The following is a 255,316-nucleotide window of genomic DNA, read 5'->3' as shown; positions in this document are numbered from 1 at the left end:
GATGGTTTTGTAGATTTCGAGCTCTTTTTTGCAAACTCAAGCCAGAAAACAACGAAAATCAGCGAAAAATCGTCGTTTTGCATCGAAATATGCGGATTTCTCTAAGAATTTTAATGATTTCGTGCAGATTTCTGCAGTTTTCTTGCAATTCAGCCTTTAAATCATGATAAAAAGTGACGGTTTTGTAGATTTCGAGCTCTTTTTTGCAAACTCAAGCCAGAAAACAACGAAAATCAGCGAAAAATCGTCGTTTTGCATCGAATTATGCGGATTTCTCTAAGAATTTTAATGATTTCGTGCAGATTTCTGCAGTTTTCTTGCAATTCAGCCTTTAAATCATGATAAAAACTGATAGTTTTGTAAATTTCGAGCTCTTTTTTGCAAACTCAAGCCAGAAAACAACGAAAACCAGCAAAAAATCGTCGTTTTGCATCGAAATATGCGGATTTCTCTAAGAATTTTAAAGATTTCGTGCAGATTTCAGCTGTTTTCTTGCAATTCAGCCGTTGAATCTTGATTAAAAGTGATAGTTTTGTAGATTTCGAGTCTTTCTTTGCGAATTCAAGCCAGAAAACAACGAAAATCAGCGAAAAATCGTCGTTTTGCATCGAGATATGCGGATTTCTCTAAGAATTTTGATGATTTCGTGCAGATTTCAGCTGTTTTCTTGCAATTCAGCCTTTAAATCATGATAAAAACTGATAGTTTTGTAAATTTCGAGCTCTTTTTTGCAAACTCAAGCCAGAAAACAACGAAAACCAGCGAAAAATCAATATGCGAATTTCTCTAAGAATTTTGATGATTTCGTGCAGATTTCTGCAGTTTTCTTGCAATTCAGCCTTTAAATCTTGATAAAAAATGATGGTTTTGTAGATTTCGAGCTCTTTTTTGCAAACTCAAGCCAGAAAACAACGAAAATCAGCGAAAAATCGTCGTTTTGCATCGAAATATGCGGATTTCTCTAAGAATGTTAATGATTTCGTGCAGATTTCTGCAGTTTTCTTGCAATTCAGCCTTTAAATCATGATAAAAAGTGATGGTTTTGTAAATTTCGAGCTCTTTTTTGCAAACTCAAGCCAGAAAACAACGAAAATCAGCGAAAAATCGTCGTTTTGCATCGAAATATGCGGATTTCTCTAAGAATTTTAATGATTTCGTGCAGATTTCTGCAGTTTTCTTGCAATTCAGCCTATAAATCTTGATAAAAAGTGACGGTTTTGTAGATTTCGAGCTCTTTTTTGCAAACTCAAGCCAGAAAACAACGAAAATCAGCGAAAAATCGTCGTTTTGCATCGAATTATGCGGATTTCTCTAAGAATTTTAATGATTTCGTGCAGATTTCTGCAGTTTTCTTGCAATTCAGCCTTTAAATCATGATAAAAAGTGACGGTTTTGTAGATTTCGAGCTCTTTTTTGCAAACTCAAGCCAGAAAACAACGAAAATCAGCGAAAAATCGTCGTTTTGCATCGAATTATGCGGATTTCTCTAAGAATTTTAATGATTTCGTGCAGATTTCTGCAGTTTTCTTGCAATTCAGCCTTTAAATCATGATAAAAACTGATAGTTTTGTAAATTTCGAGCTCTTTTTTGCAAACTCAAGCCAGAAAACAACGAAAACCAGCAAAAAATCGTCGTTTTGCATCGAAATATGCGGATTTCTCTAAGAATTTTAAAGATTTCGTGCAGATTTCAGCTGTTTTCTTGCAATTCAGCCGTTGAATCTTGATTAAAAGTGATAGTTTTGTAGATTTCGAGTCTTTCTTTGCGAATTCAAGCCAGAAAACAACGAAAATCAGCGAAAAATCGTCGTTTTGCATCGAGATATGCGGATTTCTCTAAGAATTTTGATGATTTCGTGCAGATTTCAGCTGTTTTCTTGCAATTCAGCCTTTAAATCATGATAAAAACTGATGGTTTTGTAAATTTCGAGCTCTTTTTTGCAAACTCAAGCCAGAAAACAACGAAAACCAGCAAAAAATCGTCGTTTTGCATCGAAATATGCGGATTTCTCTAAGAATTTTGAAGATTTCGTGCAGATTTCAGCTGTTTTCTTGCAATTCAGCCGTTGAATCTTGATTAAAAGTGATAGTTTTGTAGATTTCGAGTCTTTCTTTGCGAATTCAAGCCAGAAAACAACGAAAATCAGCGAAAAATCGTCGTTTTGCATCGAGATATGCGGATTTCTCTAAGAATTTTGATGATTTCGTGCAGATTTCAGCAGTTTTCTTGCAATTCAGCCTTTAAATCTTGATAAAAAGTCATGGTTTTGTAGATTAGAATCCGCCCTCAAAAGTCAAAAATTCGATGGTAATTTTGGGCAAAAAAAATTTTGCGACTCAATCGATAAATTTTTTTTCAATTTTTTGTTTTTTGATCGCTCCTTGTAAACTACATGTCCTATCGATCTAAGATTTGGCCAATCGATAGATCTCGAGCTGCCCTTTCGATCGATGTATAACTCAAAGATATTAAACTTCTTGAAAATGGCTTTAAAACACCTTTTAAAAATCGATTTCGCTCGATAGCTCGTTTTTATGTTAAGGAAATTTAAGCTATATGGGCTCATTTTACGTAGAATTTCGCGCTGAATCTAAAACTATCTTTGTGTTTCTCGTCAGTCAACAAATAACTGAATTAGAGGCGTTTGAAATTTCGGGTTGTCGCCAGAGGGGCAAAATTTTGAGCTCCGGAAATGTTTTTGCTCGATATCTCCGGAATTAAGAAACATATATTCAAACCTTTTTCGAAATTGTTTTTCTCGCGATTTTTTAGCTTAAAAATCGGTCTTAGATAGTTCGAATTCGAAAATTTCATTTTTTCAATGTTAACGCACCTCGTCCATGAAAACTCGCTGCAAAAATAACGCTTATTGATGAAGCAATCTTAAAATATTGGTGCTCATTTTACGCAGAATTTCTCGTAGAATCCAAATCATATGCGAAATTGTTTGGACTTCTTAAACTCACTACGTTTTTTGAAAACTTTAGTTTTCCCAGAAAAATCAGATAAATTTTTGAATCTCTTAGTGTCGATAATTGTTCTTTCTTTGCACCTCACCAATTTCTCTCTCCAGCCTCATTTTGCCCCTAAGTTTATGTGAAAGCTCTGCACTAACTACAAATTATGTGATCAAACACTAATAAATGTCGCATTCGTCAGAAGAACCAATGCATTTCTGATGTAACATTTCCCCAAGTCCGAATTCTCTCCGGAATACGAAACTCGTAGAAATGCACATGTGAGTAATCAGTTTTTCAAATACGAGGGTGCGAGATGATAAATGAATAAAAACGAGTAACGGACGTGGAGTTTTTGTAAATGTCATCATTACCCAATTAGACATACACGAGAGATTTCCATTCTCCATAATCACATCTTTTAATTTCCATCTTAATGCTTGCATTAGTTGCACTGAATGCCAGAAATGCTGGCAAAAACAAAGAAGTATAGTAGTTCAGATGGACGCCAGTTTTACGATAAGCGAGGATATAACAGGTGAATAGTTTTTTAATGTTGGCAGGATGTTTGCAGGAGATAGCAAAAATGACAAACACCCGTTATTTATACAACGCTGTGTTTGTATGAAAATGAAGTTCGTCTGGAAAGTGACGTTTTGACGGAAAAAGGAAAATTCTCTGAGTTCTGACCTGATGGAGCAAGAAGAAGCTATTTATTTTAGTCTTGGTTTTAAATTTGGTCGAAAATTTTACAATTTAAATTACACTTTCCAGGTGAGATTAATTACAAACGAGTGTCAAAACCAAGTTTATGTTTAGAGAGGCACAGGATGCAATTAATCGTTTAATTGACGACGGCTGCACAAATTTGTTCACTAAACTAACGGTAGAAGAGCTAAATTTCTCGAAAATGTCAAAATAACTTAATTCTCGGGGTCACAATCTCCGACCTCTGAATTTGACACCGGAAACTTTACAACTGTTATCTGCCAACTTATGAATTTTCATATCTCTTTTACGGTTTTCTTAGAAAGTTCGGAGAAGAATAATTTCCATCAACCGTCTGTTTCTATAAGTCTTCTTTCTTCCCCCTTGTTGTTTTGATAGAGGGTAGTGACCCTTACGGCAATCAAATAGAAATTTTGATATTCAAGGGTGGATTTCGAATTTTATTTATTTAAAAAATACGGGGGGAAATCGTCATGCGGGTGATAAAAGCGTGCCGATGACATGTGCCAAATCCATAATAACAAAACGTGTTCTCCCTCCCGTCCGCTATTTTTAGTTCGCTATTGTAATTATCGTTGTAACTAATTACAATCTGAGTAATGGTAATAAAAGTAACTGTGTACTGTACAATTTGGATTCAAGCACCGCTTCGAGTCTTATTAGGAATTGGTGACATCGTTTGACCTGGAATTAGTCGACCGTGTTTTTAAACCGATTTCCAATTATGTCGGATTTTTAGTCAGAATTGACCACGACTGTACAATAATTGAGTTGGAATGAACGTGGAGAAATTAGCTCTCTTAGGTTGTGGACTTTTACACTCGGCTTAACTCCTCATTGTTTGAGCATAATGATGATTATTAATTTTAATATTTCACATGAATTTTGCCGTTGTCATTATTTCTTCACTTTTTAATCTATCGATTGTTCTACATAATTATTGTGTGAAGAAAATTCCTCTCAATATTCGAAACTACGATTTTACGAGATTTTGTATATTCATTTCTCTTAATGAGTACTTCCACGGTCTTTGATGAATGCTGTTAATTACACGCAATCTACCTTGAATTCATCATTGTAGCTGAATCAGATTTATTTACTTTCACTGGAATTAGTTTGAGTTTTTTACAATTTATTAAATTATGCAAAAATAATTTTATTTGTAAAGATGTCACAACAATAGAAATCATTAGCATAGATAAAGTAACTATAATTTTCAATACAAGAAAGCTTGAAGAAGGCTGAATCCATTATTATTGTCTCTGACTGTTAGTTCGATACTATCATTCCTTTTATTTTTTATCTTTAATCGCCGTGAATAGGTTGCACGACAATGATGACACGCCAATCATAAATAACGTTAGAATTGGAGGAAAAACGCTGCTCTAGTTCTTTGGAAAAGAAATGAGTTGTAGAAACGAAAAGAATTCAATGAGAATGCGAAAATAAATTTGATGACTAAAATTAAACTTTGAGAAAAAAAATTGGGCATAGTTTTCTGAAAGTTGGTACTTGATAGAAAACAGTTAAGTGTCGCAACTTCCCCTAATTTTAATTACTGTGACACTAAAAATGACAAAATTACAGGGTGTTAAACCCTTTTTGTCGAATTTTTCGTTGGTCCTCAAAAGATTTTTTTCTGCAAATATTTCTCTTAATTTCAAATTTGTACAAATTATTCCTTTGGATAGGACAGTTAAGAGGGTTAATGTCCATAAATTTCATTACTGTGGCATCCATAATACAAAAGATACAGGGTGTTAAATTTTTTCATCGGAATTTTTGCTCCATTGAATGAAAATGTCTAAAAATTCCACTTTTTGATGTAATTTTCAGAAAGTTGGCACTCGTAAAAAGACAGTTAAAAGTTGTAAGTTCCACTAAATTCATTACTATGAGAACAAAAATAGTGAAATTATTGGGTGTTGAAATTTTTTTTGTGAATTTTACATTGGTTCTCAAAAGATAATTTTTTAAAAAAATTTCTCTTAGGTTTTAATTTGGGCAAATTGAGCTTTGAAGTAAGACAGTCAAGAGGGTTAATCTCCACAAATTTCATGACTGTGTGGTAATAAATAAAAAGATACAGGGTGTTACATTTTTTTGCTTGATTTTTCTTAGTCCGTTGAATAAATTTTTTTTTAAAATTCCACTTTTTGATGTAATTTTCTGACAGTTGGCACTCGTAATAAGACAGATAAAAGTCACAGCTTCCACTCATATCATTACCATATCATTACTGTAAAACCAAAAATGACGAAATTACAGGGTGTTAAAAACTTTTTGTAAATTTTTTATTAATCCTTTAAAGATTATTTTCTGAAGACTTTTTTCTCAGGTTTAAATTTGTGCAAATTAGGCCTCTGGATAATTGAGACGAGATTGTTAAATTTCCATAAATCTCATCACCGTGGCACCAGAAATAACAAAGATACAGAATGTTAAATTTTTTTGGTTAATTTTTTTTGGTCCATTGAAAAAATTTCTAAAAATTCCAGTTTTGGATGTAATTTTCTACAAATTGGCAGTTGTAATAAGACAGTCAAAAGTCGCAACTTCCACAAATTTCATCAGTGTGAGACCAAAATCGACGAAATTACAGAGTGTTAAAAACTTTTTGGGAATATTTCATTCATCTTTCATTTTCTCTCAGGTTTAAATTTGTGCAAATTGACCTTTTGGATAAGTCAGTCGAGAGAGTTAATCTCCATAAATGTTAGAATCATGGCAATAGAAATAAAAAATATACAGGGTGTTAAATTTTTTTGTTGAATTTTTCTTGGTTCATTAAATAAAAATCTAGTTTTTGATGTCATTTTCTAAAAATATAATAAGACAGTTAAAAGTCACAACTTCCATAAATTTTATTACTGTGGCACCAAAAATAACAAAACTACAGGGTGTTAAAACTTTTTGTAAATTTTTATTGGTCCTCAAAATGATAATTTTCTGAAAATATTTCTTTTAGGTTTAAATTTGTGTAAACTGAGCCTTTGGAAGAGTCAGTCAAGAGTGTTAATCTCCATAAATCTCATGACCATTGCATCAGGAATAAAAAAGATACAAGGTGTTAAATTTTTTTGAGCCATTAAATAAAAATTCCTAAAATTCCACTTTTTAATGTAATTTTTCAAAAGTTGACACTCGTAAATAGACAGTTAAAAATCACAACATTCTCTAATTTTATTACTGGGACACCAAAAATGACAAAATTACATTTTATTCAATAATTTTGCCTCCAGCGCGAATATTTCCGCTTTCCTTTCTCAAATTAAGTCCATCTTACCTTGGGTAAACGTCCATTGCGTACATTGTCGCAAAAACTGCAGGTCAACATTGTAAAAGCGCACGCTCCATTAAATTTTCTTAATAAACTTTTTGCCGTAAATTTTCACATCTAGATATAGAAATTTTTCTTGCCAAATTTCAACAAACATTCAACCTCAAATTTTTTATTTACACGCTCATTACATAATCATTTGTAACTTCCCGCACTAAAGAATTTCGTCCACTGTTTAATAAACGATTTCTTGAAACGAGCATATCTGATTGAATTATACGGCTTGGCTGCGGTAAAAATCGAAGATGTCAACGAGAGATTTAAATTTTTCTTCAAATTCGAACAACTATGGAAACCCCCGCGGCCGCAGATAGTTTAAAAACTGATTAACCACCAATTTATGCAACAAACATTTTTTATTCACCGACTGATTCATTGTTTTCTTACAATTACACTTTGAAAAGTCTTGGAAAGATTGATGGCACACCTAACTTAAGCTTAATTCACACGATTTCGAACAAAAGCGAGGGAATCTCGAAACGTGTCTTTCCCTAGACACATCTAGTCAATTTCATCCCTTATTTTTACACAACGTCACGTTCCCAAACTTGCTCTCATCGCTCATGACAAGAAAGGAGATTTATCCTGGAGTCAATTGCAATGATAAAATGAGTGCACCTGACGCTTTCCACGTGATTGATTCTCGACTTTTTCTGTGTATTAACGAAACACGATGTTTCCTGTTAAATGGTAGTGAAGCAAATTTACCTGTCAATTTAAAAGCGATAAATTACCTTCGCTCCGCTGGAATATGGACACGTAGTTGGAAATATGTCGGAAATTTATAAATTGTTTGCGAGTTCGCGGTCAAAAGAGCCTTAAAAGGCCAATGGAGAAAAATTTTCATTTGATGAACCAAGAAAAAGTAATTTTCATTGTTTTATCCCGGGGACATCACCACAATGATACTTTTCGACCTTCAACAAGATATTTAACTCTCACAGAAATAATTCCTCGAGCTATTACACTAATCCTCCTTGTACCAAAACTCTCATTATCCATCTCCTAATTTTAGAGTGCTATTAAAAACCGTTTAGAGATCGACAGATAGTAAACCATCGCTTATGAAATAAAAATGTACTAACAGAGCTTAAAATGTTGGTTTTAATTTCACGCTACCTTAAACCAATTCTTGATGCCAACCATTTATGCACGCATTTAAATTAATGATTAACTCATAACCACCCACTCAAGTAATTTGTTCAAAGCTTAATAAGTACCGAGGGAGGATTTCTTGTCCCCTGATCGAAGGGTAGTTTAATCCCCAGTTAATAAAATCGTCGTTTCCTGTCGTCGATATGTAACCACATGGTGCGTGCCATTGTCTCCTGAGTAATCCTCCCATTGTAATTCATGCAGGATAACTTGCCGGAAATCGCTTAACCATTTGTCATAACTTAGCTGCGACATACTCGGAGTACCAATAAAAAAAAACAAACAAAAATGAAGAAAAGATTACGATCTCTATTAAAAAAATATTTCTATTGTGTCACCTCGGGCCCATAAACCCATCGATGTAATCTCATTTCTCCCGATAAAAAGCATCGGGTCGTCTCGAACAATGCACCTTACACAAGAAAACCTCCAAAGAATGCTTCAAGGGCTAGTTCTCAGATAATCCAATCACCGCGGCCGCGTCTTACCATGACAGCTGCATTCAACTGTCCCCTTTCAATTTTTTTTAAATTATGTTTTTATACCTCTATAATTAATCGGCATTGAAATTCAGAAGATGGCACAGAAGTGTGGCGAAACAATAGTCAGGGGTTTGGCCCAGCTCGTGGGTGTGAACACAATGTGCATAAATTTTAGCCCCGATGATAGTACGAGGAATTATTTTGAATATTTTTGATTCAATGATAATGTTGTTAAATCAAGGACACGCTCTCGGAAACGTAATTATTGAACAATGTGAGTGATTGCTAGGTGATTTAATTTAGGAACGCGTGGGGAATCAGGTGCGGCTGTGGATGCAATTGTTTGTGTGTTGACGTCACGTAGCGGTGCAAATTTGACGAAATTGAGTCGAAAATTATTAAATATTTATGGCGAAAATTGTTGCTATTCTGATGTTTATGGACACTGTAAATTATATTATAAATAAGATCGACCTTTGCGTTGACCCTTGCAGTACACCGGTCTTTACGAGCGTCGTATTGTAATACGCTTAATCTGCGAAAGCTCTTTATTAAGCAGTTACAAACGGAGTTATGCATATTGCCAATTAACCAAACCTATGAAATTTCCAAAAATGGTTTCAGGCTATTTCCTTTATGGTGTTGGTAATCAAATTTGAGAGCTGCAGAAATTTCTTTGTGTTATTCAGTTTTGCAAATTGCATTCGTCTTTGGCAATTCCGGTAATTAAAAATGTTTCTTGACAAAACTAAACGGGCTTCTATTTGGGGACAAAAATTACACGAACTGCACTGGTTTCAGTGTCACTTTTGACGAGAAATTTCAATAAAAAGCAAGAATTTGACGAATGTACCAGAAACTTGAAAAAAATCGAAGAAAAATGTATAAAGTTAGAGAAAATCTAAAGAGTCTTACCGGAGTTACAGGAAAATCTAAAGAGAATTGATTACAAATTCAAAAAAAGGCTGTAAAATGAATCTAAAGGAAAACACACAAAGAACTCAGAAGAATTATAGGGAAAACTCTGAACAAACTCGATAAGAGGATCTAAGAAAGATGCAAAGAGAATTTATCACAATCTATAGAGAATATATAAAATCTAAGAAGAATATTTAGAAAATATAAATAGAATTTTAGGAAATTCTGAAGAAAATCGAAAGCATCTAAGAATTCTATCAAATTTAAAGCGTAGGTACGTACATACAAGGAACTAGAAAAAAATTAAGACGAAATCTTGAAATCAAATAAATAAAATGTTACGGAAATTTAAAAAACTGTGAAGAAAATTTAGAGAATATAAAGAAAATTCAATAATAATTTTGCATTGTTTAGAAAATTCTAGAAAATTCAGAAAGCTTTTAGAAAAGTTACAGTTTTAAAGAACCCTAGAAATTGATCTAAAAATATTTCGTTTAATATTTAGAAGAATCTAAAGTGGATTTAAAGAATCTAAGTCAAATTTTGAGAATATAATAAAATTCAAGGACATAAAAAAATATACAGCGCAATTTTTTAACTTGTTAAATTTTTTAACTTTTTTGGCATGAAAATTTAAAAAAGTCGAAAAAATCAACATAAGCTTGAAAATTTAAAATGAAAAGTCTCTATATGACCACTGAGAAAAACTTTCAACGGCCTTGAAAAATTCAATAATTTATTAGACAAGTATCTTATATAATTAAAAATAAAGGAGAATCAAAGAAGATTGATAAATCTTAAAGAAAATTCATAAATATAAAATGTAATGATCTAAAAAAGGCAAATAGATTCTCAAAGAAATCTTTAAAATCTTATCTTATCTTTAAAAGAAATCTTTAAAATCTACGTTTTAAAAAAAAACTAGAGACATTTTAGAGACAATCTAAACTAAATTTTCTATAAGGAATCAAAGAAGAATTAAAATATAAATTACAACAACAATACACGGAAGATTTAAAAGAATGTCTGTTTATTGAAAGGGTTTTTTTTGGTCCTGGAAGGCAATTTTTAGCAAGAAAATTACATGAAAACTGGAAAACGGAACGGAATTCTCAATAACCAAGACCACCGAAATCAAATCGCGACTATGAAAAACTGAAAAAAAGTGCAAAAACTCCTAAACAACATTTATTTTACTATTTTCAGGTTCCTAATAAAAATATCTTGGTAAATTAAAACCTATCAAATTTCGAGCTCAGTTTCCAGATAATAATAATTTTAGAAACTGATTAGTTTTTATGACTATCCCTTGTATGAAGTGAACATCGCCAGCTAGTCGGCAAAGCGCATTTACGTAAAAAGAAAACTGATAACGTTTTTGTCGATTTAATTAAGTTTTGGATTTCATAAATTATTTTAGTTGTAATTTTGTTGGCTTCGGAAACAGATCATTGTTTTGCCGAAAGTGAAGTGTTTGTTAATTTTTCAATGACGGGCTCAAAGGCTTTACATAGAAACCTTAAATTTAATTCATGGATTGGTGACGTTTTATCAACACGAAAAAGGTAGGATTTCTTGTTTTTGTTAGTGAAATTTATTTTTTTTACTTATTTCTTGTTCTAAATTAGTTCAAAAAGTTTTCATACAAGCGGCGCGTGTCTTAAAATCGCGTTGACAAAATTTGTTGTTGTCCATAATTTATGAAATAAAAATAAATTAATTTAAACGTGTAAAAGGAAGTGAATTCAACAGATAAGTTTGTACTCATTTTTGTTACACCCAGGATAAAATGTAAGGATCTAAAAAGACCAAAGAAAATCTGAAAAATCTAGGACTTAGGAAGAATCCAAAAAAGAGTATAAAATCTAGACAGAATTTGAAGAAAAATTTAAAGAAAACCTCGACAATGGGGACAAAAATCAATAAGAATTTTAGCACAGTCTGGAGAGTTTAAATAGAAACGAAAAATTAGACACAATTTGAAATTAATCTAAATAGAACTAGATTTTCTAAAAGGAATCAAAGAAGAATTAAACGAGAAATTGCAATAACCCACGGAAGATCTAAAAAGTATGTCTGTCAAAAAAATTACATGAAAATTGGAAAACAGAACAGAACTCTTAATAACTGAGACCTCCAAAATCGAAACGTGATTATGAAAAACTGAAGAAAAGTGCACAAACTTTTTTTTACTATTTTCAGATTTCCCTCTAATTTTTCTCATAAAATTTTTTTGAAAAATTAAAAATGGAAACTTGAGTTTTGTGAATCTAATAAGAGAAACTTTGAGCATTTGGTACCAAAAAAAAGACTGGAAAATTTGGTTAATTTCTTGACGATTTTAGAGGTGCAACAATTTTCAATTTCTACATCTTTGTGAAAATGCTTATCTACACTTTTTGTGTGTTTCCATTCATTTGATATTCAACTGAACTTTTAAACAAATTAACATTTATCGGATTATCTTTACTGTTTATCATGCAAATGCTGACCTTTCCTTGGATCATAAAAAATCGCGCACATCTTTAGTATATAAATGTAAGAATAGAAGCTTCTTTAAGCCAATTTGACTCACAATGTGTTTTTACAGGAAACGCGTTTTTTGCAATTTCACGATTCCAAACAGAAGGTAACCAAACCCTCTTCCTCGTTCCACATTATTCAAAGAGCCGATTTTTTCACGAGAAGTTTTTTCCATACAAAAAATTAAAATCTAGGTTACAAGCACTTCCTGTTCTCATATAGAATCTTCAGGGTGTTCAAGAAAAAATCCGAAAAAACATCTGCATTTCCTGTTTACAACCCCAATTTGTTCGCCACGGTGCTCCATAACTTCTTGTTTTTCATCTCAAACAATCCGGATCAAATCGACCCTCTGAGGGATCCACCCCTCTAATATTAATAATATAAGTTGAAACAAATACAGCTTCCGATTGATGCGTTAATTTTTCATGAATGCATCGCAGAAAATGTAATTATAGGAGGGTGCGCAAACATTGGGGGTGAAACTTTTACTTTTCTACCTGACGCGTTAGGGCAGGTGGCAAATAAGGGTTGTTATGGGAACGAAAGAAGATCTAGGAAGTTGGTATTTACGATTCTATTGTTTGCCGAATTCCTCAACCTTGTTAACAGTTAAAGAAACACGGTTTTGGTGCAATTTGCATCGACAATGAGGTGAAGAATCGGTTTGAATACGAATCGGACAAATCTAGGCGCTAAATCGTGGCCGTTTGAAGACGTGAGGTCATGGATCATGGAATTCATGCACGTTCGTCGATTGGGGCCGTTTGGCTTGGTGCAAATGTAATAAGTGACGGTTTTAAGGCAATAGTTGGCGAGCGAAGCGAGCTTAGCGCCCTCATCTTCCCATCGATTTAGCAACAATGGCGACCTTTCTAAACGCCTTTCACTGGATTTTAATCCGCTGAGGATTTATATTTTCAGTGCTCATCCTTCGTAGTTTATTAGCCGAAGCCCCTCCCATTTCTTGTTCAACACCAGCGACAAGTCTACGCAGTTCGAATACATCATGTAAAAATTTATTCCCTCGACAAGTGAAGGAAAACATGCGCGACATGTCAACCAGAAAAGTCAAATGTTTCATTAAAATTGCGGTACATCGTCCGTTTCAACGTGTAATTTAACATGAAACCATTATAATTATCTTTTGGATGAAGAACCAGAGCATGAATGGAGACACGAGCGACATTATTATCTATAGTTTTGAAAATCCAGGTGGTGTACCGGAAATCGTCTTCTTTAGTGCAAAGTCTGACCTGTTCGGAATCATCTATTTTTCCTGTTCACATGACGCCAGCACATGTGCTTGCGAGGTTTTAAGAGGAGAGGGTGGAGACAAGATAAGGGCGCAAGGTTTTGTGGCAACCTGATACTTTTTTAGTGATACCGGAAACTGTCCAAACATGAGATGTTCCAGCGAAATTTGGGTGCTGGGATTTTATACTCGACAAATACATCTTTTCTTTGAAGACACTTTAGGCGGCAACCAATACTTTTATCCGCTCGCTTTCCAAGAAAACAAAACAGCAGATTTTGAAAATAAGATTTCTCAACAAAAAGTGCTTAAGTATTATTGCCTTCTGTATCTTTTGGTTCGTTCTAAAAATAAAAAATTCCAAAATTTGTCTCTTTTACTCTTTAATTTGGCACAAATAAAAAGAAAGTCTAACCAAGTAACCTCTCTTTTGATTGCAGTGGCGTTAAAATTACCAGTTTTATTTTGACTTTTTTTTTAATTTTTGCTTTGCTTCAGAATAAAAAATTTCAAAATTGATCACGTTTGGTTTAACCCTTTCAACTATAGTTGCTTTATCGTTAAAATTACAAAAGTTACAAGTTTTAATTTTTTTTTGGAAATTTTTGAATCTTCGAAATAAAAAATTCTAAAATTTACCTTGTTTGACTCAAAATTTTGTAATTTGACATAGTTAATAAACAACTCTAAGTTACTAATCTCCCCAAATTTTACAAATGTCGCGTTAAAATTATTACAGTTACAGTCTTAATAAAAATAATCGCAGTTTTCTGGTTATCAAAAAACAAAATTTCTAAAACCGATGGCTTTTGTTTTATAATTTTAAAATTTGACACAATTAAAAAGAAAGTCGAAGTGACTAAACTCTCCAAATTTGATTGCAGTGGCGTTAAAATTACCAGTTACAAATTTTTTTAAATTTTTTTTGAAAAATTCGGTTTGTTTTCAGAATAAAAAATTTCAAAATTGATTGCGTTTGGTTATTAAAAAAAATCTAAAATCGATGTTTTTTATTTTATAATTTTGAAATTTGGCACAATTAAAAAGGAAGTCTAAATTAGTAACCTGGGAACATTTGATTGCGTAGGCGTTAAAATTACCAGAGTTACAAATTTTCTAATATTTTTTTTTGGAAATTTTCGGTTTGTTAACAGAATAAAAAATTCCAAAATTGATCGTGTTTGGTTCACAATTTTGTAAATTAATACAGTTAATAAGCAACTCTAAACTAGTAACCTTCTCTATTTTAGTTGCTTTGGAGTTAAAATTACCAAAGTTACAAATTTTATTTTTTTTTTGGAAATTTTTGGTTTATCTTTCTTGACTAAAAATTTTGTAATTTGACACAGTTAATAAGCAACTCTAAGTTACTAATCTCCCCAAATTTTACAAATGTCGCGTTAAAATTATTACAGTTACAGCCTTTAATAAAAATAATCGCAGTTTTCTGGTTATCAAAAAACAAAATTTCTAAAACCGATGGCTTTTGTTTTATAATTTTAAAATTTGACACAATTAAAAAGAAAGTTGAAGTGACTAAATTCTCCAAATTTGATTGCGTTGGCGTTAAAATTACCAGAGTTACTAATTTTGTAATAAAAATTGATCGCGTTAGGTGTACAATTTGTAATTTAACACAGTTAATAAGTAGCTTCAAGTTACTAATCTCTTCAAATTTGATTGATGTCGCGATAAAATTACCAGAGTTTAGCCCATAATAAAAATTATCGCAGTTTTCAGGTTATTAAAACAAAATCTAAAATCGATAGGTTTTGTTTTATAATTTTGAAATTTGGCACGAATATAAAGGAAGTAATAATTAGTAACCTCGCCAAATTTGATTGCGTTGGCGTTAAAATTACCAGAATTTTTTAATACTTTTTTTTGTCTTCAGTATAAAAAAATTCAAAATTAATCACGTTTGGTTTACAATTTTATCATTTGACACAATTACTAAGCAATTTTTAACTAGTAACGTTTTCAAATTTAGTTGCTTTGGCGTTAAAATTCCCAATGTTATAAATGTTTGAATGAAACGTTTTTTTTTAAATAAAAAAAATTCAAATTTAATTTCTTCTAAACGCTATAGAATCGCGTCTACATTTTTTATAATTTTTAAAATCCAATAAAAGTTCCAGAATTTTGTAAAATCTAGGGTCCAAATCTACAAATTTTTCAACTAAATTTTAATAAACGATGCATATTTAAGTTTCAACTTTCTAATCTTAGAAAGTCAAATCCTTGGGATTTCCGGAATCTTCAAAATTCCAAAAATTTTCTGTTGAAAGTCTCGAATTGGAAGACTTCAAATTCCTGGAATTAGTATTTACCATTTATTGCTAAAATTTCTAAAACTTTATGAGTGAATAATCGAAATTAACTCGCGCGTAGACTGATTAATTAAAATTATTATTTATATATTAATAATAATTAACTTAAATAAAGTTACTTTCGCGAACCACATGATCAAATAAAAATAATGTCCATGCAGCCTATAAAATCGAAAATGAGTTGGTAGCTCTGCCTCTGCGACTCTTTTTTGATATTTCCAAACTCCAGAACGCACTCATGAACAACATAACCACAAGTGTGTGACCAAATTCCCCCAGCACTTATAAAACGCACTAAACCCATTTCTGAGGATGATAGTTCCAGTGCCATAACAGCTCCTTGGACACCTCTAATGCAAGAATTTCACAATCCCCCTTAATTACCGCTATTTACATTTCGCATCGTTCCGCTTTGGAGTTGGACGTAATTAACAGCTCTTAACGAGCCTACCGCAGAACAAGACCTCCCCAAATTTCCCCAAACAAATCACAGGAATCACGATGCAAAAGTTTCCATATTCACACAAAACTCCGCTCGATGCAAGTATCCGGTTGAAAACGGAAGTGCGCGGGATACTGACCGGATATAGGTGTTTTCAAGGGACTGTCACCCATGCGATATGAGTTTGTTCACTGCGTGTTTAGCCGAGCTACAAAATCATGATTCTAGCTTGGTTAAATATTTGATTTGTGTTTCCTAGATCTTCAGGGTAATTACCAAAGTGTTGTACTCTATTTAACCGTTTATCTCGGTTTTACATAAACAATTGCGTTGTTTGTAAATTCAATTTCGAGGATATTTACATACCGTTGTTACGTAATTTGTAAATTTAATTAGTGGTCATTGCAACGGTTTGCTTTACCGTATAAAGATTGAACCTCAGATTCTGCCGAGATTTGTCGTTGTTAATCACACAATGACCTCTCAGCCTTTTTCTCCGCAATCTCAGCACAAGCTACAAATTACCAAGAATGTCCAGCCTTTATTACACTTGTCGCATTTTCTTTGCACAATTTATACGATGAGATATGAGTAAAAAAGTGGATAGTTAGTACAGTAATGAGCACACTTGAGTATTTAACTTTCCATGGTATTTTCTAGTTTCTCTAGTTATTTGGGGAAAAAAGCTGGTGAAACTCATATGGTATGTCTCCGGTTTCTTGTTTTATAATTATTGGATTCATATTCCCATATTTCCTGAACGCGTATTTCCGCTTCCTTTTAAAAAACAGCGACACCCTCTTTTTAAAAAGTGCACACGTGATTTTACATCAATTCATTATAAACAGGTGGGTGGCTCAAGATTTAGGGGAGATGGAAATGGGGCACTCCCGGAAGGGGAAATTGCCAAAAAACAAAAGGTCAAGGTTTGAAATTTTGCTTCCTTGAGACTTTTTTAGTTATCCAAACGAGCAGATTTTCGTATTTTATAAAAGAAAATCAAACAAAAAAGTTTATTTCTGATGCCACAGTAATGAAAGTTATGGACAATAACCCTCTTAATAGTCTTATCCAAAGGCCCAATTTGTACAAATTTGAAACTACGAGAAAAATTTTCAGAAAATTATCTTTTGAAGTCGAATGAAAAATTCACAATTTTTTTTTAACACCCCGTGATTTTGTTATTTTTGGTGTCACAGTGATAAAGTTGATGCAAGTTGTGCCTTTTAACTGCCTAATTATGAGTGCTAACTTTCAGAAAATTACATCCAAAAGTGGAATTTATAGAAATTTTTATTTAATAGACCCAAAAAAAAAACAATAAAAAAAATTTAACATCTTGTATCTTTTTTATTTCTGATGCTACGGTAATGAAATTTAAGGACAACAACTCTCTTGAATGTCTTATTCAAAATCCCAAATTGTACAAATTTCAAACTAAGAGAAAAATTTTCAGAAAATTATTATCTTGTGAAGACGAATGAAGAATTTACGTTTTTTTTAACACCCTGTCATTTTGTAATTTTTGATGTCACAGTTATACAATTGACAGAAGTTGTGCCTTTTAAGTGTTTTATTACGAGGGTTAACTTTCAGAAAATTACATCCAAAAGTAGAATTTTCAGAAATTTTTATTTAATGGACCCAAAAAAATCAATCAAAAAAAATTTAACATCTTGTATCTTTTTTATTTCTGATGCTACGGTAATGAAATTTGAGGACAACAACTCTCTTGAATGTCTTATTGAGAATCCCAAATTGTACAAATTTCAAACTAAAAGAAAAATTTTCAGAAAATTATTATCTTTTGAAGAGGTATGAAGAATTCACATTTTTTTTAACACCCTGTAATTTTGTAATTTTTGGTGTCATAGTCATACAGTTGACGGAAGTTGTGCCTTTTAAGTGTCTTATTACTAGTGCTAACTTTCAGAAAATTACATCCAAAAGTGGAATTTTTAGAAATTTTTATTTAATGGACCAAGAAAAATCAACCAAAATAAGTTAATATCTTGTTTTTATTTTATTTCTGGTAATGAAACTTATGAACTTAACCCTCTTAACTGTCCAAAGGCTTATTTTGTACAAATTTGAAACCAAGAGAAGAATTTTGAGCAAATTATCTTTGAAGACGAATTAAGAAGTCATAACTTTCTTTTAACACTCTGTAATTTTTGGAGTCACAGCGATAACATTGATGGGAGTTGCTCCTTTTAACCGTCTTATTACAATTGCTAACTTTCAAAAAATAACATTTAAAAGGAAAATTTTTAGAAATTTTTATTTATTGGACTAAAAAAAATCAATCAAAAAAATCAACATCCTGTATTTTTTTTATTTCTGATGCCACGGTAATGAAATTTATGAACAATAACTCTCTTGACTGTCTTATCCAAAGGCTTAATTTGTATATTTTTGAAACTAAGAGAAAAATTTTCAGAAAAGCACCTTTTGAAGACGGATGAAGAATATACTTTTTTTTTTCAAAACCTTTTGATTTTGTCATTTTTGGTGTCACAGTAATAAAATTTGTAGGAGTTGTGGCTTTTAATTGTCTTATTACAGGTGCTAACTGTCAAGAAATTACATCGAAAACTGGAATTTATAGAAATTTTTATTCAATGGATCAAGAAAAATCAACCAAAAAAATGTAACATCCTGTATCTTTTTTATTTCTGATGCCACGGTAATAACATTTATGGACAATAATTCTCTAGACTGTTTTATTCAAAGGGCTACTTTGCACAAATTTAAAACTAAGAGAAGAATTTTCAAAAAATTATTATCTTTTGAAGACGAATGAAAAATTCACATTTTTTTTAACACCCTGTAGTTTCGTCATTTTTGTTGTCATGGTAATAAAATTAGTGAAAGTTGCGACTTTTAATGGTCTTATTGCAAGTGCTAGCTTTCAGAAAATTACATTAAAAACTAGAATTTTTAGAAATTTTCATTTACTGAACCAAGAAGAATCAAACAAAAAGTTAACAAATCCAAAAGTGAGATCCAAATTTCCTAAATAATAAACCATAAAATTTCATGTTCTTTCAAGTTTGCCAGTTTAATCAGCTCAATCGCCGCTATAAAGAAGAGGAAAATAAAAAATTTATAACGGACACATTTCCTAATTTCACATTTTAGGCGAAAAGAAAATGCTAATTTAGTGGATAATTCGTACGTATTAATTAAAATAATATCTAAAATAGCTTAATCTAGAAACAAATTTAAACAGAAAAATTTCTGGCAGTTATTAATCACTTGTAGACGCCAGCAATTAAAATAATCAGAATAGTGCAATAACGCAGGATGTATTAATAACAGGAAAACGAATAATTATAGCCGTCTAATCAAACACTGCTTCTGTTACTATTAACGCATAATTCTGGTTTGAGTTATTTGATTTGTGTTTCTTGCATTTACATAATTACAAGATTAAACTGTTGATAGATAATTAAACCGAATCGACTCCCATATATGAATAAATTACCTGTGACATTTATAATAATTTTAGTTTCAATAAAAGCACGTAGCGCCTCCGAAATTCAATCAAAAATGTAAACGCACAGGAAGCTCAAATAAAAGCTCCGGAATCCGCATCCCCTCGCCGAAAATAAAAATTTTCATTTGCTTGCACAAAGGGTCACTACCCCCGTTCGAAATATCCATGTAATCCCCCAAGGAAATGAGGTACACACAAACTTACCTATCTTTTGTAACCATGCAATGTAAACAGCGAAACTAATCAGGACTGAATTTAATATTAATTAAACGGGGTGCCCGTTTATCCCGCCTCCCAACCAATTAAACTGTCTGAAACAGAAGAGCTAACTTGATGAGGGTGACAATTTCAATATGTCGAGATTAAGTCGAACAAACGGAATTAAATTGCTCGGTTGGCACTCTTGTTTTAACTGGAAGTGGCATTGAAGTGATCGTGATAGGATCGTCGAGGGTCCCGTGAATGATAATCACATCCGGTTCGGGGTCAGGACCGGAACTACACCGGGCTTGTATTGTTACCTAGTCGATTAAAAAGAACATGGGCGGACGGGAATAAAATTGCTTCATTTAGATTGGGATGAGGGAGAGGGCGAGCTAAGTTTCAATTTGTTGCTTTTGCATATTTACCAGCGAGAAGACACCAAAATATGCAAAAATATTATTGAAAATATTAAGATTATTGAATACGTGAGGCTCAATTTGACGTATCTTTGTTTTAAATTTCATTAAAATCCGTTCATAAATATCAAAGATATGGACTGGAAAGTTGTAGGTAGGCCACCCTGTATATTCTTTGATCATATTTTCCATATTACGGCTATTATTTCAAATTTCTTAGCAAAAATCGAGTTAATAAGTGTTGTTAATAATAACAATTTTAGTGGTTTTTCATTCTGGCACAATAAAAGTCCCTAAAAATATTTTATCTACGATCGTTCAGAAACTACAGTTTGTTTAGGTTGCAAATGTCCACTTTGACAGTATTTTTTTTATTTAAAGTTGGAATCTTGATCTAGCTTTGGAAATTTTAAGATGACAAGGTTAGTATCATTATTTCCCAGAATTTAACATTTGGCAATTTTGACATGAAATTTGCTGTTGGATTTCAACAAATTACATCGACTGAACTTACACGATCGTTTTTTGTACCCCAAAACCTAATTCAAGCAACACCACAATTGCAGCATTTGCAACAGGAACGATTTACACGATTAAAATTTTAGAAATTGTGATCTCTGGGGTTTTTCTAAAATTCGTCCCTGTTCTTTAAAAAAATTGAGATTTGTAACAGATACTCAATAGGTCAAAAACAGTAATTTTTTCAAATTTCATTGCCGTGGCGTCAAAACTACCAAAATTACATGTCCGAATGAAAAATATTAGAAATTTTTGGCTTGTTTTGATAATGAAAATTTTTAAAATCCGTCCCTGTTGCTCGAAAAATTTGAGATTTGAGACGGATAATAGACAACCCACAAAAAGTAATCTCTTTAAATTTTATTGCCCTTGGGTCAAAACTACCAAAATTACAGGTCCGAACGAAAAATATTTAAAAAATTGGGTTTGTCTCGAAAACAAATTTCTAAAATCCGTTTCTGTTCCTTAAAAAATTTGAGATTTGTAACAGATACTCAATAGGGTCAAAAATAGTAATTTCTCAAAATTTCATTGTCGTAGCGTCAAAAGTACCAAAATTACATGTTCGAATAGAAAATCTTGTAAATTTTTGGCTTGTTTTGAAAATAAAAATTTCTAAAATGTGTCCCTGTAGCTCGAAAAATTTGAAAATTGAGACAGACAAAAGACAAGCTACAAATAATTATCTCTCTAAATTTCATTGCTTTAGCGACGAAACTACCAAAATTACAGGTCTGAATAGAAAATATTGAAAATTTTTCACTAGTCTTAAAAATGGAAATTTCTAAAATCCGTCCCTGTTGCTCGAAAAATTTGAGATTTTAGACGGACAATAGACAAGTTACAAGTTGTAAGTAATCTCTTTAAATTTTATTGCGTTTAGGCCAAAAATATCAAAATTACAGGTCTGAATCGAAAATATTGGAAATTTTTCACTGGTCTTAAAAATGGAAATTTCTAAAATCCGTCCCTGTTGCTCGAAAAATTTGAGATTTTAGACGGACAATAGACAAGTTACAAGTAGTAAGTAATCTCTTTAAATTTTATTGCTCTTGGGTCAAAACTACCAAAATTACAGGTCCGAACGAAAAATATTTAAAAAATTGGGTTTGTCTCGAAAACAAATTTCTAAAATCCGTTCCTGTTCCTTAAAAAATTTGAGATTTGTAACAGATACTCAATAGGGTCAAAAATAGTAATTTCTCAAAATTTCATTGTCGTAGCGTCAAAAATACCAAAATTACATGTTCGAATAGAAAATCTTGTAAATTTTTGGCTTGTTTTGAAAATAAAAATTTCTAAAATGTGTCCCTGTAGCTCGAAAAATTTGAAAATTGAAACAGACAATAGACCAGTTACAAATAGTAATCTATGTAAATTTCATTGCTTTAGCGACAAAACTACCAAAATTACAGGTCCGAATAGAAAATATTGGAAATTCTTCACTCGTCTTAAAAATAGAAATTTCTAAAATCCGTCCCTGTTGCTCGAAAAATTTGAGATTTTAGACAAACAATAGACAAGTTACAAGTAGTAATATCTTCAAATTTTATTGCCTTTAGGTCAAAACTATCAAAATTACAGGTACAAATAAAAAATATTAAAAAAATTGGGCTTGTCTCGAAAATAAAAATTTCTAAAATCCGTCCCGGTTAGTCAAAAAATTTGAGATTTGTAACAGATACTCAATAAGTCAATAATAGTAATGTCTCTAAATTTCATTGTCGTAGCGTCAAAACTACCAGAATTACATGTCCAAATGGAAAATATTGGAAAATTTTCACTGGTCTTGAAAATAAAAATTTCTTAAATACCTCCCTGTTACTTGAAAAATTTGAGAATTGAGACGGACAATAAACAAGTCACAAGTAGTAATCTGTTCAAGTTTTATTGCCTTTGGGTCAAAACTACCAAAATTGCAGGTCCGAATGAAAAATATTAAGAAATTTAGGCCTGTCTTGTAAATGAAAATTTCTAAAATCCGTTCCTATTGCTCGAAAAATTTGAGATTTGTAACAGATACTCTTTAGGTCAAAAAAAATTTATTTAAATTTCATTGTCGTATCGTCAAAACTACCAAAATTACAGGTCTTAATCGAAAATATTGGAAATTTTCACTGGTCTTAAAAATAAAAATTTCGAAAATTCGTGCCTGTTCTTAAAAAAAATTGAGATTTGTAACAAATATTCAATAGGTCAATAATAGTAATTTCTCGAAATTTCATTGTCGTAGCGTCAAAAATACCAAAATTACATGTCCGAATGGGAAATATTGGAAATTTTTGGCTCGTTTTAAAAATGAAAATTTCTAAAATGTTTCTGTGCCTCGAAAAATTTGAAAACTGAGACAAAGAATAGACAGGGTACAGGTAGTAATCTCTCTAAATTTCATTGCTTTCGCGACGAAACTACCAAAATTACAGGTCCGGATAGAAAATATTGGAAATTGTTCACTGGTGTTGAAAATGAAAATTTCTAAAAGCCGTCTCTGTTGCTCAAACAATTTGAGATTTGAGACGGACAATAGACAAGTCACAAGTAGTAATCTCTTCAAATTTTATTGCTTTTAAGTCAAAACTACCAAAATTACAGGTCTTAATGAAAAATATAAAAAAAAATGGCCAGTCTTGTAAATAAAAATTTCCAAAATCCGTTGCTGTTGATCCAAAGAATTGAGATTAACAGGTGAAAAATAGTAATTTTCTATAGGTTTTACTTGAAATTTCTAAATTAAAAACACTACATTAAGAAGAAGATTCTTAAATAATGCAATAATGTAACCGGACTTACAAACAGCATTGCACTGGATTTCAACGTCACTAATCCCAAAATTTCAGTCGTAGGTGAGCCATCCTCCTGTATAATCGATGACGATAATTGATAACTGATAACAGTGATAACACACGACTGTTAGAATGGAAATACATATTTAAATACGATATTAACATTTAAAAAGACCGATGGGTTATCACCATCCCATTCATTCCATTTAACTTTCTCCCAGCTTGGAGATAAACAAAAAATATTGCTTTTCCATGTATCCCATTAACCTCGTGTCGAAGGATTCCAGTCGTATTTCATCCGACAGCTTTCAATCGCGCTTCGTTGTCCGCAGAATTTTATAGCATCCAAGAATATGTAAAGTTTTCGTCATCATTGTCAACCCATTGGTTATGCATTGGTGTGGTGGTCATAAAGCGCTCAGAAAGCCATGATTTTTGGTTATTTGCCCAGCGAGAGCGTGGGTGGTGTCGAAGCAACGTACGCTTTGGGTCTTTCATCGATCCATTACCATGGGTCTCTTGCATCTTCACCAGGATGGTCCGTCCACACGAACACGACTGTTCACTTTCCCACGACACCCCCTTCCTCTCGGCGCTGGGTAATCGCAGCAATTTACAGGGACCCAGCGCTACCTCCGCGTTATATAATTAACGCGTTCTATGGAAATCACTCATCGACACTCTAAGAGGATGTTTATGACTATGAGTATGAGTATGATCATGGGAGATGCGATAAGAAATAATAAAAACTTGAGATTTTCGCGGAATGTTTACGATCGACCCCTTGATTAGATCTTAATGTGGTTAATGGCTCAGAACAGAGTTATTGGGAAAGCACATCTTTGACATGAACGATGCTTTTTATTGTCAGCTTTTATCTCTTTGATGTAATGGGATGACTCGTCCGGAGCGAAAGAAATTGGCTGTAGTGTGGCGAGACTTAAAAAATCTTTTCGATTTGTGCACGCGTCGAATACTAAAGATGCTTTGCTTGACCCAAAGACTATAAAAAAGACACGACAATGGGCGAACAATGGTACTGTGGCGTGGGCATCTCCATTTAAATAAAATGAGGTGATTACTGCTCAGACAAATCACAGAGACGATTAAGTGGAATTCAATTGAAAGGAAACGGACCTGGGTGGCATTTAACTTGTAGCCTCTCTAATTCCGTCAGTGCGAAAAAGTGGATTGTACAACTAGTGCTGAAAATTCGGTGTTTTGTACGAATGTGACAGCTGAACCACGAGATATGTGGCTCCGTCACAAGAGTGTGAAATATTTAATCTGGACGTGTTAGACACTATACTTTTCCGACAACATGCCTGCTAAAAATTAAAGACATAAAAAGAAGTTAAATTAACTAATACTTCAAAATTCAAGGACGGATTTTTTTGTAATAATTGAGCAAATCCAGGCTACTAACATTCATAAATTGCATTTTTATAGCGTTAAAATTATTCGAGCTACGATTTTTGAAAAAAAATTGGAAATTTTTGGTTCATTCGAAAAAAAATCTTTAAATTTAATTTTTTTCTAGAAATGTTTAATTGGAATTTGTGACAGACACTCAATAGTTCACGAATACTAACCTCTCCAAATGTCATTGCTCTAACGTCAAAACTACCAAAATTAGAAGTCCGAATGGAAAATATTGGAAATTTTTGGCTTGTCTTAGAACTGAAAATTTCTAAAATCCGTTTCTGTACCTCAAAAAAATTGGGATTTGGAATAGACAATCAACAAGTCCAAAATAGTAATCTCTCTAAATTTTATTGCCCTAGCATCAAAACTACCAACATTACAGGTCCAAAAGAAAAATATTCGAAATTTTTTACTCGTCTTGAAAATGAACATTTTTGAAATTCGTCCCTATTTTTAAAAAAATATTACATTTAGGAGAAACATTCAATAAGTCAAAAACAATAATTGCTGCAAATTTGATGGCCATATCATTAAAACTACCAACATTACAGGCTCAAATGAAAAATATTCGAAATTTTTAGTTCGTTTTCTAAATGAAATTTTCTAAAATCCCTCTCTGTAGCTCAAAACAATTGGAATTTTGAACAGATAATAAATAAGTCAGAAATAGTAATCTTATCAAATTTCATTCGCCTAAAGTAAAAAATACCAAAATTACAGGTCCGAATGAAAAATATTGTAAATTTTTAGCTCGTCTCTAAAATAAAGATTTTAAAATCCGTCCCTGTGGCTCGAAAAATTTAAGACTTGGAACAGACATTGAATAGGCCACGAATACCAACCTCTCCAAATTTCATTGCTTTTGCGTCAAAACTGCTAAAATTACAGGTCCGAATGGAGAATATTGGAAATTTTTGACAGGTCTTTAAAATGAATGAAAACTTCTAAAATCCGCCCCTGTCGCTCAAAGAATTTGACATTTGAAACAAACAATAAACAAATTATAAATAGTAATCTTTCTAAATTTCATTGCCGTAGCGTCAAAACTACGAAAATTACTGGTCTGAATGAAAAATATTGGAATTTTTTGGCTTCTTTCGAAAATAAAATTTCTTAAATCCGTCCATGTGGCTCGAAAAATTTGGAATTTAGAACAAACACTTAATAGATCTTGAGTAATAACCTCTTTAAATTTCATTGCTTTAGCACCAAAACTACCAAAATTGCAGGTCTGAATAGAAAAAATTGGAATTTTTTGGCTTGTTTCGAAAATAAAATTTCTAAAATCCGTCCCTGTGGCTCAAACAATTTGAGATTTGAAACAGACAGTGAGCAGACCACAAATACTAACCTTCCCAAATTTCATTGCCCTTGCGTCAAAACTGCTAAAATTACAGGTCCGAATGGAGAATGTTGAAAATTTTTGGCTAGTCTTTAAAATGAATGAAAACATCTAAAATCCGCTCCTGTCGCTCAAAAAATTTGACATTTAAAACAAACAATAGGCAAATCATAAATAGTAATCTCTCCAAATTTCATTGCGGTAGCGTCAATACCACCAAAATTACAGGTCTAATAATAATAAATAATGGAAAATATTGGAATTTTTTGGCTTGTCTCGAAAATAAAATTTCTAAAATCCGCCCCTGTGGCTTGAAAAATTTGGAATTTGGGGCAGACACTCAATAGGTCACCAATACTAACCTCTCCAAATTTCATTGCCCTAGCGTCAATAGTGCCGAAATTACAGGTGCGAATGAAAAATATTGGAAATTTTTGGCTGGTCTTAAAAATAAAAATTTAATTTTTTATTCTAGAAATGTTTTATTTGGCATAAATAGTAACTCAATGAAGACCATCGACCTCCCCAAAGCCCATGCCTATAGCGTAGGAATTACCTGAGTTACAATTTTTTTCAAGAAGTTTGAAATTTCTTGGTTCATCCCAATTCGGTTTTTCGTTTTTTTTTTCTAAAAGTTGGTAACTCTGCGAAACTAATCTTTCAAAAACAGAAGGGCATATCAGCCTTAACCTCAATCTGTCAAAGTGACGGTTCGAGAGCAGTGCTACCAACAGATTCACCTAAAAAATTACCGACTTTTTCCGAAAGCGAGCGCTCTTCTTCGGTTGAGTGGTCAATCCTTCAATACGTTCCCATCTTCGATTAACTGACCTTTTAACCACGCAAATACATTCAGGAACTTCGTGAGAATCAATCAAATGTGGTCAAAGTCAATCACAGCGTTTACCACATTTACACGTCCATTAATAAAATTTCGTACGATATGACTTTGTGGTCGATATAATGTGTGAAGAGATTACCAGAGACTGTTTGAGGTCGCTGAAGAACCTACCGTACTTTGAAAGGTTACCCATTTGTTAGAGTAAATCATAGCAGTGTGGCATCATAATTAATAAAAATTACTGACCCACGTCAATGTCAAAGAAGATTTCGCTTTTAACTACCATTAAAATGTGTATATCAAAATGTTCTGTCCATAGTGGTTATAATTTACAGAAAAACTTGACGAGATAATGGCAGGTTAGCAACGAGGAACTCTAGGAATATTTATTATGGCAATTAGACAATTATACCCAATCATTATCGATCGCCCGCGGTCTGCAATTATCGAATCGATGAATTATTGATTTTCGAGAAAATTTGACTTTACGGCGACACGTGCTTGGGCTTATCACAGCCGCAATCGGAAAAAAGCCACGCGAAGGTCGGCGAACAACTAATAACTACGTTCCATCTAGACACCTTTTTTTCCCTCCGAAACAAAAGTCCGCTGACAGATAAATTATATCACTCGTCATGATTGATGTTTACCGGTAATTACCAAGCACCCTTGATTCGGCATAGCAATTAAAAAATCTCCCTCTCTGGTGATTGACGTCAGCTCGAGGCATCCAGCACATGTTTCCCTAGTAATTTTCTTAAAAATGAGAGGGTTGCGTTATGATAGCATCACATTTGCAGGTGTGTGCTTTGTCGGAGCGAAAAAAGGATAATTCACGTTCCATGTTGGATATGCGAGGCACAAACTACACAAGAAGTGGAAGATGTCGAGCGACGATTAGAAGACCAGTCGTGTCGAATATATATTAGAATTCTTTGTAAATAGCTCGCATGGTCTTTGTGTGTCTTTACAGTTGCCGCTTTGCCCCAAAGAATTTTTAATATGTGTAATAAAAAAGCGGAGATTTAGCGCATTTTATGAAATGGGTTCTTTTCCAGTTGGAGCGATAAATCTGGTTCGGAGGTTACGGAAACAATGGGATTTGCATCGGGTATGTCGGATATTCGGAGATTTTAATGCTCGACGGACAAAGAAGAGATGCAAATTAACGATGGGTTCAGAGAATCTTAATATTTTAACGATTGTATTGTAATGTATGCGGACGGTTCGAATTGTGAACCAAGTTTTAACGGACGAAAAATGCGGTGCGGTCATCGGTGAAAAATCCTGACATTTTCAATCGCATTCTTATGGAAAATAATAGAGAAGTTTAATTTAAAGTTTCTGGTGGCGTGCGTTTCAAAGTTCGAAATGTTTCTTATCGTGCTCGAAGTTTATATTCCATTTAATTTTTTGCTATCTCTCAGCTCTTGATTTTTGCATTTCTATGTAATTTTTTCAGATTTTTTCAGTTGTTGCTCGAAAATTGGAAATTTCTAAAATCCGTCCTAAAAAATTAGATATTTGGGACAGAAACTCCACATCCCAAAGATAGTAATCTCTCCAAATTTCATTGCCCTAACGTCACAACTACCAAAATTACAGGTCTGGATGAAAAATATTGGAAAATTTTGGCTAGTCTTGAAAATGAAAATTTCTAAAATCCGTCACTGTGGCTCAAAAAATTTGAGATTTGAGAAAGACAATAAACAAGTTTTAAATAGTATTTTTTCCAAATGACATTGTCTTAACGTCTAAACTACCAAGATTACATATCCGAAAGGAAAGTATTGGAAATTTTTGGCTGGTCGTAAAAATGAAAGTTTCTAAAATGCGTCCCTGTGGCTCGACAAATTTGAGATTTGAGGCACACAATAGACAAGTCACAAATAGTAATCTCTAAAAATTTCAATGGCGTAGCGTCAAAAGTACAAAAATTACAGTTCCGAATGAAAGATATTGGAAATTTTTGACTTAGCTTGAAAATAAAAAATTCTAAAATTCGTCCCTGTTGCTCAAAAAATTTGAAATTTAAGACAAACACTTAATATCACAAAAATAGTAGTCTATCCGAATTTCATTGCCATAGCGCCAAAACTATCAAAATTACATGTCTGAATGAAGAATATTGAAAATTTTAGGCTTGTCTTGAAAATAAAAATTTCTAAAATCCGTCCCTGTGTCACGAACAATTTGAGATTTGCGACAGGCACTCAATAGATTAAAAATAGTAACCTCTTCAAATTTTATTGTCCTAACGTCAAAACTACCAAAATTACAGGTTTGAATGTAAAATATTAAAAATTTTAGGCTTGTCTTTCAAATAAAAAATTCTAAAATACATCCCTGTCGCTCGAAATATTCGGGATTGGGACAAACACTCAAGAGATCACAAATACTAATCTCCCCAATTTGTATTCTTCCAGCGTCAGGTCCAAATGAAAAATATTGGAAATTTTTAGCTAGTCTTGAAAATGAAAATTTCTAAAATCCGTCCCTGTTGCTCAAAAAAATTGAGATTTGAGATGAATCATGGACAAGTTACAGATAGTTATCTCCCAAAATTTTATTGCCCTAGCGTCAAAACTACTAAAATTACAGGTCCGAATGAAAAATATTGGAAATTTTTGACATGTCTTGAAAATGAAAATTTCTAAAATCTGTACCTGTTGCTCAAAAAATTTCAAATTAGGGACAGACACTCAATATGACAAAGATAGTAATCGCTTCGAATTTCATTGCCATAGCGCAAAAACTACCAAGATTACATGGTCGAATGAAAAATATTGAAAATTTTCGACGTGTCTTGAAAAATTTCCGTCCCTGTTAGAAAAATTTGGGACTTGGAATAGACATTTAATAAGTCACGAATATTAACATCTACAAATTTCATTGCCGTAGCGTCAAAACTATTGAAATTACAGGTCTGAATAGCAAGTATTGGAAATTTTTGGCTTGTCTTGAAAATGAAATTCTCTAAAATCCGTCTCTGGTGCTCAAAATTTTAAAAATTTTAGGCTTCCCATGAAAATGAGAATCTCCCGCCCATAACTGTTTTGTTTTTCAACCGATTTAAATCGTTTTTGCTGCGTTGGATAAAGAAGAAATGTCTATCAAAATTTTATCAGAACGCCATAAAAATTAACTAAATCCATTAAGAAATAACAAAGTTACGAGCTGGGGAAGATAAGATTTTTCGGATTAGTGAGAAATACATCTTTTTGTTTCGATTAAGGAGGTAAAAATCAAATCAATCGTTGTTCATACTACTGAAGTTCGGATTAAAGAGGCTTCACTGTGTTAAAAATTCATATTTTAACTGGCTTTTTAGGAAACTAAAAAAAAAACATTTTTCGAATTTTTGAACACTGAAACTTTTCAGCAATAAAACAGAGTTGTGTGACAAGTAAAATAACAGACAAAAAATTTGTAATAGTCTGTCCCCATTATTAAAGATTTTGATTGTCACACCACCCCCATCATCATGTTTCCATCTGCAGCCCCCGCGTGTTCGCTCTTGAAAATCCTTAATTCCCTTATCTCGCAACAAAACACCACCGCTCCGTTTCAATATCGATACCAGCGAACTAGAAAACAATCCTGTTCGCATCCATTATTTCCTTAATCCCATGTAATTTCGTCCACCCCTCGAACACACATGTCAATTCAATCGAGTCCACGATCCTCGTGGGAGCTTTGAATGATCAAGGCCACGATCGTGCTCGTTTGAAACCTCCAGAGGTCAGCATTACACTATTTACATCTCCCTGCCCGATAATCCGGCTAATAATCGAAAATAAGTGTGACGTCACAGAAGGCACGACGGCACGCTCCTTACAATGGTACCCGTGTGACTTGGCGAAGTTCCAGATGGGTACGTTGGGTTTAATCACGTGGAACGATTTTACCAATAACTGATAATATGGATGGAGTTTTTTTGGAATTGGTGGAGCGTGGCGCGGCAAACTCCCTTTTTCGTCTTGGAGATCAAAGCGCTGCGTCACCCGGACTTTCCCCGGATGAAATTGATGCTTTGAAGGGAAATTCTATCCCCATGATAGGGAAGCAATTAGCGGGGATGCAGGACCGGCGTCTGGAGAAACACAGTTTCGAGCCGTCCCTGTGGGTCGCTGGGGAGATTATCAAAGAGCCGCGTGGCGCCGCTAAAGCTAAGACTATCGTATGGTTGTTACCGAGGGATTTCGCGTAATCACCCCAGAAAACCTCTTCACGTTTCACACACAACAATAGAACCTCTTTGTAGTTTAATGATGAGAGTCGTCGTTAGATTTTGCGGCTTTGGCCATTGATCAGTCAATCACAGCGAGATTGATGGGCGCATTTAGTATGTAACATGCAATGCTCATAAATAGTCGTGTTCGATGGTACGAGACGAGTTTTCGTGGTCCAGTCTAAAGGAAGGATCTCACACACAAGGGCTTCCAACCATGAATGCCTTTGCTCGGCCAAGCAGAAAAACACCTTTACTTCTTTGCCCACAAAAACCGAAAATAATGTACGAGAACTCAACACGATATTCTCATTCTCATCATCTTGCAGGAAATTTACTTGCTCGGTAAACATCGTCAATGGTTTAATGCGATTATGTTGAGAGGTTTTTAAGAGGATTTCGGTTTTGAGAGCTTTTAGCCAACTTATCGTTATAATTAAGTTGCGTCATTCTATACAGGCGGACGAGTGCAAGTATTTAAAAGTTTTTCGGACCTGAGGAAGCGGAAAGGAGAATTATGTTCAATGGAAATCGCAGCTTACACACCCGCCGAAACAAGCTAAGCAAAGAAGCTGAAAGGTGAGCCAAAGGGGTAAAAGAAAAACATTAAATTAGAAGAAATACTTGTAGGTATACTTACAATATTATTTGTTCAGATTGTCTTTGAATTCGGACCTGATGAATTTCCTGTATTTTACATTCGGAGCTATAATTTTAGTAGTTTTGACGCTAAGGCAATGCAATTTGGGGAGATTATTATTTAAGACTTGTCTATTATTTATCTCAAATCTCAAATTTTTTAAACCACAAAGACGGATTTTACAACTTTTCATTTTTAAGACAAACCTAAAATTTTTAATATTTTTTATTCGGACCTGTAGTTTTAGTAGTTTGGACGCTAAGGCAATGAAATTTGGGAAGAATATTACCTGCGACTTGTCAATTATTTGTCTTAAATCTCAAATTTTTTGAGCTACAGGAACGGATTTTAAAAATTTTCATTTTCAAGACGTGCTAAAAATTTCCAATATTATAACATCGGACCTGTAATTTTCGTTTTTGACCCTAGGCTAATAAAATTTAGGGAGATTATTATCGGTGATTTGTGTATTATTTGTCTCAAATCTCAAATTTTTCGAGTCACAGGGACGGATTTTAGAAATTTTTATTTTCAAGACCAGCCGAAAATTTTCAATATTGTTTTTTCGGACCTGTAATTTTAATAGTTTTGACTCTAGGACAATAAAATTTAGGCAGAATACTGCCTGTTACTTGGCTATTCTGTGTCTTCAATCTAAACTTTTTTGAGCGACAGGAACGAATTTAAAAAAAAATATTTTCAAGACCAGCTAAAAATTTCTAATATTTTCTATTCGGACGTGTATTGTTTGTAGTTTTGACGCTGGGGGCAATGAAATTTAGGAAAATTACTATCTATGATTTGTCCATTATTCGTCTTAAATCACAAATTTTTCTAGTTAGAGGGACGGATTTTATAAATTTTTGTTTCCAAGATCAGTCAAAATTTTCCAATATTTTACATTCAGACCTCCAATTTTGATAGTTTTAACTTTAGAACAATGAAATTTGGGGAAATTACTATTTGTGACTAGACTATTAACTGTCTCAAATCCCAATTTTTTTGAACCACAGAGACAGATTTTAGAATTTTTCACATTTGCGTAACTAAAATTTTTGAAAATTCATAATAAAACTTCGTAAATTGGTTATTTATTGTATTATAATTTTGAAATTTGTGGAACTTACTACTTCCAACTTTTCTATTAATGTAGCCAAATTACAAAACTGTGGAATGGACGCGTCAGATTAAAAAAATGACATTTCTTAGCTATGAAAATTCCGTTTCCGCTTTCCGCGCTAGTTTCGCCAAAATTGCACATTCCTCACCTAATGTACATCATTTCAAATTACATGGTACTGTGTACAATGTTACGATTTTAACGGTCTTTTGTTAGGAGTCGCCATTAGATTCTTTCGAATCAAATGAATTTTTCGCATTGTTATTATAGTGAAATACCATACCAGACATTGTTTCAGGTAGTTAAAATAGTCTGTGCGAACAACGATTGAGCGACATACCTCTATAATTTCGTGCCAACATCAAGAAGCGTAAATTGTTCATTAATAGCGTTTTCATTAATATAATTTATGCGAGCATTTTTCGGAATTCACACACATTAGCCGGTTTATTGTGTGATTCGAAAGTACGTAAAGTAAAAACGAAACTGTAATTTTCGGGTACTAATATTTAGACTCCGAGAGAAAATTACAAAACAATAATCGTTATTATGTTGAGCGAGATAAGGTTTTTACAATAGCCGGACTCGAATGTTAATTTAGAACACCTGTTATTATTTACTTTTCAAGGAACAGCGTCTTTAATAGATCACAGATTGGCCTTCCCATTATGGTCATTACGGACCACCATATTTAATATTTATCGAGAATGAATAAGCAAAACATTCGCTGAAACTCCCATGTACCCTTTTCTCAAAAAGACAACATTTTCACACCTGTGCTACCTTTAAATTCTCGTTCCCATGACATTGGGACAATGTCTTTTTTTCCACAGTCAGTAACACAACACTCGGACTTGAATCCTTTCCAGGCGAATAAATAAATAATATTAAGTGAGGGTTGGAATCAGGTAAAAATGGCGAAAGTGACACCTTTTGTACAAACTGAAATTTTTATCATCAAAAACGTATAAATACAAACCGGTCGGAACTGTCAGAGACGTATAGAAATGTGCGAAATTAATGTCTTCACAGTTCATAAAGTCACCGATACTGATTTTAGATAATATTAGCGGGTTTTATGTGTTCATTTGGAGTCGTTTACAATGGGTGAAGTGTTTGGATGGTATTTGCTCGAGTGAAAATGATGGGTTCAATGGTAAATAGAAAATCGGACGAGGTTTAGGCTTGTTTCTTTGTGTTGGCGTTTCCTATTGCGTCGGGCGTCCGGTTAAAATGTTGTTAAATTCAACTAAATAGTACTGAAAGGATCCAAACGAGAATTACGCTAGTGAGCAAAATTTTGAAAAAACGATGTTCTTAAAAAATCGTTTTTTAGGCCGCCGTCCTTTTTTACCTTTTTTTGGAGGCTCCAGGGTGTGACAGATTATACACTGGTGGTATTTCTTGTTAAAGTTCGAGCTCAGTTTCAAGATATCAATAATAATTTTATATTTTATGTAATTCCTTATATGATGCACAAAAAATGGAAACAATACCAGTTACTCGGCAAGCCAAAGCCACGTAATAAAAATAAAGAAGAAAACTGATAATTAAGGTTTTTGTCGAACATTTAATCACTTTTTAGTTGTAATTGTGCCGGTTTGGGGAACAGATCGTTGCAAAATGCTGCTCGGGCTCAAAGGCTTTACATGAAACAATTTTTGAGACGTGTAGTGTTGTGACTTTGAACACCTTCGTTAATTTCATACGTGGACTGGTGGAGTTTTATCTACACGAACAAGGTAGGATTTCTTGTTTTTTTTTAGTCAAATTTGATTTTACTTATTTCCTGTTCTAAGTTAGTCTATATATTTTTTAAAAAAGCGACACGTGTCTAAAAATCTCGTTGACAGATTTGTTGTTGTCCAATCTTTAACAGTCACCATTTTTTTGGAAAATACTTGAAAATTTTGGAAAACCGCAAAAGAAAAATTTGTTAGTTTTATCGAGACCTACTACCAGTTTATTTAATGAACTTACATATTTCTGTTACCCTCTGTATATTCGTAAATTGGTTATTTGACAGAATATAACTTTGAAATTTCGAAGTTACTTCTTTCAAGTTACTAAATAGCCTCGCCAAATTGTAAAATTGTGCTAAAAACGAGACCGATTTTAAGAATTTTATTCAAAAGCAAAACAAAATTTTTAAAAATATGAAGAAAAAATTTGTAACTGGGTTATTTGTAGGATTAGAACTTTGAAATTTGCGGAGATTACTACTTTTAGCTTGCTTAATAAGTTTGCTAAATTTCAAAATTGTGGAAAAAACGAGATCGATTTTAAGAATTTTATTGTTTAAGAAAGGAAAATTTGAAAAATATGAAGAAAAAATTCGTAAATTGGTATATTTGTGGAACTATAACTTTAAAATTTGCTTAATTTGCTTACCAAATTGCAAAATTGTGGAAAAGTCGAGACGGATTTTAGAAATTTTATTTTTTTAAAATGCAAAATTTTTAGGAATATGGAGAAAAAATTCGTAACTTGGTTATTTGTTGAAGTATAACTTTGAAATTTGCGGGGGTTACTACTTTCAGCTTGCTTAATAAGTTTGCTGAATTTCAAAATTCTGGAAAAAACGAGACCAATTTTAAAAATTTTATTGTTTAAGAAAGGACAATTTTTAAAAATATGAAGATAAATTCGTAAATTGGTTATTTTTAGGACTATAACTTCGAAATTTGGGAAGATTATTACTTTCAGCTTACTTAACAAGATGATAAATTTCAAAATTGTAAAAGAAACGAAACAAATTTAAAAAAAATTATTTAAAAAAAAACCAAAATTTTTACAAATATGAAGAATAAATTTGTAACTTGACTTCTTACTACGTACGACATAATATTACATTGTGTAATTTTTTAGTCCTACAGACTTCCAGATTTTTTATAAAATTTCTGATAACACTAGAAAGCAACAGTCTTTTTTTTTCCGTTTGCAGATTCGAAATTTGCATTATAAAATTAGCACCACTCGCCAAGTTTGCATTAAAACTAGAAAGCCGTTCAACTTGCATAGGAAGGTGCATATTATCCGTCAAAACCGGTACTTGAATTTTGAAACGGCACTAATAAAAACATAATTACCGTCTAAGTTGATTAAAGACAGACAATTACTCATTTGACATAGTTTATTAAACATAAATTAATAACCCGTAATGGACATGCACTGATCGCAACCTTATCTAATTACAAACGTGACATGATGGCAATTTCATTCGACATAGAGTCCTACTTGAATTTCCACCACGAAAAAGAGCAATACGAGTATTCTTGCATTACCACCGCCCACTCATCCGTCTGACCATGAACGCCATCGAGTATCTCGTAAAAGTCACTGAAGAACAAGTAAAGACATGTAATGATCAAAATTAATCACCCAAATAAAAATTCAAATCAACAGGTTTTCAAGTCCTGCTGTTTATACGTTGTTATTGTACCATTAAGGCCGTTTTTATCTAGAATACCGATCTTCTGTCCACATTTTCTTGTACACCTTACACTCAATAATTCACCGGTCCTCGTCGACAATCTCTTCGTCTGATCTTGAAACGCTCGATCCAGTCAAGTACCGCAGATAAAGACTTGAATTCGTCCCTGCAAATCCACCCAAACACGAACTTCCTAATTAGTTTTTTTCCTCTTCTGTTTCTGTAATCCTTTGATGAAAGAGTGACTGGCCATCCGCTTTGTACTGCCTCCAATTCATTACGAAATAAATCCTATTAGTGAATAAGACGTGCATTTAACATGATGATGGTTATCTGATGATGTCGACAAAAAGCACAACTGTGTGTTCGTTGATTAATAATGATGATGTCAACAAGTTTCTTCGGCGGTTAACCTATGACAGGTCTTCGACGTTGCGGTTTTCAGAAGAATTGTGAAAAACGTCTTTCAGGGTCAGCGCACTGCTGAAAAACAACCGTGCCTCGCTTTTTTGGGACACACTATTACGAATTGATGAAGCGATTCAATTATCATTACAGCAGTTTCATGGAAAAAGTCGTACCGTTAATGCCATTAAAGAGACCAACAACGCGTGCCTGCGACTTGCCGACAAAAGTTAGTTCTTGCAGGCGCGTTGGCGGGCGAAAATTGTAAAAAGAGGATGAGTTGGGAAACGCGACGGGGTGGAACAAGAAGAGAAAAAATCGTTAAGGAGAAAGGGAAAGAAGGAAATTTTTGAATGGAAATGGCGATTTTACATCTGAAAGATCTTTAATAAATGTAATCAAGTTATCGTTTCGTTTAATTTATCTACCTATGTCTAGTTGGTGTTAAATTTTATTGTACCTTTTGTAAGTTATCGCTTTTTTCTGTGCAAGTCAAACTAAATTATTTTATCTACAAATTTGACTTAAGGAAATTTTAATTTTTAGAATCTGTCACCGCTTGACAAAATTTCCAAATAAAGCTTGTCAAACTGACAGTTTAATTCCTATTGTCATAAAATTTTGACAGTTTATTGTCTATAAGGTGCTTATTATCTGTATCAAATTACAAAATTTCTCAGCACACGAAAGAGATTTTAGAAATTTTTATTTCTGAATAAGCCAAAATTGTCTAATAAATTCTGTCAATCTGACAGTTTTATCGTAATTGTAATACAATTTTGACAGTTTATTGTCTATGATGTGCTTGTTGTCTGCACCAAATTGCAAAATTCTCCAACACACAAGAGAGATATTAGAAATTTTTACTTTTATAATGACCCAAAATTTAGCAAAATTTTTAACTAAAGCCTGTCCAACTGGCAGTTTTATTGCAATAGTAATGCAATTTTGACAGTTTATTGTCTATAAAGTGTTTATTGCCTGTACCAAATTGCAAACATTTAGAGCTTAAGACGCAGATTTTAGAAATTTTTATTTTTAGAATGAGCTAAAATTTTACAAAATTGTCCCATAAAGCTTGTCAATCTGACAGTTTTATCCCTATTGTAATAAAATTTTGACAGTTTATTGTCTATAAGGTGCTTGTTGTCTGCACCAAATTGAAAAATTCTCCAACACACGAGAGAGATATTAGAAATTTTTACTTTTATAATGACCCAAAATTTAGCAAAATGTTTAACTAAAGCCTGTCCAACTGGCAGTTTTTTCGCAATAGTAATGAAATTTTGACAGTTTATTGTCTATAAAGTGTTTATTGCCTGTACCAAATTGCAAACATTTAGAGCTTAAGGGGTCGATTTCAAGTGTGACTTGCGTTACTGCAAATCACATTTGCAACATAGCAACGCCAATCACATTGCTCATACCTTGGCAACGGTTGCAAATTTGCGTTAACGCAGTGACTTGAAATCGACCCGTGAGACGCAGATTTTAGAAATTTTTATTTTTAGAATGAGCTAAAATTTTGCAAAATTTCCAACTAAAGTCTGTCAGACTGGTAGTTTTATCGCAATAGTAATGAAATTTTGACAGTTTATTGTCTATAAAATGTTTATTGCCTGTACCAAATTGCAAACATTTAGAGCTTAAGACGCAGATTTTAGAAATTTTTATTTTTAGAATGAGCTAAAAATTTACAAAATTGTCCCATAAAGCTTGTCAATCTGACAGTTTTATCCCTATTGTAATAAAATATTGCCAGTTTATTTTCTATAAGGTGTTTATTATCTGAACCAAATTGCAAATTTCTACAGCACACGAAAGAGATTTTAAAAATGTTTACTTTTATAATGACCCAAAATTTTGTAAAATTTTCAACTAAAGTTTGTCAGACAGGCAGTTTTATCGCAATAGTAATGAAATTTTGACAGTTTATTGTCTATAAAGTGTTTATTGCCTGTACAAAATTGCAAACATTTAGAGCTTAAGAGGCAGATTTTAGAAATTTTTATTTTTAGAATGAGCTAAAATTTTACAAAATTGTCCCATTAAGCTTGTCAATCTGACAGTTTTATCCCTATTGTAATAAAATTTTGACAGTTTATTTTCTATAAGGTGTTTATTATCTGAACCAAATTGCAAATTTCTACAGCACACGAAAGAGATTTTAAAAATGTTTACTTTTAAAAAGACCCAAAATTTTGCAAAATTTCCAACTAAAGTCTGTCAGACTGGTAGTTTTATCGCAATAGTAATGAAATTTTGACAGTTTATTGTCTATAAAGTGTTTATTGCCTGTACCAAATTGCAAACATTTAGAGCTTAAGAGGCAGATTTTAGAAATTTTTATTTTTAGAATGAAACAAAATTTTGCCAATTTGACAGTTTTGTCACTATTGTAATAAAATTTCGACAGTTTATTATCAGCGAGGTGCTTGTTGTCTATAACAAATTGCAAAATTTTAAACACTAAAAAAGATTTTACAAATTTTTATTTACAGAATCAGCCAAAATTTTGCTACTTATTACTCTGAACCAATTTTTATGACAATTAACTTTAAAAAACGAACCGAAGTTGTAGTAAAAGAGTTTCACGCAAAAATGTACCGTACCGCACAATAAATTCCACTTCATTTCACAACTTATTCATCATACATTTCTTAGAACACGATACTTTCAAATATTCACACGTTTAAACATCCAGGATTCTTACAGATTGCCTTGATCAGAGATAAACATTGAAAAGTGAAAAAACTTGTAGAATCTTAATCAAGATAATAAATTCAGAAATGAAAGGATAATCGAGCGGATCAATGACTCATTTAAGAACGTCCGCTTTGAATGTTTACTTACAATTCGCAAAGATCAGATCAAGAACACAAAAGGATGTTTGAGGAGATAAGAAACGCTCAGGAAATATCTAACATCATTGCCACGTTCCTCTCTCTATCGCATTCCGATAATCCCGCTTAACCTTTTGACAGGAAAAAATCGGGCACCCTTATAAGAAGTGAACGACCTTAATTAATTGGATGGTGGTAAGGGTCCAGATTTCAATGTCCCGGATGTGGGTGGTGCAAGGGTGGAGAAACAAGTGTCCCTCTCATTGTGCGAAAAATCCCAAAAGATCCTTCATCTCTTCAGCTCCCAGCTGTTTTTATTCCCAGCCATGTGAACATTTGCTACTCAAACAAACAATTTCTTGTATAATCAAACAGAAGACTTATGTGATAACGACGCTGACGCTTAAACGTTAACTGGTGGTACTGTACATTCAATTATGACTAAAACGACAGAAAGGCTCTGTTTTCGGGTACTCGGTCAAGTAGTACCCGTTAATGCATCATCTGTTCAGGACAATGTCGCTTTGTGACGCTTTTCGTCTTTTTAACTCAATTATGGTAAACAGAAAGACTATTATGGGCGTCGACTAACAGATTTAATGAATCATGGGATGTTTGTTTAAAAAAAGGGATGTTATGTGTGTAGGTGTGGCAACAAGCTTATCGCTTTCCGACCATCTTAATTAATTTAAACAATATATGGATGTCTTAATCCCGTATATGTTACACTGTCATAAATTGTCACCTGTGGGTTCTCATAATTAATACCGAGCGTTTTTATAACTTTATCGAGTTATGTTGAAATTTCTGAAATTTATGTGGACGCACGAAGGATTTAATAAGGAATATCATGTTGCTATTTTTGATGAAGAGGAGAAGTAAACAGTGGCGTAACCGAAATTAAGATAGAGACAGTTATGACGCAATAAATCTAACTGGGCGTTCTAATTAAAGTCGTCCAATTAAACGAATGCGAATGGTCTGATTTTGTGCGGTTCACTCATAGCTTCCTGGGATTTTATTAGCAGCATTTGAATGTTAAATGAGGAAAGGCAAAGAATAGATGAAAATTGGAATTTTTTTGATACTTTATGGCTTTAGCACTTGAAATTTGCTCCATTTTAGTTAGAAGATTAAAGTTTTTTTCCATTCTATATTGTATTTTTCATTCACTGATAAAATTTGAAGAGAAAAATATTTTTAAAAGCCAATAAACAATGTCAAATTACAAAATTATGGATGATTTGGAAGAAAATTTAGAAATCTCCATTTTTAGATTCAACCAATTTTTACTTTATTGGTTTCAATGCTACCATGGTAAAATTTTAGGCAGTTAGTACTTTTGATCAACAGATTCGTTGTGCAAATTTTCAAAATTTTACAGTAAATGGCAATTTTTAGAATTTTTTATTTTGTAATGCATCAAAATTTTCGATTTTTTATTTGAATTAGCTGTAATTCGGGTAATTTTAACTTCACACCATTGAAATCTTGGAAAAATATTCATCTTTTCGACTAGTTTATAAACCGTGCTAAATTATAAAGTGATGAGGCGAACAGATTTTTTTTAGGATTTTTTGAATTTAAATGAACCAAAATTTTAAACAATTTCTATAAAAATCTGTAATTCTAGTTGTTTAAAGACTGCAGCGACAAAATTTAAGGAGGTTACTATTTGCAATCTAACAATGAACTGTGACAAGTCACAAAATTCTGGTGCAGGAAACACAAGTTTTGAGAATTCTTCTTTTGGAATGGATCAAAAATTTCAGAAATTTCTATTTAGACGTATAATTTTGTTAACTTTTATACTAATGAAATTTTGAAAAATTATTACCATTTTTTTACAAGCTTGAATCGTGCTAAATTATTATATTATTCAAAAAAAAAATTTCTTATAATTTTCTGTTTAGAACGTTTTAATAAATCTGTGAAACTCTTGTTCTATTAAAGTCACAGCGATGAAATTTTACTTTTTTACTTGCCAATGAATTACTTATGCCAAATTACAAAATTGTGGAGAATTAAAGACAAACATTTAAATTTTTTGTATTTAGAACAATTTTTTTTGTTAAAATTTGCAGTTTTGGTGATTTTAATGATAGAACGGTTAAATTTATACAAAAACTTTAATGCTAGAGTGGCGAAATTTGGGGCAGTTAGAACTTTTGATCTGCAGATTCGTTGTGCAAATTTTAAAAAAATTACAATAAATGGCCAAATTTTTAGAATTTTTTATTTTGTAATGCATCAAAATTTTCGATTTTTTATTTGAATTAGCGGTAATTCTGGTAATTTTAACTTCACAACAATAAAAATTTGGGATAATATTCTTTTAAATCAGCTTATAAATCGTGCAAAATTATAAGGTGATAGAGGCAAATAGAAATTTTTTAAGATTTTTAAATTTCAAATGAACCAAAATTTTGAACATTTTGTATGAAAATCTGTAATTCTGGTTGTTTTTAGCGGCAAAATTTGAAAAGGTTACTATTTATCGCTTATTAATGAACTGTACCAAATTAAATTACAAAATTTTAGAGGATGAAGCACAAATTTTTATAATTTGAAATTCGAAAGTTTTCCAATCATAATTTCTGTTTTCTTATTCTTCGGCTCTTCAGTTTATGTGTTTTCTGATCCTAAATTCGCGGTTTTGCGACAAGAAGTGTATCAATTGTGCCCCACCAGCCTCTTTAAAGAAGACGAATTCAATAGATTTCGCACTTGAAAAAGAGCATTGTTCAGAAGCATCCGTCACCATCTAAGAATCTCGATAGAATTATCATCGGAAATGAGCTATGTAAAAATTAATGGCCCCATAAAAATGAAACCACAATGACTGGTAAGAACACCTAACAAAAGATCAGCATTATCGCCATTGCTCTTGTTTATGCCGATTTATAGCGGTTGGCCCATTCCCAGAAGGGCTGTAATTAAAATAAACCATTAAATCACGTGAGGAAATGACTCGGCTATTATAGAAACCCTTTAAACAAAAGGGGTTGTAAAACCCACATGTTCCTCCACAGAAAAAAAATCCCAAATGATAACACGGATCTGCCGCGTCTGACTGTGCCATGTAATTATAATCCGGCTAGATCCTAGAACCGTCCGAAATTGTAGTGTACGTGATATATTTAGCTTGGACACGGTGGGTTTGATGGACAATAAGGAGAAGAGTCACGGTCACATAGAATGTGATTTCTTTCCACTTCGGGTGGTCTCCCTCCTGGGGTACCCCTCCACAATTTTGGTATTGCCGCCCTGTTTAATCAAAGCAAGTTTGTAACGTATCATCCTATTTAATTACGGACGGGCTCTTGAGTTAATTGCGGTAATCTTTAATATGGTTTGATTTGTGCCGAGCAATTTGTAAGTTTCGAACCTCCGCGCCTTGGTGCAGACACCGTTTTGAGCAACACATGTTATCCGAACGAGGTAAAAGAAGAAAAAATCTTTTATGTCCCTGAATCCTTTCATCAACCTCATATCAAACAAGAAAAAAATCCGAAGAATAGCAGCATCTTTTAAACCTCTTAGAGACGGTCTGATAGAAATAATAGCAAGGCTTTTGATACCTCGGTCTAGTTGAAAAGAGCGCTTAGCGAAACGTCTGAAGATTTCATCCGGCTATTCACGTTGAATCATTGACCGGGTGCAGTAAAAAGAGCTTATTATCCATGTATGTGTGCATATGTGTTCAAACCCTTCCAATTAACCAATTCAAACAGCAGACGTGTGAGAATCGATAAGATCAGGGGGTGTCGGTTACATTTTAAACATTGATAAACGCCATGCAAAAATCGATTTTCTTTCCAATTATCGAAGGTAAAATGCGTAAAAACCCTCTTCCGCTTTGGTTGTGAAGAACGAATGGTTTAACCATCCTTTTGTTGAACCGTTAAATTCAGACGGTGGTATTAAAAGTCTACTGAATAGAATTTTTACTTTTTGTGTACAAACCTTCTGCTTGATACCTTTTCATAGAGAATTAAAAAAAGCGGATTTGGACAATGAGGAAGTCGTTTGTTTAGATTTGTCAAAATAAAAAAAAATCGTGCCCAAAATTGCGAATTTCATGAGAACTGCCCCAGGAACATCGGACTGTTTTAATGCGATATTCGTACAAATAAACGGAAATAGAAAACAGGGGAAATAAATGATAATAGTGCAATAACCCGGAAAAATTCTACAATGCTGGTATTTGTGTTAAATGTTTAGATGGGGGAAAAACCTTATCGTTTTTCTAGGTAAACTGAAATGATAGACAGGAAACCGCAAATTTTTCGATTTTGATATTAAGCCACTATTCTTTTTGATCACTTTAATTTTATGTTTTTACGTTTCAAGATTTTTTTTCAGTTATTCAGGATTCTGTAAAATTTCCATGGAATTTCCGTTGAATAATTCGTCTCGAAACATCTACATAATCTCTTAGAAAGGCAACAGATTTTAGATAAAGATCTACTTCAAAACTGCAAAACCTTTTCAAGGGCTGATTTCACCACCCACTAAGATTAGTTTCCCTTGAACGTAGATCAACATAAAATATGATTTCACCAACATTTTTAAGTAGAGTTTAGTACTAACGTAGAGTTCAGCAAACAACTGGCCAATTTCAACCAAAACTGAGATTAATGAATTGTCAATTTTTAACATTTTTATTTTTATCAAAATTGAGAGAAAATGAGGTGATTTTTGGCGATTCTTGTAAGAATGAGAGTGAATTTGTGGTTTCAGACTCCATGCAAAATAATAGCTGGTTTTTAATTTATCATTGTTCTTGCAACAACTGATCTTCTGCACATAATTCGTAGAGGAGAGGAAGACGTTCTTCTAGATGACTCCGAAAATTTAGGTAACTCCATCATGTGTAAAATTATCTCATAGCCTAAGAAACAATTCAAAAACATTGTTAAAATCCTATTAGACTATGCTGAAGAGATAATCCAAACCATCGAGAACATCGATCGCCAGTAGCTGGTATACAAATACTTTGAGATACATTGAACATTTTAGAACAAGAAAACTGCAATGAATTGGAAGAAATCACAGGGAATTATTTTTTAATTTAATTGAAGTTTGATTTAACATTTTAATTGTGTTTTAAGCAATCAACATTTAAAACCTATTGTTTCTAGTGAGTGTTTCACTTAGGTCGTTTTACAAAAAAAAGAAGCTCTACAGAACGGGAAAGAGTTTTCTTCACTCATCTTTATTCTTTGGTGCTTGTTGTTTAATCACTTTTATTACAAGATCTACCAGAATTTTTCTTGTGTTTGATCACCAAAGCGTGTTTCTCAAGATACAAGACGCAATAGTCTGTTATGATGACAATAATTTGCAGCATTACCAGTGTTTATGTTGTCTTGATTGCAGTTTTATAAATCTTGGTTTAGGAAAACTTAGATTTCCTTGGTGACATCAGAACGAACAAAACTGAGTTTAAAATCAGCAGCAAAACTAAACTCAATTGATTAAAACTACAGTTAAACGCTAGTTGGTAAAATCGGTCCTTTTAAAATTCATATGATCAGAAAAAAAACAAGGAAATATTTTGTATGCTGTTATTCCACTTGTTTACTTAATTCTAGCAAATTTTCTGTTTTTTTTTTTATATTCTTATTGCAGATAATCTGATTACGTCTTTCATTTCTCTCCTCTTCCGTTTTCGACAGTCAATTTAAACTTGAAATTAGTATTAATAGGCATAATGTAAACAGATACAAAGGAAAAGTTATGCAAGTTAATAATAACTTCATAAATTTTTCATTCTTATTATGCAACTTTGTAGCAAATAACTTCCTAAGTAGTACTTTATAGAGAGAATAACTGAATATTAAATAAATATTAGATCCAACTTTGTAATTGTAGACACGAAAACTTTCTTCTGTGGAGCAACTAAATAATACCCACTTTATTATTGTTTAATGTCTGTAACTAAACAAATGTAAAACCAAAAAATGCCAATGAAGAAATCACTTTTTTTCTTCAGCAGCTGTGCTTATGAGAAAAACAATTATTTTCACACTTGACTAAAAGTGAAATTTCACCTTCCCCGACTTTATTAAAGAATCTGCGTCTAAATTACACATTTCGCCGCAATATTAGCACCTGTGCTATTTCCACATCAAGCACCTGTTGTCGTAATTTGCGGTTGGAGGTGCTAAAAAATCGCAAAGCTCTGAAGGCAATAATTGGAAATTTGAAAGAGTGGTATTATCAGTCCATCGTCTCGCCTCTGTAAACTTAAAATAAAAATGTTGTCGAAAAATTCCTCAGTGTCGTCAATGTCAGATAAGTCCTCCCGGGAATCCTCGTGCTAATTGACGAAGAGACGCAAGTGTCGCCAGTCACCCCCAGAGACCGGAAACGTCCTTTTGTTCTTTCATAACGTCAGAATCCGGGCGCCGTTCTGACGAACTTCTCTGGAAATAACGTGATTTATATTGCATTTAACGGGATAGTAAAATTAATAGCAAGTTCGCTGATGGTTGGAATAAACAGTCGCTGGAATGTCTTCGATGGTGTAACAACCAGTCGCTGTAATCGGATTAAAATAAAGTAGCTTTGGGGACCTCTCAGATTCTGATCTATGCTTCTGAAGACACATCGAATTTCTTAAGGATTACTACCGTCTGCTTTTTATCGTTTATCATAATATTAAGAGACGGGTTTTGTTCTTGTTTGGGACTTTGTCTTAAGACGCTTAAGATTCCGAGGGATTTGACTGGGGTCACATTGTACCAAACAAAAATGAGAATTTTTTTAAACACAAAGGAAGTTATTAGTGGTGGCAAGGGGTGCGGAATTGCGTCCCTCGAGGGTCGGAACTTTGCCAATTAAACGAGAATGGGATGCCGCCGAGACAAATTGAGTTAAGAATTCGACAATACGCGGAAATTGTAAAATTTGAAGGGAGGCGCCGGACCTGTCGCAGGTACGTCAAACACCTTTATAACTTATCGTAAATATTACAGGTAAGAGCAATTTAGGGGTGCAATAAATATTTAAGCGCAAATAGAAAGAGGGTTTACATCGTGGAAAAGTTTGAAGGAATAAACAAGTTCGTAGATTTAATAATTCCCAATAAAACTTTCTGTAGTTCTAATAAATAAAACTTTTGCCTACATAATTAGAAAAATGAGTTTCAGGTGTGATTAAGAGGAATTTAAAATAGTAATAAAACTGATAAAAAAAACCCATAATACACTGCGCCAGTAAATTAACACAAAATTTTAAAACTTAATTTTCTAATAACAATATTTTTACCCGATCTGGTCTCTAATACATGCATGATTGTTTTACTTCCAGTTTTGATAGTTGGTCTTGACACAGTGTTTTATCTCCTCGAATATTGATAACAGTATTCTTTATGGCAAACAGTCAATTAAATTTCTAACTTCTTCCTTGCGATTTTTTCCACATTTGTGTTAAATCAGTAAAATAAAACTATTCGTTCTGAAAGGATTGCAGAATGCTACTGTTAATTTTGCATTTTCGGATTGTCCCATAATTGCACTTTCAAACTAAAGCTCTGTCAAGTTCAATCTGAATCTTCAATAATTTTTTTAAAGCCATTTTTAAAATAAGTAAGGTATTTTTGCATTAGATTTGGAGGGCAGTGTTTAATGAAAAAAAAATGCGAAAAAAATAAAGATATACAAAACAAAACAAAAACAGAAAAAAAACAAAAAGTTTACTAAAACAAAAACAAAAAACCCACTAAAGCCATTTCTTTACCATTTCGGGTAACATAAATGACATATGTCTTTCAGTTTTATTAAGATAGCATCAAAAAATTCTTCATCTTTGAAAAAAACTAGTTACTAGTTTTGAGTCGTTTATAGCAGAAAACACAGATTTTAGGATTTTTTCGTATTGAGAACAAGTAAAAAGTTTTTAAATTCTTCATTTCTTCATTCTTCAAAATTCGTAATTTTGGTGCTACAAATATGAAATTAGGAGAAATTATTAGTTTTTGATTGTTTATTAACTCTACCAAATTGCAACATTGTAGAGCAAAAGACACAGATTTTAAGAATTTTTAGTTTTGAGACCAAGCAAAAAGTTCCCAGATCCTTCACTAAAATTCGTAATTTTGGTAATTTTAGTGCTACCAGCTATGAAATTTAGGGAAGTTACTATTTTTGAGTCGTTTATTATCTATACCAAATTGCAAAATTGTAGAGGAAAAGACACTGATTTTAGAAATTTTGAGTTTTGAGACCAAGCAAAAAGTTTTCAGATTCTTCACTAAAATTTGTAATTTTTGTAATTTTAGTGCTACAACTATGAAATTTGGGGAAATTACTATTTTTAAGTTGCTTATTTGCTATACCAAATTACAAAAATGTAGAGCAAAAAACACAGATTTTAGAAATTTTTATTTTTGAAACCAAGCAAGAAGTTCCCAGATTTTACACTAAAATTCGTAATTTTATTTTTTTTTGTGCTACAGCTATGAAATTTGGGGAAGTTACTAATTTAGAGTTGTATATTAACTTTACCAAATTGCAAAATTGTGCAGCAAAAGACACAAATTTTAATTATTTTTAGTATTGAGACCAAGCAGAAAGTTCCCAGATCTTTCACTAAAATTTGTAATTTTTGTAATTTTAGTGCTACAACTATGAAATTTGGGGAAATTACTATTTTTAAGTTGCTTATTTGCTATACCAAATTACAAAAATGTAGAGCAAAAAACACAGATTTTAGAAATTTTTATTTTTGAAACCAAGCAAGAAGTTCCCAGATTTTACACTAAAATTCGTAATTTTATTTTTTTTTGTGCTACAGCTATGAAATTTGGGGAAGTTACTAATTTAGAGTTGTATATTAACTTTACCAAATTGCAAAATTGTGCAGCAAAAGACACAAATTTTAATTATTTTTAGTATTGAGACCAAGCAGAAAGTTCCCAGATCTTTCACTAAAATTTGTAATTTTTGTAATTTTAGTGCTACAACTATGAAATTTGGGGAAATTACTATTTTTAAGTTGCTTATTTGCTATACCAAGTTGCAAAATTGTGCAGCAAAAGACACAGATTTTAATAATTTTCAGTTTTTAGACCAAGCAAAAAGTTTCCAGATCCTTTCTCTAAAATTTGTAATTTTTGTAATTTTAGTGCTACAACTATGAAATTTGGGGAAATTACTGTTTTTAAATTGCTTATTTGCTATACCAAATTGCAAAAATGTAGAGCAAAAGACACTGATTTTAGAAATTTTTAGTTTTGAGACCAAGCAAAAAGTTCTCAGATTCTTCACTAAAATTCGTAATTTTAGTAATTTTCGTGCTACAGTTATGTCATTTGGGGAAGTTACTAATTTAGAGTTGTATATTAATTTTACCAAGTTGCAAAATTGTGCAGCAAAAGACACAGAGTTTAATAATTTTTAGTTTTGAGACCAAGCAAAAAGTTCTTAAATCCTTCACAAAAATTTGTAATTTTTGTAATTTTAGTGCTACAACTATGAAATTTGGGGAAATTACTATTTTTAAGTTGCTTATTTGCTATACCAAATTACAAAAATGTAGAGCAAAAAACACAGATTTTAGAAATTTTTATTTTTGAAACCAAGCAAGAAGTTCCCAGATTTTACACTAAAATTCGTAATTTTATTTTTTTTTGTGCTACAGCTATGAAATTTGGGGAAGTTACTAATTTAGAGTTGAATATTAACTCTACCAAATTGCAAAATTTTATAGCAGAAGACACAGATTTTAGGAATTTTTAGTTTTGAGACCAAGCAAAAAGTTCCCAGATCCTTCACTAAAATTCGTAATTTTGGTAATTTTAGTGCTACCAGCTATGAAATTTAGGGAAGTTACTATTTTTGAGTCGTTTATTATCTATACCAAATTGCAAAATTGTAGAGGAAAAGACACTGATTTTAGAAATTTTGAGTTTTGAGACCAAGCAAAAAGTTTTCAGATTCTTCACTAAAATTTGTAATTTTTGTAATTTTAGTGATACAACTATGAAATTTGGGAAAATTACTATTTTTAAGTTGCTTATTTGCTATACCAAGTTGCAAAATTGTGCAGCAAAAGACACAGATTTTAATAATTTTCAGTTTTTAGACCAAGCAAAAAGTTCCCAAATCCTTCACAAAAATTTGTAATTTTTGTAATTTTAGTGCTACAACTATGAAATTTGGGGAAACTACTATTTTTAAGTTGCTTATTTGCTATACCAAGTTGCAAAAATGTAGAGCAAAAAACACAGATTTTAGAAATTTTTATTTTTGAAACCAAGCAAGAAGTTCCCAGATTTTACACTAAACTTCGTAATTTTATTTTTTTTTGTGCTACAGCTATGAAATTTGGGGAAGTTACTAATTTAGAGTTGTATATTAACTTTACCAAATTGCAAAATTGTGCAGCAAAAGACACAAATTTTAATTATTTTTAGTATTGAGACCAAGCAGAAAGTTCCCAGATCTTTCACTAAAATTTGTAATTTTTGTAATTTTAGTGCTACAACTATGAAATTTGGGGAAATTACTATTTTTAAGTTGCTTATTTGCTATACCAAATTACAAAAATGTAGAGCAAAAAACACAGATTTTAGAAATTTTTATTTTTGAAACCAAGCAAGAAGTTCCCAGATTTTACACTAAAATTCGTAGTTTTATTTTTTTTTGTGCTGCAGCTATGAAATTTGGGGAAGTTACTAATTTAGAGTTGTATATTAACTTTACCAAATTGCAAAATTGTGCAGCAAAAGACACAAATTTTAATTATTTTTAGTATTGAGACCAAGCAGAAAGTTCCCAGATCTTTCACTAAAATTTATAATTTTTGTAATTTTAGTGCTACAACTATGAAATTTGGGGAAATCACTATTTTTAAGTTGCTTATTTGCTATACCAAATTGAAAAAATGTCGAGCAAAAAACACAGATTTTAGAAATTTTTATTTTTGAGACTAAGCAAGAAGTTCCCAGATTTTACACTAAAATTTGTAATTTTAGTAATTTTTGTGCTACAGCTATAAAAATTTGGGGAAGTTACTAATTTAGAGTTGTATATTAACTCTACCAAATTGCAAAATTGTAGAGCTAAAGATAGTGATTTTAGAAATTTTTAGTTTTGAGACCAAGCAGAAAGTTCTCAGATTCTACTAAAATTCGTAATTTTAGTAATTTTAGTGCTGCAGTTATCAAATTTAGGCAAGTTACTACTATTAAGTCGTGTATTAACTCTGCTAAATTGTAAAACTGTATAGCGAAAGACACTCCACCGCATGTAAATAACTATTTTCGTTTTCGTACTATTTTGAACGAACTTTTTAATTGAAACGCCCTATCTTTAAATATGGGCGCAAATAGAAGATGGATTTACATCGTGGAAAAGTTTGAAGCAACAAACAAGTCCGTAGATTTAATAATTCCCAATTAAACTTTATTTAGTTCCAATCATTTTAATTTGGTTACCATCTCGGAGGTCTCGGCATCATTAATCTTCCTATTTCAAACGGACAAAATCCAATTTCTTCTTCTTAATCTCATCTTGGATCTCACTATTGTTACGGAATCAGTAACAAAACCATTAATAAACGCATTAGCACCTCTAATGGGCGATATCATCAAAATTCACCGCCTACAACGATTTCTCAGCATCTTCTCGATCCTGAAGAATAATGAAAAGTCATCGCGCAAACAATTAAGCCGTATTAGTAAATTTTCAATTTCCCCAAAGACAGTCAACATGGCGTCTAATCCGGGTTAAAACTCAAAACTCCACCAAATGACGGTACAATGGATGCATAAATCATTGAATAGAGACGCACCCTTTAGGTACCATCTTCAAGTTCAAGAGGTCGCAGGTTCTGAAGAACCACTTCGATGATGGACTTTCTTGTGTAATTTGAACGCCCACACGTAAAGTGCTCAACGGTTGTTTTAATGAAAAGGTCGCTTTGTTACGCGACTAATCCAAGTTCAAGGTGAACCGAAGATGAAAAAAACTTAATGCTTCGGAATAAAAATGGTAATAAATGTAGAACGTATTCTTTAGAATTTTGGAAGGTGATTTATCGGTGAAACTTCATGCGACATCCATTTAAAAAAGACTCCTTTTTGTGCATCGGTTTACTGGCCACCATAAAATTGAAATGACGGTCATCACTCAACTTGGGATGATTAAAATCACAAAAGCGTTCTCTCGCGTGTGGTTGGCATTAAAATTCTTTCGCTCCGGTTACATTTTTATTAAATACGGAACGATTCTTTAAACACTGAGCATGACTTCACGGAAGTATGAATGGGGCTGGCGGGCAAATCGGACGGTTTTCTGGCATAAATGTCGGAGAAAAATTTGAGATTTGGCTACTTTAGAATATCAAAAGTAGAAAATTTAATGGTCAATTTTTTGGGCCAAAAAATTTTGCGACTCAATCGATGAAAAATTTTCAATTTTCAATTTTTCATTTTTCGATCGCCCCTCGTAAACTACTTGCCTGATCGATCTGAGATTTGGCCAGTCAATAGATCTTGAGGTCCTGTTTCGATCGATGTATAATTCAATAATACAAAACGCAGTTTTCACCCCGAAATAGCGTCTTGAAAATGACTCTAAAATCATCCTATGAAAATCTAATTTGGTCGTTATCTCGGTTATTTGTTACGGAAATTCGAGCTGGATGGGTTCATTTTACGCAGAATTTCACGCTGAATCCAAAACCACCCTTGTTTTTCTTGTCAGTCAACAAATAACTGAGTTAGAGGTGTTTGAAATTTCGGCTTGTCGCCAGAGGACCAAACTTTTGAAGCTCCGAAAACGATTTTTCTCGATTTCTTAGGAATTTTGGTAAATATGACAAAACCCGTTCCGGAATTGTTTTTCTCGTAATTTTTTACTTTAGAAATCGATTTTAGATAGAACGAATTCAAAATTTTCATTTTTTCAACGTGAAAGTTAGCTGCCTTTCAGTTTCTAATTCAGACTCGGTCGCTATCTCGCTTATTTATAAAGCAATCTTAACGTATTGAAGCTCATTTTACGCAGAATTTTGCGTAGAATCCAAAAATGCTGATTCGTTAAGATCGATTCAGCAATAACTGAGTTATGAGCGATCAAAGTTTCGGATATTGGATTTTGAGTTGGAAATTTTTCAAAGCTCGATATCTCCAAAACTAAAAAAGATTTTTTGAAACGGTTTGCGCCATTGTTTTTCTTGGCTCATTTTACTTTAGAATAAGCCGTCAAAAGTCGAAAATTCGATGGTCAATTTTTTGGGCAAAAAAATTTTGCGACTCCAATCGATGAAAATTTTTCAATTGTTTGTTTTTTGATCGTCCCTCGTAAACTATTGTCCGATCAATCTGAGATTTGGCCAATCGATAGATCTCAAGCTCTTCTTTCGATCGATATATAATTCAATAATATTAAACGTAGTTTTCGTCCCGAAACAGCTTGAAAATGACCCTAAAATCACCTTTTAAAAATGTAATCGTAATTGAGCTGGATGGACTCATTTTACCCAAAATTTTGCGCTGAATTCAAAACCACCCTTGTTTTTCTTGTCAGTCAACAAATAACAGAGTTAGAGGCGTTTGAAATTTCGGCTTGTCGCCACAAGATCAAAATTTTGGAGCTTCGAAAAAGATTTTCCACGATATTTCCGGAATTATGGCAAATATGAGGGAACCCTTTTCGGAATTGTTTTTCTCGCAATTTTTTACCCTAGAAATCAATCTTAGATAGTTTAAATTCAAAATTTTCATTTTTTCAATGTAGAAGTTGGTTTTTGGTCGCAAAGTTGTTAAATTTCTTGTTATTTTGACGTGAATTTAAGTCGCTATAAGTGGAAGATTAGGTTAGAAAGAAGTTTGGAAAAAATCAGAGACGGACTCCAAAGTTTTGGCCTCAAAATGATTTTTTCCAGGACCCCGAGATGGAAATCAGAGATAAAAATCGTCAATTTTTTCGGTATTTCGAACTTTAAGCTCTCGGCACATAAAACACTCTTCAGCGAGCGAGAAATTTAAAATTTAAATAGTGAGGTTTGATTTGTGGGGTTTCACCTTGATTCTGGGGATAATAATGCCAACCTTGTCGCCTCAAAAATCCCAAAATTAAATCAAGATTGCAACCTTAAATAAACAAATAACTGTCAAAGTCGACATTTCATCCTAACAAAGCCCCAATCGAAGGTACAAAATTGAGAATGCCTCTAAAATGTTTACGCAAATAGTCCTCGCAGGTATCGAAGCAGCCCGCCTTTGCACCTTTCAGCCGTTTAATAAAATCCCCCGCGCTCTCCAGATTTCGACTGCATAAAAAAACCATAATCTCGAAGGGTTGATAACTAATTTCGTACCCCACAGCGCGATAGCCGGCAGATGCGCTCTCATTGCAGCCCCCCGAACTGGTTTCGTTCCGTTCAAGTGGCAATATTTTAGATGACTTCGGATTGTTTTTATGATTTCAAAGCATCCTGCTGTCTCTACAATATTACTCGCAACACGACTCCAGATTCCAATACAATAATCATGAGATTTTAATTCTTCTTTTGGGCTGTCTGAGTGCCAGAAATTTATGTAATCGCTGGATGAGTTTACGACGATTTCGTTTTGGGACTTTTACAATGGGTAATTACTAATTAGTAGTCTTGAAGCGTCGAATTCGATACAATGACGGTGAATCAACCTGTGTGGGCGAGACAATGGTTGTAGGATTAGACCCAGATAATGGGTTTAATTCGGTCAGAAATGCTGCGGATGGGTTTGCAATGACGAGACGTTGCGATAACGGAATTCAGATTATTAAGGTTGATTCCCATGATTTCAATGCGTAATTAGATGGGGGCGCCATATTTCTTCTATTAGACGAAGAAATGAAGAAATTATGGCGAATTTATTTGATTCTCCCACAGATAGAGCAGATTGTCGCCCACTTTACAAAGATGTCATTATAATGGAGTCATTAGTTATTTACTGTACGTAGGCGGCATTTGCTGGAGAGAATTTTGGCCCAAAATCCGTCTTAAACTGAATAAAAATTTTCAATCTGACACATATGACGATTTTTTGACAACGTCACTTGCAATTTTTAAATCTTCTAATAGATGGCGCCACCAGCATTTTTTTTTTTCATTTTTACGGTGGAAAATAATTTTATTACAGTCGCTTAAGATCGCAAATGTTCATTTTGACAATAATTTTTCTATTTAAAGTTGGAATTTTGATGAGCTTTGGAAATTTTAAGATGACAGGGTTGGCATTATCCCCCAGCATTTGACATTTGACAATTTTGACATAAAAATTGCGCAATTAATTAGTGCAACGTTCTAAGTGAAGTTAAATTCCCCTAAGATGCGCTGCTGTGTCAAAAAGGGTAAGAAATAAATTGAATTTTGTTACATTTCATTGGTAGAACTTACACGATCGTCTTTTGTGCCCTGAAACCCAATTCAACAAGCCAAAAAGTCCGAATTTTCCATCACAACAGCTTTATGAAAATGACCCTAAAAACACTCCCTGAAAATCTATAGCTATATGGGCTCATTTTACGCAGAATTTCTCGCTGAATCCAAAACTTTCATTATTTTTCTCGTCCGTCAACAAATAACAGAATTACAGGCGTTTGAAATTTCTGGTTGTCGCCAGAGGGCCAAAATTTTGTAAAATCGAAAACGATTTTGCTCGATATCTTCGGAATTAAAGCGAATACAAAAAAACCCTTTTGGAAATCGTTTTTCTCGCGATTTTTTAGCTTAGAAATCGATCTTCAATAGTTCGAATTCGAAATTTTATTTTTTTTAGTATGGAAGTTAGCTGCCTTTACGTCAATAATTTAGACTCGGTTGGTATCTCGGATTTATGGACAAATCTTAACGAATTTGTATTTATTTGTACTGATTTTAAGCAGAATTTCACGTGAAATCCGAAAAATTCGTTAAGATCGCTCTGCAAATAATTGAGTTATGAGCGATCAAAGTTTCGGATATTGGATTTTGAGAAGGAAAAATTTCAAAGCTCGAGGTTTTCAAAACTAAAAAAGATTTTGAGAAACGGTTTGCGCAAACGTTTTCCTCGGCTCATTCTACTTTAGAATAAGCCTTCAAAAGTCGAAACTTCGATGGTGAATTTATTTTTTAATGAAATTTAAGCTATATGGGCTCATTTTACACAGAAGTTCGCGCTGAATCTAAAAGTACCCTTGTTTTTCTCGTCAGTCAAGAAATAATCGAATTAGAGGCGTTTGAAATTTCGGGTTGTCGCCAGAGGGTCAAAGTTATGGAGATCCGAAAACGATTTTTCTCGATATCTCCAGAATTAAGGCGAATATAAGAAAACCCTTTTTAAAATCGTTTTTCTTATGATTTTTTTAGCTTAGAAATCGGGTTTAATTTGAGTTCGAAATTTTCATTTTTTCAATGTAGAAGTTTCTGCTTTTTGGTCTCTAATTGCAGTTGCAAGGTTGTTAAATTTCTTGTTATTTTGACGTAAATTTAAGTCGCTGTAAGTGGAAGGTTAGTTTAGGGAAAAGTGTGGAAAAAATCAGAGATGGATTTCAAAGATTTGGCCTCAAAATGATTCCAGGACCCCGTCAAAAAAATATACTCCTATTTTTTTAATTTTTAAGGTGGAAAATCATTTTATTGCAGTCAAATGTTAACGTCGCAAATGCCCATTTTGACAGTAATTTTTCTAATTAAAGTTGCTATCTTGATGAACTTTGGAAATTTTAAGATGACAGGGTTGGCATCACTACCCCCCAGAATTTGATATTTGACATTTGACAATTTTGACATAAAAATTACGCAATTAATTAGTGCAATGTTCTAATAAGTGAAGTTAAATTTCCCTAAGATGCGCTGCTTTGTAAAAAACGGTAAGAAACAAATCGAATTTCGCCACATTACATTGGCAAAACTTACACGATCGTCTTTTGTACCCTAAAACCCAATTTAACAAGCTAAAAAGTCCGAATTTTCCATCACACATCAAAAACAAACGGCGTTTTTGTCCCCAAACTAACGAATCGTGAAACATTTCTAATTTATTTTTTTTGTCCGAACATTTCGCCTCATCATCGCCGCGTGATATTCTCTTTATTTTTCATTTTTCCCCTCCCATGTACAAAACCTAATAACCCGTGGAGGACGTGCAACGCTTCTGGAAACGTCCCGAAAACTGCTGCTTGAAGTAATAAAACTCGTATAAAAACCGACTTTGAAACTCATCTCTCAGGGAGTTCCGATTTATTCGTGTCCCGGGGGGTGCGTGCCATTACCAAACCGCCACGATTCCCCCCATAACTCATCCTCGGGGGGTGTGGCGAGAGAAAAAGTTTTTTGAATCAAATGTTGTTGGAATTTTTATTCTATTAGTGGTGTGCAGTTGTGTACAAAGTCGCCCTTTGAGAATAAATCAGAGAAAAGTGTCACGGAATTTGCAGTAGCCTCAGTTACGCCCCACAAAAGGTCATCAATATTCTTCAATAGTCGTGGCTGATTCTAAGAGGTTTGGTAAACATCTGCCGGGAATTATAAACGTTGGCTTCATGTTTTTGACGAGGAGGCAGAGTGATAAATTGTATTTATAGTTTATGTTTTTTGCACTGGTTTTAATGGAGATTGTTTTAGGGTTAGTTAAAATTGTGGAGTTTTGGAAGCAATGCACTTGGCGGAATGCGAAGAGATTGTGGCACAAAGTAGAGACGGTCTGGGGTTAAAATTTATTTGAGTTTAGTTGGGTTTAATTTTTTGTTATTCGGGTGATGAAATAGTTATTTGTGTACCAAGGCCAAAAAGTGTTTCTTTTTTGGCCGAGTCTTTTTTAATGGCCGAGGGCAAAATGGCACTTTTTGGCCGTGATACATACACACACAATTTTTTAGGCGACATCATTAAATTTACTAGTTAATTAATTTTTACTTATGATTTATTCATTTAATCATTTATAACAACTGAATAATTGGAAATATTTATGAATCCTTTAGAAAAGTTCATATTTTTTTATTTACATTTGCAGTTTCGGCATGTGTAGCTTCACAATTTGTATGAATTAGGTTTGATGTGCTTTTTGATGTTGTTGCAGCAGCACTGCTATCCATGTTCATTTTCAATAAGTCAACACGTCTTTGTTGCACTTTACAGCAGTTTGCCGATTTGATTTTACCCAAATAATTATAAAATTGAGGGTAATGTCGGTATCTTGATGTAATATGCAAAACTATGGATAGATGGCGATACGATAGATCGGCCAAAAATGTTTGCGGCCGGAAAAGACTCACTTTTAGGCCGCTTTTGAAGCCTAAAAATCCCATTTTTAGTTGAAGTCGCCTAAAAACAGATTTTTTGGGTTCTTAAAGGCGTTTTTTCAATTTTTTTTCTTCTGGGATCCTCACAATTTTTCTCGCAATTATTTACCTTAGAAATCGATCATAGATAATTCGAATTAAAAATTTTCATTTTTTCAGTGTAGAAGATAGCTGTCTTTCAGTCTCTAATTCAGACTCGATCGCTATCTCGCTTATTTACGAAGCAATCTTAACGTATTGGTACTCATTTCACGCAGAATCCAAAAAAAATCGGTGTAGAAATAACTGAGTTATGAGCGATCAAAGTTTCGAATATTGGATTTTGAGTTGGAAAATTTCCGAAACTAAAAAAGATGTTGAGAAACGGTTTGCGCCTTCGTTTTTCTCGGCTTATTCTACTTTAGAATAATTCCTCAAAAGTCGAAAATTCGATAGTCAATTTTTAAGCAAAAATCGATAAAAAAAATTCAATTTTTCGTTTTTCAATTGCCCTTTATAAACTACTTGCCCTATCGATCTGAGATTATGCCAGTTGATAGATCTCGTGTTGCTCTTTCGATTGATATATAATTCAATAATACTAAATACAGTTTTTGCCCCGAAATAGCGTCTTGAAAATGACCTTAAAATCACCCTATGAAAATGTAATTTGGTTGATATCTCTTTTATTTGTTAAGGCAATTTGAGCCATATGGGATCATTTAACGCAGAATTTCGCGCTGAATTCAAAAATATCCTTATTTTTCTCGTACGTCAACAAATAACTGAGTTAGAGGCGTTCGAAATTTTGGGTAGTCGCCAGAGGGCTAAAATTTTGGAGGTTCGAAAACGATTTTTCTCGCGTTTTTTTAGCTTAGAAATCAATCTTCGATAGTTCGAATTCGCAATTTAATTTTTTCAGGATGGAGGTTAGCTGCCTTTCGCTGCGGAAATGTCGGCGCTCCATATCTCCGGAATTAGCAATAAAAATTTAAAAATTTTTGCAATTTCATCAAAATTGTCAAAATGTCGGCGCTCCATATCTCCGGAATTAGCAATAAAAATTTCAAAAATTTTGTAATTTCGTCAAAATTATAAACAAATAAAAACCTTTTATCTTCTTTTTGGAGAACTTGCTACTTTTTAGTAACTAATTTACTGTTCGAAATCTCAAAATTTTAGAAAAATGGAGATCAATTTTAGAAATTTGTATTTAAAGAATGGACCTAAAATTTTTAATATTTTGCATTCAGCCCTGTAATTTTAGTAATTTTAATGCCAACGTAATGAAATTTGGGGAACTTGTTACTTTTGATTGGCTAAGTCACTGTTCTAAATGTGATAATTTTAGCACGACGAAGATAAAATTTAAAAATTTTTATTTAGAGAATGGACCATAACTTTTTAATATTTTGCATTCGACTCTGTAATTTTGCTAGTTTTAATGAAAACGTAACAAAATTTTCAGAACTTGTTACTTTTAAATGACTAATTCACTGTTACAAATCTCAAAATTTTTGAACAGAGACGAAGTTTGGAAATTTTCACTCAAAGAATGGGGCAAAATTTCCAATATTTTGCATTCCGCCCTGTTATTTCAGTAGTTTCAATGCCAATTTAATAAAATTTGGAGAAATTGTTATTTTTGAGTCCATTATTCATTAGGCTAAATCTCAAAATTTTAGAACAACAGAGACAAATTTTAGAAATTTTCATTTATAGAATGAATAAAAAATTTCCCATATTTAGGTAGTTTTAATGCCAACGTAATGAAATTTGGGGAACTTGTTACTTTTGAGTGACAAATCCACTGTTCTGAATCTCAAAATTTAATTTAATTTCCACAGCGTTAGCTCTAAATATTCAAAATTCGTTATTTCGAATACTTAAACTTCAAACATTAGTCCGCGGGCTTTCGAGTAATTCTCCATGCATTCAGACTAATTGGTGCAGGTATGTAATTCGTGGCTAATTTCGAAACTATTACAGATAAAACGAAGACATTCCCAGGTAAAAAAAGAAGATGGACGAGCCTGTCACTCATTTAATTAACTCTCCGAACAAATTGCCTGCACCTGAAGTGTTGAGAATTAGAAATTCAAATCATTTCTAATAAACAAAGTTGTATTTTTCGTTCGTATTTCCACGTTCTCGTGTGCTTCGTGCGTTAAATCCAGAGCATCTTCAGCTCGCAACGAATTCGTGATCGTTGCGCCTTCTGCCATTTCTACCGCGCAGAATTAGAAATTATACAGCATCTGTGGTCTAACTATGAGACGTTTTGACAATGTCTTGGGATTGACGGGAATAAGATGTATCGATTCGGTCGGTGACTTTGGTTGCGGCTTCTTTTGTGTGTCCGAGACCCTGAAAATCGCCAACAAAGACCGTGGATCAATGGTTTAGTTATGGGCTCTTCTGTACAAATGATGGGCATGTGTTCGATTTTATAATGGGGCTTTGTACTTGCAGATCTTGTAATGGGAAAGGAACGAGCCACAAGTTGCACTTTTGCGAAGTAGTGAATAGTTTCATTAGGGGTGGCCGAGAACTGGTTCTTTGAAAGGGAGGAAAGAAAAATGGTTTTCTGGAAAAATGTTGGTTTTGTGGGGAGTTGTTCTTTCTGACATGCAAATTTCTGTTTTTTTATTGGAGGAGAGCTTCAGTAAGATTGTGAGATCGCAAACAGAAATTAATGTAAATAGTGAAAGTACATACATAAAATAAAAACAGATAAAAATAATGAAAACAAATATTACGATTTCCATTTATCTCTTGAGAACTTAAGACAAAAGTAAACTTTTACTGTGTCTTCGGGTTTCCTTGTTGTTTTCGAATCAATATTTATGTTGCAAAAACAGATTCTTTTATTCGTCTTTATATTTTTGAGAAATACAAATTTTAGAAATAAAAAAAAATCTAATTCGGTCGATATCTCGCTTATCTACAAAGTCATCTTAAAGTATTGGTACTCGTTTTGCGCAGAATTTCACGTCGAATCCAAAAAGATAACAGTCGTTAAGATCGGTCCACAAATAACTGAGTTATGAACTATCAAAATTTCGGACATTAAATTTTGAGTTGGCAAATTTTCAAAGCTTGATATCTCCGAAACTAACAAAGATTTTGAGAAACGATTAGCGCCATCGTTTTTCTCGGCTCATTCTACTTTAGAATAAACCCTCAAAAGTCGAAAATTTGATGGTCAATTTTTTGGTCAAAAAATTTTGCGACTCTCAATCTCAATTTCAATTTTTTGTTTATCGATTTTTCCTCGTAAACTACTTGCCCGATCGATCTGAAATTTGGGTACTTCATAGATCTCGAGCTGCTCTTTCGATCGATATATAACTTGATAATATTAAACGCAGTTTTCGCCCCAAAACAGCGTCTTGAAAATGACCCTAAAATCACCCTCTGAAAATGTAATTCGATCGATATCTCGGTTGATTGTTGAGGATATTTAAGCTATATAGGCTCATTTTACGCAGAATTTCGCTCTTAATCCAAAAATGTGATTATTTTTCTCGTACCACAACAACTAACAAAGTTAGAGCCATTTTAAATTTTGGGTTGTCGCCGGAGGGCCAAAATTTTGGAGATTTGAAAACGATTTTGCTCGATATTTCCGGAATTATGGCAAATATTGAACAACCCTGTTTGGCATCGTTTGTCTCGCAATTTTTTACTTCGGAAATCGATTTTAGATAGTTCGAATTCAAAATTTTAATTTTTTCAATTTAGAATGTAGCTGCTTTTTGGTCTGTAATTTAGACTCGGTCGGTAACTCGCTTATTTATAAACCAATCTTAAAGTATTGATGCTCATTTTACGCAGAATTTCACGTAGGATCCAAAAACGTGCGAATTTTTAATGTAGCTTCACAAATAACTGTTTTAGAAGCGTTTAAAGTCTCGGTTAGTGAATTTTTAGTTTCTACGTATAAACTTTAATAACTCAGAAACTAAGACAGAGTGAACGATGCGGTTTTCACCATGGTTTTTCTCGCACTTTTTTACCTAAGAATTCAATATCCCCGATTCGGAATTTTACTTTTATCAGTGCCCAACTCAACTCTGATAATCTTAACGATGTAGAAATCAAACCAAGAGTTTTAAAATTTTGATAATTCTGTCGCTACATCAAAAAATTTGAAAAGGTTAGTGTTCCCAATTTGTTGTTAATACCGCCCCATCATACTTTCTAAATTAGCCACGAATTACATGGCTGCACCAATTATCCTGAATGCATAGAGAATTACTCGAAAGCCCGCGGACGATATTAATCAAGTTCCATCAGCATCAAAAGCGTGAGATACATTAAAGAGCCCTCCAGTGATAAATCTCTGCAAGAGAATTCTTCAGCATGAGTCAGTGTTTATGACTTGAAGGGTGGTCTATTTGTATTGTCCCTTTACCTGAAAGGTGCAAACAACAATTTCAAGGAAAAGTGAAGACGCCGGTAATTAAAAACGATCCAAGATTAATCGATTAGAGTTGCTCAACACATGTTTTCAGACTGAAAGCTCCACGCTGCGGGCATAATTTATTACTTCGTATACGTGAACAATCAATTACCTGTAATTTTTACTTTCACGTGGGTTTGATTAACTCGTCATTCAATCAATTCGCAAGGTCGGACTTATCAATCGGATGAAGAAACCGCTAAATTGATAGATAATAAAATAAGTAATGAGACCTTACCTTTATTTGGACATGATTTGACTCGCTAAATTACATTCGATAAGACTTCTTCACTGTTGAAATGTCAAGGGTTTGATCATCTCGTGAAAGTCCCATAGATTATGCTAATTTTGTTTTGATTAGGATGGGTTACTATCCGCCGGGGTCAATTAAAAGTAAATTTTTAACATACAATACTCTCATGTGGGTGTAATCAATTCAAGAGTCTTGAGTAATATGTTAAAAATATGCGAAACTTTAATTATAATTATGGACTATGGTAGCAAAAAATGTGACGAAACTTGATTTTAACAGAGATGTTGAAAAGAAATCTTAGTTATTGTGTGTGGTTGGTTAAATAAATGCCTACAGGTATTGTGAGAAGATATGGGTTTCAATTTTCATATGGAGGTGTAATTAATATTTCAAGGAATTAGAAATTATTAGAGAAAGTTAACCACCTACAGCGTTGACTTTTGTACAAGGGAATTAATATTGCTGTGTCAATTAAAAAGAAAAAAAATATAGAAATGTGTTGGAGTTAAAAAACGATCTTCGAAAAATCCACGCCACTTAATTTACCTTACCTTATGATAGGCAACTAAGAATACGCGGCCACTTCAGATCTTCAGAACTTGAAGTTTGGGTTTTGAATTACAGACTGTTCAATTTAGATTGTCTACATAAATTTACTTTTCTTTCTTTTTAATTTTTTTGAAATTCTTCTCTCACTCTAACGTTTTGCATAGGCAACACATTATACACATTATTGGCAACTTCACTCAAAATAATATTTTTTTAAATTGAACTGACACTTTACTCCAAAAAATTTATAAGTTCTTGGAGAAGTACACTCACTGAACACACTTAAAGTAACAAATCCTCCGAATTTCATTGGTTTACCGTAAAAACTGTCGGAGCTACCGAATTTAATATGAAAATTTTCATTTTGAGCTCGTCCAACAAATAAAAAATTTCAAAAATCCTAGGTTTTGGTTCTAAAAATTTGTAATTTAATACACTCACTGAACGCACTAAAAGTATTAAATCTACCAAATTTTATTGATTTATCGTAAAAACAAATGGAGCTACCGAATTTAATACAAAAATTTTTATTTTGAGTTTGTCCGACAAACAAAAAAATCCAAAAATCGTTGCATTTAGTTCTAAAATTTTGTGATTTAGTACGCTCACTGATACGTATTCATAGTAATAAATCCTCCAAATTTCATTGATTTATCGTGAAAACTGCCGGTGCTTTATAACATAATAGAAAAGTTTATATTTTGGGCTCGTCCTACAAATAAAAAATTTAAAAAATTCTTGCTTTTGGTTGTAAAAATTTGTAATTTAGTACACTCAATGAACGCACTCAAAGTAATAAATTCCCAGAATTTTATTGATTTATCGTGAAAACTGTCGATGCTACAGAATTTAATATAAAATTTTTCATTTTGGGCTCGTCTAACAAATAAAAAATTTCCAAAATTCTAGTTTTTGGTTCTAAAAATTTGTAATTTAGTACACTCACTGAACGCACTAAAAGTATTAAATCTACCAAATTTCATTGGTTTATCGTAAAAACTAGTGAAGCTACTGAATTTAATACAAAAGTTTTTATTTGGGTTTGTCCGACAAACAAAAAATTCCAAAAACCATTTAGTTTTAAAATTTTCTAATTTAAAAAACTTACTAAACCTACTCAGAGTAATAAATCCTTCAAATTTCATTGATTTATCGTAAACACTGTAGAAGCTTCCGAAGTTAACATAAAATTTTACATTTTGAGCTTGTCCTACATTAAAAAAATTCAAAAAATGTTTGCTTCTGGTTCTAAAAATTTGTAATTTAGTACACTCAATAAACACACTCAAAGTAATAAATCCCACAAATTTCATTAATTTATTATTAAAACTATTGGAGCTACAGAATTTAATATAAAACTTTTAATTTTGAGCTTGTCCGACAAACAAAAAATTCTAAAAATCGTTGCATTTATGTCTAAAATTTTGTGATTTAGTACACTCACTAAACGTATTCACAGTAATAAATCCTCGAAATTTCATTGATTCATCGTGAAAACTGCCGGTGCTACAAAAGTTAATATAAAAGTTTATATTTTAGGCTTGTCCTACAAATAAAAAATTCAAAAAATTCTTGCTTTTGGTTTTAAAAATTTGTAATTTAGTACACTCAATGAACGCACTCAAAGTAATAAACTCTCAAAATTTCATTGATTTATGGTGAAAACTGTCGATGCTACAGGATTTAATATAAAATTTTACATTTTGGGCTCGTCGATCTAAATCCTGTCGATCGATCCATAATCCATTACATCTTTTCAATGTGTTTAAAACTTTCTGTTACGATAAAACACTTCACATTTATCTTCATTTATTATTGTCTTTATCTTATTTATCACGAAACAAAAAAAGTCAATTTGATTTTCCCACTGAACCACTACTACATAGAACTCCAAAACACTCTCTACTTTACCGACTCAATCGAGCTGCACATAACCTATCTTTTCCTCTAAACGTCAGAATTTAAACAAACGTCAAATTTAGCAATGACTCATAATCAATAACAGTACAATTATTCGAAAATGTTCAACTTTTTCTCGAAACCTGACCCCAAAGGTAAGACCCTTTAACCCCTCAACCCTTAAAATCATCTGTATTCGTTATTTTAAAGAGGAGCAACGTCAAGCTGATCGTCAGCTACGAAAAGTGGGCCGAGATTTGGAACGAGACCGTCGTGAATTGGAACGAGAAGAAAAGAAATTGGTAAGACAACAAACAACATTAATGAGACACGACTCACGTGTTTGATAGGAATTGGAGATTAAGAAATTGGCGAAAGAAGGGAACAATGAAGGGTGCAAACTCCTGGCAAAACAACTTGTCCAACTCCGCAAGCAGAAGAACCGCTCCTACAACGCTAGTAGTAAAGTCCGGGGGATTTCCGCACAGAACACAGCCATGGGGGCTAATGTTAAACTCGCAAATGCCATGGGAGTGGCTGGGAAGACAATGTCTGATATGAATAGAATCATGAAACCTGAACAAATCGCAGCTAATGTCAACGCGTTTACTAGAGAATCCATGAAGATGGACATGACGGATGAGATGGGTAAGACTTCAACACCGTTGAATACTCAAATTTAAATTCTCGATTTTAGTAAATGACGCTTTGGATGATATGCTCACTGAATCTGGGGATGAAGAGGAGAGTGATAACATTATTACTCAGGTTTTGGATGAGATTGGGATTGAAGTTAGCGGGAAAATGGCAGGGGCGCCTTTGCCAGAAAAAGGGAAAATTGGGGAGACTTCAAAGAGTAAAAGTGGCCTTACTGATGAGGAGATTGAAGCACAGTTGGCTAAGTTAAGAGCTTAAATTTATAAATATTTTTTATTTGCATAAATGGGTTTGTACAAAATATTCTTATAATCATAAAAAAAATAAAATACAGTAATGTGTTATTACCATTAAATTAAAAGAGCTCTTGATTCGTTTTTTTAATAAGAAACTGAGCAAACAAGGAAAGAATAAATTAGGAACACGGTTATGGTAGCACTGGTTTATATTCTCTTTGGTACCGCTTTTAACGACTGTGATCAAGAGGCCTATAAATTGTCATTTTTTTCACCTTGACAGCCATGTATGAATCAATAACCGACATCCGAGCAAAGTTCATAGACATCTTGATAACAAATTATATTGATCGCCGATTATATACCAAGAACGGAAAGCGATCCTTTTCGCGCTAGCATAAAACCTTATTTTCTACTTCACTGGGTATAATTCGTATGCGTAAAACATTCCTCTACCAGGACTCATTTTATCCTTAATTTACTATCACAAATCGGGTCAAGGACACCACCTCTTCAGTAACGTCCAATATGTACATAAATTTGTTAATTTACTTTGACAGTTGTCAGTTTTTATGGAAAATTTTCTTCTATATACAGGATCAAATGAATTAAATCATCAAATTAAGAGTAAAGAAAGGACATACGCCATTGCTTTGACGTTAGGAACTGAAAAAGATCATTTGAAAAAAGTATTTTTCGTGATTTAGATATCATTATGAGAAGTAGGCTTTGCGTAAAAAAACACGTTCTAGCAGAGATTTGACAGTTTACAAGCAAGAAGCCGACATACGTTCAAAATGCATGGCCTGCTTGGAAGGAAATTTAACCGATTTTCCATAAAAACTTGTCACTAATTTATCTACATGCATCGAGGCACTTTTACTTTAATTCCGGCGTGTTTTGCTTGCTACTTCGCAAATTGTACCTCTCTCTATGTGTTTCCGCCAACACCTTAACTCGCGAAGAGTAAGACTTCCGGCCTGTGATGCTATCAGAAGCGTTACTACTGTCATCGAAATCTAAGTTCGTTCGCCTTAAAAATCCATTAAAATGCGAACTTTCATTGATACAACTAAACTTATCGCTCTTAGGGGAACTCTGCCGAATATAATTGTTATTAATTGCGTACAACAACTCTAAGATTTTGTTATTTTGGTTGGTAATCGTCTGGAGATATTTGTGGTTTTCAACATGGATATCCTTGTAATTGTACAACTGATACAACAGATACGCCAGAAGAACGAAAATAAAAAAGTACCGACAGTACCAGATGTACGTGGAGACGTCTTGGTACAACACCTTCGTGTTCACAATGGTGTCCTCTGAGATTAAGAAGTAGCAAACAAACCGCTCAGTGCATAAATTCGCGAATAGAATAAGAAGAAGAGGAAGACGCGCACTTGCAGTGCGCGTCGCTGAAGTAAAAATGAAAATAAACAATCCTGTGACGACATAAAAAACAATTGAGTCAAACCAGGAGACTTCCCCCAGGACCCACGACTGGAAACTCGCCACACTTTTCGTTAAAACGTTTAAAATTTCCCGGTGTGCCTTAGTGGAAACGTACAAATCCCCTAAGACCTCCTCCAGGAGCTTTTCTTGTCGTAAAATCTTTCTTTGTACTTCCATGCTTTCTTTTTGGGAGTCGAGAAGCTCCTCTTGGGTCTTGGCGGAGGCTTCCAACTGTTGTCCCACTTTAAAACTGTTTTCAGAGATGGTTTCATACCAAATCTGGCCTCTTAAAAACCAACAGATGTTGGTAACGTGGTTGAAGAACTCCGTGTAGACGTTGAACGCTCGGTCGGTCATGCTCTTCATGCAGATGCTTCTTACGTTCGGTTTTTTGTCCAACTCGCAGTGGTAAGTGTCTTGGCCTGACATCTGAAGAAAGCAATTGGTGAGGTGCAAGGCCATGTCGCTCTGGGTGTCTTCTGAGAGGTTTCTACAGCCGTCTTCGACATGATCCATGGCGGCTTTCCAACAGCTGCCGTAGCGGGGTAGGCTGCCTTTCTCTTTAAGCAACTAAATTTCGGATTTTAAGAGGATTTGAGGTGATGGATGAAATTATTACCTGATATTGGGTCCGGCCCTGATCGATCATTTCTTGGGAGTTGTTGCCGTCGACGAAAATGTCATCGAAGGCCACAGCGTACACGAAGACGTAAATTAAAAGTGTTTCCAGCACTCTGAAGATCATTTTGTGTCAGTTTGACGGTTTGTTTATTTAGGTTATGTCGGGTGACAGGTGGTGGTGGCTGTCAAAGTGACACTGACAGATGCATATAGGCAACACAAAATACATGTGTGCGAAGTGGTTAGTATCGCAAATTTCAAATTCTCTACAATTTCCTAAGAATTTGAATACAGTAGACTCTCGATAATGCAATAAAGAATTACTTTTTAGACTTAAGGGTCTACGAGCCTGCCCGAAAATTTCGTGTTTAAAAAGTATGCAACTTTAACAACACCTTTGATTGACAGCTGCCAAAAGGGATTACCGAGGATTTGGTAATGAGCGGATCAGAAACTTTATGGAAACGGGCGCTTGACCTGCACATTTCCTAAGAAACCCAGCGGTTGGAACAATAAATTCGTGTTGGACCAAAGATGAGTTAAAAATATTAGGATTTGAGTTTCTCTGCGTTTGTGGTCCGTCAAATTTCTGGTTCTAGTAGGCAAAAATTTTACGTAATTTTACGTAATTAGGCGTAATTTTTTTTTTCAATTAATGAAAAATGTATGTATAAAATCCGCAAAATTGCAGTTCCCATAGTACGTAATGGAAGAAAGTTTTTTTAATTGAAAAATGTAATTTTCGTAAATGTGGTCCGAAATTTTTCCTCACTGGTCGCCGGGGAAATTTTAAAATTACTTACTATTTTATTATTTGTATTTGAGAAAAACGCATTTAATTTTTTTTAACCAAACCTTTTACCTGACACGAGAGCCTTTTTTACTCTGTTGTTTTCTGTGATTTAAAAATTAACTCTTCATAATAATACACCCCGGTAGTCAATAGAAATATGTACTTCCCCAATTGATTTTTAACAATTTTAACATTTTAAATTATCATTTCTATATTTCTATATTGGTTAATATTTGGTTAATATTTTTTAAGCCAGAACCACTCAGGAAAAGCAAAATTGGCGTTTAATGTTATTATGCAAAAAACTATTTTTTTAAAAACCTGTATCCACTTGTGTCTTTAATTGTACGAATTTTACATAAAAATCCTCGTCTCTAATAAGCTAATCATTACTTGGTACTGGTGGATTTTATACATTACCAATAAGACCTTCAAATCATCCAAAAGCAATTAAAAATGTGTTTGGGAAAACTTATAAATAAATATCTGAAAAAAATATTTAAATTCTTGCAATCTTTGGATACTTGTTTTAATTTGTGTTTTGAGTACTTTTTTATTGCCCGTTGTAGTTACATGACAAGTACAATAATTATTCTAAAACGTAGATAAATAAAACAACTCGGCGAGCCGATAAAACCGCAGGAAAATTACTAATCCGTAATACATTAAAGAAAGTGCGTTTAATGCGTTGTGCGTAAGCACCTCTGGCCGAAAAATGTATTATGCCTTTAGATAAACTTTTATCTGCGGGCTATAATCTACCTCTTTCGACTCTCTATACATAAATAACTATTTTTACGAGCCCACAATCCTTACGAGATATTTTTAAAGTTCAACGAATCAGAATTTTAAAATTCAGCTTATCTAATCAAATTCTAACTTTCTAAAACTGCCTTGCACTCCCATGAACTCATCATTTTTCACCTCAAGAGGTCTCAGATTTTCGTCCACAATCATATCGTCAATTTCATCAAAGCGTGGTTGATACTCCAGAAACTTTTTTTTCATTATTTCTAAAATCATCACTTAAACTGAGCAGAAAACGTGTCTAAATACCTTGAAGCTCCTCCAGAGACTTTCCTTCGCCCCCATAGTCCGAAGGCAGCATTTCCTTGGGAAAAAAATCGAGCAAATCAGTCTGATTTTTACAAAAATGGATTCTCTCTAACAGTTTCGGCTTCAAAACAGCTTTTAGAATGTTAAAAACGGCGGTTATCCCAGGAGTTGAGTTGATAATGTAAACAGCGCTCACACGAAATGAAAGGAATTCCTGAAAGAAGACTTTGTAGAGTTTCGACGATTGGTACGACTGTCTTTCAACGTAGCAGTGTTACCAACTCACATTGTGAATCAGCATGAATTTTTGTAACATAGTTGGACTGATCTTCTTAATAATATCCGCGGTCATGTTAGAGGCATCATAAATGTGAATGTCTGATAACTGAAGACTTTCTCTCAAGCGGATTTCTGTGAAATTAACAGTATAGCCGTTGAAATGTTGGTGGGAAATATCCTTCCAGTGATGTTTTTCCGGGATTTTATGAAGAAAAACTCTACTCAACTGTGGAGTCAGTTGAGGAAGAGGAACTGAAATTCTACAACCGGAAATGTCGGTAAGAAACCGGAAGAAAACACTCACAGAACGTCAATGATTCTCTTCATGTGTGGTAACTTCGGATTGATGTCTTTGTATACTTCTGGAAATCTCGATCTAACAGAGTAGTACGAGTCAATCTTCTTTTTTGTCACTTCAACGCTGCATTTGTTGTTTACCAAGAAGTTTTTAATGCTGTTGGGGTCTGGAACAAAAGCGGCTTTAAATTTTCAGTGGATTGGTAGCACTGCTTTGTGATTTTTACCCATAATTTCTGGGAGATGTGGCTGCGTTGACATCCACTCCCGGATCGCCTGAAGGTCTTCATTGACTACTGCCATCGGTTTTTCAAATTGCGCGAAGATTTCCTCTTCTTCTTGTGTCTTCACTCGGTACAACTCAACCGGTGCCATTGCGTTGGAATGAAAAGTGTGGTAAGGTAACAAAAACACATGTTGCTGATAAGAGTTTATTGACAACGTGAGTTTTATCATGAGTTCATGGTTGTTCGGTTTTGAAATTCCCCCACTTCTTCAGATTACTCAACAATTCTCCCCCGAAGACCACAAGCGCGGTAACCACCCCACACCCCCAAACCAAAAACGCGACTTCCATCTGCTCAACATTCAACACTTCGGCTTTGAAACTCGACTTCTTCGCCATCGCCAGTTTGGCTTTGTAGCTCGCGTCGTCGTACAACCGTTGAATGACTCCACTGTCTCTCATCCTCATCAACAGTTGATCGACTTGGGGGAAAATCGGATGGCCTTTTACAAAGAACAAGCGGATATGAACGGGGAAGATTGGCGTCTTAAAAAGATGAATCAAAATGTCGCCATCTTCATCAACAAAATCTGTGAAGAAGAACGAATTGCTTCGTTCGAAATCAACAGTGACGGCGTCTTGAACAAAGGCAGTTCTGTTGATGCAAACTCGAGGATTTGTGCAGAACTCGTAATGGTTCCTCACGTACTCCTCGTCAGCGCTGGTGGAATCTTGATAGAATTTCGCTATGTCGTGGTCAATGAAGATGTGGAGTTTCGAAGCGACGATGTCGCTCAACGTGTCTATTTGTCGCTCGTAACTCTGCTTCGACATGATGTCAACGAGTTTGCTCTTGAACATTGTTGAAAGTACCAATGAAGAGCCAATCCACAACATCAGGAGACTCTTTCCTGGTAACTCCTTAAGACTCACCTCCAGTAGGATTTGGTACAACATCATCCATGAGGTACCAGCGTACAGTACCTTACAAGCAACCATCATTGTAACTGTTGAGAGACCCAACGCCCAGTAGACTTCTGCGGCGAAAACCAACGACAAACGCTTCCAGTATGGAAAAATCCGCGCTTTGGGTACCAACCACTTGGTACCGTCCTCCATGTAATTAAAAGTGGTGTCAAAATCAAGGTGTTCATCGAATTTTGAATGAAACACCCCAATGGTCAAATCGCCTTCGCGTCTTTGCAGCTCCCCCAAAATGTGGGAGTAAGTACCATTAACTTTCGACCCCCAATAAACAAAATCTGTCCGCGTGTACTTCACGTGGAGTTGGAGGTGCTTTGCCACCACCTCAAACGCTTCGATTTCGATCCCCCGATTGGTGGGACACGTCGGACAGATGGAGTACGGCGGAATTATATTATTCAAAGCGGTGATTGTCGTACGTGGCCATTTCTGGGGGATTTTGAAATCTGTCGTGACGGTACTGTTGCAAGTACCAATGAGAAACCGCCCCGTTGTAGGGTTGTCAACACTGCCGCGTTTGTACGGTTGGTAACTGTAGATTTTACCACTCGTTTCCACCACCACGAGTCGCTGCAGGTAGTACCGAGCGGCTGTCTTAAAAATCGAACTGTTTGCTCGGTCTGTGATTATTATGGTGGTACCTCTGGGGTTCAACGTGGTACTATTCAGTGTTGCCAACAGAGATAGGCCGTTTAAATTTATAATAGTGATGTCGGTACTAAGGGTGGTACCACCGGAACTCGTCCGAATAACCGGAGTTTGTAGATACCCATCGAAGTTTATAGAGAGAACGGAGTTTCCGGTGAAGTCCGCAACTAAATTGTTGACACAATTATTAAAATGTGGAGTTAGAAGACCGGAAATGGCGAAGAACGTCAGGAGCATCGTTGCAGTGACACAGTTTTGATTTGTTTGAGTGTTTTATTAAGGTGAAGGTGATAATGAATTTCATTTTGTGGTATTGATACTTTGGACGATGACAGTTTTTAGGTAAGTGGAATGCGAATAAAGTTAAAAGCCACACGTAATAAATTACTATTTGTTTACAGAGGAGTATCTGGGTCAAGAGAATGAATTACATTCCGAAAGTAAAAAAATTGGCTTTCTCTGAACCGTGAAACACAAAATAAATACAAATCTTGATAAAGAGTGTATTAAACCACTAGTTTTTCCATCTAGGGACATTTTTCTAAAACGGCTAAGTTGGCAAAACTGTTAACAAATGACGATTGTTATTGTGGAGCAATCATCAATTTGATAGGAGTACCAACGTACAAAACGATGCTTTAATAAGTCTCTTGAAGCACCGAAAACAATTGAAAAACGATTATTTATATACCAGAGCTTAGTACTATCGATCCAATTATTAAAAAGTTAAGTAGAGATTTTTATCAATAATAGTTGGCAGCAATAGTATTTGACCTTGATCCAACTGTGGCAGGCGTAGAAGCTAATCATTTTGCGCAAGATTGTCAAAACTTGTTAAATCTCTATTAAAATCTTTCTTTTGCAGTGAATTTTTACTTAATTATTGATTAATACTCTCGAGTTTGAGAACTTAAAAAATCGCCACATTTAATTTTCCCATAATTTTCTCCCTAAAGAATTGAAAGCCGGATTCACATCCAAGAATTTTCGAAAATTTACACAGAAGAGTGAACTAATTGCAATGAGTCGCACTTTAGTTGTTTGCAGTTGGTTTAGGTTTCAAGTTTTTACTCTGCCAGTTAGTTATTTCTTAATTAAAGCTTGGAATCTTGATGAATTTTCTTTGAAAATTTTAAGATGTCAAGGTTGGCGTCATTGTCTCCCCAGATTTTGACATTTACGTTTTGACATAAAAAGTGCTGTGTATCAAGGTTGCGTATTTAATTAGTGGGAGTTCTTAAACCTGTTCCTAGTGAAGTGAAATTATCCTTAAATGCTTTAATTTCGACATTTTACAGTGACAGAACTTATACGATCGTCTTTTGTCTTTTATACCCTAAAACCACATAACGCCGTAATTTTTTATTTTTACAGTAAAATAGGGAAGGCATGTCTGTTCTTAGCTGATACAACAGCATAATGTGTCTAAACTGACAGCCCCACCTCAAAAAATTTCGATTTTCCCGTCGACCAGAACCACCAGATTGTTCTCAAACCGACTTATCTTCTTCTGCTTCTTCCAGAAGAACCTCCACTTCCGTCCAAATCTCCGTTCTCTGGCCCAAACTCTCCGTCTGTACTCTTGGAACGTCGCATTTTGTTGTAACCACGTCCAACCAATCTCGCAGGCGAACCCCAAGAAGCTGAGTCCCATTCCAAACAACAAGAAAACGAAAGGTAAACTCATTGATTTTAAATTATTGGAAACGGTTCTTTTTGACAGTTGAATTTTCTTCATCCGCCGAGTCTTGATGATGTGGTCGATGTAGTCAAAGTCGTAGTCCACGATGCCGTTGGCGTCCAACCACACAAGAAGTTTATTAATCTGCTCAAAGATCGGGAAGCCTTTGGTGAAAACCATTTGGATGGACAACAGGAAGACTTTCTCTTGGAGAAGATTGACCACTTTTTGACCATATTTGTTCAACAAGTCTGGTTCGCGGTATAAAATATAGCGATGCAAAGCTAAACTCGCGGTGTCTTTCTGTCTTGCGGTTCTCATCAAACACTCCGAGAGGACGTCGCATCTAACATTATGCTCATAAATGTATTTGTCTTTACTATCATCCATGCGGTCGTACAAACTTGCGTAACTTTGAGGAATGTTAATAATCAAATCCGAATTGATCACGTCCTCCAAGGACTGCATATCTTCTCCGTACTGCACTTTGGACAAGAGGTCCATCAACTCGCTCTTGAAAGCCGTGGAGATGAGCATGCAGTACAGAATCCACCACCCCAAAAGACAACGAATTGTATGTTGCGGTTGTAACTGTGAGGCCATTTCTACAAGAACCCCGAAGAGGTAGAGTGGGAGTTTCGATGGTACTGCCACGTGCACCTTCTTCAAGTAGTACCAATAAATGACACTTAAAACAATAAAAAATATCGCGAAGACGATCCAGACTCTCCAACCAAAAGCCTTAGCTATACGTTCCCATTGGGGGAGAACTCTAGCTTTTGGTACCACCCAACGAAAACTGTCTTCGGTGTAAGAGTGGGTGATGTCGAAATCCAAGTGCTCGCGGTCCTTCAAGTACAAAGCTCCAACACTCACATGCTTGTCGCGAGTTAGAAGATCACCATACATACTGAAGTACGACAAAGGGTTGTTCACATCGTAATAACTCCCATTGTTGAAGTAGTACTCGGACTTTAAACGTAACGCCTTGGTGATGGTCTCCAGAAGGAAGATCTCGATTCCTTTCAGTACTCCTTCAGGGTCTATGACGTAGGGCTCGTACGTTTTATAAGAGACACGAAGTACCGAATTATCCCACGTCTTCGGCATTTTCCAATCAAACAACTTTAATGTTGGTGAGCACGGACCCATAGCCACTGGAGTGGTGTCAGGATTCTCAACATCTCTTCCTTCGTAAGGAAAATATGTGAAAACGTGAGATTGTAACGTCACTACGGCGAGGTGACTCACGTAGTACTTCGAAGCGACTTTGAAGACTTCGAGGGTTGAAGTTTCATTCCGAACTAGAATGAAGTTAGCTCGCGGATTGAAGTTTTGAAAGACGTTCAAAGTGTCGAAAGTCTCTTCTAAGTCATTCTCAGGCGTGTTAATTAAGTACGTGTGAACTCGAGGAAATGCGCTGAAGTCAACTTCTTCGTCTAGGCGGACGACGGGGTACTGAAGAGGGAAACTCACGTTCATGGTGACGATGAGGTGTTGTGGAGAGGCGTGTTTTAACACAAGGTTCTGCAAACACTGGTGGAGTTGTTCTTTGGGGGGTTCCAGGGGTTCTAAATAAGTGTTGCCAACACTAAGGAAATAGAAGACGGATAATGTTACTGCCAACATTCTGGAAGAAATGTGAGATTTTCGGGGATATTAAGGAAAATCAATTATGGAACTAACAAGGTTTGGCTATTAGGAAGACACGTAATGACCATTATTAAGTCAAGGCTACGGATATCGATCTAATTATTTTTATATTAGAAGAAACAATAAATTGGTTGTTTAGGCCCTAACTGCAGCTTCTGCAAGAACTCGAATAGCCCGAATAAGCTCCGTCGCCGTGGGAATGATGAACTTCGCCGGCAACATAAACAAATACCCGTCGTCCATCGTCCCTCTTAATTCAATAGTAAAAGAATAAGTGAAGTTCGCTTCAGCAAGAGCCCAATCGTCTGAGCCTCCAGCAGCTGGGTAAAGATGCTTGGCTGCGGAACCAAAAGTATACTCAGTGCCTGTGTACGAGTGAATTGCCTAAAAATCCTCAATAACACCTTTGTAAAGTTCTTCAGGTATTACCAATTTCATTTTCTCCGCAAGTTTGCTCAGCTGGTCTTCATTGGGGGCGTCAACTTTGTCGTACCCCCATGGAAACAGGATAAATTGACCATATGAATGAAGAGAGAGGTACGCCTTCCATTGGATATCGGTGCTCTTGAGGATAAAATCTCGCACTGCTTGAGACTCCGGTTCTGAAAACGGTTCTCTCCCACCGAAATTATCAGCGCAGGGGTCTGTGGAGACACCTTTGCCCCCCCATTTGTACCCGAAGTTGCGGTTGATGTCTACTCCAAAGCAGCCATCGAAGGGTCTTCTGTTTTTTCTCCAGAAGCGCGCCGAGGGGTGACTGTGGGTGTACTCGTACCCGTCAGGATTTAAAACGGGGACGAAGTACCAATCTAAGTTTTGCATGGCTGCGTCTTCCTCTTGAAAGTGCTTCACCAGGCAGTGGATGAGGAAGGTGACGCTAGCTGGAGACACCCATTCTCTTCCGTGGATACCGCCGTCGACCCAAATCGCCTTGTTTCCCGGATTCCCGTTTGACACCTTCAGGAGTTTAATGGGGCGGTTTTCCACCGAAAAGCCAATGGTTTGGACAGAGCACAATTCCGAGGACTCGGCGAGATTGTCCAGGAACTCGCTGATGTCGTCGAAGCGGTGGTACGCCTTCCACGTCAGTTTTCTCCCGTCTTAAAGAACTAACTAGTTTAACACAACGAAGAGAGGTCTTACCCATCCTCATCTTGACTTTCCGGGGATTTTCTTTCCGAAGCGCTTTCTTCAGATCGTTTACTATCACCTCGTATTTTAAGCTTCGGCGCTTCAACATCTCCTTTGCCCTGTTTGCTTTGGTGGATTTGACCAACACGTACTGGTTTGTCCGGTTGGTACCGCTGCCCCACATTTTGAAAACTACAGAAATTTAGAAACTCCCTATTAAAACTTACCCTTCCCCGAACAGGAAACATCGCGAATTGTTTCTTCAGGGGCTTGAATTCGCCATATTTGGTACTGTCGCTCGCATTTTATCTCGTTGGAAGAAACCCTGTTTGAAAAGTACCATCCTAAGTGAATGAAGAAAAGCTGAAACACTACGATGGGCAATTTCATGGTGATTGCCCTAAAAGCTGGTGACGCGGAGGTGGTGACATAATTTATGTGCAATTGTTTCAATGGTAATCAACCCATGGAAAGTACAAGTCAACTGTTTTTTCAATACAGCGGGATTCACATAACTGCACCACCATGACGAGCTTTACATGCAAATGGGTCTATGTTTAACAAGTTAAATGAGTCACACTGTATATTAGTACCTACATGATCACATACCTACTTTTGTTAACAGCGTCCTCCGCAAATTTATCTAAGTAATAAATTAATTAATGAAGTTATCGGAGGATGTGCAATTAAAACAGCATTGTCTCTTTGATTTTTATTTAAATTGAGTGTAACCCCGCCGTGGGGTGTATTGTTGGCTGCCTACACCGATATAAAATGTGTGATAAAAATTTTGTATTCAAGTTGAGGTGCGTCAAGTTTGAGCATCATACATCGCATTTTTTTTAAACATGTCATAATTTTGTGCTAAGTCTGTGTTAATTTGTGCTGCAATTTTGTGTTGGATTTACACCCAAGAATTTTAGAAAATTTACACAGGAGACTGGACTGATAGCAATGAGCTGGACTTTACATCAATTTAGACCTCAAGAGAAAGAATCTGAACTCTGATTTAAGATTCAGGCGTTGGTTGTTATTAAATTAGTACTTATTTGAACATTAGGTGTGAAGTTAGGTCGCGCGTGGTTGGCGCCGTGTGTCCTAGCTTGGTGCACTGGTTGAAATTTTGCTCCACGCCGGGAAATCAAATTTCGACATTTTTAATTTGCATTTTTTCAAAATATCTCACAGCTAGCGAGTAACTGAGACCAGAAATGGATGCAGAAGTGTCAAATAATGCTCTGTACAACGTTTCGTGTTGATCTGAGAACTTTCGTGTTTTTCGCCTAAAAAAGTTCAAAGGGGTTAATCCATGGATTTTTGGCGATTTTGACAAAAAATAAAATCTTTTTAAAACCAAGTTTTTCTATCAATTTGGACCTCAGAAGCAACAATCTGGCGTCGCTTTTTCGATCCGACGCTCGGTTTATTTTTAATTAATTTTTAAAAATTTTATGCGACATTACGATTTTCGGTCCAGATAAAAGCAAAAAAATACTCCACTTATCAATTTGAACCTCAGGAAAACGAATCTGAACTCTGATTTGAGATTCACGCGTCGGTTGTTGCTTAATTCATATTTGTTTAAACATTAGGTGTGAAGTTGGGTCTTCGCCGTATGTCTTAGATGTGCAGCACGCACATTTCTTGTACGAATTTCAATTGGGATTTTCTCGAAAAATCTTACAGGTAGCGAGAAACTGATACCAGAAATGGGTTCAGGAGAGCCAAGCGAAGCTGTGTGGATAGTTTTGTGTTGATCTGAAGTCCTCGAAAAAAAATCAAAGAGGTTATGTACCACATGAACTTTGAAACTTAATCAAAGTTTAAAAACTCTTGAAAACAATTTTTTTATTAATTTGAACATCAGGAACAAGATTCTGTACTCTAAAGTTGGATTTAAAATCTAATAATGATTTTAATTAATAATAAAATTTGCTTTGTGGGTAGGCAACCAAATATACACATATTGTGCTGTCATTTTGAAACCTCATTTTTCGGTGTAAATAAATACAATAAACTACTTAACTTGTTAGTTTTAACCTCAGAAAAACGAATCTGAACTCTGATTTAAGATTTACAGCTTAATTAATATTTTATATAATATTAAATATGACTAAATATAGGACAGATCTGTTAACGCATGTCGCAGCTTCTATAATTTGTTGACATATTGCTCCACGCGGGGAATTGAATTTTGAAGTTTTTAATTTGCATTTTCTCAAAAAATCGTATAGATAGCGAGGAACGGAGACCAGAAATGGATGTAGAAATGTCAAATTATGCCCTGTGCAAAGTTTCGTGTTGATCTGAAAACTTTCGTGTTTTTCGCCAAAAAAAGTTCAAAGGGGTTAATTCATGGATTTTTGGCGATTTTGAAAAAAATAAAATCTTTTTAAAACCGACTTTTTCCATCAATTTGGACCTCAGGAACAAGAATCTGTCAAAGATTTTTCGATCCGACGCTTCGTTAATTTTTTATTAATTTTTCAAACTTTTATTTGCCTCGCATTTTTTCGATGAAAATTAAAGCAAGAAAATACTCATTTTATTAATTTGGTCCTCAGGAGTAAGAATCTGAACTCTGATTTAACATTCACGACTTGGTTACAATTCTATTAATTATTTAAAATTATTGTGTGTAAACATAGGACAGGTATCTTAACGTATGTCTTAACTTGGTTATTTTGACAGCTCCCATTTGTTCGACATTTTCAATTTGAATTTTCTCGGAAAATCTCACAGCTACCGAGGAACTGAGACCAGAAATGGATGCAGGAATGCAAAGTGATGCAGTGTGCAGAGTTTGGTGTTGATCTGTAATGCTGCATTTTTTTGTGTCAAGAAACTTTTAGAAGTGAATTCCAACTAAATCACAAAAAAAAACCTGTTTTTTTTTACCAATTTTTACCTCAGGAACAAGAATCTGCAACTATTTTTTTAATTGCACGTTTCCGTTATTATTTAATTCATTTCAAAAATTGGTAACTAGAGTTTCCAGATGTGAAATAGAAAATCCCTAGATGTTGGCACCCCCTCCAGTTGCTCGTCTGTCATCTGTCAAACATTGTAAACAGTTTTGGACGCGAAATTAAAATTGTTTAATCGTTTTCACACCGACTCTTTAACACCGCGTAATCAATACAATCATGGAAACGAAACCACCCCCGTTCTGGTGGTTAAAGAACAATACGACAACTGAACAGAACGCCAACCTCACCGTTCCCCGGCTGGAACTGGAAATTTCAAGCTCCTTGGCCGAGTTCTTGGAGAAGGAACAGAACGTGCTTAACAGCAACCACGAAGATACAGTTGATGTCGGGAGCATAATTGAAGAGATTAATAGAGTGGCGGCGCAGAGTCCTCTAGGACCCTATGAGCCCTCGACTGAAGAACGCAGCATTGATGATATTATGCGAGAGGCCGAACGAATTTACATGGAAAGCTCGAAGAGTTTCGAGCAGTTAAGTCAGAGGTCGAAGACGTCGCAGAATATTACTGATTTGAAGTCGTCGAACGAGTCGACGCCGACGCCCAAAAGTGTGAGTCCGCTGCCTAACGACGAGAGTGATACTTACAGTGAAGACTTCAGTGAGGAGAGTAAGGTGGTGTCGATCCCGTCCCCCGACAAAGGGGAGGAGGACCCCAACATGAACGTGCAGGAAATGGAGGAGAATCTTAACAAGAATGTGCAGGAGATGGAGGAGAATCTTCACATAAATGTACAACTGGAGGAGCTGAAAGGAGAAGTTGACGAAAAGGTGGAAATAAAAGAAGAACTCATTAGGACCTTGGAGGTGGAGAACAAGCAGCTGAGAGAAGAAATCAGAGCAGTCAAGGTAAGATTTTCTAGAAAACTTTATTGTTGTTAAATGTAAGGGATCACAGTATTCAATGGGAAGTGGGGGCGGTTACGCGGCGGCTGCAGCCTCCGCGATGACTCTTATAGCCGCCAGAGCTTCAGTCGCGGTGGGGTGTATATAAGACGCCGGTAAGACAAATCCGTAGCGCCCATTATCCCTCAACTCAATAGTGTAAGAGTACTTGAACTTCGCCACTCCTTTAGCCCAATCGTCGGAGCCCCCAGATGCAGGATATAGAGTGTTGGCAGCTGGTCCTATCGTATACTGAGGCCCCCCAGCTGATCGAATTGCCTACAAACTTTTTTAGTACCACTCAGTCTCTTAATATCTCTTACCGATGAGATCTTCCTGGCGACGCTCTCCAAGTCTTTGTAGTCTGGTGGTACCACTCTATCGTACCCCCATGGATAGAGGACGTATTGTCCATAGGAATGGAAGGAAACGTAGGCCTTCCACTTCGCGGCTGAGTTGCTCTGGATGAAGTTCCTTACAGCTGCGGTTTCGGGTTCTGAAAACGGTCCGCTTCCTCCGAAAGTCTCAGTACAGGGGTTCTTGGAGGCGCCCCGTCCTCCCCATTTGTAGCCAAAGTTGCGGTTGAGATCAACGCCGGCGCAGTTTCCTCCAAAACCGCCTCCTCCACCTCCTCTGTTCTTCCTCCACAGCCTGTCTCTGGTGTGGGAGTACTCATAACCATCAGGGTTCAACACTGGAGTTATGTACCAATCGATGTTCTGCACTCCTGCTGGTTCGGACTCGAAGTTCGAAACGAACTGATTGATGATAAAAGTGACGGTAGCTGGGGAAATCCATTCTCTTGCATGGATGCCACCGTCGACCCAAACTGCCTTGTTTCCGGGGCCTCCATTGGAGATCTTCAAGAGTTTGATGGCTTTTCCTTGCACTGAGTACCCAATGGTCTGGACGGTACACAGATCCGGGTACGTTTCAGCAAGGTAGTCTAAATAGCCGTGGATGTCTTGGAGGCGATGGTACGCTTGCCACGTCATTCTATGACCTGGAATTGTAGAAAGGATATTGTGTTAACAGGCCTAAAAGTGCGATCGGAGGAAAAGAGGTGCGAGCTAATGATACTGGTGCGTTGTAAAGATGCGTGGCATGCATTTTACATACTTAAATGCAATTACGGACCCCAGTTTGCCGTCGGCCAGAGCTCCAGTTTGTTGCCCAAAGAGCTGAGCCCTCTCCAGGCTAGCATGTATCTGTAGGGGAGTTTTCTCACTGAAAGTTGGCAGGTTTTTTGGGTTTTTACGTTGAATGAGGTGCTGTATTAATAATACATAATACGTTTGTTTTGATCAGTTTGACCGAAAAATGTGTGGTTGCCTCTAGCTCCGACGCACGTCTTTGATTCTCAAACCGACTCCGACAACAAATTTAATTTTGATTCGTGTAAAAATGTGGTAAGATCGAACCTCTCCTATCATCGGAAATGGACTCCGGCTCTGGATTCTCCTCATCGATGGCTCTCTGCAGGTCGTCGATGACCACCTCAAACTTGATGTCACTTCCTTTGAACTTTTCCTTCACCTTATCGAGAGAATCGGGCTTGACTAAAATATCGATGGAGGTCGAGTTTCCGCCCCACATCGAAATATCTACAAACCAACGTATTATTTGAGTAAGAATTCCAGTGGACTCACCTCCTTCATCCCTTAAGCTCGCCAACGCCTGGATCTTCTCCTTGGTGATATCGAAGGTTTTCCACAACTGACTCCCGGTGTACAAGACTCGGCTTTGAATTTCACTGGTTTCGTTGGAGGCGGGTGAAGTTTCGGGTCGCGCCCACCCCCAATCCGCCGCCAGGAGAAGACAAACCAACGACAAACACTTCATTTCGATTGAGGTGCGATGGGAAGCTCGCCGATGGTTTTATAGATGAGGCGTGACCTGGTTCGTGAGGAACGGTACCGCTGCTTTTTTTTTTATTAGTTTCTTTATTTTTGTGGGTTGGACGGTTGTTATTGGAAAATTAATTGTATTTTAATTAGGCGTGATAATTTTGGGGGGTTTGGTGGTGGCGCGGTTTCGAGAACGTTGACTTTGGTTGTGTTTTGAATCGGAGAGTCTCATTAATTTCTTGAGAACGGGTTCAGCCTACATTGAACACAATAGCAGGTTTTGTACAAATTGGAAAAATACGAACGTAACGGGAGTTTAATCAAATCTTTGGCGATTTAGATATCTTTGGTTGTCTTAACCACCACCAGCTGTCGGTTTAATGAACCTTGATGGAAGAATAAAACCTCTTCGCAATTTCACGGTGAAGGAAATTTCACCGCTGCCGTTCTTTTGCCGAGTCCAGAAGCGGCAACAATTTCCGGTTAAAACGTAAAAAATTTAATTGTGAGCGATCCCTTGGGTGCCAGGAATACCAACCCAGTCGTAAAATAACATGGAATTTGTACGTAATAAAAGGGGAAAAAATATAAACATAAATTCACGGTAAATAATGAAAATTTTATGTGCGTTTGGGTGTGCCAAAAATGTTTATGATGGGAGAGGAGCGAGGAATTTCAATGCGAAATTTTCTCATTTTTTAGTTTCGTGCTATTTTATAAGCTGTAAAATACAAAGTGTTTATAAATGTTTCTAGCATCAAGGGTGGCTATGAAATGTCAAAGAAATTTGCCGTTCATTACAAATGTGGGTTTCGATTTTTTACTGACATTTGTAGTAAACCTCACTCATAGAGCAAAGTAAGTTTTGAAAAAAAACTGTTCTAGTTGTGATTTTTGAAACCTGAAAATTATAAATTTTGACACAAATTTGCAACTGAAACGTCTTTGACATAATTTTCAAGATAGTTATATTCACTATGAAAACAAAGCGGCAAAAAAGTGCATGACAGGAATTCCAGAGCCACCGTTGATGCTAAAAACATTTATAAACACCTTGAACAAAGTTTAGGATTTTTTCGCTTATTATTAATCAAAGGCAGCGCTGAATTTTTTTGGGTGTCGTTTCTTACACCATACGATTTTGCTCAAGTTGGAAGAAACGGAATTTCTCGCAACGGTAAAACTTATTTTGTTTGTTTGAATTAAAACATCTTTAATCCACCAAATTTCACAGATGACAGATGAGTGACAGTTACGTCGGAGTCAATGGCGTATCATATAGTGGCATTTCACCGTTCAACAAATTTCTTTAACTGTGAAAAATGTGGCTGTGATGCGTGTTATCACTTGTTTTTAGGACCATTGATGGTACAAAACCAAATAGCACTTTCAATGTTCGAACAAATAATTAATTAATATCTCCTTTAACACCATTTGATTCTTCGCACGTCCGTTCAAAAAAGTAATCATGCGAGATCTAAAAAGCGAGGTTTAGTAGGCATTGCATTTTTTCCTACGTTGGCAGCTCTGAACATGACTGAAAAAAACAACTCCGAAGCCAACTAGTCACGGTTTTTATTCGTTCATAAACCACTTGATTACAGACAACTCTATGAATTCGCGCTTTTTATGATGGTCCTAACAGCAATCTCTGCTTCTTCCGCCGTTGCTTTTATGTATTTCGCTGGAAGGATATAACCGTAATTTCCTTTATCTCTCAGTTCTATCGTAAAAGCGTATCGAACTGCTTGGGCACCTTTAGCCCAATCCATGGAAATTCCTGCTGCATTGTACACGGTAATTCCTGCTGGTCCAACGGAATACGACTCACCGCCGGCAGTCACTATATTCTATTAATAAATCAAAAGAAGTTTTCTCAAGACAGTTAACTTACCGTCGCGGCTTCGACTCCAATCCTGTTCAAGTCGTCGTGGTCTTGGAGAATAGCATTGGGGGAACCCCAAGGATATAGGATATACTGGCCGTACGAATGTATAGCGATGTAGCCGATCCATTTGACATCAGGATTGTTGTTGAAGAAGTTAGCCACAGATGCGGTTTCCGGTTCGGAAAACGGTCGTTTTCCTCGATAGGAGTTGCTGCAGGGGTCGGAGGACGATCCGTTTTTACCCCAATCGTAGCCCCAATTGCGGTTTAAATCCACTCCTGTACAGTTGTTGGTACTTCTTGCTCTATTCTTCCTCCACAGTCTCTCCACGTTGTACGAGTACACGTAACCATCTGGGTTCAACACAGGGACAAAGTACCAATCGAGGTTACGAATATACTCTGGTTCTTTGTCGTGGTTACCAACAATACGATGCATGATGTACGTTACTGCAGATGGGGAAATCCACTCTCTGGCGTGGATGCCTCCTTCAATAAACACTGCTTTGTTTCTTCGGTTTTTATTAGAAACGCGAAGAAGTTTGATGGGTCGACCCTCCACAGACCTCCCTATGGTACGCACGGTACATAACTGGGGGAAAGTCACCTCTAAGTACTGCAAGTAGTCGTAGATGTCACCCAAGCTGTGGTAGTACTCCCAGGTGAGTCTGTACCCTTTCCGACCGAAATCCTCCCCAGGTTTGGGGTTTTCTTCATCTATGACTTTCTGGAGGTCTTCTATGGAGACTTCATACTCCAGATGGGACTCTCGTAGTTTTTCTTTGACGGTTTCTAAAAATCCTACGTTGATCATCGCGTCGATTTTGGTGGCGTTGCGACCCCATAGAGTCAAATCTAAGCACAAGTTGAATTAAAGTGGGGGTTGATTCTGGGGTACTTACAGTTGTCGTTTTGCAACGTTTGGAGGAGTTGCAGCGCCGCTTCTCCATCGGTGGTGATTCTCCACAACTGGTTTCCTTTGTAGGTGGTTTTAGGGGGGCTTCCCAACACCAGGAGAGAAAGACAAGCGGTGACAGCTATGCCCTTCATTTTAGTGTCTAAAATTAACATGTCTCTTGATTTTATAGATGGGGAGTGACCTGGTTGTGGAAGTTCCGTTGGGTTTATTAGTAATTGACATAAATTAATAGTAATAGAGAGAGGAAGTTCATTTTTCCATATTTTTAGAAATGCGTTGGTAGCTCTGTTTGATTCGCAGGCCATGAGTTTTTTTTCACAGTTGGTAACAATGTCATGGCCTGCCTGTTTTAGTGGATCGCATGGTAACGTGATCGTAAAAAGTGTTTTCTAATTGAATTTGATTATTGTCTGTCAAAGATCAAATATCTGTTAGTTATGACAACGAAAGGCCGTAAATTTGTGTCTTTTTGACCAAACCCTAGATCTGTATCAGTTAAGAATCCGATATACGTGTGACTGTCGAAATTCCATAGCCTACTCTAATACGATTTTAAAAAGAATTTTTTTCTCATGGAATTTTACGTAATCTTCGTTATAAACAACTTCTTATAACACCTGGAAAAACCACAAATTGGGGATTAAATATTACGCAAGCGCGTTAACAACTCCAAAGCAATTTGTAACCACAAAAATGACAATAAAAACAAATTAAAACGGAATGTGGCTATTTCCTAAAGAATTTTTTGTTTTTATCCACGATTGGTAATCACCAGAACCAAACAGAACATAAATTCCCGTTAGATTTATGTCGATTGATTCGTTATCAAATTGGTATAATTTATAATATCACACCACCACCAACTGCAGGTGACCTCGTTAATCGTGGAAACACGGTTACTTGATTTTTTCGAAAATAATTCTCTATTCCTACTAATCGGTATCAATAAAACTAAATTTCTATTCGGAGTAGGCTCTGAGAAGAATGTCATGTCGTAACTAACACCACATCTGCAGTTTTGACCAATGAAAACTCAATATTTGATGAGTTTGACAGATTTCGAGCAAGAAGACGACATGCGGTGAAAACTCACGCTTACCTTGAATGGAAAATTAATGGATCGCACGATAAATACATGCAGATTAGCAGAAATTACAAACCTGTTTCAGACTGACGAGAAACGTTTACTTATCTAGAGACATAAATTACAATGAAATTGTTGTTGACTTAATGGAGCGATTAGTGCTGTTAAACTGCTTTTTTATCTAGTTAGCTGTGTTATGGGTTTGTTTACTTATACCCGAAGGTTGTACGAGCAGTGCTGCCAACAGATTAGAAATTCCACAGCCTCCTCCATAAAGCGTTTTTTTTTTCTTCCAGATCGAACTGCAGCAAACCAGCGTGTTGTTGGACCAGACCAAAGCAGCCCTCAGTGCCAAGTCTCTGTGTTCCCCCGAAATAAATCTCGAGCTTGAGAAAGTCCTCGAAGAACTCAAAGATTCCAAAGAAGTGAACACCGCCTTACAGTTACAACTGGACACAATAAATAAAACTCATTGCCTTTTGAAAAACTCCTACGAAGACCTTTTGGCTTCCAATAAAAACCTCGAACGTCGCGTGGTGGAACTAGATACTTCCCTAAGCAAATACAAGACAGAGTTGCTAACTTTGCAAAACCAAAAAGACAAACTTCTGGAGCACGAAATCAGCTTAAATAAGTTACTGGAGATTGAGAAACTTCAAAGTAAGAGCCTGAAGTTGCAGAATGAGAAAGACGCGAAGTGTATACAGGATTTGAATCGACAGATTAAAGAAATGGAGAGGATAATCGCAAGGAAGCATCCTGATTCGGTCTCTGCACTGATCGTCGCCGCGAAGAACGACGCGACCGAGTCGAATTTAACAGCGAGGAAGATTCTGGAAGATCGGATTAAGATCCTTGAGGAGGAGGCGTCGAACCGCGACTCTCAATCTTCGCGGATCTTCCTCGACATCCAAGAGAAGTTCAATCAAATGAAACTGAAATACGAGAATCATATTGAGGATCTGGAGCTCCACGTCAGCGATCTCAAGACGCAGCTGAAGAGGAAAATTGATACTTTTGATGTCTACACCCAGACTCACACCGACGAGAGGAAGATTCCGCAAAAGGACACTCTCACGGTGTCTACGCAAACAGAGCTAAAGTCTCTGAAGCGCACGGAGGCTAAAGAAGACGCGCATTTGGTGGCGACGATAAGAGGTCTTCAAGCAGATCTCACTAATAAAGAGAAAGTTGTTTCGAAGCTCCAGCGCGAGATGGACGAACTTAGGAAAACCAACCGGAAGTTGCAAAAGGAACGAGAGGGGAGTTTAAGGAGTCTTAATGAGAGGAAGGAGTTTAGAAGCTACCCTGAGAAGTTAGCGTCGCAAGCTAAAACTCCAGACGACGACGAGGTGAAGTTCTTGAGAGCGGAGCGAGACAAAATGAAGCAGCAGTTGTGCCGAATCGAAGAAGACTACCAGGTGTTGAAAACGAAGCGTCTTCACGATGTAAGTTGAGGAAATTACTTCGTTACTTCATTACTATTTGTGCATTTACAGTTGAGCGCTCTGCAGGAAGCACACGAGCGTGAAGTTGCAGCGTACGTCGGCAATATCACTCCACTTAGAGAACAACTGGAGTTGCAGCAAGTGTCTCTTTCCACGCTGCAGAGTCAGTTGAGCGCCGCCAAGGAGGAGTTGTTGATTCTCACTGTTGAAAGAGACCATTTGGTCCAACAGAAAGGATCGCGGAGTGATGGAGAAGTTGAAAGTTTGCAGAAGAAGGTACCGCTTTGCTTGTTGCTTCAAAACGCTTATTGTAACTTTTTAGATTGCATTTTTAGAGAAGCGCTATGAAGAGCGGGAGATCCGACTAAGAGCCATCGTACACGGCTTGGCGCAGAAGAATGTGACCAACAGGAGTTGCGATCAGTGCGCGGAGCGACAGAAACAGCTCATTGGGTATAAAATCGAGCTGGATCAGCTTTTAGCGACTTTAAGAGCTCTGAAGTAAAGTCCCTTGCGTGTTTTGTTTCTAGTCATTTTCACAGGGTCGCGTACTTCCATTTATTTATTTTTTTATTTATAGGGCGAGTTGAAGCTTCCTAGACTTGTTATTGCCAAAAATTGTTAACAATATACAATCGTAACCATTTTAAATAAAGCGTCTAGTTTCACATCATGTTGTAACAAGTCTCTGAGAATTCCAGAGGAGATTCCAAGTAGTACTCGGCGAGCGTGGTGTAGTACAATGGAATACCTTTCAACACTTGAGAGTTTGCCGAGTTTATTTGAACAACGACGTAGTCACCTGGGGTTAATTTCCTGCTGTTATCTCCATCCTTCTGGGGGACTTCTCCAGCGGGTATTATAACCTAAGATTAAAACTGAGCGGTTTTTTCAAATTAAAAAGGGTAACATACTTTGATGTTTTGGTCGTTGCGCCCGGCGAGCTGCTTCAGCGATCTTTTACTGCGCCCTTCGACTAGGATGAGCTGCAAGCGCCCGATTTGAGCCCGATTGAGCACTTCCGTACAACTCCGGTACGTCTTAATCATTCGCTCGAGGCGCTTTTGTTTTACCTCGAGTGGGACATCGTCGGTGTACCTCCGATAGGCAGCTGTTTTCTCCCTCATACTATAAGGGAACAAGTAGGCAGTGTTGTACCTAGAGAGTGAAATTAGCGGCGTTTTATTATTAAGGAGCTTACTTCACGGCTTCCATTAGTGTGATCGTGTCTTCGAACTCCTCGTCGGTTTCGCCGCAGAACCCGCAGATGAAATCCGAACTGAGACTCACTTCCGGTAGTAAATACCGGATGTGGTCGACCAACTCCAAGTAAGCTTCTCTGGTGTATCCGCGCCTCATTCTCTCTAAAACCGCGGAGTTACCAGACTGTGCCGGCATGTGGAGATTTTTACAAATATTCGGATGAGACTTAATAACGTGGATGACATCATCAGGGAAGTCTTTGGGGTGAGGCGAAGTGAAGCGTATTCGCATTTCGGGGTCGATTTCAGCCACTTTTTCTAACAAATCTGCGAAGCGACGTCCGCCCAACTTCGATCTGTAGACTGTCTTAAAACCTTTGGCGAGTTTCGTGGCTGTGGGGATGAAAACGTCGGCTGTTTGAGACAAGTCTCTGTAACTATTCACGTTCTGGCCTAGAAGAGTCACTTCTTTGACTCCTTGTCGCGATAATAACTCGATTTCTTTTAAGATTGAGCTCATGGGGCGCGAGCGCTCGCGGCCTCTAGTAAACGGGACTATACAGAACGTACACATGTTGTCGCAGCCTCGCATGATTGAACTGAAACGACTTTATCAGACTAGGCAGAGAATACGGGGTTTATACGTACACGAAAGCTGAAACTGAGTTTTGGTTGAGTCGCACGGGCATGATATCAGCGTATGTTTCCTCCAGGGATAAGAGGACGTTGACACTTTTCTGGTTGTTCTCAGTTTGGGCCAACAGCCGCGGTAAGTCTCTGTAGGCGTCTGGACCGGCTACCAAGTCTACAGTGTGTTCCTTTTCCAGGACTTTTTCTTTTAGTCTCTCGGCCATGCACCCCAAAATCCCGATTTTAAATTTCGAGCTGAACGTCGCCTTAGTCCTGTTGATTCCTTTCAGATACTCCAGGCGCCCCCATATCCGCGCCTCCGCCCCTTCCCTTATTGCACACGTGACTATTAAAACAACGTCAGCTTCGATCAACGTCTCGGTCCTCACATAATTGTGTTTTTTTAAAATCGACCAGATAATTTCCGTGTCGTTTACGTTCATCTGACACCCATAAACCTCAAAATAAACTTTCCGTTTCTGCCCATATCTGCAACATGACATTAGCGAGGGGGTTTTCCACGGGTTGTAGGCACCTTGAGACGTTTTGTAAATAAGGCACAACCTCTTCTTCAGGGACGTCTTCTTGGTATTTAAGATTTTCGTCTTTGAAAAAATCTTTGAGGTTAGGTCCATTTAGTAGTTTGTGGCGCAACTTTTCCGTGTCGGAGCTCTTTGGTTGTGTGTTGTCGACGTTTTTTAGGGCCGCTTCGTTGCTGCATGCTCTCGAAAAATGGAATTTTTTCAAACCTAACCTAAAATTTGACACTTGACGGAACGTTTTAGACACTAAATTTGCACCGAGCGGGGATTTTATCAGCGAATTTAAGCTCATTTTAGGGGTTGCTTCACGTACTACGCATTTTTACGTTTTGGATTTTAAAAATAAAGGTTAGGTGTCAAACTGACTGGTGTAAAGTTAGCCTACATCTGTCGTGAAGTCAGGGTGTATTACTAGTTGCATGCAAACAATGTGACATAGGCAACCAACAATACAATTTTGCAATATATAAGTTACAGTCGAATTTCGATTCGTCGTCTCACATTAGTCATTTTACAAGTTGGAATTACTTCGATAGTTATAGTTTCGCACATTTGTTTGCATTTCGCGTGAGAATAATAATAATGTGGCGGTCTTAATCCGCCGACGGATAAACGCGAGTTTCAACACATATCAACAGATTGTTTTAGTTGCTTCACGTTCAAATTACAGTTGCACCTCGAAATGGAGAACACTTCTCACCGTTTTTTATTTAAAAAGAGAATTACTAAGAGAGTTTTAACTAAAAAATCATAAAAGTCTCAAAATTAATTTAAAACTTCCCAACTAAAGTTGAAATTTTATAACTTTGGTTTAACCCCGCCCACATGAACAAATGACGATTTGAATTTGTCAAATCAAGAAATGGCTAGCCTCCTTTACTCAACATAATTAAAAATTTGACGGCTCAAGTGTCACACATGTCAAGAAGATTTGCAGTCTTGCAGGAATTCAATTAATCGTGAAACCTTCGTCGATTTTGATGGTGTTTCATCTTCTACTGTGTGGAGATTTCTACCCCGACTTTTAGCAAATATCGACGAACTATCAAAATTTTGCAGTGAATCAGACTTCCAGCTAAAATTCAATTGGCCCAAAAGGTAGGCGGAGTTAAACCAAAGTTACAAAATTCTGACTATAAATCAGGTAATAAAGATCGACTCAAAACACGAAATGGAAAATTCATTTCATCCACAGCTGCTAAAAAATTCTGTGTATTTGAGATGTGAATTTTAAAATTACTTGTTAAAAATGGTGGATGCGCCGGGAAGCAATCTTGACTCCTACCTTAGATTCACACAAGTAAGTTATTGTCAATTTCAATACCAACCCCCATGGTGAATTCCCCAGATTTTTAAAATGCTGTGTAAGAATCTGTGGCGTTATTTGAAATAATTTATTATTAAACGTAATCTGTTTAGAGTAATACAAGCTATTGATTGCACCACCACCTACGCCTATAAATTTTGGTTGATGTTTCAACAATTCGGTCCGTTTAAACCAACGAATTTAGTCGATTGTGGATATGTTTACAAGAAAAACTTAACTAACTAAAGTTACTGTAGTGTTAAGTATAAATCGCCTAATTACAATGAAATTATCAACATGAGCAAATTAGCTGCTACTAATTACAAGATCTCTTAAAAATATTCAATAAATTAACAATCGATGTACAATAATCAAAAGTCATTTCATGGCAATCACTACATAAAAACAGATAAAAATAACCGTCGCAAGTCTGATATATCGTACGGTAATATTGCAGTTTGCACCATTTTGATATGCTAACGATTCTGTTCAGCTATCGACTACAAGGAAGTCGTGTTTTGGTACGTCCGTACAGATCTATAACTATTCGTTGTACAAATCAACCCTGTAGACCTGTAAAACAAATTCTCCACCCTCCTCTAAACTAACCTAATTTGTGATAGGTGTCGACTGTTGGGGATAAACCCATCTTTAGCTATATGTACAAATGGCAGTTATAACAACTTTAGATGTATAATATGCATTTTTAGATTCTTAAAGTCTTACGATTAGGAAGAGTTACGATCGTTTAACGATCACTATGAAGTTGGCAACGTTAGCCTTGAATGCCTCGAAAATCAATTTGGAATGTTGATAGATCAATACTGAAACCATAACAAAATAAATTTGAATAAATGCAACATCAGTCACGTGACTAGAGTCAGGAATAACGTTGCCAACGTTAGATTTATATCTAGCTTTCTTCTTGATGGTTCCGCGCTTGCCACTTGAAGTCGCTCTCCATTATCCATTGTTGGCCCGGACTGTAATCACACGGCCGCAGAAGTGGCAGGTTCATATCACCCGGATCCGGACGTTGCAGGCAACTTCCTGTATTCACGTGTTTTATTGTCCGATCCTAAGAAAAAAAAAATTAGGTCCTGATGAGCCGGATCACCCACTTACTCCTTCGTCATAAGCCCACGCTTGGTTTCCACCCATTCCGTGACACCTCACGAGTTTTATAGGACCGTTTTTGTTACTAGCGTCCAGACAGTTGTCATCGGACATGATTTGTTGGCGTTTGGTGTATGCGAAGACTTGGTTTCCTCCTAAGTTGTGACAGTACGTCATTCCTAAGTTTTCGCCGGATTTCCGGCCCATCGTATCTAGGCAGTTCTTTGTTTCGACGTTACGAATCTAAGGGAAGAATTTGTAGGGTAGTTTTGATTCAGAAGACGAAAGAGAATTTTATTCAAAAAAAATTGCTCATGAAAACGAAAACCAACTATGTATTCTAGGGCACCTCCTCTTTTAAAAGAAGTCAAATGAATTACTTTTATTTTGAAAAATTATCAAAATTTATGTATCAACATTTGAATTTTGCTTATTTTGTAAACTTTTGATGGTTTAGCCGTTTAAAATTCTATAATCGACAACAGTATGTTTGCCATGAAAAGCAGAGATGTCAAAAACATTTGTCATACAACACTAAAACCAAGGCAGATGGATAAGAAATTGCAATAATGTCGTTATCAAAATGTCATAACTAGTTTTCTAATAATTTTGGTAATTTTAGTGCTACGGCTATGAAATTTGAGGAAAATACAACTTTTAAGCCGTTAATTGACTCTACCAAATTGCAAAACTGTAGAGCAAAAGACCAAATTTTAGAAATTGTTAAGGTGGAGCAAAAAATTTAGACACCCCTTGTTTAAATTCGAAAGGTTTTTGTAATTTTAGTACATCGGCTACGAAATTTGGAAAAGTTACTACCTATAAGTTATGCACTAATTTTAATAAATTACAAAAGCCTAGAACGGAAGACACAGACTTTAAAACTTTTATTTTAAAAAGGAAGCAAAAATTTCCGACATCCACCATTCAGCATGAACTTTAGGAAAACTACTACTTTTGAGCCGTGTATTAATTCTACCAAAATGCAAAATTGTAGAGCAAAAAACACAATATATATTTAGAATTTTAATTTTCAAGAGGAAGCAAAATATTAACTTTAGCAAACTGGAAAATTGTTGAGAAAAAAACGCACATTCTAGAGATTTTAACTATGTACATCACCCAGCAAAATTAGCTCAAAATCGACCTATTAATTTTAAAAACGGCTTTATAAAAATTATTGACGATTCACACCAACTTACGATTACAGTAGAACCTCGATTATCCGGATCACCGATTAAAAATAAACACGTAGCGAAAGGTTTTCTATTATAGCTTCAGATTACTGTTCTCACGCCAATAAAAAATGCGTGCCAAAGAGTTTTTCGGTTGTGCGCGAATTCGAGACTTGGCCGCCATTAAGAAGAAAAATTGTACCTATCAAACAACAATTACAAAGTATTCAAAAAAAAACTTAAATAATATTTGTATTTACATGTTTAACTTTTATAATAATCCAAGTTTTGCATTATTTTTTTGTGTTTTTTCACAACCGAGATAATCGAGATTCTACTGTACTTTAATTTGATAGAACATTCATAGTACAATCCAAAATTGCATATTAAACTTTTGCAATGCATTCAGAATTAAACAGTTTCATTAACAGATTTAACACAAATGTGACAAAAAATAGTTAAGTAAGAAGTTATCAGTATTCGAGGAAGTAAAACACTGTCGAGGCCAACTGTAAAACTCGTGGTAAAAATCACAGCGATTTTCACTTTTGTTTTTGCAAGTATTTTGGAACAAGTGTTAATTTTGTGAAAAAAAAAGATATTAAATAGTTAAAATTGCTTTAAAATGCATGTAGATACAAGGTGTTTCTATGCAAATAGAATGAGGCAAATAGAAAGAGAAACAAATGTTTCTAGCATCAAGGGTGGCTCTGGAATTCCTGTCGTACACTATTTTGCCGCTTTGTTTTCATAGTAAATGTAACTATCTTCAAAATTATTTACAATGTTACTTACGTCAACAAAGTTTCAGTTACAGTTTTGTGTCCAAATTTTGAATTTTTATGTTTTAAACCACAACTAGAACAGTTTATTTCTCAAAACTTACTGTGCTCCATGTTTGAGGTTACCTGTCAGTTGAAAAATCGAAACCCACATTTGTAATGAGCGGCAAATTTCTTTGACATTTCATAGCCACCCTTGATGCCTTGATGAATTATAAACACCTTGTATTAGGGCCCAGTTTAGTTTAAAAAAAATATCATTAAACAATTTTTTTTTAAGTTTGCGTTAATTTTGCGCCGCTGTGTAGTTATAATATTTTCCCTACGAGTATGAATATATCCGCACAGACCTGTCAAAATTGACAGTTATTTTGAAATACAAATGTACCCTTGAATTTTTGTATCAAATAATTAGTCGATTCACTGTAAAACAACATGCATAATAAAAATAAATTGGTTAGGTTGTTTCTGACAAGTCAGTTTTGACAGGTCTGTGCGGATATATTTATATCACACTAGTGACTTTAACTTTCGTAAATGGATGTACAGAAACATCAACCATCTATGTGGAATACGTCACTTTTATATGAGTTCGTATAAAAATGACATTTAGAATAGATAAGAAATGAACTATTGTCGAGACTTATGGTTTCTTTCTGATTATGAAAGGTCGTAGGAAAAATAGTGTACATAACAAGTCGAAAAGTGTCTTTCTTGGACTCGTGTAATATCTGCACTCGGCTGGCGCCTCGTGTATCTACTTTCACACTCGTGCGAAATTGGTAACTTTTCGTACTTGTCATGTAAATATCTCTTGCCAACTACGTTATTGGGGAATTTTTTACCAAGTTGTCTTGGTTTAAAAGTTGTATGACATAAATGCTTTTCTCAGCAAATATTCTGTTGTTAATTATAGAATTTTAACCAGATAAACCATAAAAATTGAAAAAACTTAAAAAATGCAAATATTGAAACATAAATTTTCAAAATGTAACTACTATCGACGACATCGAAATGTGTACGCCAAAACTGTCTAGCGTAACTTTCACTTTAAATCATAGGCGCACTTCGAATTGTCATTTATGACAATTGATGGCAGTAGTTAGTTAAAATCGGCTAAGCATTGAACTTTAGTCGAAAAACCAAGAGCTATTGCAAAATTTGATGAAAATCGGTTGCTAAGAGCAGTGGCTGCTGATTAGTAAGAGTTTTAATGTTTAGAGAAAAATCAAAAAGAACGCCACTGCTTAAAGTCTGATTTACATTATAGAAATTCAGACAAAAATCCATGACAACGAAAAAGTCGTTCACATTTCGGTGTCGCCAATACTAGTTCAACCTACGATGATTTAAAATTTGACTTCTTTTGAAAGAGGGGGTGTTCTAGAATACATTCCTGCGAACCGAGAGGACTTACATCTCCCAAATAGTAGTATTCTAAAGGCATCTGAGACTCGGGGTATACGTCTTCCAAGTACCACCGGAAGCTCTTACATTTCAGTCTTTCTCTGAGTTCTCTCCTTGGGGAAACGTCTCCCACGGGAACACTCCTCGCCCCTAAAACAACCCAATTAGTCATCCCCTTTAACTTAAAGACATCGTGACAAGCAATCATGCAAAACAAACGACAGACAAGAAGATGGGAACGGTGCAACGTCAGACAGAACCTAAAAACACACAAAAACAAAACGAAAGCTTTAGTAACCAAGCGAGACAAGTTAGTGTTTAGTAACATAAAACGGGAGAGGAAGTTAGGTCGAGTGTGCTCGTTTAAACAGGGTTAACCTGGGTTAATGTTATAGTAGAAATCCTTCCATTGGTCGAGCCAAACTTCAGCGAGGCGTGCATTGTTGTGGTTGACTATGCGGCTCGTCCCACCTGGGAACGAGTAGGGGGTCGATTTTCGAAACACGTGACCAACGTGAGAACAAGTCGCTATCTCCAAGGTGCCTCCGCACATCCAGATCTTCACAACCGAAACATGCATACATTAGTAGACCCGACAAATTTGTTATTACGGGAAGCGCAGCGAAGCGGCCACACTGTATATGTAGCGACTGAGTTAGTCAGCACACCCTGTGCCCAGGTTTGTTAAATTCTAGTCATACCAGCCTTTTACAAAAGAATACAACGAAACAAGACTCATGTTAAAATGCCAGCAATGTTCTATTCTTTTATAAAACTCCTGTATACAGGTGGTCTGGTACTACTAGACCACCTGTATTTAATATCTCGGGCAGTATTTAATATCTCGTTAAAACCACATCGTGTAAAAGGCATTCCTGCAATATTAATTAATTGTACCAATTATGGAGTTAGTTCATTCTCAAAAATCCTTAAAAGCAATTAAGACCGGGCTTGGTCTCATCGGCTGTGAAATTTCGAATCTGTTGGCAACCCTGACTGAGACCAAGCCTCCCCTCCACTCAAAACCACCAAACTCCGTGATTTTAATCTCAAAACGCAGTTCCCAGCTGTCATATCTGTCAAGTCTCAAACCTGGATTCATGGCGTAGTAGAAGTCTCGCCATTCGTCCATCCAGACTTCGGCGACTCTGGCGGCGTTGTGGAGGACGATTTTCGACACGCCGCCTGGAAACGTGTAGGGACTCTTGTCTCTGAAGACGTGTCCAACGTGGGAACATGGGATTATCTCCAATTTACCGCCGCATTGCCAAACCTACGGTACAACTTTAAAAAACCTGCTTCGTTCTTAAGAGTGACACTTTGATGGACTCAGGGTGTGCTAAGAGAAAAAATTATAAAAAAAACACGTGATTTACCCGAAAACTCATTTCGAGATTCTCGCCGCCCCAGATGTCCATACCCTCGTCGTACGACCCCAACTCGTAAAAGTAGTCTTTATCGATGGAAAACAACCCTCCCGCCATCGTAGGGGTGCGTAAGGGGGCGGTGCGGTCGTTGTTGCGACGATCCATTTCCCGCTGAGGCACGCGATACCTACCAAAACCGTGGAACTATAAAATCATTCCAACCCCCACGGTTAATCCAAATAATAAAATCGCGAAAAAAATTGTCCATCATTTTTAATAATTGTGCATTATAACACTCATTTCTTCAAATACAAAAACAGTTTCATGTTAAAAAACGTTTTCTTTTAAAATAAACTTAAAAAGTTTGTTTAAAATAAGCTCAAATAGTAAGTAGATTTTGTTATACGGCAGGAAAGTGGTACTTTTTGTCGAGCAATTAAATTGCAGTAGCGAGGCGAAGCGCGGCCAAATAACAAATACTACTTTTTCTATAAATGTTAAATTCAGTTCCACAACCGACAATGAGTGAATGCAAATTGAACTAAAAACATGGATGGTTATGCCATGTAGTTGTCATTGATGACATTTACTGTGAAAAATATTGGTTTTAAAAAGTTTCAAAGTTACGATCGTGCAAATGCCATACAAAATATAAGTCTCAAATAGTAACCATCCCAAAAAGTACATTTTCTGCCTAGGCAGCAAAAGTGTTTCCATGTCAGCGAGCGCTTTTCATTACTTATAACAAAATTGCCTACTTTACTGTCTAAAAACGACTAAAAAATAGTGACTTTTTGTGAGGTTTGGAAAAAAAAACAGTGTATTTGAATGTGAAATGACAAAGAACAGAAACAAAAACAAACAGCCATAACAATTAATAAACAGTACAAAATAATCATGGCCAATTTTTTTCTCATTTTTAAAACTGAACTAACCGTGCCCCGTCTTACCATCGAAAGTTCAGTTTCCAGTTGAAACCCCCCCAGGTCATATCCGAGGCGGTGATATACTCGAACGTCTCGTCGGAGATGACATCGATGATTGGACAAACGACCGTTTTTCGATCTTGTACGATTCTGGCGAGCAAAGGTTCCAACCACCCTTCCGTACACTCGCAATGGGCGTCTAGAAAAGTGATGACTTGGCCCTTGACGTGCTTGGCTCCCAGGAGACGAGCTCGGATCAGACCGGAGCGCTTTTCGGTACGGAGGACGATGACGGGGACGGGGAGGGTCTTGACGTATTCCTCCAGTTTTCTACCCAGGTGCTCTGCGGAAGTCCAAGCGTGTTGAAATGCAAGAATCGCAATATTTGTTTCGCAACGCAAATCGGGAAAATTTAACACCTTAGTGGGGGTTCTTGGAAAAAAATTAGAGGTTTGCTGACGCCGAGGTTGCGCAACGAAGTTTTAGCGTGGAATAAAATTTCGAGACATTAGAGAAAAATTCGAACATACAGGGTTTCTACAAAAGAATATATAAAAAAAATTTGAGGTTTCGGTTTTTTCGTTAGTACAGCTGACGCTCACCAAAAGGCGGCACAGTTTCGCCACCATTATTTTATAAAAACCCGGTGGTGAAATGTCAATTTTCACGCATAATTTCACACAATTCGGAGGACGCTCAAAACCGGAAATTCATTCAATTGTGTCAATCACGGTTTTGAGGATGCAGGCTTAAATCCAATAAACCGAAACTGCGCTTAGTGAATTACCAACAAGTCGGCGTTGGATTGAAACACGACGGTTTAAAGTTGGCAGAGTTACCAACATAAAAAAGAGTTTCAAAACCTCCTAATGCGTGTCTAACGGTGTAATTCGCAATTACTGTTACTTCTATTAAGCACCGAGTCATAAAACACGCCTAATTAATATGAAATTATCAAGAATCTGTTTAAGGCCAACAATAACCATTGAAAAAGTGTGAAACCGTTGCGGTTTTCTGTCAAATTTGATTACATCAAATTAAGTCTCACATGACCTAATAAACAATAGGCAAATTTAATCAGATCGATATTCTATCGTACGATCCATAAAAGTTTTTATCTATTACTATTAAAAAATAGATGCTTTATGTGGAAGTTTAACGACATTCATATTCCGACAAGTGGGAATATAACACTCACGAGATTCTCATATGATACGTGACCATAGTATTGCCATGGTAATGATGGTTACGTCATGTCAAAATTGATATTTCGCGGTTAAACTTTAATAAATATCCTTAAAATTGTGGTTAGTATGGACTAAATAAAGCATAGTATTTAATTCTGGTATAATGGCAATTTTTAATTTGGGATTAAATGTAATCCGTGACTAAAATTTAGTTCCGTTTGCAGAAACGACTTAATCCCGAATTAAACCATATAGTCTTGGACTAAATATAATATAGATTTGATGGATTATACGTGACAGTTCTAAGTAAGATCTATTAGATTACGCGGTTTTGCGACTTGTGCATGTTGAAATAATGCCAAAACAATATTAATTAGTGACAAAGATGACAGGCATCTTCTTATTATAGTTCAGAATTTTAGTAATTAGACACAGATGAGGCACAATGAGCTTAGAAGCAAGGTCGTCCCAAATTACAGAGATGTGGGCTCAAATTTTTGTATTTTTTTGATAATTAGCACACGTGTGTGCAAACCACTGTCCAAAAAAATGTTTTTTCCGATTTTAAATCTTCAAATTTAAGCATTTGGGTTTTGTTTAAAAATCGAAAACTTGCTTGTCTTTTTATAGCCACCCTTGATGCTAAAAACATTTATAAACACCTTGTATATGGCAAAAATGGTTCGTTCACAAGCAAAAACGTTTTATTCAGAATGAAAACTCTTCAGAGACCACAAAAAATTCCATTTCATTTGTAATACAAGGTGTTTATAAAAGCATTAAGAGTGGCTATGAAATGTCAAAGAAATTTGCCGCTCATTACAAATGTGAGTTTAGATTTTTCAACTTCAATCATGGAGAAAAGTAAGTTTTGAAAAAAAAACTGTTCTAGTTGCGGTTTGAAATCTGAAAATCATAAACTTGGACACAAAACCGACCCTGAAATGTCGTTGATGTAAGTGACATAATAAATAATTTTCAAGATAGTGAAATTCACTAGGAAAACAAAGCGGCAAAATAGTGAATGACAGGAATTCCAGAGCCACCTTTGATGCTATTAACATTTATAAACACCTTAGTACTAAACCTCTAGTACTAAAAATAAAAAAAATCAACCCAAGACGTACGTTTCGTGAGTATTGTTTTCCCCAGCCGACCTGATAATGCAATTTAGTATCTGTTAACAAGAAGATTAGTTTCTAATTTTCTAAAACCGATTAAAGTGAATCCTGTTAATCCCACCAATAAATCGCCGACTTTTTGGCACTCGCGAAAGCCATCATTTCCGCCCTGTGCACACAAATAATCCTTTCTTTATCAAGGCATTGTATCTTTTCCGTTAATAGAAATCAAAACTCAGCAGGTGAAACGAGCGGCAACGAAAACCTTTTCACGCTCTATTTTTGTCGCCCAAACTGGAAATAATGTGTGCATTTATTAAGAATTTACGACAATATAAACGATAATTACCGTCCCGGAACTGTCATAATCAGCTTTCACGAAATTGAACAATTTTAGAATTATCGGCGGTGTTATTTATTCCGATGAATAAATTATAATAACAAAGCACGTCCTGTATTTATCGCGTAATAATTCCACAAAAAAATAAAAATATTTTCCACGTCTATACCAGTGATAAGAAATGAGTCATTTCTCGTGACGCCAATCCCATTTTTTCAAACAAGTTAACAAATTTGGTAATTTGCTTTCTTCCTGCCACTGATTAAGTGTGTCGTTTTACCCGCGTCCAAGTACGGCCAGTGTTACCAATTATTTATTATTTCTATTCTAAATATAACTGGAACAATGTTCTTTACCTCTCTCGCTAGCATCATCCACCAAAATAATTTCTTTAAGCAACGGTCTCGGTGATCTGTTAATCGCACTCCAAACGGTTCTCAAGAGAGTCGTCCACGCTTCGTTATGGAAAACGATAACAATCGACGTCGTTGGAAGAGCTTTCGGATACTTCTTATCTTTACATCTGAAACAAAACGGTCCTGTTCATTCAAAAGTGAAAGTGATTCAAGGTCGAAATTGCAATTTCCTTCAGTTGCACATCTTTGCATTGTCTTTTGATGGCCTTGCGCGCTTTGCGAAATTCTTTGTTTCGCGAGAGGCTGAAATTAGTTTGACGAAATGTTTTTTTTTTCTTGATTCGGCTTGAGAATTTATTAATCGACGCCTTCTTGGACCCCCGCCAAATCCTGATAAAACACTTCATAAAAGCGCCATTAAATTCAATTTATGTGGCATGAAAGTCAATGGTAAGTCACTAAACTGTAAAATAAATACCTAAAATAACCGTGTTGATCTGTTATTGATCTTTCGGACCATTAAATGACTACAATATGTTTACAGTGGTACCACCATTTTTTTTCTGACGTTTATTGTATATTATCCATTGTATGGCGTACATATACATACATGTAATGTGCTGTGAACAATGCGAAATAAAAAAAAACAATAAGATTAAAATTTTGGTTCGTAATAATAAAAGCTATAAAAATGATAAAATTATTTGTACTTTTGTTACCACGCGGGGGTCCCAAAACCACAACTTTACGCTTTTTAATGACACTAAGTTTTAATGATAATTTAAAAGAAAAAAACGAGATGTTCTAGAGAAAATATAAAAATGTACATGAAATTGGCTGATGAAAATCCAACTAAAATTTGAAAAACCTAAGAAAAATCTGGAAGAATTTGGAGAAGGTGAGAAAAACCTGAAGAATATCTGGAGAATTTATAGAAAATCCAATATTTTTAGAGTCAACAAAAATCCATCATTACTTTTTTTTTAAATTGTAATTTCTGTAATTTTGATGTCATGAAAACTAAATTTGCAGGAATTACTAATTTAGGCTTGTTTATTAATTGTACCAAATTTCAACATTCTAAATCAAAAAACAGATTTTAGAAATTTTTATTTTAAAGCCCAACAGAAATCCATTATTATTTTATAGTTAAAATTGTAATTTTCGTAATTTTAAAACTATGAATACTAAATTTGCAGGAATTACTAATTTAGACTTGCTTGTTAGTTGTGCCAAATTTCAAAATTCTAGAGCAAAAAACACAGATTTTAGAAATTTTTATTTTTAGGTTCAACAAAAATCCATCATTATTTCCTAGTTAAAATTGTAAATTCCGTAATTATTTTCGTAAGGAGGATTTAGACAACTTAAAGGCAATCAAGAGGATCTAAAAGAATGAAAAGAAATTTAGACTTTTAATAGATAATCTATAAAATCCAATGAGCATTTATAAAATTTAATCTTAATTGGAAGATTTTCTAGAAAATCTGAGGAAAATATGTATAAAGAATGTTTCAAGAATCTGAGGAAAATTCGTGGAAAAAATCAAAGAAAATCTAAAGGCTCTAAAATAGGTATTTACATAACAAGTGCGGAAAGTGCGGAAAGTGCCAAATTCCACACAAGTGTAAATGTGGAAGCCCGAGTGCAAGAAAAACATTTTCCAACATTGAGTCTTGACATTTTCCTACGACCCTAAAAGTCCCCGAAAATTGGTGTTTTCGTCTATTTATGAAAGTAAAAGTCACAAGTGCGATATGATATCTACACATCTAAAATTGACTTATGTCAAAAACAAGTTAAGAGAATTTTGAGAATCTAGAGAAAGCAGATAGAATCTAAAGAATTAAGACTGAAAAGAAAATCTACAAAATAAAAAAAAAAAACATAAAAATTAACACAGTCTAGACAGTTAACAAAGCCGAAAATTGAAAAAACTATCTAGAAAAAAATTTTAATGTAGAAAAAAATTGAGGGAATTTACAATAAGTAAAAAAAAGGAGTCTAAAGTAAAAAAAATATAAACAAAGATGCATGTAAATCCAAAAGAAAACAAAATATACAGGGTGTTTTGGAAATGCATGTACAAAGCAGCTCTGCGCTATTCCAGAAGGAGTATGAAGTATGAAAAACCAATTTTTAAATAAAAAACTGACAAGGTAAAATTAACCCCAATCCACAAACTTTCTACACCACTGACAAAAAATGCACTTTTCCCTAAGCAATCAGCAACTCGATTTTGTTAACTTTTAAATCAGTGGCCCACAAGCCAATTTATTGAAATTTTTGCGTAATTTTAACTCGAAAACAAAAAACTTTTACAAAAACTTTTTCTCTTAATAGGCTCAAGTCAAGTATTTTCCCCACTTTTTTGTACAAGCATTTCAAAAACACCCTGTATATACATACATATTTCAGAGAATTCTCAAAAAGATCAAAGTAAAAGTAAATCTAGAACATAGCAATGTTGGAAAATTAAAAAAAAAAGTATTTAAAATGCAAATTAGGAAAAATAGCATACTAAACTCTTTTTATAAAACTTAAAAACAACCATCCTTTCGGCGCTCGTGCTGTTTTAATACTTTAACTCATTTTTAATATACTATCAGAGAATCAAAGGATCTTAACCGTTGTAAAGGGGCGCCCGAGGCCTTCACCGCCCCTAAGCCACCTCTGTCACCCTCGAAACATTTGAAGGATTTTCGGTCATTAACTAATGACAACACTCCTGATAATCCTCATTTTAAAACAACGCAACTACTAATTGGTCGTTTATCTTAACAGTGTCATTGGTCAACTAATAACTCAATTAATTTATCTAGTAACGGTATTTGCGAAAGTACCATGAATGATTCAATATCAACATTATAACTACACCTGTTGTACCAGGTGTTGAACAGTTAACTTACCCTTCAAGTCTGACATCAGCTAGAGACCTATTCAGTGAAATCATATCACTAGCTAATAGATTGAATTGGTTCAGTTTAAACTTCTCCTTCATGAGTGCTTCTTTGTCGGCGGGAATGTGTACGGCCTTCCCCATTTCTCCTGGAAGCCCATGAGCAGGAACCACCGTTGGCGCCGGTCTCCACCTCTTCAAAGACGATTGTTTATACGTCGCAGGGACCCCATTGCTGGAAATTCTTTAGTAAAAACCACTCCCAAGGGTTGGAGGCACCCACCTGTGACTAACAACTAAATTCTCATCAACTTGGGGGCTATCATCGTAGTCTTCAGAGATCAGCGCCGCGCTCTGGGCCTTCTTACACGAGCCCCCTAGACACTCCGAGTAGAAAGACAAGATGACGACGTCCACCAAAAACCAAACCAAGGAAGTCAAAAGGATGACTCTACACGTGTGTATCCGCAACTTGCCGTGGAACATGTTGGAAGAATCAACTAACACTACACATCACAATAACAACACTATCACAGATAAAACGCGACGGAAGCGCAGCTCGAATGTCAAGAAATAAAAGTTTCAAAATGGAAAGTGGCAACTTCAGTGATGGGACCACGTCATAGTTACGCCGGAACGGGAAAATTGTGGTTTCGGAGCGTCGAGACGTGTACTTGTATCATTTTTCGCACCTGCCATACACGTCGCACATTCCCAAGACAGCTGTCAAAAACTGGCGATTGGCTGCACTGCGCCTGCGGAACCGCTGACGTGACCTTAGACAGTTAATCCCCAACTTGTTGACCTTTCTATGGAAATTTGACACACAAAGGGGGCTCAACCCCGCGTTGGGCGCCAAATTCCAAGACCTTAAATGTTGGCGAAACCTTGACTAATTGGCCTTGATCTAATTAAGTGATAATGACCTTAATCTTTAAAGCAGCCCACACACTTCCGCGGGGATTTCGAAATTCACACCCGGAAACTAAATTGACATTTGTGGCGAAAACGGGGCGATCTAGACACTTTTGAAAACATTTGCGGAGCGTGCCAAAGTTTTTTTGGCGGCGACGAATTCAAAATGCAACTCTGTGATTGGTTATTCACATTCAAATTAATTAGCAAAAAGTTAGAGTAGGCAACCAGATATATCGCGTGATCCTTTAAATTTACATTTACAAGGAGGCTTGCATTCTGAAAGTATGTCGACTTCTTGGGCGAAAACTGTCAAATCTCACAAATATTCAATTTTTGTAAGGCAAAATCACTGCGATGGTGTTAGTTACGACATGACTTTTTTATTGACAATAACATTGAAATTCTAAGGGTACTCCTCGTCCCAGTTCTCCTCCGACAAGTGGAATTTCCGGCTCTCAAACTGATTATTGTTGATCACATTGATACCACTTTGGTTTTCCTCCTGCAGAATAGTTTGCGATGGGCACGTTTTCAAATGTTCCATCATTTCTTCCCTTGTTTTAAACCAATGAAGACTGTTGTGAAGACACTGGACGTAATTAGGGTAGTTTACCATACATTTAATAATATGGTGCTGGAACCTAGATTTCGGCACCCTATGATTGCGGTTAAAAGGGCACAAGACCACTGGATCCATATCAAAACGACCTAAAAACGTGGGATTTGACCTTGTCTTCATTATACTGTTATGACTTACACAATAAGAATTAAAATAATTTCCTGATAATCTGTTTCAACAATCTGAAAGTTGGGAAACGACTTCTGAAAATTTGAATTTTAAGGTTAGGTGTGTCTAGGGTGCCGATACCGGTAACACACCACCGTTGCCGGCATCCAAACTGGGTAACAGAAATTTTATTTTATTACGAAAATACAAATGAACTCCGTGCAGTGACAGGCCACGTTGACAAAGACACTTATTCTAAATGTTAGCCCTTAAATCTAGTGACTGAAAAGTGACTAAGTCAATTTGCATAAGGCGACTTACTTAGTGTTACTCTATTTTTTGTACTTAACTATATTAGACCAATCACAGACTTTTTGTTCCTAACATAAAGTTTAAATACTTTGAAAAGAAACACGATAAAACAACAAAATAAGTACGCTAACAAAAACAAACAATAAAATAAAAGGAGTGTAAATTCAGGCAAGACTGAGAAGACGTATTTACACAATAAATAATGAACACATCGGGAACCGTGAGACTTTCAACTCCTACGTAAATTCATGATCAATGTTTCCGTGCACCCGAAACCGGTACAAGCAAGTGTAATTGGGGTTCCCATGGTTCGACTTAATCCTAAGTTCTATCATTCTAAATGACAGGTCGATTTGGTGAGCTGCGAAGAACTGTAACGACTCGCCGTCATAGTCATACACGTATTGTCCAATCAGAACAGGGTCTCTCTCGTTCTCTTCCTCCAACCCGTACACTTCGAACTCTTTCGGCGCGGAATCGATTTTACCATCCGGTACCAACAACCGACTGACATGCTCCATGGAAAACGCGTTGATTTTCATCCTAGATGCCAACTTAATCACCAAAAAACCCGGAAAGTTCTGGAAGGCCCAACACTCTCCAGGATTCACTCCCGGAGTTATCACCACACGAGGAGAGATCGATGGGTACCAAACAGGAATCCCCATAACTGAAATAACGGCGGTACCAGAATGGTAACTTTCGGTACATCTCGTCGTTACTATCTCCCCGCCCAGTGGTTCCATCGCGTAATCCACCAATCCCGTCTTATCCGCGTCGTACACTTTCAAAGCTGATTGGACAACCTTCATGATTTGCTCCTCAGTGATTGAACCAGAATCCAAGGGGCGGGTTGATAACCTCGTGACCACTTTCTCCATCACTTGATTGGCCGTATTCTGTACCGAAACGTCAAACTTCTGGGAGAGGATTTCAGTGAGGTTGGTTAAACGACCCTCTAAGTGTTGCTTGGCCACGAAAAGTGAGTGCAACCAATCTGTTAAACCCTTTTGATTCGAGAGAAACTCAGGATCGTTCAGTAGAGTACCAAACACTTTGGTAACGTACGGTTCCAAATCAATCATTTGTTTTCCACAGCACCGGCTGATCCTCTGGGTAAGACGAGCGAAATTCCGAACGTGCTCGCTTCGAATTTGTGAGAGGGCTCTATCAAAATCGGCGTTCTTCGTGTTTTCGAGGACTGTCAAATCATTTTTGATATTGCTAATTTCGGTTTTGAGCTCGGTGATTAACTGGAGGAGTTTTGCTTCGGATTCTTTGCCGAGTTTTGCCTCAGTACGGTAGTTATTGATGATGTTGTAAATCTTGGGGTCTTGTAAAATTCGCTCGATTATTTCATCAGTTGCTGGAGGGATTGGGGCTCCTATTGTCACGGGAGAAGCGATCGGGGGAAGCACCGGTGTGGTTGAGTTAAAGTACGACGAGAAGATGGCGCTGCCGATGGAAGATAGTAAAAACCATGCTGGAATAAGAAGGGTTTGTTTTCATTGTGTGTCGAGAAAAACAAAATCCCTAGAATTGGTACTTACCTGATGAAAAGCGTCATTTGTTTACAGTCGCGACCAAAATGTTTTGGACACGTGTCATTTGATTGTCATTGTGTGAAGCATCCTTTAGATATCTCACTATTACTGTCAGTTTTAACAAAATTGATTGACATTTGCATGTCAAATTGACAGTAATGCATAGACTACACTCGAATTATTAAAATGATTTGGCCGCGACTGTATTCTAACTAAATTAGAGCACTTTTGGGGGCCCACGAAACAAATCCCCTAAATTCTCGCCCCTTAGTACCACCTCGCTCACTAAAATTAAAGGAAAAAGCATATGGATGTGCACATTTTATTATAAATTAAAGCAACAACATAAAATATAAAGTTACAACACCGTTGTTATATAATAAATATGAAAAGTTAAAAATGAACGAAAACATCTAACACTAGGTTAATTAAACACCATCACACATTGATTAAATGAAAAAAGTCGAAAACTATAGAGGGCAAAACTTCCTCCTGACACTATCATCGTGTTAATAGCACATGAAGCGCTGCAATTATTGAAACACGTTCGATGCTGCATTTATGAAAGAGTTATAGTAAGTGGAAATGTAACGTCCGCAGTGAGGGTGGCAGAAAGGGGCGAGCGAGACGCCACTAGCCAACAAGACATGTAAACCTGAAATACCAGCGATAACATTGGTGAACCACCTAATTATTTGATCGATGCGAATACGGGTTGTTATGAACCACCCTGTATATTCATCATCGATCAATTTAGTTCAGACTCACCTGCAAATAATAAAAGGGGAAGTAGGCACAAAGCGACGACTGCTCGAGTTCTCTTCTCTCCTCCTGAGGACTTCTTCAGCAGCCAAGTGTCCCACAGCATCACTCTGCTGGCCAAATGGTGCAGTTTCTTCCCGAAGTAGATCGCAGAAGAATTCGAGGTTTTGTACACCGAATAGAAGCACCAATAGATCACCGTGTATATACTCATAAAAGCTGACGTTATCGTGGTGATGATAGTACGTCTTTGAGACGACGACTCCATGTAACTGTCAGTCTCATTGTTGTTGTTTGACGAAAACAGTCTTTGTTTCACGAGACGAGATTTTGTGGTAAAATAAGAATCTGTGTTGGTGGCGGAATCCAAGTGGATGGTTCTTCTGGACATGTTGGGCATTTGGACGACACCAGGAGCGATTTCGACGCGGTCACGAGAATGGCGCGAGTATGTGTAGTCGGTTTTCGGGTATTTACTAAAAAAGGAGATAAGGAATTAGTAAAAGTGGACGAAAAAAGCGACAAAAAGTGGGTAAACAAACTGCGTGAGTTGTAACAGAGACAAACAGTTTGTTTTACGCGTTAAGTGTGTTTATTTGTGTACAAGGCGTGTGAAAAAAGGCGGAGGGCATTGCCACCACTAATTAATTTCAAATATCGCGCCTTGGAATTTGGGGTGGTAACGCTAAAATCACTAACAATGTCAATGTGACATTCAATACAAAGCGAACTGTCACAGGATGCGGTAAATTTAAAGTACGAAAACAAAAAGTGTGAATTTTATTACAGCTTAGATTTTGAAGTATCCAACCCCATTTTTAAAGCTTCAATTTTACCAAATCACTGCAAATCTGATTTGCGTTTAAAAACTTCTAATCTCGTTGTTTAAATACGGAAACTTCCGCGATTCCAATGATAAAAGTGAGGTTATACAAACGTAAAAAATAAACATACTCCCAATATCTCTCAGCCTTCCTGTACAAATTCAGCGCGGACACCTCAGCGCTCCCATTGGCCGCCGCCAGAGCATCTTCAATAATTTGGTTTTTCTGGTTTTCCGAGATGTGGGTGCTTGTCTCAAAATCGCCTTCTTCAGACGAGTAGTCCGATGTTTTAAAAATTGCCCGCGTTGCCTTTGCACTTCTGTGTTTAGCTGGTCTTATGGTGGTTTCATATTGGTCACTACCCCCACTGATGGTGGACCTGCAGAACAACGTTATTGTTGTTTAGGGGTGGGTTTGGGGTGTTACCTGACGGTTCGTCGTGTTGATCTGGTCACAGTTACATGGTTATTGCCCCCATAACTCTCTTCAATGAAGCTCTCTTGGAAAGGCGTTTTGGACCTGGATCTTGACCTCAGCTCCATTATTCCAAGACTGAAAAGGGGAGAAATCAACGATGTCTCCTACCGGATGGGCTATAAATACCCTATTTCTATTTTGGGTGTTTTAAACCCTTTTTTTACTTACAATTCTTCAGCGTCGCGTCGCAGTACAACCTTCACCACACGTTAATACTTTCGTTAACGATCAAACATTACAAATTTCCAACGGTTTTAACTGATATAAACAGACATAAACGCGTACAAGTACTTAAGATGCATTATGTACAACATGACGTCATTTTTATATTGGTGTCACCATAAACGCAACCAATGGAACCTCACCTTTATTGCACTTATACGTAAGGAACAAAATACCCGAAAAATGAACAAAATGACGCTATTTACACACCGCGCTAACTTCACACTCCCAAACTTAAAGATGACGTTACAAAAAGTGAAGGGGCTCAAGGTCACTTATTTTAAATTCAAATTCGAAGAATGGACCCGAAATCTGTAAACACAAGTAAATTCGTCGTTGCCGTAATTACTGAGTATGCGCAATTCCACGGAACGAAACGTTTGATTCCTAGGGGAGACCCGGAAAGTTTGGATGATCGAGTGGCTCAAATCGTAGAGAAACTCGCCTAAATTCTCTTCGCCGTTGTCCCCCAATCCCTGGAATTTTTATTTAGTAAGATAACAGAGGGTTTTTACAACTGACCAGGACTTGGAAGTATTTCGGGGCGCTAGTCAGTTCTTCCCCGAGTCTCAAGTGTTCTAAACTCACGTGGGTGATTATAATCGGGCGCCCTAAAGCCACGCGAATTCGTGCTTTGTTCCCGTAAAATGCGAAACATTTCCCAGGGAAACTCGCGTGTTGGAGGATAACATTAGGGTGGGAGTCCCGGGTGAAGTCAAAAATTCCAAAGAGGCGCAGACCGAATCTTGAAGGGTAGGGAATGGTTTTAGGGGTGGAAATAATATAGCCTCCTGCATATTCAGCAGCGTAGTCTGAAAAAGGGGGTTAGTACGGAACAGGAGTGAAATTAGATCATCACCGAATAACCCGATTTGATCGGAGTAGAAAACATCAAAAGCCGCGAGGTGTTTCTCGTCGGAATTTAGCTCCAAATCGTTTTGCCACGACTGGAGTTCTTCAATTTCGCTTCTAATATGGATAATTTCCTTTCTTAGATGAAGTATCTCGTACGATAGTTGTTGGCAGCGAGATTTTGAATCGACAACATCCAAAGTCGTGTATTCGTAATTATAAGATCGGGATTTTAGGAAGGTAAGTTGGCAGTAATGGATGGTCACAGCTATCGGGATTAAGTACAGGAATTGCCGGAAATAATATCCAGATTTCGACAGACTCTTCTTTATTTGCTAGAAACAAAGTCGGCGGTGAGATTGACGTAAATTTCATCAATCGCTGAAAAACTCGCCCAAAGCCGTAAAATCGCCTCAATTACAATAAAAAGATACCCAAAGTGGTGAAAGACAATTAAAATGAGCAAAAACGCACTTACAATTCCCATTTTTAGTCCAACACGTTCGTTCTTGAAATGTCACCACCACCGCTCTTTTGTTTCGCGGGCTACCAACCATTAATCAAACACTTTAGATGAGAAAGTTCCCCTAAGAGGGCCGGGATTAAATTTGGAAGGTTTGAAACTTTGCTAAAACTTTCCCCCACAATTGTGAGACACCGCTGCGGTCGCTGCAAATGCCACGTGAATGATTCTAATGGTTCTGATTGGCCGAACTGGTTGCTAAGAGCATTGAGTCGTTATGGTTGTTACAAACTTACAAACTGCGCAGACAAATGTGTGGTGTTGTCACATTATCATTCTCCAAAACGTTCAAATCAGTTGTAAATGCGAGCCCAAGAATTGATTTAACACTAATTGAAGCCAGAGGACATCAATTTTCTACATTACGTACATCAGGTCCAGGTACCATCATCAGCTATAAAGAATAAACAAACTGAACTGTTTTCATCAGGAATGAACAAGTTCTCCATTAACAAAATATCGAAGATAATATGCCAGGAAAGAAAGGTATACTAAAATAATGATTCCCTAAACCGAGTTAACACATTCAATTATCTAGGAATAAACAAGAGATTCTCTTGTCCAGATGAACAGGCACAAAATGGAAGGATGAACGCTCAAAATAAAGGACAATGTAAAGTTTTGAGATGTGGACTTATACATAGATGGATAGACCAGAGTTCTAGCGAAAAATCGCCAAGAAGAATGAATAACGAAACCGATAATCAATCAACAGGAAGAAACTGGAAAATGTTATCTGTGAATGGATCACACCGGGGGAAAACTAATCGTTTGCAAGATTGGCTGTTCCCAACATACATAAAACTATTCAAGAACATCAGTTAAAGTGCAGTGTACGTACTACTAAGAAATAAAAATTCCAACAGCGATTTTTGGGTTATTTGATCTTAAGTGAAACTACAATAAAAATAATAGTAATACTAATCGTAATTCAATTTTAATTCTCCCCACAAACACTTTGGCGCTAATGTTTTCATTCCGCCTACTACACCGTACTTACTCATCTAAAGTGTTTGATTTATGCTACCAACCTCTAGTGGTTTTTTTAATTACCAACCCTTAAACAATCACATGTCTAGATATATCCTGACTAGAATTCTAAGCAATTTCCGTTCTTCTTCCCCGACCAATTTCCACAATTCGCTCTCTAGATAGTCAAGATTTGCGGTGTCTAAAGATTGACAACTGGCGACGAGCGATTGGAGCAAAATAAACATCCGCTCTGACATCCCACCTGTAAAAATGACTTAACTAGAAGTGGCTTAAGTCTCTCTAGTTACCGGTTGAAGTATTGTCGTTTTGGTCCCCCCACGTGTACTTCTCGAGTAGTTTGGCTAAATTTGATGGTAGTTTCTGGGGCGCCGGTCGTAAAATCAACAGTAATAAAACTCTGCTAACTTCACACTTCAAGAGAGTTTCAGCTCTGGCCCCATTTGAGGGCAACCGGTCTAAAATCGCCACGATCTCATTAAAGGAATTTAGGGCTCCTGTGTAGTCACGGACGTCGATGTAATGCGACGCCAACATCTCAAGACAGTAAATTTTCGTGTTTAAATTGTCTCCTGAGAGTCTGACTGCAGTCCTGAGATGGTCTTCAACGTCCCCATTTCTGTCTATTTTCCTCAAAAACTCGACGATTTCCAAGCTGAGTCCCACAGGAATCGTGCAGTCTTCAGGGTAGCGGCTGGAGGCATACGCGTAGCAACCTATAGCCCCCTTGAAAATAAAAATCAAGACAAGTTGCGACAACTGATTTCGTACTTCTAGATTCTCGTGTGAGGGGCTCGGACACCCTAAATCATGGTCCTTGGCCTCAGCAGACAGGAATTGTCTCGCTGCTCTGACTAAACAAGTCGCTTCTCCTGGGATGTTCCCAAGGGAACCCTCACAACGGGCTGCGGAGATCCAGCACATTCCAGCGTACGAGGGGAGTTCGAAAGTCTCGCATTGTTTCCCCAAGGCGCTGAAGGACTCGCAGGCTTCGGTCACATTGGGTTTGCGGAGGAATCGTCTGCAAAAAAAAAAAAGTTATAATTAAATAGTCAAGGGGGAGAATTACCGTTTTAGTTTGTTAGAAATGTTTCTGTATTGATCCAGAATATCATTGCCTGTGGATTCCGCAATCATTTTCAAGAAATTTGAAGTGGCGTTAACATAACCTCAATCACTGACACTAACAGTTTTCTGTTTCCACCGGACTTGGAAACAGGGGGCCTCTTCACAAGTCTAGTGGAAACAGAACACGATCATAACCCTATTTATTTAAATTTGTTCAGTTTCTTTAAATCATGAATAAAAACAGGAAAGGGGGCCCTAAAAAGGTTTTGGTGAGAAATACGGAGCTCCAACTTCCCAAAACGAGACTTGTTATTGAAGAAAAAACAGACCGAAGACCGGAGCCCCCTCACAAAAAGTCTGCTCAGTACCGCCCCAGGTACCACTCCCCTGAGTTAAATTCGGCGTTGAAAATATCCGAAAAAATCGAGAAAGTTCAGAAGACAAAAAGCCAACAGTTTGAGAAAAAAAGCGAAGTCGCTTTTTGTGAAAAGGTAAACAGTTTTTGCACTTCAATTTTCTGACTGTTTTTTGAAGGTGACGAGGAAAATTAACTTTCCTCCAGACAAAGCGATCTATAAAGACTTGATTCCGCTGCAAGTACCCGCAAAGTCGCCCCCAATTCTGTCTTCAAGGGAGCCTCTACCACTGAAAGATAAAGAGCCAGTGCTGTCAGACTACGCCAAGTCTTTGGAAGTGAAAGAGTACATTTCAGTGCCTTCTGTTAAATCCGAGCGACAATCAGTGCTTCCCCAACTGAACTCTTTACGTTTGTACAAAATAATGCAAATGAATTCTCAATAAACGTTTATTCAATCAAAAAATACAATTTAAATCTTATTGAACGCTGCAATATCAACACTCTGGACAAAATCTTCAAAGTCTTGGATCTTCTCAACCAACTCATCCACAGAAACCTTCAGATCTTCCACAACACACATGATTTGAAGCTTGTTAATTCCATAGCCCACAGGGACGAGTTTGGAAGCCCCCCAAATAAGCCCCTCCATCTCGATCGTACGAACACTCTTCTCCATTTCTTTCATATCAGTTTCATCGTCCCACGGCTTCACATCCAAGACAATACTCGACTTGGCAATCAACTCTGGTTTCTTAGACTTCTTCTCAGCATAAGCTTTGAGTCTCTCTTCACGAATTTTCGCGGCTTCGGCGTCTTCTTCTTCGTCGGAAGCGAACAAGTCGACGTCGTCATCGTCATCCTTCGTTGTGGTAGGAGCGGCGGTCTTAAGAGGACAAGCCCCGGAAACCCCCACGGATTTTAGTTCTTCAGGAGTAAAAGACTTGATGTGGTTGTACCAACGGAGGGCATGTGGGAGATTAGCAGCGGGGGCCTTCGCGAGCTTGCTCAACGTGTCCAAGTCAGATTGGGAAATGGAGTACCTGTGGGGAGAGGTTAGGAATTTTTCAAGTGAAGGAACGAATTTACCCTTCAATGTAGCTCCGACTCTCGAGGTAAGTGTTGAGTTCTTTGAGCCCCTTGTCGGATTTCAAGTCGGAGAAGCCTGGTTTGACCATTTTTTTGATTTTTTCGGAGATCGGAGAAGGAAACCACACCACACTTTCACAGGCGACCGGAAAAGAGTTTTTAGGTTAGCTCGCGCTGTCAACGTCACTTTTGACATTTGACGTAATGGACGTCAATTATTGACGTTTGTTATTGTATAAGCTCGAAATTCAGGTAAAACACGTTAATTTCCTGCTTTTAGATTTCCAATTATTGTAGTACCGCTAGTAGGTCCTCCGTGGCGCCCCCCGAAACAACCCCCCAGTAAAGTGGGGTTATAACAGTACCATTATGTAATGAAAGTTGCGTCCAAGTTCTCAATTTGTTACAGAAATGTTGCGTACGACCTTGGCCAAGGTCCTAAATGGGGCCAAACTCAGCCCCAAACACGTGAGTGTGGTCTCTAGGGCTTCAAGCGATGTGGCCAAAAAACCGGAGAAAATTGAAGTTTTTATCGATGACCAACCCGTTATGGTGGAGCCCGGGACTACAGTACTACAAGCAGCAGCCTTGATTGGCGTAGAAATCCCCAGGTTTTGCTACCACGAGAGGTTGGCAGTTGCTGGCAACTGCCGAATGTGTCTTGTGGAAGTAGAGAAGTCCCCCAAGCCTGTGGCGGCTTGCGCCATGCCCGTCATGAAAGGTACGTCCTCTGAACTACTAGCAGCCTGTCATATGAACTACTAGTATAGTTGAGTTGGTTTGAGCTACCAAAAATGACAAAAATTTTGGGTAAATAAACCCACATTACATACAATTAAACATCTTTTCAAGCTGTTTCATTACGGTAGCTCGAACAAATTTGGCCGCTCTTTAAGACATCGTCTGAACTACTAGTAGGACGTCATCTGAACTACTAGTAGGACGTCATTTGAACTACTAGTACTGTCAATAACTAGATTTGCTTTTCCCAGGTTGGCGCATCAAGACCGACTCGGACATGACCAAGCGCGCCCGCGAAGGCGTCATGGAATTCCTCCTAGTAAACCACCCTCTCGATTGCCCCATTTGCGACCAAGGCGGCGAGTGCGACCTCCAAGACCAGAGCATGGCCTTCGGCTCAGACCGATCTAGATTCACTGATATAGAGTTCTCAGGAAAGAGGGCAGTGCAGGATAAAGACATAGGACCTCTGATTAAAACTGTGATGACTAGGTGCATTCATTGTACTAGATGCATCCGTTTTGCCTCCGAAGTCGCGGGGGTTGATGACTTAGGAACCACAGGGCGAGGATCCGGGATGGAAATCGGCACATACGTAGAGAAATTCTTCTTATCTGAGTTATCAGGAAATGTAATTGATTTGTGCCCAGTGGGGGCTCTCACTAGCAAACCTTACAGTTTCACAGCGAGGCCGTGGGAGATCCGAAAAATTGATTCCATCGATGTGTTGGACGCGGTGGGGTCGAATATCGTAGTGTCGACAAGGACCGGGGAGGTGATGCGAATCCTCCCTAGGACGAATGAGGAGATTAACGAAGAATGGTAAGTAAACTATCAAAGAGTTGACCACCTTCATGATTAACACGTTTGTAGGCTCTCCGACAAGGCGCGGTTCTCGTACGACGGCCTCAAACGCCAACGCCTCGTCACCCCCATGCTCCGCTGCAACGACGGCGAACTAAAACCCGTCGACTGGGAAACCGCGCTTTTAAGCGTCGGGAAAGTTCTCAAAAACGCCGGTTCCAGCGTGGGGGTCATCGCCGGAGGTCTCGCAGACGCTGAAGCTTTAGTCGCTTTGAAAGACCTCCTCAACCGTGTTGGTTCCGAGAATCTTTGCACCGAACACACATTCCCCATGGACGGTTCCGGGACTGATCTCCGCTCGAGTTACCTTCTCAACAATAAGATAGCCGGAGCTGAAGACGCAGATTTCGTCCTCTTGATCGGAACCAACCCTAGATTCGAAGCACCTCTCTTAAACTCGCGTTTGAGGAAGGCTTACGTGCACAAAGAACTAAATGTGGCGCTAGTGGGCCCCAAAGTAGACCTGACCTATGAGTATAACCATCTAGGGGATGATCCGGGGGTCATTTCGCAGATTTCCTCTGGAAACCACCCCGTGGCTCAACAACTCAAGCAAGCAAAGAAGCCTTTGATCATCTTAGGGGCGGATATCTTGAAGAGAGGTGATGGTGGAGCGATCTTAGCGAGCGTGCAGAGCTTGGCCGCCTCCACCTCGCCTCCCGAGGGGTGGAAAGTCTTCAATATCCTCCACAAAGTCGCCAGTCAGGTTGGTGTAGTTCTTTGACTTAACACGTCTTAAGACAGTTTTCTAGGTGGCGGCGTTGGACATCGGGTACACTCCTGGAGTGGACAAGATCCGTGAGAACTGCCCCAAAGTTCTTTTCTTGTTGGGGGCGGACGAGGGTGCCATCGACAAGAGCGATTTACCTTCCGGCTGCTTCGTCATTTATCAAGGTCATCATGGCGACCACGGAGCCACCATTGCTGACGCCATCTTGCCCGGCGCCGCCTACACTGAAAAACAAGCGACTTATGTGAATACTGAAGGTCGCGCTCAACAGACTCTGCAAGCGGTGACTCCTCCAGGTAACGCCAGAGAAGATTGGAAGATAATTAGAGCGTTGTCGGAGGTCATAGGCGCGCCTCTTCCGTACGATAACTTAAATGAAATTAGAGGAAGGTTGTGCGAGGTCGCGCCGCATTTAACAAGATACGGAGACGCCGAAAACGCGAATTATTTCAAACAAGCTGAAGAGTTAGCACAGGTAAGACGTGGAAAATCGCCTTGGAGGTGTTAATTTGGTGCTTTCAGAAGGCGAAGTCTGGTGGGATGGCCGAGGGCCCCATCGACGTCTCCATCAAAGAGCTGAAGGACTTCTACATGACTGACGCTATTAGCAGGGCCTCGCCGACGATGGCCAAGTGCATCCAAGCAGTACTCAAGCAGAAGGAGTCAAAATATTAATTGTGTTAGTTTGCGTTATTTAATTTTACGTGTTGTATTATAAAACGAAAATAAAAGGAAAAAGGACGAGTGTGTTTTTATCATACCAACACGAAATTTGTTGAGTACGGTCCAGTACAGACCGTGGTTGGCAGCACTGCGCATGTCCAATCGATTTTATTAACAACTGTCATGTAGTGTTTGTTTCTGCGAAGAAAATCGTAAATACAGACAATAAGGTGAGTGTCCATCTAAAATTGCACGAAAATATTCAATTTATGCCTCTTATTGTTGTCACAACGTTTGTCGTCATGTTGGTACCACCTCCCTTGCACCAAAAGGCAGTACCGTACCCAAAAATTTATCCAACATGGGAGACTCAAACTCGCCTCTTTCCGTTTCCTTTCCGAAATCAATCACACGCGAATAATAGACCTGCCAATTATAGGTCATGATCATTGATTTTACTAGGAATCCCGCATGAGAATGAATCATCTCCCCCAAAACCAATAGAGTTCGAGATCTGAAAATCCGTTGCGGGAAATTCGAATTTCGTCTCGGAACCACCGCATTTCCTCCGAATTCCTTAATTTTTCTTCGTTTTTGAAATAAACATATTGATTTTTGCGCGGTCATTGGCGAAGTTGCGTATTGATTTGAGTCACGTGTCTGTTTTGCGCATTCGCTGGAACTCTGTGGACTTTCCCCGACGTCACAGATTCTTCGAGTGTCGGTGGTGCTGTTCAATTTCGCTATGAAGAGTAAAGATGTTAGAACGTTGCCGACCACAAATTAGTTGTCACTCGTCATCAACCACCATCGGCACTCACTGGGTACGTGTCACCCTTTTTTCTGCTTTCTTTACCTTTTAGAGGCGATAGGGCGTGTTTTTATCGGATGTTTGATTTCTCATCGTGCGGTAACCTTTCTGGCGATCAATAAGAAAAAATCAAACATTTTTCTCATTGTTTTACTCGCGGGGTAATTTTAGAAGTGCGTGGGTGTCCAAGATTGCGCGGAGACGTCATCCAGATTCTGTTTTTTTTGGAAAAACTGGAAGGTCAGTCTGGACCGGAATTGCGTGACGCAAGTGGCGCCAGCAGGGATGTAATTGCGTTGTTAAGGGGATTAATTTTGCACTCGCTTCAATTACGGACAATTAGAGGGTGGTTGTTTTTTAAAGGGTTGCCAGAAAGTTCCCTACGTTCCCGTAAATATCCACAAATTGCCTGGCAATCCCTAAGGACACGTTTGCCCAATGTGCTACCTGCTCGTTCTTGTTGGTTTCTTCTCATATATTATTCCGTGGTACTGCTGAGGACCATATTTCCACGCGCGTTAATATTTCAACCGCCGCTAAATGTCGCTGGATTATTAAAGAAACGACAAAAATTCGATTGATGTTTATTCAAGCTCTTCTTTGTGCTCGCAATTTATTAGATTGTTTCGCTTTGCGTGTCTCGTTCCAACCACATTAAACACAGGCGGAAGTGGCCATCGAAAGGGTGTCAAAAGGGATTTTCCGCACACGCCAATTTCGGGGGTGACAATTTAATTGTGTAAATCTGGATTTCAAACATCCACGAAGTAGGCGTAATGACTTTTCCGGTAGGCTCAACAACGACATTAATAAAACAAATGAAAAAAACGACAGTGCTTTCTTCTGGGGCTAAAATAACCAGCCTTAGGGGGCCTAGTGTGGCGATGGCGCACTTCAGTTATTTATTTTTCTTTTGTTTTTGATCGTACCTGTAATTAATTCCCAATTCTCAATTCCCAATTTAATTTCCTACTTGTACTAGTAGTTCAGATGACCTCCCGTGTAGTAGTTCAGACGAAGTGGTACTAGTAATTCTATTTGAAACTTTTTTCGACATGTCGCGCTGTCTCACCCCCTGCAGTTTTAGGCAAGCCCCCAGCATGTCGTCGGTGAAGGTGGCCGTTCGCGTTCGGCCTTTCAACAACCGAGAAATAGCGCGAGAATGCAAGTGTATAATAAAAATGGGTGGAAACACCACCAGTAAGTAGCTCCTCGGTGACGCCCCCCAGGTCTCTGATTCCGCTTTTTAGGTATCACCAACCCGAAAGTGGACCCTAAGGAAGCCCTGAAAAGCTTCAATTTCGATTACTCCTACTGGTCTCACGATGTAAGTAGTTTTTTTGTCGTGTCAAAATCGGTAGCGAGTCCTTCCAGGAGTTCGACCCAGAGTTCTCGTCGCAACTCGTCGTGTACAAAGACATCGGCGAAGAGATGCTGCAACACTCGTTCGATGGATACAACGTGTGTATTTTCGCCTACGGTCAAACGGGCGCTGGGAAGTCCTACACCATGATGGGCAAACAAGAAGAGGGCCAGGAAGGGATAATCCCGCAAATCTGCAAGGACCTATTCAACAGGATACGTAACAATGACAATCCCGATCTGAAATACTCAGTGGAGGTGAGCTACATGGAGATCTACTGCGAGAGAGTGCGCGACCTCTTGAACCCGAAGAACAAAGGGAATTTGCGAGTCCGCGAGCACCCGCTCCTGGGGCCCTACGTCGAAGACTTGAGCAAACTCGCGGTGACGAGCTACGAGGACATCCATGACCTCATCGATGAGGGCAACAAGGCCAGGACCGTGGCAGCCACCAACATGAACGAAACGAGTTCGAGGTCGCATGCTGTGTTTACGATTTTTTTCACGCAGCAGAGGTACGACCAAACCACGACCTTGTGCACAGAAAAAGTCTCCAAGATCTCATTAGTGGACCTGGCGGGCTCAGAAAGAGCCGACTCCACGGGGGCCAAAGGCACCAGGTTGAAAGAAGGCGCCAATATCAACAAGAGTTTGACCACGTTGGGAAAAGTCATATCAGCCCTCGCTGAAATCGTAAGTGAATCACGACCCTGGGTCAGTTAGGGAGGCCATAAAAATCAATAATCCTCCACGACTGACTCAGCTCTATTTCCGTTTCTTCCTAAACTAATTCTGTTTTCTATCATTGCAAACGTAGTCGGTAAGTTTGCGTCGCCCCACGTTAGTTCCTTGTCTCTCTAACTCTCTTTCAGGCCACCAAGAACAAGAAATCGAAAAAAGCCGACTTCATCCCTTACCGAGACTCTGTCTTAACATGGCTGCTGCGGGAGAACCTCGGCGGCAACAGCAAAACCGCCATGATCGCCGCAATCTCCCCCGCCGACATCAACTACGACGAGACTCTCTCAACCCTCCGGTACGCAGACCGAGCCAAACAAATCGTCTGCAAAGCCGTCGTCAACGAAGACGCCAACGCCAAACTCATTCGCGAGCTCAAAGAAGAGATCCAGAAACTCCGCGAGCTGCTTAAAGCCGAAGGGATCGATGTTCACGAGGGTAAGACTATTTTTCTTACATAGGGGCGAGGGTTATGCATTTTTAAAAGTGTTAACGAATCGTGGCTGATTGTATTTTATTGTGCGGCCAGGGCCTGATGGTAAAGTTATATATGAGAAACGGGAGACTCCGAGTAAGTATTTGCTTGAACGGAGCTTAAAGATGGCCACTCTGTATCAGTTCACTTCTTAGTGGTGTGTCAGAACTATGTGTGGGCCGAGGGGGAGACTTCTGGTTAATTTGTTTGTTTCGTGGAGCATGAAATGTGAGCTCACTTCACCCCATTTGCTGTGTTATACATCATGTATCATGTTGGCAGCCCTGCTTGTTGACAATTTGACGTCAAAAATCAAGCGGTTTTTATACAATTTGACGTATGTCGAGTTCGATCCTTCAAAATGTAAAAAATGGGACAGATTTGGTCTGAACTGAACAACTCTATGACACGCAAACGTAAAAAATCCAAACGGGTCTATCGGTCAAATGGCAGTACGAACTAATAACAGACATGAGTTTATTACCACGTTTTCTTCTATCAAAACCCAACGCTACCTCAACTTTCTTATCATTGTAGATAGTTGACAGACACGGCTGCCAACATGTAAAAAATGCAAAGCCTACTATCGTACATTGTGTCGTGACTCTTTGTTCTTTACATATTGTTTTAATAGAGTCGTAAACGCCCACAGTAACTTATTATAACTACTTTACGACATAATTCCTTGTGATAAACCGCATAAAAGAAACGTGACGTCATTACCCGGCGCATCCACCATTTTTAAATCCCGTCTTTAATCAAACTCCGAATTGAACTATCGATGGCATCTGGCACAAGAAACATATTCATTGTTTGTGCAACTTAAAGTATTGATTTTCCCACGAAACGTAGTTTTGAGTGCTTGGGTTTTAAAACTTCGGCGAGATCGTTATATTGCATTGTATCCGAAGTTAGGTGTAAATAACAGAGCCCGAACTCCACATTAATTCAGGTTTTGAACCACACTGTGCATCTGTTTCTGCAATTTAACCAGAGTCTGATCGATTACCCCTCGGATCAAAGCGCTTCAGCTTGCTTTTTCAAGTCGACGGACAACAATTGGCCCAGATTTCTGTTTTAAATTGTTTGTTTAAGTTAAGCTTCGCTTGTTGTTTTCCCTGAAATAAGCACTAACACTGAGTCTTTAGGAGGTGAAGACAACATCGTGGCTCGCAACAACAAGGAGAACGAACGCCAGAGAACTACCTCGACGACGATAGCTGAAGAGGCGGTGGATCAACTCCAAGCAAGCGAGAAGCTCATTGCTGGTGAGTATCTAACGATTTAAGTCCAGTGTTTTAAGTCATCTTAATAGAATTGAACGAAACATGGGAGGAGAAATTGAAACGAACGGAGGCGGTAAGGGTGCAACGGGAGGCAGTGTTCGCGGAGATGGGGGTGGCTGTCAAAGAGGATGGCAACACTGTGGGGGTGTTCTCCCCCAAGTGCACCCCCCATTTAGTTAACTTGAACGAGGATCCTTTCATGTCGGAGTGTCTGATTTATTACACCAAGGATGGTATTACAAGAGTCGGGTCCGCTGAAGCCAACATTCCTCAAGATATTCAACTTGTGGGCTCGCATATCAAGTCGGAGCACTGCATTTTTGAGAATAAAGAAGGTAAAGTGACGCTCACACCTTCTTCAGGGGCTCTAATTTACGTCAACGGGAGAGAGGTAAGATTATTACAACCTCACTCGCACTCTGAGGATTTCTTCGTAGATCACAGATCCGGTGCTTCTTAAAACCGGCTCTCGAGTCATCTTGGGGAAGAACCACGTGTTCCGCTTCACCCATCCAGATGAAGCGCGCGAGTTGCGCGAGAAGAACTCCGCCCCCGCCGAGAAAGTCGACTGGAACTATGCACAAATCGAGCTGTTGGAGAAGCAAGGAGTTGACCTCAAAGCCGAGATGGAGAAGCGTCTCCTCAATCTCGAAGAACAGTACCGCAAAGAGAAGGAAACGGCCGACCAGCTCTTCGAAGAGCAGAGGAAGGTGAGTTGATTGACCACGGAAGGTCGGTAGTTTCATTTCTTTTTATGGTTAAGAACTACGAGGCGAGGATCGACGCTCTCCAGAAGCAGGTGGAGGAGCAGAGCATGACGATGTCGATGTACAGTTCCTACACTCCCGAGGACTTCAATAACGAAGACGACATATTCGGTGAGTTGTCGTGGTGTGGTAGTTGCTGTGACTTAATTTCGATCAAGCGCACGTTTCTTGCTTGCGTTGAAATTGAGACGGGGCGCTTTTGCAGTGAACCCTCTGTTTGACGCAGAGTGCAACTGGAGCGAGAAGGAGTACGAGTTAGCGGCCAACGCCTGGAGGAAGTGGAAGCACCACCAATTCACCTCCCTGAGGGACGACTTGTGGGGCAACGCCATCTTCCTCAAAGAAGCCAACGCCATTTCTGTCGAGCTCAAAAAGAAGGTCACTAAACCCCGAGCCGCGTCCAACCAAGCTTGATTTTTGGTGTCTTTAGGTGCAATTCCAATTCACGCTTCTTACCGACACGCTGTACTCGCCGCTCCCGGCTGATTTGCGGCCCGCCATCGACTATGACCAAGATGAAGACGCACCAGTTCCCAAGACTATTGTCGCTGTGGAAGTTCAAGACACGAAGAACGGGGCTACGCATTACTGGTCGCTCGACAAACTCCGGTGAGTGCCACATCGTACTTTAACATTAATGTCACGTTTCGCACTGATCAGTCAAAGATTGGAATTGATGCGGCTGGTTTATAACGAGGAGGTGGAAATGCCGAGTCCGGAAGTAGAAACGACGCCTTTGTTGAGATGTCTCACGCAATGTCCACCGTCACCGTCACGCTTCTCTCTAACCAGTCTGTTGCCGTCGAGGTTGGTGCCACTATTCGCTGCTGCACCCCCAAAACGTTGTGTTGTCTTTAAGTGTCTTTCGCTTCTTAAAGTTGCGCTGTTTTTGTTGTTTTTTTTTTCAGGGCTTTTTTCCTCTGATGGTGGCACCAACCTTAGTTTCTTTCTTTTTCGTTGTAACACTGTTTTGCTGCCGGCGGCTGTCATTGCTTCTGCTAATCCTCCTGTTACTTTCAGACAAAGACTGGAACTTATGCGCGAAATGTACCACAATGAAGCGGAAATGTCCCCCACGTCCCCTGATTATAACGTGGAGTCTCTGACAGGTGGGGACCCATTCTATGACAGGTTCCCATGGTTCAGGATGGTGGGGCGTGGGTTCGTTTATTTGAGCAATTTATTGTATCCCGTCACTCTTATCCATAAAGTGGCGATTGTTAGTGAGAAAGGCGACGTGCGAGGGTATTTAAGAGTCGCAGTGCAGGCTGTTATGGACGAAGACAATTCTGACCAAGTTGGGGTGCGCCAGAGCGCGCGGATAGCCTTCGAGACGCCGAAAGCAGTGATCGACCACAAGAACATCCATAATGTTGAGGAGAGGATCATCGAGGGCCAGACGGGTCTCGATCCGATCAAACTCGACGAGCTCATTGAATGCGACGCCGATTCGGGGCGTGGAGACAGCTCAGTCGCCTCCGACCTCAAAGAGGACGAAATTCCCGACCACTTAGCCATAGGAAAAGAGTTCACTTTCAGAGTGACTGTGCTTCAAGCAGTGGGGATCTCGACGGAGTACGCCGACATCTTCTGCCAGTTCAACTTCTTGCACCGGCACGACGAGGCCTTCTCCACCGAGCCGGTGAAAAACTCCGGGAAAGGCACGCCGCTTGGGTTCTATCATGTACAAAACGTAAGTGTGGCTTTGGCCCCCGCCGACAATCACCGCCTCTTCTTGTAGATTACTGTGACGACGACGAAATCCTTCATTGATTATATTAAGACTCAGCCTATCGTCTTCGAGGTGTTTGGTCATTACCAGCAACACCCACTTCACAAAGACGCGAAATTGGAAGGCAACGTCCGACAACCCCCTCGCCGAATGCTCCCGCCATCAATCCCCATATCCCAGCCGGTCAGATCGAGCAAATTCGGCGCGCTTCCTTCGCCGTGTACCGCCCACATTCATGCCAAAGTTGACGTGCTGGTGTGGTTCGAAATCTGCGAATTGGCGCCAAGTGGCGAGTACGTCCCTGTCGTGGTGGAGCACAGCGACGATTTACCCTGCAGAGGCCTGTTTTTGTTGCACCAAGGCATCCAGAGACGGATTAGGATCACGATAGTTCACGATCAAGCTGCGGAGATCAAATGGAGGGATGTCAGGGAATTGGTGGTTGGGAGGATCAGGAACAGTCCAGAGTCAGACGAGGATGAGGACAACGACAACTCGGTCCTGTCGTTGGGGTTGTTCCCCGGGGAGTACTTAGAGGTGCCTGGAGATGACAGAGTCATGTTTCGGTTTGAGGCGGCCTGGGACAGCTCGTTACACAACTCGCCGTTGTTGAACAGAGTCACGTCTTGCGGGGAGCAAATCTTCATGACAATTTCTGCATATCTTGAGTTGGAGAACTGCGGTCGCCCCGCCATCATCACCAAAGACCTGAGCATGGTCATGTATGGAAGAGACGCCAGGACTGGCCCCAGATCCTTGAAGCACCTCTTCTCCGGGAATTACCGCAACGCCGAAGCAAACCGACTTTCTGGAGTTTACGAACTGCTCCTTCGCCGCGCTAGTGAAGCAGGTAGTCCAGGTAGAAACCCTAGCTTAGTGTCCTTTCCCCCAAGCCCCAGTTGGTTAATAGTTGCCCCCACTCTCCAGTGCATGTTTGGAGCGTTCCTATTAGAAGGATTCTAACGTTGTTTTCTTAGGGGTGCAACGCCGCCAACGCCGTGTCCTTGATACGAGCTCCACGTACGTTCGCGGAGAGGAAAACCTCCATGGATGGCGGCCACGGGGTGATTCTCTCATTTTTGACCACCAGTGGGAGTTGGAGAAGTTGACTCGTCTTGAGGAGGTGGAGCGGGTGCGACACACTCTCCTCCTGCGGGAGCGTCTAGGTCTGGACAGATCCACCAACCACAACAAGTATCATTTAGATTACACCAAGAGCGAGAAGGAGGTGTGCAACATGGTGGCGAAGAACAACAACCTCAACAGCGCCATCCCGAGCGACTTCTACGAGTACACGGACAAAGAAAAACAACTGATAATCAAATGCATCCGGTTGATTCAAGGCCGAGGTCGGGATAACGCGTCACTGAAAGACACCGACGTGACGAGTCCTTCGGAGGACATGACCGAGATGAGCACCAGCATGTTATCTAGTATGGTTTCGAACGGCTCCATCGAGTTGTGCTCTCCTGAGAGAGCAGCGCTTCCTGGAGAATGCGCCCCGTTCCCTCAAGTCCCCATTGCTCCTCCTTCGGGTCCTCGCGACCCCGAGCTAGTCTTGTACGTTCCCGACATGGAAGAAATCCGAATTTCGCCGGTGGTGGCCAGGAAAGGTTACCTCAACGTGTTGGAGCATAAAACGCACGGCTGGAAGAAGCGATGGGTGGCGGTCCGCCGCCCGTACGTCTTCATTTTCCGGGACGAGAAGGACCCCGTCGAGAGGGCTCTAATCAATTTAGCAACGGCTCAAGTGGAGTATTCCGAAGCCCAACAGGCCATGGTGCGTCTGCCGAATACTTTCTCAGTGGTGAGCAAACACCGCGGGTATCTTCTTCAGACGCTCCACGAGAAGGAGGTCCATGATTGGTTGTACGCGATCAATCCTCTTCTCGCCGGACAGATTCGATCGAAGTCGGCTCGTAGGAACCCGCAAAATCGCCAAGAGAATTCAGAAGCGAGTGTCGCCTGCAAATGAGATTTAATCGTTATGGAATCCGTTTTGGTTTATTAACTGCTTGTTTCATTTCTCATTTTCGAGGTTGTGATTGAGGGTTATCACGGTTAGGGTTCCATAAAATTTCTGTTTCTAGTCAAAAGCGACACTCTGCGGCTTCGTTACTAAACTAGTCGAGGAATTGTGTAAAAGAGTTTCGGGAGATTGTGTGCAATAAGAGAGTTGTATATTGAATATGTTTATTAACGAATCTCAAGACGTTTTGAAGCTTTTTTCTGTTCGATGATCTCAATGTTTTTAAAAGATGTTAAAATAGTACCTATTAAAGCTTCTAGTATATTACAATATAATACATGTACCAATCTATCGACATATTCTACCGTTTTTAATGTTAAGGCCTCGGGTTTTTTTCGAACTTGCAACAAATCAATGTAAAAATGTCACTTTCCGTTTGATTTTCGGGCACAGTAAGTGTAATGTACAGGGTGTTTATTGTTGGGAGATCAATGAAGAGCTCACTTTATGATTATTTTTTGATACTTCCACCTCAACCCTGTTGTTATTTTTGTACTTGACTAGATTACACGAATTGTTTTCTTGTATATACCAAAGAAATTAGCACAATAGACTTTGATTTCACGCTGAAACTGCAGTTGTTTTCAAAACTGGCATTTGTAAGCTCAGACTTACATCCATGACCATGTCTTGACTGAATTTTCGTTTCATCGGAATCTGTTGTAGGTGCTTGTTAACTCATCATAATTTTATTTTTATAGTTAGTTCCCCTATAGACACAGTGCTACGCTTATCTAAGCTATAAATGTATAAAAAGAAGTACTATAAAAATTAGTAGGTACATTGTAGGAAAATTTACATTCTTTTTGTTTCTGTTATGTTCTCAAGCTGACCCATGCGGTTATTACATTATTATTGAAAGATTATTGTATAATTGTGTAATCATTATATGAAATAAAGAAACTGTAAAAAGATTTCGGCGTATTTGTTTTCACCTAAAACACTCCATAGATAACGATTACGAAAATCAGAAAAACCAACCAAATATTCCACTATTTTAACCCATTTTAACATAGATAACGATAGGTATAAAACGTTCAGATTTCTTCAATCGAAAGTAGTCAAATTGATTGAAAACATGGATCACCACCACCACCACCATCACGACCAACACCACGGTCATCATCATCCTCAACCAGGTAAATTTCTTTGATCGCTTTACAACAGTTTAATCGTGTTTCTTCAGGTCATCACGCTTGTGGATGTGGACTGTTGCATCTGCCCCACCAACCCCATTGTAGTCATTACCAACCACCTCATCACGATCATCATCATGGGCATCATGAGCAACAGCACCATGATCAGCATCATCATGGAGGGCATCATGGGCATCACGGGCATCATTGACTTTGTAACAGACTTTTTTACGAAAATAAAATGTTGAATTCTTATAAATGCGTAATAAATTCCTCTGGTATTCTTATCACCAATAAAATTATAGTTGATTAAAGACTTATAAATTGCATAAAATTAAGCTTCTGCTTACTTTTTATCACCGATAAGATATTTCCAGTAAACAATAATATCGTGCGATCTATTAAATTTCCATTCGGAGTTGGAATTAAAAAAAATGATGTCGTAGCTAATACCATCACTGAAGTTTTGACCTATGGAAATTAAATATTAGAGAGATTTGACAGTTTTCTAACAAGAAAACGACATACGTTGAAATTGCATAGCCTGCCTAGAATGGAGATTTAATGGATCACACGATATAGTTTAATTACTTTTCCGATTTGCCCCCTCCAAGCGTTCCAACTTTTTTACCTATATCAGAGCTCTCATCTTCGCTTTTTATTAAGTTTGATCTTTTCTGTGTGTTCAGTTCTTCTAAAAAAATGCATCCTCATCATATTCACCATCATCATCATCATGGGCCAGGTAAATCATAAAATTTTCGAAACATATCATTACTAAAAGTCTTGTAGATCATCACGCCTGTGGATGTGGCCCTCTGCATATGCCCCATTTGTCACACTGCATCCATTTCCGCCCAATTTTGCCGCCCCATCATCATCACGGCCCCCATCATGGTCCTCATCACGTAGATCACCATCATGGTCCTCATCATGGCGATCACCATCATGGCCCTCATCATGGAGATCACCATCATGGCCCTCATCATGGAGATCAGCATCACGGTCCTCATCACGGAGGTCCCCATCATGGTCCTCACCATGGAGATCACCATCATCATGGTCCTCATCATGGGGGTCATCATCACGGGCACCATGGACATCATTGAATCACTAAAATATTTATTTTTGTTTTTTGTACGCTGTATTAAAAGATTTTATTTTTGACATTTCGTTTCATTTCGTATTTGCCGTGTCTTTTAGAACTCAATCTAATAAAATAGGAGTAGTATTAATGCAATAGGTTTTATAAACGTCGCTTTAGTCACTAATTCCTGTGAAGAAATTTATAAACGCGTTACATATTATACTTTTTCTACGACCGAACAGAGTCGTAACTGTCGGCTTGTTAAAAGCATTTTGACCTAGTGCATTTTTTCGTCTTGTAAATAAAAATTTACAAAATTTGTGTCTTTCTTTCTACATTTTTGCAATTTAGTAGAGTTAAAACACGACTTAAAAAAAGTAACTTCCCCAAATTTCATAGCTATAACATTAAAATTACTAAAATTACGAATTTTAGTGAAGGAAATCGTAAATTTTTGCTTCGTCTTAAAAAAAAATTTCCAAAATTTTTGTCTTTTGTTCAACATTTTTGCAATTTAGTAGAGTTAATACACGACTTAAAAATAGCAACTTCCCCAAATTTCATAGCTATAACATTAAAATTACCAAAATTACGAATTTTAGCGAAGAAAATCGTAAATTTTTGCTTCGTCTTGAAAATAAAAATTTCCAAAATTTTTGTCTTTCGTTTTACAATTATGCAATTTAGTAGAGTTAATATACGACCTAAAAATAGTAACTTCCCCAAATTTCATAGCTATAACACTAAAATTACCAAAATTACGAATTTTAGTAAAGGAAATCGTAAATTTTTGCTTCGTCTTGAAAATAAAAATTTTTGTCTTTCGTTTTACAACTATGCAATTTAGTAGAGTTAATATACGACCTAAAAATAGTAACTTCCACAAATTTCATAGCTATAACACTAAAATTACCAAAATTACGAATTTTAGTAAAGGAAATCGTAAATTTTTGCTTCGTCTTGAAAATAAAAATTTCCAAAATTTTTGCCTTTTGCTCTACATTTTTGCAATTTAGTAGAGTTAATACACGACTTAAAAATAGGTAACTTCCCCAAATTTCATAGCTATAACATTAAAATTACTAAAATTACGAATTTTAGTGAAGGAAATCGTAAATTTTTGCTTCGTCTTAAAAATAAAAATTTCCAAAATTTTTGTCTTTCGTTCTACATTTTTGCAATTTAGTAGAGTAATACACGACTTAAAAATAGTAACTTCCCCAAATTTCATAGCTATAACATTAAAATTACCAAAATTACGAATTTTAGCGAAGAAAATCGTAAATTTTTGCTTCGTCTTAAAAATAAAAATTTCCAAAATTTTTGTCTTTCGTTTTACAATTATGCAATTTAGTAGAGTTAATACACGACTTAAAAATAGTAACTTCCCCAAATTTCATAGCTATAACACTAAAATTACCAAAATTACGAATTTTAGTAAAGGAAATCGTAAATTTTTGCTTCGTCTTGAAAATAAAAATTTCCAAAATTTTTGTCTTTCGTTTTACAATTATGCAATTTAGTAAAGTTAATATACGACCTAAAAATAGTAACTTCCCCAAATTTCATAGCTATAACACTAAAATTACCAAAATTACGAATTTTAGTAAAGGAAATCGTATATTTTTGCTTCGTCTTAAAAATAAAAAATTCCAAAATTTTTGTCTTTCGTTCTACATTTTTGCAATTTAGTAGAGTTAATACACGACTTAAAAATAGTAACTTCCCCAAATTTCATAGCTATAACATTAAAATTACCAAAATTACGAATTTTAGCGAAGAAAATCGTAAATTTTTGCTTCGTCTTAAAAATAAAAATTTCCAAAATTTTTGTCTTTCGTTTTATAATTATGCAATTTAGTAGTGTTAATACACGACTTAAAAATAGTAACTTCCCCAAATTTCATAGCTATAACACTAAAATTACCAAAATTACGAATTTTAGTAAAGGAAATCGTAAATTTTTGCTTCGTCTTGAAAATAAAAATTTCCAAAATTTTTGTCTTTCGTTTTACAATTATGCAATTTAGTAGAGTTAATATACGACCTAAAAATAGTAACTTCCCCAAATTTCATAGCTATAACACTAAAATTACCAAAATTACGAATTTTAGTAAAGGAAATCGTATATTTTTGCTTCGTCTTAAAAATAAAAAATTCCAAAATTTTTGCCTTTTGCTCTACATTTTTGCAATGTAGTAGAGTTAATACACGACTTAAAAATAGTAACTTCCCCAAATTTCATAGCTATAACATTAAAATTACCAAAATTACGAATTTTAGTGAAGGAAATAGTAAATTTTTGCTTCGTCTTAAAAATAAAAATTTCCAAAATTTGTGTCTTTTGCTCTACACATTTGCAATTTAGTAGAGTTACTAAGCGATTAAAAAATAGTAACTTCCCCAAAATTCGTAGCTATAACACTAAAATTACTAATAAGCTATTAAAATGGTGGAGGCGCCGGGTGAAGTAAACAAACTTTTGCAACTTCCTGGGTTTCATTTTGTTGTTTTCACCTTTATTTTGATGATTTCAGTGGTCGCTTGTATTACTTTAGATTACTCTTATCTAGCAATTGCCAACAACAAAAATAAATTTGATGACTAAACATACACTGAAACGACAAGTCATATTGTCACGTAGAACCACCTTATCTCCTGATAAGCCACAGTTCTAGCCCATTTTTTAACGCTAAACTTGACTAATCCGAGTTTAACATCTCGAAGTAGCAAACAGAAACTTCTCAGAGTTTAAGATTAGGTACATTTTTGTTATTATCTGTCATTCCACCAAACCCAGTCAGAGTCATCTGTTATTTTTATCTAATTTCCCCCTCATTCTCACCTGTAACGTTTATCTGAAATCAATACCTGAACTAATCATCTGATTCATTGTCTCTTCAACAATTGACGTCACATTTCCCCCAAACCTACTTTCATTTTCATTTAATATAACTATCTATAAATCGCTAGATTTAGAAGTCATCAATCTTTTATACACAATGCCTCATCACCATCACCACCATGGCCACCACCACCACGGCCACCATCATCATGGTCTTTTTGGTCACTTAATCGAAAACGCGTTGGGTGTTGACCACCATCATCACCACCACCACGTACAGCAGCCTCCAGTTGGTAAGTCGTTCGAATTTAACGAAGTTCTTTGTCTAAGTTTGGGTTTTTAGCTGTGGTGTACGCTAATGGGACTCCCACAGCACCACCTCCGTACCCACAGGCACCACCTCCGTACCAACAAGCACCACCAACGGTGTATTATCCGCCACCACAACCGCAACCTTGCTATCCGACTGGGTACCGGCGGCGGTGTCACCACGGACCCCACTGCCATTGCTGTTAAGATTGATCTTATTGACTGTTCTAAATAAAATTATTCTGAGTAACATACAAAGTTTTATTTTTTCTTTAACTTAAGTTAGATATGGTACATTCGAAAATTACTTCTCCGTTTTGAGAATCACGCAACAAACACAACCAGGGCGATGGCCGCCGTGGTGGCCCCCATGATGACCCCCGTGGTGCCCACCATGGTGTCCGTCGTGGTGTCCGTGTTCCAATTTTTCTGCTTCCGTTGGTTTGGACAACATTTTGACTAAATAGTTAATTAATAAAAGGTCTTTTAAATAAAAAATTCTTACAGTTTGGGCTCTTTGGTTTTCTTCGTAGGTTCGACTAATCAGTGACCAATCCAGAAAAATTTCGATCTATTTATCAGAATCTTATCGATGTTTACTCGAAGATAGATAGCACTATTAACAGCAATTGGCACATTTGGAAAAAGCCATTTCTTAAAAAACCGGTTGCGTTTATGTCAATAATACCACGAATTAGTTAATTTAGTTTAAGATAGCACAATTAAGTGCTTTATTCCAATTTGAAAAGCTGTTTATTATTAGCTCTTTAATTATGACGTCATTCGTAGTCTCATTTGTTAACACCAAACACCAACTAGGAAACCAGCAAGCGAGGAAAACCAAAAGAAACGTCGTTGACACACTCCACTTGGCTTTTCACTGTGTCAGTTGTCCTCCGTCATCTCTTGTCATTCAACGCTCATCAACCAGTATTCTTCAACCCTCTAGTCAATTCCTAAAGTATGTTGAGCCGTTTCTGCACATTAAGTTCAATATGAGTTGGATTTATTGAAGCCTGTCATTCTAACGTCAATAAAATTTATTGTGGACCAGATTGTTTATACAAAATTCAAAGGAGAAAACTTAAACTGGTTTCTTAGCAACACGCGAGTGTATCCTCCAGACCATCTCCACGCGGCCTTGTGATTGGTCAACTTTGTCATGTCTTTTCTCAGTTTCTGTTGGAACTGGAACTTTTTTTTCGATATCCCCGGTTTTCGGCTAGGCATGAGTTCTGGGACACCCTGTATAGCTTCCGCGGTTTTGTGTTATACCAGTTTTACTGCAATGAGACACCACTGTTGTTGTTCCGGTCAACAACCATCCACTTCTGAAGACAACGTTGAACAACCACAACCGGCTCCAGAAACCACCGCTGAACAACAGCAGACAACTGCTGGTAAGTTACGAATACTAATATTTGAATTACGAATTAATTTCCGTTGTCCAGAAAGTAGTGACGTGGCAACTTCGCCCACCACCACAACCACAACCTTGCTATCCGACTGGATACCGGCGGCGGTGTCACCACGGACCCCACTGGCATTGCTGTTAAGATCTTACAAGCCGAGATTCGTTTTAATTGATGTTATTGGCTGTTCTAAATAAAATTATTCTGAGTAACATACAAAGTTTTATTTCGTTCTTTAACTTAAGTTAGATATAGTACATTCGAAAATTACTTCTCCGTCTTGAGAATCACGCAACACATACAACCAGGGCGATGGCCTCCGTGGTGGCCCCCATGATGATCACCGTGGTGCCCGCCATGGTGTCCGTCGTGGTGTCCGTGTTCCAATTTTTCTACTTCCGTTGGTTTTGACAACATTTTGACTAAATAGTTAATTAATAAAAGGTTTTTTAAATAAAAAATTCTTACAGTTTGGGCTCTTTGGCTTTCTTCGTAGGTTCGACTAGTTGTTAGTGACCAATCCAGAAAAATTTCGGTCTATTTATTAGAATCTTATCGGTGTTTACTCGAAGATAGATAGCATTATTAACAGCAATTGTCACATTTGGGAAAAGCCATTTCTTAAAAAAACGGTTGCGTTTATGTCAATAATAACACGAATTAATGAATTTAGTTCAAAATAGCACAATTAAGTGCTTTATTCCAATTTCAAAAGCTGTTTATTTTTAGCTCTTTAATTATGACGTCATTCGTAGTCTCATTAGTCCAAATTATGCGGAATTGTTCAGTTCCAATAAATCAAATCGATAGCGCAACCTTGAACAATCAAGCGGACAATCTCACATTTCTAGGAATTGTTGTTTAGATAATAACCGGTTCCAACCTGTTAGAAATTGAGCAATATTTCACAAAGTTGGACAACATTGGACAATATTGCGCAACATTCATCCTTGAACAACACGTATACTGCATTTCTCCCACTATTGTTCAAATCCATATATAGCTTCCGCGGTTTTGCGTTGTACCAGTTTTACTGCGAAAATGAGACACCACTGCGACTTTTGTTGTTCCGGCCAACAACCATCCACTTCTGAAGACAACGTTGAACAACCACAACCGGTTCCAGAAGGCACAGCTGAACAACAACAGACAACTGCTGGTAAGTTACGCGTACTAATATTTGAATTACGAATTAATTTCCTTTGTCCAGAAGGTGGTGACGTGGCAACTTCGCCGCCACCAGCTGAATGTCAGTGCCAGTGCAAGGAAAAGGGACAACATCCCTGTCATGACCAGGGAAGGAAGCACTGGGGGAAGAAAGGGAGGAAAGGACGGCATGGAATGATGGGATGGCATGGAAGAAGGGAACGGCATGGGTTTGAGGGCCCGCGGGGATGGCCTGGGTTTGACGGACATGCCATGTACGGGTGGAAGCCCCACTTGAGACACAGAAACGGACACGGGCATGGGCATGGACATGGACACGAGCATGGGCATGGGCATGGACATGGACATAGGCATGGACACGAGCATGGGCATGGACCCTGGCCTGGACATGGGCCCTGGCATGGGCATGGGCATGGACCCCATTTCAGGCCTCACGATTGCCACTTCCGCTGCTGTTAAACTTCTAGAGGAAAAAAATCCAAAGACATAATACCCATTTTTTTATTTGTGAATTGTAAAATTTGATACTTCGACAATAAAAATTTCAAAAAATAAATAAACAATCTTTTATTATTTAAAAAATTCAAAGGAGTTGACCTCTGCAACCAACAATACACCTAATTGTCCGTCAAAGTCAGCTGACTTTGACAATTGCCTCCGCATTTTTCAATCCGTCAAAGTCAGCTGCGACTGACATTTGACACCTAACCTTGTTGTGATCCCGTCAAAGTCATGTCAACGTGATAAGACGATTCCCATGATAACACATTTCCGCACTACGCAATCCCATGTAAATGCGCTTATTAATAAACTTCCTTTTTTCATTTTGTGGCCGCTCTAGGTTATGTCGCAATCACCGTCTTCCTCTCCGTAACGTCGTTGCGTTCATGTAAGACTTTGCCCGCTTAGGAGCCCTGACTAAAGACCGTTTTCAGGATAACAAACTCCCCCACAATGACTTCGCCCCTGCCAAACTCCTTCCAAGGTACCGTGGACCGATTCAACGGCGTCACGGTGAATTCCGAGTCTGAAATATGCGAGATCTCCACTTTTGAAGACAAAGTAGACAGTGAAGGCTAAGTTAGCAGGTGTCGACGTTAAGTTAACTCGTTCTTTTAGATTCCGTGAGAAAATGGCGCGAGGAAGGGCGTCGCGGCGTCTGGTTCAAAGTCCATTTAGAACAAAGCGACTGGGTGCCGATCCTCACCAAAGTAATACGAAATTTGTGTGTGTTTCTTAACTGATTTTTGTAATAGAAAGGGTTTCGGTACCACCACGCAAAAGACGATTTCGTGACAATGTACCTCTGGCTGCCAAAAGGGGAGAATTGCAACATCCCCCCGTACGCCCACACGATGATAGGAGTCGGGGCTGTCGTAGTCAACGATAAAAACCAGATTTTAGTAGTCAGCGAAAAGTACTACAAAGTCCCCCATTGGAAGCTCCCGGGGGGCTACGTGGAACCCGGGGAAAATCTCGTCGACGCCGCAATCAGAGAAGTGTGGGAAGAAACGGGGGTCAAAACAGAATTCCAATCTTTGCTCACGTTAAGACACACTCATTACGGGATGTTCGGGTGCTCCGACATATACACAGTGGTCAGTTTAAAACCCATGAGCACAGAAATTGAGAAGTGCGAGCGGGAAATCGACCAGTGCACCTGGATGAATGTTGATGAGTATCTCACGCATCCGCACGTCCACGAGTTGAACAGATTCTTCCTGGAGAAGTATCTAGAATATGCGGAGAAGAAACTGAAGATTGACTGGCACCACGGCATCCATCAGGTTCTCAAGAAGGCGTACACGGTCTATTATGTCACGGGGGACGAACAAGACGGTCAAAAATAACGAATTGAATAAATTGTTTCGTTTTTAAATCTAGTAACTTCGGAGGTACCAACGTAATGGCCATTTCTCGAGCCACCTGGTGTATAATTGGTTGCATACATTGTTGGAAAACGTGAAATTGTCGCCTTGATTTCCTTAATAGGATTCATTAGAATTGATTATAGCCCCAAATCCATTATTGACCTGAGGGTCAAAGTCACTTCCGTTGTGACACCCCACTTTCAATGAAGCTCAAGAACTGCCTCTTAATTGGTTTATCTCCAAACAGTTGTGTTCTTATCAAAATTATCGTTAAAACGCTCTAAAGTCGTCGGTTTCAAGCCCAAATTCCAGAAATTCCTCAGAAAGTGACAGCTATCTGACGTTTGCTTAACCTCACTTTTTGTTCTCTTCGACAATGAATTTGGACGATGTCGTCTATTTGGGCCTCCTGTTCTTCTCGATAGGTTTTGGTTATTATTACCGCACCATCAGGGACAAGAACTTCAAGAGAAACGTGGGGACAGCAGTTGGAATTGTGATAATTCTCATCGTTTCGGGGGTCCATATTCTTCACTCCTTCGTCGCGGTCTTCGTGAATACTCTTATAATTTTATACGTAAACAAAAAGTGAGTGAAATACTCATGAAAAATTGTCTCTAATGTCGAGTTTCAGGCAATGCCACTTAGTGAGTTTCGCCTTCTCATTTCTGTACTTACTATTCTTCCGCTCAACTGTCCACTTCGGGATTCCGTACCCCCCGGCCCACCTCAACATGGTCCAAATGATGCTCACTTTAAAGCTCGTCGGTTTAGCGTTTGAAGTCAACTCCAGTTACAACTCCCTCAAGAAAAAAGACGATGGCGAGAAAACCCCCTTGGAGAAAGAAGAAGATGCAGCAAACCGAGTCGATCCTAACTGCGTCGATATTTTCCATTACTCCTTCAATTACGTGGGGGTGATTGCAGGTTTGAAGGGTACTAAAACAGGAACCTGTAATTCCCCGGGATTCCAGGTCCGTACTACCGGTACCGCACCTTCGTGGACTATCTAGATCTTCCTTTCGCTGAACACGCAAATTGGAAGAGGGCCACATTTGATAAGCTCAAATTCGTGCCGCTTTACGCGGTGTTGTTCTTGTTGGCTTCCTACAACTGGCCCATTTCTGTTAGTACCGCTCTGATTCTTGTAGTTTTTAACACTGTTTTGTAGTACGCGACCACTGAAGAGTTTTACGAGCGCTCATGGTTGTACCGCTACTGGTTCATTTGGCCGAATTTCTTCATTTTCAGGATGCGGATTTACATCGGGTTGGTACTCTCAGAGTGCGTTTGTACAATGGCGGGGTTGGGGGCGTACCCTGTTTTTACCAACCCCAAACCGGGGCAGGGGCCCTCTGAGAAGTTCGGCGACATGAAGAAGCTCACGTAGGAGTTCCTGAGTCTCTTAGTTTCACTCTAAATATCTAATTTTAGATCAAATGATGTCAGTCTGAGTAAAACTGAATACAGTTTTGAGACCATCCACAATATCAATCCTTATGGGGCCGATTTTTGCACCACGTACCGCGAAGCAATGAAGCACTGGAACATCTGCATCCAATATTGGCTCGCGGTCAACGTGTACAAGAGATTTCCGAGTAAAAAGTACAGAACTGCCGTGACAATGTTGGTTTCTTCGTTTTGGCATGGGATCTACTCCGGTTACTACGTGTGTATAGGGACTGTGCCCTTCGCCTTGGCCCTTGAAGAGGTTTACTACAAGCTCTACCTCAAAGACGCCAAAGGACAGGTGATTTCCTCCCTTTTTCGTACTTCCATCAACCTTTTTTCTTCCAGTTTCTGATTGTTTACGGATGGATCCACTGGTTTGTGCGCATGCACTTCTTTTCATATCAAGCCATCGCGTTCTTACTCCTCCAAGTCAACGTGATTATGCACTATTATAACTCGATTTATCACGCGGGGCTCATATTTGGGGCTATTTTGTATATTGTGGGGCTCCGACTGTTGAAAGACAAGCGGAGGAAGGAAAAGAAACTCACGGAGGAACGGAAAAAACGATTGAAGAAGGTAGTATGATGAGTAATAGCGTCGAGGAGGCCTTGTAGTTTTTACAAGTTGGTAGCTCTGATTATATTCCAAGGCCTGCTGGGCGTCGTTTTTATTCGGTGACAAAAATATAACTAGTTTTTGGACCAATTTTGTAATCATATCGAAGTAAAGTTTTTTGTATTAACTAATTTGGTAGGGGATTTTTTTTTGTAAAAAAATTATTAGGAAAATTGACATTTTTTGACATTCGGACTGTCAAGCATCAAATGAGGACAAAATAATTGATTGTACAAGCAATTAGTTGAAAATACAGTCGAGAGCAAGAAGTTGGCGTCAAAACCTTGTAGGTAACATGTCAAAATAGTGATATTGATGACCAAAATTTTTTGCTCGCGACTGTACATCACTGTCAAAAAATTGTACTAAGCAGGAAGTCTCATTCATTGTTAAAAATAAAAAAATATATTTGTGATAGCTCCGCCTCGAAAAAAAGAAGTGAGAAAAACGTCCGAACTTTTTGCACTAAGTTTCGGCGATCTGTCTAATATTTTTTGACAGTGCGAATGTTAAAGAGATGGATTAAATTATATTATACTCCATGACGTCTTCCTCCGAAATTATCAAAATGTAAGCAATGTACCAAAGCCTCCAGAAATTGCCATACAACGTGTTATTTTTGTAAATGTTAGATGTCAGGTTTCAAAAAATGTAGGAAATAAATGCGGAAAATTTGTAAAATCGAGTTTTAATAATAATTTTCTATCATCCTAGAATATAAAATGGATTACAAAACCCCAAAAACAAGCAAATGTCCAATCACATGAAAGTATTGGATCCATATACAGTCTGTTCCTAATGGCAATGTTGGTTGCCTATACTTCCGCCACGCTGCCGTAGGGGGCGCCACGTGAAACCTTCACGTGACGGCACAGAACGGTTCTATTTGTGTTTGACCGAAGTCAGTGTGCCACAACATACGATCCGAAGGTTGCAGTGTAAATTGTAAAGACAAAAATCCAGAAAAACCCCCTAAAACCCGTCCCTTTTTTTCGTAAACAAAGTGTAACAAGTGTGAGTGAATGTTGGTAACAATGTTTCCGACCCCAGAGGCCCCAAAACAACGGATTGTTATGTGATTTCGGTAGGCTCCTAGCACATTATTGTCAATGTTTACGCAATTCCCTCTCGGCGTCCGATAAAATTTACGAATTTTTGCACCTGATCGACGTTTCGCCCACTTGTCAGTTTGTGGTATGCCAAACGTCAAGAATGACGTCAAGTTGGCCGCCCCCGCTTCTCTCACTGGGAAAAAAAATAATGTAAATTTTTCTCGCTGTAAATATCTCCCGCGAAAGCCTCAACACGACAAACAAACCTAATAATATTTTTATAAAACTGTCGAAAATTTCGTTGTTTTTCAAAGCGCACTCGACGCTCCATCTGGCTATTTTTATCTGATCCTACCTGTTTTTCGGAGTTAACTTCATCAAATCCTTGACCCCGAGGTCGCTTCTTGCAGTGCATTGTTTCCCATATACAGAGTGTCTCAATTAAACTACATATCCCCCAGTCACACCGAAGTGCATATAGGTGCATCCATGGCAAAGTGGCCGCGGCTTGACGTCATCACCACGCTAACATATTTTGTAACAATGCGCGTCGTGCGTCAAAATTGGGATAAGCGTGGCTCAGTAATTACCAGATGACTAAGTTTTTTTGGCAAAGTGAGGCTTTTTTCAAAGTCAGCCACAATTATAGTGCATCTATTACGAAGTGACCCTCATATTTTCACATTTAATGCCACCGGAAACATGAAAGAGCCATCAGAGATAACGGAGACTGTGCGATAATACTTCGCGGAAATCAGCGAGGAAAACAAGTCTCAAGTGTGCTATCGCAATTATCGCATAATCGATATCATGTTTTGTTTTTATTCGAGTTATTACTGGAACCAAGCCTCGCTTGCTTGATTTTAGCTTGTGGACGAGTGACCAATGACCAGTGGGTCCATGAAACAGTTGAGAATCTAACGAGGTCGATGACAGCGCAGAAAGAAAAAAGAGAACACCAATAAATTGTTATAAAAGCAAAAATAAACGGTCTAGATAACCTAAATTTCTTGGAATGTAAAACAAAGTTCCATAAGGTGTGCGATGGAAAAGAAAGTTGGGCGTAGATGATGACGGATGTCATAATTTATAACGATCTGTGTATACTTCTCCAACTTGGCAGTGTTGGCAATAATAATTACAAAGCAGAAGAACGTAAGTGGATGAAAATAGTGCATCTGCTGTAAATCACCGGCTAAATCAAGTTTGGCAAATTGGAGCGTTTTGCTTATACAAGTCTAAATATTTAAGAGCGAACTGTGGGCGAAGTTCAGGGCTTTGTAGAAAGCGAAGAAGCCACTATACCGGGTGTCTATAAAACACACATCGCCGTTGGCGTTGAAAACAACGAAAAACGAGAACTGTGCTTAACGTAAGAAACGTCAACTTTAAAAATTTGACATTAAACTGTTGAACTACTCATTCGACGTTATTATAACAACTAATAAAAGGCACTTACACTAGTTACATCTGATGGAAATTTTATTTACTTGGAGCATCTTAGAGAGTTGGCACTAATTAATTACTTAATTTTGATACACAACAAATGTCATGTCAAAATTGTCAAATGTCAAATTCTGGGGGACAATGATACCAATCTTGTATCTTAAAATTTTCAAAGTTAAATCGTCAAGATTACAAGCTTGAATAAAAACATAACTGTCAAAGTAGACATTTGTAACGTAATTCGACTGTAAATTGTCTAAACTAGAGCTCATTACAATCGGTCCACTCATTAAAAAGTTAAGTTAGAAGCAGTAATTTTAATCGGTAGCAGTTGGTAGCAAAAGCGTTTGACCTTGATGCAACTGTGACATGCGTAGAAGCTAATCGTCGCGCAAATTGTTAATTCATTAAGTTAAGATGCTGATACAGCCAACTTTGGCAAAATGTTAACCCCAAAATTCGCTACATTCAATTTTCCTCCAATTTTCTCCCTAAAGAATTGAAAGCCTGATTTACACCTACTAATTTTCGAAAATTGACACACGAGAGTGGACTATATGTACGTCATTTTTCCTATAGAGAATTCACAGATACACAAAGGAGCAATTTTAGAAATCAACTGAACTTGAAAGGGTAAATTAACTACCTGTAAATTCATACCAGGTGTTTATAAATGTTTCTAGCATTAAGGGTGGCTATGAAATGTCAAAGAAATTTGCCGCTAATTACAAATGTGGGTTTAGATTTGCAGTTAACCTCAATCATCGAGCAAAATTAATTTTGAAAAAAAATTGTTTTAATAAAGGTTTGAAACCTGAAAATCAAAGACTTGGGTATAAAAACGTAACATTCACGTCGTTAACGTGAATGACATTTTAAATGTAGTTAAAAACATAGTTACATTTACTATGGAAACTTAGCAGGATTTCCTGAGCCAACCTTGATGCTAGAAATATTTATAAAAGCTTGTACTAGTCAACAAATTTCAGAAAAAATTGTACCGAAGAAGCGGAAAGTCATTTCTAAAGTCGAATGGCCTTCTGATTCCAAATTACACACTTCTAGAGCAAAAGAGACCACTTTTAAGAATTTTAATTTAAAGATCCACCCTTTCGTAGAAACAAAATGGAGAAATTGGAATAAAACCCAAAAAAGAATTCAGTGATTGGCTGACATTATCTTTATCAGAGCGTTTTTACTACAAAAAACGCAACGAAACAATTAACGCGATCGTTGCTTTCCTTTCATTGGCTAGAGGTCCATGTTTATTGGACAAATTTCTAAGCCAATTAAATCACGCACAAAATGGAATCACTTCATTGGATGTTAATAACAAAAAACGTACGAAATCAAACTAATGGAACTTTGGATTTGCTGTGTTGGCTTTTGTTATCACATAAAATAATTAATATTTACGTTTATACAGGGTGCTATGTAAGTAAGACATCGAATCTTACCTGGAGATACTTTGAAAGCCTGTTTTACACAGCTCAATTTTTTAAAAAATGTTTTTGAAACTAAATATTTGTTTTCTAAGTTACAGCTTTTATTTCGACGATTCTTGAACGTTTTTAAGTGACTTTATTCCCGCACGATTTTTGGTGATGAAAATCGTTTAGTAATAGCACTTTTTTTTGTATGGTTTTTAAATAGAAATTAATTAACCCCAAAATTTGACGCGGGTTCAGATCTTTTGTTTTCCAGAGCACACTGGACGATACCCTTATAGAAACCGCGTATATGTCATGGCCTGCTCTTTAAGTTTGCTAAATCCCGATTTCCAGACGAAAGTGCGTCTTGGAATATTTGGAATTCCCAAGTGTCGGGGAGGAATAAGGTCGTATCTAATAATATTCCCTTTTGCTCGCAATAGGGAAAACCGATCACTGCAGTGAAACCTCCGATATTTTCGGCCGCTTGGCAATTAGCGAAAACACAAATAGAGATACCTACATTATTTTTATGTTTACGGATCAAAAATACACACTTTACGTAACGCGTAGTGATTGATTCTAGTGAGAAAAATCGCACTGATCGCCGATGCACCACCATCATAAGACGCAAAATATTATTTTTACAAGTCAAGAATCTCAGATATGCCAAACATCTGAACTTAATTAAGGTGGATGCAAGGTATTTATAGATCCGACTCGATACGCGGTCTGGCTGTGAAAAAGCGCTCATTTGGTGATAAGTTCACTGACTGAAAAAAGCGAACTTCGTTGAATGAGTGCCTTCTATTTTAGGCTGGAAATTCGCATGAAGGTGTCACAAGCTTGCCAATATCGGACCACCTGTTGGGAGGCCGTGCTGCCAAGATCGCCTTTCCACGATTCGGTGGGCTTTCATGGGCGGAGTACCAAAATTTTTGCACTAAAACACATGACGTTCTAAGTAAAAAAACGTGATTTAGATAGCCGCGCCGACGTCAGAAGTTTATTTTTACGTGTTCCGGATGATGCCCTCTTGAGTTGAAGCGTGTTGACCTTCTGCCTCTTTTGCAGCTTCCCCATAATGGCCGGCCATGTTCGCCGGAAGCAGACGCAGGTCGTCCAACATCCGTGTGATGCAGTTGTTCCATGAGCTGAAGCAGCAATTCCCAACAGTCCCCGATCACGTAGTGAGCGCTTGTATAGCGACCCACGCCCATTCGACCTCTCCAAGCAGAGACTCCACCATCCGCGAGATCTTGGAAGCGGCAGCCGCCCTCAACCAACAAGAGCCGATGGGACGCTCTCCACCGCCATCCCAAGAACCACCCCTTACCCACCCCTCGTCTCCCGATTCGGACCAAGCAACCGCCACCACGTCAACCGAACGAAACGAAATGAACGACAGTGAGAGTGACATTAATCGAAATGTTGTCAAGTCGGCCGGTGTTAAGTTTTCGAAAAAGTACGAGTCGGTCAGTGTGTGCACGACGCAGACGTCGTCCAAAGGAAAAAGCACGTTCTTCGTCAAGCGTCCGGATAAGTTGGACATCAAACCGGACTTCCCGCGACACAACATAAAACCCTCCGAGAAATGCAAAGACGTGTACAAACTGTTAAATTCGGACAACGTAAGTGATAAGCCGCCGCGGTCGCCCATCACGCACAAGCGACTGCCGCCCCAAAAAAACCAAGAGGTGGCGCGGTCACCCCTAGCCTCCCCGGAGGTGGTGAAGAGGTTACAAACCGCCTCCACCCCTACACAGACCACGGACACCTTATTGGGCGGCAACATGAACTTGTCGCTCAACGTCAACTGTTCCATGGATGTGGTGCAGAGTCCGACGAGGCGCACGTCGGTCTTACAGGTCACACCGCAACAGCCGTGGCTGCAAGAACCGCTCTCCCCCAGGAGCTACACCAGCGTGAACTTAACGCTGCGGCCGCCGTCGTCGGAGCCCCAACCGCCCATCGACATCACTTCGCAGAACTCGAGTCTGACTTATTCCACGAGCAGTTTCGACTCGCAGAAAGGGCTGCAAAGCCGGTTGCAGATCACCGTGGGACCTGGAGGAGGGAGCGTCTCGACGACGCGGGCTAGACCAAGGAGCAGTTACCACCCTGAAGGCAATGTCGAGGTGCCCAGCGTGATAGCCAACAGAGCAGGATCATTGAACAATCTCGCCACGACCTGCGAACGTAAGTAACCCCATTCTACCATCTATAATTAGACAATGCGTGTCAAAATCACAGCCCCCACATCGTTGTGAAACCCATCTGCAAAACAAACTAATTTAATTCCCCGTCGGTACAGATGGATGTACGTTTGACGACGTCCTTGTTGCTTTTAAAATTACGCCCTCAGCTTGCGTGGGCGGCCGCGATTTATTTATAGACGCCGGTGGGTTTGCAAACACCTGATTCGTAAAACGGAGATACCTGTGAAGCTAGCGGTTAACATACTAAGAAAGATTGACTCATTTATGTTTACAACGCGCATAAGATGGATATTTTCAAGCTGGTCCTTCGAGCCGGATCGATTTGTTAACTTAATTACGCGTTCAGGTGTTCCCTTGAGGTGCAAGCCAAACCGATTTCAGACGGCCAGGACGAAAATATTTTGAGGCGTTTCGATTTTGGCAAATGGACGCGAAAAATATTGATGGATTGATGGCCGTGGGCGCGTTTATTACTCTTGAACTTGAAATTCGGGGAAACGAGGGTGTTAATGCGCGAAGAGTGCTGCGGTCGACATTAAACAATCTAGCAGGCCGTGCGACAGCGGTTCGTGTGAGTCATCGAACGATACTTTCGTTTGTTTACTACATATTAATTATAGGTACAGTCGATAGGAAAAATGCTGAGCGTCAAACGACCAATTACAGTGACATTGACGATCAAGATTTTTCGCTCGCGACTGTACCATGTGTAAAAATACTAGATAAATAAACTTGAAAAAACAAATCCTTCAAGTTGCACCCAGCCACCTTTGTTTTTTTGTTTTTATTTAAATTGCATGTGAGGAACGCATAGATAATACAAAATTTGACGTGGCCGTGGGTAAATGACCCCGCAGAGGAGTTCCAGATACCAGAAGGCAAGAAAAATCACTTAAAACTCGTTCATTATCACCCGTTTATTACGCCAATTAGCGACTTTTGTTATAAACAAATTCCTGGAGTTGCAAATGACATTCTGGTTACGTGTGGAAATTACCGGTTTACTTGCGGTTATCATTCGTCTGCAGTTAACCTTGATAGCTATCAGAATCTGTAATTACCATTAGAAAAACCGAAGTACTAGGAATCTGGTGAAATCCATGTGAAAGCGCTATCTTATCTTAATTGTCACATTTTTATCGTTCAAGTCTGATTTAGTGTGCAAATAAATGCTAATACATGACGTTTTTACAATGAAAAAGATTGGTTGGATTTGACTTTCTAATGGCGTGGCAATTAATTACCAGTTAATGATTGGTCGAGTATGACGGTATGATTTTTTTTCATTGGGTAATAATCGGGAAATCAGTTGACCAATGGCGTGGGATTTAGAGCTTGACAAATGAAATGAAACAAGCGAGGTTCAACTGTACAATTTTTTATTTCCAGAGTATTGCAACATCTCATGACAAAAGTCCCTAGATTTTTCAAAAATGTAAAGTTCAATTTTTATGTCATTTTATGCCTAATTTATTAAGGTGCGCACAAAATGTCATGTCTGAATTGTCAAATTGTCTGGGGGACAATGATGCCAACCTGGCTATCTTACAATTTCCAAAGCTAATTCGTCAATATTCCAACTTTAAAGAAAAAAACAACTATCAAAATAGACATTTGACTGTAGATGACATTATTGACGTCGAAGATTTAACGTTCCCGACTGTATATGATAGATATAAGGAAAAATTATTTTCAAGCAGGCCATGATTTTGAACGTACGTCGGCTTCTTTATCGAAAACTGTCAAATTTCGCAAATATTTAATTTTTGTACGCCAAAACTGCTCCGGTGGTGTTAGTTACGACATGGATTTTTCCTCAAAGCCAACTGCGAATGCAAATTGAATGGATTTTAATAAAAACTGGTGGTTTTGTAGATTTCGAACTTTTCTTTGCGAATCCAAGCCAGAAAACGGCGAGAATATGCTAGAAAATGTCGTTTAGCATCGAAATAAGGGAATTTCTCTAAGAATTTTGCAGATTTCTGCACAGTAGCCGAACGCCGTCAGAGGCACTGAGGTTCGACTGTATTCCCCTTGAATCTTACGCCACTTTTTGCGTACTTGAATCACAATAAAATCGTGCCAGTCCTCTTATCTCTATCATTATCTCCAGCCTTGAGGCGATCCTCTGTTTTTCTTTCGGGGAAATGCGCTTCGGGTCACGTCTGCACCTGGAAAGTGTCGACGTTGTTTAATTGCAAGTTTGTGGTAGTCAAGGCCGTCCAATCAGTCAGTTTAATTTATCGAAAAAGTGTTTTTCTGGCACCGAAAGATGTCCGCGAAAAGCCGTTTCCCGAGGTGCTCTATAAATTATTTAAACGATGCAGATGTCGGACTCGAATTACAGAAAATATCAAATTTGAAGGCCTCGTAAACACTGTAAAAAACGGAATTTATTCGCCCAGCAAATCCCACTCTCTAATTAATGTTATTCGTGGAAATTATTGCAGGTTTTTGATCTCGCCATTGTAATCCAAGGTTATAAAATATCACCCGATAAAATCCCCCAACACCTGCATACGCTCCCAACTCCGAAAAGATAAATGTCCCTAGCAGCCGAAGCCAAGATAACATGTGTTTCTCAGTTTTATTGCGCGAGATATTAAAAAAAAAATTCTATTTTAGTCCCACTTTTCCCGTGTTTTCATTTATCAGCGACGAAAATTTCACAATGTCGATCACTTATCGCGAAACAATAGACGTCATTACATGTATCAATGTCACGAATTTACAAAAAAAACATCACCTGTTGATTTTTCGAAAATTTCTCTTGGCAAGGTCGTTAAGGTCGCAACGAAAATTTAGAATTTTTCGTGGGGACAATGTCGCGGCTAAAAATATTCCAGGGCCGGAATTTACTTCCGGGTTTGGAAAGTCTGAAAAGTTGTCCATGGAGGCCTTGACCAGCCGCTGTTACGAAGCCACGATGATTCATTACATGGTACCGTAATTTTACTACCGAGACGTGTGTCGTAGCTTCCACCGCAACTACCGATAACCCTTGTATTTATTTATTTAAAGTAAACAAAACTTATCTGTTTCACGCCCAGTCTTCTTTGAACCTTTGGCCATGATCGGCCCACGCTTGCATAGTTTTGGTACTTCCGATGAACTTTTATTAGAGAGCCATCCTCAGTTACCTTTGCAATTCAATTGTCTTTTTTTGGGCTACTAGATGGGAACTGTTCCTTCATTCAAAGACATGCGTTGAAATTTCACTGGCAACTAAGGATGATTTTTTTTTTCGGATGTCTTGGTTTTATGCTCTTTTTCTTGCAGCTCCGGTGATACTGAAGCAGCAGGCCCGAATCGAAAGACTTAAGATTGAGCTCAGGACGGAGAAAGCGAAACTGGAGGTGATGCAACATGAAGTGGCCGATTTAGAATTAAGTCGTGTAAAACCGGTCAAGTTTAAATTCAACGCGGAAATGGAGAAGCAGCTTCGGAGGGAAATCAAACATTTGCAGTGTCAGTGCGAACAGCTGGCTCTCGAAGCTGATAAGAGTAAGTCAAAGTGAAACTTTAATTAAGTATGACTTTAATGTCGACATAAAAGTCGACTAAAGCAACTGCTTGTTTATTTGTCTTAATTTAAACCTGTTGTTCTGTTTAATTGTACTCGAGTCTATAACTCTGAGGTCTTTTTTTAGACGGACCGGTGGACATCCAAGAAGACTTTTACCACAATATCTACACGGGTCAGCGGGGTCCTTTGCACATAGAAGGGGCTCGGAGGCTCGAAGGGCGGTACACCCAACAACCGTTATTTCAAGACAACGAGGGTCCTAAATGGAATTGTCACTTGTGTACATTCCTTAATCATCCAGACTTGGATAAATGTGAACAATGCGAAATGCCTAGGATATTACACGGTAAAAGTCCATCTAATCCGAATATCACCCAAGTCACTTTACCCGCTAACTACACCCTAGTGCCTTCTTATAGCCTCCCCAATTTCCCACCAATCAGAGGACCCGTTGTTGTTAACAGACCACTCGGATTCGTTGTTAACAACGCGCAAAATTTAGATAATCGTCAACAGTTCGCTAGGCCAAATTAACTGGCTGTGATTTTTCTTATAGAACTGTGATAACTTTATTTTGTATTGAGAGGATTATGGTACCTTATTGTATTGTTGTTATGAATAAAACTTGTTCTAATGACTTGTTTTTATTGTAGTTTCTGCAGCTCCAGGTGATAATATTCACATTCATGTCACTCCAAGACTATCTAGACGTAAGATATTGTGTGTTGTGTGATTTTAGCTTCTTTAACTTGCATGACTTAGTGTGGTGTGTAATAACAGACGGTAAGTATGTTTTCGGTGCTGTAAGAACCTCATTAAAGCATTCATTTTCAATTTTAGAGACTCCTTAATGCGCGGTTTGTGAGTTGGTACTCCTGACAACTGCTCGTCAAAAGTACCAGTTTGTTGACAGCTGACACTTGAGTTTAAAAAAAAATCTCTGCTGTACTTTAAGAGGTTTTTATTAGATCCATTGTTATTACGGCATTAGTCAAATAATCGAATCAAAACCGTGAAATTTCAAATTTCCCACTCGAAATTTCGAAGTTGGTGTTACTGAAAATTCCACATTGTCCAAACTAACCTTACTTTTTCAATTTTTTTGTGGGTGGAAACTACCAACACCGTCAATATTCCCGTTTAATATTCACAATGCTTTAAAAGTAGGTCAAACGTAATACAAAAAACAGGTTCACTCACCCTTATTCCCAGTGATGACGTCACACCTGCACCGACTAGATCCAGACTTGATCTTCCGTTATGTCCCAAAATTGACGATTTTTATTGAAAATGAGCAACTCGCGGCGGAATCCTTCAATTCCAGAAGCTCCAGAAGAGCTTTATCTGGGAGAGAACACTTCCGCATTTCCGTTACGATTTGAAACACTTTCGCGCCATAGCACTTGTTGAATTTCGCACTAAACTGATAAAAGTGATAAAACTGAAGTTCCCACACAACACCTTCACTCTTATCACTAAACCTGCACTAAATAACACTTCTTCACGGGTGGTAACTCAATAAACCTGCAAAAATTGGAAATTTGAGCTCGAGACGACGCGGAAGAGAAGCCAGACGTCATAGACTGTCGGGTAGTCTCGGGAACATTCGGTGCTTGAAGAGGTGACGTTATTAGCGGAAATTCACGATCTTTTGCGAAGGGGTGGAGGTTATGTTGTTTGGAATATAAAACACTTTATAAAAAAGCGCAAGTTGTCCCATTGGGTGCAGAAAAAAGTTGTACAATGTACCTACGTACAGTGACAGCCTAAAGTAACTGGTACAATTTGTCTGTCACTGTAGAGTGGATTCAAAAATAGTCAATATTGAACTACTAAAAGAACGTCATTTGAACTACTACTACTAATAATTAATTAAAGGCAATTTACTCAAAAGCAAAACCAGAATTTAACGTAATTATGCAATTTCATTCAGTTGCAGAAAAAAATCAAAAATTTTCTCACTTTTTTATTAGTGTCGTCAAATTGACCCTAATTATTTTGGCTACTTCGAGCCAGATTTACACAACTAAATTTTTGAGAAAACATTGGCCGAAACTTCCAGTTACTTGTGGCTATCATATTCATATTTCAACGAGTGGAAATACGACTCTCACGATGGTAAAATTGAATTTTCACGTAAACTTCGATTATTGGCGCCAAATTTGAATTTATCCAATGTTATGCACCCACAGCCCACTCTAATACTGTTTTTTTTCAGGTGTTGTACACTCTTGGGTTTTATAGTTGAAATCAGGTTATAAGAGAATTACGAACTGCTATTTTTTTATTTTCTTTACAAATTTGTTAACCAAACAAATATTTGCTCATTTAAAATACACAATGTGTAAATTAGGCGAAATTTTGTTAAGTTTGTGAATGTACATATTCTATTGTAAATTAAGACAAAAAATGCTTATTTTGATACAACTGAATTTATTAAACCGCAGTCCCTCTCTCCAAGTTCTGTTTGATTTCCGCCGTGTGCTCCCCATAGAACCGATCCAACTTCTTGTTGAATTTCGCGTTTCTCTCGTTGATGTAGTCAATATCAGCGTCGTCGTTGTGCGTCCTCCTCCTCGAATATTTGTTCCTTTTCGCGATCTGGTTCTCGAGATTCTTCACCATGTTATCAACAGCCTCTGGTCTATCCTGGTGGAGCCCGTGAATGATCACATGCGGCCCCCCATAGAACGGCTCTCCATACTTCGCTTTATCCTCTTCGTACTTCTCCATGTCTTTCGGCCCCATACTCCTCACCAACCGATTATACTGTCTAAACGTCGCCGCCTCGAAATCCGAGAAACCCTGATCAGGATTCTTCCGCTTCTTCTTCTTCTCAATCTTCTCAGCATCCACCGCTGATATCTCCAACAACTTCTTCCTGTCGTAATCCTCCCCAGTCTTCGCCGCCTCTTCTCGTTCCTTCTGATCATTTAATATCCACTCGGCTCGTTTCCTACGAGACTCGTAATTCGCTGGGAGTTTATTGCGAGCATCCTCAGCCACCACTTCTTTGTGGTTGTGGGTACGAGCTTCGTTCCGGAGATTGTGCAAGTTGCGGAGTTTCTTCATGCGTTCTCGCTGTTTCTCTGCGAAGGATTTCGCGGGCTCTGGCTCTGGGGCACTCATTTTGGGGTCACAACAAAGAAACGTCAAGATGACGGATGAAAAGTGAGGTTAAGTGCGTTGTAGAGGTTGACGTTTGGAGCGGCAACGCAACGGCGAAAAAGTTACTGAGCGGGTTTGAAAAAGGGCGCACGATTAGAAGGAAATGGTGGATGCGCCGGAATAAAATGAAATTCAGGCGATATCTCGCTTATTTTTGAACCAAACTTGCGTTATTTGGCCTCATTTTACGCAGAATTTTACGCAAAATCTAAAATTGGTATCAAAATTTATGTACGCCAACAAATAACCGAGTTGTGGCCGTTTAAAGTTTCGGATGTTTGATTTTTATTTTTCAAAGTTAAAAAGCGCGATATCTTTGAAACTACAACAGATAAGAAGAAACGGTTCGCGTGGTTGTTTTTCTCGCGAGTTTTTACATAAGAATCGATAACAAGGAAATTTATAAAGAAAGTTTGACAAAAATTTAAAACATTTGTTCTATTAACCCTCTAATTCAAATCAACTTTTGCTGATAACAAGTATCCGGGGATTTCCAGATTTACGGATTTTGGCGAGTTGCGCAAAATTTTGTTTTTCAGTTGTGATAACGTAAAACCACTCTATAAATTACAAAACATAATTGTACACCAACCTTGTCTTATCTAAAATTACGTAAACTGGATCAAGATCGATATAAAAGGGCCAAATTTTATTACCTAATCCGCTTTTATTATCAACATGTTGTGGTTGATGATACTGTGCTTTTCTTTGGTCGGCGCCGACCTTCCAGCTCTTGTAAAAAAAATCAACTCTGAGGCCTCTTGGAAGGCGAAACTCCCATCGAACGCCACCATTCGAAAAACGGGCTTTCTGGGTCTTCACCCAAACCCAGATTTCCGCGTTCCTGTTAAAACCCACAACACTGAAAGAGCGATAATTCCTGACACTTTCGACGCAAGAGACCGGTGGATGGAATGCAGAGAAGTTATCGACAATATAAGAAACCAAGGACAGTGCGGTAGCTGCTGGGTAAGTAAAATCAAAGAATTCCACCCCCAAAAAGTTAAATTTTGGTACAGGCGTTCGCAGCAGCTGAAGTTATGTCCGACAGACTTTGCATTCAAAGCAACGGCCAACAGAAGTTCCAGTTTTCTCCTCAAGATCTCCTGTCTTGTTGTGAAGAATGTGGAAAAGGTTGCGGGGGTGGTTTTACGTACCTCGCTTTTATGTACTTTAACAGCGATGGGGTTGTTTCTGGAGGAGACTTTCGACAGGAAGAGGTGGGTACCACTGAGTTTTACTCGTTTTTAGGGTGTTTTCAGGGCTGCAAACCTTACGAAGCGACGGCCTTTCTCTACAACACCACCCCAAAGTGCAAGACTTTGTGCACCAACTCCGACTACAAAACTCCATTCGAAAACGACAAGAATTTTGGTACCAAAGACATTTATCTGCTTCTTGAAAAAAACGTCGCTCAGATCCAAATAGAAATTTTGACCAACGGTCCAGTGCAAGCAAGTTTTATAGTTTACGAAGACTTCTTTCTTTATGATTCCGGTAGGTACCACCAACCATTAGGGAAAATCACAAGAAAAATTTGTAGGAGTTTACAATTATGTTAGTGGAGGAGTGGTCAGTGGCCACGCTGTCAAAATAATTGGATGGGGTACCGAAAACAACGTTCCTTATTGGTTGGTGGCGAACTCGTGGGGTCCTGATTGGGCGTTGAAAGGGTACTTCAAGATAAGAAGAGGTACCAATGAGTGTGGAATTGAAGAAATGGTACTTGCTGGAACTGCTCAAGTTGGGTCTTCCGGGATGAGAATTGTGGCATCGAATTTAGGGGTAGTACTAGCGACGGTGGTGTATTTTTTTATGTTTGAATGAAATAAAATACAATAAAGGTACACGAGGGTAGATAATATAGCGCCATCTACCCGCAACTGATCGAATTAGATAACCATTCTTGGTCTTCTAACTTGTTTAATCAATCAAATATAGACTTATCTATGCACAAATAGGTCTTTTTTTTCCTGTTATCACTTAGGTACTATCATTTTCGCCGCACATCACCTTCCTCGCCTTAAAAATGAACACCCTCATCCTCTTCTGCTCGTTTCTTCCTCTCACCGCGCCGCTTTACTCCGACCAAGACTTCATAAGAACCGTCATTAGCAAGCAATCTAATAAGAATTTGTACCGGTCCAAACAACCAGTGGTTGTCGTCATCAAAGAAGAAGTGCCCAAATTCTTCGACGCTCGAGAAATCTGGCCCTTTTGCGACTCCTTACGAACAGTGAGGAACCATAAAATGTGCGGCGCTGGATGGGCATTCGCTGCCGTCTCTACTATGAGTGATCGTTTGTGCATCCAGACTAAAAAGAACTTTGAGTTTTCCCCTCAAGAATTAGTGTCGTGTTGTGAGAAATGCGGCGGTTGTGATGTTGGTAATGCGAGCGAAGCCTGGAAGTTTTGGATGGAATCCGGGATAGTTTCCGGGGGAGATTACGATGGATCCTTTCAAGTAATACAGGGGAAAGTTGGTACTTGTAGTAATCGAAGTTTGCAGGGGTGCCAACCGTACTCTTCCGACAGTGCTCGTTTTGGGGAAGCACCCACTTGCGAAAAACAGTGTCAGAGTGGTCACAACACCACGTACATCGCTGATAAGTCCTTCGGTGCTTCTTTTTATGTCATTGAAGGAGGGGCCCAACAGATCCAGCTGGAGATTTTCAAGCACGGACCGGTCCAAGCCGGACTTGAACTCTACGAAGACTTCTTCACTTATAGAAAAGGTTTGTTTGGTTGGTAGTTGCGCAATTTTCAGTGTTTTTTAGGGGTGTACCGCCGGAAGAAGACCTCGAGGTACGTGGGGTACACGTACGTGAAGATCTTGGGGTGGGGTAAAGAACGCGACACTCCTTTCTGGTTGGGGGTGACTTCCTGGGGCTCCGACTTTGGATTCTTCAAAATTCTGAGAGGGAGAAACGAAGCTGGGATCGAAGGAAACGTAGTGGCGGGGTTGCCGAGGGTTAATCGCCCCCAGAGACAATCGGTGGTTGAAAATAGGGCCTTCAAGAAGCGAGGGTGTCTCCTCCTGTTTATATTCTGTATTGCACGGTTCTGGATCTAATCTAAGCTACGACGTGCGTTTCTAGTCCGAGTCGTCCCGGAATCAATTTTTTCTTGGCACGGAGACAAGTTATTTGCATACATTTCGTATCTTTTGTAAATATTGCACCTTGTATTTGTTTATTATTATTTATTTAAATAAAACCACAAAACGGACGTCATCACGATTCTGATAACTTCAATAGTTTGAATCTGATAAGTGTGTAGAAACTGAGAGTTTTTTATCAGTTATCTTGTCATTAGATTAAATCAAATCACTGCCAAAGAATGTTTCGTGTTCTTCTCGTGGTTTTAACTGTGTTTTTCGTCCAGATTATTCAAGCCCAGAAGGAAATTCCAAGTTCTTTCGATGCTAGAGAAGAGTGGTCTTATTGCAAGTCCATCGGTCGGATAAGAAACGATCTGAAATGTAAAGCGAATTGGGCGTTCGCCGTTGTATCAACAATCAGTGATATAATTTGCATTCAGTCTTATGGGAAAAAACAGATTGAGTTGTCTCCTCAAGATTTACTGTCGTGTTGTGTGAATTGTGGTACTTGTGATTACAGTGATTTGGATGCTGCGTTAAATAACTCGTTGAGTGCTCTTCATTACTATGAAGATGAAGGGATTGTTTCTGGGGGTGATTACGGTTCCTCAACTCCTGTAAGTTAGTAATTTCACCTCTGCTAATTAATTTAGGGGTGTTTACCTTACTCCGAAGCTACAGCTCTTCGAGAAAAAATTCCAGCTTGTCCTCAGCGGTGCCAAGATGGTTCTTCCTTTCATTCCAATAAAAATTACGGGAAGAAATTCGAGTTTGTTTTTAATAATGTGAGTGAAATCCAAAGAGAAATTATGAATAACGGACCGGTGATAACCGGATTTAATTTCTATCAAGATTTTCTTGACTACAAAGGGGGTAAGATGGTTTTATTTTCTTTATTTTTTTCTAGAATTTTACTTTTAGGGATGTATTTGTTTAACTGGTCAACCGAAAATACAAAACTGGGGTTTACGTATGGAAAAATTATCGGATGGGGACGTGACGAAGGAATGCCTTATTGGTTGATTGCAAACTCATGGGGTACCGAATGGGGTGAAAATGGTTACGTGAGGTTTGTAAGGGGTACTGATGAAAATCTCGTTGAAGACTGGATAATCGCTGTGAGGGGGAATGGGGTGACTGTTTTTAGTTCTTGGATTATTGTCATTAGTGCTCTATTTTTTCTATTGTAATATTTATTGATTAACTTGTAATCTCTCAATCGGAACATTAGAGAATCTTACAAAACAATAAGCCCCTGAAGTAGGCAGCCAACAATACAACAAGTCGGAGAATCTGCAAACCGTGCGCTAGTGCTAAAAATTTATTTGTATTTAAATATGTATCTTATTAGGTGGGTCAAATAAAGTTTAAGCATAATTAATTGTCGTGGATACTTTTTGGGGCTGAGTCTAAAAAAGTCTTATTTCAGAGACTTAAATGAGTCAGAAGAGCAGCAATTTTTGGGAGCTTAGAGTCAGAGAGCCTCAAAAAAGCGATTTTTCTAAATTTTTTCTTGAAAAGACCTTTTACTTTATCAAAGTAAAAATTTGTACATATAATACGGTAACTTTTAGCAGTGTTTTAACATTTTTTATTTGTAAAAATAATTATTTTGGAAGCTGCTGTAGCAGATCTCTGTACTTCTAAAAAAGACGTCTTGCGGTGAGCACATTTCAAGCTGGATTATTTAAAATGAAAAAACTAAAAACATTTCGTTAAAATAATGTTTTCTTTTTGTAATTGATCGAAGGAATAAACGAAATAATAGTTTTTAACAAAAAGGCGGCTTCTGAAAAAAATATATCAATTTTTGACCTTAAATGGTTTATAAAATGAAAAATATTTATTGCTGAGATAAAACCTTTAATTAATTTCTGAAAAATATACTTGAGAAGCTTGTGTTAAAATTTGGGACTGATTGGTTAAGTAGTTTTTGAGAAATCTTGCTCACCGACTTTAGAAACACAGTTTTGAGAAAAGCGCGTTTAATATTTCGAAAACATTTCTAAAAATAAATTTAAATTTTAAATTAACATCGAGTCGTCTAATTCAAGGCCATATAATTAACACTCCATCTCTTTGGCAGCTTCATATACTTAAATATATGGACATCACGAAAATATAATTTGAAAATTTAAAGCAGACTTTTGACAAGATAAATTTTCTCTAAGAATTTATTTTTTCCGTAAATCGTAAATCCGAGAATCCATTAAATCTCTGATTAAATCTCAACTGTGAGAGTTTTTATCTTTTATCTCTTCTCGATATGAAACGAAATCACTTCACAAATCAACGTGACAATGACTCGTCTACACCTCGCGTTTTTCTCCGTGCTCTTCATCCATACAATCCAAGCCCAGGAGGCAATTCCAAGTTCTTTCGACGCCCGAGAAGAATGGCCTTACTGCAAGTTCATCGGCAAGATAAGAAACAGTCTCAAGTGCAAAGCAAATTGGGCTTTCGCGACGGTATCGGCGATCAGTGATATGATTTGCATTCAGTCTTATGGGAAAAAACAGATCGAATTGTCTCCTCAGGATTTACTGTCTTGTTGTGAAAATTGTGGTAATTGTGATTACAGTGATTATGTTGGTGGTTTGAATAACTCAATAACTGCTCTCTATTACTATAGAGAAAAGGGGATTGTTTCTGGGGGTGACTACGGTTCCTCAACTCCAGTAAGTTTTTTACCATCAAAATTACTAATTAGTTTAGGGTTGTTTACCATATTCCGAAGCAACAGCTCTTCGTAAAGAAATTCCAGCATGTCCTCAACAGTGTCAAGATGGTTCCTCACTTCATTCCAACAGAAATTACGGAAAAAGATTCGAGTTTGTTAACAACGAGACGGACATTCAAAGAGAAATTATGAAGAACGGACCGGTTATCACCGGATTTCAGTTATATCAAGATATTGTTCAATACAATGGGGGTAAAGTGATCGTATGTTGTTTATACTTTTCTAAAATTTTTCTTTTAGGTGTGTATCAGTTTAACTGGTCAGCTCAACATACAAAATTGGGCATTACTTATGGAAAAGTTATTGGATGGGGTATTGAGAATGATGTACCTTATTGGTTGATTGCAAATTCGTGGGGTACCGAATGGGGTGAAAAAGGATTCTTGAAGTATGAGAGAGGTACAGATTTAAATTCGGTTGAGGGCTGGATAATTGCCGTGAGAGGGAATGGGGTGTCTGTTTTCTGTTCTTGGTTTGTTGTTATTACTGCTCTATTTTTAATAAAGTTTTTGAATTAACTTATTAATTTACTTGTAACTTGCTGAAAATTGAATAATCTTCGAATTGGAAAATTAGAAAACTTTGAAGGACATAAGAAAGATCGCAAAAATCGGGAGTAGGCAGCCAACAATACAACACGCCCATTGATGATATATTTCTAAAAATTCAGTTTCTTGTTCTAAAACTTTGGATTTTGGCAGGCTTGTCAAAAGAAGTAACTTTACTCCATCAATTAACGAATTTATGAAATTTATTTTAGAATCTTGGAATTTTTTAGTTCGTTCTATAAACAAAAAATTCTAAAAATTCAGTTTCTTGCTGTAAAATTTTGGAATTTAGTAAACTTAATAAGCATGTTAAAAGAAGTAACGTCTCTAAATTTCATTCATTTCCTCCATCAATTAACGAATTTATGAAATTTATTCTAGAATCTTGGATTTTTTTAGTTCGTTCTAAAATCAAAAATTTCTAAAAACTGAGTTTCTTGTTCTAAAATTTTGGAATTTAGCAGACTTAATAAGCATGTTGAAAGAAATAGTATCTGCAAATTTCATTCATTTACGCCAAAAATTAACGAAATTACGGAATTTAATCTAGAATCTTAAACATTTAAAGTTTGTTCTATAAACAAAAAATTTTAAACATTCAGTCTTTTGTTCAAAAATTTTGGAATTTGGCAGACTTAATAAGCATGTTAAAAGGAGCAGCGTCTCCAAATTTTATTCATATACTCCATCAATTAACGAATTTATGAAATTTATTTTAGAATCTTGGAATTTTTTAGTTCGTTCTATAAACAAAAAATTCTAAAAATTCAGTTTCTTGCTGTAAAATTTTGGAATTTAGTAAACTTAATAAGCATCTTAAAAGGAGTAACGTCTCTAAATTTCATTCATTTCCTCCATCAATTAACGAATTTATGAAATTTATTCTAGAATCTTGGAATTTTTTAGTTCGTTCTAAAATCAAAAATTTCTAACAACTGAGTTTCTTGTTCTAAAATTTTGGAATTTAGCAGACTTTATAAACATGTTGAAACGAATAGTATCTGCAAATTTCATTCATTTACGCCGAAAATTAACGAGATTACGGAATTTAATCTAGAATCTTAAACATTTAAAGTTTGTTCTATAAACAAAAATTTTTAAAAATTCAGTTTTTTGTTCAAAAATTTTGGAATTTGGCAGACTTAATAAGCATGTTAAAAGGAGTAACGTCTCCAAATTTTATTCATATACTCCATCAATTAACGAATTTATGAAATTTATTTTAGAATCTTGGAATTTTTTAGTTCGTTCTATAAACAAAAAATTCTAAAAATTCAGTTCCTTGCTGTAAAATTTTGGAATTTAGTAAACTTAATAAGCATGTTAAAAGGAGTAACATCTCTAAATTTCATTTATTTCCTCCATCAATTAACGAATTTATGAAATTTATTCTAGAATCTTGGAATTTTTTAGTTCGTTCTAAAATCAAAAATTTCTAAAAACTGAGTTTCTTGTTCTAAAATTTTGGAATTTAGCAGACTTAATAAGCATGTTGAAAGAAATAGTATCTGCAAATTTCATTCATTTACGCCAAAAATTAACGAAATTACGGAATTTAATCTAGAATCTTAAACATTTAAAGTTTGTTCTATAAACAAAAAATTTTAAACATTCAGTCTTTTGTTCAAAAATTTTGGAATTTGGCAGACTTAATAAGCATGTTAAAAGGAGTAACGTCTCCAAATTTTATTCATATACTCCATCAATTAACGAATTTATGGAATTTATTTTAGAATCTTGGAATTTTTTAGTTTGTTCTATAAACAAAAAATTCTAAAAATTCAGTTTCTTGTTCTAAAATTTTGGAATTTAGTAAACTTAATAAGCATGTTAAAAGGAGTAACGTCTCTAAATTTCATTCATTTCCTCCATCAATTAACGAATTTATGAAATTTATTTTAGAATCTTAGAAATTTTTAGTTCGTTCTAAAATTAAAAATTTCTAAAAACTCAGTTTCTTGTTTTAAAATTTTGGAATTTGGTAGACTTAATAAGCATGTTATAAGGAGTAACGTCCTTAAATTTTATTTATTTACTCCATCAATTAACGAATTTACGAATTTTATTCTAGAATCTTAGACATTTATTTAGGTTCGTTCTATAAACAAAAATTTCTAAAAACTCAGTTTTATGTTCTATAATTTTGAAATTTGGCGGTTTTAATAGACATATCAAAAGAACTAATTTGATATATTGACTCCACTGTAATGAAATCTGGAGTGAGCACAACGAAATAAAAAAAATCGAAACTTAAAAAAAGGATATAAGAAGTACGAATTCTTTTTTTCAAGGAACCCAAAATTTTTTTCAAACGACCTTAATAATACATAACAATGGTAATAAAAAGCTTCGTTTAGTTCAACTTATTTATCATTTTAAATGAACTTAATTAAAATGAAACATTTCTAAGTATTTCGTAAAAATTAAACCACCAATTACGATAACAAACCAAGAAGAGAAAACACCCCCAGAACTTCTTTGCACAGCAATGATCCAATTCTCAACCAAATTTAGATTTTTACCCCGCACAAATCTCACGTACCCATTTTCACCCCATTCTGTACCCCACGAGTTTGCAATCAACCAATAAGGTTCTCCATTTTCACTTCCCCACCCAATAATTTTTCCAAAAGTGTAGCCAAACTTTACATTTTGTGTTGTCCAGTTGGTTACATACACCCCTAAAGTGAGAAATTACAAAAAAAACAATAAATAAAATAAGAGCATCTTACCCCCTTTGTAATCAAGAAAATCTTTGTAGAAATCAAATCCGGTGATAACCGGTCCGTTCTTCATAATTTCTTTTTGGATTTCTGTCACATTATTAATAACAAACTTAAATCCATTTCCGTAATTTTTGTCGGAATTAAAGGGTGAATTATCTTGGCACTGTTGGGAACATGCTGGAATTTCTTGGCGATGAGCTGTTGCTTCAGAGTATGGTAAACAACCCTAAATGAATTAGTAAGTTTGATGTTAAAAAACTTACAGGAGTTGGGGAACCATAATCACCCCCAGAAACAATCCCTTTTTCTTCATAGTAATGAAGAGCATTCATCGAAGTCCTGACAGCAGCATCGATACTACCATAATCGCAGCCACCACAGTCCGCACAACAAGACAGTAAATCTTGTGGAGACAATTCGATCTGTTTTTCCCCATTAGACTGAATACAAATTATATCACTGATCGTCGAAACCGTCGCGAACGCCCAATTTGCTTTGCATTCAAGATTGTTTTTTATCTTGCCGATGGTCTTGCACAGAGGCCATTCTTTTCAGGCGTCGAAAGAACTTGGAATTGCCTCTAGGTTCGTCAGGATGATGAACACCGCGAGAAACGCGAGGAGTAGACAAGTCATTGTTGCGTCGATTTGTGTAACATCGAGAAGAGATAAAAGATAAAAACTCTCATTGTTTTGTGTTTTAATCAGAGGCCTTATCGCTGATTAATGGAAAATGTGTTCTCAGAAGTGTGAGCAGCTTCAAAAAATAAATCTGAGATAGTTTAGCTTGTCAAAAATCTAAAATTGAACTAAAAATTGACGTAAAACAGTCTCTTAAAAATCGCTCTTTTACGGACTCATTGAAGTCTCTAAAATGAGTCTTTTTCGGACTCAATTTTAAAAAGTTCCCAAGACAACTAATAAAGAATAAACTTTATTTGATCGAATAAGGTACACAAATATGAACAAATTTTTGCGTCTGTAAGTAAATCTAACACCATTTTCTTCGTCTTTTGAAAATTTTCTTAAGAATTCAGCATTTTATGAAAAAAATCTGTAAACATTGCTGTTGAGCAGATGAGTCCGCAAAAACTTTTTAGACACGTGTTACAAACAACATTTTTCAATTAAAACTTCCAAAAACATGAGAACCTTTTGGAACTGAGTCCGAAAAAGACTTATTTTAGGGACTTAAAGTGTCCGTAAAACAGCGTTCTCCAAAAAAAATTTTTATTTTTAACAAGATAAAGATTCTCTAAGAAGTCATTTTTTTCGTAGGTAAACTAGATCCGAAAACACAATTTCCTGGATTTAATGATAAGACCTCAAATTAAAGTACAACTTTATGGGTTTTTATCTTTTATCTCTTCACTAGATGAAACGAAATTACTACATAAAGCAAAGTAACCATGACTCGTCTACACGTTGCGTTTCTCTTTGTGTTCTTCATCCATACAACTCAAGCCCAACAGACAATTCCAAGTTCTTTCGACGCTCGAGAAGAATGGCCTTACTGCAAGTCCATCGGCAAGATAAGAAACAATCTTAATTGCAAAGCAAATTGGGCTTTCGCGACGGTATCAACAATCAGCGATATAATTTGCATTCAGTCTTATGGCAAAAAACAGATCGAATTGTCTCCTCAAGATTTACTGTCTTGTTGTGAAAATTGTGGTACTTGTGATTACAGTGATTTTTCGGATGGCTTGAATACCTCAATAAATGCCCTTCGTTACTATGAAAAAAAAGGGATTGTTTCTGGGGGTGACTACGGTTCTTCAACTCCTGTAAGTTTTTTACTATCAAAATTATTAATTAGTTTAGGGTTGTTTACCATACTCCGAAGCCACAGCTCTTCGCCAAGAAATTCCAGAATGTCCCCAACAGTGCCAAGATGGTTCCTCACTTAATTCCCACAAAAATTACGGGAAAACATTTGAGTTTATCAATAATGTGACGGACATCCAAAGAGAAATTATGAAGAACGGCCCTGTTATCGCTGGATTTTATTTCTTGCAAGATTTTCTTGATTACAAAGGGGGTAAGATTGTTTTCTGGCGTTTATTGTTTTCTGGAAATTTGCTTGTAGGGATATATCAATCCAACTGGACCAGAGAAAATCCAAATTTGGGGCTCATTTTTGGAAAAATTATAGGATGGGGAAGTGAAAATGGAGAACCTTATTGGTTGATTGTAAACTCGTGGGGCACTGAATGGGGTGAAAATGGTTACGTGAGATTTGCGCGGGGTGAAAATCTAAATTTTGTTGAAAATTGGATCATGGCTGTGAGAGGGAGTGCCGGGGGTGTTTTTTGTTCTTGGGTTGTTATATTTGGTAGTTTAATTTTTAACGCAATATTTAGGAATGTTTCATTTTATTAAGTTAATAAACAATAAATAAGTGAAAATAAACGAAGATTTGTATTACCATTGTTATTAAAGTCTTATCACTAAATCCAGGAAATTGTGATTTTGGAAGCATCAGCAGGTTGTTTTACGGAAAAAAAGAATTCTTAGAGAAATCTAAAATTCTTTACGCGTTTGCAATCTGTTCAATTTCCACTTACAGTTAGATAAAAATACTTTTTTAAAGTACGCTCTCAAAAATAGCTATTTTACGGACACATTTAAGTCCCTAAGTCTGCTAAATTCCAAAATTTTAGAACCAGAAACTGAGTTTTAAGAAAATTTTTTTATAGAACGAACTAAAAATTTTTAAGATTCTAAAATAAATTTCGTAATATTATTTAAATGAATGAAATTTGCAGATTTTACTCTTTTTGACATGTCTATTAAGTCTGGCAAATTTCAAAATTTTAGAACAAGAAGCTGAAATTTTAGAAATTTTTGTTTTTAGAACGAATTAAAAATTTCCAAGATTCTAGAATATATTCCGTAGTTTTGTTAATTATAAAAGTAAATTAATGAAATGTGGAGACGTTATTTCTTTTGACATGTCTATTAAGTCTGTCAATTTCCAAAATACTAGAACACAAAACTGTGTTTTTAAAAATTTTTGTTTATACCTAGAACGAACAAAAAATTTCCAAGATTGTAGACTAAATTCCGTAATTTCGTTAATTTTAGGAGTAAATAAATGAAATTTGGAAACATCACTACTTTTAACATGCTTTTTAAATCTGCTAAATTTCAAAATTTTAGAACAAGAAACTGAATTTATAGAAATTTTCGTTTATAGAACAAACTAAAAATTTCCAAAATTGTAGACTAAATTCCCTAATTTCGTTAATTTTGGAAGTAAATGAATGAAATTTGGAGACGTTACTCTTTTTGACATGTTTATTAAGTTTGCTAAATTCTAAAACTTTAGAACAAGAAATTGAATTTTTAGAAATTTTTTGGTATAAAACGAACAAAAAATTTCAAAGATTCTAGAACAAATTCCGTAATTTCGTTAATTTTAGGAGTAAATAAATGAAATTTGGAGTTGTTACTTCTTTTGACATGCTTATTAAGTATATCAAATTCCAAAATTTTTTAACAAGAAACTGAATTTTTCGAAATTTTTGTTTATAGGACGAACGAAACATTTTTAAGATTTTAGTTTAAATTTAGTAATTTTCTTAATTTTAGGAATATTTCAATGAAATTCAGAGACGTTACTCCTTCTAACATGCCTATAAGGTATGCTAAATTCCAATATTTTAGAACAAGAAACTAAGTTTTTAGAATTTTTTTTATAGAACGAACTAAAATGTTCCAAGATTCTAGAATAAATTTCGCGTTTTCATTAATTTTTAGAATAAATGAATAAAATTTAGAGACGTTACTTCCTTAGATATGTCAATTAAGTTTGCGAAATTTTAAAATTTTAGAACAAAAAACTGAATTTTCTGCAATTTTTGTGAATGTAGCGAACTAAAAATGTCTAAAATTCATGATTAGATTCCGTAGTTTCGTTAATGTTAGGAGTAAATGAATGAAATTTGAAGACGTAACGTTTTTTAACATGCCTACCAAGTCTACCAAATTACAAAATTTTAGAACAAAAAACTGTTTTTTAGAATTTTTTGTTTTAGGAAAAACTAAAAATTTCCAAGATTTTAAATAAAATTCCGTCATTTCGTTAATTTTAGAAGTAAACGTATCAAATTTAGAAACGTTACTTTTTTTTACATGCCTATTAAGTCTTCCGAATTCTAAAAGTCTAGAACAAAAAACTGAGTTTTTAGAAATTTTTGTTGCGCGCGACTCTAAATCCACCTCTGTGTATTTCGCAACCAGACAGTGATGTATAATGGGTTGCATACCTTGCGCGCAATAAAAATTGTTCTCACTCTAAACAGAAATCTGTAAATCCGAATTATTACAAGAGGGCACTAAATACACCACCAAACTAAGGTCACTAGATCAAATTGTCTGTTTTATAAGGTACCGCTGTTAGTGACAAAAAGAAAGACAACGATATCTTCTGTCTATCTCTACATGCGCACTAAATTTTGTGTTGTTTGTGTGGACACATTGCTTTATGAACTGTCAATTCTTGTCAAATATCGTTTGTAATAAAATGGTTTGAATGTGCGATTTCTCAACACGAATCGTTATGCTGTATTTGTTTCCTCCGCCGTAAGTAAATACTATTTGACGTTTTATGTACGACGACTTTCCACTAATTTCAGAAAACTCCAAATAGAAGGTAGATGGAAGCCCTATCGAAGCCGACAATCATTGTGACATTGGTTAAGCAGTACGTATTGGGGGAATACTAAAGTTGGTTTTTGTATATGAACCCTTGAGTACTTCTTATAAGGTTATGGAATTTTGTACCTGTTAGTTTACGAATTCCGTGAACTAAATTTAAATAATGTTCCCCCAATTTGTCTTCAATCGCTTTTGTGTTTCAATAGCCCCAATACCAACATGAACTTCTTGCATTCAGGCGAATAACTCGTTCATCTTATTGTTAATATGAGTTGAAAATCAAATCTATGGGCAAGAAAATGGCAGAAGGATTACATCACAAAACCTGCGTTATGAACAGAAATGTTTCAATGGCCTAAAAAATAAGCAAAAATCTTGTAAAGTGTAAGTTTGTCGGCCTCACCGGGAAACGTCATCAAAATGTGTTGTAGGAACAACTGACTTGCTACCCTAATCTAAAAGAGGCACCTCATAAAACAGCAGAGGGACAAGATACAGTCATTGCACTGAACACTGCAGATACACAGCCTCAGGAGGGAGATACAACATCGCTTTCAACATCAGCGGCAGAAGATGATTGGCTTGAAGCCACTGCTGCTTCCTCATAATGAAAGGGAACACTGAAAATGCAATAGAACAAGAAATACACATAAGAGAGGCAAAACAGGTTCTACAGTTCTAAGTGGCGTACGAAGGTCCTTAAACACATGGGTGCTAACTCATAGCTATACATTCATGGAGAAAATGTAGTAGAATAAAAGATTTGATTAAAATTATTTTATTGTCGTTGAGTTAATATGCTGCACTATTTCTTTGGTTTTTGGATACAACGTTGAATCTTCATTTTACCTGAAATTAATCATTGATTTTCTTGTTACTTCATAAGAAAATCACAAGGTTTCATTGCAACAATCTGTATTTCAGTGTTGTGCACCCTCAAGTTGTTGAATATTTTTCCACATTCAAACTTTTCAACTATTATACTCTTATTAGTCATTTCCTCACTATACGCGTTACTTGCATTTTCCATGTATGTCAGTCCTAATGCTTTTTCTTCTTCTTTAGGTCTTATAATTTTTATATTTCTCGCTACAGTTCACAACATATAAAGAATTTATAACACTTATGCCCTTACTGTATACAGGTGGAATCGTTGAAACACTGCCAAAGACAACGCTATAGGCTCAAACACATGACTCGCACTTCAATGGGATTGATAGTAATGTTGGTTTGCTCACTCACTTCTTACGTATTCAAATGGTCTCCTGTAGTGTTAGAAATAGATTTAATTTTGTATTTTAGGGTGTTAAATAATTTTGCCATAACCTTAATATTTGCTCCTGATATTCGTTTTGTTGATGTTGATGATAATTGCAGTTGTTCTGTATTAACTCAATCAAGATCTTAAACATGTACAAATTTGTAAACTCTCTCTTCTTAATAGCGCTTGAAGAATATCTCATGTACTTCATTTTCTGCTCATGTATTTGCTACTTCCATTTATGCAATGCTTTCTCTCAGTTCCTTTTACATCACATCATTATTAACACATTGTCTGCATAAGCTACAATATAAAAAGTGCTGATAGCATATTCTAATTAGGGCGTTACTGCATACAAGTCGAATCGTTGGAGATTAGAAAAGACAGTGCTTGAAGTCCGAGACCGTTTCTGAGTGTTGCACCTCCTTAACGTGCTAAAATGGAATCGGTTCTAATGTCGGTTCGCTCACCTCTTACGTATTCACATAGTCTGTTATAATGTTGGAACCAATTTTCTTTTTGTACCCACGGTTTATTTAAGTGTATTTTAAACAAATAAATTTAAGATAACCTTACATTTTGTCAATGACAAATTTTACGTCAACAATTTTATGACAATTCCCTAGAATCTTGCGTCTCGTTCTAACCCATTGATTTATGGACTCTGTCTGTCTCTCTTGAATTGCGCACTGAAAACTAACAGCGGTACCTTATAAAACAGACAATTTGATCTAGTGACCTTACACCAAACATTTTTCTTTGTGTCTTTCTTTATTAATTACGTTTCTTTCGTTGAGCAGTAATCGAAACAAAAGCATCTAAACTAATTGTCTCGACCTCCCCGATCGTCAATAAACTATCCAATAGTCAATTAAATTAGCGCGTATAATAAAACTGATGATCTGACCCTCTTGACACCCCGCGGTCGTAAACTTCATCTACATAATTCATTGATCGTATTTTAATTGGAATTCAAACACGATACGTGTCTTATTTGTCATTATATCCCTACAACGCCAATTATATTCTCCACTTAAAGATGATTAATTGTCTTGTTTACATTAGTTAACGATCTTTTTCGAAAGATACTTTTCTTGGCCTATGAAAAAAAAATCAGGTCAGCGAAAATACCAACTGACAATGCGAGTAAAAGTTATGAAATAAACGAGTGGTTGCGGTAAGTACATATATGAAGCCGCTTAATCTCCAAGATATGCGACCAGATTACCGACAGAGGGCGCACGCGAAGTCCGGAAGATTAGCGTTGTCCGTGTGTCGCCTCGACACGCACTTCCGGATCACGTGCTGACGGAAATCGACTCTAATCACTCATAGTCTAAGGTTTATGTCGTCTATGGAATCTCGAGAAAAAGAACAAAGTTTGAAAAGTCAAAAAATCCACGGCGAATTTTATCAAACATCTCCACTGCGTGACAAAAAATCGCAGGGATACACTTGGTTGTTATTAATTTTGTTGAATTATGAGTTCTCGTTGGTCATATTTTTTCTGGTATAAAAATTGCAAATAGTTTGCGTGTTCTTATAGTTATTTGATGTTAGGTAAGTTGCTTGCTTCGGCGTCCTGATTGATCTTGTACGACCATCACGAACACTGAATTATTACCACCATTTTATAACCATAATCTTAACATGTCATTTCATGTGAATAATAAGGTCATGCAGTTGGAATACGTCATTAACATAGATATAAAAAAATATTTGATCAATTTTAACTTAATTCGAAATCTTGTTGGCAGCACTGTCTTTTTGATGTGACTTTACTGGCTAGACAGGTGACAGGGCTACCAACAATACGGTGACAACCAGAAAGTCGAGCTTTACTGGATGAAGATGTATTACTTCAACTTCTGGAACTCTTCAACGACAAGAACTGTTTTCAGGATGAAATAAAAATGTCTAAGATCGTAATTTTGTTAATTTTGGGAGTAAATAAATTAAATTCGGAGACGTTACGCCTTTTAACATGTCTTTTATGTCTGCCGAATTCCAAATCTTTAGATCAAGAAACTAAGATTTTAGACAAAGAAAATTTATTGGATCAATTCTTGGTGTTGACAAATTATTAAAATTACAATTTTTTCCCAAACAGCAAATTTTTACAAAAAATGCTGACGCGCGTTTCGATAGCAATGCTATCATCATCAGAGCGATGATTAAAACTCAGTTTATCGAAACGCGCGTCAGCATTTTTTGTAAAAATTTGGTGGAAAAAATTGTAATTTTAATAAGATTTTAGAAATTTTTTGTTTATAGGACGAACTAAAAATTTCTAATTTTCCTAATTTAATTTTGTAATTTTGTTAATTTTAAGAAATGAAATATGAAGACGTTACTCTTATTGACATGCAAACTAAATCTGTCAAGTTTCAAAATTCTAGACCAAAAATGAAGTTTTTAAAAATTTTCGTTCATAGACGAACTAACAATTTTGAAGATTCTAGATTAAATTCCGTAATTCCGTTAATTCACGAAGTAAATTAATGAAATTTAGAGACGTTACTTCTTTTGACATAACTAATAGGTCTGCCGAATTTCAAAATTTTAGAACAAGAAACTGAGTTTTTAGAAATTTTTGTTTATAGGACGAACTAAAAATTTATACCATTCTAAATAAAATTCCGCAATTTCGTTAATTTTAAGAGTAAATGAATGCAATTTAAAGAAGTAACTCCTTTTGACATGCCTATTAAGTTTGGTAAATTTCAAAATTTTAGAACTAGAAACTGAGTTTTTAGAAATTATTGTTTTAGAATGAACTAAACATTTTTAAGATTCTAGAATAAATTTCAAAATTTCGTTAATCTTAGGAGTAAATGAATGGCATCTGGGGACATTACTTCTGTTGACATGCCAATTAAGTCTGCTAAATTCCAAAATTTTAGAAGAAATTGAATTTTTAGAAATTTTTGTTTATAAGACAAACTAAAAATGTGTAAGATTTTTGGTAAAATTTCCGTAATTTCGATAATTTTAGGAGTAAATGAATGAAATTCGAAGATTTTACTCCTTTTGACATCTTTTTTAAGTTTGCCAAATTTAAAATTTTAGAATAAGAAGCTGAGTTTTTAGAAATGTTTGTTTATTGGATGAACTAAAAAATCCTTAGATTCTAGAATAATTTTGGTAATTTCGTTAATTTTTAAAATAAATGAATGGAATTTGGAGGCTTTATTCCTTTTGACACGCCTATTACGTCTACCAAATTCTAAAATTTTAGAACAAGAAATTGAATTTTTATCAATTTTTGTTTATAAGACAAACTACAATTTTCTAAGATTGTAGGTTAAATTTCCGTAATTTTGTTAATTTTAGGAGTAAATGAATGAAATTTGGAGATTTTACTTCTTTTGACATCTTTACTAAGTTTGCCAAATTTAAAAATTTTTGAACAAGAAACTGAGTTTTTAGAAATTTTTGTTTATTGGACGAACTAAAAAATTCTTAGATTCTAGAATAAATTTGATAATTTTGTTAATTTTCGGAGTAAATGAATAAAATTTGGAGGTTTTATTCCTTTTGACATGCTTATTACGTCTATCAAATTTCAAAATTTCAGAACAAGAAACTGAGTTTTTAGAAATTTTTGTTTGTAGAACGAATTAAAATTTTTTAAGATTCTAAATAAAGTTTTGCAATTTGCAATTGGGTTAATTTGAAGGAAATTCGGAGACGTTATTTGTTTAAACATGCCTACTAAGTCTGCAAAATTTCAAAATTTTAGAACATAAAACTGAGTTTCTAGAAAATTTTGTTTATAAGACGAACTAAAAGTTTCTAATTTATTGAATAAATTTATTAATTCCGTAATTTTAGAAGTAGATTGTTGAAATCTGGAGATGTTACTCCTTTTGAAATGTTTATTACGTCTGCAAAATTCCAAAATTTTAGAACTTTTTGTTTTAAAACAAACTAAAAATTTCCAAGATTCTAGAAAAAAAATCGTAATTTTGTTAATTTTAGGAGTAAATGAATTAAATTTGGAGACGTTTCCTCTTTTAACATGCCTATTAAGTCTGCCAATTTTAAAAATTTTAGAACAAAAACCAAGTTTCTAGAAAATTTTGTTCATAAGACGAACTAAAAGTTTCTAATTTATTAAATAAATTTATTAATTCCGTAATTTTAGAAGTAGATTGTTGAAATTTGGAGATGTTACTCCTTTTGAAATGTTTATTACGTCTGCAAAATTCCAAAATTTTAAAACGTAAAACTAAAATTTTAGAACTTTTTGTTGTAAAACAAACTAAAAATTTCCAAGATTCTAGAAAAAAAATCGTAATTTCGTAAATTTTAGGAGTAAATGAATTAAATTTGAAGACGTTACTCTTTTTGACATGCTTATTAGGTCTGTCAAATTCCAAAATTTTAGAACATGAAACTCAGTTTTTAGAATTTTGCGTTTATAGAACGAACTAAAAATTTCCAAGATTTTAGAACAAATTCCATAATTTCGTTAATTTAAAGAGTAAATGAATGAAATTAGGAGACGTTACTCCTTTTGACATGTTTATTAAGTCTGCCGAATTCCAGATTTTTAGAACAGGAAACTGAGTTTTTAGAAATTTTTGTTTATAAAATTTCCTCGATTCTAGACTAAATTGATTGAAATTTAAAGCTAAAACTACTAGAAAGAACAGAAGTAATTTCTTTGGTAAACGGAATTTTTTCCCAGTTTTCTTTCGTAGTGAAAACGCCCGAATTTCCATGCATCTTCACCCGCAAACTCACCCAATTAAATCAAAACAATTCACTTTTTGCACGAGCGATTGCCGCCCGCAAGACACCCCGGAAACGCGCCCGGATTCCCGGACTTTCGTTGGTAATTTTCGCTCGTATCAGCGCGCCATTTTGTCTCAAAAATAGGCGTGGTGATGTTCCTGCTATCTCTACTCATCCCACAATTTGCCTCTATCTCCCACAACGAATCACAGCCCGAGCTTGAAAGCGCAACACATGCGCCATCGGCGCATCCCACTGTCCTCCCTGCACAAATAATTCCGGGATTTTCCAGGACGACGAGCGCGTTCGCGGGGGAGGACGCCAACATCCGTAAGTGGATAAGTGGTTAAAATGCACTGTTCGCTCCGATGAACCTCGTTCATGTCTACAAAGAAAAGCCAGAAGTCCAGAAAACTCCTGGGAGTCCAGAGCCGAAAAAGCGCGCATTTTCCCACTGGACGACTACGCAGAGGGACTGAAATATTAGAGCGTATTTTTAATGTCATGTTTTATGATCGCAGAGTTATGATGTCAAAAGGTTTCGTTTTATTGCGAGGGGGCGGCGGAAAAAAGCTGTGGATCCCACATTCCGAGTAAAACTCTTCGCTTCAGCTGCCTGGAGATCTGCATTCTGCAGCTGCATTCATAATGATCCCCGACAAGCGTGAAGTTCGAAGGTCGCATTATCCGGACATAAATAAGGCAGTCGGAAGAACCGAAAAAAACTCGAATCAATGATGTTTCCGTGACGTCACCAGACTGAAACGGGACGGTTACCGTAGCAACGAGAAGAGTTGTCGGTGTCGTCTTGACATTAGCCGCTTTTAGCGGAAGAAGAATCGCTAATCGATATCAGGTGAAATCCGAGCTGGAAGCGGCCAACTTTCTTAGATAACACGCGAATGGTCAGGGCCCGGAAATCTCCCCCACGACTCATGTCGCAACTTTGATAATATTTTTTATTGTTTCACACCGCACACCGATACCGATGCGGTCGTATTTCATACGGGACAACAGTTATATGGATCCTGGTGGAAAGTTGGTGAATTTATGACCGCAATAGAGCCAACGCCATCTGCACGGCGTCTATAAAACAACAGCGCGCAGACATCCCAGAAGAATTTAATATGTCTCTCGGTTTATTGCACACGTAACACGTAATGCGAAAACGCCCAGACTAAATATCAATAAGAGACGACGGTGGACTTCTTTGCGTGTCGATGGCGATTTTTTTAACGGCCGTTTCAAGGACTTTAATTAGACGGATTTGCATTTTCACTCTTTACCACCAAATTACACAAATTTAAGTTTACAAAGTTCTATTTTTTGTGTCATCTGCTGTACGAAATTTTATTATCTTTGGGTTTACTTAAAAACTCGCAAAGTTATAAAGTGTTTTGGAAAGCCAATTTAAAACTGTTCGCTTCGGTTTGCACTTTTCAAAAAAAATTTTGAAAACTGATCTTGTCTCAAAAAGCACTTTTTTAGTGATTTGTTTATACAATTTTTTTTTGACGCGCCAACAAAGGCATTGCTATCTCTTATCGTTTAAAAGTTACAGGACAAAAAACATTGAGAAGTTTTTCAGAAAATTTTTTTTTTTTTTGATTTCTTGCGAATTTCATCACAAAATAAAATCCATTGGTTACAAAATCGTCTTTTCTAGGCACATTTTAAATTTTAAATTTTTAAAATGACTTTAATGCTAACGCAGGCCAGAATAATACATTTTTGAAAACTTCTTGATGTTGAAGTGTTCTTAGTTTGCTTATGGACCAAAAAAATTAGAGTGTGGAAAATTTTGAAAGAAATTGTCGAGTTTTTTGGAAAACTTTATAGGTAACTATTAAACACAAATAATCGCCACTGGAAAATTAGCACAAAAGAATTTTGAAACAAAAATTTCTCTTGTTCTAAAATTTTGGAATTCGACAGGCTTAATAGGCATGTAAGAGGGTAAGGAGTAACGTCACCAAATTTCATGCATTTATTCCTAAAATTAACGAAATTACGCAATTTAATCTAGAATTTTGTGTTCGTTTATAAACAAAAATTTCTAAAAACTCATTTTCTTGTTCTAAAATTTTCGAATTTGGCAGGCTAAATAGACATGTCAAAAAAAGTATCGTCTCTAACTTTCAATGAATTATTCCTAAAATTAACAAAATTACCGAATTTAATCTAAAATCTTAGAAATTTTTAGCTCGTCTTATAAACAAAAATTTCTAAAAGCTCAGTTTCGTGTTCTAAAATTTTGGAATTTGGCAGACCTAATAGATATGTCAAGAGAAGTAACGTCTCCAAATTTCATTCATTGACTCCTAAAATTAAGGAAATTACGGAATTTAATCAAATATCTTAGAAATTTTTAGCTCGTCCTAAAAACAAAAATTTTTAAAAACTCATTTTCTTGTTCTAAAATTTTCGAATATGGCAGGCTAAATAGACATGTCAAAAAAAGTATCGTCTCTAAGTTTCATTGATTTATTCCTAAAATTAACAAAATTACCGAATTTAATATAAAATCTTTGAAATTTTTAGCTCGTCTTATAAACAAAAATTTCTAAAAGCTCAGTTTTGTGTTCTAAAATTTTGGAATTTGGCAGACTTAATAAATATGTCAAGAAAAGTAACGTCTCTAAATTTCATTCATTTACTCCTAAAATTAAGGAAATTACGGAATTTAATCAAATATCTTAGAAATTTTTAGCTCGTCCTATAAACAAAAATTTTAAAAACTCATTTTCTTGTTCTAAAATTTTCGAATTTGGCAGGCTAAATAGACATGTCAAAAAAAGTATCGTCTCTAAGTTTCATTGATTTACTCCTAAAATTAACAAAATTACCGAATTTAATATAAAATCTTTGAAATTTTTAGCTCGGCTTATAAACAAAAATTTCTAAAAGCTCAGTTTTGTGTTCTAAAATTTTGGAATTTGGCAGACTTAATAGATATGTCAAAAGAAGTAACGTCTCCAAATTTCATTCATTTACTCCTAAAATTAAGGAAATTACGGAATTTAATCAAATATCTTAGAATTTTTTAGCTCGTCCTATAAACAAAACTTTTTAAAAACTCATTTTCTTGTTCTAAAATTTTCGAATATGGCAGGCTAAATAGACATGTCAAAAAAAGTATCGTCTCTAAGTTTCATTGATTTATTCTTAAAATTAACAAAATTACCGAATTTAATATAAAATCTTTGAAATTTTTAGCTCGTCTTATAAACAAAAATTTCTAAAAGCTCAGTTTCGTGTTCTAAAATTTTGGAATTTGGCAGACTTAATAGATATGTCAAGAGAAGTAAGGTCTCCAAATTTCATTCATTTACTCCTAAAATTAAGGAAATTACGGAATTTAATCAAATATCTTAGAAATTTTTAGCTCGTCCTATAAACAAAACTTTTTAAAAACTTATTTTCTTGTTCTAAAATTTTCGAATTTGGCAGGCTAAATAGACATGTCAAACAAAGTATCGTCTCTAAGTTTCATTGATTTATTCCTAAAATTAACAAAATTACCGAATTTAATATAAAATCTTTGAAATTTTTAGCTCGTCTTATAAACAAAAATTTCTAAAAGCTCAGTTTCGTGTTCTAAAATTTTGGAATTTGGCAGACATAATAGACATGTTCAGAGAAGTAACGTCTCTAAATTTCATTCGCTTACTCCTAAAATTAAGGAAATTACGGAATTTAATCAAATATCTTAGAATTTTTTAGCTCGTCCTATAAACAAAACTTTTTAAAAACTCATTTTCTTGTTCTAAAATTTTCGAATATGGCAGGCTAAATAGACATGTCAAAAAAAGTATCGTCTCTAAGTTTCATTGATTTATTCTTAAAATTAACAAAATTACCGAATTTAATATAAAATCTTTGAAATTTTTAGCTCGTCTTATAAACAAAAATTTCTAAAAGCTCAGTTTTGTGTTCTAAAATTTTGGAATTTGGCAGACTTAATAGATATGTCAAGAGAAGTAAGGTCTCCAAATTTCATTCATTTACTCCTAAAATTAAGGAAATTACGGAATTTAATCAAATATCTTAGAATTTTTTAGCTCGTCCTATAAACAAAACTTTTTAAAAACTCATTTTCTTGTTCTAAAATTTTCGAATATGGCAGGCTAAATAGACATGTCAAAAAAAGTATCGTCTCTAAGTTTCATTGATTTATTCTTAAAATTAACAAAATTACCGAATTTAATATAAAATCTTTGAAATTTTTAGCTCGTCTTATAAACAAAAATTTCTAAAAGCTCAGTTTCGTGTTCTAAAATTTTGGAATTTGGCAGACTTAATAGATATGTCAAGAGAAGTAAGGTTTCCAAATTTCATTCATTTACTCCTAAAATTAAGGAAATTACGGAATTTAATCAAATATCTTAGAAATTTTTAGCTCGTCCTATAAACAAAACTTTTTAAAAACTCATTTTCTTGTTCTAAAATTTTCGAATTTGGCAGGCTAAATAGACATGTCAAACAAAGTATCGTCTCTAAGTTTCATTGATTTATTCCTAAAATTAACAAAATTACCGAATTTAATATAAAATCTTTGAAATTTTTAGCTCGTCTTATAAACAAAAATTTCTAAAAGCTCAGTTTCGTGTTCTAAAATTTTGGAATTTGGCAGACATAATAAACATGTTCAGAGAAGTAACGTCTCTAAATTTCATTCGTTTACTCCTAAAATTAAGAAAATTACGGAATTTAATCTAATATCTTAGAAATTTTTAGTTCGTCCTATAAACAAAAATTTTTAAAAACTCAGTTTTTTGTTCTAAAATTTTGGAATTTGGTAGGCTAAATAAGCATGTGAAGAGAAGTATTGTCTCTAAGTTTCATTAATTTATTCCTAAAATTAACAAAATTACCGAATTTAATCTAAAATCTTAGTCTTACAGACAAAAATTTCTAAATACTTAGCTTCGTGTTCGAAAATTTTGGAATTTGGCAGACTTAATAGGCATGTCAAAAGAAGTAACGTCCCTAAGTTTCATTGATTTATTCCTAAAATTAACAAAATTACGGAATTTAATCGAAAATCTTAGAAATGTTTTATTCGTTCTATAAACAAAAATTTCTAAAAATTTAGTTTCTTCTACTAAAATTTTAGGATTTAACAGACTTGTCAAAAAAAGTGACGTCTTCAAATTTCATTTCTTTATTTCTTCTCTCCCCCCCCCCAAATTAAGAAATTACGGAAATTTAATCCAAAATCTTAGAAATTTTGTGTTCGTTCTATAAACAAAAATTTCTAAAAATTCAGTTTTTTGTTCTAAAATTTTGCAATTTGGCAGACTTAATAGCCAACTCAACAGAAGTATCGTCTCCAAATTTCATTTACTTTCTCCTCAAATTAACGAAATTACGGAAATTTAATCTAGAATCTTAGAAATTGTTAGTTCGTCCTATAAGTAAAAATTTCTAAAAACTCAGTTTCTTGTTTAAAATTTTTGGAATTTGGCAGACTTAATAGACATATCATAAGAAGTAACGTCTCCAAATTTTATTCATTTACTCCAAAAATTAACGAAATTACTAGAGTCTTAGGCATTTTTAGTTTGTTTGATCACTCGAATTCCTTTGTCATGTAGCTTTTAAATGACAATGGATAAAAATGTGTTTAACACTGCTTTAAAGTGCAGAGATTTTAACCTTTATAACGACGTCATCACACTAAAATATCTACGCACTAAGTTAGTCGAATTGTTCTATGTATTTTCTTTTTATTTGTAACACATTTTTTTTGATTTTCTAAACTTTCTCTCTATACAAACCTGAGAATTCCAGAAAGTCTCAGCAAATGCAATCTTAATAAAGCCCACAGACTTCTAAAAAAGTTTGAATAACCACAAGAAATCCGAAACGTAACATAATGTAAAATCCCAAAAAACCCGAGTATAAATATATTAAATTCAGGATATTTCATCAATAAAAATCTGGAATATTTAAAAATGAACTGATTTTAACAGATCCTCACGAAAATTTCAATTTTCCTCGGTTAATTTTACGCAACGTTGAACTAAACCTGGCGTGCCTGTGGTCCGCTCGTTCATTTTCAATCTTCAAGTTTACCAAATCCGCAATTAATTCTCCCAGCGATGAAAAATATGCATATTTTCCCATTTCTGTCACCCAATTCATTCATGTGCGAAGTAGCTAAAATTTTCGGAGGTGTTGCCCGCATGAATTCCATTTTTTCCGTGTCTTGAGACCTCGAGGGCGGTTATCGCTATCGATGAAACTCGATGTCGTGATTGTCACGGCAGAGGGCGTGGATGCCGGTCATCAGTCATAACTTGCGGTCATGGGTTCTATCTGGGTCCCCTCGAATCGCGTGACCGTCTCTCTATCTCAGCAAATTATACACATTGTTTACGGGTCAACTGTTATTTGTCACATGTCCGTGATTTCATAACGCATTACCCCATTCCTACCCCCAAGTCCTCAAGTGGACGAAATGCTTCTTTTCGCTGAGGTATTGATCGGGCGTTGTGTCATCCAACTCAAGTTTGTTACCCTTCGATTATCTCCGAGTTTAATTACCCCAGAAAGTGACGTCAACGGGACGATAATATTCATAGACAGTAAAAATGTCAGAGTGTATATTGGCTTCTGACCTAGATACCTCGTGGAAAAAACGGCTCTAATACGTGCTACGCAAGAGTCTTTTTGCTTCGGTAATCTCTTATGTAAATCAGCTCGATTAAAAATCACGACACAACAGAAATATGATGCACGGTAGGGTTGGTTATCGAAAATCTACCCCTTCGAAGTGGACAGTGGACGATGTGGTCGCGATAAGATAATGTCGAGGACACGGAAGAATGACTTTGACGTTTTGCTGCGGGAAAATTATGACGTGTGCTTATGAATGATAATATTATGTTTGTGTTGAAGGAAAATAACGGATTTTCAAAGGATTTGTGCAGACGCAGAAATTAATTATACTGTCCGTCATTTGCCCATTTACAAAGGAGCTATTTGAAAAGAATAAGTTTGATACATGTCAATTTTGATTTATAGGTGGCTTCACGAACAACTAATGAAAAAAACACAAAGTTAAAGATAAAGCAGTATAATAACCATGTACAGTACTCTTGCGAAAAGCTCACAGCGAAAGCTGTTCACATGCCGCATTACAGCTCGTTTCGCTGCGTTTTTTTGGATCTTGTAGTGTGAATAACTATCACATCTGAATTTTGAAATATTTAATAAAAAATAGACTTATGTTTTTAGAAAACGAAATAAATAAAAAGCGATCTTTGCCAAAATCCCAGACGTGATTAAATTAATAGCACTAGTCTACGAATTTTGAACTGGATCATTAGTAAGTCACTTCTAAAGTAGAATTGCCTCTTGATTCTAAATTCGAAGACCGTTTTACTCCATCAGGTCAGGACTCAGAGATATTTGTAAAATATTTTTTTTTTTCTAGTAGACCGCGTTTACTTTTGTTTTTTCAGTTTTGTTTAGCAACTTGAAAAATTATGAGACTTTCTAATACATCGTTGAAAAGGTAATTAAATGCGCTTTCCGACGCACTATAGAAGTTTTTGTTCTAAATTTTGGAATTTGTCAGACTTAATAGGGAAGCCAAAAAGAGTAACGTCTCCAAATTTCGTTCATTTACTCTAAAAATTAACGAAATTACGGAATTTTATATAGGATTATAGAAATTTTTAGTTCGTTCTATAAACAAAATTTTTAAAAACTCAGATTTACGTTCTAAAATTTTGGAATTCAGCATACTCAATAGGCGTGTCAAAAGAAGTAACGTCTCCAAATTTAATTCATTTACTCCTAAAATTAACGAAATTACGAGAACTTATTCTAGAATCTTTGAAATTTTTAGTTCGTCCTATAAAAAAATCTAAAAACTCAGTTTCTTGTTCTAAAATTTTAAAAATTGGCAAACTTAATAGGAATGTCAATAGGAGGAAAGTCTCCAAATTTCATTATTTTCCTGCTAAAATTAACGCAATTACGAAATTTGTTCTAAAATCTTTGAAAGTTTTAGTTCGTTCCATACACAAAAATTTCTAAAAATTCAGTTTCTTGTTCTAAAATTTTGGAATTTGGCAGACTTAAAAGGCATGTCAAAAGAAGTAATGTTTCTAAATTTTATTCATTTACTCCTAAAATTAACGAAATTCAGAATTTAGTCTACAATCTTGGAAATTTATAGTTCGTTCTATAAACAAAAATTTCTAAAAACACAGTTTTGTATTCTAATATTTTGGAAATTCGCAGACTTAATAGACATATTAAAAAATGTAACGTCTCCAAATTTCATTGATGTATTCCTACAATTAACAAAACTATGGAAATAATTCTAGAATCTTAGAAATTTTTAGTTTGCTCTATAAACAAAAAATTCTAAAAATTCAGTTCTTTGTTTGAAAATTTTAGAATTTGGCAGACTTAATAGGCATGTCAAAAGGAATAACGTCTAGAAATTTCAATAGTTAATTAATAAAATTACGGAATTTATTCAATATTATTCTTCGAAATTTTTAATTCGTTCTAAAAACAAAAATTTTTAAAATCTCAATTTCCAGTTCTAAAATTTTGAAATTTGGCAGACTTAATAGGCATGTCAAAAAGAGTAAAATCTGCAAATTTCATTCATTTACTATTAAAATCAACGAAATTTCGAAATTTATTTTAGAATATTAAAATTTTTTAATTCGTTCAATAAAAAATTTTCTTCAAGCTTGGTTTTTGGTACTAAAATTTTAGAATTTGGAAGACTTAATAAGAATGTCAAAAGGAATCAAATCTCCAAATTTCATTTAGAATTTTATTTAGAATCTTTTAAAAATTTTTGGTTCGTTTCATAAACAAAAATTTCTAAAAACTTAGCTTCTTGTTCAAAAATGTTGGAATTAGGCCGACTTCATAAGCATGTCAAAAGAAGTAACGTCTCCAAATTTCATTTACTTACTTCCAAGATTAATAAAAATACGGAATTTATTCTAGAATCTTAGAAATTGTTAGATTGTCCTATAAACAAAATTTTTTAAAAAATCAGTTTCGTGTTCTAAAATTTTTGAATTCGGCTGACTTAATAGGCATGCCAAAAGGAGTAACGTGTCCAAATTTCATTCACTTACTCCTAAAAGTAACGAAATTACTAGATTGTTAGACATTTTTAGTTCGTTTTATCACTCAATTTTCTTTGTCATATAACTTCTAAATAACAAGGGAAAAAAATGTGTTTAACACTGCTTTGAAATGCAGAGATTTCAACCTTTATAACGAGGTATCACACTAAAATATCAACGCACTAAGTTAGGAGTTATACCAAAAAAGGATTAAAAGTTTTTTAAAAATCGAATTGTTCTATTTTCTTTTTATTTTTAACTCATTTTTTTTTTCATTTTCTAAACTTTCTTTCTATACAAACCTCTTAATGAAGTCTACAGAATTCTAAGAAAATTCGAATAATCACAAAAAAATTGAAACAGTTCTAAATGACTCCGAAAATACTACGAAATGAAATTACGGAATTTATTCTAGATTCTCAGAAATTTTTAGTTTGTTCTAAAAACTCAGCTTCTTGTTCCAAAATTTTGAAATTTGGGAGACTTAATATACAGTATGTCCCCGGATTGAGTTCACAAGAGGGGAAAAAAACGTTATTTTTCATTTTACAGAAAAATGACAAAGGAATAATATTTTTTGCTTAATTTAAAATAAATAAATCTTTAATTAAAACTTTAATATTATCAAGCTGTGTTCTGGAAATCGAAAAAAACAAAAAATAACGAAGAACTTTTTTATTTTAATTTAGCAAAAAATGTCAAAGGAATGAAATTTGTTCCAATTTCTACTATTTGATTGACCCATTACCTGTTTTAGCACATATTTCAATTCTAACTCGTATTTTTTTCGACTGTTTCGAATTTTCTCAATTATTTTTTCCAATTTTTTAATACTTACACATTATTAGGGAAATTTTTCTTTAATCTTTAACGCACTATTTGATTTTGTGAATCCACAGCCTGCTATTATTTGAATACGATTACAAAATTTAATAAATAAAAATAATGATAAAATTAATTTTAAAAGTACAAACTAATAATTTTGAAATTTTAATTGCAGATTTATCTGTTTTGAAATAAGCAAAAAATGTTATTCCTTTGTCATTTTTTTGTAAAATGAAAAATAAACTTTTTTTCCCTCTTGTGAACTCAATCCGGGGACATACTGTAGATATTAAAAGGAGTAAAGTTTTGAAATTTTATTACTGCACCGTTCAAAGTGGCTAAATCACATGAGTTTTAAAACTTTTTAATTTTTGTTTTTTTTTTTGTAAAAATAAAATTTCTAAAATTTGTTTTTTCTGCTCTAAATTTTTGGGTTTTAGCACAATTAATAACTAGCTCAAATGTAGTAATTTCCTTAAATTTTATTCAAGTAGCTTTAAAACTTTCAAAATTACAGGTGTGAACAGAAAACCTTGCAAATTTTTTATTTCTAGAAAAATTTGAGTTTCCTAGATCAAGTGTGCCATGTGAAATAAAAAAAAATGTACGAATTTGATTGTATGTGGTTAGCGTCCGGTGAGTAAACAGTCAGAAGCGTCTTTTGTCATGACCGGCTACTAGATGCAAACGCTCACCTTTCTTTCGCATTCTTCCAGCAGACATATCTGAAAGTCGATTTTGTTTGAAATTACGAGGTGCTCATAAATTGGGTACGTGCTCGGCCCGCGATCGTCAAGGCAGAGCGTATCGGAGTGCACGTCGTAGTCAACGCCACCGCCAACCGCGATTCAATTTAGACATGCCTTTGTGTCTAAATATACCCGACTATCCGATCCGTTTACATACAAGATTTACTACTTATTAAGAAACTGTACTTCAAGTTCAATAACTGGCCACACTGGACGAGAATGCGACGGAGAAGGCGTTAAAAGTACAGCAGCAGGAGTGTTGCAGCAGCTCCTGCTGGTTGGTGTATTTGGCAAGGCACATTACTTTAATTAAGCAGGAGCTCGTTGTAGTGATTACGGCAACAATGAAATTGCGTGTTAAAACGATGTTAGAAGGCTCGGATTAAATTATCCTGTCTGGGCGATTCAAGGAATGGGATTTTTCGAGTTCGACTGCTATAAATAAGTCGGCGAGTTATTATATCTGGACTCTGCCATAACAAGATGAAGCCGCTGTTTCGATAATGGCCAACGGAAATAAACGACTTTTACGAAGGCAATAACCATAAGTGGAAGCTTTGTCCTTTATCTTTCTCCAAGATCGTAAAAACAATAAGACACGAGTAAAATCGATCGACCCCCTCCGACATTCTTCCATCCTGCAGGAGCAGCAGGAATGCAAATTAATAAACTTGCACCAGCGGCCGCCGGTAGTCAAACACCAACACCCGAACAAACAAATTACGTATGCATCAATCCAGTGGGCTTTGTACACATACAGCCCTCGGGAATCCGGGAGAATACCCGGACTATCCCGGAATATCGACCGTCGTGATGCTCTTATCTAGCCAGCGCTGGTGGCGTGGCATCGCGATGGGCGTGATCGTGCGCCAACAAATGCGCACGATTCTTTCGACAACTCACGACAAACGTCCGACGTGTTTACGACGTCGGTACGACACGATCGGACGGTACTAAGATCGTCGGTTATTGTTTCACACGGCGACCGCGATCCGAATCAAAAATTACAGCACAGTCGCCTCGAAGAAGTGATAAAACATGACAGCGAATAGTGGCCTGTGATTGGTCTGAACGTGCATGAAAAAAGACGAGCGGGATTCTTATTGTCTCCGTCCAGAGCCGTCTTGACGGTGTGTCAGTTCATGATATGAAGACCGGGAGAGTGCGCGCTTTATGAAAAGGGAGGATGAGGTCCAAGTCTGTTGCGAGAAGGGTCACGGCTCAAGGTAAGACAATTTTATTTTTTACAAAAATTATTTTTTATACATTAAAAAAAGTTTTTATTGCACCAACGATCTATCGACACTGCCTTCAAGTACCTAATTAAAGTTGAATAGACCTCCTTGACTTAAGTCATAAAAGTTTATTTAAGTTGGTCAAGTTTGACACCTGACACTAGTTCGTTAATTTTTATGGATTTTACAGTTTTAGGGGTTCCGCAATTTTTACGGTCAAATTTACAGTTCTAAACTTAAATTTTCCTGCTGAGAATTAGAAAATTTACTGATTTACAAAGGAGAAAACTCTTTCGCTACGCTCGTTCCAACAATTTTACAAATGTGACAAATTTTCACTTTTAAAAAAGCAGCATTGTGGAAATGGGGCCGCTGAGTGACCAATCATAGAGCTGCATTTTAAATTTGGCGTCGACAAAAAATCTCTTCAGGAAAAATTAAGTTTACTTTTACCTAACTTTTCTTCTAAATTCAATTCGGCAGGATTTTAGAAAATTTATGTAAAAAAAGGGATTTTGGCCATCAGGTTCGTTTTAAAAAAATTTTAGTTTTTGTTTCTTCAGTTCTATAATTTTGGGAATTGGTACATTTGATAAACAACTCAAAAGTCATAACACAGAAAAATTTCATTGCAATACGGTTTAAATTACCAGAGTTACAAGCTTAGAAAAATTTTGATTCGTCCTCGGAAGAAAAATTTCTAAAATTTTTGTTTTTTGCTCTATTATTTTGGGTTTTGGTACAGTTGATTAGCGATTCAAGAGTAGTGATTTCTCCAAGTTTTATTACGATACTATTTAAAATGTTCAAAATACACGCTTTTAAAAATTTTGAAAATTTTTGGTTTGTCCAAACAATGAAAATTTCTAGTTTTTTTTCTTTGTTCTATAATTTTGGGCTTTGGCACACTTGATAAGCGATTTAAAAGTAGTAATTTCCCTAAATTTCATTACTATATCGTTCAAAGTAGCGAAATTACACGCTTTTAAAAAATATTTTTTCATTTTTAGTTAATCCTAAAAATAAAAATTTCTAGAATTTGTTTGCTTTGCTCTATAATTTTGAGTTTTGGCACAGTTTATAAGAGACTCAAACGTAGTAATTTTCCTAAATTGTATTACTGTACCATTTAACGTTTCAACATTACACGTCTTTAAATTAACTTTTTGGCTCGTTCTAAAAATGAAAATTTCTAGAACTTTTAATTTTTGCTCTATAATTTTGGCTTTTGGCACAGTTGATAACATATCTATAAGTAGTAATTTCCCCAAAATTTATTATTGTAATGTTCAAAGTATCAAAATTGCACGTATTTAAAAAATATTTTTTCATTTTTAATTTGTCCTAATAATAAAAATTTCTAGAATTTGTTTCCTTTGCTCTAGAATTGTAATCTTTGGCACACTTGATACTCGACTTAAAAGTAGTAATTTCTCTAAACGACATTGCTGTACCTTTTAAAATTTCAAAATTACGCGTGTTTATTTAAATTTTTTTGTTTGTCCTAAAAATAAAATCTTCTGAAACTTTTCTTTTTGGCTCTATAATTTTGGATTTTGGCACAGTTAATAACCCACCCACAAGTAGTAATTTCCCTAAATTGCATTGCTCTACCGTTTAAACTTTCAAAATTACACCCATTCAAAAAATAGATTTTATTTTCAATTCGTCCCAAAAATAAAAATTTCTAGAACTCTTCTCGTTTGCTCTATAATTTTAGGTCTTGGCACAATTGATCAACGACCCATAAGTAGTAATTTCCCCAAATTACATTGCAGTACGATTTAAAGTTTCAAAGTTCCATTTCTAATTTTATTTTATGGTTCGTCATAAAAATAAAAATTTCTAGAGCTCCTATTTTTTGCTCTATAATTTTGGGTTTTGGTACAGTTGATAAGCAACTTAAAAGCAATAAATGCTCTAAATTTCATTAGCGTACTATTCACAATGGCAAAAATACACGTCTTTAAAAATTTCCAAAATTTTTGAGTCGTCCAAACAATGAAAATTTCTAGCATTTTTCTCTATCGCTCTATAATTTTGAACTTTGGCACACTTAATAAGCGACTCAAAAGTAGTAATTTTTCCCAAATAGCATTATTGGACGATGTAAAGTTTCAAAATCACACGTCTTTAATTGAGTTTTTTGGTTTGTTCTAAAAATAAAAATTTCTAGAACTTAAATTTTTTGCTCTATAATTTTGGCTTTTGCCACAGTTGATAAGCGATCCAAAAGTAGTAATTTGTCCAAATCTCATTGCTGTGCACTTCAAAATTTCAAAATTACACATTTTTAGTTCAATTTTTAGTTCTTCATATCAATAAAAATGTCTAAAATTTAACCCCTTTGCTCTAGAATTTTGTGGCCCAGTTAATTAGCTCCTCAAAAGTAGTAGTTTTTCCAAATTTCATTACTGTAACGTTGAAATTATGAAAAATAAACGTCTTTTAAAATTTAAAAAAAATTTGTTTTGTCCTAACAATGAAAATTTCTAGAAATTTTCTTTTCTGCTCTATAATTGTGGGCTTTGGCACACTTGATAAGGGATTAAAAATGAGAACTTTCCCCAAATTTCATTGCTGTACCGCCCAAAGTGCCAACTTTCCACGTCTTTAACTCATCAATTGTGAAAATTGGTAGAATTTGTCCGTTCAGCTCTATAATTTTGAGTCAAAAGTAAAAATTTCGAACGAAATCAAAGCTGAACTAATCAGCAAACGTGACTTATCTCTCCCCGTATCAAAACAGCGTTTTAACAGCCGGAGAAAACCCAATAAACGTCAAGAGTCCAAGCAAAAAATGTTTATTTAGAAACGTAAGCGAGTGAGGACATCGGCAGTCAAAACACGATTCCTGCTGTCGCCTCCTTCCCCCGTCTGAAATTCCTGCAGTCCTGCGGCTTTTCGCCCCGCCTCCCCCAGAAAGATGCGCCACACAACATGACAATGGGTGTGTCTGTTGGCTCATCTTCCACCTATCACTCCATTCCTGCGTGTTGCAGGAATTCCAGCGCGATCGATTTTCGTCGCGTATTTAAAATAATTTCCCTGTTGCGTTCTTCTCAAAATGAGGCAGTTAAAGTAGTTTAAACGATGTCGTAAAATTGACTAATATTCAGTCATACCAACATAAAACGACAATAACTCGGTAGTTGTTAAGGTTTAATTGTTCTATTCTTTCAATAAAAATAGAGATTTGAGCGAGTTTTCGATAAAAGCACGCAGATGCGATTAGGTGTTTGAGGAATTTACTGTTAATTGATGGTGTGGTTGCGAAATGATTAATATTAGATCGATAAGGACATGCAATTCCCTGTATGCCAGATCATTATTTGTTGGTAACAACATTGCCTATTGTTAAATTTTATTTATTGACAATTTGTTGCATTTTTATTCACGCTCGTTAATTTAATGATGGTATTGTGTTATTTTTATTAGTTCGAAACCGGCGTAATGACACGTTTGGGACAAGCTTAAACTGTGTCCCAAAAGACAAGCAGTTTGCTTTTTAACATTGTCCAATTAAAGGGGTCGTCGAAATATCAAGTGCTGTTTATTATGTTTACCGAGGCAGCTGCACCAGACAATAAATATTTCAAGATAAACAAGAGGATAAAGTTGTTTAAAACAAAGATCGACTCAAGTGCCCAGCAAACCCCATCAAGATTGACGGTTAAGACTTAAAATCAATAAGAGTCGCGGCCTATTCAACTTTTCTGCTGAAAGAAGCTCCTCATCCGGTATAAACAATCCTCCTATATTCCTCAGTTTGCACGTTTCCGTTGGACAGATACCATCCTCATCGTATTATTTTTCATTCTTTCTTCTATCTCTCAAAGGACATCCTGCTCTTAGGATCAGTTTGTTTGTCTGGTGGGAATGCCCACATTCTTCACGGTTTTCTCCTTCTGCGGTTAACACCGCGAGGAGATTTAATTGTTACGTTCATTACCGCAAAACTAACATTTGCCCACACGAAGAAGAATTCGAACGAGTTCCTCAATTAAATCGATCATCCTGTAAATATTTTTATGACCTAATTTCCTCGCTTGTGCTCGTTAAATTTCACGATTCTTCCTGAACGTCACGTACCATTGATAGTGTCCGATTTATGATTCTGCGTTGAAATCGTAAATAGCAATCGTACCTATGTCAGGGGGCGATTAGGCACACAGGTGTGCGATGACTCGTTAAACACCTAACAATTATCGATTGCTTTTATGCACGGATCTACATACCATCATGTACCGTGATTCACTCCATGTTTAGTTGAAATTTCAATCATTTTAACGAGGGAGCTGATAATACCATCGCTAATTGGGCGACGGTTATCAGGAGCGAATAGCTACGAGTTTATGGGGTCGTTAATCAAAATTCGCGGTAATTGATGACGTGGGAAAAATGCATACTTTCGATGCGATTCAGAACTATTTTTTTTCAAGTTTGTTTTCATGGAATTCTTTATTCGTTTCTCATTGCACTCACAAAACTTCCTTGAATTGATAAAAATCTGAAGAAATAGTATATTCTAAAACTAGTGGCAGAATGGCCTATGTTATAGCACGAGTGCGAAGCTACGGCTTTTATTTCGAATTTTCTTTAAAAGACACATAAACTGCTTTCTTAAGTGAAAATCGTGCGGAAATGGCCGATCTTGAAAGATTTTAGTGGCAGATTGAAAGACACTAAAAATCGTATAGAAATGCAGGTTTTATTGTATGATTTTTGAACATAGAATAACGGCATCGAACTACTTACTGCTAGAAAAGAAAATTCCGGAGAGTTAAAAGTTAAAATTGCAGGTATTTCTTATATGCTTTATTTTTCACTTATTTTAATTTTTATGGGCCAATTCCATTTTTTTGCTTTGTTTTAAAATAAAAATTTTGTCTTTTGCTCGAAAATTTTGGAATCTGGCACAGTTGATGAACAATACAAAGGTAATGATATTTCCAAATTTTGTACCTTTACGACTGAAATTGCCAAAGTAACGAAATTTAGTACAAAGCGGTGGACATTTTTGGTTGGTTCTGAAAAAAAAAGTCTAAAAAATTCGTTTTTTGTTCTAAAATTTTGAAATTTAGCACAATTTATAAACAATGCGAACATAATAAAGTCTGCAAATTTTGTTAATTTATGACTAAAATTACGAAAGTTACGGAATTTAATAGAAAATTTTGGAAATTTCTGGTTTGACTTGAAAAAGAAAATGTCTAAAAAAGTTGTTTTTTGCTCCAAAATTTTGCAATTTAGCAGACTTCACAAACAATGCGAACATAATGAAATCTTCAAATTTTGTTAGTTTATGACTGAAATTACCGAAGTTACGGAAATTAAAAAAAAGTCACAGAAATTTTTTGTTCGACTTAAAAATGAAAATGTCTAAAAAATTTGTTTTTTGCTCTACAAATTTTGAAATTCAGCAAACATTATAAACAATGCAAACAGAATAAAATCGCCAAATTTTGTTAGTTTACGATTGAAATTACTGAGGTTACAAAATTTAATAGAAAATTTTTAGTTCGTTTTGAAAATGAAAATGTCTAAAATAATAGTTTTTTTGCTCTAAAATTTTAAAATTTAGCACACTTCATAAAAAATGCGCACATAATAATATCTCAAAATTTTGTTAGTTTGCGACTGATATTACGAAAGTTACGGAATTTAATAAAAATTTTTGGAAATTTCTGTTCGACTTGAAAGTGAAAATGTCTAAAAAATTTGTTTTTTGCTCTAAAATTTTGGAATTTAACACACTTCATAAACAATGCGAACATAATAAAATGTAAGGAAAATGTACAGTAAATCTGAAGAATACAAGAAAATCTATGGTGTATAACTTTAAGGAAAATTTAATGAGAAAATCTAGAAAATTGAAGCTGAATTTGCGCAAAAAATCTAAAATAAATGTTGATAAAGTCTAAATTGAGAAAAATTCAAAACGAGATATTGCATAATCCAATCAGACTTGGGAGAAAATTTAGAAAGAATTTAGAATATTTAGATATAATACAAATAAGTTAGACTTGAAAAAAAATGTCTAAAAAATTTGTTTTTTGCTCTAAAATTTTGGAATTTAGTACACTTTATAAACAATGTCAACGTAATAAAATCTCAAAATTTTGTTAGTTTATGATTGAAATTTCCGAAGTTACGAAATTTAATAGAGAGTCATGGAAATTTTTGGTTCGACTTGAAACTGAAAATGTCTAAAAAATTTGTTTTTTTGCTCTAAAATTTTGAAATTTAGCACAATTTATGAACAATGCAAACATAATAAAATTTCCAAATTTTGTTAGTTTATGACTGAAATTACAGAAGTTACGAAAATTAAAGAAGGTCATAGAAATTTTTTGTTCGACTTGAAACTGAAAATGTCTAAAAAATTTGTTTTTTGCTCTAAAATTTTTAAATTCAGCACGCTTCATAAACAATGCGAACATAATAAAATCTCCAAATTTTGTTAGTTTATGACTAAAATTACCGAAGTTACGGAATTTAATAGAAATTGTTGAGAAAATTTTGGTTAGACTTGAAAATGAAAATGTCAAAAAAATTTGTTCTTGCTCTAAAATTTTCAAATTTAGTACACTGCATAAACAATGCGAACATAATAAAATCTAAATTTTGTTAGTTTATGGTTTAAATTACGAAAGTTACTAAATTTAATAGAAAATTTAGGAAATATCTGGTTTGACTTGAAAAAGAAAATGTCTAAAAAATTTGTTTTTTGCTCTAAAATTTTGGAATTTAGCACACTTCATAAACAATGCGAACATAATAAAATCTTCAAATTTTGTTAGTTTATGACTGAAATTACCGAAGTTACGGAAATTAAAAGAAAGTCATAAAAATTTTTGGTCGACTTAAAAATGAAAATGTCTAAAAAATTTGTTTTTTGCTCTAAAATTTTGAAATTCAGCACACTTCATAAACAATGCAAACATAATAAAATCTCAAAATTTTGTTACTTTACGACTGAAATTACCGAAGTTACGAAATTTAATTCAAAGTGGTGGAAATTTTTGGTTCACCCTCAAATTTGAAACTTTTATAAATTCTTATTTTTGTTCTAAAATTTTGAAATGTTACACCGTTGAAAAATAGATCGAAAGTTGTAAAACCCTAAAATTTTATAGCTATGCGATTGAAACTGGAGAAGTTAGGAAATTTTTTATCAAGAGGTAGAAGATTTTGGTTAAAATAAAATTTTCTAAAAATTTTAAGTTTTGCTCTAAAATTTTGGAATTTTGCCCAGCTGAGGAGTAGATTGAAATTCGAAAACACCCAAAATTTCACAGCTATACGATTAAAACTGCCGAAGTTACGGAATTTAATAAAAGTGTTGGAAATTTAGGTTCGCGCTCAAAGTAAAAATTCTTAAAAATTCTATTGTTTGCTCTAAAATTTTGAAATATTTTGTACAGCTGATAATCAAGTCTAAAGTAGTAAAACCCCAAAATTTTACTGCTGTACAATTAAAAGTACCAAAGTTACAGAATTATTTTATTCTCTTTAGTTTTGGTCTAATTGTCTTAAAAGATTTTTTTTCGCAAATTTTCTATATTGTCTCCTCCGCGCGTGCAATATCGTGATAAGTAAAAATTTCTGGTCCAGGCGTACATTTAGAGTGTTGGCGTGCAGCGCGTCCTGGCTCGCGGGCGTTATCCTCTCCATATCTCACCCTTTCGGATGGACGCGAGTGGAAACGGGGGTGAACACTAAATCACCGGACATGCGAGTGGACAATCTTATCGGCGACACAAAGGACAATATGGCGGAACTCGCGTGCGATGGCCAGATTGCGTGTCTTGAGTTTTCCTTGAGCTTTCGAGGAGCTTTCGGACGCTTGTGCTTTTCACGCCTTCTTCTTTTGCTCGAACAAAGAATAAAGTCAATTCCGACACTTTCCCACGAATTTCATTCCAACATCGATCTGTTTATGGAGCTGTAAAATCGATTAAAAGCATTCCAATCAAGAACTTAATAATTGTTTCTTTTCGATTTTTCAGTACTGTTGTGAGACAATCGACTTTTATTAGCTGTTACATCTGTGATCGGGTAATTTTCTTTACGTCGTATTCTGACCAATCTCGTTTTGGTAATAAATGAAAAATTTTAAAATAATAATGGCATTGTCTTCGGGAAATGGAATTGATATTGAATTGCCGGACCGAAACTAAACAAAGTTTGACATTATCAATATCGGATAATTGGAAAAATTAAATACCACGGAATTTTGTATTGTAACAGAATTAATTACCGATCGAGACACATTTGTACACTTGCTGAAACAGTGCCAACTATAAAAACAATGTAAAGTGGATTGCTGATAAAAGTGATACGTTTCAGCAATTTCAAAGTATTGTCAATTTTTAATTGGATTTTTTAAACGAACTCATTTTACTGTTTGTGCTACACCCGAATTCGCAATCGCAATCAACTTATTAATTATTTTACCATAAAGGCCAATTAAATTTAAATTGGACCAATTCATTTTCAGAGGACAACTCGCAATAAATTACCTATGAAATTTGAAAATATTCTCAAAAATATACTACCACAACTAAAAGAAAGTTTAAAGAGAAAAATCTATCGAAAATTATAAAATCTACGAAATTTAAAGAAAATATAAACAACTGAAGCTAGTGCATCTTTCTAGAATTATATGGAATCTCTTAGAACGAAAAAAAAGAAAAATATTTGAAATCTTTTAAACCCAATAAGATATTAGAGAAAATCAAATAAGAATCAAGAGAATTTGAAGAAAATTTAACAGAGAAATTAACAGAAAGATCTTCAAAGAATAATAATCTAAACGAAATTTTACAAAATGTAAGGAAAATTTAAAGCAAATCTGAAGAATACAAGAAAATCCATAGTGTCTAGAATTTAAGGAAAATTTAATGATAAAATCTGAAAATTTGAGCTGAATTTGCGGAAAAAAATCTAAAATAATAGTAGATAAAGTCTAATTTGAGAAAAATTTAAAAAGAGATATTACAAAATTCAATCAATCAGATTTGGAAGAAAATTTAGAAATAATTTAGAATTTAGAAAATTTAGATATAATACAAATAGGTTGTTTTAAAAAAAATGTCTAAAAAATTTGTTTTTTGCTCGAAAGTTTCGGAATTGAGCACACTTTGTTACCAAGGCAAACATAATAGAATCTCCAAATTTTGTTAGTTTATGATTGAAATTGCCAAAGTTACAGAATTTAATAGAAAGTCATGGAAATTTTTGGTTCGTCTTGAAAAAAATGTCAAAAAATTTTTGGTTTTTGCTCTAAAATTTTGAAATTTAGCACACTTCATAAACAATGCATACACAATAAAATCTCCAAATTTTGTTAGTTTATAACTAAAATTGCCAAAGTTACAGAATTTAATAGAAAGTCATGGAAATTTTTGGTCCGTCTTGAAAAATGTCAAAAATTTTTTGGTTTTTGCTCTAAAATTTTGGAATTTTGTTCACTTTATAAACAATGTAAATGTAATAAAATCTCAAAATTTTGTTAGTTTATGACTGAAATTTCCGAAGTTACGGAATTTGATAGAAAGTCATGGAAATTATTGGTTCGTCTTGAAAAAAAAGTCTGAAAATTTTGTTTTTTGCTCTAAAATTTTAAAATTTAGCACACTTCATAAATAATGCAAGCATAATAAAATCTCTAAATTTTGTTAGTTTATGACTGAAATTGCCAAAGTTACAGAATTTAATAGAAAGTCATGGAAATTTTTGGTTCGTCTTGAAAAAAATGTTAAAAAACTTTTGGTTTTTGCTCTAAAATTTTGGAATTTTGTTCACTTTATAAACAATCTCAACGTAATAAAAATCTCAAAATTTTGTTAGTTTATGACTGAAATTTCCGAAGTTATGGAATTTAATAGAAAGGCATGGAAATTCTTGGTTCATCTTGAAAAAAAAGTCTGAAAATTTTGTTTTTTGCTCTAAAATTTTGAAATTTAGCACACTTTATAAACAATGCAAACATAATAAAATGTCCAAATTTTGTTAGTTTGCGACTAAAATTACCGAAATTATGGAATTTAATAGAAAGCCATGGAAATTCTTGGTTCGTCTTGGAAAAAAAGTCTAAAAATTTGTTTTTTGCTCTAAAATTTCAAAATTTTGCACGCTTCATAAACAAAACAAAGGTAATAAAATCTCTAAATTTTGCTAGTTTATGACTACAATTGCCAAAGTTACCGAATTTAATAGAAAGTCGTGAAAATTCATGTTCGCGCTTAAAGTGAAAATTTCTAAAAATTTTATTTTGTTTTCAAAAATTTTAGAATTTTGCACAGTTGATAATCAAGTCTGAAGTAGTAAAATTACGAGATTTTACAGCGGTACAATTGAAACTACCAAAGTTCCGGAATCATTTTATTCTCTTGAGTTTCGGTCTAATTCTTCTTGAATGCTGTAAATTTTCTTTAGATTTTTTTCGCAAATTTAAATGAATTTAAAGAATTTACAAAATTAAGACATTTTTTAAAATCTAAAGAAAATTTAAAAGACAAAATTACAAAATCGATGGAAGATCTAATAAAAGAGATTTCCTAAATTGAACTTACAATTAGATTAAATCAAAAATCGCAAAATCTAAAGACGATCTAAGACTAACTAAACCGAAGATACTGAAAGTCTAAAGAGAATGCACAATACAGGGAAATTTTGAACGTATGTCGCCTTTTTGTTCGAAAACTGCCAATTCTCCCAAATATGAACTTTTCATTCGCCAAAACCCCCGCGATGGGATTAGCTGCGACTTGTTTTTTTGGTCCAGCCAACTCTAGAGCTGTGTGTAATTAGAACTGGTAACAAAACGTAAAAAGAATATTTTCCCTGCTCCCCCACATAAATCTCTCCAAGAGCACATAATCCTAATTACACCACTAAGTCCATAATGGATTTTTTATCCCTGGGAACCTCCGTACGATGTCATCTCTATCCCAAACAAAGTGATGTTCTCTTGTCCCACACAGACACTCTCTTGTTCCTTATCAACCCTCAAGTGGCACCATAACCTAATCACTGCGATTCCCATTAACCACACAACGGCAATTAAACGCAGGTGTTAATCATAACCAAACATGTCGTATCTTCTTGAATTTTCCACGCGAGTTTGTTATTCGCACCCTTATCACTTACATGCAATCGTTGGCACGTACCAATACGATGATAAAAGCGAGTCAAAACATCATCACTTGAGATAAGTCAGCGATGTCAATGATCGATTGTACGAAAGGATCATTTTAACTTTCAACAACGTAAATTAACACGCATCCCTTTGTGCCAAACATCTGTCGGGAGGGTGGTTATATACTCTGGTGAAACGATTCTAGGTCAGTGGTGGAACATGGGCGAGATTGATCCCTGGCGATGTGGGCACGCAGTATAAGAGGGTGTCACCCTGTTCAAAACATGGACCGATGAACATCTATGAGATGTTTAATCGCTGATCATCACATATGTTTTTGATAAATTGAGGGGTGGAAATGTAATTTCGCCAGATTCCAAAGTCAATACAAGTGACTGACTGAAAGAGTTGTCTCTTCGTGTTGGAACCGAACCGAATTAAGGGTCTTAGCAGGAATAGATATTAAATTAGTGGAAATTGCTCGGAGCCAGATTGAACAAAGTTCGTAATTAGTTCTTCAGACCGACAACGAGCTTCGACACGCGATCACGTCATTGTATGACTCCAACTCGAAGATTTTCTGGAAAATCTGAAAAACGTGCGCCTCCTCGACCTCGCCGTAGACAAATATCCCTGAACGCAGCTCGATTGTTTTGGTTTCCGTGACAACACGGGGAAGCTAGTCCCGTCCAACCCCATCTTCGGCGTCGTCGTATCGCTCTCGTTTCCTCAACTCGTCTGGTCGGCTCTATAATGGTTAATTTATGTGGCTTCAGATACAGCCAGAGATAATTGAATTTTCATTGAAGCAAGGCAAAGTTTAGTTAGTTATGATTGTAAAATGTTGGCAGCCGTGGGCGGATGTCTCGTCATTTTATAGGCAAGTGTAGGCGATTCTACCTGGGGAGAGGCGAAATTGCACACTTTCAACTTTGAAGATTAAGTCATCAATAATTCACGTTCGTTTCATTTTGGGGGGTGACAACGGGGGCGGAGGAAGCTGTAAGAAGTGAGCTTTTGAGGCGGCGGCGGCGGTGACGCAAACAGGTTAATTAATCTATTATCGGGTTGATAGTGCGTTGCTGGGAGGCGGCGGTACGGCTTCGATTGGGGACGAATGACTCATTTTTCTATTATTTCTCATTAATTATTGGCCAAATTCGTGTTCTTTAGGATTCTTCTTTTTAATCCTCCTTGATCGTCTAAAATTCTCTAGAAATTCTTTATTCTGTGGGATTTCATGTAATGATTGACTTCTATTATTAAATTCTAAAAAAAATTGTTTTTTGCGGGATTCTCTGAAACTTAAGATCATTCAGGACTTTTCAGGATTCTCTAATCTTGAAATCCGCAATTTTGGGTCTATAATTTTCAATTTTTGCCCACTCAACAAACATCTTAAATAAATAAATGTTTATTAACGCAGAACTTATACATAAGGTAAAATAATACAAATAGTGACACAAAAAACAGATTAAAATAATACAATAAGAAAATAGTACATACCAGACTAGGACAACAGAAACGGTTTTTTTAAATTTACCCTTTGACATACCAAATAATTCGATTTTATCATGCCATGCGTTATAGTATATTAAAGAACGTGTTTTATAATGGCCAATGCCATTATAAAACAAGTCCTTTATACTATTTTTTCGAATTTGCACCCCTTTTTTAATAATAAAATTAAATTTTAGAATTCTAAGAGTTTTCGTGTTACACGATTGGTAATGGTTTTGTAACCACGACTCGCCACTTGATTTTCAAATTTAATTTAAAATTTGACATTTATTGAGTTTGACTGTCACTGAATATTGACATAACGTCACCTAACCTCACAGCCAGTATTCATATCTATTATATTTAGGTACAATTATTGTTGGCCGCAAAGGACAGTTCAATTATATTCATACATTTTTATTCACGCAGCAATTTATTAAACACAAATCGTAAAAACCAAATTGACCAAGAACTTGACAGGAGACAAGTGACAGCCAGACTAATTAGTTCTGCCAATTCTTAAAAAACAAAATTTCCTACTTTGAGTTCTTTTATAGATACCTATAAACGACTCCAAATTGAGTACTCTAATGGACCTATTAAAGCGCCAAATTCGAAAAACATTTTTTAACATTCGAATTAAAGGACTATTTTCATAGTAATCAGTTCTAGCGTAATTGACCATTATCAAACGATTCAATCTTACATGATACGCAGGTACCAGAAATTTTAGATCTGCCAAAATATTTAAACTGATAAATTGTGCTAAATTGTAAAACTATCAATCCGAAAATACCGGAGTTATGGAACTTAATAGAGTTATTGGCAATTTTTTGATTTTGTAAAATTTAAATTTTGTAAAATACGAAATTTTGAGGGGACAATTTTTAATTTTTGCTTAACAAACTGATCAAACTGTTTAAGAGTAGCAAATTTTTAAACTGTAAGACCTGGAGCACCGGTTTATGGTAATCTAAAAAATTAATAGAGGTGTTGTCTTTAAATACAAGATTTTCTAAAATCTGTCATTTTTAGATCTACATTTTTCAATTTTTGGTTACTTAACAAACAAATCAAGCGGTAAATTTTAAACCTGTAGTTTAAACCTTTTCGTAGTACTGAAATTACGGCCTCAAAGCTAAACAGAAATTTTGCGTTTCTTAATTTTTTTTAAATTATGCAGTTTTTGGTCTACGATTTTCAATTTTTTGTCACATTATAAATACTTCAAGTTTATTGAGTGTGTCAAATTTTGTAAATATATAGCCGGTAGTACCACAGTTATAGCACTGAAAACAACTGATGGCGATTTTACGTTTATTAAGAATTAAAATTTTGCAAAACCCGGAATTTTTAATCGACTATTTTTAATTTTTTTTTTTACTAAAACGGTTCTAGCTGAATACAGAAACTGAATACAGTTCACAAAATTTTAAAACTGAATGTTTGCAAGTTCCGAAGTTATGGCACTTTGAAGAATTCATTGCAATTTCGCGTTTTTTAAAAATCAAATTTTTGAAAATATTGAATTTTGGGTTTACAATTTCTAAACTTTGCTTAATTAACAAACATACCAAATTTAATAAGTGTGCCAAATTTTAAAAATTTTGAGTTGGCAGTATCTGAGTTATGGCATTCAAAATAATAGAACAAAAACAGTAGGTAGAGGTTTGCGTTTTTGAAAAATAAAATTTTTTTAAAGTCCTTAATTTTTGTTCTACTATTTTTAAAATTTTATAACAAACAGCTCAAGCTTACTAAATATGCTAAGTATTAAAAGTTTTGAACCAAAATTGGCACTCAGAAATATGACTTAAGATTTTGCGATCATAAACCATTCAAATTTCCCAAAATCTACAATTTTGAGTTTATAATTTTTAAGTCTAAGCTTACTAAGTGTGCCAAATTTCAAAAATATAACTTTGGAAGCACCGAAGTTATGACACTCAAAAGAATGCATTGGCGATTTTACCATTTTTTAAAAATTCAAAATTTGTACCAAACGGAATTTTGAGTCGACAATTTTCAATTACTGTTTACTCAACAAACAGCTCGAGCTACTTAAGTTCGTCAAATTTTAGAACTGTAGGTTCCGGAGCACCGGACTTATGGCGCTTTGAAAAAATTGTAGAGATTTTGCGTTTTTTAACATTTTAAATTCTGTAAAATCCGCAGTATTCGGTCTACAATTGTCAATTTTTAGACACTACATAAACACCTCCAGATTATCAAGTGTGCTAAATTTTAAAAATCTCGAGTTGGCAGTACCCGAGTTATGGCACTCAAAAGAAATAGTGGAGATTTTGAGTTTTAGAAAATTTCCAACAATTTTCAAAATTTTCTTCTATAACAACCATCTCAAGCTTACTAAGAATGCCAATATTTAAAAATTTAGAGGCAAAAGTGTTAGAGTAATGGCACTCAGAAAAATTATTCGAGATTTGTTGTTCATAAAGCATTGAAATTTCCTAAAATCTACAATTTTGAGTCAATTATTTAGATTTTACGCTGATTTTATAATAGTCCAAGCTTAATAAGTGTGCCAAATTTCAAAACTGTAGTTCCCGAAGCACCGGAGTTACGGCACTTTTAAACAAAATTTTTCAAAAGTTGTTTTTTTTTTGGTCTAAAATCTTGTAATTTGCTTTGGAGCCTTTTCGATCAAATCAACAAAACTTCTGGGAATTTGGCAATCAGATTTGCCTATCCCTCAGAAATCCGTGTCCAATCAGTGCCTCCACTAGTACAAAAACTCGCATCGGCTATAATTGGCATAATTGTTATTCATTCCGCTTTTAACACGCTCCCTATCGCTTCCCTCCCATTGAATAAAATCCGTCGACAGGGGCATGAAGATCCACGACTATCTAACATCTCTATTGAAAAAGCCAACACCTGGCCGATCTCACATTATGCTCTCTTACCGACTTTTACTATGCGTCAATGGTTTCCAAATCCCATCATCATTAGACGTTTGTGTTATCACGGTAGCTCGGTTTTATCGCCGTAATTAAAGTCGAGTGCTATTACATCGATAAAACGCTTCGTAGGTGACGATGGATAGGGGCTTCAGTGTTCTTATCTTCGGGAGCTTCACGCTGCGCGACAAGAGCGCCACTTTGACCCCCGCGGACACAGATAACAGCGCGCGCGTTGGTGAAAAATCCGCACGAAATAATTCATAACTAATATATTAATATTCACCCATAATTTACCATATAATCTCCACCAGTGGGCAAATGGGCGCGTCGCTGGGACTCAATGTCAGAGAAGAGCACCCTAAAGTTGGTCCGCTGGTCCTTTTCAAATCGTCTGATAGATACCGTTTAAGGTCGCACGCGTTGTTAGTTCACGGATTTGAAAGGAACAATGCGACATCTGCTGTCGTGTCGTCGGCACAATGCAAACATAACTCATTTTGATGTCTCTGTTTTGGAAAAACAACAAATTGCGGCTGGAAATTGCGCGTTTTGCGTGGCGGTGGAGGAACGGACAGGAGACAGGATAAGAGGTTGCGCCGGAAATGGGGCTGTCAGGAGGCGGAAGTAGCTCTTGCCGTCTGTCTGTTGGGAAGACACGCGTGCCACCTTTGCGGAAATCGCTAGATTAGACCCTCGCTGGAAATCCCTCCTCTCTCCAATTAAAAGCGATTGCTGCAATTATCAAGTTTTGAGATATTAAATACGAGACAAGTAATGGGTCGTATCTTCAACAGATTTTAATTAGTACAGCGTGTCACAGTTCGTCGCCTAGTCATAATTGAGTGCGCCACCCCCGCCCGCCTCTCGTTGTCCCGAAATTATGCTTTTAAGCACCATCTTAAATCGGCCCGATTTTAATTTCCATAGTCATTCCAAGACGGCAGCAGACGTTCTCTTTGATGGTAATTTTTTCCAACCCCAGATCTCGGTCCAGAACTAATTCCGGACGTAAAATTCTATGTTTACGAGGGTGAACGCCTTCACACCCTTGTTTTAATTTTCGGACATGTGTTTACGTGGTCGGCAGCGTTTAACAGCTATTAGTGGGATAATCCGCGCCGAAGACTATCCGGTTACTGAAAGAAGAGGCGAAAATCAAAAATTCGTCATTTTACGGGCGAGTTTCGTTAAATTGTGATGTAGTTCAAAGCGTTGCGGTTGAAATCCCACGTGTCACAAACAGAGTTACCAACCGTGGCCGTACAAAGCGCAAAGTTAGCTGTGCATACGCGCATTCAACTGTCCATATTGACGGCCGACCAATGGTCACTTTATAAACTTTGAATTGACTGTCACATTCGAGGGCTTTATTCAAAATGCAGATACGCGACAAATTAGATTTATCACTGGACTTGACGTTGCGATTGAACGAGAGCAAATGCCATTGCGAACTTTCAAATTGCGGTCAAATTACTTTATTAAACGGGAATTTGGAAAAAATCGCCCGTTATGGCGGATTTTACATGCAAATTTGGAATTAATAATCTCACATAAACAATTATTATTTATCTAGTTTTTATCCATAATTTGATAAATCTCGATAATTGAAGAATGCCAAAAAAAGGTTCACACAGGTCACAAATTCTAAAATTTTCATTGTGTAATCTCTGACTTTTGTTGTTATGTAAATTGGGTTTTAGGGTACAAAAGACGATCGTGGAACTTCTGTCAGATCTACTACAAAAGCGTTTTTCTTGTTTTAAAATTCTGGGGTTTCTAACAATGGATGAAAAGATCAAAAAAAAAATTTTTTTCTTGAAATCGAAAAATTCTAAAATTTTCGCCTCGAGAAGTTTTTAAATAGACTGAAGAGAGGCTGTTGCCCAAATTTCATCGCCATAGCATGAAAACGGACAGAATTACAGGCGGTAACAAAAAAGTTAATTTAAAATTTTACTTTCAGAATAAAAATTTCCAAAATTTGTCTTTTTTGCTATATAATTTTGAGATTTAGTTCAGTGTATAAACAGATAAAAATGAATATACTTTCTAAATTTCATTGCCATAGCGTGAAAACTAACGGAATAACATGCAATAGTACGAAATTCAAAATTTTTATTGTGGACTTCAAAATAAAAATTTTTAAAATTTTGCTTCTTTTGCTCTATAAATTTGAGATTTAGGGCAGTTTATAAACAGATTAGAAGGAATGTATTTGTCAAATTTCAAATACAAGAAAATTAACGGAATTACATGCAATATGTACTAAGAAATTCAAAACATTTTTTGTTCGATTTCAGAATGAAAATTTTTAAAATTTGTCTATCTTGTTTTATAATTTTGATCTTTAGGACACTCTATAAACAGAACAAAACGAATGTGCTAAATTTCACCGTCGTAGCGTGAAAACTAATGGATATTAGAGCAATACTCAAAAATTTCAAGTTTTTTTATCCAACTTCAAAATAAAATTTTCAAAATTTGTCCCTTTTGCTCTATAATTTTGAGATTTAGAGCAGTTTTTCAGTAGACTAAAATAAATATATTCCTCAAATTTCATCCTCATGGCGTGAAAACTGCCGAAATTACAGGAAGTAACAAGAAAATTTGACTTTTTTATATTCATCTTCAAAACAAAAATGTCTAAAATTACATAGTTTCTTTTGCTCTATGATTTTGGGATTTAGAGCAGTTTATAAACAGATCAAAACAAATGTATTATAAACAAATTTTATCGTCAAAGCGTGAAAACTAACAGAATTACATGCAATAGTAAGAAACTTTAAGTTTTCTTTATCCCACTTCAAAATAAAAATTTCTAAAATTTTTCTCTATAGCTCAAAAATTTTGAGATTTAGAGCAGTTTATAAACAGATTAATATGAATGTTTCTTTCAAATTTCATCGCCATAGCCTAAAAACTGACAGAATTACATGCAATACTAAGAAACTTGAAATTTTTTTTCATCCAAAATCAAAATCAAAATTTCTAAAATTTGTCTCTACCGCTCTATAATTTTGAGATTTAGAGCACTTAATAAACGAATCAAAATAAACGTCTCTTCCAAATTTCATCGCCATAGCGTAAAAACTAACATGTAATAGAAAGAAATTTCAAATTTTGTTTTGTTTGAATTTAATATAAAAATTTCCCAAATTTACTTCTTTTGCTCTATAATTTTGAGATTTAAAGGAATTTATAAACAGATTTAAACAAATGTGTTCCTCAAATTTCATCGTTTTAGTGTAAAAACTAACGGAATTGCATGCAATACTAAAAATCTTCAAATGTTTTTTTCAACTTTAAAATGAAAATTTCTAAATATTTTTTCAATTGCTCTATAATTTTGAAATTTAAAGTAGTCTATATACCGTGCAAGGAGAGTGTTTTCCTAAAATTTCATCGCTATGGCCTGGCAACTAATAAAATTACAAGCAATAACATAAAATTTTATTTTTTTTTTATTCGCAAAATGAAAATTTCTAAAATTTCTAAAATTTTTCTTTTTGGCTCTATGATTTTGAGATTTAGAGCAGTTTATAAATCAACCAAAGAGAGCGTCTTTCCCAAATTTCATATTCGTAAAGTGCAAAGTGAATCACAGGCGATAATTGGAAAAATTTGAAATTTTTATCTTCAGCTCCAAAATAAAAATTTTAAAATTATCTCTTTTGCTCTATAATTCTGAGGTTTAGAGCAGTCTAGAAACAGAGCAGGAAGAGTGTTTTCTCCAAATTTCATAGTTATACCGTGAAAACTGACAGTATTAAATAAATAATAAAAAAATAAATGTTTATTTAGTCATCCCCAAAATAAAAATTTCTATAAATTGCCTCTTTGACTCTAGAATTTTGAGATTTAGAGAAGTTTATATCTTGATTAAAATGAAAGTATTTCCCAAATTTCAACGCTGCAGCGAAAAAACTGACACAATTCCAGGCAGTGACAACAAATTTGAACTTTTAATTCATCTTCAAAATGAAAATTTTTAAAATTTGCCTCATTTGCTCTATAATTCTGAAATTAAGGCCAAACTATAAGAAACGTATGACGAGTATCTGCTCCAAATTTCACCCCCATAGTGTGAAAACTGCCCGAATTCCAGGCGACAAAACACGAAATTGAGAGACCTGAAAAAGCCACCGGCGCCGTTTCTTCAACAAAGTATCATTTTATCGCAATATCCCAATAAATTTCGAGCGTCTAAAATCGCCAATGCAACAGATAAGAAAGATACTTTGTATAAAATTGAAACAAAAGTGCAGATTCTTCGTAGGCAGTTGTTAACATTCGAGAAGGTATTGTTTGTCGCTATTAAATGATATCGGAGGTGTGATGAACCCACATGAGAGGTGTTAAGTGATACTTTATGACACAAATCATAACAAACCCGTCGCTATCCAACGCGAATTACCTTAACATTCTTCAAATCGATAACGAGGTGGTAACAACACACCACGGTTACGAATTAAGGGGTTGTTTTCGCAGACAACTTCGATCCTATCTAAATTACAAAACGAGCACCCCTGACTTCCGGAAAATATTCAGTGCTTGTAATTTTTCACATGGGATGTGATTCTGGCAGGAGACAATTTGAACACGACGCAGTGGTAATTTAGAGAATATGGCACGTGACTGGGGCATTACCGAACCGAGTTTACTTCCCGTCATTTCACACAGGATGCCAAATTGTTTGATGGATATAATAACGCGATACGACCCATGTCTAACACTGGAGGGATTAACTTCGGAGTTTAAGGGTTCGGAGACGCTATTGTCATTTCAAACAGAAATAGAATTAACGACTTGTTATTTTAGGAGCTGATGGTCTATCATACGCCCATAAATATTAACAAACTTATTTATCAGAAGCTTCATGAATTTATGATCAACCCAATAGACGTTACGATTTTATTGTGACGAATGCTAATTCCAAAGGGAGAACTGGAATCGATACAAAACCGAACGCCAATTCCCATCATCTTCACGTCCACTCTGTATATCACCACCTTATCACAACTTCGCCTTTTTCCCATTAGATGTCGCTCGAATAATTATTGTTTCTATATCTTCAACATTTGAGGTCACATTAGCGAGGGTGAGCGAAATTTAAAATCGCATCCCTTCGGACATTACATGCATTCACACTTAGGGTGGAAATGGGGGTGACTCGATGTCGTTTACCCTCTATTTTATAAAGTTATGCGACACGCAGTCACTGCACTGGCTTTGTCAACTTAAATCCGAAGAAAATGACACCCCTCTCGTGGGACGACTTTTTTTCCCATTTTAAATTTATGTAATTGCTTCCAGTTCGAACCGCTCCACGATTAGCTAATCCAAGCGGATTTTATCAATGATAAACATGAATGAAATTTTGAGCAAATACTAGTGTTTGGATGGTTTTATTTTTGCACAAAAAGTCGAAAGATAAAGGAAATTGAAATGTGTGTCATATTTTGCAACACAAATATTTGGGAGTGATAATTGATAAGATTCTATCGCGTCATTGATGCAAAATTGTGTCTCCATTCACCACGATTCAGAAGCCAGTTTTGCTCTATCAGGGCCGAACTCGGAAATATTTGCAATTTTTTATTTGCGATTTTGTAATAACTTGCAAAATCGGAACAAACAGTTTTTTGGCGTATTACTTCTAAATTTGTGTATCGATTTTTAATTGTGATACGTTGTCATAAAGGCTGAAATCTCTGCTTTCTAACGCGGGATGCAAAATTTTATTATCTCTTGTCGTTTAGAAGTAGCATGACAAAGAAGATGGAGGGATTTTTTGAAACAATTTTAGACTTCTCAATGGTTTTTTGTTCTGTAACTTCTAAACGATAAGAGATATCAATGCAATTTTATCGTATCAAAAGGGCAAGATTTCGGTCTTTTCAATGATGCAACAAAAGGAAAAATTGATCTAATAATTTTTGAGCTACAAGCAAAATTGTATACAAAAATCACCAAAAAAAGCGATTTTTTGGGGACATGAGATCAGTTATTCAAAATTATCATGAAAATTACTAACCGTAGCGAAGAGTTTCATAGGTCGTTGAGAAGCTTATAAAATTGGATTTCTAAAATACAGTTGAGCAACTCTATAACTATGCAAGTTTTCAGGAAAAATTGAAGAAAATAAAAAAAAAGTGCAAATCAAAAATTTTGAAAAATTATGTTTAGGGCTGTAAATTCGGTAATTTTAACGCTCTGGCAACAAAATTTAGTGGGGTTACTAATTTAAATATGGTTATTAATCAGGCCAAATGGCAAAATTATAGAACATACGAAAAAAATTTTAAAATTTTTTATTTGGAGGATTTAGAAAAACACTTTTTTTTTTAATTAAAAGCATGTAGCTTTGGCAAATTTAACGCCAAAACTATCAAATTTGGTGGAGTTATTACACTGGACTCACTTATTAACTGTGCTAGATTGCAAAATTTTAGAGGGAAAGAGAGAAATTTTGGAATTTTTTATTTTGAGGATAAACCAAAAATTTAAAAAAAATATGTTTAGGGCTGTAACTCCCGCAATTTTAACGCCATGGAAACGAAATTTGGTGAGGTTACTAATTTAGATGTGGTTATTAACTGGACCAAATAGCAAAATTATAGAGCATACAAGACCAATTTTGGATTTTTTTATTTGGAAGATAACAGAAAAACATTTTTTTAATTAAAAAGAGTGTAACTCTGGAAAATTTAATGCCAAAATTATCAAATTTGGAGCAGTTATTACTTTGGACTCGCTTATTAACTGTGCCATATTTTAAAATTATAGAGCTAAACAGTAAAATTTTGGAATTTTTTATTTTGAGGATAAACTAAAAATTTCAAAAAATGTGTTTAGGGCTGTAACTTCGGCAGTTTTCACGTCATGGGAATGAAATTTGGTGAGGTTACTAATTTAGATGTGATTTTTACCTGGGCTAAATGGTAAAATTATAGAGCATAGAAGATCAATTTTGGAATTTTTATATGGAAGATTAACAGAATAACACAATTTTTTAATTAAAAAGCGTGTAACTCTAAAAAAATTAATGCCAAAATTATGAAATTTGAAGGAGTTTTTACTTTGGACTCGCTTATTAACTGTGCTAAATTTCAAAATAATAGAGCAAAAGAGACAAATTTTGGAATTTTTAATTCTGAGGATAAACCAAAAATTAAAAAAAAATATGTTTAGGGCTGTAAAACTCCGGTAATTTTAACAAAATGGAAATGAAATTTTGTGAGGTTACTAATTTCGATGTGTCTATTATCTAGGCCAAGCAGCAAAATTATAGAGCAGACGGAACAGATTTTGGAATTTTTTATTTGAAAGATTAACAGAAAAATAACATTTTTTCAACTAAAAAGCGTTTAGCTCTGGTAAATTTAACGCCAAAACCATAAAATTTGCAGGAGTTATTACTATAGATCAGCTTATTAAATCTGCTAAATTGCAAAATTATAGAATGAAAACGACAAATTTTGAAATTTTTTATTTTGAAGATAAGTGAAAATTTTTCAAAAAATATATTTAGTGCTGTAACTGGTAATTTTAACGCCGTGGCAATGAAATTTTTAAATTTAATATGTTCCTTAATGACAGTGTCATTTTAAAGAAATCGCAAAAAAATTCAAAAAGATTTGATCAGTTTTTCAAAAATATCGCAAGAAGTACTAATTCTAGCGACGTCTTTTATGGGTTGTTGAAAACCTCATTAAATTGCCTTTCCAAAACAGTGTCGAGCATTTTCACAACTTTGCAAGTTTTCAAGAAACACCGAGAAAATGAATTTTTTAGTATACTAAAACTTTAAAAATATCCGAATCCGGACCTGTACAAAAAAAAAACAAAAATTGGTTAAGTGTCATGTAAAGACTTCAAAGCTCACTTTCATCATAATTTGCGTTTTCGGCCTCAACGAACAGATTCCACAATTGCAAAATCCGCCTGTAGAGGCGTCAAATTAAAATTTCTCAATCCCTCCAATTACTCCTTTCTCCTTTACCGACTCTGTAGTTTTTTCTTGTGAATAAAATCCTCATTAAAATTTTTCTGAAATAAATTAGCATTAAATCATTCCAATGATTAAATGTAAAACAATTCAAACAACGATTGTGAGTGATTGGATCCTTTCTGGAAATTATCTGCAATCTGTAATGAATCGAAAATCCTTTAATTTAATGCCATTTTATTCGAAATTGGAATAGACGCGAGTTGAAGAAAACCCCGAGATAACGGTTCAATTAGTTTCAATTTTGCAATTAAAACGTCACGTGACCGCTTAGAGCAAGAGGGTTAAATATAACAAAGCGCCCCGAAACACTCCCTCAATTATTAACAATTTGTGATCCACTCTTGTAATAGCGAGCGGTTAGATGAGTGCTCTCATCAAGCAAGCTCGGGCAGACAAATGAACGATGCAGATGGCGGCGAAGAGGGCTTCAACGTTCAATTTTTTCATTGATAAAACGGCGCGCTTATCAAAATCGGCGCTCTTTTCGTGCTTTTTAGACAAAGACAATATGAATGAAGAATTCGGTCCAAGTCACGTTCTGATCACCAGTTATGACTCGGCTTGATTTTACGAGCGGTTCTTTCGAATCCAGGCCAGGACTCGCGGCGCGTTTAGCATAATTCTCGAAAGGCAATAAAAGATTGCGCTTATCACTCGGGAAAACCCAAATCTCTCTCAATAACACTTGGAAGGTTGCGTCGAATTTTTTCGCTCGTTATCAGTTATGACAGCTGCATTAGGTAATCTCACCTAAATCCATCTCTGGCCTTTTGGACCGCAGCCATCTCGTTTAGCGTTCTGGAAATAAATCAGAAATTGTATCAAGTCAAAATAGAATGAGCTAACAATAACACGGCAATTGAGTGAGCTCGTATGAAATCTTCCGAAAATTGCTTGTTTGGTGGTTGCCGGGGGTGGATTTAATTATTCACTCTGTGTACAATGGAGCATATTGGTGGCGTCCAGTGGTGGCGGCGGCCGCGGGCCAAACAAGGGTCGCTCGATTTCTATATTTAATCACGACGAGACAGGGTGGTAGCTATGGCGATAACTCTGATAAGGAGTTATCAATGGGATTTTCAAAATTTCTGGGAAGATCTACGCATTTATTTATTTATTGTCGCAAAAAATGTTATCTGCGGGGGTCGTTATATCAAATTCAGATATGTTTCAATTAATTTGGTTCAATCAATTCGACGAAGGATGTTTTATTGTCGCGTGGGACGCAATCGGGGAAAAATTAAGTTGCCAACATTTCTGATAAGCTGTGTCAGTTACATGAGTAGATTTTAACCCACTGACAATGTTAATTATTCTTATCACTTTTTAATCAGTTTTTGTTATGAAACGCTGCTGCTGGGAATCAAAAATTGAATATTAAGAATATTTCGACAGGCTCCACATTCAACATCTTGCATAAATTATAGTCTTTGCTCCCTCCGGTGATAAATCTCCAATGTAATTTTATTAAACACGTGTTCCTCTTCTTTTTCGCATCAAACTCGTCGTTTGTTATCTCCGAAGGGTGCGAAGGAACTTTGTGCCCTTAATGGATTTCCATCATTTATCTCCCAGAGTCGACATCAAGGGTCACTATCATCATCCAAGACACCTCAATTAATCCGGTGATCCCGGAATCGAACATCTGTCCTCAACTCTCAACGAAACAAACCGAAAATATAAGTGTTATTGTCCTAGAAGGATGTATTATTTCAATTCGATCGCGTTTAGAGACACGCGCAGATGTTTGCGCCAAGGGGACTCGATAATTTATTGAAAAGAATCGCGAATGTTAAAGTAATCGATCGTTTCAAAGGCAACGCAGATTGCGTTATCGGATCCGGAACCGTGTGATCATCCGGAGACCGGAACTCACTGAGGATGTGCTAATTACGAACTAGAAGACACTTTCTTGCGGTTTGATAACTTCAGAAATAATTAATAGAGAAACCGCAGAGTTTTGAAAGGGATAAACTCTATCTAAAGGGAAGGAAGTGTGTTGGCTGAGATCCAGGTTACACGAATTTGTCGTTTCGTTACTCGACAATTAAAAACTGTTTTTGATAACGATTATTATTAAATTCTTGGAGCTGCTTCAGGTTGCGAGTGGCCATCGGTGCGCCAAATTTGAAGTGTTTTCTGAGGGGGAAATAATTAATTATACCTAATAATAATTATTTCTAAATATTATTATTTCTAAATAATTATTATTTCTTTCGGCTGAACGTATTTTTTGAAGGCTCATACTAACTACATTTGATATAACTACAAAAGCTCAGCCTTCAGCTAATACTAACTACCTTTACTAAAAAAACGTGTCGCTCTGGCAAATTAACGCCAAAACTATCAAATTTGGAGGAGTTATTACTTTGGACTCGCTTATTAACTGTGCTAAATTTCAAAATTATAGAACAGAACAAACAATTATTGGAATTTTTTATTTTGAGGATAAATCAAAAATTTTCAAAAAGTATGTTTAGGGCTGTTACTACGACAATTTTAACGCCATGACAATGAAATTTAGTGAGGTTACGAATTTAGCTGTGGTTATTAACTGGGCCAAATGGCAAAAGTATAGAGCATACGAGACAAATTTTGGAATTTTTTATTTAGAAGAGTGACAGAAAAACATTTTTTTAAATCAAAAAGCGTGTAACTCTGGTAAATTTAACGCTAAAGCTATCAAATTTGGAGGAGTTATTACTTAAGACTCGCTTATTAAGTGCGCTAAATTGCAAAACTATCGAGCAAAAAAGACAAATTTTGGAATTTTTTATTTTGAGGATAAACCAAAAATTTTCAAAAAGTATGTTTAGGGCTGTTACTCCGACAATTTTAACGCCATGACAATGAAATTTAGTGAAGTTACGAATTTAGCTACGGTTATTAACTGGGCCAAATGGCAAAAGTATGGAGCATACGAGACAAATTTTGGAATTTTTTATTTAGAAGAGTGACAGAAAAACACATTTTTTTTAATTAAAAAGCGTGTAACTCTGGTAAATTTAACGCTAAAGCTATCAAATTTGGAAAAGTTATTACTTAAGACTCGCTTATTAACTGTGCTAAATTGCAAAACTATCGAGCAAAAGAGACAAATTTTGGAATTTTTTATTTAGAAGATCAACAGAAAAACACATTTTTTTAATCAAAAAGCGTGTAACTCTGGTAAATTTAACGCCAAAACTATCAAATTTAGAGGAGTTTTTACTTTGGACTCGCTTATTAACTGTCCTAAATTTCAAAATTATAGAGCAAAAGAGACAAATTTTGGAATTTTTATTTTGAGAATAAACGAAAAATTTTCAAAAAGTATTTTTAGGGCTGTAACTCCGACAATTTTAACGCCATGACAATAAAATTGAGTGAAGTTACTAATTTAGCTGTTATTATTAAGTGGGCCGAATGGCAAAAGTATAGAGCAGACAAGAAAAGTTTTGGCATTTTTTATTTAGAAGATTAGCAGAAAACACATTTTTTTAATTAAAAAGCGTGTAACTCTGGTAAATTTAACGCCAAAACTATCAAATTTGGAGGAGTTATTACTTTAGACTTGCTTACTAACTGTGCTAAATTTCAAAATTATAGAACAAAACAGACAAATTTTGGAATTTTTTATTTCGAGGATAAACCAAAAATTTTTAAAAAGTATGTTTAGGGCTGTAATTACGACAATTTTAACGCAGTGGCAATAAAATTGAGTGAGGTTACTAATTAAGCTGTGGTTATGAACTAGGCCAAATGGCAAAAGTATAGAGCATACGAGACAACTTTTAGAATTTTTTATTTAAAAGATTAACGGAAAAACACATTTGTTTTATTAAAAGCGTGTAACTCTGTCAAATTTAACGCAAAAACTATTAGATTTGGAGGAGTTATTACTTTAGACTCGCTTATTACTTGTCTTAAATTTCAAAATTATAGAGCAAAACAGACAAATTTTGGAATTTTTTATTTTGAGGATAAACCAAAAATTTTCAAAAAGTAGTTTAGGACTGTAACTCCGACAATTTTAACGCTATGGCGATGAAATTTGGTGATGTTTCTAATTTAGATGTGTCTATTATTAAGGCCAAACAGAAAAATTACAGAGCAGCCGGAACAGATTTTGATTTTTTTATTTTAAAGATTAACAGAAAAATAACATTTTTTCAATTAAAAAGCGTTTTTGCACGATAGAACAATTTTGCTTAGTTACCGCGCCTGCTGAACAGCAAGTTGAGTTTACTGGTTACCAAGATAAACAAAACGGTAAGTAAAAATTTAAAAATAGTCATTAAAAAAGAAGGATTTATATTCATTCTTAGACCGAAATTTTGAGTTTTCAGGAATTATTGAAGAACAATTAATGTCAATTATTTGTAACATTTTTAGTTTTATAAAAATAATCGAAATTTGTCTATCGTGCAAAAAATTTTATAAGCATCACAAACGTTAAGGACTATACCGATCTCAGACAATAATTGGAGTCGTCGCTGCGCTCCTCCTCCAAACAATTGTCTTCGATCGGTAAAGTGTCCTTACCGTTCTTAATACTTAATATACTATTAGCTCTGGCAAATTTAACGCCAAAACCATTAAATTTGGAGGAGTTATTACTACAGATCGCTTATTAAATCCGCTAAATTGCAAAATTATAGATTAAAAGACACAAATTTTGGAAGCAAAATTTTAACGTCATTATTGTTATTATTAACTGGGCCAAATGACAAATGTATAGAGCATACGAGACAAATTTTAGAATTTTTTATTTAGAAGATTAACCGAAAAACATTTTTTTTTTATTAAAAAGCGTGTAACTTGGTCAAATTTAATGCTAAAATTATCAAATTTAGAGCAGTTATTACTTTGGACTCGCTTATTAACTGTTCTAAATTTCAAAATTATAGAGCAAAAGAGACAAATTTTAGAATTTTTTAATTTTGGGGATAAACCAAAAATCTTCAGAAAATGTGTATTGGGCTGTAACTCCGGTAATTTTAACGTTATAGCAATAAAATTTGGTGAGATTGCTAACTTACAAGTGGTTATTAACTGGGCCAAATAACAAAATTCTAGAGCTTGTGTTCAAAAGGCTCATTTATATTAACTCTTTCTGGCATAACTACGAAAGTTCATTCTTTAAACTAACTACATTTATTAGTACAAAAAAACTAGAAATTAACACTAATTAACTACTAATTATTTTTAACACATTGTGGACAACAAAGAAAGCTCAGTCTTCCCCTAACTGTGCTGTTAAAATACGAAAGCTCAAACTAACTAAAGAAAAATAACTCAGCCGAACACTCAGCCTAACTCCTTCTAGTATAACGAGGCTGAGCTTTAGCTTAAAGAAATAATGGTGCTAACGCTCTCATATTAAAACCACCAAAAAGTCACTTTGTCAACATTGCAACTTTAAATAAATAAATAAAAATAACTGTTCACTTGAACCAATTTTAGATAATAATCATAATTAGTCCGGGCAGTGGATCAAAAGTCCAGTTTATCTCACATGAGAATAACACGGTTATCTTTAAAATCTCCTAAATTGATAATTAAAAAATGGAACCTTGAGGATAAAATTAGGATGGAAAGGACCCCACTGAGAAAAACAAGATAAATTTGATGCTATCAGTCTAACAACATCAAAACAGAGATCTTAACTCTTAAGATGTTGAGGAAGATAACCTGGTTTTCAGAGAATTTCGCAATTGATAATAATATACTTCCACTTTAGATAAACTTCTAGAACTACTTTTTAAAAAAATATGATTTGAAGGTGAGAAATTTGGAGGCTCCCGCCCTGTCGCGGCTGTCAGTTGCAAAATCAAAGCTCGCGAAATCATCCCCGGATCAAGTCGGCTGAAAACATTCGAGCGCTTGTAGGTGGGCGCCTCCTGCGATGGCACTTCCACAAAGCGCCATTTTAATGCGAAATTGAATTTGCCGAGCGCATTTTCTAACACTTTGATGCTTCAGCGTCCCGCTGCGGATTTTATAATTACACATTCTGGCACTTCCATCTGGTTTTGAAGGGACCAAGACGTTTCCCTTTTCACATTTATAATTACGGGGTGATTCCCAAATCCCCGGAGTTCGGCGTAAAAATTCAAATCCGTTACGTTTTTACAATACGATTTAATTGTGACGATTTTTTTCGTAGAATATCGTGAAAATTACCTGATCTTGTCAGTGTCGAAGAAAGGGTTCGCTTTTCAAAGGGCTATTCTTATTTAAAAGCGGTTACGCTGCGGTTACTTCCGGATTTATACAGTTTTAACGAGATTGCGGAAAGGGTGAAACTACACAAATACTTAACCCTTGGACGGTGACCGTGTGAAATCGATTTTTGGGGTTGGATGAGGGAAATTCAGGTATAAGAGAGGCGTGAAAGGGTGATGACACTGAAAAATCAAGACGTTTCTTGGGAATACGCGAACCGGAAGTGACGTCACGTTACCATAAATTTTATAAAAAACTACGCGCGTTTAATATCCGTGCAAACACTGCGATAACCCCATTCATAGTGACATATGCACGGAAGGGGAGGAAACCCCAAATTAGCATTCATCTCCTTCTTTCACACTGTACGATGATCTACGATGGGCAAACAAAGTTCAACGTCACATTGCCACTAAATTTACTGTTTAGGGTTGTGCTTACACGTCGCAGAACAATGAAAATGACATTATTGTTACACATCGCTTTTTAAAACTCTATCTAAAAGATTTGCATGTCAAAAAGACAGGTAGTCAGAAGTCGAAATCCAATACATTTGACTTTTTTATTGGGAAAAAACGCGAAGAGGAGAAGAAGCAGTTTGCATAACAAATAGTCAAATTTTCAATGAGATCACATCGTGTGACTTTCCTAGAAATATCAAAAGCTTAGAGTGGCGCTTTTCTCCCACAATAAAAGAAACCCTTCCCTTGCCCCCCATGACAGATCTGCGTAGATTTCGTCCAACAAAAGCCCGAATCGAAATAGATGGCCGTGTCTTATCTAAATGCGTTTTAAAGTCGAGACCATTGCATTTAAATTCGGTCATTGGGCATTTTCGTGCGTTCCATCACATTCGAAACTCCCAAAGGATCGCGATCTGCAAAGTTCGTTAAATCTGGTCGTAATGACCGGGTTCGCGCCCTTCGTTTTTTTACAAAGAGGCCACCACAACGACGTCGTCGTGACTCTGATCTGATCGTATTCAGTTCCGCTTTCTTCGAGAAATAAAAGACTTCCGTGCACCTTTATGCTTCCAATTCATCAAGGGAGGCCACTAATAATATGTTGGACTCGTTGATCTAGAGTGCGCCTACTGTGCATTGTCTGAGGGAGGCGCGACGATTTTGTTTCTTATGCACCAGGAGATGCGGACAAGGACGGTTTTGTGTTTAATGTATTGATGGCTCGAGTGGGAATGTTTGATTTTATAACCTCTTGATTCTGATTAGGGCTCTGAAAGTCGTTGAGAGATGCAACGGACGAAATCGCAGCGACGACAAGCACAACGTAAAGATCAATCTCTAGTTTCGGGGATTTTTAGCCAGAAATCGCACGGAAATAATGGCAATTTTGAAAAGGCAGACTTTATTTTGGTCTCTTTTTTCGTTTTCTTCTCTTCAAATTCTACATTTTTATCAGACAGAATGAGTGAATTTCTTCAGGTTCTCTCAAATTTTTAATTTTTTACAGTTTCTTTTCAACTATTTCAATTTTCCACAAGAAGTCTGTCTTACATTCTTCAGATTGCATTTCTTACTATCTTCGGATTCTTTTATATTCATTAAATTCTTTGGAGTTTTTGTTCAAATTCTTCATTTTTCCCGATTTTTTTTACAGGAATTTCTATTTATCTGTTTAAAATTCTTCAGGTTGTTCGATTTTTCTGGGATTCTTTCAAATTCTTCTGGTTTTCTTTCAGTTTTTGAGGTTTCTAATCATTCAACTTTTTTCTTTGAATTCCTTCATTTTTTTAATTCATTTGTTTTTTGAGCTTTCTCCAAAAATCTCTATTTAAATTTTTGAACTTCTTCATCTGAATTCATTCTTCATCTTGGATTTATAGAAGTATACCTTCGGTTTTCCTTCAAATTCGTCCATTTTTTTTTACTTATCCCGAGGACTCTCTTCTTAGTATGTTAAATTCTTCAAATTCTTTATTGACTTCGAATATTTTTTTCAGGAATTTCCAATTGTTATAATATCTCTTCAAATTCTTCTGACTCTTCTCAGTTTCTCTTTGAATTCTTCAGTTTCACATTTTTTCTAAGAAATAAATTATTTTTTCAACTTTCCTGTTTGGATTTCCTCGAATATTTCGAAGTCGTAGGAATTGTTTATTAACTTCTTTGTTTTTCGAATTTTTCTCAAGAAATCCGTTCTTAAATTAAAATCCGTTCTTTAATTCTTAAAGTTTTTCAGATCTCTTCGGATTCTTAGAATTTTTCCGAGTTTTTCTTCAAATTGGTAACATTTTTCACTTTTTCTCTAAAAAATTTCACCTTAAAATTAAATTCTTTGAAGTTTTTCTTCAAATTCTTCATATTGTTCACATTGTTGAAGTATCTTTTTAGATTCCTCGAATTTTTCTCAATTTTTTTTCAATTCGTCAGATTTTTGCAGTTTTCCCATTGAAAATCGTCTTAAATTTCTCAAATTTTTAGGATTTTTTGTTCCAACTTGTCAAGTTTTTAATTTTCTGGAGGAATCTTGTTTTAAATATTTAAAATTCTTCAAATTCTTCAGGTTTTCAAATTTTTTTCAGAAATTTCTTCTTAAATGTTTCAAATTTTTCAGAATGTAGCGATTTTTTGAAATTCTGTCAATTTTTTGTTATTCTTTATCAATTTCTTCGATTTTGGAGTTTTTTCCAAAGAAGTTCTTCTTAAATTCCTTAATTTCTTGAGATTATTTGGATTTACCGAAGTGTCTCTTCGAATCTACTCAAATTCTTCAAATTTTCCGAATGTTTCTTCAAATTCGTCACGTTTCTCCACTTTTCTCAATAAATACAATATTAAATGTCTTTAGTTCTTCAACAATTTTGGCGTTTTTCTTCAAATTCTTAATGTTTTTCAAATTTTCTTTTCAGAAATCACATATTAAAAGCATCAAATTCTTCAGTTTGGACAGATATTTTAATTGTCGCAACAGATTTGTTCAAATTCTTCTAAATTTCTCTTTCAATTCTTCAGGCTCTTCGCATTTTCTCGAAGAAATGAATTTTTCAATTTTTTTTTGGTTTTCTCAAATATTTTAAAATCTTTCTTCGTTACTCGAATTTTCTTCAAAGAATCTCTTCTTAAAGTCTTCAAACTCTTCGGATTGTTTTTATACAATTTTGTCAGAAATCTTATCTTAAATATCTTAAATTGTTTGAATTCTTTAGGACGTTTTTCAAATTCTTCTAATTCTTTAGCAATTTTGTAGTTTTTCCAAAGAATTTCATCTTAAATTTTTTAGACCTGTTTGAACCCACTCAAATTCATCACGTTTTCTTGCTTTTCCCAACAAATATAGTCCCAAGTATCTTAAATTCTTCAATTTTTTTTAGTTTCTTCAAATTCTCCAGGTTCTCTAGATTTTCTTTCCAGGAATCACATGTTAAATGTCTTAAATTCTTTAGAATTGGACTGATATTTAGGAATATCGCATCAGATTTTTCTCAATTTTTCAGGTTTTTTGAATTCCCTCCAAAAAACGCTTTTTAAAATTTGTCTGATTCGAAATCTACAATTTTATTCAAATTCTCTGTTGAAATTCTTCAGATTGTTTGCATTTATCTCTTCGAATTTTCTCAATTTCATAAAAATTTTTTTTTCCAATAAATCTTGCCTTAAATTCTTCAAATTCTTCTCGTTAATCCTGGAGAATTAGAGTACCTGAGACGAAAAAATGTAAATTTGAGCCACCTCAGGGGTTTCATCTTCACATAACAGCAACAGAAATTTCAATAAAAAAAAGAATTCCTAAGCTTTCGCCCATTGAAAACCTCGCACCTATTTAAAAGACAACCAATTTCCCCGGTCAATGGCACATCATTATCCCCCCAGATGGGTCCCCATTGTCCGTACTTGTGTCCCAACAAACAGAAGCTGCCAACCCAAAAACTGAATAAAGTCATCATCAGGTAAAACCGTGCAGAATTTTTCGGATCGATATAAACCCTTGACCAACAAGTGAAGTTTAAAGCGCAGCATCCTCAACCTGCTCAGCACAAGACAAGCAATGACTATCACAGATATAACCGAAATGAAAGGGAGGGGAGCTTTATCCTGTAGGATAGCCCAGCCTACTCGCCCCACCCTAAAACACGCCCCATGACAGGAGAGTCCCGGATCCTGGAGCATCCTGAAAGTCAGTGTGTTGTTGAACCGAACGACGTTTACTGGTGTTACGTAACCTTCAAGATTTTCATTCTTCAGCGGTTGGAAAGTGGTGGTGATGTGTTTTACGGTACGAAATCTCCAGTGGTTGTGGTGAAGAAAATGACAGGTGCGTACGGGAAAAAGGAAAAGTTCGTCTCGATTCATTTTCCTCCTATATAAAACGTTTGTTGTGTTGGCAATTAGCAGTGAGTTTCGACGGATTTCCTTCGAGTTATCTTTCGAGAAAATTAACCGCTGACCGCGAGCTTAACTGATGTCTTTCGTCCCGTTAATTAACAGCTTACGTTTACTGGAAAATCGTTTCAGGGAATCGCGTAACCTAACCTGGCACAATAGCAATATTTTGTGCAGGACTAAACAATGTTGTTATCTTAACAGGACAACGACCTGCAATCGCAGGATCGTGCTTCATCAAGATTTGAAAATCTGCCACATTTTTGAACGCGAGGATTTTTTTTAGGGACATTTTCGGTCGCCATGCAGGTGCATGTTTACATTACAAAAGTAGCTTATGGTTGTAATTGTTAATGAAGGCTCGACACAAAAGACGTTCAGACGTGACGTCACGGTAATATAAAGATTGATATTGTTGTAGCTTGGATCCCATTCATATCTCTCGGTTATGAATGCGAGATATTACTTTTCGGAAATGTACGCATCGTCGCAAAAATTTCATGCTTGCCATTGTCTTTGTGTTTCAGTCGCGCCGGACGTGTCTTCAAAAGAACAATGAAAGTTTACACCTGATTTTTCTCTGGAGGTTTTTGTCCACAAACAATCGCAAATCAATAGATAAGATTACGCACATGACTATTTTTGTTGCGCGTTCCTCGAAACCAGAGAGATAGAGATCGGGCGTCGTGAAATTTGGCAGAGTCTTGCTAACTAATAAAGGACTTTTCGGGGCTTTTATGATTTGTTTGAGCTGATTATTTTAGATATCGCGGCGAAAGAAGTGGTTTGGAACCGACTGTTTGTCTAGGATTACTGCTGCAATCCTAATGATGCCGCAGTTCTCAGGTTTCGGCAATTCTACAGTGATTTGAGACACAGCTATCTGTCTCAATATTTACACGGCCAACATGAGGAGGGCCATAAAAAATTACCTTCGCTCCCTTTCAGGCCGAGATTCGGCCAAACGCACATCTCACGGCATTGCGAAAAATTATCGAAATTCCTAATTTTTTACTACTTGTACTGTGGCCTTGCAAAAATATAGAGAAAAAAATATGTTCAGGGCCGTAACTCTAGTAATTTTAACGCTATGGCAATGAAATTTGGGGAGGTTACTAACTGGAACTTGCTTGTTAGCCCTGCAAAATTGTAGAATTCTTCGGCACAAGAGACAAATTTTGGAATTTTTACTTTGCGACTAAACCAAATATTTCCAAAAATGCGTTTGGGGCTGTAATTCTGGTAATTTTAATGAAATGGATGTTAAATTTGGTGAGCTTACTAATTTAGATGTGGTCATTAACTGTGTCAAATTACAAAATTATAGAATGGAAAAGACAAATTTTTGGAATTTTTAATTTTGAGAATAAATTAAAATTAAAAAAAATATATGTTAGGGCGGTAATTCCAGTAATTTTAAGGCTATGACAATGAAATTTGGTGAGGACTGGGACTTGCTTATTAGTCGTGCAAAATTGTAGAATTTTCCGGCACTAGAGACAAATTTTGGAATTTTTATTTTGAGGCTATACCAAATATTTTCAAAAAATGTGTTTCAGGCTGTAATTCTGGTAATTTTAACGAAATGGAAGTTAAATTTGGAGAGCTTTCTAACTTAGATGTGGTAATTAGCTGTGCCGAATTACAAAATTATAGAATAAAAAACACAAATTTTGGAATTTTTTATTTTGAGGGTAAATCAAAAGTTTAAAAAAAATATGTTTAGGGCTGTAACTCCGGTAATTTTAACGCCGTGGCAATGAAATTTGGTGAGATTTCTAAATGGGACTTGTTTATTGGTCGTGCGAAATTGTAGAATTTTCCGGCACTAGAGACTAATTTTGGAATTTTTATTTTGAAGCTATACCAAATATTTCCAAAAAAAGTGTTTCAGGCTGTAAATCTGGTAATTTTAACGCAATGGAAGTTAAATTTGGAGAGCTTTCTAACTTAGATGTGGTAATTAGCTGTGCCGAATTACAAAATTATAGAATAAAAAAGACAAATTTTGGAATTTTTTATTTTGAGGATAAACCAAAAGTTTTAAAAAAATATGTTTTGGGCTGTAATTCCAGTAATTTTAACGATTTGGCAATGAAATTTGGTGAAGTTACTAATGTAGATGTGATTATTATTTGGGCCAAAGAGTAAAATTATAGAGCAAACAAGACATATTTTAGAATTTTTATTTGGAAGATTAACAGAAAATCAACATTTTTTTAATTAAAAGCGTATAGCTCTGGCAAATTTAACGCCAAAACTATGAAATTTGGAGGACTTATTACTTTGGACTCGCTCATTAACTGTGCGAAATTGCAACATTATAGAATAAAAAAGACAAATTTTCTAAAGTTTGATTTTGACGATAAACCAAAAAATACATCTAGGGCTGTAACTCCAGTAATTTTAACGCCATGACAATGAAATTTGGTAACTTTACTAATTTAAATGTGGTTATTAACTGGACTAAATATCAAAATTATAGAGCATACGAGACAAATTTTGGAATTTTTTATTTGGAAGATTAACAAAAAAACACTTTTTTTTAATTAATAGCGATTAGCTCTGTCAAATTTAAAGGTAAAACTATCAAATTTTGAGGAGTTATTATTTTGGACTCTCTTAGTAACTGTGCCTAATTGCAAAATTATAAAGTAAAAAAGACAAATTTTGAAATTTTTATTTTGATAAACCAAAAATTAAAAAAATAAATTTAGGGCTGTAACTCCGGTAATTTTAAAGCTATGGAAATGAAATTTAATGAGGTTACGAATTCCAATGTTGTTATTAACAGGGCCAAATATGAAAATTATAGAGCATACGTGACCAATTTTGGAATTTTTTTTTAGTAGACTAACAGAAGAACCCATTTTTTTAATAAATTGTAATTAATTAAAAAGCGTGTAGTTCTGGCAAATTTAACGTTAAAACTATCAAATTTGGAGGAGGTATTAATTTGGGCCTGTTTATCAACTGTGCTAAATTATAGAGTAATAAAAAAATTGTAATTTTTAATTTTGAAAGAGATAAACAAAAATTTTTAAAAATCTTGTTTAGGGCTGTTATTCCGCTAATTTTAAAACCAAGGGAATGAAATTTGGTGAGATTATTAATTTAAATGTGGTTATCGGCGGGGCAAAATTATAGAATAACAGCGACAAATTTTAGAATTTTTGATTTTAAGATTAAACCAAAAATTTTCAAAAATTATGTTAAGGGCTGTACCTCCGGTAATTTTAACGCTAAGGCAATGAAATTTGGTGGGGTTACTACTTTAGATTGTGGTTATTAATTGGACTAAATAGCTAAATTATGGAGCAGACGAAACAGATTTTGTAATTTTTTTATTTGAAAGCTAAACAGAAAAACACTTTTTTTTAATTAAAATGCGGTAGCTCGTAGCTCTGGCAAATTTAAAGCCAAAACTATCAAATTTGGTGGAGTTATTACTTTGAACTCGCTTATTAACTGTCCCAAATTGCAAAATATAGAGTAAAAGAAACAAATTTTGGTATTTTTGATTTTGAGGATAATTTAAAAAATTTAAAAAAAGATGTGTAGGGCTGTAACTCTGGTAATTTTAACGCAATGACAATAAAATTTGGTGATGTGACTAATTTAGATGTGGTTATTACCTGAGCCAAATAGTAAAATTATAGAGCATACGAGCCAATTTTGGAATTTTTTAGTTGAAAGATAAACAGAGAAACCCATTTTTTTAATTACAAAGCGCGTAGCTCTAGCAATTTTAACGCTAAAACTATCAAATTTATAGGAGTTATTACTTTGAACCCGCTTATTAACTGTGCCAAATTTCAAAATTATAGAATAAAAGCAACAAGTTTTGGAATTTTTCATTTGGAATTGGAATTAACTCTTTTCTTCCCCCAGAAGGCAGCGAAGATGAACTAGACGTGTCCACCCACAGCCGCGAAGACTCCCCCATGGATAAAACCAAGGAACCCCCCCAAATCGTGCTCATCAAAGTCCCCACCGACTACCCCTCGAACAACAACCACGAAGACACCCCCAACAAACTCACCCTGAAACCCGCCGACCAACTCTACGACGAAGTCAAATATCTGAAAAATGCGTTCCAAGACGTCTCCTATTCAAAATTCCGCGACTTGGTGATGGAATCGGGGGCGGTTCCCGGCGAAATCGAGCTCGGTGACGGCGTTTTCGCCAAAACTACCATTTCGAAAGGGACCAGATATGGACCGTTCCAGGGGAAATGGGCGACTATACCGCAAGATCCACGCTTGGCCTGGGAGGTGAGTACGAAAAATTGTGTGTTGGTAATTTCACACCCCAATGAACAGGATTATTGCTCCCTTATTTTAGGAAATTGTACTTTATACAAATACTGGCAATTCGCACCCCTGGAAACGACCCCAATTTGATCGAGTAACTCGAGATTGTTAACTGCCAAAAGTGTTATTTTACGTGTTTGTGCGTTCTTAAGTTTTCTATTGTGGTACTTCAAGATTCGATAGGGTCGATTTCATGAATGGGAACCGTTTTTATTAATAAAATCCAAATAGTGATAAGGATTTGCGGTTATCAATGAACCAAGTGCGAAACAACCTGGATTAGGTTCATCTTTTAAAAAAATCTGATAAGATCTAAATCGTCCAGTCAACACAATAGGTAGCAAAAACAATTATATTATCTTAATAATTAATTGATTTCATTTAGATAGTCGAAACGCTTGAAAAAATATAGAAAGTCATTTCTGAAGTTGAATTGTCTCCTGATTCTGCATCTGACGCCCGGTTTGTTTTATCAGGTCAGGACTCAGAGATATTTGTACAATAAGTTTTTAAAAATATGTTTAGGGCTGTAACTCCGGTAATTTTAACGCCATGGGATGAAATTTGGTGAGGTTACTACTTTAGATGTGGTTATTAACTGGGCCAAATGGCAAAATTATAAAACAAAGCAGACAAATTTTGGAATTTTTTATTTGCAGGATTAACAGAAAAACATATTTTTTTAATTAAAAGTGGAGTAGCTCTGGCAAATTTAACGCCAAAATTATCAATTTTGGAAGAGTTATTACTTAGGACTCGTTTATTAGTTGTGGCAAATTTCAAAATTATAGAATAAAAGGCACAAATTTTGGAATTTTTTATTTTAAGGGTCAACCAAAAATTTTCAAAAAATAAGTTTAGGGTAGTAACTCCGGTAATTTTAACGCCATTACAATGAAATTTGGAGAGGATACTTATTTAGACTCGTCTATTAATTGTATTAAATTTCAAAATTATAGAGCAAAAGAGATAAATTTTGGAATTTTGTATTTTGAGGGTAAGCCAAAATTAAAAAAAAATCTGTTTGGAGCAGTAATTCCGGTAATTTTGAAGCCATGGCAATGAAATTTAGTGAGCTTACTACTTTAGATGTGGTTATAAACTGGGCCAAATGTCAAAGTTATACAGCATACCAGACAAATTTTGGAATTTTTTATTTGGAGGATTAACAGAAAAACACATTTTTGAATTAAAAATGTAGTAGCTCTCGCAAATTTTAGGCCAAAACTATCAAATTTTGAGGAGTTATTATTTTGGACTCGCTGATTGACTGTGCTAAATTGCAAAGTTATAGAATAAAAGAGACAAATTTTGGAATTTTGTATTTTGAGGATAAACCAAAAATTAAAAAAAAAATATGTTTAGGGCTGTAACTCCGATTATTTTAACGCTATGAGAATGAAATTTGCAGAGGATACTAATTTGGACTCCCTTGTTAATCGTATTAAATTTCAAAGTTATAGAGCAAAAGAGACAAATTTTGGAATTTTGTATTTTGAGGGTAAACCAAAATATTTTTTTTTTAATTTGTTTTGAGCTGTAGATCTGGTAATTTTAACGCCATACAATGAAATTTGGAGAAGATACTAACTTAGATGTGATTATTAACTGGACCGAATAACAAAATTATAGAGCATACGAGACAAATTTTGGAATTTTTTATTTGGAAGACTGACACAAAAACATATTTTTTTAATTATAAGGGGTGTAGCTATGGCTAATTTAACGGCAAAACTATTAAATTTGGAGAAGTTATTACTTTGAGCTCTCTTATTAATTGTGCCAAATTGCAAAACTATAGAATGAAAAAGACAAATATTGGAAATTTTTATTTTGAGGGTAAACCAAAAATTTTCAAAAAAATTGTTTAGGGCTGTAACTCCACTAATTTTAACGCTAAGACAATGCAATTTGGTGAGGTTACTAACTAGACATTAACTAGACCAAATAGCACATTTATAGAGCGTACAAGACAAATTTTCAAAATTTTTTGTTCGAAACATTAACAGAAAAACATTTTTTTAAATTAAAAAGCGTGTATCTCTGACTTTATCAAAAATATCACAAAAAGTACTAATCCTATCGATGAGTTTTATGGATCGTTGCAAAGCTTATTAAATTGCCTTTCCAAAACCCTGTCGAGCATTTCCACAACTTCCACAAATTTCCAAGAAAACCCGAAGAAAACAAATTTTTATACAGTAGAACCTAAAAATCATTTTTCACGAATATCTCTGAATCCGGCCCTGATGGAATAAGACGGACTTCAGATTCAAACTCAGGACGCAAAACCGTTTTAAAAACAACTTTCCACTTCTCCAACACAGAATTTGTTGACTACTGATATTGAACAACTTTATCTGTTTTTATTTACATTGATTTACTCATCGGTGCCTGAAATTTTATTTCCTCCCAAAGCCAAATATGGCCACAAAATTACCGCCATTGCAAATTTAACAGTCCTAAGCTGAAGAAAAGGCTCCGGAAGGCGAAGCCTAAAATAATATAATAAATAAAAGCCTAAAAATAACCCGTGAGACCACCAGCAGAGATAAGCGAGTGGCATCTCAAAACAGATAAAAACAATAAATTTGAGATTAATCTCTGATAATTCCCATCTCGCGATAAAACCGCTCCCGATCTTCCAGAATTTCAACTTTCGCACCTGAACCCATCCATCACCGTTTAACTAATTTTTGATGAGGAGGTCCTTGCGAAATCTACAGAAGCCGTTGCGCCCCTCGTCCAAAAATTCGTTTGGTAAATCCGCGACCACCTGCGAAGTGGTTTGATCCGATCTCGTATTATCAATAATTCAAAGTTATTTAGTTTAGATAATAAAATCGTGTAATCTTGAAATTATAAATAGGCGAAAATCGAAATGCTCGTTTCTTAGTTGATAGTGTCTTGGCCATGGTGGTTTTAAGGAGAGAGGTACTGTATAAATTTTTATTTTGGGAGTCGGTTCGCACACGTCTTCTCCCTTCTCTGGGGGTCAAGACGTCTTAGGGTGACTCAATTTCGCTTTTGTTACATAATTGGAAGCACAAAACATGTCAAAAACGTGTCATAGCAGCGATACGTGGACAAACGTGTTCTTCTCGATCGTTGGACACTTCCGATGTGGGAAAGCAACATCTCGCCGGATTTACATAAAACTGCCGAATTCAACAGATGTCCCCCATAAAGGTCAATCCAATATTGCCGATGATTTATCCGCCGGCATTACGAAATCGGTCAAGTTATCCGAATTAGCCCGGAAGGGGGTGGTAATTTCTAAGGGGGTGGTTCAATAATCAAAGTGTCGCAGCGGTTATTAGCTCGTATATCAGCAGACAGCTGCCAATGATGGCAGTTTGACCTCGTGCTGTCTTTGTTTTGGCGTGACGACCCTTTAGCGAAGGGGCGACTGTACCTTGTCTTATATGATCAATTATCTACTTCTTGTTTTGACATTTAGGAAATAACTTTTAGATAACTTGAGATTGAATACGGTTCCGGGCGCAACTTGATCGTTTATAACAGGGTGAGATGCGAGGGATGGATGCGGACGGAACGCGCGATAATTAAAATAACAAACGGGGAAGTTCATTTCTGAAAATAATGGGGGATCATAAAAACTCGTTATTATTATTCTAATTACAATTAATCAAAGGCGGCAGTGATTCGGGCGGTTCTTACGCTGAGCGATTTTGCGCGTTCAATTTTTTGGTAAATTCTTTTCTTTGATTTGCGCAATTTTCTAATCTGCAACTGAAACTTTAAATTATTAATCTCTTCTAATTTCATTGCCGTCGAGTTAATTAATTGAGGTAGAGCTTTAATAAACTTTTTTCGCAGTTTTCAGTTCATCTAAAAAATTTAAATTTCTAAAATCAGTCGCTTTTCTTCTAGAATTTTGACATTTAGTGCAATTAATAAAGAAGTCAATATTAGTATCCTCCTAAAATTTAATTGATGTGACGTTAAAATTACCAAAGTTATAAGCTTTTATAAAATTATTTTAGAAATTTTAGGTTTATCTTCAAAATTCCTGTTTGACTAAACATTTTGAAATTTAGCACACATAATAAGCAACTTCAAATAAATAACTGCCCCAAATTTGATTGCTGTATCGATAAAACTACTAAAGTTACAACCCCTAATAAACAATTTTTACAGTTTTTGGTTCATTCATAAAATAATCATAAAATAAAAATTTGTAAAATCCCTCTCTTTTTCTTTATAATTTTGAAATTGGGTACTGTCAATAAAAGAGTCTAAATTAGCAACCTTGCAAAATTTGGTTGCTGTGGCATTAAAACTACCAAAATTACAATCCTTACTAATTAGCAACTTAATTTTCCGTTCATCCATAAAATAAAAATTTCTAAAATCCGTCACTTTTGTTCTAGAATTTTGAAATGTGGCACTGTCAATAAGAAAGTCTAAGTTAGTACCCTTCTCAAATTTGATTGCTCTGGCATTAAAATTGCTACAATTACAACCCTTGATATTTTCGCATTTTTTAGTTTTTTCATAAAACAAAAAATTCTAAAATCCGTCGCTTATGGTTAATAATTTTGAATTCTGGCACAGTTAATAGGGAATTCTAAATTAGCAATTTCCCTAAATTTGGTTTTAGTGGCGTTAAAATTACCAAACAAAAAAGTTTAAAAAATGATTTTTGGAAATTTTAGGTTCAGCTTCTAAAAAAAATTCCCACATTTTTTTGGATTTAACATAAAGTTTTGAAATGTTGCACGGATAGTAATTAAGTCTAAATTAGTAACCTCGCAAAATTTGGTTGCTGTGGCATTAAAACTCCCAAGATTACAATCCTTAATAATTAGCAACTTAATTTTCTGTTCATCGATAAAATAAAAATTTCTAAAATCCGGCGCTTCTGTTCTATAATTTTGAAATTTTGCACAGTCAATAAGAGACTCTAACCTCCCCAAATTTGATTGGTGTGGCATTAAAATTGTGAAAATTACAACCCTTAACTGAATTTTTACGCATTTTTTAGTTCTTCCATAAAACAAAATTTTCTAAAATTCCTCGCTTATGTCCAATAATTTTAAAGTTTGGCACAGTTAATAAGGAAGTCAAAATTAGCAACTTCCTAAAATTTGATGGCTTTGGCGTTTAAATTACCAAAATTACAACCCTTAATTAATGTTTTTCTTAATTTTTGGTCTATCTCTAAAATAAAATTCTTTAAAATCCGTTCTTTTGTTTTATAATTTTGAAATTTAGCACAGTCAATAAGGGAGTCCAAGTTAGTAACCTCCCCAAATTTGATTACTGTGGCATTTAAATTGCCAAAATTACAACCCTTAACTAAATTTTTTCGCATTTTTTAGTTCTTCCATTAAACAAAAATTTCTAAAATTTGTCGCTTATGTCCTACAATTTTAAAATTTATCACAATAAATAAGGAATTCTAAATTAGCAACTTTCCTAAATTTGATTTTAGTGGTTTTAAACAACCAAAATTACAACCCTTAATAAAATTTTTTTACAATTTTTGCTTCATCCATAAAATAAAAATTTCTAAAATCCGTCGCTTTTGCTCTATAATTTTGAAATTTAGCGCAGATAATAAGAAACTCCAGGTTAGCAACCTCCCTAAATTTGATTTCAGTGGCATTAAAATTTACCAAATTACATTTTTTTTAACACTTTTTGGTTCATTCCAAAATAAAAATTTCTAAAATCCGTCGCGTTTCTTCTATTATTTTGAAATTTGACACAATTAATAAGGGGGTCTAAATTAGTAACCTCCCCAAATTTAATGGCAGTAGCATTAAAATTACCAAAATAACAGCCCTCAATTTTTGTATTCGCAATTTTTGGTTCATTCATAAAATAAAAATTTCTAAAATCCGTCGCTTTAGTTCAGTAATTTTGAAATTTTGCACAGACAATAAGGGAGTGTCTAATTTAGTAACCCCCCCAAATTTGATTGCTGTGGCATGAAAATTGTCAAAATTATAAGCTTTATCTAATTTTTTTTTATATTTTTTAGTTCTTCTATAAAACAAAAATTTCTAAAATTCGTCGTTTGGGCCCCCTTAATTTTGAAATTTGGCATAATTTATAAGGAATTCTAAATTAGTAACTTCGGCAAATTAAGGTGGTGTGGCGTTAAAACTGCTGAAATTACATCCCTTTATTAATTTTTCTCGCAGATTTTGGTTCATCCATAAAAAAGTCTAAAATTCGTCTTTTTTGTTTTACCTATAATAATGAAATTTGACTCAATTAATAAGGAGATCGTAATCAGTAACCTCACAAAATTTGATTGCTGTGATATTAAAACAACCAAAATTACAACCCTTAATTAAAAATTTTTACAATTTTTGGTTCATGCACAAAATAATAAAAATTTCTAAAACACGTCGCTTTTGTTCTATACTTTTAAAATTTGACACAATTAATAAGGGGGTCTAAAATAGTAACCTCCCCAAATTTGACTGCGGTAACATTAAAATTACCTAAATTACAACCCTTAATTATGTTATTCGCAATTTTTGGTTCATTCTTAAAATAAAAGTTTCTAAAATCCGTCGCTTTAGCTCAATAATTTTGAAATTTGGCCCACCTAATAAGAAAGCCTAAATTAGCAATCTCCCCAAATTTGATTCCAGTGGCGTTAAAATTACCAAAGTTAGAAGTCTTAAAATGAAACTGTTTGCGTAAACGAGTGTAATTAATAAATGCTCCTTGACCCCAGCTGATTCTACGCTCATGAAAGCCAACGCAACGTCCAAAAATGCAAAGCCACCGTTGATTGATATCGAAGAGAGACAAACTGTTAAAATTGTGAAACCCAAACCCAAAACGCGTCTTATAATTTTTCATCGTGTCCACCATTGACCACCGAAGATTTATGTCCATTGTCCGGCAGAATTCCTCCGCTACCATTGCCAATATTCAGCCAAGCCCAAAGATAACAATCAGAGGTGTCTCTTTCAAAGCGTTTGTCACCTTCAAGTGCGAAAATATCCCCTATCCTAAATAAGATTTCTTCAGGGTCTAAACTTGCGGAAAGGTATCGAGTAATCGGTTTATTAACAGTCCAACGCGTACATATCGGAAGCTCTTTGGTGTATTGATCGAATCTATTGAAAGTTGTCCGGTAAAGTGGTCCTTCTAACTACTGGAGATGCTCCAAGGATGAATCCCAATGTTGGTAAATTTGGGGTGTTGTACCATTGACAGCTGAAGTGATGCATCTGTTCTCGCGTAACAAAAGTGACCCAAATGGAGACACTGATTGATTTTTCTGTGTCTTTTGACAAAGAATTAGGTGATATGTTTGCGAGTTTCTGGAAAGGGGAGTTTGAGTGACGGAAATTCGCGGTTAATCCCTTGAAATTTCGGAGTTGTACAACGATTTCCAGCGCACAAAGGAGGAGGATGTGAGCATGTCTAAGCCCTCAGGATAGAGCTTTACCATGTCGACGTCACTTAAAACCAACGGGCGGTCTCTTTCGGAGGTGTCAACTATCCCATGATCACTTATTCCCATCCTCAGGTAAAACGGTAGCATCTTTGAATTTCGCCGAAATCCTCCATGAATGGGCCCCGCTGGTATTGTCCGACATTCGTGACGGAATGCCATTTTTCCAACAAATCCCCACAATTAAACACGAGATAAATGAAGTCATTACTTCGGGGTTGAAAGGGATGATGTATGCGAGGGCTGTAAAAAATCCGCGTCAGGTCGGATGGTCATCAAAGGGGTGTTATGACGCAGCATCTGCGTGGAAAATAAACGGACACGGAATTAATTACCCCGCTTTATCACCCCCTCGCAACTTCCAAACTTCCATTAGAAAAATTTCATTTTGTACTTACCTAACTCACCTTATCAACTTCATTAATTATTCGTGGCTGAAAGAAGTTTCGGTCGGGGAAATTGCGCGAGCGAGAGTTGGCACGCCTGCTGGAAAAATCGGGGGAAATCATGCGCGAAATTCGCAGCTGACTTACAACTAAGCATCTTTGAACATTGATGACTTATGAGTTTCGGCGAAATTGATACCAAACTCCCCACAGAAGATTAATTAGACGGAAGACGGGGGAAAAATGAAAAAACCCAGTGTCGCCACCTGTCGCCGGACCACCCAAACCACCTCCTTCAGGTGCACAGGTGACTCGGATCGATGCGAACCTGTCTTTCCACTTCAAGGAGCATCCGTTGGATGGCGCCACTTCACCTCTTACTTATCACTCCGATAGTTCACAATCGCACTTTGTACTCTCTCGCCAACTTGATTAATTAATTACTTATCCGAAGACAAGTCCTGCTCTGGAAAGTGTCAATTAATTCAATTAGGTAAATAATTCATGACAAAAACGAGCGTAAAATATGGATAGAAAGTCCGATTATTGGAAAGTCGTCGTGGTCAATTCACACGCAATGGCTGTCTTTGTCGTCCTTAAGACTTCGATGGTATCGATTTTGAAGCGTTGGACTGGAACGGATACATAAAAATTGAATCCGACTTGGATTATCTGGGCGTTATCAATTATCCCGTCATGCTTCGCGGAGGCGGGAGTTTTTATGAAGGAGGGTGCAAAGACATGATTTCTTCATTTGTGAAATGAAATTTTAAAGTGGCGGCGAGACGGCGGCAGCAAATTTAGAATCACGACGATCATAAGCGACGCTTGGAACTTTTTATTCTGAAATATTACGAGCAATAATCGCTTATACAGAGTGTTAGGTAACTAAATTACAGTACTTTCGAATAAGAAGGAAAATTGTTGGAAAATTTTCTTGTTAGAACAAAACCAAATTCTAGTTCAACAGATTTAAGTATAAAGATTTATTAGATTTATTGTGTTACTTTGTGGGCTAAATTGCAAAATTTCTAAAAAATACGGAAAATTTTTGAATTGAGGACGAAATCATCCTAAAACTTTTGCATTAAATTATGTAAATTCAACAGTTTTAAAGATAGAGCAATAAAATTTGGGAAATTTGTTACTTTAGAGACACTTATTGAGTGTATTAAATTACGTAACTTTATATCAAGAAGTAAACATTTTGAATTTTTTTTTTCGGGTGATGAAGTCAAATTCAAAATTTTTGATTAAATTCTGTAAATTCAACAGTTTTTATGTGAAAGTAATGAAATTTGGGAAATTTATGACCCTTAGGGCGCTAATTGTGTGTGCTAAATTGCAAAATTTTAGAACAAGAAATAACAAATTTACAAATTTTTATTATTGGGGACAAACTCGTATTCAAAATTTTAAATTAAATTTTGTAAATCCGACAATTTTAAAGGTAGAATAGCAAAATTTGGACAATTTATTACTTTAAAGGCGCATATTGAGTGTACCAAATTACATAAGTGTACAATAAGAATTAAGAATTTTGGAATTTTTTTATTATGTATTTTATTCGACAAATTAAAAATCAAAAATTTCTATTAAACTCTGTAAGTTTGACAGTTTTGATGTCAAAGTAATGAAATTTGGAGTATTTATTACTTTAGCAGCGCTTATTGTTTGTGCCTAATTGCAAAATTGTAGAGCGAGAAGTACCAATTTTTCAAATTTTTATTAGTGGGGACAAACTAGTATTCAAAATTTTGCATTAAATTCTGGAATTTTTAAGGTAGAGCAATGAAATTTGGAGGATTTGGTACTTTGGAGGCGTTTATTCAGTGTACCAAAATGCATATGTTTACATCAAGAAGTAAGAATTTTGGATTTTTTTTATTATTGCGACAAACTCAAAATCAAAATTTTCGATTAAATTCTGTAAGTTTGAAAGTTTTGACGTGAAAGTGATGAAATTTCGGGTATTTTTTACTCTAGGGGTACTCAATGTTTGTGCCTAAATGCAAAATTTTAGAACAAGAAATAACAATTTTACAAATTTTTATTAGTGGGAACGAACTCGTATTCAAAATTTTTCATTAAATTTTGTAAGTCCGGCAGTTTTAAAGGTAGAGCAGTGAAATTTGGAGAATTTGTTATTATGGGGACGTTTATTGAGTGTACGAAAATACATAAGATTACATAAAAAATTAAGAATTTTGGAATTTTTTTATTGTTGTGCAAAAAACTCGAAAGTCAAAATTTTCTATTAAATTCTCTAAGTTTGACAGTTTTTACGTGAAAGTAATGAAATTTGAGGGTATTTATTAGTTAAAGAGCGCTTATTGTTTGTGCCCAATTGCAAAATTTTAGAACGGAAAATTATCCAAATTTTGCATTAAATTCTGTAAGTCGGGCAATTTTAAAGATAGAGCAATGAAATTTAAACAATTTGTTTGTTTGAAGGCGTTCATTGAGTGTACCAAATTACATAAGTTTACATCAAGAAGTGAACATTTTGGAAATTCTTTATTTTTGTGACAAACTCAGAATCAAAATTTTGTATTACATTCTCCAATTTTGACTGGAAAGGTATGAAATTTAAGGGATTTATTATTTTAGGGGCGCTGATTGTGTGTGTCAAATTACAAAATTTTAGAAGAAGAAATAACAATTTTACAAATTTTTATTATTGGGGACAAACTCGTATTCACTATTTTGCGTTAAATTATGTAAATCCGACAATTTTAAAGGTGGAGCAATGAAATTTGGAGAATTTGTTACTTTAAAGGGGTTCATTGAGTGTACCAAATTACATAAGTTTACATCAAAAAGTAAGAATTTTGGAAATTTTTTATTATTGCGACAAACTCAAAATCAAAATTTTCTACAAATTCTGCAAGTTTGACAATTTTGACGTGAAAATAATGTAATTTGGGGTATTTTTTACTTAAGGAGCACTCATTGTTTGTGCCTAATTGCAAAATTTTGGAACAAGAAATAACAATTTTAGAAAATTTCATTATTAGTAGGAACAAACTCGTATTCAAAATTTTGAATTAAATTCTGTAAGTCCGGCAATTTAAACGATAGAGCAGTGAAATTTGGAGATTTTGTTACTTTGGAGACGTGCATTGAGTGCACTAAATTCCATAAGTGTACATCAAGAAGTAGGAATTTTGGAAATTTTTATTCGGGGGACAATGTCAAATGCAAAATTTTTTATTAAATTTTATAAATCCAGCAGTTTTGACGTGAAAGTGATGAAATTTGGGGAATTTATAACTTTAACGGCGCTAATTGTGTGTGCCAAATTGCAAAATTTTACAACAAGAAGTAACAATTTTACAAATTTTTATTATTGGGAACAAACTCGGTACTCACTATTTTGCATTAAATTTTGTACATCCGACAATTTTAAAGGTGGAGCAATGAAATTTGGAGAATTTGTTATTTTAAAGGGGTTCATTGAGTGTACGAAATTACATAAGTTTACATCAAAAAGTAAGAATTTTGGAAATTTTTTATTATTGCGATAAACTCAAAATCAAAATTTTCTATAAATTCTGCAAGTTTGACAATTTTGACGTGAAAATAATGTAATTTGGGGTATTTTTTACTTTAGGAGCACTCATTGTTTGTGCCTAATTGCAAAATTTTCATTATTAGTAGGAACGAACTCGTATTCAAAATTTTGAATTAAATTCTGTAAGTCAATTTAAATGACAGAGCAGTGAAATTTGGAGATTTTGTTACTTTGGAGGCGTGCATTGAGTGCATTAAAGTACATAAGTGTACAACAAGAAGTAACAATTTTAGAAATTTTCATTAGTGGGGAAAAACTCGTATTCAAAATTTTCAATTAAATTCTGTAAGTTTGACAGTTTTGACGTGAAAGTAATGAAATACTTGAAAAATTGCACAACTTTAGAACAAGAAGAAAATAAAATAAAAAATTCCCCACAATTTAGATTAGATTTTAGATAACCCCGAATTACCATCATCCGAATGATCGCATTTCTCAGAAATCTCAAGTCTTTAGATAAGAAAAGTTTCGCCCACATCTCGACTTTTCTCCAATCGCCCGCTCGGCAATAAATATTAATTAGCCATCCATTCCTTCCTCCCGAATTTCGCTGTTGTCAGCAATTAAACTCCGGTCATGTTAAGGGTCGAAACAAGGGCGTGCGGTCGTCGAGGGTGCACTCTAATTGTCGGAAGCAGCCGCCCTCAAACCCTAATGGCTCAATCCTTAATCTCGTCATTATCCATCGTGCGAAAGCGCGACATGAAAGGAAAATCTTTCGTCCCATTATCGGATCGTTTTTTTTCCAGATTGTCGCCGGCTCCGGAGTCCGGGGTTGGTTGGATGGTTCTTCCGACCAACAAAATTGGTTGAAGCTCATCAGGAATTACGACAGTAAAAATGAGGCCAACATGAGATATTATCTGCAAGGAGGGCAAGTAAGTGAAGATTAGATTCTTCCTTTTCGAGACGGTCATTATGGGCAAAGGGGTATTTTAAATCGGGCGCCCCAGGCAAGGTTAAATGTTAGAAAATCGCAATTATAATGGGAGTTTGATGGCGCTAGATACAAATTACCACGTTGCGGATAGATCATGAAGAGTGCGAAAAAGAAACCTTTCGAAAGAGCTTGCAGCAAGGTTGAGCAGATAAGAGGCACTGGTTGTTGTGTAATTCGTTGTTTTCTTTTTCTTTTCGCTAATCGATACGATAAAACGATTCACTATGGAAGTTTTAACAAAACACACTTCACGCATATCATGTCATCAAAATCTCATTTTACAGTCATAAATTAATAATAATATTGTTAACCATGGCGAGGTGTGTGCGACCTAAGCACGCGACATTTGCTGCGAACTTTCATCAATTTTTCAGAGTTTTGGTCGATAATCGTTGGCACGTTCACTAATCGGGTTCACTGACAAGAAAGAACACTTAAATTAGGGCGAAGTTATTAAGGGTCTGAACACTGAAAAAGTTCTTTTGTCCTATTAGAAATCAAAATTCTCAAAAATTCGGCAAATTCTCTAGGAAAAAATTAAATTAAGAAAAATGGTTAAAAAGACCAAAAAAGAAATTTGTAGCCGAAAGACGTTGACAACAAATTAACCACCATTTTAAGTTTTAATTTTTGAAATTTTGGAAATTTATTATTGCAACAAACACAAAATCAAACTTTTCTTTTAAACTCTGTAAGTGGGGCAGTTTTGACGTGAAAGTAATGAAATTTGGGGTGTTTATTATTTTAGCAGCGCAAAAATTGCAAAATTTTAGAACAAAAACTAACAATTTTACAATTTTTTTTTAGTGAGAGCAAACTTGCATTCAAAATTTTTGCATTTTGCAATTTTAAAGGTAGAGCAATGAAATTCGAAGAATTTGTTACTTTAGAAGCGTTTATTGAGTGTACCTAATTACAAAAATTTACATCAAGAAATAAGAATTTTAATTTTTTTTTTATTATGGCGGCAAACTCGAAATCAATTTTGACGTGAAAGTAATAAAAGTTGGGGCATTTATTACTTTAGGGGCGTTCAATGTTTGTACCCAATTGAAAATTTTAGAACAAAAAGTACTAATTTTACAAATTTTTATTAGTGGAGGCAATCTCGTTTTCAAAATTTTGCATTAAATTTTGTAAGTCCGACAATTTTGAAGGTAAAGTAATGAAAATTGTAGAAGTTGTTACTTTGGAGGCACTTATTTAGTGTACCAAGTTATATAAGTTTAGATCAAGAAGTAAAAATTTTGGATTTTTTTATTATTGCGACAAACTCAAAATCAAAATTTTCTTTTAAATTCTGTAAGTTTGACAGTTTTGACGTGAAATTATTGAAATTTGGTGTATTTTTTACTTTAGGGGCGCTCATTGTTTGCGCCTATTTGCAAGATTTTAGATCAAGAAATAACAATTTTACAAATTTTCATTATTTGGGAGAAACTCGTATTCAAAATTTTGCATTAAATTTTGTAAGCCAGGCAATTTTAAAGATAGAGCAATGAAATTTGGAGCATTTATTACTTTGGGGGCGTTTATTCGGTGTATTAAATTACATAAGTTTACATAAAAAAATAGGAGTTTTGGAAATTTTTTTTAGTATTGCGACAAATTCAAAATCAAAATTTTCTATTAAATGTTGTAAATTTAACACTTTTGACGTGAAAGTGATGAAATTTGGGAAATTTATTTGTTACTTTAAGGGCGCTTATTGTTTGTATCTATTTGCAAAATTTTAGAACAAGAAGCACCAATTTTACAAATTTTTATTATTTGGGACAAACTTGTATTCAAAATTTTACATTAAAGCTTGTAACTCCGACAATTTTGAAGGTAGATCAATGAAATTTGACAAATTTGTTACTTTGGAGGCGTTTATTGAGTGAACCAAACTACATAATTTTAAATCAAGAATTAATAATTTTGGAAATTTTTTAATATTGCGACAAACTCAAATCTATTAAATTCCGTAAGTTTGACAGTTTTCACGTGAAAGTAACGAAATTTGGGGAGTTTATTACTTTGGCTCCGCTCATTGAGAGTACCAAATTGCATAAGTTTACATCAAGAAATAAGAATTTTTAAAATTTTTTTATTATTGCGACAAACTCAAAATCAAAATTTTCTAATAAATTTTGTAACTTTGAGAATTTTGACGTGAAATTAATGAAATTTGGGGTATTTATTACTCTAGGGCCGTTCATTCTTTGTGTCTAATTGCAAAATTTTAGATCAAGAAGTAACAATTTTACAAATTTTTATTAGTGGGGACGAACTCGTATTCAAAACTTTGTATTAAATTTTCTAAATCCGGCTATTTTACAGGTAGAGCAATGATATTTAGGGAATTTAAAGCCGAAAGACGTTAAAAACAAATTATCCAGAATTCGAGATTTTTAAATTTTTGGAGTTTTGGAATTCTGTAATTCTACGAATTGTGTTAATAGTTTGGTAATAAAAACAACATTAGAGTTCGAATTGAAAGAAAATTCTTAAATCCCCAAAAACTTGTTACATTCCTAAAAAGGAAAGAAAAAACCCAAAATGAAAGGAATCAGAGCCTAAAAACTGGCCCACAATTTACTTTGCACTTGCCTGCGTTTTTTCCTCGTCTTTGCATAATTATGACTGGAGGCCCGTGAAACTAAAATTACCGATTTCTCTCCCGTCAGTTTTTTTTACAGTCTGTCTTTCAGCTATGGTACGAAACCTGCGTTGACATCCTCGCCGGAACGGAGATCGTCCTGGGCCCCAAGGAGCCCTTGAACCTCCAGGACATGTTCGGCGATTCCACTTCGGCCGACGAAAAATCCGACCGAGAAACGGGTAAGTCCTAATGAAAATGGTCGTAATCACCCCCAAAATCCGCAAAACAACCCCATCAATCACCTCGAAGACGCCGTAACCCCATGACGCAAAATCCATGACTGTGTCCATCTGTCTGACACCGCATTACTCATAATAAACGCCAAAAGACCATAAATAACGTTTGACGCCCTATGACAACTCTATATCGGCAAGGGTTCATGCCACAATGGCCGTGGTAATCCGGGTAGGCGCTGACACGGCCTATGTCACGTGACCATTGTGCTTCCCTTCGATTGATTTCGGGCGATTTTTGAAGGAACTCGGTAACGGTCAGCGGATCGCATCCTGTGGAAAAACAATCCACCCTTGATTTGCGCCAATTACCCCGTCAAATGGAGTCAAGGGTTGGCGCAAATGCCGGATATGGTCAGCGTTTTCCGGTGCTCGTCGGAAATCAAAATTAAATCGCGTGCAACGACGAATTTTTACGTTTTCTAAGAGGGATGAAAACCCCACACGCCTTACATGTGTAACCCCATTAGATCCGAATAATAAATATGCGACAGAGGCGTGCATAACAACCCCACAGCGACAATGAGCGAACATATCCCCGTAATAAATCCGATTAATCCCAGCTGTGCATTTTGCAAACATTTTAAATTGACATCAACCCTTAAAAAAACGGGGGTTGGTACAGCATCCTCGACTTATTCCGAGTCATTTGAAATTGAGATGTCGGTTAGAGATGCCGTTTTTTGATAACTGGAGATGGCGGGGTGATACCGCCATATGGCGCGGCTTTTGTTTTTAATGATGAATTAAATGAGGGGTCGGAGGGCAGATGTCAATTGAGGGTGAAATTCATACACCTGACTTTCAACCGCCAGATTTACAACGACGAATTTTGAACGCGGCGAGGCACTTGCCTCGGGCGACAAGGCGTCTGCCTCAGGCGAAAATACATCATTGCTGAGGTAATTAAATAAGCTTTCCAACGAACTACAGAAGTCGCCGGGAAAGTCAGTTGTTGCCGAGATATTTGAGAAAATCTGTTTTCAAACTTCATTTTAAAGGGGCTGCTTTTTAATGCGGTCTCCAACATATTATTATCTCTTGTCGTTTTGAAGTTACATGATAATGAATTTGGAGGCACCAGATGTCTGGAAAAAAGTTCATGTGAAATTTTGAACAATTCCTTTCCAAAATTTTCATTCTCTTTTTTTTAGTCAATGAACAAACTAAGAACTTTTCATTATTAAGAGGTTTTCTAAAATTCTGTGCTGTGTTAGCATTAAAGTCTCTTTGAAACTTAATATGTGCTTAGAAGTTACGATTTTGTACACAGTGGCATTGTTTTTTTAATAAAATTGTTCAATAATAACAAAAAAATTAGAATTTTTATTTTGAGAAGTAACCAAAAATTTCCAAAAAAAATGTTTAAAGCTATTATTCTCGTAATTTTAACGCCATAACAACGAAATTTAGGGAGGGTACTAACTTAGATGTGGTTATTAACCAGGCTAAATTGCAAAATTATAGAGCATACGAGACAAATTTTGTAATTTTTTATTTGGAAAATTAACAGAAAAAACATTTTTTTAATTAAAAAGCGTGTAGCTCAAGTAATTTTAACACCAAAACTATCAAATTTATAAAAGTTATTACTTTGGTCTCGCTTATTAACTGTCCTAAATTGTAAAATTATAGAATAAAAAAGGCAAATTTTGGAATTTTTTTAATTTTGAGGATAAACCAAAAATTTTCAAAAAATATGTCTACGGCTGTAACTTTGGTAATTTCAACGCCATTGCAATGAAATTTGGTGAAGTTACTAAGTCAGACGTGGTTATTAACTGGGTCTAAAGGCAAAATTATAGACCATTCGAGACAAATTTTGCAATTTTTTATTTTGAAGATTAACAGAAAAACACATTTTTTTAATCAGAAAACGTGTAGCTTTGGTAAATTTAACACCAAAACTATCAAGTTTGGAAGAGTTATTACTTTAGTCACCCTTATTAACTGTCCTAAATTTCAAAATTATAAAGTAAAAAAGGCTTTTTTGGATTTTTTTTATTTTGAGGATAAACCAAAAATTTTCAAAAAATGTGTTTATGGCTACAATTCTGGAAATTTTAACGCCATGATAACGAAATTTGGTGAGGTTACTAATTTAGATGTGGTGATTAACAGGGCCAAAAATCAAAAATATAGAGCATACAAGACAAATTTTGGAATTTTTTATTTTAAAGATAATCAGAAAAATAATTTTTTTTAATCAAAAAGCGCGTAGCTTTGCCAAATTCTACCCCAAAATTATCAAATTTACAAGAGTTATTACTATGGACTTGCTTATCAACTCTGCCAAAGTGCAAAATTATAGAACAAAAGAGACAAATTTTGAAATTATTTATTTTGACAATAAACCAAAAATTACTAACCTGAACGATGAACATGATGGGGTCGTTAAAAAGTTTATTAAATTGCCTTTCCAAAACACTGTCGAGCAATTCCATAATTTTGCAAGTTTACAAGAAAAACTAGAATAAATAAATTTTCTGAATCCGCATCTGTTTTTTTTTTCCAAAAATTTTGAAGAGCGCCCTTAAAACCGATTAAATGTGCCTGGCGCCGGTCCTGGCTTCTATCTGCATGACGTGATGCGATAACTCACGCTGGCAATGATCTTAAACCGATTAAAATCGCACAAGATATCTGTCTCCTTGACTCTTAATTTTTTCGAAAATAATTCCTCGAATGAATTGCAATGACCGCCGCCGTTAATTCCAATTATCCATCAATATTTTACCATTACCAATGTAAGTAATGTGAACAACAAATGCTAAAGAGCAAATTTATGCTTAGGCGGCACAAGTTTAGTCGTGTGTGCATAACAAATTATAATAAAGAAAATAATAAATTAAACATTAAAGCGAATTGGACGTTAACAGGTGGCCTATATGCTCAACATTTACATGCTCGACATTCACCTTTAACTTCAGGTCACTACTTTCCATTCATTTTTATTGACTTTGCGATACGAAGGAGTTTCGTAAATTGCGAATTTTTAATCAGTTCGAACGGTAATCTAATCAGTTCACGTGAAAATTTGATGGAAATGGGAGCGAGTTGTGACTCTGAAGGAAAAAACGCGAATTTTGATCGTGAGTTGGCTGTAAATTGATTTAAGCAAATTTATGATCAGCAATTGTAAATTTTAATTCACCGAAATTTACCGGAAAATGACAATGAGTAAATAATCGATCATTTATTTAGTTTGTAAGGAAAACGCACAAATTGAGTTTTGGATCATCAGTTGTAATAATTTTGATCAGGGATTGAAATGTGTTAACGTAGGATTAATTTATGACCTCAAATCATTTCTAATTGATCGAATCTGAGTTGCTTATGATCATTGTAAAATCAGCTTATTTTCTTATGATCACATCAGAATGATATTGATCATAAAAGTTTGGATTTTGATTCATTGGAATTCATAGGAAAGTGACTGATCAATTTTGGCATTTTGAAGATTTCACAGATCATTAAATCATCGATCATTTATTTGGTAAGGAAAACACACAAAGGGAGTTTTGAATCAACAATTATAACGATTTTGATCGGGACGTAGAGCGAGCTAACATAAGTAATTGATCAAATCTGCGTAAATTTACAAATTGTGATCCAACAATCAATTGATTGTGCCCAATTTTGGCAGTTTTAAAGATAGAACCGCTCAATAAATGATCGATCATTCACGCTCAATGAATTCGTCAAAATTTACCGGAAAATGAGTTTTTGATTAAAAATCGTAATGATTTTGATTAGGAATAGAAATGTGTTAACGTAGAATTGATTTATGACTTCAAATCATCTCCAATTGATCGAATCTGCGTTGCTTATGATCATTGTAAGTTCAACAATTTTTTTTATGATAACATCGGAAAGTTTGGATTTTGATTCACAGAAAAATAACTGATCAATTTTGGAATTTAAAAGATTTAACAGATCAATAAATGATCGAAAAAAGAAGTTTTTGATTATCAATTGTAATGATTCTGATCAAGACCTTAAGCCAGCTAACATTAGTAATTGATCGAACCTGCTTAAATTTACAAATTGTGATCAAACGATCAATTGATCGTGTTCAATTTCGACAGTTTTAAAGATTCAACCGTTCAATAAATGATCGATCATTCACGCTAAATTAATTCATCGGAATTTACCGGAAAATGACTGATCAATTTTGGCATTTTGAAGGTTTGACCAATAACTAAGTGACAGTTATTGATCAGAAATTGTAATGATTATGATCAGGAACTGAAATGTCTTAACATAGAATTGATTTATACCCTTAAATCATTACAAATTGATCGAATCTGGGTTGATATAATCATGGTAAGATCAGCAAATTTTCTTATGATTATCTCAGAATGATATTGATCATATAAGTTTAAAATTCATCGGAATTCACAGGAAAATGACTAATCAATTTAAGCTTTTTGAAGATTTGATAGATCAATAAATGATCAATTCAGTTTGTGGGAAAAACACAAGAGTGTAATGATTTTGATCAGGACCTGGACGCCAATTGTGATCAAACGATCAATTGATCGCGCCCAATTTCGGCAGTTTTAGGATCGAACCGCTCAATAAATGATCGATCATTCACGCTCAATCAATTCAGTGACAGAATGATTTGTATAAACAATTTGAAAATTATGTTTATCTATTCTGTCCCATCACCCACCAGCTCCTGATTGTCCCATTACTATGCAGCCTTCGCCAATTAATCAAATTGTCGTCCCACACGAATGACTCTACTTCTTTGCAACAATTAAATTAGTCGTCACCTCTTTTAACGAACTTTATTGGGATTCCCACACTCTTAATTAAATTCGTTTGAATTTAAAATAGTGGTACCGTATGGGCTGATGGGTCGAACCACCTGTGCCGTCTTTGGAGCATAACTGGAACGTTAGTGAAGGGGGTGGACACCTGTTATGCCCCAAAGTCGGAGAAAATTTCCAGCAAAACCGTTGATAATAAAATCACTTATCAATCGGAATCACGTGCGAGGGTTAAAACGAAATTACCCCTGACTTACCTCCCCTTTGACCGGAAACCTCCCACTATCGGGATTATTACATTATCTCAACGGGGTTGGTTAAAAAGAGACGGAAAGAGTCAAGTATGACCAATGGGGTGGCAGGTGAAGGTGCAATATGCCTCGGTGACTTGATGTTGTTGTTAGTTGTGCGTTTAGTACCTGTGGATTAAATCGGGGGTGCTTCTGATTTGTTCGAGTCTTCAACTTTTTTCGCTTTTTTTAGCATCGCAGCACAGCGGCACCGTCGACGAAAGAGAAGACGACGAAGAAGACGAATCCGAAAGTCGCTGTTGCGTGTGCGATCAGCCCTTCAACGACATCGATAAGTGAGTAAACATCTACATAAAGAGTTTAAAATAGTCCGAGGATTATGGTTACTTGTTTTATTAATAATTCAGGTAATCGGTTCGCTTCATGGAGCTCTTAATTAGTAATTACTCTTTTATCGGGGCTGTTTATCGGTTGGAATGTATGTTTGTGGCAACAGTGGAAACGTGACGTGATGCTCCACTCCGTGTACTATTTATTATTTATGACCCGAACATATAGTAATGGGCCCTGTTTCATTATCTCTTTATATGGTTTTAATGTCCTCCTGGTGAATTATGGCGGGTAAATATTTGTTCGGTTGAGGCACGGAAGGGACGGGGTTGTGGAAAGTTTCGCCAGGGTAAGACGCTTTTCTGGTTCCACTTTCCACTTTATTTTCACACTTTAACATTCTTCTTAGTTTCATTTCGTTAGATTTGAGAAGCAGAAATTGTTTTTCAATTTTGGCGCATCCACCATTTTTAAACATTTTTAATAATTTTGGAATTTTTGGAAAATTTTTACATTGTACTGATCGGAGACGAACCAGGGCCAAATAAATTGCTTTCACACGTTTTTTGACTACCAGATTACAAAATTTTAGACCAAGAAAGAAGCAATTTCGTAATCTCGTTTTTGTAATTTCATTTCATTTTATTGTACCGTTGTATATTAAATTCCATATCTCTGGTAATTTTAACTCAAAATGAATAACATTTGCAGAAGTTAATAGTCAAATCATGTTCTTTAACTATGCCAATTTACAAAAATTTAAATCAAGGAAGACGACTTTTGGAATTTTTTGTTTGTAGAATAAGCCAAAAATTGTACATTTTATTTGCATTAAATTCCGTAAATTTGGTAGATTTAATGGTAAAACAATGAAATTTGGAAGAGTTAATTGCTCAAATACGTTTTTTAATTGTGGCAAATTTCAAAACATTAGACCTTAAGAGAAGAAAAATAATTTTTTTTTGTTTTTTTTTTTAATTAATTAATTTTACTATTTTAATTATAAAAATTCGGAATTTTTTTTTTAAGAATAATATTTTCCATTATTAATAAAAATCTGTAATTTTAATAGTTTTAACGCTAAATGATTGAAACTTTTAGGAATTAATCCTCTGACCAAGTTCTTTCTCAATTTATAATTATTTAGACCAAGGAAAAAGAATTTGAGAATTTTTGTTTTCCAAAATAACACAAAAATGTAGATTTTTGTACATAAAATTTCGTAAACTTGGTATCTTGAATACTAAAATCATGAAATTTGGAAGAGTTAATTGACGCAACATTTTTTTAACTGTGCTAAATTACAAAATTTTAGACCTAAAAAGAAAAAAATTAGAAATTTTGTATTTTGTTTAAAGAATAATTTTATCATGATTAATAAAAATTCGTAACTTTGGAAGTTTTAACGCTAAATGAATGAATTTTTTAGGAATTTATAGTCGAACCGTGTTCGTTAATTGTCCCAAATTACAAAAATTTAGACCAAGAAAGAAGAGTTTTGGAATTTTTGGTTTTCAGAATAACACAAAAATGTACATTTTTACATAAAATTTCGTAAAATTGTTTTTTTTAATGCTAAAAACATAAAATTTGGAAGAGTTCATTGTCATAACATATTCTTTAACTGTGCGAAATTTCAAAACATTAGACCTAAGAAGGAAAAATTAGAATTTTTTTTTTCAACTAATTATTCTTACCATTTTTTTTTATAAAAATTCATAATTTTGGTAGTTTCAACGCTGAATGAATAATGAATATAACTTTCAGGAAATAATAGCTTGATCATTTTCTTTAACAGTCTGAAATTGCAAACATTTAGACCAAGAAAAAGAAATTTTGGAATTTTTAGTTTTCAAAATAACACAAAAATGTACATTTTTTTACATAAAATTCCGTAAAATTGTTTTTTATAATGTTAAAAACATAAAATATGGAACAGTTAATTGCCGCAACATATTCTTTAACTGTCCCAAATTACAAAACTTTAGACTTTAAAAGAAAAAAATTAAAACATTTTTTTTCAAAGATTAATTTTTACCATGGTTTATAAAAATTTGTAACGTTGGTAGTATTGATGCAAAATGAAATTAAACTTTCAGGAATTAACAGTCGAACCATGTTCTTTAACTGTCCCAAATTACAAAAATTTGGACCAAGAAAGAAGACTTCTCGAATTTTTGTTTTCAATATAACACAAAAATGAACATTTTTTTGCATACATTTTAGACCCCAAAACATGAGATTTAGATTTTTTTTAAGGATAATAATACCCCCATTTCTATTTAATTCCATAACTTTGGAAGTTTTAGTGCTAAATTAATGAAATTTTGAAGAGTCAGTCTTTCCACCACGTTCTTTAATTGTCTTAAATTACAAATCTTTACGTCAAGAAAGACGATCTCTGAAATTTTTTAATTATAGAAAAAGTCAAAAATGACTATTTTTTACCCTATTATTTTTGGTTTAATATTTTTAGATCCTTAAAATCTTCTAGATTCTGTGGATTTGCCCCACATTCTTCCAATTCACTTTAGATAATCCTTGGATTTTCTAAATTCTCGCTAGTCTTTCATTATCCCCCAGATAATTTTAATAATAATAATTTTAAATTTTGCATATTTGCGGAGCGTTTTCATCGTGAAAATTGAAATTGATGCAAAAAAACCAGTTGTGTTGTCACATCATGAATGAACAGTCCTTGACGAGCCTTCTTATTGAAACCCTTGTTTACCGACCGTTTTTTTATCAATGGACCAGTTATTTACAAAAGTCTGAAAAATGCAAACACTTAATCGATTCCAATGCAAACAGTTTTCATCAATAGGTGTTCCACATAAATAATAACAAATTAGAGTGGTTGTAAATCATGTCAACAAGGTCAATATGTTAACCAAGACCCAAAGTTAGGAGTTGTAGTTGCACACGGATATCAAAAGCTAACAAGAAAGTCCTAAATTTGTCAAAATTAAGCCACTAATCCCAATTTATGACGAGAATTACATAACAGGCTCTCAAGAAAGTTTACCAAAGCACCATCTCATTTTCACCAACCAATCCTTGGTGCAGAAATGAGAAAAAACATGTTGGCACTTTTGTAAACCCTCCTCTAAAACCACCTTAATCTTGGATCCATTAGCGTGGCTGCTAAGACCAAGTTAATGCAAATCGATTAGGCTAAACTATTTTATGACTGCATTAAGCTAAATTAAACAGATTAACAATGAGGATAAGTATCAAAAACGGGAGTCTTTCAGACAAAGAATCATTCCAACTCCAGTCTAGTCCCAGTGAAGATCGCGATGCCTTTTTTTACCCATCAAAGGTACTAATAGTGGGAATCGCACCACTTGTTCCCTTTAATAATTCAACGGCGTTATTGATGACCCATTAATGACACCTTGCGTGTTCTTCATTCTAGATTGGACGACCATCTCATCGTCAAGCATAATTACCGAAGGGACGAGTACAGGTGCGACCTTTGCCCAAAAGCCTACTCCCATCGCCCGTGTCTCATCAAGCACCGATCGGTGGTCCATGGAGAGCACCGGAAGTACCATTGCGAAAACTGCCCTAAGGTAACTCCAACACTCTTTTAACCCAATTTAACGGCGATTTTTGCAGACTTTTACCGATCCTAGTAACCTCCAGAGACACATAAGGATCCACCACGTTGGCGCGAGGTCGCACGCGTGCCCGGAGTGCGGAAAGACCTTCGCCACGTCTTCAGGACTCAAGCAGCACACGCACATCCATTCGAGCGTGAAGCCCTTTCAGTGCGAAGTTTGTTTCAAGGTTGGTGGACACCATCTTCGAGGAGGTTTTCATAGTTTTGGTTTTAGGCCTACACGCAGTTCTCGAATTTGTGTCGCCACAAACGCATGCATGCGGATTGTCGCATGCAGATCAAATGCGTCAAGTGCGGACAGTCTTTCTCCACCGTGACGTCGCTTTCGAAGCACAAACGCTTCTGTGACTCCACCACGCCGAGTCCTCAGCAGCAGTTGCCGATGGCTAGCAACAACCCGTTTTCGATGTACAGACCGCCGTGTCATCTGCCGTTCTTTCCGACGCATTTTTCCCCGTATCCGCAGATTTTCCACCCTTCGGGGCCTCCGCCACCTTTCATTAATCCTTTGTTGTTCAACCCCTTACCCAAATTGAAGACGGAGGAGGAGTGCTCGCCTCCGAAGAAGATGAGGATGGCGAGTCCCGAGTTTTCACCGGTGAAGGAGGAGAGGTTTACTCCTCCACGCGTCCCGTCGATTTCCGCGAAGATCAGTCCTCCAACTGCGGAAGAAGCGAATTTGACGCCATCGCCAGCGAGGCCGCTGGTCAACCAACGCGAACACGAAGACTACCCGAAGGATTTGTCGAGACAGACGAAGACTCCACAGTCGGTTAGTAGCGAAGAGGGCGACCAACCTCTGGATTTGAGCTGGAAGAAATCCCGGGTCCCGGAGGAGAAGCTCAAACACGAAATCCGGGATCTTCTTCCTAAGGAAGAAAAAATCGAAGTCGTGGACCTGGAGGACGAGAAAAAAGAGGTGACGCCTCCCATGGCGTACCCGCGCCCCATCCACCCCATGCTCCTGGAGATGTACAGACCGAACTTCTCTTTCTCGCACCAAAACAACGAGAGGTTGCTACCACCTTTTGCACCCCCGAGGTTTCCTTTTCTTAACTCCTTGCAACCCCATCGGATCGACTTGCTCCGACCTGGACTCCAGAATTTCGGTGGGAAGCCGTTCCACGACATGATCCAGCAGCAAACCCAAGGGAAGATGAAGGATAGATACGCGTGTAAATTCTGCGGGAAGGTTTTTCCGCGTTCTGCGAATTTAACACGCCACTTGAGGACCCACACGGGGGAGCAGCCGTACAAATGTCGCTACTGCGAGCGCTCCTTCAGCATCTCGAGTAACCTCCAGAGACACGTGAGGAACATCCACAACAAGGAGAAGCCCTTCAAGTGTCCTCTGTGTGAGCGCTGCTTCGGGCAACAGACCAACCTGGACAGACACCTGAAGAAGCACGAAGCGGACGATGGAAGCGGTGGAGTGGCCGTCGCGGACTCCCCGGGCAGCAGCAACGAGAACGAAAGAGAAGACGCGTGTTTCGACGAAATTCGTTCTTTTATGGGGAAGGTGACGTACACAGGGGGCGAGTACAACCAAACTCGGATCTACACTCCTCCATCTCACAGCGTGATCGACGTGGTGGGGAAGGACGACGAGGATTCAGAAGCGTATTCAGAAGAGCCGCCACCGGAAGACTTCTCCAATAAAATCGAGGACGAAGTGCTCAACAACAACGATCAGACTATAAAAATTTCGACTTAGTGTTAAATTGTAAAAGTCTTGAGTCAGAAATTCAATTTTGAAGTTCCTACACGAATTTTGTCAATTTGACGACACTTTCTTAATGTGCACTGAATTAAGCAATTGTAGCACGTAATTTGCAAGTTTTTTTGACACTCAAGTTTTGACTTCTTGTACATAAGAAAAATGTTTTGTGTGATCACCTCCACTTGTTGTTTGTACATATTTAGGAGGATTACAAGTTTTGTTAGTTATTTTCAAGTAAGGTATTGTATAGTGCAGTTTTCTAAAAGTCTTATTTTTAGGAAAGTCAACTTCAGCCAAAGTTAACGATAATTTTTGTACAAAAAACGTGTTTCAGTTAGGATAAACGTACTAGTTTATAGTTTGTTAATAGTTTATTATACTCATCTAAAATCACTCATATATTAGACAACTATATCACAGTGTAAAATAAATTAATAAATTTATTACAACGATTTCAACGTTTCTTAATTCTAATTATTATCACAAAGATCTATAACTTGCCCCGTTTTTAATTTATTAATTGTTTGTTATACACATTTAAATTTACTCAGTTAATGGAACGTAAATAAATAATTATTATCATCTAAGTAGTAAATTTCAAAATTGTAGAGTAGAAGCGCGACTAATTTTTGAACTTATTATTTTATTGGAAACACCAAAAATTGTCATTTTTTTTATTAAAGTCTGTAACTCTGGTAACTTAAACCTCATGCTAATGAAATTTGAGGAATTCATTAATTTATATTTGGTTATTAAGTGTGTCAAACTTGAAATATCTTCGTTTACCAGAAAAGACAAAAGTTGAATTTTATTGTATTGATGATGAACCAAAACTTTTTGCAAAAATGTTAAGGGCTGTAACTCTGACAATTTTGACGCCACAATAATGAAATTTGAGGAGATTACAAATAAGGACTTGGTTAACTAACTGTGCCAAATTTCAAAATTATCAAGCAAAAGAGATTAATTTCTTGAAATATCTTTTTTGGATCAACTTAAAACTGCGAATTTTTTATTACGAGTTGTAACTCTGATAATTTTAACGCCACAGTAATCAATTTTGGGGAGTTTACTAATTTTGACTTCTTTGTTAAATGTGCCAAAATTCAAAATTACAGAGCAAAAGTGACACATTTTGAAAATTTTTATTTCGAGGATAAACTAAAAACATTTTTTTTGTATTAAAAGCGTGTAACTTTGGAAATTTTAATGCCAAAGTAATCAAATTTAGAGAGGTTACTAATCTGGAGCTGATTACTAACTGTGCCAAATGTCAAAATTATCAAGCGAAAAAAACAGATTTTTTGAAAATTTTCGTTATTGGATGAATTGAAAACTGCGAAATTTTTGATGAAAAATTGTAACTTTGTAAAATTGTAAATTGTAATTTTAACGTCACAGTAATCAAATTTGGGGAGGTTACTAATTTAGACTTGTTTACTAACTATGCCAAACTTCAATATTCTGAAGCAGAAAAAACCGTTTTTTTTAAATATTTCTTTTTAGATGAACTGAAAACTGAAACAATTTTTGCTAAGTTGGTAAAAATTTTGGTAATTTTAATGTCTTACCAATGAAATTTGAGAAGAATTGTGCTAAATTTCAAAATTATCGAGTAAAAAAATATATATTTTTTAAATTTTGCTTTTGGATGAATTGAAAACTGCGAAATTTTGTATTAGGGGTTGTAACTCTGGTAATTTTAACACCACAGAGATCAAATTTAGGGAAGTCACTAATTTAGACTTCTTTATTAATTGTGCTAAATTTCAAAAATATAGGACAAAGGAAACTCATTTTGAAAATTGTTTTTGATAAATGACAAAAATAAATTTTTGTTTTTCTTTGAAAGGCGTATAACTCTGAAAGTTTTAATGTCAAAGCAATCAAATTTAGGGAGGTTACTAATTTTGACTTCTCTTTTAATTGAGTCAAAATTTAAAATTATACATAAAGCAAAGGTAACACATTTTGAAAATTTTTATTTGAAAAAGAATATTGTTTTTTATTAAAAAGCGTGTAATTCTGAAAATTTTAACGCCACAGCAGTCACATTTTGAGATGTTACTAATTTAGACCCGCATACTAACTGACAAATTTTGAAATTATCGAGAAAAAAAATTTTTTTTTAAAAATGTTTATGGATTAATTGAAATCAGCAAAATTTTTTATTTATATACATAGTTGTAATTCTGGTAATTTTAACGCCACAATAATTCAATTTCGGGAGGTTACTAATTTAGAGTTCCTTTTTGATTGTGCTAAATTTCAAAATTATTGACCAAAAAGAACACATTTTGCAAATTTTTATTTGGAGGATGAACAAATAATTTTTTTTATTAAAATGCATGTAATTCCGGTAATTTTGACGCCACAGCAACCAAATTTCGAAAAGTTACTAATTTAGACTTTTTTTTTAATTGTGCCAAATTTCAAAATTACACAACTAAATTTGCAAATTTTTATTTTGAAGATGACCAAATAGATTTTTTTTATCAAAAAGCGTGTAATTCAGGTAATTTTAACGCCACAACAATCAAATTTGGAGAAGTTTATTTTAATTGTGCAAAATTTCAAAATTGCACAGCAGAAGGGACACATTTTGGAAATTTTTATTTGGAGAATTACCAAAAAGAATATTGTTTTTTATTAAAAAGCGTGTAATTCTGGAAATTTTAATCCCAAAACAATCAAATTTGGAGAGGTATCTAATTTGAAGGTTATTATTAATTGTGTCAATTTTCAAAATTATAGAGTTAAAAAAACAAATTTTTTGAAAAATTCCTTTTTTGGATGAACTGAAAACAGCAAAAATTTTTTATTAAGTGTTGTAACCCTCGTAATTTTAACGCCACAACAATCAAATTTGTGGAGAAAATTAATTTAAACTTCTTTAATAATTGTGCTAAATTTCAAAATTATAGAGCAAAAGGGACACATTTAGAAAATTTTTATTTGGAGGATGAGGAAAAAACAGTTTTTTAATTTTTAAAAGGGTGTAACTCTAGGAATTTTAACTACAAGTCAATCAAATTTGAACGGTTTATTAATTTGGACGTGGTTAACAACGGTGCCAAATTTCAAAACAATAGAAAAAACGCAATTGATTCTAGAAATGTTTATTTTTTTATTGGAACAAAATCTTCAAAATTTGTACAAAGTTTTTTCAATCTCACCTGAAATTGTCGAATCTTTTAATAGATGGCACCATAATAAAATCATGTTTATTTTGACTTTATAGATGGTCGAATAATAAAAAAAAATTAAAACCGTTCTTTGCAAAAACAAATTGCCAGATTTATTGGAACAAGCTCGACGTGCCTTACTCGGTAATTTTCCGCCGAAGCTCACAGAAATTATAATGATTGCGAAGATGTGGCGATAAACTGGACGTTACCACGTCGTTCTGTCTACCCAAGAGCTAATTATTTTTATTATCGCCCAACCTGTTAATTATACGGTGAAATGTATCTATTTCATCAGTGAATCGATGTAACCGCGAAAAAACGCACACAGGAAACATATATTTTCTGCGACTTTCAGTTAAACGTTGAAAAGCGAACATATAATTCTCTTATCATTAACATAACTTGAGTGAACTTCCTCTTGTCATAACGAAGAAATTGAAATACATATTTCTGCGTACGACCGATTGTGCGTAACTCATTCCGATGACAATACTAGAAAGTTCAATCGTTTTTTCAGGAGAGAGTGTGAATTTGGTCTTGTTGATTTCTAAATGCTAAAAGCGATGATCCGCCATCGTTTCGGCGTTTCCGGAGTTTCTGAAGCGGCGCTACACTTTCGATAATTAATCTACCATTAAGAGGATCCACTGTGTCGTTGACTTTGGGCGGAAACACGCCAAGACGGTGCTGGAAAACGGACCAAAACGATGGATCCTTGGTTCGCGTCCGCATGGTCTCGCTGTATTGTTGGTTGCCTGCCTTTCATTATTGCAGTTTGCAAAACCGATCATTTTTGTGTTAAGTTAGGGCTACCGACCGAGCATCCTCCGGCAGTTTTACATAAAGAAGTCATTATAGGCGAAGAGATAAAATTAGCACGACATGCGACGCTCCGGTTCCGGAACTTTCCCTGGGCGTGGTTGTTGCATAACGCAATCGCCAAAGACCCTAATAATTCGCGGGTGTTTTGAAACGACCACTTTATGGGCGGAGTCCCCGCAAAGACGTTTGGTAATGTGTTAGGACCTGAAGAATCTAATCGCGTGCTGGAGACTCGTGGTGTTCGCGTGCCAACATCTGACCTACATTATGACCCTTCACTCTCGCTATGCTACAGCGCACTAACGTTAAGTTGTGGAGAATTTTCGAAGGATCCGGCTCCAAGGACCGAAACGTATCTTTACGTAACTGGGGCTGCAGTAGCTGGTAATGCGATGATGGATGGAGCGTTACGCACGCCGACGGTGGGTGGGGTGGGTGTAGTCACTTTCACTGCGGTAGCCCGATGCGGACTTGCGTCACCAAGGACATGTGACTGTGATAGTGCTGGGTGTGATACCCAACAAGGCACTCTAGATACTCGTTTCATCGGACGGTTTGGTGTCGTATCACCATATACGGCCTAGATTCGCGTTTCCGGTCCACCGGAAATGGGCTTTTTACCACACTTGGTCAATCTAGAGTTCGCTTCCTTATTGATTCGCGTTTTTGTTCTTTTGGTAATATTTTCTGAGAAAAAAGCGATTAATAATGAGCGAGTGATGGTGATGGAAAAACTCTTTTCTAAGACTTATGTGGTTTTGTCAAACCGCAGAAAAGTCCGGACGAAAGTCGGATAATTTAAGGAAACAATTTGATCGTCGCCAGTAAAAAGCCAATTTGTTATTTTCTAAATTGCGTGAAAGTAAATGGGCTCTGATTGATTGTAATGCATTTGAGAGGACACTCTTTGGCTGAGTGTCTTCACTTTCAACTTCAAGCTGAGATGGCAATTCGGATAATTCGGATAATGTGCCTCCTAAAATAGAAAATTTCTAATTTTGTCTTTTCTGGAGACGTGATGAAATGCTAAAATTACAAGACCCGCAAAGTTTCGAAAAAATTTTTGGAAATTTTTGGTTCATCTTGAAAATAAATAATTTCAAAATTTGTTGTGTTTGACTTACAATTTTGAAATTTAACACAGTTAATAAGCAATTCGAAGTTGGTAACCTCCCGAAATTTGTTTGCTGTGGCATCAAAATTACCAAAGTTACAACCAGTAATAATAACTGTCGCAATTTTCGGTTCTTTCAAAAAATAAAAATTTCTATAATCGACAGTTTTTGCTCTAGAACTTTTAAATTTGGTACAGTTGGCAACTGGGTCTAAATTGGTAACTTCCCCAAATTTGATTGCGTTGTCATTAAAATTACCGGAGTTACAAACTTTAATAAAATTTTTGGAAAATTTCCGATCATCTTCAGAAAAAAATTCCAAAATTTGTTTTGTTTGTCCTACAATTTTGAAATTTGACACAGTTAATAAGCAGCTCCAAGTTACTTACCTCCCCAAATGTGATTAATATGGCGTTCAAATTACCAGTTTTACAGCCCTTAACATAGTTTTTAGTTTATCTTCAAAAAAAATTACTTTTCTAGCCTATCCAAAATTTTTTAATTCAACACAGTTAATAAGTGAGTTTCTATAAGTAACTTCTTAAAATTTGACTGCTGTGGCGTTAAAGCTACCAAAGTTTAAACCCTTAAATGCATTTTTCGCCAGTTTTCGGCTTTTTCAAAAAATAAAAATTTTTAAAATTTGTCTTTTTTACTCTATAATTTTTAAATTTCGCATAGGTAACAACTAAGTTTAAATTAGTAACCTCCCCAAATTTGATTGCTATGGCATTAAAATTACTAGTGATACAAGCTTTAATACAAATTTTGGAAAATTTTTGGTTGTTCTCAATATAAAAAATTTCAACATTTTTCTTGTTTGTCCTACAGTTTTAAAATTTATCACAGTTAATAATTACAAACCCCCCTAAATTTGGTTGTAATAGCGTTAAAATTACCAGTGTTACAGCTCTAATATATTTTTTATAAAGTTTTTGGATTATTTTCAAAACAAAAAAAAAATAAGTTTGTCTCTTCTAGCCAATGTATAATTTTGAAATTTAACACAGTCAATAAATAAGTCCATTTTAGAAACTTTCTAAAATTTGATAGCTGTGACGTTAAAATTACTAAAATTACAACCCTTAAATACATGGTTTGCAGTTTCCGGTTTCTTCAAAAAGTAAAAATTTCTAAAATCTGTTCCTTCTGCTCTAAAATTTTGAAATTTGGTACAGTTAGCAACTAAGTCCAAATTAGTAACCTCTCCAAATTTGATTGCTATGGCTTTAAAATTACCAGAGTTACAAGCTTTAATAAAAATTTTCGGAAATTGTTGGCTGTTCTCAGAATAAAAAATTCCAAAATGTAACTCGTTTGCTCTACGATTTTGAAATTTAATACAGTTAATATGCACCTCTTAGTTACAAACTTCCCTAAATTGCTTTAATATGGCGTTGAAATTACAAGTGTTACAGCTCCTAACATATTTTTTAAAAGTTTTTGGGTTATCCTCAAAGCAAGAAAAATTAAATTTAGTTCCTTCCGGCCTATGGATAATTTTGAAATTTTAAACAATTACTAATAAAGCCTGTATTAGTAATTGTCTAAAATTTGACTGCTGTGGTGTTAAAACTAGAAAAGTTACAACTTTTAATAAAACATTTTTATAGATTTTGATTTATCCAAAAAAATAAAGTTTCTAAAATCCGCTTCATCTGCTCTATAATTATGAAATTTGGTACAGTTAACAACTAAGTACAAATTACTGACCTACCCAAATTTGATTATTGTAGCGTTAAAATTACCAGTGTTACAGCCGTGTACCTAGATACTTTTCAAAAGTTGGTTTATCCTCAAAGAAAATAATTTAAATTTTGTCTCTTCTGGTCTATGTTTAATTATCAACTTCAAGTTGGACAACTTGCCCCGTTTTGGGGTAAATGTTACATTTTCAGCAGTGGTTGAGTAACCAAACAGTATGTTTAAGCAACTTCAATGAAAAAAACTGTAACAATATGCCCACCTGCAAATTCAGAATCGCTGTTTATTAATTAACTTCGTCACGCCCAAGAATGTCCATCAAGTAAACACCAGCGTTTTCCCGGAGATCCGCGAAGAAAAATCCAAAGGACACCGGATGACGTCTTCGTTATCTCGTGTAGGTGGTCACCGCCGATACGGTTATTGCCCTCCAGCCGCTAC

General features: G+C 35.6%; 32 protein-coding genes and 3 long non-coding RNA genes across 56 annotated transcripts; 19 read left to right on the top strand and 16 right to left on the bottom strand.

The window, feature by feature from the left end:
• The first annotated feature begins 65,263 nt into the window (after window positions 1-65,263).
• CHMP2B (Charged multivesicular body protein 2b) lies at window positions 65,264-66,277 on the top strand. The gene is made up of 4 exons (XM_088041780.1): window positions 65,264-65,414; window positions 65,470-65,561; window positions 65,610-65,907; window positions 65,957-66,277. The coding sequence occupies exons 1-4, from the start codon at window positions 65,381-65,383 to the stop codon at window positions 66,172-66,174; spliced, it is 642 nt and encodes a 213-aa protein (XP_087897906.1). The 5' UTR covers window positions 65,264-65,380; the 3' UTR covers window positions 66,175-66,277.
• LOC148171049 (uncharacterized) lies at window positions 66,261-68,418 on the bottom strand. Its single transcript, XM_088041776.1, has 2 exons — window positions 68,224-68,418; window positions 66,261-68,174 (listed from the first exon to the last, which is right to left on the bottom strand). The coding sequence occupies exons 1-2, from the start codon at window positions 68,347-68,349 to the stop codon at window positions 67,032-67,034; spliced, it is 1,269 nt and encodes a 422-aa protein (XP_087897902.1). The 5' UTR covers window positions 68,350-68,418; the 3' UTR covers window positions 66,261-67,031.
• Window positions 68,419-69,372: 954 nt separating this feature from the next.
• LOC148171048 (alpha-tocopherol transfer protein-like) lies at window positions 69,373-71,106 on the bottom strand. The gene is made up of 9 exons (XM_088042288.1): window positions 70,878-71,106; window positions 70,658-70,817; window positions 70,361-70,613; window positions 70,075-70,327; window positions 69,899-70,031; window positions 69,826-69,829; window positions 69,683-69,769; window positions 69,592-69,612; window positions 69,373-69,447 (listed from the first exon to the last, which is right to left on the bottom strand). The coding sequence occupies exons 1-9, from the start codon at window positions 71,104-71,106 to the stop codon at window positions 69,373-69,375; spliced, it is 1,215 nt and encodes a 404-aa protein (XP_087898414.1).
• Window positions 71,107-79,998: 8,892 nt separating this feature from the next.
• LOC148171045 (centrosomal protein of 162 kDa) lies at window positions 79,999-88,698 on the top strand. Of its 2 annotated transcripts, none has more exons than XM_088040476.1 (4): window positions 79,999-80,809; window positions 86,879-88,030; window positions 88,082-88,306; window positions 88,353-88,698. In XM_088040476.1, the coding sequence occupies exons 1-4, from the start codon at window positions 80,120-80,122 to the stop codon at window positions 88,533-88,535; spliced, it is 2,250 nt and encodes a 749-aa protein (XP_087896602.1). In that variant the 5' UTR covers window positions 79,999-80,119; the 3' UTR covers window positions 88,536-88,698. The 2 variants fall into 2 exon arrangements, with proteins under 2 accessions (XP_087896602.1, XP_087896603.1); XM_088040477.1 differs by having other exon boundaries at window positions 88,366-88,487.
• On the bottom strand, window positions 80,810-82,766 carry LOC148171047 (carboxypeptidase B-like). Its single transcript, XM_088040483.1, has 4 exons — window positions 82,495-82,766; window positions 82,267-82,449; window positions 81,169-81,848; window positions 80,810-81,124 (listed from the first exon to the last, which is right to left on the bottom strand). Exons 1-4 carry the CDS (start codon window positions 82,685-82,687, stop codon window positions 80,882-80,884), a joined length of 1,299 nt encoding a protein of 432 aa, XP_087896609.1. The 5' UTR covers window positions 82,688-82,766; the 3' UTR covers window positions 80,810-80,881.
• LOC148171046 (carboxypeptidase B-like) lies at window positions 83,667-86,756 on the bottom strand. Of its 4 annotated transcripts, none has more exons than XM_088040481.1 (4): window positions 86,659-86,756; window positions 85,482-85,679; window positions 84,587-85,434; window positions 83,667-84,542 (listed from the first exon to the last, which is right to left on the bottom strand). In XM_088040481.1, the coding sequence occupies exons 2-4, from the start codon at window positions 85,648-85,650 to the stop codon at window positions 84,303-84,305; spliced, it is 1,257 nt and encodes a 418-aa protein (XP_087896607.1). In that variant the 5' UTR covers window positions 85,651-85,679; window positions 86,659-86,756; the 3' UTR covers window positions 83,667-84,302. The 4 variants fall into 4 exon arrangements, with proteins under 4 accessions (XP_087896607.1, XP_087896606.1, XP_087896608.1 ...); XM_088040480.1 differs by having other exon boundaries at window positions 86,598-86,755; XM_088040482.1 differs by having other exon boundaries at window positions 85,482-85,637; window positions 86,659-86,753.
• Window positions 88,617-90,815, bottom strand: LOC148171044 (CDK5RAP1-like protein). Its single transcript, XM_088040478.1, has 5 exons — window positions 90,398-90,815; window positions 89,881-90,351; window positions 89,232-89,831; window positions 88,945-89,188; window positions 88,617-88,896 (listed from the first exon to the last, which is right to left on the bottom strand). The coding sequence occupies exons 1-5, from the start codon at window positions 90,694-90,696 to the stop codon at window positions 88,696-88,698; spliced, it is 1,815 nt and encodes a 604-aa protein (XP_087896604.1). The 5' UTR covers window positions 90,697-90,815; the 3' UTR covers window positions 88,617-88,695.
• Window positions 90,816-91,784: 969 nt separating this feature from the next.
• On the bottom strand, window positions 91,785-105,137 carry Pgant5 (polypeptide N-acetylgalactosaminyltransferase 5). Of its 2 annotated transcripts, none has more exons than XM_088041025.1 (9): window positions 104,670-105,137; window positions 104,397-104,621; window positions 101,488-101,654; window positions 98,508-98,826; window positions 97,567-97,744; window positions 96,569-96,749; window positions 96,201-96,340; window positions 92,836-93,069; window positions 91,785-92,788 (listed from the first exon to the last, which is right to left on the bottom strand). In XM_088041025.1, exons 1-9 carry the CDS (start codon window positions 104,870-104,872, stop codon window positions 92,624-92,626), a joined length of 1,812 nt encoding a protein of 603 aa, XP_087897151.1. In that variant the 5' UTR covers window positions 104,873-105,137; the 3' UTR covers window positions 91,785-92,623. The 2 variants fall into 2 exon arrangements, with proteins under 2 accessions (XP_087897151.1, XP_087897150.1); XM_088041024.1 differs by lacking the exon at window positions 96,569-96,749 and adding an exon at window positions 97,283-97,463 and having other exon boundaries at window positions 104,670-105,135.
• Window positions 105,138-105,664: 527 nt separating this feature from the next.
• LOC148171042 (gametocyte-specific factor 1 homolog) lies at window positions 105,665-106,179 on the bottom strand. Its single transcript, XM_088040913.1, has 2 exons — window positions 106,062-106,179; window positions 105,665-106,012 (listed from the first exon to the last, which is right to left on the bottom strand). Exon 2 carries the CDS (start codon window positions 105,999-106,001, stop codon window positions 105,708-105,710), a length of 294 nt encoding a protein of 97 aa, XP_087897039.1. The 5' UTR covers window positions 106,002-106,012; window positions 106,062-106,179; the 3' UTR covers window positions 105,665-105,707.
• A 25-nt stretch (window positions 106,180-106,204) lies between these two features.
• On the bottom strand, window positions 106,205-110,308 carry koi (Sad1 and UNC84 domain-containing protein klaroid). The gene is made up of 5 exons (XM_088040904.1): window positions 110,119-110,308; window positions 109,900-110,025; window positions 109,604-109,852; window positions 108,656-109,125; window positions 106,205-107,826 (listed from the first exon to the last, which is right to left on the bottom strand). Exons 2-5 carry the CDS (start codon window positions 110,013-110,015, stop codon window positions 106,580-106,582), a joined length of 2,082 nt encoding a protein of 693 aa, XP_087897030.1. The 5' UTR covers window positions 110,016-110,025; window positions 110,119-110,308; the 3' UTR covers window positions 106,205-106,579.
• A 128-nt stretch (window positions 110,309-110,436) lies between these two features.
• LOC148171040 (SUN domain-containing protein 2-like) lies at window positions 110,437-111,511 on the bottom strand. Its single transcript, XM_088042287.1, has 4 exons — window positions 111,419-111,511; window positions 111,032-111,359; window positions 110,695-110,984; window positions 110,437-110,648 (listed from the first exon to the last, which is right to left on the bottom strand). The coding sequence occupies exons 1-4, from the start codon at window positions 111,509-111,511 to the stop codon at window positions 110,448-110,450; spliced, it is 912 nt and encodes a 303-aa protein (XP_087898413.1). The 3' UTR covers window positions 110,437-110,447.
• Hap40 (Huntingtin-associated protein 40 kDa) lies at window positions 111,336-113,692 on the bottom strand. The gene is made up of 5 exons (XM_088040907.1): window positions 113,607-113,692; window positions 113,309-113,558; window positions 112,828-113,263; window positions 112,580-112,781; window positions 111,336-111,579 (listed from the first exon to the last, which is right to left on the bottom strand). The coding sequence occupies exons 1-4, from the start codon at window positions 113,672-113,674 to the stop codon at window positions 112,615-112,617; spliced, it is 921 nt and encodes a 306-aa protein (XP_087897033.1). The 5' UTR covers window positions 113,675-113,692; the 3' UTR covers window positions 111,336-111,579; window positions 112,580-112,614.
• Window positions 111,620-112,427, top strand: LOC148171039 (uncharacterized). Its single transcript, XM_088040912.1, has 2 exons — window positions 111,620-112,033; window positions 112,086-112,427. The coding sequence occupies exons 1-2, from the start codon at window positions 112,018-112,020 to the stop codon at window positions 112,370-112,372; spliced, it is 303 nt and encodes a 100-aa protein (XP_087897038.1). The 5' UTR covers window positions 111,620-112,017; the 3' UTR covers window positions 112,373-112,427.
• Window positions 113,693-113,749: 57 nt separating the features above from the next.
• Window positions 113,750-114,425, top strand: LOC148171037 (uncharacterized). Its single transcript, XM_088040911.1, has 2 exons — window positions 113,750-114,096; window positions 114,140-114,425. The coding sequence occupies exons 1-2, from the start codon at window positions 113,836-113,838 to the stop codon at window positions 114,404-114,406; spliced, it is 528 nt and encodes a 175-aa protein (XP_087897037.1). The 5' UTR covers window positions 113,750-113,835; the 3' UTR covers window positions 114,407-114,425.
• On the bottom strand, window positions 114,397-115,237 carry LOC148171036 (elongation factor 1-beta'-like). Its single transcript, XM_088040910.1, has 2 exons — window positions 115,050-115,237; window positions 114,397-115,003 (listed from the first exon to the last, which is right to left on the bottom strand). The coding sequence occupies exons 1-2, from the start codon at window positions 115,136-115,138 to the stop codon at window positions 114,433-114,435; spliced, it is 660 nt and encodes a 219-aa protein (XP_087897036.1). The 5' UTR covers window positions 115,139-115,237; the 3' UTR covers window positions 114,397-114,432.
• On the top strand, window positions 115,212-118,125 carry ND-75 (NADH dehydrogenase (ubiquinone) 75 kDa subunit). The gene is made up of 6 exons (XM_088040903.1): window positions 115,212-115,301; window positions 115,459-115,770; window positions 116,042-116,612; window positions 116,664-117,360; window positions 117,407-117,859; window positions 117,907-118,125. Exons 2-6 carry the CDS (start codon window positions 115,461-115,463, stop codon window positions 118,057-118,059), a joined length of 2,184 nt encoding a protein of 727 aa, XP_087897029.1. The 5' UTR covers window positions 115,212-115,301; window positions 115,459-115,460; the 3' UTR covers window positions 118,060-118,125.
• A 63-nt stretch (window positions 118,126-118,188) lies between these two features.
• On the top strand, window positions 118,189-128,161 carry unc-104 (kinesin family member unc-104). Of its 10 annotated transcripts, none has more exons than XM_088040454.1 (16): window positions 118,189-118,277; window positions 119,940-120,058; window positions 120,109-120,185; window positions 120,233-120,913; window positions 121,093-121,396; window positions 121,488-121,529; window positions 122,582-122,701; window positions 122,749-123,110; window positions 123,157-123,429; window positions 123,483-123,597; window positions 123,713-123,864; window positions 123,917-124,095; window positions 124,147-124,293; window positions 124,507-125,179; window positions 125,228-126,077; window positions 126,196-128,161. In XM_088040454.1, the coding sequence occupies exons 2-16, from the start codon at window positions 119,959-119,961 to the stop codon at window positions 127,191-127,193; spliced, it is 5,073 nt and encodes a 1,690-aa protein (XP_087896580.1). In that variant the 5' UTR covers window positions 118,189-118,277; window positions 119,940-119,958; the 3' UTR covers window positions 127,194-128,161. The 10 variants fall into 10 exon arrangements, with proteins under 10 accessions (XP_087896580.1, XP_087896579.1, XP_087896575.1 ...); XM_088040453.1 differs by having other exon boundaries at window positions 123,692-123,864; window positions 125,228-126,068; XM_088040449.1 differs by having other exon boundaries at window positions 123,692-123,864.
• Window positions 128,162-128,273: 112 nt separating this feature from the next.
• Window positions 128,274-128,642, top strand: LOC148171033 (uncharacterized). Its single transcript, XM_088040459.1, has 2 exons — window positions 128,274-128,386; window positions 128,434-128,642. Exons 1-2 carry the CDS (start codon window positions 128,326-128,328, stop codon window positions 128,592-128,594), a joined length of 222 nt encoding a protein of 73 aa, XP_087896585.1. The 5' UTR covers window positions 128,274-128,325; the 3' UTR covers window positions 128,595-128,642.
• A 3,506-nt stretch (window positions 128,643-132,148) lies between these two features.
• Window positions 132,149-132,882, top strand: LOC148171032 (uncharacterized). Of its 2 annotated transcripts, XM_088041705.1 has the most exons (3): window positions 132,149-132,231; window positions 132,444-132,608; window positions 132,659-132,882. In XM_088041705.1, the coding sequence occupies exons 2-3, from the start codon at window positions 132,473-132,475 to the stop codon at window positions 132,829-132,831; spliced, it is 309 nt and encodes a 102-aa protein (XP_087897831.1). In that variant the 5' UTR covers window positions 132,149-132,231; window positions 132,444-132,472; the 3' UTR covers window positions 132,832-132,882. The 2 variants fall into 2 exon arrangements, with proteins under 2 accessions (XP_087897831.1, XP_087897830.1); XM_088041704.1 differs by lacking the exon at window positions 132,149-132,231 and having other exon boundaries at window positions 132,358-132,608.
• LOC148171031 (uncharacterized) lies at window positions 132,872-133,609 on the bottom strand. The gene is made up of 6 exons (XM_088042286.1): window positions 133,597-133,609; window positions 133,553-133,559; window positions 133,355-133,439; window positions 133,249-133,278; window positions 133,130-133,195; window positions 132,872-133,083 (listed from the first exon to the last, which is right to left on the bottom strand). Exons 1-6 carry the CDS (start codon window positions 133,607-133,609, stop codon window positions 132,949-132,951), a joined length of 336 nt encoding a protein of 111 aa, XP_087898412.1. The 3' UTR covers window positions 132,872-132,948.
• Window positions 133,610-134,245: 636 nt separating this feature from the next.
• Window positions 134,246-134,724, bottom strand: LOC148171030 (uncharacterized). Its single transcript, XR_015770410.1, has 2 exons — window positions 134,505-134,724; window positions 134,246-134,458 (listed from the first exon to the last, which is right to left on the bottom strand). It is a non-coding gene; the product is annotated as an uncharacterized LOC148171030 (long non-coding RNA).
• Window positions 134,725-135,019: 295 nt separating this feature from the next.
• On the top strand, window positions 135,020-135,897 carry LOC148171029 (uncharacterized). Its single transcript, XM_088042284.1, has 4 exons — window positions 135,020-135,195; window positions 135,250-135,607; window positions 135,671-135,710; window positions 135,793-135,897. The coding sequence occupies exons 1-4, from the start codon at window positions 135,078-135,080 to the stop codon at window positions 135,895-135,897; spliced, it is 621 nt and encodes a 206-aa protein (XP_087898410.1). The 5' UTR covers window positions 135,020-135,077.
• On the top strand, window positions 135,850-137,082 carry LOC148171028 (nucleoside diphosphate-linked moiety X motif 6). 2 transcript variants are annotated; one of them, XM_088041389.1, is made up of 5 exons: window positions 135,850-135,993; window positions 136,045-136,092; window positions 136,139-136,272; window positions 136,323-136,414; window positions 136,460-137,082. In XM_088041389.1, coding segments are annotated over exons 1-5 (870 nt in total). In that variant the 5' UTR covers window positions 135,850-135,991; the 3' UTR covers window positions 137,054-137,082. The 2 variants fall into 2 exon arrangements, with proteins under 2 accessions (XP_087897515.1, XP_087897514.1); XM_088041388.1 differs by having other exon boundaries at window positions 135,850-136,092.
• A 182-nt stretch (window positions 137,083-137,264) lies between these two features.
• Window positions 137,265-139,825, top strand: frj (membrane bound O-acyltransferase domain containing farjavit). The gene is made up of 6 exons (XM_088041387.1): window positions 137,265-137,662; window positions 137,709-138,001; window positions 138,049-138,200; window positions 138,246-138,460; window positions 138,509-138,824; window positions 138,872-139,825. The coding sequence occupies exons 1-6, from the start codon at window positions 137,451-137,453 to the stop codon at window positions 139,112-139,114; spliced, it is 1,431 nt and encodes a 476-aa protein (XP_087897513.1). The 5' UTR covers window positions 137,265-137,450; the 3' UTR covers window positions 139,115-139,825.
• Window positions 139,826-140,004: 179 nt separating this feature from the next.
• Tab2 (TAK1-associated binding protein 2) lies at window positions 140,005-151,277 on the top strand. Of its 2 annotated transcripts, XM_088040906.1 has the most exons (6): window positions 140,005-140,228; window positions 144,147-145,271; window positions 148,571-148,795; window positions 148,942-149,163; window positions 149,471-149,527; window positions 151,036-151,277. In XM_088040906.1, exons 2-6 carry the CDS (start codon window positions 144,167-144,169, stop codon window positions 151,059-151,061), a joined length of 1,635 nt encoding a protein of 544 aa, XP_087897032.1. In that variant the 5' UTR covers window positions 140,005-140,228; window positions 144,147-144,166; the 3' UTR covers window positions 151,062-151,277. The 2 variants fall into 2 exon arrangements, with proteins under 2 accessions (XP_087897032.1, XP_087897031.1); XM_088040905.1 differs by lacking the exons at window positions 149,471-149,527; window positions 151,036-151,277 and having other exon boundaries at window positions 148,942-149,454.
• Window positions 151,084-152,038, bottom strand: LOC148171025 (pre-mRNA-splicing factor Syf2). The gene has a single exon (XM_088040909.1). The coding sequence runs from the start codon at window positions 151,944-151,946 to the stop codon at window positions 151,254-151,256; it is 693 nt and encodes a 230-aa protein (XP_087897035.1). The 5' UTR covers window positions 151,947-152,038; the 3' UTR covers window positions 151,084-151,253.
• A 599-nt stretch (window positions 152,039-152,637) lies between these two features.
• Window positions 152,638-153,943, top strand: LOC148171024 (cathepsin B-like cysteine proteinase 4). Of its 2 annotated transcripts, XM_088041057.1 has the most exons (4): window positions 152,638-152,954; window positions 153,005-153,205; window positions 153,248-153,482; window positions 153,529-153,943. In XM_088041057.1, the coding sequence occupies exons 1-4, from the start codon at window positions 152,664-152,666 to the stop codon at window positions 153,810-153,812; spliced, it is 1,011 nt and encodes a 336-aa protein (XP_087897183.1). In that variant the 5' UTR covers window positions 152,638-152,663; the 3' UTR covers window positions 153,813-153,943. The 2 variants fall into 2 exon arrangements, with proteins under 2 accessions (XP_087897183.1, XP_087897182.1); XM_088041056.1 differs by having other exon boundaries at window positions 153,005-153,482.
• A 71-nt stretch (window positions 153,944-154,014) lies between these two features.
• On the top strand, window positions 154,015-155,113 carry LOC148171023 (cathepsin B-like). The gene is made up of 3 exons (XM_088041220.1): window positions 154,015-154,449; window positions 154,495-154,720; window positions 154,763-155,113. The coding sequence occupies exons 1-3, from the start codon at window positions 154,015-154,017 to the stop codon at window positions 155,056-155,058; spliced, it is 957 nt and encodes a 318-aa protein (XP_087897346.1). The 3' UTR covers window positions 155,059-155,113.
• Window positions 155,114-155,314: 201 nt separating this feature from the next.
• LOC148171022 (cathepsin B-like cysteine proteinase 3) lies at window positions 155,315-156,466 on the top strand. Of its 2 annotated transcripts, none has more exons than XM_088041218.1 (3): window positions 155,315-155,702; window positions 155,739-155,958; window positions 156,007-156,466. In XM_088041218.1, the coding sequence occupies exons 1-3, from the start codon at window positions 155,325-155,327 to the stop codon at window positions 156,273-156,275; spliced, it is 867 nt and encodes a 288-aa protein (XP_087897344.1). In that variant the 5' UTR covers window positions 155,315-155,324; the 3' UTR covers window positions 156,276-156,466. The 2 variants fall into 2 exon arrangements, with proteins under 2 accessions (XP_087897344.1, XP_087897345.1); XM_088041219.1 differs by having other exon boundaries at window positions 155,315-155,706; window positions 155,767-155,958.
• Window positions 156,467-157,376: 910 nt separating this feature from the next.
• Window positions 157,377-158,358, top strand: LOC148171021 (cathepsin B-like cysteine proteinase 3). The gene is made up of 3 exons (XM_088041659.1): window positions 157,377-157,763; window positions 157,801-158,017; window positions 158,066-158,358. The coding sequence occupies exons 1-3, from the start codon at window positions 157,386-157,388 to the stop codon at window positions 158,341-158,343; spliced, it is 873 nt and encodes a 290-aa protein (XP_087897785.1). The 5' UTR covers window positions 157,377-157,385; the 3' UTR covers window positions 158,344-158,358.
• A 1,363-nt stretch (window positions 158,359-159,721) lies between these two features.
• LOC148171020 (cathepsin B-like cysteine proteinase) lies at window positions 159,722-162,509 on the bottom strand. The gene is made up of 18 exons (XM_088042283.1): window positions 162,492-162,509; window positions 162,398-162,422; window positions 162,210-162,288; window positions 162,066-162,122; window positions 161,927-162,015; window positions 161,811-161,884; window positions 161,678-161,780; window positions 161,363-161,646; window positions 161,106-161,325; window positions 160,806-161,054; window positions 160,648-160,735; window positions 160,572-160,575; window positions 160,431-160,440; window positions 160,387-160,389; window positions 160,072-160,130; window positions 159,924-159,933; window positions 159,854-159,881; window positions 159,722-159,764 (listed from the first exon to the last, which is right to left on the bottom strand). Exons 1-18 carry the CDS (start codon window positions 162,507-162,509, stop codon window positions 159,722-159,724), a joined length of 1,443 nt encoding a protein of 480 aa, XP_087898409.1.
• On the top strand, window positions 162,423-164,812 carry LOC148171019 (gut-specific cysteine proteinase-like). The gene is made up of 11 exons (XM_088042282.1): window positions 162,423-162,885; window positions 162,923-163,139; window positions 163,188-163,465; window positions 163,559-163,582; window positions 163,668-163,737; window positions 163,867-163,894; window positions 163,998-164,100; window positions 164,326-164,356; window positions 164,495-164,504; window positions 164,693-164,743; window positions 164,803-164,812. Exons 1-11 carry the CDS (start codon window positions 162,508-162,510, stop codon window positions 164,810-164,812), a joined length of 1,200 nt encoding a protein of 399 aa, XP_087898408.1. The 5' UTR covers window positions 162,423-162,507.
• Window positions 164,813-165,465: 653 nt separating this feature from the next.
• LOC148171018 (uncharacterized) lies at window positions 165,466-166,492 on the top strand. Its single transcript, XR_015770412.1, has 3 exons — window positions 165,466-165,685; window positions 165,739-166,144; window positions 166,192-166,492. It is a non-coding gene; the product is annotated as an uncharacterized LOC148171018 (long non-coding RNA).
• A 422-nt stretch (window positions 166,493-166,914) lies between these two features.
• LOC148171017 (uncharacterized) lies at window positions 166,915-167,313 on the bottom strand. Its single transcript, XR_015770441.1, has 2 exons — window positions 167,087-167,313; window positions 166,915-167,025 (listed from the first exon to the last, which is right to left on the bottom strand). It is a non-coding gene; the product is annotated as an uncharacterized LOC148171017 (long non-coding RNA).
• Window positions 167,314-183,446: 16,133 nt separating this feature from the next.
• Window positions 183,447-248,447, top strand: ham (hamlet). 3 transcript variants are annotated; one of them, XM_088040667.1, is made up of 8 exons: window positions 183,447-183,671; window positions 221,697-222,079; window positions 234,275-234,403; window positions 237,159-237,288; window positions 242,604-242,706; window positions 246,120-246,276; window positions 246,323-246,493; window positions 246,541-248,447. In XM_088040667.1, the coding sequence occupies exons 1-8, from the start codon at window positions 183,632-183,634 to the stop codon at window positions 248,038-248,040; spliced, it is 2,613 nt and encodes an 870-aa protein (XP_087896793.1). In that variant the 5' UTR covers window positions 183,447-183,631; the 3' UTR covers window positions 248,041-248,447. The 3 variants fall into 3 exon arrangements, with proteins under 3 accessions (XP_087896793.1, XP_087896794.1, XP_087896795.1); XM_088040668.1 differs by lacking the exon at window positions 234,275-234,403; XM_088040669.1 differs by lacking the exons at window positions 183,447-183,671; window positions 221,697-222,079 and adding an exon at window positions 225,009-225,052 and having other exon boundaries at window positions 246,541-248,446.
• Window positions 248,448-255,316: the final 6,869 nt, after the last annotated feature.

This window comes from Gnatocerus cornutus, chromosome 7, assembly GCF_029298725.1.
Source record: "Gnatocerus cornutus isolate USDA-ARS CGAHR chromosome 7, icGnaCorn1.1, whole genome shotgun sequence".
Lineage (NCBI taxonomy): Eukaryota > Metazoa > Arthropoda > Insecta > Coleoptera > Tenebrionidae > Gnatocerus > Gnatocerus cornutus.
This window is presented reverse-complemented; position numbering and strand designations above follow the sequence as displayed.

Excerpts from the sequence above, each read along its gene's own strand:
- LOC148171021 (XM_088041659.1), top strand. The coding sequence starts at position 157,386 with ATGACTCGTCTACACCTCGCGTTTTTCTCCGTGCTCTTCATCCATACA. Across the intron at positions 157,764-157,800 it reads ACTACGGTTCCTCAACTCCA|GGTTGTTTACCATATTCCGA; the intron begins GTAAGTTTTTTA and ends TAATTAGTTTAG. Across the intron at positions 158,018-158,065 it reads TATTGTTCAATACAATGGGG|GTGTGTATCAGTTTAACTGG; the intron begins GTAAAGTGATCG and ends TTTTTCTTTTAG.
- Hap40 (XM_088040907.1), bottom strand. The coding sequence starts at position 113,674 with ATGATTGCGGAATCCACAGGCAATGATATTCTGGATCAATACAGAAAC. Across the intron at positions 113,559-113,606 it reads ATTTCTAACAAACTAAAACG|ACGATTCCTCCGCAAACCCA; the intron begins GTAATTCTCCCC and ends TTTTTTTTGCAG. Across the intron at positions 113,264-113,308 it reads CCTCACACGAGAATCTAGAA|GGGGCTATAGGTTGCTACGC; the intron begins GTACGAAATCAG and ends TTTATTTTCAAG.
- LOC148171037 (XM_088040911.1), top strand. The coding sequence starts at position 113,836 with ATGAATAAAAACAGGAAAGGGGGCCCTAAAAAGGTTTTGGTGAGAAAT. Across the intron at positions 114,097-114,139 it reads AAGTCGCTTTTTGTGAAAAG|GTGACGAGGAAAATTAACTT; the intron begins GTAAACAGTTTT and ends TGTTTTTTGAAG.
- koi (XM_088040904.1), bottom strand. The coding sequence starts at position 110,015 with ATGGAGCTGAGGTCAAGATCCAGGTCCAAAACGCCTTTCCAAGAGAGC. Across the intron at positions 109,853-109,899 it reads TCAACACGACGAACCGTCAG|GTCCACCATCAGTGGGGGTA; the intron begins GTAACACCCCAA and ends GTTGTTCTGCAG. Across the intron at positions 107,827-108,655 it reads TCCCCTTTTATTATTTGCAG|CATGGTTTTTACTATCTTCC; the intron begins GTGAGTCTGAAC and ends TTCTTATTCCAG.
- LOC148171044 (XM_088040478.1), bottom strand. The coding sequence starts at position 90,696 with ATGAGCTTAAATTCGCTGATAAAATCCCCGCTCGGTGCAAATTTAGTG. Across the intron at positions 89,189-89,231 it reads ACACTAATGGAAGCCGTGAA|GTACAACACTGCCTACTTGT; the intron begins GTAAGCTCCTTA and ends TTCACTCTCTAG. Across the intron at positions 88,897-88,944 it reads GCAACGACCAAAACATCAAA|GTTATAATACCCGCTGGAGA; the intron begins GTATGTTACCCT and ends TTTTAATCTTAG.
- LOC148171019 (XM_088042282.1), top strand. The coding sequence starts at position 162,508 with ATGACTCGTCTACACGTTGCGTTTCTCTTTGTGTTCTTCATCCATACA. Across the intron at positions 163,895-163,997 it reads CTTTTTGACATGTCTATTAA|TTTTGTTAATTATAAAAGTA; the intron begins GTCTGGCAAATT and ends TATATTCCGTAG. Across the intron at positions 164,101-164,325 it reads ATACTAGAACACAAAACTGT|ACTAAATTCCCTAATTTCGT; the intron begins GTTTTTAAAAAT and ends CCAAAATTGTAG.
- LOC148171022 (XM_088041218.1), top strand. The coding sequence starts at position 155,325 with ATGTTTCGTGTTCTTCTCGTGGTTTTAACTGTGTTTTTCGTCCAGATT. Across the intron at positions 155,703-155,738 it reads ATTACGGTTCCTCAACTCCT|GGGTGTTTACCTTACTCCGA; the intron begins GTAAGTTAGTAA and ends TAATTAATTTAG. Across the intron at positions 155,959-156,006 it reads TTTTCTTGACTACAAAGGGG|GGATGTATTTGTTTAACTGG; the intron begins GTAAGATGGTTT and ends TTTTACTTTTAG.
- LOC148171029 (XM_088042284.1), top strand. The coding sequence starts at position 135,078 with ATGAGACACCACTGCGACTTTTGTTGTTCCGGCCAACAACCATCCACT. Across the intron at positions 135,196-135,249 it reads ACAACAACAGACAACTGCTG|GTGGTGACGTGGCAACTTCG; the intron begins GTAAGTTACGCG and ends TTTGTCCAGAAG. Across the intron at positions 135,608-135,670 it reads GGACATGGGCCCTGGCATGG|AGGAAAAAAATCCAAAGACA; the intron begins GCATGGGCATGG and ends TTAAACTTCTAG.
- LOC148171040 (XM_088042287.1), bottom strand. The coding sequence starts at position 111,511 with ATGGGAATTGTAAGTGCGTTTTTGCTCATTTTAATTGTCTTTCACCAC. Across the intron at positions 110,985-111,031 it reads CGATCAAATCGGGTTATTCG|ACTACGCTGCTGAATATGCA; the intron begins GTGATGATCTAA and ends CCCCTTTTTCAG. Across the intron at positions 110,649-110,694 it reads CGAAATACTTCCAAGTCCTG|GGATTGGGGGACAACGGCGA; the intron begins GTCAGTTGTAAA and ends TAAAAATTCCAG.
- LOC148171020 (XM_088042283.1), bottom strand. Across the intron at positions 161,781-161,810 it reads TTCCATTAATCAGCGATAAG|TTTTTATCTTTTATCTCTTC; the intron begins GCCTCTGATTAA and ends AAACAATGAGAG. Across the intron at positions 161,647-161,677 it reads TCATCCTGACGAACCTAGAG|AATGGCCTCTGTGCAAGACC; the intron begins GCAATTCCAAGT and ends ACGCCTGAAAAG.
- LOC148171024 (XM_088041056.1), top strand. The coding sequence starts at position 152,664 with ATGTTGTGGTTGATGATACTGTGCTTTTCTTTGGTCGGCGCCGACCTT. Across the intron at positions 152,955-153,004 it reads GACAGTGCGGTAGCTGCTGG|GCGTTCGCAGCAGCTGAAGT; the intron begins GTAAGTAAAATC and ends ATTTTGGTACAG. Across the intron at positions 153,483-153,528 it reads CTTCTTTCTTTATGATTCCG|GAGTTTACAATTATGTTAGT; the intron begins GTAGGTACCACC and ends AAAAATTTGTAG.
- ham (XM_088040667.1), top strand. The coding sequence starts at position 183,632 with ATGAGGTCCAAGTCTGTTGCGAGAAGGGTCACGGCTCAAG. Across the intron at positions 237,289-242,603 it reads AAAATCCGACCGAGAAACGG|CATCGCAGCACAGCGGCACC; the intron begins GTAAGTCCTAAT and ends CGCTTTTTTTAG. Across the intron at positions 246,277-246,322 it reads ATTGCGAAAACTGCCCTAAG|ACTTTTACCGATCCTAGTAA; the intron begins GTAACTCCAACA and ends CGATTTTTGCAG.
- LOC148171032 (XM_088041705.1), top strand. The coding sequence starts at position 132,473 with ATGCCTCATCACCATCACCACCATGGCCACCACCACCACGGCCACCAT. Across the intron at positions 132,609-132,658 it reads CGTACAGCAGCCTCCAGTTG|CTGTGGTGTACGCTAATGGG; the intron begins GTAAGTCGTTCG and ends TTGGGTTTTTAG.
- unc-104 (XM_088040449.1), top strand. The coding sequence starts at position 119,959 with ATGTCGTCGGTGAAGGTGGCCGTTCGCGTTCGGCCTTTCAACAACCGA. Across the intron at positions 121,397-121,487 it reads AGGGATCGATGTTCACGAGG|GGCCTGATGGTAAAGTTATA; the intron begins GTAAGACTATTT and ends TTGTGCGGCCAG. Across the intron at positions 121,530-122,581 it reads TGAGAAACGGGAGACTCCGA|GAGGTGAAGACAACATCGTG; the intron begins GTAAGTATTTGC and ends CTGAGTCTTTAG.
- LOC148171045 (XM_088040476.1), top strand. The coding sequence starts at position 80,120 with ATGGAAACGAAACCACCCCCGTTCTGGTGGTTAAAGAACAATACGACA. Across the intron at positions 80,810-86,878 it reads AAGAAATCAGAGCAGTCAAG|ATCGAACTGCAGCAAACCAG; the intron begins GTAAGATTTTCT and ends TTTTTCTTCCAG. Across the intron at positions 88,031-88,081 it reads AAACGAAGCGTCTTCACGAT|TTGAGCGCTCTGCAGGAAGC; the intron begins GTAAGTTGAGGA and ends GTGCATTTACAG.
- LOC148171042 (XM_088040913.1), bottom strand. The coding sequence starts at position 106,001 with ATGGATCCAGTGGTCTTGTGCCCTTTTAACCGCAATCATAGGGTGCCG.
- LOC148171048 (XM_088042288.1), bottom strand. The coding sequence starts at position 71,106 with ATGATAAAACTCACGTTGTCAATAAACTCTTATCAGCAACATGTGTTT. Across the intron at positions 70,818-70,877 it reads ACATCTCCCAGAAATTATGG|ACCCCAACAGCATTAAAAAC; the intron begins GTAAAAATCACA and ends CTTTTGTTCCAG. Across the intron at positions 69,613-69,682 it reads TTAAACGCACTTTCTTTAAT|AATAATTATTGTACTTGTCA; the intron begins GTATTACGGATT and ends TCTACGTTTTAG.
- Tab2 (XM_088040905.1), top strand. The coding sequence starts at position 144,167 with ATGTTCGCCGGAAGCAGACGCAGGTCGTCCAACATCCGTGTGATGCAG. Across the intron at positions 145,272-148,570 it reads TCTCGCCACGACCTGCGAAC|CTCCGGTGATACTGAAGCAG; the intron begins GTAAGTAACCCC and ends TTTTTCTTGCAG. Across the intron at positions 148,796-148,941 it reads GGCTCTCGAAGCTGATAAGA|ACGGACCGGTGGACATCCAA; the intron begins GTAAGTCAAAGT and ends GTCTTTTTTTAG.
- frj (XM_088041387.1), top strand. The coding sequence starts at position 137,451 with ATGAATTTGGACGATGTCGTCTATTTGGGCCTCCTGTTCTTCTCGATA. Across the intron at positions 138,002-138,048 it reads TTACGTGGGGGTGATTGCAG|GTCCGTACTACCGGTACCGC; the intron begins GTTTGAAGGGTA and ends CCGGGATTCCAG. Across the intron at positions 138,201-138,245 it reads CCTACAACTGGCCCATTTCT|TACGCGACCACTGAAGAGTT; the intron begins GTTAGTACCGCT and ends ACTGTTTTGTAG.
- LOC148171025 (XM_088040909.1), bottom strand. The coding sequence starts at position 151,946 with ATGAGTGCCCCAGAGCCAGAGCCCGCGAAATCCTTCGCAGAGAAACAG.
- LOC148171036 (XM_088040910.1), bottom strand. The coding sequence starts at position 115,138 with ATGGTCAAACCAGGCTTCTCCGACTTGAAATCCGACAAGGGGCTCAAA. Across the intron at positions 115,004-115,049 it reads AGTCGGAGCTACATTGAAGG|GTACTCCATTTCCCAATCTG; the intron begins GTAAATTCGTTC and ends CTCTCCCCACAG.
- LOC148171049 (XM_088041776.1), bottom strand. The coding sequence starts at position 68,349 with ATGATCTTCAGAGTGCTGGAAACACTTTTAATTTACGTCTTCGTGTAC. Across the intron at positions 68,175-68,223 it reads AGGGCCGGACCCAATATCAG|TTGCTTAAAGAGAAAGGCAG; the intron begins GTAATAATTTCA and ends TCCGAAATTTAG.
- ND-75 (XM_088040903.1), top strand. The coding sequence starts at position 115,461 with ATGTTGCGTACGACCTTGGCCAAGGTCCTAAATGGGGCCAAACTCAGC. Across the intron at positions 115,771-116,041 it reads CGCCATGCCCGTCATGAAAG|GTTGGCGCATCAAGACCGAC; the intron begins GTACGTCCTCTG and ends TGCTTTTCCCAG. Across the intron at positions 117,860-117,906 it reads AAGCTGAAGAGTTAGCACAG|AAGGCGAAGTCTGGTGGGAT; the intron begins GTAAGACGTGGA and ends TGGTGCTTTCAG.
- LOC148171031 (XM_088042286.1), bottom strand. Across the intron at positions 133,196-133,248 it reads TTCCAAATGTGCCAATTGCT|ATCGAAATTTTTCTGGATTG; the intron begins GTTAATAGTGCT and ends TCTGATAAATAG. Across the intron at positions 133,084-133,129 it reads AAAACCAAAGAGCCCAAACT|TCAAAATGTTGTCCAAACCA; the intron begins GTAAGAATTTTT and ends TTAACTATTTAG.
- LOC148171028 (XM_088041388.1), top strand. The coding sequence starts at position 135,998 with ATGCGCTTATTAATAAACTTCCTTTTTTCATTTTGTGGCCGCTCTAGG. Across the intron at positions 136,093-136,138 it reads CGTAACGTCGTTGCGTTCAT|GATAACAAACTCCCCCACAA; the intron begins GTAAGACTTTGC and ends GACCGTTTTCAG. Across the intron at positions 136,415-136,459 it reads GGGTGCCGATCCTCACCAAA|AAAGGGTTTCGGTACCACCA; the intron begins GTAATACGAAAT and ends TTTTTGTAATAG.
- LOC148171046 (XM_088040479.1), bottom strand. The coding sequence starts at position 85,803 with ATGGCCTGCGAATCAAACAGAGCTACCAACGCATTTCTAAAAATATGG. Across the intron at positions 85,435-85,481 it reads AACGTTGCAAAACGACAACT|ATTTGACTCTATGGGGTCGC; the intron begins GTAAGTACCCCA and ends ACTTGTGCTTAG. Across the intron at positions 84,543-84,586 it reads TTGGAGTCGAAGCCGCGACG|AATATAGTGACTGCCGGCGG; the intron begins GTAAGTTAACTG and ends ATTTATTAATAG.
- CHMP2B (XM_088041780.1), top strand. The coding sequence starts at position 65,381 with ATGTTCAACTTTTTCTCGAAACCTGACCCCAAAG. Across the intron at positions 65,415-65,469 it reads CTCGAAACCTGACCCCAAAG|AGGAGCAACGTCAAGCTGAT; the intron begins GTAAGACCCTTT and ends GTTATTTTAAAG. Across the intron at positions 65,562-65,609 it reads AACGAGAAGAAAAGAAATTG|GAATTGGAGATTAAGAAATT; the intron begins GTAAGACAACAA and ends CGTGTTTGATAG.
- Pgant5 (XM_088041025.1), bottom strand. The coding sequence starts at position 104,872 with ATGTTCCACGGCAAGTTGCGGATACACACGTGTAGAGTCATCCTTTTG. Across the intron at positions 104,622-104,669 it reads AATTTAGTTGTTAGTCACAG|CAATGGGGTCCCTGCGACGT; the intron begins GTGGGTGCCTCC and ends AAGAATTTCCAG. Across the intron at positions 101,655-104,396 it reads GCTGATGTCAGACTTGAAGG|ATGTAAAGATAAGAAGTATC; the intron begins GTAAGTTAACTG and ends GTTTTGTTTCAG.
- LOC148171023 (XM_088041220.1), top strand. The coding sequence starts at position 154,015 with ATGAACACCCTCATCCTCTTCTGCTCGTTTCTTCCTCTCACCGCGCCG. Across the intron at positions 154,450-154,494 it reads ATTACGATGGATCCTTTCAA|GGGTGCCAACCGTACTCTTC; the intron begins GTAATACAGGGG and ends CGAAGTTTGCAG. Across the intron at positions 154,721-154,762 it reads CTTCTTCACTTATAGAAAAG|GGGTGTACCGCCGGAAGAAG; the intron begins GTTTGTTTGGTT and ends AGTGTTTTTTAG.
- LOC148171033 (XM_088040459.1), top strand. The coding sequence starts at position 128,326 with ATGGATCACCACCACCACCACCATCACGACCAACACCACGGTCATCAT. Across the intron at positions 128,387-128,433 it reads TCATCATCATCCTCAACCAG|GTCATCACGCTTGTGGATGT; the intron begins GTAAATTTCTTT and ends GTGTTTCTTCAG.
- LOC148171047 (XM_088040483.1), bottom strand. The coding sequence starts at position 82,687 with ATGAAGTGTTTGTCGTTGGTTTGTCTTCTCCTGGCGGCGGATTGGGGG. Across the intron at positions 82,450-82,494 it reads GAGCTTAAGGGATGAAGGAG|ATATTTCGATGTGGGGCGGA; the intron begins GTGAGTCCACTG and ends GTTGGTTTGTAG. Across the intron at positions 81,849-82,266 it reads CATTTCCGATGATAGGAGAG|GTCATAGAATGACGTGGCAA; the intron begins GTTCGATCTTAC and ends CTACAATTCCAG.